The following is a 226,851-nucleotide window of genomic DNA, read 5'->3' as shown; positions in this document are numbered from 1 at the left end:
TTAATAATTATAGCAACATTAATACTAATATTTCTAGATTTTCGTAGATGTCTGGACGCTGGTATTAAATCAGCAATTAAAATAATTTATTAGAGACGATTTTACTTTTGGATATTGTGTAATGTTTAATTACTTTTAACAAATTTCGAGGGCGGCTTTGGAATGCACTCTCGCGCCTAAACTGGATTTTTCGCATCAATCTCCCCGCGACCCTTTTGCGATCTTACCTGACCTACGAAGTCGCCTTGGACGTCCACAATCGACAGCTCGAAATTGGAAAATATCTCACGTCTTCGCTCATCAGACCGATACACCGTAAACGTGCCATTATTACCCCTGGAAAAGTTTCCCATTTTACTGTACAAGTCTTTACAGGGAATTAATAAGCCAGTAAATGTCAACTTTTTTACTACGTTTCGTGATTTGCATGGAAATAATTACGAGCGAGTGTACCTGCATACTTATAAAACAATTTTCTAGCATGTCAAGTATTCATTAGAGATAATATATAGTGCTCATAAAATAGTTTTCTTGGTTAAAGCAAATACGTTATTTATTCAGGTGGATCAACAAGAGGAGCCATGCAGTTAGAACCTTTTCTAAACAAAGTTGTTGGCATAATTTAGTTAGTATGATTTGGGAAGGTGTGTTCAAGCGAAGTTCTCATAGTTATGAACCGTAATAAGTACTTCAAGAATTTTCTTCCATTTATATAAATATTTTAGTGGAGAATCTAAACTTTTAAAGTTTTTTGAACAGTCGGAGCATGTTGATCACGATAGAGTTTGTAAGATCATAACTGATTAAAAACAACGACATTTCTGCATTTTATCTATTTTTAAAAGCTCAACCCTGACAAACATTTAAAAATATACGTACAACACATAAAGTTTTTGATAAAAGGAATAAATGAAATCTCAAAAATAAGCTATAATAATGAATTAATTTTGTTATTTTGTAAATTATCGGTTAATTTTGTGTAGTGGCAGATTCTGTATCAAATCCAGGGATTTATTCGCACATCTGCTAAATGAATAATTATTATTTTAATTATGCATTGCTGATTTATGCACTACTCATATTTATCTAGTGCCTCGTGTGATCTATTGTACAATATTCTATGATTTCATTGAACCAACTATCCCCATTTAAAATAGTTGTTAATTGCATCTCATTTAAAATGTTTATTATAATACTTAGTATAAATATTGTTGATCTTGGTTCAATAATATAGAGATTATAAAAACTAACAAATAATCTCTTACACCTTGTTAAAATACAAAACGAAGAATAATAATTGTTTTATATTTGTTGTAAGTGCTCAACTTAAGTAAATGAAAAATATTGTAAGAAATCCTAAGCTCCATTAAGCATATTCCTCCTAGACCGTGGTATCACCGAAATTAAATTTGGAAGGGTGGACTTCCGACATATGAAAATGCGATCTCCTTCCACCACTGTTTCCATTACTGTTACCCCACAAATTCGATTTGCACATTTCCATCCCCTAATAGCTTATCTTAATGTATTTTCTTATTTTGGATATCATCCTCATACCACCACGTACAGCGAACGTGTTTAGGTTTGCAAATAATGTAAATTGAGGAAGTTGTGAAGTTTAAGTTTCCAAAAACCCTTTGAACTCTTGATTTCTGAACGGCGAGGGCTCCAGAATCCCAACAGACAGACCTAAGCAACCCTAATTTGCGCGGAATTAATCGCTGCTATACAACGTGATAAACAGGGTGTTTCCTTATCAATAACCCCAAGAAGAAGATAAGGCGGGCGCTGATTCGCGCGCTGGTAACTCATCTGTCGATACCCATTGTATACAACTTTCGGAAGTTTGCAACTTGTTTGGGATAAATAGGGGTGCAATTAAAGGAGGTAACACTTGTGCTTCTTGTTTGCTTCCAACTATAACAACCCCCATTATTTATGGCCACAATATAATTACAAACTTAAATTTATATCTTGATCATGCATGCTAAGCTCATAACTTAGGGAGCGGATGTAGGTATTTGGATGTTATCCTTCAACTCATATTGAAAGCAGCGCTTTGATCGGGGTGTAATTAGACAAGTCTCTTCCATAAATTTCCGGACTATGCCATTAAAAATGGAGGGTACAAACGGGACTAGGGGCAGGAATTTATAAAGTAATTTCCTTTTAAAATGACACAGTCACAAAGTAAACATATTTTTCGTCAAACTTAACTTTCTACATTTTGAAAAATTAATTAAACACTAGGTATCAAAATCATAAATGTACGAAAAATAAAATATGAAGAAATTATGAGTGGTAAGATTAACGTAATTGGTGTGTTCGGACAATAAATGTACGCCCGGCGGCCCGCAACAAAGCGAAAGAATTATAACAGAAAAGCTAAAAATATCTAGAATATTTTAAGCACGATGATCTATTTCTGAATCCGAGACATGTTTTAGCAATCACCTCGCGGAAGCTTTAGGAGTTAACAGGTGGGCTTTAAGTGGCTTCAATTCACTAACCTCGGCCAAATTCACTTGCTGAAATAACTGAAAATAAAACAATAAGCAACATTATTCGAATGCTTGCTTTCAGTATGAGACCAACAGTTGCCCAAACTAATACAAATTTTACTTTTGTTTTGCTGGTTTCATGTTATCCTTAAGGTATTCAGTAACGTCCTTTATTATTACTGAATGTGACAAAACAACCCACTACATGCGGCAACCTGAATTACGCGAAACTGCATTGTGACAAATAATGCATGATATTACTTTACGATTCTGTGATGACTTTGTCGTTATGGATTTATGCAACGGCGTCTAACGTGAAATTAAGCATTAACGTGGAAATGTGACATTTATTTTATCGAAATTCGAATTATAAATATATATAAATAAAACTGCAGTGGCGGCTCGTGACCTTTTGAAATAGGGGGACACAATTTGATTGATCAGTTAAATATGAAGATATAAAACAGGTTGTTATTACCAATATTAACAGACGAAATAAATATAAAAATACATTCAATAAAAGTAAAAAAGTATCTGTCCGCCTACGAATATTTTTATACGTGTTGCGTCTATTAAAATATCTGTTTTATTAACAAATCGGGGGTGACTAACATTTTTCACTAATATTTTACCGTCGTGACACAGGGGAAGATTTTTTATTAAATATACAACCGAATTCATTATTTTTATTTAAAATCAAAGAATTTCACTCGCGCAGAATGAAAATTAAAACCCGCAATTGGGTTACTACTGGTGGGCACTGTCGGAACAGGACCCGATTCCAGCACAACACCGGGACTAGACGCACGGTTTCCATGGCAACGGTTTGAACAAACGTCTAAATAAAGCATGACTTGGTCTCCTTTTCCGCTTTTATCAGCACTTCATCAGAAATAATATACCATGTATCCAAGACATAACATAAGATGTAAGTGGGTGTAAGTTTTGATTCATTTTATACAAGTGGAGCGAGATAAACACATTAGTTTTAATAATTATGACACATAATTCCGGATCATTTTTTAAATATTGAAAATTACTACTGTGCTATGTCCAATGTGTTTGTCGACGTTGTAATTTTGGTGGGGCACGTGCCCGTGTGCCCCCTGACACCAGCCGCCCCTCTCAGATTGTGCATTTTCGGGGAAAATATCAAAATCAAAAATTAAAAGTTAAAAAATTCTACCTTGTATTGTTTGATGTAGAACACAGTTTGATTAAAACATTATCTGATTTATTTTCTCTCAACAGTATTTACATAAAAAGCATTAAAAAAAAAATAAAGCTACTTTTTAAGAATTTTGAATAAATTGGTTTTCTAAATAATCCAGTGTGATTAAAAGTGGTGCACTAACTCAGTGGTAATTTATTAAGTTGATTTGATGTCTATGAAAAGTCAGCAATTGATGTCAGATTTTTAAGTTTTCTTCAATATTATAAAATGAAGAAAACTATGGATAAAGACAAGATACCTCGACAATTATTTCAAAGAATGAAAGTTTGATGGATTTCATGTATAGACTATCCACAAAAATAGTGTTTCTTACGATTTTGGCACCTTCGTTACGCAGTAATGCGGCTTATTGGATGTAAATTTATAACACCACTACAAACTAAGGTAGCAGTTCTTTGTTGACCTTTCACCCAATTAGGACCCGCTTATCTGTTTAGAGGTATTAGTTAAGGTACTCATTTTAAGCAAATGAGGGGTTTAGAAAAGCCAAATAAAACTACTATTTTCATGGATGGTCTATACACAATAGTAAAAAAAAGTAAAAGAAAAATTAAATTTTGAAGACATTTAGGCCCGCCCGCCAGACCTCTCTTTTGTTAGAGAATATCTTATTGGCCAAAATCAGTCTTATCTTAGCAGGTACTATCCCCACCCACCCACCCTCTCTTTTCTTAGAAGGTATGTCATTTGCCAAACTCAGTTTTATCTTAGCAGATACTAGCCCCGCCCACCCACCCCCCCCTTTTCTTAGAAGGTATGTCATTTGTCAAACTCAGTTTTATCTTAACAGGTACTAGCCCCGCCCACCCACCCTCTCTTTTCTTACAGAGAATGTCATTTGCTAAAATCGATCTTATTTTACCAGGTAGTAGCCCCGCTCACCCGCCCTCTCTTTTCTTAGAAGGTATGTCATTTGTCAAACTCAGTTTTATCTTAACAAATACTAGCCCCGCCCACCCACCCTCTCTTTTCTTAGAAGGTATGTCATTTGTCAAACTCAGTTTTATCTTAACAGGTACTAGCCCCGCCCACCCACCCTATCTTTTCTTAGAGGGTATGTCATTTGCCAAAGACAGTTTTATTAGCAGCCAGGTACTAGCCCCATCCACCAGCCCTCTCTTTTCTTACAGAGAATGTCATTTGCCAAAATCGATCTTATTTTAGCAGGTAGTAGCCCCGCCCACCCGCCCTATCTTTTCTTAGAAGGTATCTGATTTGCCAAAACCAGTCTTATCTTAGCAGGTACTAGCCCCGCCCACCCACTCTCTCTTTTCTTAGATGGTATGTCATTTGTCAAAATTAGTTTTATTTTAGCAAGTACTGATGATTAACGTTTACAAAAAATGATCAAAATTTGAAAACATTACGAGCTTACTTATATGCACGAGGTAGGAATTTTGAACAACTTTAATGAATTTTTCTTTTGTTGATTTTGTTTTTGTTTATAATTGATAAATGTCTTATTAAATATTTTTTTGGTGGATTTCAGTCGCCATTTACGCATTAGGTGCGTGCAGTGTTGCCAATTTTACTTTTACAAAATTACGTGTTTTTCGTAATCAACATTATAAAGAATTTTTGAATTATTTTTTTGGGGATCCCGAAACCCCTATACATATCGTACAAAAGAGTTAAGCCGCCATTTTCCAGACACCCGGTATAGAGGAATGCAAGGAATAGGTCACAAAAATGTTGATCGAAAGAAAAATATATTTAATAATTTCCATTATTAGACAGACGATCTCCGAAACTACCGGACCGATTGTTGTCAAATTTTAAACCTATGTTAGGAATATTGTGTCTATGGTAAAATGCTAATTGATACCAACAATTTGATAATATCACCTCCACATTTTCCACAGAAAATCCCATCAAAACTGTATAAAATAATATACTCCTATACTTGTGGTTTATGAATCTGCCTTGGTTTTTTGTCACATTTTTTTTACAAAATTGGAAAAATATTTGCTACGTATTTCAGTTAGCCAATAACTTCCTTACGCAGGAACAAGTAGCTCCATTTGTTGGCCTATAGTTCACGGGCGAAGGAAATTCTGTTTAAACAATCTTAATTGAATTTTTTTGATTTTTTCCAAGAGGTAGATATTTGATTAATCCCTGGAATGTTTATATTTTCCAAATTCTTGGTTATTTCTAAAATTTCTTGAACTGTCACTGGATTCAAACAATTACTCGAAGGTTTTTTCGACAGGACTTGCTTCTTGCCTTTGTTTTCTTCTTTGAAAAATAATTATGAAACGAGAAAAATATATTCTGAGTACATGCTTAACTTCGATTGTTTATTAGGTTTATACATCGAAAGAATGTCACGATTCAGCACGTCGCAAACTGACTGATGGAATGATTTTGCCTTCTCAAAACAGAGAAGGGGACTAAAGTTAGAATGCAGCAAAATGTTCTGAATAGTATTATTATAATTCTTCTTTTATTATGAAATATAGACGGACGCAACATTAGTGTATTACCCAAATTTTACAGAAAATGTGGTGCCTCCTTTTTGAATAGAACCTGCAACTTTGGCATTAGTAAATCAACATTTGGTCTAGGACTACCAAGTTTACCTAATGTCAATGTTCATTTTGGATTTTTTACGAAATTCTGCTTGGCTAGGATAAAAAATCAAGGCGTATTCATAAACCGTAATGACAAGAGTACGTTATTTTATAAAATTTAAATGGCTTGCAAAAAAAAATGTAGGCGCTTTATCATCTACACGATATTCCTAATATACATGTAAAATTTGAAAACAATCGGTCTGGTAGTTTCGAAGATTACCTGTCTAATAAAAATTGACGTAGACGACAAACGCCACGGACGGAAACAAAACACCTATTTTTTCCTACTCTGTGGATCATGAAACATCAACAATCCACAATCCATTCACTCTATCCACCCTATTACAATACTTACCTACGTTAAGCTCTGAATCTCATTGTACTAGATTTGAAACTAGGTTCAAAGTTGTTAGAATATTTATTAAAACTATTTCCTTTCAACACGGGGTCCCCTTCCATGTCAGTGTTTTTAACTACATATTTTACAATTCCCTTTGATATCTGACACAATATTCCACCTGGTTTTGTTAGGATTACCCAGACTTAAATATGAATGTTTCTGTTGTTGTTAATTTAAGAGTGATATTTCACGAGAACGCTTTTATAAATGTTTTGTGTTTTAGTTCAACAATTTTTTTTCTTGTTTTTTTGTTAAAAAACGTAAAAATTTATTACAGTGTTTTTATTATGGAATAATCTGGTAAGTAACGAACGCTTAAAATAAACCAGTATTAAAATAGTTTTAGTAATTTGAGCAGTATTAGTAACCAATTTTGAAACACAATGTCCTTTAGTATTTTGGGAAAAATACTAAATTTCGAACACTGAATTACGTAAAACTCACAATGTATTCCTTAGTAACTCAAACTCGACTCGTCGGCTGAATAATAATAATCGTTCCCGAAGGTGGCCTCTATTTAAACCCATACTTTCCTTCTAGATGTTACGTGATCGAGATCTTTCTGGAATGCCGTATGCGACTTCCGCTTCCAGGCTTTTCTTTAGCGAACGCCGCCCGGCCGCTGTCACCGACGATGAGTCACCCATCATCGCCGTACATACTAGAACCCATTGGTGTCGCACCGAGGCGGCGTATGGGTTTCTTTGGTACCAACACTTACAAATGTGCTTGAAATTTTTGCTCTGATATATTTTTGGAAATATTGTTTTATTTTATTGGTTTTTCATCCAGTTTTTCATTTGCTTTAGACAGGCATTTTAATCTTTGTTTGATTTTGGGTCATTCTTTATTATTTAACTAGTTACTTTTCTTATTGTTCATGTATTCTGCCATCAAAAATTGATAGTTGGGTAACCTATTAAAGATCACGTTAAATTTTAAAAACCGCCACCTGTTGATTCACCTTGGTATCATTAATTTTAACTGACAATTACGTGCCCTGGATTTATAATGTGAATACACTCGGAACCATCAGCTCAATACTCTCCAGTGTTGCTAGACTCTTTTGAAAAGTAAAAACTTGTATTGGTGGCCAATAATTACGAATAAATATTTACTTAACACAAAATATATATCCTTTCATAAAAAATAAGGTTTCCAAAACTTAGGAATAAGTTGTTTCATTTTATTCTCATTAGAATATGTAATTGTAATTGTTATTATCTGAAATGTTTATTAGATAATTACATATTAATTATGGTAGCTATATTTTTTGATAGAAGAATTGGAACTGCAGTTTATGTTGGTAATCTCTCATTTTGAAGAAGTACAATTAAACTTGATGTTCTAGAAGTAATTTCATTAGTATTATTACTAAAATAATAATTGTAAGGCGTATTCATAAAACACAATTATAGGAGTAGGTATGTTATTTTATAAAATTTAAATGACACTTAGTTAAAATAAATATTATTAGTAACTAATAATATTTCATCGATTATAGCAAATTCTTTTTAACCATCTTATAAAAAGTCCTAGTAAACGAAAAATCCGAACCACATCGCTCAATCTTAGCATACGCCTTACTCACTTTTTCCATGACTCCGAGCTTTTTTCTTTTGCTTTAACCAAAAGCTTACGCTTCATTTTCGTTTGTAGGAGTCAGTATATCAAGAACGTAATTAGACACATCTCGTTCATAAATTTCCGGAATTCGCTATTAAAAATGTAGGAAATGGGAACGTTTGAGAACGAAGACATGAATTTATGAAGTAATTTCGCTCTTGAAAAAATGATACAGCCATAAAGCAAACTAAAGGAACGTTGTACTACAATTGTATCAAGTTTAATACGAGTATAGGGTCTGCAGTTGAAGGCATGGATATAAATGAGCACTCCTGCTCCACGACCCTGCTCTGTACAAGATATAAGCGATCTACCCTTGTGTGTCGCTGTAGATTATATTCGCTTCCAAACCCCTATAACCGCATGTAACAGCCAATATTTATGCGAATTTTGCGAGATACGCAATTCGCTCTACTTGTAATGTGATTTACGTTGTTAAATTTCGACTAATGTGCTCATTATTAAGTTAACGTTACAAATGCGACTGCCATGACGAAGATACGAACTAATGCACCGCATACAACAAATAGCATCAAAACCAATTTATTATTTATTACGTGTTATACACATGCTCAATATAACATCCTTATAAAATACATGTTCTTTTCTGGCCTAAATTATCTATTAACATACACATATAATAATGAATAAAAAATGCTTATAGCTAGCTAACTAAGTACAAAAGAATTCTGCTTAACGATCGTTACAGTAAACGCAAAATGTACGGCAAAACAAAATACTGCGAAAAAATACAGAATGATTAATTAAAGCATCAATGTCATGAAAATATTTACCCCTGAAAATGAAAAATACCTTTCGGTACATTTATCTCGTTTTTGCGTTTACTACAAATTAGAAATTATTTTCTGTACGCTTCGGATTGTTCTTCCTCTTTTTCTAGAGCGGACTTCAGGATTGTCGCCAGGACGATATTTATGACCTGAAACAAAAAAGAAAAGTAAGTATATTTAATATTTCGGGTTTTATTGAGAGTTTTTATGTCATCGTTGTGGGACATGTATTGAATAAAAACCAACCGGAAGGGGCGAAATTGCTGCAAACATTGTTTGAAACTTGTTGAGGACTTTATAGTAGTTGCCGGTGTTTAAGAGTTGGATTTATGGCGAAGGTTCTAGTTATTCTACGCCAGTATATGCCGAACGGAAGAAATAGGGACGCGAACTTTCAAGTAATTTTTGTTAAAGGATTGTGATGACGAGAAAACTTCGCAGTTTGAAAATATTAAACAAACTTGAGAGATCAACGTCAAGTATGAAAAATTCTTTTAAATATAATTTCGTTCAGGGAGGTTTCAGCATCTTACAGTGATTTTTATTGCATTAGCAATAATTTGTGTTTCACTCTCGATACAATAAAACTTAAAATAGATCAGAAACACAAAATAAAGTGTTTTCTCCGTGCCATTCCATTTCGTATGCAAAAAATTCCTCCTTGGCAACTTATACCTCGCCTCGTACTCCAAGTACGTCAAGGTGATGACATTACGTGTAAGTGGTTACATGGAGTGCATTTTACTTCCAGCAAACGCTGACTCGAGCCCATTTACAGAAAATTTACTCAAACCCCAGAAAATTGAATTCCTCCCCGAATACTATAAAATAGAACGAACATATCGAATTTTGCCACTTTCAGATTACTGAAATAACTTCCACTCTTGCCCTAACTAGAGGGAAAAATGTTACAGGGGCGTTAAATTTAAAACAGACCCCTATCGTAAATATTGTATGTGAAAACAAAATTTGCACTGCAAATTGTGCCGGTACTCGTTACACCTTTGTCCCAATCTGGATTAAAATTCCGTGGCGAGACCGGAAGAGACTCGCTCCGGAAGCTGGTATTGTATTGCATGTTCGCCAACCCGGAGTCTTACCTCCGATCAGCGGTGGCTCGTGGAGAAAGGTCCGAAAACTACAGTCTTAAACAAAAAAAAAGAAATCCTGTTCATAAACCACAAGTACAACCACAATCGTTAAAAAAGCAACTGCTCCGGTGAATTTTGTAGCTACTGTTACTGGACAATCGTGAACAATAAAATAAACTTGTTGCTAGTTAAGGTGGCTAATAACGGTGACGTTAAACACAAAACTGCTGGTTTGTGGTCAAATGATGCGACATTAAATTTCCACTTGGGTGTAATCACAGGATGAAGTGCCGACTATCATACGTGTGTGATTTAACTAATTATTATCGAGAGATAAACAGCAACGACATTCTTGTCTGCCCGTTGTAAAATTCGCCCAGCCGCCACTGACTCCAACCTTATGGAGATTACTACGTTGGGTTCGAATTAATTCCATCGGAAACTGAAAGCCTTGCTCTAAAATTTAAGTTTCATGCTTTTGCCATTAAACATGCCATCGAGGTGTTTATTAAGTAGGTCTTAAATGCGCTCGTGTACGGAAGGGGATAATTTAAGCGACTTATGGAAAACCGGAAGAAGCTCAACATGTCAAAACGCATGACGTTCACAAATTTCACACTTTTGTCTTCACGTGGACCGTAATTAATTACGTGTCGGCTTTTTAATTAATTACTTGAGACACAACTTCTTGATAAAGTAATGGACAGGGAGGTTCTGCCATTGGGAAAGTCACCGTGTGCTGATATCTTTTTCGCACGCAAACGAACCATTGATATCTTTAAACAGGGTTTAACACTCGTGTGTCAAATAAATGCCTTCGTAAATATATCCACCTCGAAAATATCAAGGTGATGTCGAATAAATTCGACCTGGTTATCTGTCCGGGGGTTTTGGTTGAACGACTCGAAAAACTGGATTTTGATAAATTAAATTAACTTAGATTATAATTATTTCGGGAGCTGTAATCCTCCATCATTTTTAAAGTGCTTGGAAATATAATTAGGTGGACGCGATTGTGAAAACAAACCGCAGAAAATATTCATTTTGCAAAACGGTGTTTGCATTGTTCTATGTCCGATATTAAACAATAACAATTATTGTATTTTGATTATGTGCATGCATCAAAATGTACAAACAGTGGACTGATCCGACACGTTTTGTATTTTCGTCTTTTTTAATTTCTCTAAAATATGAAATAGGATTAATAAATTTACGGTTTAAAGCTGCACCGGTGATGACGATTTTTGTTGACCCCAATGAGAGACTTACTTTTTCGTATTCTAAGGACTTTGATTTTATAAGCGTTTTCCAGCGTAACGTATATCAGTTTGGGTAGATGGAGCGTAATACTAATAATAACAGGACTGTATTCTACAATTTTCAGAAAAATGGAGTGATAATGCTTATCAAGTTGTACATACACGTGGTAGTGAAACAGAGAAACTAAACTAAACGACATTTTCTACGAATTGCAATAACCGATACTGTAATCGAGTCCATTGGACAACTGGTTACTTCTACGTTTTCTCGACGTTTAATGACCCCTAGAATACGAAAAAGTAGTCCGTCTGTCTGTCTAAATTTGACATTCTAAAAACTAAAGGAACAAAAACTGAAGAATCCAGAAACTGAAATATCGAAAAATTGAAAATCGCGAAACTAAGGAATAAAAAAACTGAAAAAAATCAGAGAATTTGGAAATCATATAACAGAAAAATCTAAAATTTAAAAAACCGAAAAATTGAAGATATAATTGAAGTCCAAAAATGGAAAAATCGGAAAATTGAAAAACCAAAAAATCGAAAAGTCGAGAAATTAAAAATTTGAAAAATCGAGAAACCGAACAATCGAAACATCTACACTTCCATAAATAGAGAAATCGAAAAATTGAAAAATCAAAAATTTTAACAACCGAAAAAGTGAAAAATCGGAAAATCTAAAGCGGAAAACCTGAAAAACCGACTGACAAATCGAAAGATCGGAAAACTGATAATTCTGAAATTGAAAAAATCGATAAATTAAATAACAGAAAATATAAAAATTCGAAAAAATACATCAAAAAATAAAAAAATTGAGAAATTCTGAAACTGCCATATTGAAAAAATAATCAAACGAATAAAAATTCAGGAATCGAAAAACTGAAGGATCGAAAAATTGAGGAATGGAGAAATCGAAAAAAACTAGAACCAAAAAATCGAAAATTTGAAAAAAACAAAAATTGAATAATAAAAACCCGAAAACCAAAAAATTGTAGAATTGACTGAAGAATCAAAAAATCGTAAAAATGAAATGCATCGGAAAATTGGGAAATTGTAAAATAAAAAATTGAAAAATCCAAAATTTGAAAATTCGAAAAAAACAAAAAATCCCAAAACTCAAAATACCGAAACAATTAAAATCGAAATTAAAAAAATTAAATCCTAAAACTAAAACATCGAAAAACTGAGGAATCGAAAAATTGAAAAAAATAGAAATGATCAAATGATCAAAACCCGAAAAATGAAAAAATTCTAGAATAGAGGAACTGACAAATCGAGAAACTGGGCATTAAAAACTTCGAAAAGTCAAGAAATCAAGAAATATGAAAATCAAAATATTTATCCAAAAGCCAAAAAATCGAGAAACTGAAAAATCGAAAATTAGGGAACGCCAAAAATTGAAAATTAAAAAATTGAGAAATCGAAACACTGACGAGAAATCGGGAAATTGAAGAATCAAAAAACTACAAATTCGTAAAACTGAAATGTATCGGAAAATTGAGAAATTGAAAAAAAAATTGAAAAATCGAACATTTGAAAATTTGAAAAAGCAAAGAATCCCAAAACCGAAATATCGAAAAATTCAAAATCGAAAATTTGAAGAATTGAAAAATTTTAAAAATCCCCAAACAGAAATATCGAATAATTGAGAAATCGAAAATCGAAAATTCGGAAAAATATATCGAAAAATCAAAAAATTGTAAAAATTAAAATATTGAGAAATTCTTAAACTGCCTTACTGAAAAAATAATAAATCGAATAAAAATTCAGGAATCGAAAAACTGAAAAATCGAAAAATTGAGGAATGGAGAAATCGAAAAAAACTAGAACCAAAAAATCTAAAATTTAAAATAACCAAAATTGAACAATCAAAACCCGAAAACCAAAAAATTGTAGAATTGAAAAACTGACAAATCTATAAATTGAAAATTCAAAACATCGAAAAGTCACGAAATTGAGAAATACGAAAATCAAAATATCTAAATATCAAAAAATCGAGAAATCGGGAAATCAAAAATTAAGAAATGCCAAAAATTGAACAATTTAAAACTGAAGAATCGAAAATTTTAAAATTCGAAAAAGCGAAGAATCCCAAAACTCAAAATACCGAAAAATTCAAAATCGGGAAATTAAAAAACTGAAATCACAAAACTAAAACATTGAAAAACTGGGGAATCGAAAAGTTGAAAAAAATAGAAATCAAAAAACGAAAATTTAAAAAATTAAGAAATTGAACAATCAATACCCGAAAAATAAAAAAAATGTAAAATTGAGAAACGGACAAATCGAGAAATTGGGTATTAAAAACATCGAAAAGTCAAGAAATCCAGAAATGTAAAAATCAAAATATCTAAAAGTCAAAAAATCGAGAAACCGAAAAATCGAAAACTGAAGTATTGTAAACTGAAGAATCAAAAAACTGAAAAATCCCAGAACTGAAATATATCGGAAAATTGAGAAATTGAATAATAAACAATGGAAAATCGAAAATTTGGAAAAGTAAAAAATCGATGAATCGAAACCAAAAATCAAAATGTGGAAATATCGAAGAGTGGAAATATTGAAAATTTTAAAAGTCGAAAAAATCCTTAAAAACGGAACATCAAAAAATCGAAAAGTCGAGAAATTGGAGAAGTCCAAAATTGAAAGACTGAAAAATTAAAAATTGGAAAACTAAAAAAATCACTATATCGAAAAAAAAATGAAAAATTGGAAAACTGAACAATCGAAACATCGGCACTTCCACAAATAAAGAAATCGAAAAATTGAAAAATTGAAATACTAGAAATTTTAAAAATCGAAAGCTTGAAAAACTGAAAAATCTAAACCTGAAAAATCGAAAAATTGAAATTTCTAAAATTGAAAACATCGAGAAATTGAAAAATCGAAAATATAAAAATTCGAGAAAATACATTGAAAAATCAAAAAATTGTAAGAATTAAAATAGTGAAAAATTCCTAAACTGTACACTGAACAAACAATAAATCGAATAAAAATTTAGGAATCGAAAAACTGAAAATCTCAAAACTAAAATATGGAAAAATTGAGGAATCAAACAATTGAAAAAACGAGAAATCAAAAAATCGGAGATAAAAAAACCAAAAATTGAACAATCAAAAGTTGAAAACCAAAAAATTGTAGAATTGAAAAACTCACGAATCGAAAAATTGAGAATCCAAAACATCGAAAAGTCAGGAAGTCGAGAAATACGAAAATCAAAAAATTTAAAATTCAAAAAATCGAAAATTAAGAAACGACAAAAATTGAAAAGTCAAAAATTAAATAATTGAAAATTGAAGAACCATAAAACTGAATAATCGTAAAACTGAAATGTATCGGAAAATTGAGAAATTTGAGAAAAAAATTGAGAAATCGAAAATTTGTAAATTCGAAAAATCGAAGAATTTCAAACAGAAATATCGAAAAATTCAATTATTGAAAAACAAAAAAAAAATCGGGAAATTGAAGAATCAAAAAAAGAAAAATCCCAAAACTGAAATATCGAAAAATTGAGAAATTGAAAGTTGAAAATTCGAGAAATCGAAAAGCCGAAAAATCGAAAGTTCAAAAATTCGAAAAAGTATAAAATCTATAAACCGAACCGAAAATTCGAAAAATCGAAGAATCGAAATATTGAAAATTTAAAAAGTCGAAAAATTAAAGGTTCGAAAAATTTAAAAATCCTAAAAAAAACAAAATTTCGAAAAACCGGAAAACCGAAAAACTAAAAAAATTTAGTAAACTGAATAATAGAAACATCCATGATACTTCTATAAATAAAGAAAATTTTTTACAAATAAAAAAATTGAAAAACCGAAAAATCTAAACCTGAAAAGTCGGAAGATCGAAAAATTGAAAATTCTCGAATTGGAAACATCCAAAATATAAAAATTCGAGAAAATATCTACATCGAAAAATAAAAAAATTGTGCGAATTAAAATATTGAAAAATTCCTAAACTGCAATATTGAAAAAAGTAATAAACCGAATAAAAATTTAGGAATCGAAAATCTGAAAAATCCCTAAACTAAAACATCAAAAAATTGAAAAACCGAAAAACTGAATAAATTAGAAATCAAAAAACGAAAATGTAAAAACTCGGAAAATTGAACTAGTAAAACCCGAAAATCAAAAAATTCTAAACTTGAAAAATTGATAAATGAATAAATTGAGAATTAAAAACATTGAAATTCCAGAAATCGAGAAGTAGGAAAATCAAAAAATATCTAAAAAGTTAAAAAATTGAAAAATCGAAAATCGAAAATTAAGAAACCTCAAAAATTAAAAAATCAAAAATTGAAGAATTAAAAATCGAAGAACCATAAAACTGAAAAATCATGAAACTGAAATGTATGGGAAAGAAGAATCCCAAAACTTAAATATCGAAAAATTCAAAATCAAAGTTAAAAATTCGAGAAATTAAAAAGCCGAAAAATCGAAAATTCCAAAAAGTAAAACACCGATAAATCGTAAAATGGAAACGAGAAATCGAAGAATCGAAATAATGAAAAATCCCTAAACTGGAACATCGGAAAATTAAAAAATCGAAAATTTTAAAAATCCAAAAATTGAATTGTTATAAAATTTTTCATTTTTTCCAAAATTTCAGTGTCTAGGATAAAAATTCAACACGTATTTATACTAACTACAAATTCAGTACTATGTACATACTTTTTAGCATTTAAGCAACATTTAGCAGTCGATTTTCCAATATTAAAGTTAAATTGCAAAATGTTCCTACACAATGTTCATTTTCGTATTCATAAACCACAAGTGGAGAAGTACCTTATTTTATCAAATTTAAATAATATTTGATATTATTATCAAATTTTGATTGGTCCGTCCATTAGTTTCGGAGCTTACGTGCAAAATTTTATTTGTGATAAATTCTGTATTTTAAAAATATGATTGGTCTTATTTTCTTAGAGATTTTTGTAGAGCATACTTGGCCACACTACAATACTGCAAGACTAAGTAATTAACAATACTAAAAAATTACAATACTTCTTAGCTTGGACAACTGGCTACTTCTATGTTTTCTCGACGTTTCTTGACCCCCAAGAGTACGAAAAGGTAGATCTCCCGTTTCCGGTGTCCTGATTTTTTTTGTTAATTACAATTTAACGAAACCCGAAATTAACTGAAAATCAGATGGAAATAATATTAAATAGATCTTCCTCGAGTCCACGATGTCTAGTAATTGCTCGGTGCTTCAGTACGCGTAATTGAATTCGCAAGACCTATTAACAAGTTAGAGAAGTCTTCATACTCATTGGTTTATGATGTAGACTTGATTAAAAGCCCGCTTTGTTTTCAGCTTGCAAAATAATCAAGCGTAGCTCCTGCCACCACCGCATAAATCTTCGTTATCTGGAATTTTTAGCGCGAGATCAGTTCGAGGGAGATGTCTTTGTACTCACTATTTTTATTTAGAGCTTGCACACGCAGTTTTACTGTCAAGTCGTGCCGTTTCCCGACGTTCGCGTGTACTATTTCTGCAAACATTACCATTTTGCCGAGCTTTCCGCACTCCTGCATTTTATCACATCCCCACATTTAAAATATCTATAGACTTGGCAGTTCCTTTGTATATATTTACAGATTCTTTACACGTGTTCGGGCGTTTTCAGTTACAATTTTCTTTCTATATTTTCCAATCTTCCTCATCTCCCACGCTTTCTTTCGAATTTCGACGATAAAACGAGCACTCACGTAGCGATCGCCGCGTTTTCCGTTACGTCACTTCCATTTTAACCCGGCCGCAATTATCAGGCAGTTTAGTTTTTTGACAGACATGAATAATCCGGGACTGTTTGAGGGATAAAGCTCGCGCCTAACAATCACGAAAGCTCCAATAAAAAGTCAATTCCAGTTGACAAGGCAATAGGAGCAGAAACCGCAAAGCCTCGAGCTAGCTTTCCGATGGAGGAAAAACCACGTCTAGTTCTACATATATCGTTGTCGCATTAGTCCGGGACGTACCATTGATTTCACCGCTTTAAAAATAACTTTGGAGCTTTTGGAGAGCCTATATTTTTGCAGAGAAGCTGCTTTAACCGCCCGAATACGGTGCTCAGATGGGGTCTTTTAAACTACTTTGAATTGTAATATGGCTCGATGCATTCACAAAAATGGAACCTGCGAAGTGCGGGTTTTAGCCGAAGTTACGCCGTGATAAATTACAGAACTCGGAATGGGGGTGTTTACGGCTTCCTACTTCTACGAACGTCCACCTCACCACCATTCTTTGCTCAACAATGGATAATAATGGGAAAAATCTTCCCTAATTATTTAATATACCGTTAAATGTGGATTTTACATTAAAGAGTAAACGCATCACATTTCGTCGCCTGAGAATTTGTTTGATCTACAGACCAGAGCGCTTTCAGGCCAGTGTCGACTCTAATAAGCGTTCAGAAGCGATTTGGTTGATTTGGACTATATATAATTCTTTAATTGTATTTTCCACTAGCAAAACGTCTTAAATTAACAATATTGTAGAAATTGTAATAATCCAATAGATTTTTTTCGGGAAAATGTAGTTATTTTTATGTTTTGGAAACATTGTCTTTGTTGGGATTTTTAAATGTTTTTAGTCACAATTTTTTAAGTTATTTTCGATACATTGTATGATATTAAAACTGAGAAAAAAATCTGAAAAATCGGTAAATCTAAAAACCGAAAAATTAAAAAATCGAAAAATGTAAAATATAAAAAGTCGAAAAATTGAAAAACAGAAATATCGAAGAATTGAAAACCGAAAAATCGAAACATTGAAACAATGAGAAATTCAAAAATCTAAAATTTAAAAACCGAAAAACGAGAAATGCAAACTCCAAAATTCAAAAAATCCGATAATTGAAAAATCGAAACATCGAAAAAGTGGAAAATCGAAAAACCGAGTAATCTAAAAATCAAAAGATCGAGAAATCAAGAAGTCGAAAAGTCGAAAAGCTAAGAAACCGAAATAGGCCAAAATCGAAAAATCGAAAAAAATTTCAAATTGAAAAATTGATAAATCGAGAAAGTGACCACTCAAAAGATGGAAACATTCAAATCTCGATAAATCGAGATTAAAAAAATTAAAAAATTCGAAAAATTGAAAAATTGAAATATGTAGAAATCCAAAGATCAAAAGATCGAGAAATAGAAGAGACATGAACTCGAAAAATCGAAAAATCGAGGAACCGAAATAGGCCAAAGTCGAAAATACGAAAAGTTAAAAGTTGAAACATTGGAAAATCGAAAAATCTAAAAGCGGAAGAATAAAAAAAAAAGAAAAAATGGAAAAACTGAGAAACCGAAATAAGCCAAAATGAAAAATTGAAAGGTCATAATTTGAAAAATTGATAAATCGAGACACTGAAGAATCAAAATATCGAAACAAAACAATGAAACATCGAAAAAGTTAAAAAATGAAAAATTAAGAAATGGAAACATTTGAAAAATTCGAAATATTGAAAAATTAAAATATGCAAGAATTGGAATAAAAATCGAGAAATCGAAAAATCTACAATTTTAAATATTGAGAAATTAAAATATCAAAAAATCGAAAAATCTAGAATTTAAAAATCGAAAAATTGAAAAATCGAAAAAGTAGTAAAATGGACACATCGAAAAATCCAGAAGTCAAAAATCGAAAAGTCGAAGAATCGAAATATTGAAAAATCCCAAATTGAAGAATGGAAGAACTGAAAAATCCCAAAACTGAAATATCCAAAAACTGAGATTCTAAAAAACTGAAAAATTTAGAAATCGAAAAATCAAAAAAGCGAAGTCGAAAAATCGAAACCATGTAAAATGGAAAAATTGAAAAATCAAAATCCTGAAAAATCGAAACATTGAAGAATTGAAGAACAGAAAAACCGAACCACTGGAAAGTCAAGAAATGAGAAAATCAAAAACCGACAAGTCGAAAAGATTAACAAACATTTGAAAAATTCTAAAAATTTAAATATCGAAGAACCGAAATGAAAAATCGAAAACTGTAATATATAAAAATTAGAGAAATTAAATCGAAAAATCGAAAAACTGATGAACCAAATTACTGAAAAATTTCTAAAGTATGATGTTGAAAAATTAATAAATCGGGTAAAAATTCAGGAATCGAAATATTGAAAAATGCAAAACTAAAACATCGAAAAATTAAGAAATCGAACACTTTTAAAATCTAGAAATCAAGAAATCCAAAATTTAAATCGAATAATCCAAAATTTAAATAATCGAAAAATTGGAAAATTAAAAACTTGCAAAATCAAAAAATTGAAAAATTGAATAACTGAAAACTCGATAAAACGAGACTTCGAAACATCGAAAAGTCAAGAAACCGAAAACACGAAAAATCGGAAAATCTAAAATTCGCAAAATCGAGAAATCGAGACATCGAAAATTAAGAAACGCCAAAAATCGAAAAATTGAAGACTCAAAAACTTGAAAAATCGTAAAACTCAAATGTGCATCAGAAAATCGAGAATTTAAAAAATAAAAGAATTGAGAAATAGAAAATTTTGAAAATTCGAAAACGTGAAAAATGAAATATAGAAAAATTGAAAATAGAGAAATTAAGAAATTAAAAAATCGAGAAATTGAAACATCAAAAAACTGAAAAACCCAAAAACTGAAATATCGAAAAACTGAAAAATGAAAGTAAAACTGAAGAATGGAAAAGGTGAAAAATTCCAAAACTGAAATATCCAACAACTGACAATTTAAAAATTTGAAAAATTGAAAAGTCGAAAAATCAAAAAGGTAAATCGAAAAATCGAAACCATAAAAAAAATCCAAAAATTGAAAAATTAAGAATCTGAGAAATCTAGAATACAAAAATTGAAAAATCGAAAAATCGAAATATTGAAAAATCCCAAAACTGAAGTATCGAAAAACTGAAAAATGAAAGAAAATCTAAAGAAAGGAAAAACTGAAAAACCCCAAAACTGAAATATCCAAAAACTAAAATTCAAAAAAATTGAAAAATTGAGATACATATTAAAAAATAAAAAAATTTAGTCGAAAAATCGAAACCATAAAAAATCGAAAAATTGAAAAATCAAAAATCAGAAAAATCGAAACACTGAAGAATTGAAGAACAGGAAACCCGAAACATTCGAAAATCAAGAAATGGGACGATCAAAACATCGATTAATTGAAAAATTGAGAGTTTATGAAAGTCAAATTTGAAAAATTGAAAAAACGAAAATTTGAAAAACGAAAAATTGAAAAACAGAAAATCTAAAACCGAGAAGTCGAAAAATCGAAAGATTTGAAAAATTCGAAAAATTGAAATATAGAAGAACTGAAATGAAAAACTGAAAAATCTAAAACCGAAAAATCGTAAAATGGAGACTGACAAATCGAATTGTCGAAGAATTGAAAATGTTAAAATTGAAAAAAAATGAAAAATCGAGAAATTAAATGGAAAAATTGAAGAACCGAAGTACTTACTGAAAAATTTCTAAACTGTAATATTGAAAAAGTAATAAATCGAACAAAAATTCAGAAATCGAAAGATTGAAAAATTCCAAAACTAAAACATCGTAAATTTAAGATATCGAACAATTTAAAAATCTAGAAATCAAGAAATCCAAAATTTAAAAAATCGAGAAATTGAAAAATTTAAAACTGAAAAACAAAAAACTGAAGAATTGAAAAACTGAAAACTCGATAAAACCAGAATTGGAAACATCGGACAATCAAGAAATCGAAAATTAAGAAACGAAAAATCGAAAAATTGAAAATTGATAAAACTCAAATATTTATCAGAAAATCGAGAATTTGAAAAATTAAACAATTGAGATATCAAGCATCAAAAAACCGAAAAACCCAAAAACTGAAATATCGAAAAACTGAAAAATGAAAGAAAAACTGAAGAATGGGAAAGCTGAAAAATTCCAAAGCTAAATATCCAATAACTGAGAATTTAAAAATTTGAAAAATTAAGAAATCGAAAAATCGAAACCTTAAAAGAAATCCAAAAATTGAAAAATCAAAAACCTGAAAAATCCAAAAATCAAAAATTGAAAAGTCGAAGAATCGAAATATTGAAACATACCAAAACTGAAGCATCGAAGAACTGAAAAATGAAGGAAAAACTGAGAAATCCCAAAACTGAAATATCCAAAAAATAAGATTCTAAAAAATTGACAGATTGAAAAATCAAAAAATAAAAAAGTGAAATAGAAAAATCGAAACTATAAAAACAATCAAAAAATTGAAAAATCAAAAACCTGAAAAATCCAGAAGTCAAAAATTGAAAAGTCGAAGAATCGAAATATTGAAAAATCGCAAAACTGAAGTATTGAAAAACTGGAAAATGAACCAAAAGCTGAAGAATGGAAAAACTGAAAAACCCCAAAACTGAAATATCCAAAAACTAAGGTTCTAAAAAATTGAAAAATTGAGAAATCAAAAAAAAAATTGAAATCAAAAAATCGAAAAATTGATAAATCAAAAACCTGAAAAATCGAAATACTGAAGAACCGAAGAACAGAAAAACCGTACACTCGGAAGTCAAGAAATGGGAAAATTGAAAAATCTAAATATTTAAAAATCGTAAAATTGAAGAGGAGAAATAGTGGAAACGTAACACAAAACTGAAACACCGGAGACTTAACAAATCAAAAAATTGAAAATCGAGAAATTGAAAAACTGAGAAATTGTAAAATCGAAAAGTTGAATCATAAATAATCTGAAAAATCCCAAAACTGAAATTTCGAAAAATTGGAAAATAAAAGAAAAACTGAAATATCTCAAAACTAAAATATCCAAAAATTGAGATATTAAAGTATTGAAAAATTGAAAACTCAAAAACCTAAAGATTGAAAAACTGAAAAATTGAAGAAACTAAGAGTTTATAATAGTCAAATTTGAAAAATTGAAAAAACAAAATATTTAAAACCGTAAAATTGAAGAGGAGAACAATTGGAAAATCGAAAATTGAAACATCGGAAAATCGAGAAATCGAAAAGTATAAAATCTAAAAATTGCCTAATAAATGAACTTAAAAATTCTAAAAGTAAAATTTCGAAAATTGAAAATTCGAAAGTTGAAGAAGTATTTTATTATAAGAAGTATTTTATTATAAGATGCATCTACATAACTGAATAATTTATTTTATCATATCAATATCATTGAAAGTCTTTTAAGCTTGTTGCTTTATTGCTAAAAATTTAAATTAAATAATAAACAGAAATTCAAGCAAAGTAGATCCTAACATTTCCAAAAGATAAAGATTCCAACAGTATTGTTAATTTTAGAAGTTTTGCTAGTACCCAACATAATTAGAGAATTATTTCTGAATTAAACAAAAAATAGTTTCATGTCAATAATTAATACATGTATCTACCAAAATGTTCACTTATTCATTGTAAAGTCCGACCAAACACGTCTTTCCCGTAGAAATTATGGTTTAAAAAGGGTCAGATCACGAAACATGGCTTATGGATTAAATCGTTTAGGGTCGACATTGGCCTAAGTGCGCTCTGGTCTGTAGATCAAACAAGTTCTCATGCGACGACCTGTGTTTTGGCGGGGGCTGTTTTAAAATTCAGGCGCGAGCCACTCGTGGAGATTTGGCGAAAAAATATGTTTGCGTAGCTGTAGTAATTAATTGAATTTTTTGCGTACAAATTGCGTTAACCGGTTAAAATGAAAATTATCACGGAAATGAGCTATGAAATTGCGAATATATCAGATGGAGGAAAATTCATTTTTCGTCCTTTGTCTCGAAGTTAATGTAATACTTGTGTTGTTTTCCATCGGCGCCCTAAACGTTTCAATTTAAATATGTAAAGTACTCATTAATATTCACATCACAAAATTCCCTTACTTTAAGCTAAAAAAAATCGGGGGAATTAAAAATTGTAGCATCTGCAAAACCACGTTCTTGAATATTTCATTTTCTTAGAGTGGTGCCAGTGCTTCGACTAAACAAAGGTACAGATGTAATCCAATTACAGTGCCTTGCGAATATTAAAGTTTCAGCTGAAATATATTATTTCAGTTAGTGGTCGCGACGTACCGAAGCAGTTTCGCCATTATTTATTTTAATTTCGTGTCGGCGCGCTCCCCGCGATTAAAAAAGCGTCGAAACGTCTGATCTTGAATCACAATATTTTTTCCGAGCCGACGAAGAACTCTCCCTCTTCATTACTCCGGAATTATTCATTGCAGAAATCGCCCACTTCCACTGTTCCCTTAATAAACCTGTATCGTTTATGGAAAATTAATTTTTTTAATGGCGCAGAACCGGAAATTGAAGTGTTGATATGGCAGCGGAGTCGATGCCGCTGAAATTCAATTAAAGCGAATTATTATTTATATTTTTCCGTGAGAAGTCCTTAAAGCGCGGCGCTTCAGAATTTAATTTCCTTTCATCAACTTACACCGAATAAAATTACGTGTTATTACCGTGCTACGTAACCTGAAGGCGCTAATCTCGTAAGAGATAACTTGCATTGAATTTGAGAACTTGTTTCTGCAATCCTGCCGGCATTCAACATCATGTTGGAAAAGTTTTGGTAAACAGCGCACCAGCACGAGCGAAAATTAGAGAAAATTACTAAATTCTGACGGGGATTAATTTCCAAATTCACGACGAACAAGTGCTAGTTCGTTTAGCGAGCTACATACAAATTTTATATGTATACGAAATATAATCTTGCGACGTTCTATTTAGTCCAGGAAATTACATTCAACTGCAGCAACCATTGTATCTAAGGACGCGTATTACTTGGGAAAACTCACTAGAATAGGCACAGCTTTCCGCTTTTTCAATGCATTCATTCATATTTTTGAGCAATTATTTGACTGTTCACCCGATTTCCCTGCATTCCACACCAGACCAAATATAAACAAACTACCAGACGGTGGAGTATGCTCTATAAGAATCTCTAAGAAAATACAAGCAATCATATTTGTCGACCGATTTTACTTCCCCAGCGTAAGGTAAAGTATTGCGAAAGGAATCCATTGGATAACTGGCCCCTTTCATGTTTTCCGACGCTTCATAACCCCTAGAATACGAAAAAAGTGATCACCTATTTCCGTGTGTCTGTCTGGCAGCTGTGTCGATTTTTATTAGACACGTAGTCTCCTGAACTACTAGACCGATTGTTGACAAATTTTGTATGTATGTTTGGAATATCATGTACAATTGTAGATGATAACTAGCTAACCAGAATGTGTTTGATCATCCCCATCAACAATGGTATGACGTCATCTCCAAATTTTACAATATTAAATATTATTAACATTTTATTTATAGAATAATGTACTCATCCACTTCAGGTTTATCAATCCGTGTTGAGTTTTTAAGTTAACCACCCAGATTTGAAAAAACAAACCAAAATTTTTTTGTAAAATTTTAACAATGTAACTTTAAAATTGCAAAATTGATTTTTTTCAAATCTTGTAAACGTTTGAAGGCTATCGAAAGTATAGTACATCAATAATAAAAAAAAAATCAAAATTGTATAACAATTCATTTTCGGATTTTACAAATTTTCGATTTTTTAAATTTTCCGATGGTTCAGTTGAGGAATTTTTGAATTTTTTTGACTTCTCGATTTTTCGCATCGATTTTATGGTTTCTCGATTTTTCACTTTTTCGAATTTTCTATTTTTCGGCTTCCCGATTACTCGATTTTTCAGCTTTGGGTAATTCAATTTTTCGATATTTCAGTTTTTGGGATTTTCAGTTCTTTAAAGCTTCAATTTCTCGATTTTTTGATTTTTCAATTTCTCTATTTTCAAGTTTTCGATATTTCAATTTTGGAATTTTTCACTTTTTCGAATTTTTAAAAACCTATTTCTCGATTCTTCTATTTTTCAAATTATCAATTTTCTGATACATATTTGTCTTACGATTTTTCAATTTTTCGATTCTTCAATTTTTCGATTTTTGGTGTTTCTTAATTTTCGATTTTTCAGTTTCTGGATTTTTCGACTTTTAGATGTTTTCATTTTTCGAATTTTGGATTTCTTGACTTTTCGATATTTCGAATTGTCGTTTTATCGATTTTTCACTTTTTCAGTTCTTCAATTTTGGAATTTTTGAGGTTTTTAATTTTTCAATTTTTCGATTTTGAAATTTTCACTTTTTCAATTTAAATTATGGATTTCTCGATTTCTAGATTTTCCAATTTTCCGGTATCTGAATTTTTCGAGGCTTTAGTTTTGGGATTTTTCATGATACTGATTCTTGAATTATTGTTCGATTTATTAATTTTCGAATATTACACTTTGAAAATTTTTCAGTATTTTGATTCTCCAATTTTTCGATTTTTTGATTTAATTTCCTTCCCGATTTTTTAAATTTTAGAGTTTTCAATTTTTCAATATTTCGATTTGTCTATTTCTCGATTTTTCGAATTTTCGGTTTTTCAATTTTCGATGTTTAAAATTTTTTATTTTCCGATTTTTCAATTTTTCACTTTTAAAATTTTCAAGTTTTCAGTTTCTCGATTTACAGAAATTTCGGTGTTTCGACTGTTCAGTTTCCCGTTTTTTAAATATTTTAATTTTTTAATTTATCGTTTTTGTTTTTTAATTCTTTAATTCTTTGATTTTTCGGGTTTTCGATTGTGGACTATTTCGATTTCTGAACTTTTCGATTTTTGGTTTTTCAATTTTTCGACTTTTCGGATTTTCGATTTTTTTATGCATGTTCCAGTTTTTCGATGTTCCGCTTTTGAGATATTTCAAATTTTCAATTCTTCAGTTCTTTGATTTTTTAAATTTTAGATTTTTTGATTTTACGATTTTTTCATGTTGGGATTTTTCAATTTTTTTATTTTTCAAGTTCTCAATTTTCCAATACATCTTTTGACTTTTACGATTTTTCGGTTTTTCGTTGTTTTAATTTTTGGTGTTTCTCAATTTTGGATTTCTCGATTTTTTTATTTTTCCTATTCTTGCTTTATCGACTTTTCGATGTTTTGAATTCTGGATTTACTAATTTTTCAGTTTCTCAATTCCTCAATTTTTTATTTTTCAGGTTTTCGATTCTCTATTTTTTCGATTTTTGGCGTTTCTTCATTTTTGATTTCCCGAGTTATCGATTTCTTGACTTTTCGATGTTTCAAATTCTCATTTTCTCGATTTTTTGACTATTTTGATTTCTAGACTTTTCGATTTTTTAAGTTTTTGGCTTATCGATTTTTCAATATTCCAGTTTTTCGATGTTTCGTTTTAAGGATTTTTCAATTTTTCGATTCTTTAATTCTTCGATACTTTAAGTGTTCCGATTTTTGGATTTCCCGTTTTTTTGATTTCACAATTTTTTGATCTTTCGAATTCCCGATTTAAAATTTTTTTAATATTTCAATTTTTCTATTTTTCGAATTTTCGATTTCTCGACATCCAAGTTTTCCTATTTTTAAAATTTTTCCTCTTTTCGATTTTTCGTTTCGATTTAACGATTTCTGGATTTTTCAACTTTCGATTTCTCGATTTTTGTAGAGGAATTTTTGGAGTTTTTAATTTTTTTATTTTTCAATTTCTCAATTTTCCAATAGGTATATATTTTGAGTTTTACGATGTTTCAGTTTTCAATTCAATCTCTCTATGCTTCAATTTTTCGATTCTACAATTTTTCTTTTTTTTTAATTTTTGGCGTTTCTCAATTTTCGATTTCTCGATTTCTCGATTTTGCAACTTTTAGATTTTTTGATTTTCCGTATTTTCGATTTCTTGACTTTTCGATTTTTCGAATTCCCATTTTCTCGATTTTTCAGTTTTTTAATTAAATTTTTTGATTTTTCAATTTCTCAATTTCTTAAATTTTCAATTTTTCGATTTAAATTTTTAAATTTTTCAATTTTCGACTCTTCGGCTTATCGCTTTTTCAATACTTACATATTTCAATTTTTCGATGTTTCATTTTTGGGATTTTTCAATTCTTCGATTTTTTTGTTGTAATTTTTTTGACATTTCGAATTCCCGATTTTCAAATATTTTAATATTTCATTTTTTTTTATTGTTCGGATTTTCGATTTCTCGATTCTTGTGCTGGGATTTTTCAGTTTCGATATTTTAGCTTCGGGATACTCAATTTTTCGAATTTTCAAATTTTCGATTTCTATTTTTTTTTTTTTTTTCAATTTCTCAATTTTCCAGTACATATTTTGAGTTTTGCGATTTTTCAATTTTTCTATTCTTCAATTTTTCGATTCTTCATTTTTTTTAAACTTTGGCGTGTCTCAGTTTTCGATTTCTCGATTTCTCGTTTTTGCGACTTTTTGATTTTCCGAGTTTTCATTTTCTCGATTTTTCAGTTTTTCATACCAATTTTTTGATTTTTCAACTTCTCGATTTTTAAAATTTTCGATTTTTCGATTTAAATTTTGGATTTTTCAATTTTCGACTTTTAGGCTTATCGCTCTTTCAATACTAAACATATTCCAGTTTTTCGATGTTTCATTTTTGGGATTTTTCAATTGTTCGATTTTTTAAATTTTAGATTTTCCGATTTTTCGTTTCCCGTTTTTTTTTTTTGTTCTACTTTTTTGACCTTTCAAATTCCCGACATACATTTTTTATTTTCCGAATTTTCAATTTGTCGACATCCAGGATTTTCAATTTTTAAAATTTTTTCAGTTTCCGCTTTTTCGTTTCGATTTTACGATTTCTCGGTTTTTTACTTTGCCGAATTTTCGAGTTTTCAGATTTTCAATTTCTCGATTTTTCAACCTTGGGTTTCTTGATTCTTGTACTGGGATTTTTCAGTTTCGATATTTTAGCTTCGGGATACTCAATTTTCCGAATTTTCAAATTTTCGATTTCTTATTTTTGTTTTTCAATTTCTCAATTTCTTAAATTTTCAATTTTTCGATTTAAATTTTGGATTTTTCAATTTTCGACTTTTCGGCTTATCGCTTTTTCAATACTTACATATTCCAACTTTTTGATGTTTCATTTTTGGGATTTTTCAATTCTTCGATTTTTTAAATTTTAGATTTTCCGATTTTTCTTTTGTTCTACTTTTTTTGACATTTCGAATTCCCGACATACATTTTTCATTTTTCGAACTTTCGATTTGTCGACATCCAGAACTTTCGATTTTAAAAATTTTTCCAGTTTCCGATTTTTCGTTTTTTTACTTTGTCGAATTTTCGAGTTTTCAGATTTTCGATTTCTCGATTTTTCAACCTTGGATTTCTCGATTCTTGTACTGGGATTTTCCAGTTTTCTTCAATTCTTCAATTTTTCTATCCTTCAATTTTTCTTTTTTTTAATCTTTGACGTTTCTCAATTTTAGATTTCTCGATTTCTCGTTCTTGCGACTTTTAGATGTTCCGAGTTTTCGATTTCTTGACTTTTGAATGTTTGGAATTCTCATTTTCTCGATTTTTCAGTTTTTCAGTTAAATTTTTTGATTTTTCAACTTTTCGATTTTTAAAATTTTCGATTTACGTTTTGGATTTTGCGATATCTAGATTTTTTCATTTTTCAATGTTTTTGTTTTGAGATTGTTCAATTTTTCGATTTTTCGGTTTTTCAATTTTTCAATTTTTCATTTTCCGATTTGTCAATTACTCGATTTTTGAAAATTTTCGGGTTTCGATGTCTCGATTTACAGAAGTCTCAAGGTGTGTTCAATTTCCCATTTTTAAATTTTTTTCTTCCAATTTTTCGTGTGGATTTTACGATTTCTCGTTTTTTACTCTTTTGAATTTTCAATTTTTCGGCTCTTAGATTTTACAATTTTCCAATACATATTTTGACTTATACGATTTTTCAATTTTCAATTCTTAAATTTTTGTTTTTTTTCTTATTTTTGCCGTGTCTCAATTTTCGATTTCTCAGTTTCTCGATTTTGCGACTTTTAGATTTCTTGATTTTTCCGTTTCTCTATTTATCGACTTTTCGAATAGAATAGAATTTTTAGTTGTTCGATTTTTCGACTTTTTGGCTTTTCGATTTTTCGATTTTCCAGTTTTTCGATATTTCGGTTTTAGTATGTCTCGATTTTTTTCAGTTCTACGATTCTTTAAACTTTAGATTTTTCGATTTCTCGTTCTTTTTGATTTTCCAGGTTTTCGATTTTTTTCATTTTACGATTTTTTTATGTTTCGATGTCTCAACTTTAAAATTTTTATTAGCACAATTGTTCGATTTTTCGATTGTTCGATTTTTCAAGTTTTTGATTTCTCAGTTTTTCAACATTTCAATTTTGGAAATTTTTCAAAGAAGCGAGATTTGATGGGCTTGCATACTTCGGGAGCGAAAGAAGTTCTGTGAAATAACCTGCGACCAATTTTTTTTTTATAGTACAAACATACTGTTATCAGCCAGACACACGTGTTTACACAAGTGAAGTCGCAAAGATGACAAGAAGCTCGTAAAATGTCTTCTGAGCCCTATTTACGAGTTAAAAACGTAGAGGTGTCACATTACGTCTGGAGAGTTTATCATGTTATTTCTGCATATATACCAAAGTTGTGCAGTCGTTGAGATCTAGTTTGTATATATGAATATGATGCCAAACTCCTCAAACAGAACGCTATTTGTTTGGAAAATTTCTCACATCGAGTAACATTTCAAGTTTACATGAAAAAATGTTCATGAAAAAACCAAAGAAAAGTATGAATTTAAAAAATTTCCTCTGCGTTCTTTGGCATTCCAACACACATGCGAGCTCACGCGAATTCGCTCGGAAACAATGGACACAATTTATCCATTCCGACCCAAAATAAATTTTGATTAAACCTGCATTAGGTAAATTGCGTATCGGCAGAAATTGCATGATTAAATTTGGCGGCGGTTGCGTGTAAAATGATGCTTTTTCTATTGTGCCTCACACTTATCAGTTCCTCGTCGCAATGCGTGAATCAGTTATTTTTAGAAATTTCAATTTATCGTATTGACTGAACAACAGCCGCCAAAACCGTCATGTGAACAGCAAAAAACTTGACGTCTGCTTAAAGAATATTTATCTGGGAGTGCAGCCGGAGTGCATGGCAGTTTAGTGCACTCGTGTGAAGAGGGGCTTAAGGAGTGGGATGCACACATAACGAAATTTGTACTCTGTTGATTCTGTATTAGTTCAGCGCTCCGTTAAAATGTCTTCAGGCCCTCGTTATGTAATGAAGTGCCGTGAATGAATAATGCATTTAAAGTTACATCAAAAGATTTTTCCTCTAGTTCTGCTATGGGCTAATTATTCCATTAGAGATTCGAGATAATACATGGAGCGAGAACTTAATCCAGTCAGACCGTGATTCGATTAAAATTTTTGTTTTTCACTTTTCTAGCGTTTGGAAAAAAAATAGCGATAAGGTCTTTGCTTTGATATGAAGATTTCGGTTTAAAATTTTGTTAAAAGGAATATTAAGCTTCTAGAACCTTTTTCAATACATTGCGCGAAATTATGACCCCATTAGAATCGGGATGACGGCATTAATGCATTCAAAAGCGCATAAATTAATTAATTCGCGCTAAATTACGATGAAATGGTGTGACACCGCAATTTATCGACGTTTATCGTAACTTAATGAAGACGTAAACCCTAGATGTGTTACCAAATGCACGGCGAATTTCCCAGGGGAAGACAGTGGATGTCTGAAAGTTAAGGTGTCTCCGTCGATCTGGGCCTAGACTACGACACAGGTGTTGTTAATATAAATGTACTGTGTCAGCACATCCTTCCCGCTGTCACATACGCAAAGGACTAATGCCTTAATCCTGCTTATTTCATAAAACATGCAGCCGGTCTAAATTATATCTGTCCTAGTTTTGCTGCCACTATATGCCATCCTAAAAGCTGATTTTCATATAAACTGCTTTCCTACATACTATATCACAAAAACGGTTGCGCCGACAAAGCAGCATTACGTGGAGCGGGAGGCGCTGGAGAGAAGAAAATTTCTGGGTTTCACAAAGGTAGCGCCGGGTCTTGTTTTCTATTAACGCTTGCAGTGATATTTTCACTTGTAAAGCAATTTTTCGCAATATTTATATTATGAAGTTGTAAATCTGGATCCTTTCAATGACACGGGGGATTTTTCACTCGGGATTTTATTAAAAATTCATTTCTGTGAAGCTAGGAATGAATAATACAAGCCGTGCTAAGTTTATTTTTACTTCTTTTTGTGTTTTTACATTAATATATTTCTTTTCTTGTGTTATTTTTAGCTGTATTTTAATTATTTGAAAAGATAATAAAATAACAAAAAAGTTAATAGAAAAATATTGTCAGGTCATGAAAATCAAAAAAACTTAACTATAAAAAGGAGCGCACTTCTGAACGAAAACAAAGCTGAGACAAAACTGTCTAGTGCTTCTAATAAACTTTTCAACGCCGGAAATAGTATTACTTGTCTCACTAGTGAAAAAAATGTGAACATTTTTCTCCTTTCGGGGAAGTAGAAAAAAGAGTTATTCCTTTAACTATGCAGCTACTTAGTGTACTCGATTTAGCTAAAATGTCTTCATTCTCAAAAATGGAGACAAACAAGGGTGGCTTTTCCTTTGCTGAATAAAAACTATACAGCGTGTTATTGAAAGGTACGTACAAAATAAAATCGGCAATTAGTCTCGAAGTACGGGTGCTAAAAGTTAAAAAAAGTTCAAGTAAAAGTTCTCCTTTTAGAGATACGAATTATTAAAATTTATGTCAAAATTCGTTGTACGCCTCTGATAAAAAGATCATCTCCCGTTTCTATAGCAACATTTAGTCTTGCCAAAGTTTTATTGTTACAGTTGCTAGGATTTACTAAAATAAATTAATTTTACCTGTTTATCCTTCAGTAGCGTCTAAAAAGGTTGGATAAGGGTTAATTTTCTCCTTATAATTGTGATAACACAAAATAAGTTTTTCAAACTTCTTAGACTTCGCGAAGAACTGTCAATTTTGTTGTACGTACCTTTCAATAACAACCTGTATATCCTTGGATCACAGACTTGAAGGAGACAGTTTAACAAAAACATGAAAAGATCTACACTACCTACTACTAAGTATTTTAAATCTAAAGACTAAAGGAATAGAGTGTCTGACCTGAAGATTATCTGATCGGACTAAAAAACTTCAGGAAATCGAATGATTGATTTAATAGATCCTTTCCCAACTGATTGAAAATTGGTCTGATTACTAATTAGACCATCCGAAACAAGAATTCGGTATCAAAAAATTTCTACAAGGACACCCGAATTTTTTCTTAATTTTTGGGTTGTTCAATTTTTCGGAAAATGACATTGTGCGATATATCCGTCTCTAGATACCAAATTAATAGAGTATCCCGCCTGAACGACAATTCGGTGGACTAAAAAGCCTCAAGAGATCGAATGGTGTAAACCAAAAGATGATCTCTAAAACCGTTTTGGAGTTAAGTGCCGTGAAAACAGTAGAAATTGAAAATTTTGGCATTTCTATCACACTAAACTATTTCTCTTCAATAGGTCCTTGTTCAACTTAATGAAATTTGGTCTTTTTATTAATTACAACTTCTGAAACAAGAATCCGGTCTCAAAAAATTTCTCCTCAGATTTCCGAATTCTTTCTTAATTGTTGAGTTGTCGACTTTTAATAAAAATGACTCCGATTGATATATTCGTTTCCAAATACCAAACGGATCAAGTATCCAGTCTAAAGGGAGTTAGATCAGACTCAAAAACTTCAATAAATGGAATGGTGGAAACCGCAAAATAAAGTCTAAAACCATTTTTAAGTATTGTGCCGTTAGTGGAATATAAATAAAAATTTTCAGACTACTTCACTTTAATCAACTGATTCTTGATTGGGTAATTATAGGTCTCTTTACTAGTTGGAATTTTCGTAATAAGAAACTGGGCTGAAAAAATTCTCCCCACACTCCTGGAATTATTCTTAATTTTTGAGTGGTCAAATATTTTGGAAAATGACACCGTCTGATAAAAATATCCGTCTCTAGACACTAAAGCAACAGAGTAATCGGTCTCAAGAACACTCAGTTGGACTAGAAAACTTCAGGAAATTGGATGGTGTAAACCAAAAGATGATCTCAAAAAACCGTTTTGGAGTTATGTGCTGTTTGGTATAGTAGAAACTGAAAATATTAGCATTTCTATCACAGGAGACTACGTCTTCTTAATGAGTCTTTTCCCACCTTAGTGAAACTCTCTACTAGTTAGAACCTCCCAAACAAGAATTCGGGGTCAAAAAATGTCTCCCAACACTCCTAAATTTTTTCTTAATTTTTAAGTGGTCGAATATTTAGGAAAATGACACCGCCTGATATATCAGTCTTTAGAGAACAAATTAATCGAATATCTGACCTGAAGGATACTTGGGGGATCCAAAAACCTTCAAAAAATCGAACGGTCAAACTAAAAGATGATCTCTAAAACCGTTTTGGGGCTACATGCCGTTAATACAATAGAAATTGAAAATTTTAGCATTTCTATCACATTAAACTCCACAGACTTCCGAATTCTTTCTTAATTTTTGAGTTGTCGAGTAAAAATGATATTGGGTAATATGTCCGTCCCTAAATATTAAAGGGATCGAGTATCAAGTCTGAAGAGTAGCTACCTGGACCCAAAAACTTTAATAAATGGAACGGTAGAAACCGCAAGGTAAAGTCTGAAACCATTTTTGAGTTAATGGAATAAAAATGAAAATTTTGAGCATTTCGACCATGTCAAACTACCTCACTTTAATGGACTATTTCTTAATTGGATGATGATACGTTTCTTTACTAGTTGGAACCTCCGTAATTAGAATGCGGGCTGAAAAAAGTTCTCCCCACACTCCTGATTTTTTTCTTAATTTTTGAGTAGTTGAATTTTTCTGAAAATGACCCCATCCGATACATTGATCTCTAGATACCAAATAAATCGAGTATCCGGCCTGAAGAATACCCGGTTGGACCAAAAGGTTTTAAGAAATCGAATGATGCAAACCAAAAGATCATCTCTAAAACAGATTTGGGGTTACATGCCGTTAATACTGTAGAAATTGAAAATTTTAGCATTTCTATCACATTAAACTTTTTCTCTTTAATAGTTTTTTGTTCAACTTAATGAGATTTGGTTTCTTTACTAATTAGAACTTCCGAAATAAGAATCCGGTTGCAAAAAATTTCTCCTCAGACTTACGAATTCTTTCTTAATATTTGAGTTGTCGACTTTTTATAAAAATGGCACCGACTGATATATCCGTTTCTAGATACTAAACGGATCGAGTATTCAGCCTGAAGAGTAGCTAGTTGGACCCAAAATCTTCAATAAATGGAATGGTGGAAACCGCAAGATAAAGTCTAAAACCATTTTTGAGTTATGTGCCGTTAATGGAATATAAATGAAAATTTTGAGCATTTTGCCCATTTCAAACTACTTCACTTTAATCATTGATTCTTAATTGGGTAATAATAGGTCTCTTTACTAGTTGTAACCTTCGTAATAAGAAACTGGGCTGAAAAAAGTGTCCCCACACTCCTGAATTTTTTCTTAATTTTTGAATGGTTCAATTTTTCAGAAAATGACACCATCCAGTATATCCATCTCTAGATACCAAATGAATCGAGTGTCCGGCCTAAAGGATAACTGGTTGAACCAAAAAGCTTCAAGAAATCGAATGGTTTCTACCAAAGGATGATTTTCAAAACCACTTTTGAGTTATCTGCCTTTAATATAGTTGAAATAAAAAATTTTAACACTTGTGTCACATCAAACTACGTATTTTAATGTTTGTTTTTTTCAAGTTAATGAAAATTGGTCCTAGAACATCCGAAACAAGAACCTGGGCTCTAAAAATCTCTCCGCAGACTCCTGAATTTATTCTTAATTTTTGAGTGGTGAATATTTCGGAAAATGACACCGTCTGATAAAAATATCCGTCTCAAGATACTAAAGGAACCGAGTAATTGGTCTCAAGAACACTCAGTTGGACTACAAAACTTCAGGAAATTGAATGGTGTAAACCAAAAGATGATCCCAAAAAACCGTTTTGGAGTTATGTGCCGTTTGGTATAGTAGAAACTGAAAATATTAGCATTTCTATCACAGGAGACTACGTCTTCTTAATGGGTCTTTTCCCACCTTAATGAAACTCTCTACTAGTTAGAACCTCCCAAACAAGAATTCGGGTTCAAAAAATTTCTCCTAACACTCCTAAATTTTTTCTTAATTTTTAAGTGGTCGAATATTTAGGAAAATGACACCACCTTATATATCAGTCTCTAGAGACCAAATTAATCGAATATCTGGCCTGAAGGATACTTGGGTGATCCAAAAACCTTCAAAAAATAGAACGATGCAAACTAAAAGATGATCTCTAAAACCGTTTTGGGGCTACGTGCCGTTAATACGTTAGAAATTGAAAATTTTAGCATTTCTATCACATTAAACTCCACAGACTCCTGAATTCTTTCTTAGTTTTTGAGTTGTCGACTAAAAATGATATTGGGTATCCGTCCCTAAATATTACACGGATCGAGTATCAAGTCTGAAGAGTAGCTACCTGGACCCAAAAACTTTAATAAATGGAACGGTAGAAACCGCAAGGTAAAGTCTGAAACCATTTTGAGTTATGTGCCGTTAATCGAATAAAACGAAAATTTTGATCATTTCGACAATGTCAAACTACCTCACTTTAATGGACTCTTTCTTAATTGGATGATAATACGTTTCTTTACTAGTTGGAACCTTCGTAATTAGAATGCGGGCCGAAAAAATTTCTCCCCACATTCCTGTTTTTTTCTTAATTTTTGAGTAGTTGAATTTTTCTGAAAATGACCCCATCCGATGCACTGATCTCGATACCAAATAAATCGAGTATCCGGCCTGAAGGATACCCGGTTGGACCAAAAGGTTTTAAGAAATCGAATGATGCAAACCAAAAGATGATCTCTAAAATCGTTTTGGGGTTATGTGCCGTTAATACTGTAGAAATTGAAAATTTTAGCATTTCTATCACATTAAACTTTTTCTCTTTAATAGGTTTTTGTTCACCTTAATGAGATTTGGTTTGTTTACTAATTAGAACTTCCGAAATAAGAATCCGGTCGCAAAAAATTTCTCCTCGGACTTGCGAATTCTTTCTTAATATTTGAGTTGTCGACTTTTTATGAAAATGGCACCGACTGATATATCCGTTTCTAGACACTAAACGGATCGGGTATTCAGCCTGAAGAGTAGCTAGTTGGACCCAAAATTTTCAATAAATGGAATTGTGGAAAGCGCAAGGTAAAGTCTAAAACCATTTTTGAGTTATCTGCCGTTAATGGAATACAAATGAAAATTTTGAGCGGTTCGACAATGTCAAATTACCTCATTTTAATTAACTTTTTATGAATTGCATAATAATAGGTCTTTTTACTAGTTGGAACTTCCGCAATAAAAATTCGGGCTGAAAAATGTCTCCCCACACTCCTGAATTTTTTCTTAATTTTTGAGTAGTTGAATTGTTTGCAAAAAGGAAACCGTCCGATATATCGATCTCTAGATACCAAATGAATCGAATATCTAGCCTAAAGGATAGCTGGTTGGACCAAAAAGCTTCAAGAAATCGAATGGTGCAAACCAAAAGATGATCTTAAAAACCGTTTTGGAGTTATATGCGGTTTGGTATAGTTAGTAGAATTTGGAAACTTTAGTCTTTCTATTACAGCAAACTACCTCTCCTTGGTGGTTTTTTCTCAGCAAAGAATCCGAGTTAAAAAAAATTCCGCAGACTCCTGAATATTTTCTTAATTTTCGAGTGGTCGAATATTTAAGGAAATGACACCATCCGACATATCCATCTTTAGACATCAAATGAATCTAGTGTCCGGCATGAAGGCATACTGGCTGGATCAAAAAGCTTCAAGAAATCGAATGGTGCAGACGAAAAATTGATCTCTAGAACCGTGGTGGAGTTAGGTGCCTTTAATATAGTAGAAATCAAAAATTTTAGCATTTCTATTACATTAAGCTACCTCTCTTTAATGGGTCCTGTCTCAACTTGATGAAAATTGGTTCCTTTACGAATTTGAACCTTCTAAACAAGAATCCGGGCTCAAAAAATCTCTCCACAGACATCCGAATTTTTTAATAAGTTTTGAACTGTCTATTCTTTAGAGAAATGAAATTGACGGATATATCCGTCTGTAAATACTAAACCTATCGAATGTCCGATCCGAAAATCAGCTAATTGGACTACAAAAACTTCAAGCAATCGAATGGTGCAAACCGCAAGGTGGAGTCTAAAACCTTTTTAGAGTTATGTGCGGTTAATTAAATATAAATTTAAAAGAAAATGAGAATTTTGACAATGTCAAACTACCTCACTTCAATGGATCTTTCTCAGCTTTAGGAAAATAGGTCTCATTACCAGTTGGAACCTCTGTAACAAGCATCCGAGCTGAAAAAGTGGCTTTCTGGACTTCTGAATTTTTTCTTAATTTTTGATTAGTTGAATTTTTCATAAAATGACACCATCCGACATATCCATCTCTAGACACCAAATGAATTGAGTATTCGGCTTGAAGGAAAACTGGGTGGACCAAAAAGCTTCAAGAAATCGAGTGGTGCAAACCAGAAATTGATCTCTAAAATCGTCTTGGAGTTGTGTAGCTTTTAGTATAGTATAAATGGAAAAATTTAGAATTTCTATCACATCAAACTACCCTTTTAATGAGTTTTTTCTCAAGTTAATAAAATTCTCTTTATGAATTGGAACCTCCAAAACAAGAATCTAGGTTCAAAAAATCTCTTTGCAGACTCCTGATTTTTTTCTTAATTTTTCGGAAAATGGAACCGACCATATATCCCACTCTAGATACTAAAGGGACAGAGTAATCGGTCTCAAGAACACCCGGTTGGATTCGAAAACTTTAGGGAATCGACTGGTGCAAATCGCAAGGGAAAATGTAAAACCCTTTTGGAGTTGTGTTGCAATAATTGAATAGAAATGGAAAATTTCGGCATTTCGACCATGTCACACGATCTATCTGGGTTCTTTCTCAACATAATGAAAATTGGTTCTTCACTGATTGGAACCTCCGTAACAAGAATTCGGGTTCAAAAAGTGTCTTCTTCCTGATTTTTTTCTTAATTTTAAATTTTTGGACTTTTGAAAAATGATACCAACTGATGTGTCTGTTTCTATATATTTAGCGAATCGAGTGCCTGATCTTAAGACCAACTAATTGGACCAAAAAACTTCAAGGAATCGAAAAATGATTAAATGATAAAACAACCCAACGTCCGGAAAGTTTACAGGCAGAGCGGTGGAAGCGGCAGACCTATTTTACCATACCCTAGGGGTTATGAAACGTGGAGAAAACATGTCACAACTAACATATTACTGTGGTCCCGTTGACTAAAGAAAAAATGTGTGAATTTTAAATGACAAATGACGAAGGAAAATATACGACAGAGAAAAAAGCAACATGAATTTAAAAAGTGCAAAATCAATATGACAATTGGTCTTTTATGTGTTGCGTTAGTAAGTTTTCTTCATAAGACATAAAAAAGATGAAATGGTTAAATCGAGTTCTGCTTACGTTCAGCGTGTACAAGCACAATTCTTGTTGTCGAATTATATAACTCTAAAACAATCTTTTGGGGGAAATATCTCCCTACGTTCGAATAATAAGTATTTTACGATTTTATAATGTATTTATATATTGTAGAGGAAGTGCAGATCACCATTTTCGAAAATTTCCAGCAGCCTTTGTGGAGTGCTGGAGTGTGATTAGTGAACAAAAACAAAATACCTAATAAAATAAAAAATATAATGCCGGATCGGGTTTATGTGCTTTATCTGAAGAAGCATTCATATCAACTATTGATCGTAACATCACTAAACACAACCGTAATATATTGAGTTAAAGCGAGGATATCATGTTCTGTCAACTTAATGGCACATAAATGTATGATTATTGCAAATATGAATAAGTAAATAAGGTTAATGTCGGAAATGTATGAAGCCTACATCATCGTATATTCCTGACCAAGTCGAAAAGCGATAAAGTTTCGTATCAAATATAATAAGTTTCAGGGGTGCAGCTAAAAAATAATGTATTCATATACTTTGAAATTTTGTCGTATAATACAAAATGTTATTATCTTGACGGAGGCGTCTGACACATGACGAGACCCCGCTCCGAAAAATAAATAAATAATTTAATCATAGCGAAAACAAAGCCTTAACGGTTTTAATTATAATTCATAATAAACCCGTCCGATACAGCAGCGTTCACACATCAAATAAACTCAGGAATTTGAGGGAGAGCTTTTATCGTGCGTAGGTACGTAAACCGCGTCAGGTGGTTCGATGTAAGCACGTTTTTGTTTGTACTGCGGTGTTTGCAGAGGAGCTTTTCGCAAAACGTCATCCGCGCCGTCTGCCGACTTCATTGTTTAATTTGATTGAGTTACATCCATTACCATTAGTATCATTTTATGGGGCGGCAGCCGCCCTCGAGATGCAATTTTGGTGTAGCTGATCGTAAAATATGATGTAAAATCGATGGACCATTTGGACGGGGTTTGTCAAGCTTGACACCGTGTCACTCCTGACGTGCGGATTTTAAGTAGTTAATACGAACGCAGAGCTACAATTTCATGCAACGTGAAACTGATAATGGATGCGAAATTTCCGTCACGATTAAATAATTTCGAATCTGACGGTGCGTTTAAGCTCTTGATTAAATTTTTGTCGTGCATAAATTCGAGGAACAATCATCGGTTATTGCATTAAGTGGAAATGTCACACCTGAGAGATGGCGCCAAGTTATTCTTATTATTTAATTCGTTTCATCTCTTTAAAGCGAGGGAAATATTACCCTTGCGACAAAGAAAGACCGGAGCTACTAAACTTACAAAATAAAGTTCCTAACAAATGGACATCGTTAGCTGGAATGCAAGCTTACATTATTAGCTTTGTTACGAACAAGGCTTGTTCGCTGAACAAAAGCGCGACAATGACACAATAAAAGTAAAAGCGAGCAACTTAAGGTATTTAATAAAAATAATTACGGGCTAGTTAATTTGAATACAATTCCTGCCGAGGCGCCGGAAATTCTTGAAGAAAACAACTCATCAACAAACTCTATGGCGCCCTTTAATTTACTCCCAACACGCCTTCACACATAAGACTTGTACTTAATGATACAAGGTCTAACATTTTTGGCCAACTAAGTAAAATTAATTTTCTAGAGAACTCGCTCTTCGGGGTCGGGGCTAGAATAGCTGGAATAATTTCTGTTCCACCTCTTCACTTCACTAGACACTTTTGCTCGCCGCGTTTCATAATTTAACCTGTCTTGATCCTTTCGTGACGGTTTCAACAATTTTCAACGGAAAACTTTTAATGTTTCAAACACCGAATTAGAAATTTCGCTATGCCATCGTCTTGCTCACCCTGCGATTTTTTCCATATTTATAACGTGCGGTCAATTCATCCCAATTTCCCCTACCTTATCTGTACGTCAATTTTCTCCGTCAAGTCCCTGGTTTAAAAATGTTCTAAGACAGTTCTCAAACATCTAATGAAATATGTAACTTGTGCTTGGCCATTGTCATTATTGTCCATGATTCGAAAAGTAACGTGAAAAAGAACTGCCTTAACCTTCACTTTTTGGTCGCCTTGTGATATTATCTGCACGCCATTCTTTGCTCGCCCTTAAAAATACGCTCCTATTCTAAATCGATATTCCTGATCACTTCATTTTCTTCAGCCACTACACAAATTTGTAAATCCCCCTGGTCCATTATTCTAGTGAGGCTTCGAGATTTTTCAGATTTTGCCACCGGTCGTAGTGTCCTTCTCATAACATCGTCTGAAACTGTGGTGAGAGTCAGGGGCCGAAATTTTACTTCATTTAAAAGTATACAAAATTTGGACAATTCTCGATTTTTAGAAGACCAAATACGCCCCTACGCATGATGTCTTGTCTTTGAAGTAATTTGAAAGAATCTTGACGACCCCTTGCGTTTTGTTTTTGAAGTAGTTTGAAACAATCTCGGAAACCCCATATATTTCTGGTTTTGAAGTATTTTGAAAGAGACCTGGACGTGGCGATCCCTTGTCTTGTGTTTGACAAAACTGCAAGAATCTCAGGGACCCCTTTCGTTCTGTTTTTGAAGTTGTTTGAAAGAATCTTAGGTACCACTTTTGTTTTGGTTTTGAAATAGTTTGAAAGAATCTCGGGGATACCCTGTGCCTGATTTTTGAAGTAGTTCGAACGAGTATGGAAAACTACTTTTGTTTTGGTTTTGAAGTAATCTGAAAGAATCTCGGGGACCCCATACGTTTGGTTTTTGAAGCAGTTTGAAAAAAATAGTGGGACCCCTTTTGTTTTGGTCTGCTCGAACCTCGGGGACCCCTTGTGTCTAGTTTTTGAATTCGTTTGAAAGAATCTCAGAGACCCGTTTTGGTTGTAGTTTTGAAGTAATCTGAGGGAATTTCGGGGACTCCTTATGTCTGGCAAAATCTTGCGAATTACTTGTGCCTGGTTTTTGAAGTAGTTTGAAAGAATCTCGGGGATGAGCATCCCTTGTTTTGTTTTTGAAATAAGTAGTTTGGGAGAATCTTGGGAATACCTGTCATGTTTTTGAAGAAATTTAAAATAATCTTGAGGATCTTTCTGTGAATTGTTCTTGAAGCAATTTGAAAAAAATCTCTCCGACCATTGTGTTTCGTTTTTGAAGTAGTTTGAAAGAATCTAGGGAACCCCTTTTGTTTTGGTTTTGAAGTATTCTGAAAGAATCTCGAGGATACCTTGTGCTTGTTTCTTTAAGTAGTCTGAAAGAATCTTGAGCACCACTTTTGTTTTGGTTTTGAAGTAATCTGAAAAAGTCTTGAGGATCCCTTGCATCTGGTTTTTTGAAGTAGGTGTAAAGAATCTCGAAAACCTACTGTAAATGGTTTTTGCAGTAGTTTGAAAGAATCTCAGGGACCCCTTCTGTCTCCTTTTTGAAGCAATTTGTAGAAACTCAAGGACCTTTTTAAGTATTGTTCGTAAAGCAATTTGAAAGAATCTCGGGGATTACTTGTTTTTAAAGTAATTTGATTACATTTCGGCGACCCCTTCTGTTTTCTTTTTGAAGTAGTTTGAAAAACTCTTGGAGACCACTTGTGACTGGTATTTGAAGTAGATTGTAAGAATTTTTGAGACTTCTTATGTCTGGTTTTGTAACTAATTTGAAAAAATCTCGGGGACTCCTCGTGTATTGTTTTTCAAGAAGTTTGAATCCATGGTGTTTCAGTTTCACACACACTAGTGATCACAACTTGTTTTGTATTTGAATTACTTTGAAAGAACCTTGGTGCCGGGTTCTTGAAGTAGTTTGAAAAATCTCGGGGACTCCTTTTGTTTTGTTTTTGCGTAGTTTCGAAGAATCTCAGAGATCCTTGTCATGTTTTTGACTTAAAGAGTTTTAAAGAATCTCGGGAGCTCTTGTTTTGTTTTCGAAGTAGTTTGAAAGAATTTTAGAGATCTCTTGTCCGGTTTTTGAAATATTTTGAAAGAATCTCGATGATCCCTTTTGTTTGGTTTTTTAGTAGTTTAAAACAACCTCGGGGACTTCTTTTATTTTATTTTTGAAGTAGTGTGAAATAATCTTTGGGATCCTTGTCATGTCTCTGAAGTACATAGTGTGAAAGAATCTCTGGAACCTATAGTGTCTAGTTTTTGAAGTAGTTTGAAAGAATCTCGAGAAGCTCTTGTGTCTGGTTTAGTAGTTTAAAAGAATCTCGAGGATCCATTGTCTTGTCTTTAAACTATTTTAAAAGAATCTAGGAGAACATTTGTGTCTTCGTTTTTAAGTAGTTCGGAGGACTCTTGAGGATCCCTTGTGATATTTTTGAAGTAATTTGAAAGAATTTCATAGTTCCATAAACAGGACCTTCTGAACCGGTGCGGGAAAAATTTCGACCGACCCTTGAAAATTCCATTTGAGCCAGAAATAATGTTTAAACTCACATTTTTAAATAACAGAAATATTATTCATAATTTAGCTTGTCGGGGTTACCACTAAATAATTTTTTAAAGTACACCTGAACGTGCTCGCTGCGCACGCATTTTAAACTTGTTTTTCAACTTTATTCTGATCGAAGTGTGCAAGAAATAATCTTGGGGATCCTTGTCATGTTTTTGAAGTAGTTTGAAAGAATCTCGGGAATCCCTTTTGTCTGGTTTTGCAGAAGTTTGAAAGAATCTCGAAGAGCTTTTGTGTTCGGTTTTTGAAGTAGTTTGAAAGAATCTGAGGGAACCCTTGTGTCTAGTTTTTGAAGTAGTTTGAAAGAATCTCGGAGAGTTCTTGTGTTCGGTTTTTGAAGTAGTTTGAAAGAATCTCGTGGACCACTTTTGTTCAGCTTTTGAAGTAGTTTGAAAGAATCTCGGGGACTTTGTCTGGCTTTTGAAGCCGTTTGAAAGAATCTCGAGAAGCTCTTGTGTCTGGTTTAGTAGTTTAAAAGAATCTCGGGGATTCCTTGTCTTGGTTTTAAACTATTTTAAAAGAATCTAGGAGAACATTTGTGTCTTCTTTTTTAAGTAGTTCGGGGGAATCTTGAGGATCCCTTGTGATATTTTTGAAGTAATTTGAAAGAATTTCAAAACGGGACCTTCTGAACCGGCGCAGGAAAAATTTAGACCGTCCCTTGAAAATCCCATTTGACCCAGAAATAATTTTTAAACTCACACTTTTAAATAATGGAAATATTCTTCATAATTTAGCTTGTCGGGGTTACCACTAAATAATTTTTTAAACTACACCTGAACGTGCTCGCTGCGCTCGCATTTTACACCTGTTTTTCAGCTTTATTCTGATCGCAGTGTGCAAGAAATAATCCTAGGGATCCTGGTCATGTTTTTGGAGTAGTGTGAAAGAATCTCGGGAATCCCATGCGTCTGGTTTTTGAAGTAGTTTTAAGCATTTCGGGGAGCTCTTGTGCCTCGTTTTTGAAACAGTATGAAAGAATCTCGGCAACCACTTTTGTTTTGATTTTGAAGTACTTTGAAAGAATCGTGAAAACCTCTTGTGTCTGTTTTTTGAAGTAATCTGAAAGAATCTCGGAAATCTTTCTGTGAACTGTTCTTGAAGCAATTTGAAAGAATCTCGAGGGCCACTTGTGTCTTGTTCTTCAAGTAATTTGAAAGAGTCTTGGAGATCCCTTGAGTTTTGTTTTAAAGTACTTAATTTGAAAGAATCTCGGAGACCTTTTGTATCTGGTACTTGAAGTGGTTTGAAAAAGTGTCGAGGACCTCTTGTATCTGGTTTTTGAGGTAGTTTTAAAGAATTTCGGAAACCTCTTGTGTCTTGTGTTTGAAGTAGTTTGAAAAAATCTCGGCAACCACTTTTGTTTTAATTTTGAAGTACTGTGAAAGAATCGTGAGAACCTCTTGTGTCTGGTTTTTGAAGTAGTTTGAACCAATCTCGGGGATACCTTGTAATTTGAAAGAATATCAAGGACCGCTGTTATCTAGGTTTAGAACTAGTTTAAAAGAATCTTGGAGATCCCTTTTCATGTTTTTGAAGTAATTAAAAATGTAAAAAAAATGTTACATAGATAGTAAAGAAAAAATAAAAGGTAAACTTTTTTCTGCAAAAATCGAACGAATCCAGTGAAATAAATTTGGGGTTTGACTAATCAATAACAACAGTTTATATGTATTATATCAAAAGTTAGATTCATGACTACCTTTATACTTGAGCACTGGGTATTAGGAATGCCTAACTGCTGTGGTTAAGTTACATGTTATACTGACAAACTTCAACAAACCATATTTACTCTCTTTCTTATTTTCCGGTGTCCATAAAACACACAGCAGATAATTTTCTGGTTGACCGAATCATACTCTAGCTGACACAGATTGACACAAAATCCCCGAAAAACGTCCATTATTCGATATTTGCAAACTTACAACAGTATTTTAAGCCCGCTTTGCGAACTCGTTAAAGCTTTGCGAGAAAATACATTTTTACCAAAAATTTACAAACAGGATAGCGCTTTTACGTGTAAAATTTTGATGTAACGAGATAGTGATGTTTGCGAAGTAGAATCAGTGGAATTTAATCAAGTTCGTTTCGTTAACATAGGATAAAAGGTTTAGGATAAATGCATTGCGGATTCCTTGCGGTGTATGATAAGATTGTTGGAAGGGAATGCCTTAAAAGATCAGAATGTAGCGATTTCTGGATATCCTGTAATGTATATCCCTTACGTGCTTTAATCAAGGAATCCATGCTCAAGGCGGATATTACTTGACGATATTGTCTACATAGACGTCGGACACTAAATCAATATTATGGGAAATTTATGAAATGAATTGAATGCGAGAGGCAAGCCGAGACAATAATGTTGCACCACCGATATTACCTTAAGTTATCGCTTATTCGAAATGTTTTCGTGGTCATAAATTTTACGGTCTTGGTAGCAAATAGTTGTCTATTTGTTTGAATGCGGTTATTGGCTGTGGATATTACCAATAAACCCCAAAAAACTTCCGCAGCAATTAATCATCGGACGGCTTCGTCTATAGAGGGCATCGTAATTCGCTGATTGCGACGATTTCGTAGTCATATTTAACAAACACTATAGGAAGTTTTGCACGTCGTGAAACTTAAAGATGATAAATACTTTAGTAAATAGCGGAAAAACATTATCGAAGATATTACAATAATAGCGCAGAGCTGTCCTAGTTGTCTTTAGCCTTTGGAATTCTGGATAGAACCGGCTTTTGTGCTTCTACCATTCAGATTGTAAAGGTTTCAGTTTACCCGAGCCACGTTTGACATACATGAGACAAGAACATTGATGGTAGAGCCATGATTCCTTCCATGGTTTAAAAATGGCAATGCTCTATAATGGATATGCAGACATGTAACTACAATGGATTCAAACTAAAGTGACATTTGACAAATTATATTAAGGTTAACTGAAGTAGACATTCTGGTACCGAATACAGCAAGTAGCAAGTAATTCAGGGGTGTGTCGGAGTTAAATGCCCGCTGGAGGGATTATTCTTTTCGGGTCGACTGTCTATATTGAATTTGTTTCGTACAGCAGGTTGAGGGCCCATTTGTTGTCATTTTGTATACCTGGTTCTCGATGTGCTGGTGACGTTATCTTTCGAAGCCATCTACACAATTTGCTGATTGTGGTAACTGAAGCTTGGTGGTTAAACATGTGGTGGTTTGGTGGTTATTTAAATCCCTTATCACGCATCTCGTTTAAATTTACCAGCCACTTTTATACCCCCGAGACCGCCCACTTTCGTCACACACGTTTGGGTTCTTTTCAGGAACAGCCCATGAAAATTTTAACAATCCATTCTTTGTGTGCGGGCGCGGGCTCCAGCCGATTTATTTCCCTACAAATTACTCTACATATAATCGAAAATCATTAGTATTATTATTTTCCCGTTAGTCGTGATATCGACTAATGGATGACCTGCCTGCAATGTCCCGCGTGCTATTAGATGTCAATCTATATTAATAATCATAATGATCATTATTAAATCATTAAGTTGAGCGCAGTAATAACCGTTTGTTCTTATTTTGCATAATTGGATTCGCATCGGGTTAAACAACAATTATAGTGTTCCCGAAACCTCCATTATTATTTTTAATTTGTCGTTAATTGGAAGTTGTCGGACAATTAACAAGCAAATTGCTTGTAGATAAATTATGACATATAAGCTAGCACCGTAATTATAACGCTAATAACAAGCGAATAGGGAAACGCCAATAATTATAAAGTTCATTCTTGAAAAAAGCTCGTTGGAGATTAAAGAGGAGATTAAAGCTCACAGAAATTAACATGTAACTACGTGTATGTTTAACACGAATACAGGCACAGATCAATAAAGTTTCCGCGTCGGGTTTCGTTCAGAAAGCCCTCCGTCTCTCTCTTCGCGGTTTAGCCACGCTCCGTAAAGCAGAGACGGACGCACAAGGACTGTTGCGATTTTTTCCAATATAAACATATTCGAATTCTCAACAAGTCTCTCGCTTCCACACAGAATAGTTTCCACGACAATTCTTAATCCCGTCAATTAATCACTTGAAGTATATAAAGTTTTCAGGATTGTGTAGCGAGCAGATAAAAACGGACATAAATCCAAGACTAACAAAGAAATCGCTCTTCGAGATAAATTTTTTCGCAGGTGATCAACACTTCACCATTATGTCGCCGAACACGTCGCCGATCCACGATCCCGCCAAACTTTCCATTGAGATAATTTAATAGCGCCGAGATCAACACTTACTTGTCAAAAAGAATTTCGTCTTCATGAGGTCAACTCTAACACAGGAGAGGGGACTGGCGCCCGAGCAACCGGCCCCGTAGAAGGCGCCAATTACAGCATTACTTATTGTTATTATTATATTTCCCCAAAAAAAGTAAATTTCAAACTCTAGTCTAGACTAAATGACTTACGTGGAAGAAGCACACGGTCATGGCAAGTCCGGCAACCCAGGCGCACTTCTGTTCGAAGAACCATGTGAGCTCGTCGACGCATCCGTGGTAGAAAGGATTTCCCGTGACGGTGTCCCTGCACTCGTTGGGAAGTGGTTGCTTCAAGGACAAGTAATCGCTTGCACCGTCAGCACCGCAGCAGGCGATCTGTCAACAAGTCCAGATTGCTGCAATTCATTCCTGGATCGATATTTCGCAAGAGTAAAACAACCATAATTGCGAAAACTTTGCCATTTTTAGCAGACAACCCTTAGTCTTTAACAGCGCGGAAACTTATCAGCGGAGCGTTGATGTATGGATATTGCTTTTTTTCAATTAGCAGCCATAACGTTGTCTGCTCCCCCAAAATAGGTATTCTAATGCAATTTAAACCTCATCAAGCCCAAGTTGAACACTGATTGGAAAGGTAATAACCTTAAGAGACGATATTGAATCGAGCATTTGCAGAGGCGGTACAAGAGAGATGAAAAGAACGCATCGACACGCTCTTGACATTAAATAAATCTGTCTAAACACGCCGTACAGACCATTTGCTTGCTTTAACGTCTTTTACACATCGGCGGGATTGAAAGAGTGGGCGAAGGGAACTGCAGGTGACAGTGGTGCGACGACAATGGAGAAAAATTCCTGCTAGTGATCAGTTTCTTCGAGTCCATTGTTTCTATGATTCAGGACAAAGAATTAAATTGAACTGATAATAATTAGCAGCTGGTTTGTCTCTTGTAGAGTCGTTATTGCATATTATTACAACCAAGATCAAAAAATTTGTGATGAAATCGTAACTAGGGTACCGATGGACGGAGGTTTTCGTGACAACCGCGCCGCGCCAACGCTGGGAGAACCGAATTTAGTCTTTGGACCTTGGACTAGAAAGCCGTTTTTCCAGCTACAGTACCCCTGATTCCTTTCAGAAGAGCGCCCTGGCGCCTGAGCAACCGTCGCCGTAGAAGGCGCCAATTTCTTTATGTAGTTATTACCATTAATTCCTGTAAGTTCTTTTCGTAATTGTTTATTATAATTGTTATGAATCCGTGTCATCATTCTTAATACAGTGTAACCCTAACTGGATCGACTTTTGGCAGGTAAACCCCAACATTAACAGTGTTAACTATCTTTGGCGACTGGGGCGTGCTTTAGACGTCAATTTTGTGGTTGCACTGCAAAATGTACACGTGGATAATGTATATCCCGGCGGTTATTCAGCAAATTGAGATTTAGATGCAGGTTTCCTCTCCGGGGTGATATTTATTTAGTGGTCCTTGTTTACACATTAGGTACGTAATTGAACATATTACCTCAAACAGAGTATAAGCAAGCAGTGAGGTTAATGAGTGGAAATTCGCGCGGAAGCTGTGGTAAGTTTCTTTATCAGGAGCTCAAATACTGCGGTCTAATAAATTTATAAACCTTCCAGCTGGCGTAGGGGTTGCGATGATTATTTCAGCGCGATGGTTGCATGCAAGGAATTTTTCAGTAATCGTTCGCTTTAATGTCAATGTTTATGGGAATCTGTCCCAGTCGGGCTCGAGTGTGTTTCCTTTGAAAATAAAGGGGAAAGGTCAGTGGAAAAGTTTGCGGAGCGAAATTCCGGTAGATCTTAACTATAACAAGTTAATTATGTGTGTTCTGGTGGAAATTGTACCTGCGAGGGAGTTTTATTTGCATTAAATTAAAGAAAAAGGAAAAGTTGGGAGAAATGTAAAAACGTAAGAAGATGTAAATAAAATATCGGTGTATAAATTCCCTACGACGTTTTATTTGAGAATCCTTATTCAAGCCAACCGAAATTTAAACCTTAAAGCAAGCAAGTGCGTTATAATAACGACGATATTTGTATTGGAAGACTTGAGCGGAATTCCTTTTTTCAGACACACACAAAAAACAGCTTTACCATCCCTGTCACAATATCCGACAAGAACCAATATTTATCTACGGCTTAGGCTTCTGACAGTGTGTGATATACCGGAAGACCCTGTTTGCTCTACCTAAAACCCCCAGAGAAGCTAAATGAAGTTCACTTACGAGATCCAACTTCACCTTTTAAAAACAACCGTTATTTTATTAAAGGCTTAATTGACGCCCGTCTGGACAGAGATACGATCAATCGAATACTTACTCCTTCCTGAATCTCGGCAAGGGACTTTCGTGATTCCTCATGATGGGCATTTATGATAAGACGTCGCATACTTTCCCGGATCCTCGGCTGGAAATGGGAGTCTCTGGCGCTATTATCTAGGAGAACAGCTGAACCGGCCAATCCAAATATAAAGCCGAGTACTTGGGTCCCAATGTACTGGAACAAAAAGAAATCTGCTTATGTCGTGCCTAATTTCGGGCCTAACACAGTCATAAACTCAGTGGAGCACTATCTTACGAGGAAAAAAATTTTTTTTTCTTTGTAACTGGGTAATCGTTTTGTTCTGCGTGTCGAAAGCAATCCACATCGAGTACAACGCTTTCCAGAGACAGTATTTATGCACACGAGGCTACAATTATTGGCACGAGGCAAGATGCAGTTACCCCCTACGTCGAATAAAACCGCTGAACATCCAGTTCCGGTCTGAAATGGCTTCTCTAGATCGCGCTATGAAACTAAATAATATTATGAAATCACGAGTACGCCATTGTTTTATTATAACTCTGTTTGACATCAAACTCTGCTAAATAAATTTTCTTAAACGTACGAGGAATAGTAATACGATTCTAATTAATTTAATTGTGATCACAAACGTCAAATTAGTAATTACATAGAGCGACAATAGTGTTTGTACATTCAAGACCGTTGTGTATTTTGCGTTTCCCCTGATGATGCATTTGAATAACCACAAATGTGTCCAATTCAATCTGTGTAATCTATGATGAAAATCCTTCCTTGTATACAGTTAATCTGATTATATGTGTCGCTATTCCGATGATGTTGTGTATTTTTTGTTAAAGTCAGTTCGTGTTTACAGTGTCTGTCAAAGGAAATGTGGGTGCGTTTTCCAAATTAATAACTACTTTTATTTAACGTATAAATGGGTAATTGAGATTAATAGTAAAAAACAATACGTTTATCTACTTTACGGTAACACAGGCTGCGGTTTAGGGTAAATTTATAGAGCGTCGTAATGAAAACATCTCATACACTCTGTATATGACATGATACGTAAGATAAAAATATAGTCTTGGGCTTTATCAATGCATTCATATTTTTGGAGAAAGTGTTTGCCCGTTCACCCGATTTCTCGGCACTCCGCGCCAGACCAAATATAGTCAAGACAGTGTAAGTTAGTTAGTTATTTCGACAGAACTTCCCTCACCCCTGAACTACAATAAAACATCCAGCTTTTCCGAAAAATTATAAAACAATAAAATGTGAAGTTTCTCCTTTACAATTTTTTTTTTTTGCGAAATCATGAGTATGTGTCAATTTAATCAATAAAACAAATTTACTCATTAATTAATTTCTTGTTACCCTGTATAAGAAATTAAAAAAAAAAATAGTCGAAGGTTATTTCCGTAGAACGTCTCTCACTCCTAAAGTGTGAAAAATCGAAAAATCAAAATTTTAAAAAATTGAACAATTGAAAAATCGAAAAATCGAAAAACCGAAAAGTTGAAAAATTGGGAGATCCTGCAATCGAAACATTAAAAAAAATAAAATAACGAAAAATTGAAAAATCGGAAACTTAAAAAATTGAGAAATCTCAAAAATCTAAAATTTGAAAAATTTTAAAATTAATATATCGAAAAATTTTAAAATCGAGCGATCAAAACATTGAAACATTTAAAAATCGAAAAACTGAAAAGTCGAAAAGCCGGAAAACTGAAAAATCGAAAAATCCAAAATTTGAAAAATCGTACAATTGAAAAATTGGAAACATGAATTGAAAAATTGAATAATCCGAACATCGTATAATTGGAGAATCTAAAATTTGAAAAATCCAAAATCTGTACTTTGAAATCTCAGCAAATCGATAAATTGAAAAATTGAGAAATCGAAAAACTGAAAAATTAAAATTTAAAAATAGAAAAATTGAAAAACCGAAAAATCTAAAGCAAAAATTGAAAGGTCGAGAATCAAAACATCAAAAAATAGAAAAATTTAAAAATGTAAAATTTAGAATCGAAAAATTGCATAATTAAGTTGAAAAATAGAAAAATAATGATATATTGTTATTAAGGCACTAATAAACATTATTATTATTAAATCTAAAACTAAAAAATCCCGAAACTAAAATATCGAAAAATAGAAAAATCAAAAATTGACAAGTCAAAAAGCTGGAAAATGGGAAAATCAAAACACCAAGAAGCCGAAAAATTCAAAATAAAAAAAAACGAAAAATCGAAAATATGAATCGAAAAACTGCAAAATCGGGAAACTAAAAAATTTCAAAACTGAAATGATAAAAAATTGAAAAATCGAAAAATTGATTTACCGGAACATCGTAAAATTGAAAAATCGAAAAATCGAAAATTCAAAAAAAGTGAAACATGGAGAAACGAAATAGCAAAAGATCAATCGAGAAATTGAAAGTTGAGAAGTCAAAAAATGGAAAAGTTAAAAACTCGATCTTTCGAAAAATCCAAAAATCTAAACTTTGAAATCTCGATAAATTGAGAAACTAAAAATCCTAAAAGCGAAAGCGTAAAAAGTTGAAAAATCGAAAAATAATGATATATTGTAATTAAGGCACTAATAAACATTTTTATTTCATCGAAAAGTTGAAAAACCGAAAAATTGAAGAATCAAAATATTAAAAAATCCCGAAAATAAAACATCGAAAAACTGAAAAACCGAAAATTGAAAAGTGGAAAACCGGAAAATCAAACAATCGCAAAACAGAGAATTCGAAAAATCCAAAATTTAAAAAATCGAAAAATTGAAAAATATGAATCGAAAAACTGAAAAATCGGGAAACTGAAACATTCCAAAACTGAAATGACAAAAAAATTCGAAAATTGAAAAACCGAAAAGTCGAAAAATCCAAAAATCGACACATCGCAAAAATTGAATAAGTGAAATATCGAGAAACGAATCATCAAAATATCGAGAAATCAAGAAATTGGAAGTCGAGAAGTCAAAATATAGAAAATTTATAATATTGAAAAATTATTTTAAATTTTCAAAAAACCCGATCAATCAAAAAGTCGAAAATTTGAAAAATCGAAAAATCCAAAAATCTAAACTTTGACGTCACGGTAAATCAAGGAATTAAAAAATTGAAAAATGGGGAAACTGAGAAATCAAGAAATTTAAAACTATAAAAATTGGCGAATCGAATTAAAAATTTTAAAAATCGGAAAATTGAAAAACCAAAAAATCTAAAGCCGAGAAGTGGAAAAATCGAAAGGTCGAGAAATCGAAAATTGAAAAATCGAAAACGTAGGAAGTTGAGAAATCGAAAAATAATGATAGATTAATAGATTATAATTAAGGCACTAATAAATATTATTATTACTCAATCGAAAAGTAAAAACCAAAAAGTTGAAGGATCGAAATATATTAAAAAAATTCCGAATGTAAAATATCGAAAAATTGAAAAGTCGCAAATTGAAGATACGAAAAGCCGAGAACTCGAAAAATTCAAAATTTAAAAATCGAAAAATCGAAAAATGAATCGAAAAATTGAAAAATCGAGACTCCGAAAAATTCCAAAAATGAAACGAGAAAAAAATTGGAAAATCGAAAAATGTAATAATTGGAACATCGTAAAATTGGAAAATAGAAAAATCGAAAAGCCCGAATGATTGGGAAATCGAACAATTGAAAGTCGAGAAGTCAAAAAAATGAAAAAGTTCATAATTGAAGAAATATTTTAATTTTTCAGAAAACTCGATTATTTAACAATAATCGAAAATTTGAAAAATCAAAAAAGCCAAAAATCTAAACTTTGAAATCCCGGTAAATCGAGAAATTAAAATTGAAAAATTCAACAGGCATAAAGTAGAAAAACCGAAAAATAGTGATATATTGTCATTAAGGCATTAATAAACATTATTATTAATAAATTCAAAAGTCGAAAAACCAAAAATTCAAGAATCGAAATGTTAAAAATCCCGAAACTAAAATATCGAAAAATAGAAAAATTGAAAATTCAAAAGTCGAAAAACCGGAAAATCGAAATTTAATAAAGCGAAACATTTTAAACTGGGAAAATAAGTATGGATCGATAACTGAAAAATCGGGAAATTGAAAAATTCCAAAACTAAATTGACATAAAATGGGAAAATCAAAAACTTAAATAATAGGAACACGGTAAAATTGGAAAATCGAAAAATAGAAAAGCCAAAAAGTCGAAAAATGCAAAAATTTACACATCGATAAATTGAACAAGGGAAACATTGAAAAACGAAATATCAAAAGATTGAGAAATCGAGAAATTGAAAGTCGAGAAGTCAAAAAATGGGAAAGTTAAGAATTGAAAATGTATTCTATTTTTTCAAAAAACTCGATCAATCGAAAAATCAAAAATTTAAAAAATCAAAAAGCTCAATAATCTAAACTTTGAAATCTCGACAGATCGAGTAATTAAAAGATTGAAAAATCGAGAAACTGAAAAGTTAAGAAATTTAAAAACAGAAAAATCGAAAAATCAAAAAACCTAATATTTTAAAAATCGAAAAATTGAAAAACCGAAAAGTCTAAAGCCGAGAAGTCGAAAAATCGAAAGGTCAAGAAATCGAAATATCAAAAAATTGAAAAATTGACAAATTGAAAACGTAGAGAGTTGAGAAATAGAAAAATAATGATACATTGTAATTGTTAATTATATTATTATGGAATCTAAAAATCGAAAATTTGGAAAATTGAAAAATCGAAATATTAAAAAATTCCGAAACTAAAATATCGAAAAATTGAAAAATCGAGGAAAAATTGAAGAATCGAAATATTGAAAAATCTCAAAACTGAAATATTGAAAAATTTGAAAATTAAAGAAAAATTGATGAATCAAAAATTGAAAAAGTGAAAAATCTCAACACCAATATATCGAAAAATTGAAAATCGAGAAATTAAAAAATTGAAAATCGAAATGTTGAAAAATTCAAAAATTGAAGAATAAAGAAACTCCCAAAATTCATAAACCACAAATGGAATAGTACGTTATTTTATAAAATTTAAATAACCTTTACTGCTGTAAAATTTTGGTTACTCTTTTACCATCCACATGATATTCCTATATTCTTAACATACATACAAAATTTGACAACAACCAGTTCAGTAGTTTCGGAGAGTATAGTCTAATAAAATCGGGATAGTCCGTTGTTATTTTTGCCTCAGAAATTATTTGCATTCTCATCCAATCACATGCAACATTTGTTCGTATAGAATATCACACATTAATTGAAAGAGATGTAGTAAATTAGAATAATTAATACTAGATGCGTAATATCCCATAAATTCAAAATGAAACCACGAATACGTATAAATGAACAGAATAATGCGGTCCATTAATTATTCATTGGGCATAATATTCCAAATAATTTCACGTACAAATTTAGAAAAAACATTATTGACGATCTGCATAAATGAATAATACTGTTTGGAAATCCAATAATAAAGTGATACCCACATAAAGAATATTGATAGACAACAAATAAACCAAATATAATTTAAAAGAAGAAGAGCAAGAAAGAACATAAAAAATCAATATTTTTGACGGACATTCGATTCGTGTAAATTGTAAGCAAAGGGTACATTTTGTTGCTGAGTATTTTTTTATTATCTGCAGCAAAGTGGTAACACTGTGATACATAGTTGGTTCTCGTAAAAGAGATCAAGTTCTAGGCCAGTGTGAAACAAGATGCCAACTCTAGCAAAACGTGCATCCTTTATTTTGAAATTACTTTTGTTAATAAAATGCGTGTACCTTCGTGTACAAACATTCCTTGTTGTCAAAAGCATTTTTCGACTTCGTTTTTATCAGATAATAGCTCTACACACGAAACTAATGAAGCGTAAATACACAATTATCTCTCAGACGCTATCAACGTTCTTATAAGATCAAAGGTAAGTCATCCTTTATTGATAATGTTTCGAACACGAAATTTAATTATCTTGCGTAGTATCTGTTTCATATAAGCCATAATTCCATGTAGATAGTATAAATAACGAATATTGGCGTTTGCGCGAGTTTGTTGGCTTCGTTCCATTTGTCTGCTAATTAATAGGGTTAATAACGTCAGCAATTTCCAAATAAATTCTGCATTCAGAGGCACATACCTGTGTTATTAAATCACGCTGGTCAGAGTTGATATCAGAAGATAAGACCACACCTACATCAAGGAGCGGCGTGACATATCGCCCTCGCTTTAATTAAAGCGAAATAAAGTAAGTTTATTGTGTAATTAGTGCGTCGGTAACGTACCGAACTTCCCTTTTATTTGCGATCGATATGACACCGTTAGATATATCTCACCTTACAAGAAATTTTACTGAGGTCATAAACGAGTTTTATGATGATGGAAATTTATGCGCCTGAAGATTTTTTAATTATTTTGCTGTTACCTGAATTCTTCTCGAAATTTATGTAGGGCTTAAAGTTCAGAGGTTATTTATTTTGATGAGGAGGCCAAGTTTTATTTTAATTAAGCGCCCCATATTTCAGCAATCGCGCTCGAATGGGCCCATTTCAAGTGTGTGATGAAATTTTTAATTCCCCGATAGGGTCTTGAACGAGTACAATTTCCCCGGTGGAAATTTCCAGGTTCGTATTGCTGTCGAGCACGTTATCTGTCGATTAATGCTAGTTCGAGTGTGATTCATTGACTGTCACTGACCGGGGAATTTCCCCGGCCGAGGACCTAGCCGGGCCGAGATCGAATTTTTTCGCACAATTCTTCGCGTTTCCGTTTTAATGCTGGGAGGAGCGGCGGACTTGATGATAATGGCATCAGGTGAGTTTGGGGACATATGTCAAATGAGTTTTCAGTACGTTAAAGCTATTACGCGGTCACTGAAGACCGGGATCCAATTACTCTAAAAGATGTTGACATTTCCCTTGGGGGAGACTCCAGCACTTGCTTGGTCACGCGAGCTTTACACATCGCATGACTGCAGTGCCAGTTTCAGATGAAAATGTACTGTCATTTCAATACTGGGTAAATATCCTACTTGCCTGTAGGTGATGCGGAGTTTTTCCTTCCTGTTTCACATAATTTTTAAATTATCTTCCTGTTTCGGATGTGGGCATGTTTACTGAATACAAATGAGAGGATTTCGCCCTCGAGCAATCGTTCTAAGGAGATACGAATAAATACACCTAATTAGAGTACGACACGACAGGTGCACAAAGTTTATTAACAAAGTGTAGTAGAAGAAGTTGGAAAATTCGGGGCCATGTTTTGTCAGAATGTGTGACTTGCGATGACGTCATCAACTTTCTAAAGGGAATGAAATCAAGGATTTATAATGGATAGTCATCATGTTGTTGACTCACTAGTTCATATCTTTTATGATGTGCTGTATTCTTCTATTCATGACTTATTTGTCCCTAAAAAGTTTTTTCACAACGATAGTTTTCTTGTTTGGTACTCTAGAGCTACCAAAAAGATGATCCGAAATAAACGGAAAGCGAACTCTAAGTTCAAACGTTTAAAGCAAGTTGATTTTGAGAAATATAGAAAAATTTTCTTCTATCTTAAAATCTTATAAATTGAATGCATCTTATCGTTCAAATCACTCACAGACTGTTAATATTAAGAATCATCTATTAAAATCCTTCGATATCACATCGGGAATTCCACAAGGTTGCCACTTAGGCCCAATTATGTTTGTGTTAATTATTATTAATGATATTTCATAATCAATATGACGGCTGTTCCTACTACTTACTGTTTGCCGATGACTTAAAATTTTTTTACAGTATAATAAGTATATAATAGGTTAATTATACATAGTTTATGTAATTTACTAGTTTGTATAATTAAAAAAATCATAAAGATCCTTCAAACTGTATTCAAAGGTTCAGTTTATGTTGACAGCTTATTTTCACTTTTCTTATTAGCAAACATCTCGACCTCTGGTGTTTTTTGAAGAATCTTGGAACTTTCAGAGTTTTCTTCTTGAATGCATTTTAAAACATCCTGAAAGTCCGTGATGCCTTATTTTTGAGAGAATCTTTTCACTTTGATGACTTTTTTGTTCAAAGATCTTGCATGAATCTCCAGAGAGAATTCGAAAGAATCTCGGAGAAGACTGGTGCCTTGATTTTGGAAAAAAAAAATTAAACCCCTTGTTTTATTTTTGGAAAAGTTTGAAAGAACCTGAGTCATATAGTGTCTTAGTTTAGAAAAAATTTGGAAAAATCTTCGGGGTCCTTGGTGTCTTGCTTAACAAAGTTTCGGTTTCTAATTTTTTAACGAATTTAGAAGAATGTGAGGAATTCCTTGACTCTTGTTTAAAAAAAAAAAAGAATAATAACAAATCGCTGAAGCCCTTTGGTGCCTTATTTACAAAAAAATGAAAGAACTTAGACCCTGGTATTTTATTGTTGAATGGACCTTCAAGAATATTTGTGAACCCTTGTGTTTTTATTTTTGAAGCGATTTTTGAACACGTAAAAGCTTTTTTTAAGAATTAAAAACAACTTTGGGGGTCTGTGAGGTGCAGGTTTTTAATGAATTTGAATCTTGGAATGCAAGTACTTTCTTTTAGAACGAATTTTAATGCATTTGAGGCCCCTGCTGCCTCCTTTTAAGGAATTTAAAAGAATCTTAAGGGGTACTGTGTATTTTTGAAAGTTTAAAAGAACCTTGGAAACCTGTGTTGTATTCTCTTTGAATGAATTCGAAAAATAGTAGAGGGTTGTGATACTTGATTTTGAAAGGATCTTTAGACTCTCATGTCTTTTTTGTTTTAAAGAATTTAAAGGAATCCAGAAGGAGAACTGATTTCTTAATTTTGAAAGAATTTGAAAGAATTTTAGAAGCCGCCAGTGTTTTGACTTTGAAAGAAGTTAATAGAATCTCGGCGCTCCTGATGTCTTGTTTTTGTACAATTTGAAAGAATCTCGGATATGATGGTGTCCTATTTTTCAAAGAATTTAAAAGAATCAAACTGACCATTGTCTTTTGACTTTAAGAAAATTTGGAAGAATCTCTGGGACCCATTGCATTGCTTTTGAAAAAAATGTACAGAATCTCGCAAGCCTTCGATGTTTTAATTTTAGAAGAATTTAAGAACATCTCGGGGGGTTTATAGTATGATATTTTTTAAAGAATTTTAAAGACTCTCCAAGGCCCCTTGTGTTTTGTTTTTTGAAAGAAGTTGAAAGAATCGCTGGGTCTCTTGGTATCTTATTTTTAAAAGAATTTGAAACAATCTCAGGGAGAAGGTCTGATATCTTAGTTTTGAAAAAATGTAAAAGAATTTCGGAAGAAAACTTGTGTCTGATCTTAGAAAGGATTTGACAGAATCTCGTGCTCCCTTGGTCTCCTAATTTTAAAGCAAATGAGAGAATTTCAAAGAAAGCTTTATTTCATTTTTGAAAGAATCTCGAGAGCCCTTGGTGTCTTAGTACTAAAAGAGTATAAAAGACTCTCGGAGACTCTGGTGTCTTAGTTTTGAAAGAATTTGAAAGAAATCTTGGAAGAAAACTTGTGTCTGATCTTAGAAAGGATTTGAAAAAATCTCATGTTCCCTTAGTGTCCTACTTTTAAACCAAATTTGAGAGAATTTCGAAGAATGCTTTATTTGACTTTTGAAGGAATCTCGAGAGCCCTTGGTGTCTTAGTACTAAAAGAGTATGAAAGACTCTCTGAGATACTGGTATCTTAGTTTTGAAAAAATTTGAAAAAATCTCGGATATGCTGGTATCCTATTTTTCAAAAAATTTAAAAGAAGCACAGTGACCTCTTGTCTCTTGATTTTAAGAAAATTTTAAAGATTCTCTGTTACCTTTTGTATTGTTTTTGTGTCTAATCTTCGAAAGAATTTGAAAGAATCTCGTGTTTCCTTGGTCTCCTAATGTTGAAGCAAATTTGAAAGAATTTCGGAGAATGCTTTATGTTATTTTTGAAAGATTTTCTAAAAGAATCTCCGACACCCTGGTGTTTCATTGGTCTCTAAATTGTGAAGCAAATTTGAGAAAATTTCGGAGAATGCTTTATCTTATTTCTGAAAGATTCTCAAGAGCCCTTGATATCTCAGTACTGAAAGAATTTAAAAGACTCTCCAGGACTCTGGTACCTTAGTTTTGAAAGAATTTGAAACAATCTCGTTTCCCTTGTTGTCTTAATTTTGAAACAATCTAAAACATTCTCGGACATGCTAGTATCCTATTTTTCAACGAATTTAAAAGAAGCACAGTGACCTCTTGTCTCTCGATTTTAAGAAAATTTGGAAGAATCACTGGGACCCATTATATTGCATGTGAAAAATTAACAAAATCTCGCGAGCTCTCGATGTTTTGTTTTTAAAAGGATTTGAGAAAATCTCGGGGGCTCCAAGTATGATATTTTTGAAAGAATTTTAAAGAATCTTGAAGGCCCCTTTTGTCCTGTTTTTGAAAGAAGTTGAAAGAATCGTTGGGTCCCCTGGTATTTTGGCTTGTTTTTAAAACAATTTGAAACAATCTCAGGAAGGTCTGGTACCTTAATAATTTTAAAATAATTTAAAAGAATCTCGGAAGAAAACTTGTGTCTTATCTTTGAATGAATTTTAAAGAATCTCATGTTCCCTTGGTCTCTTAATTTTGAAGTAAATTTGATAGAATTTCGGAGAATGGTTTATCTTATTTTTCAACAATTCTCGAGGGTCATTAGTATCTTATTACTGAAAGAATTTAAAAGACTGTCGGAAACCCTGGTATCTTAGTTTTGAAAGAATTTGAAATAATCTCAGGTTCCCTTGTTGTCTTAATTTTGAAATAATTTGAAACAATCTCGGACATGCTGGTATTGCTGGTATCCTATTTTGCAAAGAATTTGAAAGAATCACTGTGACCCATTATATCGCTTTTAAAAAATTTACAAAATTTCGCGAGCTCTCGATGTTTTATTTTTAAAAGAATTTGAGAAAATCTCGGGGACTCCTAGTATGATATTTTTTAAAGAATTTTAAAGAATCTTGAACGTCCCTTGTGTCTTGTTTTTAAAAGAAGTTGAAAGGATCGCTGGGTCTCTTGGTGCATTGTTTTTAAAAGAATTTGAAACAATCTCGGGGAGATCTGGTGCCTTAATTTTGAAAAAAATTGAAAGAATATCGGAAGAAAACTTGTGTTTTATCTTTGAATGAATTTTAAAGAATCTCGTAATCCCTTGGTCTCTTAATTTTGAAACAAATTCGGGAGAATTTCGGAGAATGGTTTATTATATTTTTGAAAGATTCTCGATCGCTCTTAATATCCTAGGACTTACTGAAAGAATTTAAAAGAGTCTCAGAGACCCTGGTATCTTAGCTTTGAAAAAATTTGAAAGAATCTCGGGTTCCCTTGTTTTCTTAATTTTGAAGCAATTTGAAACAGTCTCGGATATGCTTTATATCCTATTTTTCAAAGAATTTAAAATAATCGCAGTGAACTCTTCTTTCGACTTTAAGAAAATTTTAAAGAATCTCTGGGATCCATTGTATTGCTTTTGAAAAAATTTACAAAATCTCTCGATCCCTTAAAGTTTTATTTTTAAAAGAATTTGACAAATTCTCGGAGGGTCGTAGTGTGATATTTTTGAAAGAATTTTAAAAAATAAAAAATAAATAAATAAAATAAAAAATGTCGAACGCCCCTTGTGTTTTGTTTTTGAAATAAGTTGAAAGAATCGCTGGGTCCGCTGGTGTATTGTTTTTAAAAGAATTTGAAACAATTTCGGGGGAGGAAGTCTAGTGCCTTAATTTTGAAAAAAATTAAAAAAATCACGGGAAAAACGCTTGTCTTATTTTTGAACAAATTTGAAAGAATCTCGTGTTTTCTTGGTCTCTTAATTTTGAAGCGAATTTGAGAGAATTTTAGAGAATGCTTCATCCTATTTCGAAAGATTCTCGAGGGCTCTTGGAACTGAAAGAATTTAAAAGATTCTCGGAAACCCTAGTACCTTAGTTTTGAAATAATTTGAAAGAATCTCGGGTTCCTATGCTGTCTTAATTTTGAAGTAATTTGAAACAGTCCAGGGTATGCTGGTATCCTATTTTCCAAAGAATTTAAAAGAAGCACCTCTTGTCTCTTGATTCTAAGAATATTTTTAAGAATCTCTGGGGCCTCTAATATTGCTTTTGAAAAAATTTAAAAAGTCTCGCAATCTCGCAGGCCCCTAGTGTCTTGTTTTCGAAAGAAGTTGAAAGAATCGCGGGGTCTCCTTGTGTCTTATCTTTGAAAGAATTTGAAAGAATCTCTTAATTTTGAAGCATTTTGAGGAAAGCTCGGAGAATGCAGTTATCTTATTGGTATCTTTAGCAGAATTTAAAAGACTCCCAGAAACCTTGCTATCTTAGTTTTGAAAGAATTTGAGTGAATGTCCGGTTCACCTGGTGTATTAATTTTGACACAATTAGAAAGAGTCTTGGGGATTCCTGATATGTCTAGTCCATCTCTTACTCAAACTATTACCAATATCTTCTTACATTTGTTGAAAATAGTATTTTTCCCTAAGATTCAGAAATATTAGAAAAGCATTTAATTGAATTGACCATCGAATATTATTAAAAAAGCTTAAACTGTTTGACATAAACGGTAATCTTTTAAATTGGATTCCATTTTATTTTTCAAATCACTCACAGGCTATTAATATTAAGAATCATCTATCAAAATCATACGAAGCCATATCAGGAGTTCCACAAGGTAGCCAGTTCTATTTTTGTTATTTATTAATGATATTCCTTACCAATTTGAATATGTTCCTGCTCAGTGTTTGCCGTTGATTTTAAAATTTATTACAGTATAAATGTATGCGATGATTTTTATTATTATTTCACTAGAACATCTCTCAAGTTAATATTTCAGTACCCTCTAATGAAAACTCCCTAATAAGAGTAAATTTGATATCTGACCCAGGTGTAACCTTTGATTCTAAACTTTGTTGTGATGAAAATATAGACAATTTATATCTTCAGTCCATTAGATCTCTTTTTCAAGCTTAATTAAATGTTTGATTAAACCTTAAACTTTCGAAAAATGTTCCAGTTTACATTTTCATATTATTATCATCTTTTTATTATTTCAGCGTTTTCTTTCTATCTGTTAGTTTAAAAAACCTGCTGTTATCTTACATCAATTATGTTATTATATTTTCACGATTGCTTTTACTTATGATTAATTTTTTTATTTTTGTTTTATTTGTCATTATCTTTGCATTGATTTTCTTTCATAAGAATTGTACTGTTAGGCAAAATCGGGTAATCAATAAATACATTTTAGTCACTATTTGTATCCCCAAAAATCGAGGCAGATTCATAAGCCACAGATATAATATATCTAATAAAATTGCCAACAGACTACATAACCACAATAGAGTTGAAAACCGGCTACCTAATTTTCAAACTACGTATGAGGGTTATAGAACGCAAGAAACATGGAGTTCGCTTACTTTCGCGAAGTAAATAATTCCGCTTTCACTTTTAGCAACAAAATAACTAAATTTCCCGGAAAGCTCCCGTTTCATTCCAACCTCCCAAACTTGTCGAATGCGTACCTCTGACGAGCCGCTGACGTCAGTCACTTGGACGCAACAATGCGAATAAAAAATTCACAACTCCGTCTGAAAGTTACCGAAAGGTAGAATGTGGGAGCGCACCTGAAACATTAATATTGGTAATTGCGACAGCGCCAGATATAAATAGCGCATAAGGACGAGGCTGCAAGTCAATCATACGCCTCCTCTCCAAATCGGGGTAATTTAAGGCATTACCAGAATTTCGCTAATACGTAATTAAATTAATGAGGCGAATTATACACGCATAGCAACTGACGGCGGCGGCACAATTCGAAACCTTAACAACGGATTCCATGCACATCTGAGACAACACGCGTTCCCTCGAATTTCAGGATGCGTAAACTGAAAACATGCGCGACATCTGGGTCAGGATTAATGTAGCGACAATGCGGTCGTAATATATTCGAATCCAGGCGAAGAACTAATTTATCACCTTATACCAAGAAGATGCTGGTGCTGCCAGAGGGGCGGCTGGATTGAGGAAGGCAGGGAAGGACTGCTTCCTCCCAGACTGACATTATTACCAATATTATTACTATCATTATTACTATTATTATTTACGGTCCCTGTACCTAAACTGATTCCTAAGTTAATTCAGGGGTTCTGCAAGGACCTCATGTTGGACATATCTGTTTTTCCTTTTCCACCAGTGATGTTCAGTGTTTAATCTTAGTCGTCTTCAAAACTACGTATTTAGTATTGTATAAATTTAAATACGTTTTCTGATGGAGGTGACGCCCCGCCACTGCGCTGCGATAATTCCTGACGTAATGGATCAGTTCGTTGGTTCCACTTTAAGGTATCTGTGACGCACCTGAGATCCCAGTTCGCACCTCGGGACCGGATCCCCGGGGATCTTGGAGTCTCAGATATGTGGTCGTTCGACTGGCCGTAGTTTCTTTTCTTTCTTTCGTTGTGCCGTAAACACATAAAATGCCGGATCGAACGCCTCTTCGCCACTCTCAACATATACAATAAATGAATATGAGAAACTGAAAGATGACGGAGGCGGAACCGGAAAATTCTTTAATGGAACGGTCTATAAGTTGCTCGGCGTGGGATTTATTAGAAAAACTGTTTTAGGAGCGCTTTGCCAAGTTTCGGCTTAAATTACACGAAAGTACTCGGCTCGCAAACATTAGAACGGGTTGAGGCAACAAAGAGCGAGCGAGACACGACGACGTGTATTACTTAAATTATACATTTTTCTACGTGTACTAATGTCTTTGGGTTATTTAACGAACGGAGCTCGCGGAGCGAGCGATGCGAGGTGTATATCGATATTACAGCAATTCCGTAACCTCTGTTATTTACGAACGAATTAACTTTCCGAGTTTAAATATCAAATATTAACGGTTATAGATTTCTCTGCGAAGTTTTTGTAAGGTCGCTTTAATAATTGAGCACGAAAAGACCTAAATTAATTCTCGGATTTCTCAAATAATTAAAATCATCCAGTTCAATGACTCGAGTTAGGTTGAAACAAAGTCGTCACCCACATCTCGTATATGGAGTTAATTAATCGTCCGCGTTTAGACCTTAGTTGTAATCACGCGCTCCACTATACAATTTACTTATTTGGAAATAAATTAAGCTAAACATTTGTGGTGGCCGAGCGTACATGTTGTGTAGCGAGGGCGGGTGCCTTCATGTTAGCCTCGAGCTGTTCCTGACAATGGCTATATAAATGTGTGCTTGGAGATAGATGGCTATTTGTTCCATCGATCATGTTGATCAGTCTGGACCTGATCCGCCAAGCTCATAGCTGCGAACGGATATTGACTCACCCTGTATGATTTATAGAGCGTTGAAAATAGTAACGTAGTAATTTTTACCTAGACGGAACACGTGTGCCCCGAAAAAAGATAGCGTGACAGCTGAACCGACAAATCCTACCAGCTACTTATATTTATTTCGGTTGTGTGAAAATATCGCTGTAACGATTTTAATAGTGGGGTTTTCGAGTTATTGATTCGGAAACCAAAGCTAAAAAATAAAAGTTAGAACAAAGAAACTAAAATAAGATGCAGAAAGACGGGTAGTAGTTTTATGAGAAAATGAATGTTCGAACGTCTTTCGAATCTCCACAGACTTCTAAATTTTTTAACCATTAAATAAGATTCTACGTGTTCGGCATTTGGAATTTGAGGAGTCTTTGTATAATGCGCATTGGTAACACATATGTGTTCGAATCATTGTTAAGGATTTAAGGAGTTTCAGGTGTGAGATGTATTATTGAGACTGGGAGCGACGATAAAAATGTGTGATATCAAACGCAATAATGCTTTAAATCACTGTCAAATTTTGGTGGATGTGTTGGTTTGATTTTTATGTCGTTCTATGCGCGACTGCTTAATTATAACTAAGTCAGGTTAGGTCAAGTCAGGTCTAGATCACCTGATATTTATAACCTTCTAAAAATTACCGACTCAGTAATTTATTATTTTGATGACAAAATTTAAGTCATCCACATGGATTTAGCCATATCTAACTTAAAATATCTACAAATTTTCTTCATGTATATGTTTGGTTTTGTTAATGACATCAAGAGTACCAATACGTTGAATACGTGAATGTAATGGTTTTCAACCTTCACAAAATTTGTGTAGTAGTGGTGATGCTCAGGGCTTTGATCTTTGACCAGTAATATTTACTGCATTTTTTTATGATATCTAGGATCTATTTTATTCTGATGAGTGCAAAATTATCCATTTCAGTGATTCATACTCATATTCCTTTTATCTTCAACGCTACTTCTTTTATTAACTGTAATAAAATTTGTCTTCAGATTAACTACTCTGTGTCTGAAATATAAGACACAAACCCAAAAATAGAAAAAACTTTAGGCCGCTGTGTTTAATTTCGAGATTCTGGTCTTAAATTATCCTTTATAACAGAAAAATAACGACTGAAGTAGTAAATAGCTGCTTAAATAAAACCAATTTTGGCAAATGACATACCCTCTAAGAAAAAGAGGGTGGGTTGGCGGGGTAGGTAATCGCTAAGAAAAGACTGATTTTGGCAAATCACATACCCTCTAAGAAAAGAGAGGGCGGGTCGGTACGGCTAGAACCTCTATAGTTGTTAAATTTTAAAATCATTATAACCCACCAATTGATTGTTTCCAGACACCCCCAAGTTAAAAAAGTTTTCAAAATTCTGTTTCAAATATTTCAAAGATTCTCGTAAACTCTTAAAATGCCAACGATTTCTAAGATTCCAAAGACTCTAAAGAAAACAAAAAACCTAAAGTTCTAAAAATTGTAAAGATCTAAAGAATGCTTTCTTCAATTTTTGTATATCCTTATAAATTTTGGAGACTGTAAGAATTCCGGAGATTCCAAAAATTCCAAAAATTTAGAGACTCTTGAGGTCTATAAATTTTGGAAAATTTGGAACAATTCAGAAAGTGGAAAACATTTCGTAGACCTAGAAATCTTGAAAATTTTGGAAAAGGTTAATTTCAAAATTCTGGTATAACTGGAGCCTGATAATTTTTGAAATTTTGGAAATTCTGGGAATTCTGAGCCGTTTGTATATTTTGGAAAATCTAAAAAATGGGGCTAACGTGGAAAATATGAAAATTCTGTAAATTTTGAAAATTTTGCAAATTACGAAAATTCGGAAAAATTAAAAAATAAAAGAATATTTATAAAATCTCAAATTACAAAAGTTTTCATAAAGGCTCAAGACATTGTCAAGATCTTAAAGTTTTTATACGCCAATTATTGTGAAAACACTAAAAATTCTTCATTAACTAAAGTTCTAATGTCCTAAATATAAGAAAGATCCAGCAAAATCTTAAAAAACTTTAAAGAACTAAGACCCGATTTATAGAAAGCGAAGTTAAAGTTAATTCGCGATTAACTTTTAACTGAGGTCCGTTGCGAGGCAACGTGCATATTTCAACCAATCACGGGCTCATATTCCACATTTTAATTCTCTGTTAAACTAATCGAGGATTAAATATTTAACTCGCTGTTCTGTAAACCGGCCCTAGAAATTGTAAAAATACTACACTTTATAAATCTTTTAGTAACTCTAATGTGTCCAAAATTTCTAAATACTGGAGTGATTCTAAAGGGTTTTAAGGGTCTAAAGACTCTAAAGACTAAAAACTCTAAATACCTTCACGACTAAACATTTTAAAGGTTCTAAAGGGTCTAAAAACCTTAAAGATTGTAAAGATTTTAAGAACTCTAAAGACTCAAAAGTTAAAAAGGTTTTTAAAATTCTCTTTCAAATATTTAAAAGATTCTAGAAGTTTTAGAGAAATTACAAAAGTCCAAAGATTCTAAAACTTGTAAAAATCACGTAAACTTTTAATATGCCAACGATTTTTACGATCCCAAAGACTTTAAAGAAAACAAAAAATCTAAAGATCTAAAAATTGCAAAGATCTGAAGAATGCTTTCTTCAATTTTTATAAATCCTAAAAATAACGAAGATCTTGAAGATCCTTATTATTATCTTATAAACCTTGCAGATCGTAAGGATTCCAGAAATTCCGAAAATACCAAAGATTTAGAGACTTTTGAAGTCTATAAATTTTAGAAAATTTGGAACAATTTAGAAAGCGGAAAAAATTTGGTAGACCTAGAAATCTTGAAAATTTTAGAAAAGGTTAATTTCAAAATTCTGGTATAACTGGAGCCTGATAATTTTTGAAATTTTGGAAATTCTGGAAATTCTGAGCCGTTTGTATATTTTGGAAAATCTGAAAAATGGGTCTAACCTGGAAAATATGAAAGTTCTATAAATTTTGAAAATTTTGCAAGTTACGAAAATTCGGAAAAATTAAAAAAATATAAGAATATAAAATCTCAAATTACAAAAGTTTTCATAATCTTAAGATTCTGTTCTAAAGGCTCAAGACATTATCAAGATCTTAAAGTTTTCATACACAAACAACTGCTAATTATTGTAAAGACACTAAAAATTCTTCGTTAACTAAAGTTCTAATGTTCTAAGTATAAGAAAGATCCAGAAAAATCTTAAAAAACTTTAAAGAATTGGAAATTGTAAAAATTCTACACTTTATAAAGCTTTTAGTAACTCTAGAGTGTTCAAAATTTCTGAATACTGGACAGGCTCTGAAGGGTTTGAAGGGTCTAAAGACTCTAAAGACCAAAAACTCTAAATACCTTCACGACTAAACATTTTAAATGTTATAAAGGGTCTAAAAACCTTAAATATTCTAAAGATTTTAAGGACTCTAAAGACTCAAAAGTTAGAAAGGTTTTTAAAATTCTCTTTCAAATATTTCAAAGATCCTAAATGTTTTAGAGAAATTCCAAAAATCCAAAGATTCTAAAACTTGTAGAAATCACGTAAGCTATATGCCAACGATTTTTAAGATCCCAAAAACAAAATAAAACAAAAAACTTAAAAATCTAACAACTGTGACGATCTGAAGAATGCTTTCTTCGATTTTTATAAATCCTAAAAATACCAAAGGTCTTGAATATCCTTATTATTATCTTATAAACCTTGGAGATCGTAAGGATTCCAGATATTCCAAAAATTCCATAGATTTAGAGACTCTTGAAGTCTATAAATTTTGAAAAATTTGTAACAATTCAGAAAGCGGAAAAATTTGGTAGACCTAGAAAAAAAAAATTTGGAAAAGGTTAATTTCAAAATTCTGGTATAACTGGTAAATTTTTAAAATTTTAGAAAATCTGTAAATTCTGGGCAGTATTTTGGAAAATCTGAAAAATGGGGCTAACTTGAAAAATATGAAAATTCTAGAAATTTTGCAAATTACGAAAGTTCTGCAAAAAAATATAAAAACTCAAATTTTCAAAAGTTTCCATAATCTTAAGATTGTACATATTCTAAAAATTCCAAGTTTCCAAATGTTTTGATGATTTAAAAGGTTTCAAAACTTTCAAAAATCCTAAAGGTTCAAGACGTTGATTGTCAAGATCTTAACGTTTTCTTACACCAACAACTGCTAATTGTAAAAGCAATAAAAATTGTTCATTAACTAAAGTTCTAATGCTTTAAATGTAAGAAATATCCAACCGAATCTTAAAAAAATTTAAAGAACTAGGAATTGTAAAAATTCTAAACTTCCTAGTCACCCTAAAGTGTTCAAAATTTCCAAAGACTAGACTAAACTCTAAATACCTTCAAGACTAAACATTTTAAAGGTTCTGAAGGGTTTAAAGACTTTAAGGACTCTAGAGAATTTAAGGACTCTAAGGACTCAATAGTTAAATAACTTTTTAAAATTATGTTTCAAATATCTCAGATTCTAAAACTTGTAAAAATCACAAACTCTTAAAATGCCAAAGATTTTTAAGATTCCAAAAACTCTATTGCTAAGAAAAAACTGATTTTGACAAATGATATACCCTCTAAGAAAAGAGAGGGTGGGTGGGCGGGGCTAGTAATTGCTAAGAAAAGACTGACTTTGGCAAATGACATACCCTCTAAGAAAAGAGAGGGCGGGTGGGTACAGCTAGAACCTTATAGTTGTTAAACACAGCAAAAAAACTAATTTTAAAATCATTTAACCCACCAGTTGATTGTTAAGAGCGTAGCGGAGAGTTAATCCGGTATTTTCCAGACACCTGGTATGTGTATTGTGAATATCATGTAGAGGGTAAAACGCTAATCAAACTTTGTGTGGTCATTCCCACCAACAATATGACGACGTGGTAAATTTGTAGTCAAAATATAATGGTTTATCCCCCAAAAAAAATTGATGACATCATCCTGTTCTGTCGAAATAGCCTTCGACCATTTTTTTTATGTAATTCCTTACATATGTTTACATAATCTGATTGAACTTGTTATAAGTTTCATAACCATAGTTTATTTTTGAAGTTCCAATGCGACGTTGCCACGTTATTCCAGTTTCCTTGATTTTGAAATCACAATCTGGTTATGTCTATAGCCTTGTTAGAATATTTTATGGCGAGAGGAAACAGAAATATGCGATTTATTGTGGCATCGATTAGATTAAATTTTATTTACGGTTTTCGAATATCGATTTTTCGGTTTTGTCAAATAAAACACCCCATATTTTATCATTGCATCAAACTATATAAATTGTAATAATTAATTTTTTGTGGACACTCCGTTTGTTAAGACTCATTAGTATTTATACCGTAACTCTGGCCAAGTTTTATATTATTTAAAATACTTGTTGTTATTCTGTTAGAACTACCGACCCGGAAATGACAGGCATTCAGGTAAGTTTTCTGTTGTTAATGTTTACATTTTTGTATTTTACTATTTTTCCCAATTTACAATTTAACACCTCTCAAGGATTTTAATTATGTAAAATAAAAGCCCTTTGAAGTAACATGTTTCTGAAACTTTTACGAAAAGCAAGAAAGCGCTTTACGCAATTTTTTTCCACAGTGTATTTACTTAGACCCATTCTTCTTAAAAAAAAAATGCTTTTCTTACACTGCTTTGTAGCACCGAATTGACGCTCCAGTTTTTGCCAAGCCTTCTCTTTGATGTTAAATTGCTATATTATGGAACGACAAGAGGATGAAGATCAAATCCATCGTTATTTACTTTTCAGGATTTTTTTCTTCACTTAATAATATCTAATGAAAATTCGGCTTTGATTTTTATTCAGACCATCAGTTTGAATTCGACAGATTTATTTTAAATATTTCGGGCACATGTATGAAATTCTGTCCGTGTAAATTCATTGTGATTCAAAATCATAGTCGCATTTGTTTGTATTCCATGAATATTGTAACATATTTATTTGACAAATTGCTGCTGTGGTCAACAACAAAGTTTTAATAATGTGGTTAACCAATTTCTGTTCGTTGATTGCTTCGATTATTGACAATAATTGACGCTTTTTCAAATTTGATCAACTTAACGAATTCGCAGTGGTTACGGTAGCAAAATCAGCCAAATTTTTGATTGCACCATGATTTGATTTAACTGATCGATTTTTGATTGACAATTCGGTGCAGGGTCACTACTTTTCGGTAACTCGATTCCGGTAATTAGATCGTTGCTCCGCGCTCGCGTTTTTTGTATCACCGAGCGAAATCAGGAAAGTTTTGAGCCGAACTAAAAGCAATATTAAGCAATAAGTAATAAAATTGCTGTTTATGCAGCATGAAACTCGTGTTTGGATGCGAAGTAGCAAATTCAACAACCCGTGTTTAGCTCGTAATTCGTATGCATGAAGCGCCTAGTTATTTTGAAGAATAAAGTAACTCATATATTTCCCGTGAAATAAGTAGACACGGAAAGTATACGGGCGTCTACTTAGTTACGGATGTCGCCCATTTTGACTGAGGTTGCCTTCATTCCTAGAAAGAAGCCCGGACGTACGTACTTTTTCCGGGACGGTACAACAGGAGCTTTCTCGTATAATTAATTTACAAAAGCTTTCTCTTCATTACAAGCTACGCTGCACATTTTTCTAATTCACATGATTTTTTCAGTAGCCCAGTCGATGCCGGCTTGGATTATTCAAAATGTCACGTTGTGGCCTTTTCATGTTCCTAGACAGAACACGAAAAATGAGACGCATTTAATTATTTTACGAAATACGCTACAACGCTCCCTTAAATAAATCAGTTTCTCTAAACGTGCAACCTTAATGGAATCGGTAAATAATTTAGCCCTCAATACACAAGTTTTCGCCAAGTGAAACTTTGATGCACGTGACGTTTTCTCCTTTCGCTCTGTATGAATATGCAAGATGGGATCGTGTCTCACATTCGGGTCTTCGCTAAACCGCCACAACAGACCGAACGAAACCATTCAAAAAAATAATAAACAGTTACGAAGTTTCGTTATCTGAAAGCTCTCGCACGCATTAAAGAGAAATCTCTCTCCAAAAACGTTTGTTTTATGTTTTTCTAAGTAATCATAATGGTTAATCTGTCTTTATTACTTTTCCGATAGTTCGGTGAGTAAACAAGTCAAACGCAAAAATAGCGGCCCGAAGCTAACGCTGAATTAACAGGAAATGTTGTTATCCTAGACTCCCATGAACAGCATATTTAACAATAATTGCGACTGTGTGCCATATATTGCATGGACTCATTACGGAACGCAAAGTTATTTCGTATAGCGAACACAACTTTGTTTTAATTAATTTAGTTTATTAAATTGCAGTGTTGCGAGCTGCAGCTCTACCTGCCAACACCAAACTAATCATTTTACCAGAAATAATTCCAGGCAGTCGTTAGCATACTCTTCTGTTAGAAATACCGTCTCCACAGCCACCACAACAATGCTAAATTTGCCACCAATATAAAAAGCAACAATTCATTTCTTTAATTGAATTTTGCGAAATTTTATTGTTTTATGACAACTCCTATAAGTCAAAAATATAGATAAAACCAACCACAGCATTACTAACTGAGCTATTTATCCGATAAAAAAGAACTGGCAGGTGTGGGATTTGAACCCACGCTCTATTCGAGAATCAGAGCTTAAATCTATACTCAATTGTCTTATCTATAAATCTGTACTTTCCTAGTAAGCTATATGAGATGATAGTCGGGGAGAATACGAGTCTACGCAAAACACGACCGTCCCCGAACTCGGGGTCAGGTCGCCCGAGCACAAGACGATGACAAACGTCCGATAAAAAGTAGTGAGGTTCCTAGCGTAGGTCAAATGAGGCAAACTGAGCTAGGAGCCCCACTATATAACTACTTTTGCGTTTTTATTATATTATTGTAAAAAATTTTTCCGAAAATCCATATGCCAAGAGTAAAAATCGAAACGGATGCATAAACTAGAAGTACAGGAGTATCTTATTTTATAAAATATAAAAAGCATTAACCATGCAAAACTCTAACGTGATCAAATTGTTGGTGGGAATGATCAGCTAAATTTTGGTTTCCCACAGTACTTATAAAATTTGACAGCAATCAATCCAGTAGTTTTGGACATTATCTGCCTATTAAATATCGATACAGATGACAGACGACACACGACAGGCAGACGGACCCAAATCTCTCTGAACCCTCACATTACTATCGACTACTAAACTACAGGTAAAGAACAGCATGATATGCCTATGTTTCAAGTGAGTATTATATAAAAAATATTAACTCGGACATCTACAACAATTTGAATAGGTGCAGTGTAATACTAATAATAACAGTACTGTATTCTCAAATTTTCTACAAAATATGACGTACGTTCATGATTTGATAAAAAAAAAACTGGTGCCCGACCCCGGCTTTGATACCCTGATCTCGCATTTGTGAAGTGAACCCGTTATCTCCAGGCTAACACTATAGTAATTGAAGATTGCATCACGTGTCTAGAGGAAAGAATGCTTAAACAACAAAAAATGTAATAATTAACAACACCAACGAGAATTCATAAACCACAAGTACAGAAAATTTACTACGCAATATAATGAGTGGAGCTCATCAAATTGACGCAAAGAAACAAACAGACGGCAGATAGCCGGAAACGTGAGACGTACTTTTTTGTTCTAGAGGTCATGAAATGTTGAGAAGACATGAAAGTAGTCATTGGTTGTATGGATCCCATTACAATACTTCCTTAGCTTACGCTCGGTAAGAAAAAATATTTTTCCACTCTCATTATAGAATCTTATTTAGTTTGATCCTAGTTTCAGAATCCGTGATATTGGACTTTTTAACCACGGACCGAAAATGTATTCGGGCTCATTTGTCACATCTTGTTTCTTAAACACGATTTGGCTAAAAACAATCTAAAAATCTAGTTGGCTTCGAGTGGTGACATTTGCTCTTCTGTCATTTTTGACTTCAAAAAAATTCTGGACTTCGCTCAGATATGAAATGAGTAGAATCAAAAATCAAGACACTAACAAATCAAACAATTAAAAATCGAGAAACTGAAAAAACGAAAAACTGAAAAATCGAAATACTGGGAAATGAAAAATTCAAAATAGATAAAAATTGGAATAACAAAAAATTGGGGAATCTAAAAATTTAAAATTCCAAATATGTATCGAGAAATTAGAAAATTCTAAAATCGAGAAATTGAAACCAAAAATTGGAAAATCAAATAGTCAAAAAATGCAAAAGGTGAAATTAATCAATTGAAAGCTTATTGAAACTTGTAATATCGAAAAATTGCAGAAAAAAATAAAAAAATATTAAAATGAAAATGAAAAATTAATTAGAATAACAACATTAATCGACAAATTGAGAAATTTTAAAATCCAAAAACTAAAAGAATGTTTCAAATATTCAAAAATCTGTGCCACATTTAGAATTCTTCTAGCTGAAAAATCGAAGAACTGAGAAACCGAAAAATCAAACATGGAGAAACTAAAAAATCTAAAAACTGAAAATCTAGAAATTGACAAATCGAAGAATTGAAAACTTGAAACACTGACTAATCAAAAATTTTAAAAATCAAGACATTGGTTAATCGAAAATTTAAAAACGAAAATTTGGGAATTCCAAAAATTCAAAAACAAAAATTGAAAAATCGAATATACTTAGTTAAAAATTGTAAACGTGGAATCTATCAGTTCAAAATTTTTAACTGAAATTTCAAAAAATTGGGAACTAAAATTGAAAAATTACAGAATAAAAACTAAAGAGCTATTAAAAGAAAATGAAAAGTTGAAAAATGGAACAATCGACAAACTCAGAAATTAAAAATCGAAAAACTGAAAGAATCGAAGAACTGAGAAACCGAAAAATCAAAATTCCAGAAACTAAAAGAATGTAAAATTGAAAATCGGAAAATTGACAAATCGAAAAATTGAAAAATTTTAACATTGACAAAAATTCAAAAAAATCAAGACCTTGGATAATCGAAAAATTTGGAGAACGAAAAATTGGGAATTCGAAAAATTCAAAAACTCAAAGAATGAAAAATTGGAAAATTCTTAAGTCGAAAAACCGATAAATTTAAATTTGAAAAATCTCAAATCGAAAAATTGAAACAAAAAATTGAAAAATCGAATATATGTAGTTAAAAATTGGAAAGGTGGGATCTATCAGTTCAAAATATTTAACTGAAATTTCGGAAAATTGCAAACTGAAACTTGTAAAATTGAAAGATTACAGAATAAAAAACCAAAGAATTGTTAAAAGAAAATGTTGGAAAGTTGAAAAAATTGGATTAATCGACAAATTGAAAAATTTTAAAATCGAAAAATTGAAAGAATCTTTAAAAATTCAAAAATCGTTGCCACGTTTTCAACTGTTCCCGTAATTTCTTTCAAAAATCGAAGAATTGAGAAATCGAAATTTTAGAAATCCAGAAATTGAAAAATAGAAAAATTGTGAAATCAGAAAATCAAAAAATTCAAAAAACGAAAAATTGGAAAAATCGAAGAAATTAAAAAAGGAAAATGGAAAGTTTAAAAAAATTGAAAAATCGAAACAACGAGAAATTTTAAAACCGAAAAGCTAAAAGGATTTTTAAAAATTCAAAAATATGTGTTACGTTTTTAACTTGTTTCTTTGAAAAATCAAAACATCGAAGTGAGAAATCGAAAAATCAAAAATCCAGAAACTAAAAAATCGAGAAATTAAAAAAACGCAAAGTTGAAAAATCAAAATATTGAGAAAACAAAAAATTGGGAAAGTAAAGAATGAAAAATCGTTAAATTCTAAAATCGAAATGTAAATTTGGAAAATTGTAAATCGGAAAATTGAAACAAAAAATTGATCATCTGAAATTCAACATCTGAAAAATTCCAAAGGTGAAATATTTTAAATTCAAAACTTCAAAAGTTACAAATTGAAACTTGTGAAAAATCGAAAAATTGCAAAATAAAGTCTTATAAAACTATTAAAATAAACTAAATGGAAAGTTGAAAAAATGGAATAATCGACAAATTGAGAAATTTTAAAATGGTAAAATTGAAAGGATCTTTAAGAAATGAAAAAGTCGATGCTGCGTTTTCTTGTCGCTGTTTCTTTGAAAAATCGCAGCATTGAAAAATTGAAAAATTGAGAAATCGGGAAATTATAAATACAGAAAGTGAAAATTCCAAAACTCAAAAATTAAAAAACGAAAAATTGGGAAATCGAAAAATTGAAAAATTCAGTGGGTGGAATGAATCAATAGAAAAATTTTAAATTGGAATTGCAAAAAATTGCAGAAATCAATAATTTAAAAAAATTTCATATTGAAAAATTAAAACAATCTTTGAAAACTATAAACTCGGTCACGTTTTCAACTACTCCTACTGTTTCTTTGGAAAATCGAAAAATTAAAAAATCGAAGATCTGAAAAATGGAAAAATTGTAAAACGAAAAATTAAAGAAACCGAAAACTGAAAACCGAATACTATTTGTTCGCGTGCTTCCGAAGTTTGGATAATATGAAGTCTCAGAAAAAATTTAAATTAACTCGTGACAAGGAAGCATTTATAAAAATTGTTACACTATTATACAACTAATTTCTCAAAGTCATAGATTGCAATTGATGGTAAACAAAACTGGAAACTTGTTTGCAGTTGGGACAGATCGAGAACAAATTAACCATTCAATTCCCGCAGAAATTTCCAGTAATTATACAGTGGGGTTTCTAGTCCACTCGAGTTCTAACTCACTTGGTTAAGTGGAAGAACTATTTTGAACTTCGCCAATTATTTAACCGATATTATCCGATATTTGTAGGCCAAGTTCACGTTAAAACAGTGACCCCTAAACATTAATCACTAATCAAGCTATCAAATTGCTAGTCACCCTGTATAACATACTAAATTTTATTCGCGGACAGCATTTGCAACAATTTAGTGAAACTCATTTTGTTAATATGTTTCAGTAAATTACGCAACGTAGATGGCGAAGCCTCGTCTGCATCCTGCAATAATTCATGTAGTACACGTGCTGTGTGTAAACCCATTAGAGTGGGTGTGAAATTTGCAAACTAGTAGGAACAAAACATCGTCTTCCAAACATCCTCACCTAAATATTGAGTTCTATCCCCGGAGCGATATCTTGGCCATGTTCGTAGCATATTTGCTCATGCCCGGTATCACGTTAGCGATCTCATTAAGAACAATATCAACCCGCCGCCACCGCGGCAATTTTTAACACGTAACCGACCACGAGTTTGAAATTCCGCGCCACAAACACGCCTTTTTTTATTGATAATCGTTGCTCTCTTTTATAAAATGACTTAATTTATTGTTACAGCGACTACATAAAACTTTCAGTTAATCAATGGGTTAAAAAGAAAAGAAAATTACACGTTTCAACACGCTTAAATAATTAATGGGGTATTTAAAGTTGCATAAGCTGCTGTAATTACGCCAATACGTACATACCGTCGGGAAAACGGAAATTTATTTATATTTAACGAAAATTACTTCACTAATTAAGCAAAAATACAGTCAGTTGGGGCATTAACTTCCGCGATGCGATTTTATGAAGGAGTGTTACTGCCTCACGACAATACTTGGCTTATATAACCGTTGTTAAACTCCGGGTAAAGTTTAAGGTTCTTGCTCATTCTCGACATAGGCCAGGCCTCGCTTCATCTGATTACTACCTATTCGAGACATTAAAGGAAGCTCTACGTGGCCATCGGTTGTCGAATGACGAGAAAGTTACAGTAATTGTGTAGGTTATAAGAGTTAGATGGCACCCGGGAACGGTAGAGTCTGCGAGATATTAAAAGACGAACGGATTTGTGGGATATTAGGTAGAAACAAACGATCGCGATTTTATCTGTAAGCTGTTTACTCTGCTATTAAACGTTCTCTATTAAAAGGAAATTGGATTGTTTACGAAAAGTGTTACTTTTTATTAAGCAAAGGCACCGGAGTTTATTTTGGCGACTGCAGTTATCTCCAGTGGTATTTAAACAGAGCTAGGGATTGGGGAATCTAACCTAACTTATTACATTATTTATCGTCGCTACTGTCAGAACTTCACGTTGATAAACAAAACTTTAATAAAAATATGTTGTTAACTTACAAATTAAGTGCCCCTTTGCACACGTCTCTGTCGTTAATTTTTACTTGTCAGGAGTATTCTGACCTATCACTGAAGTTTATGTGGCCGGACTTGGATCTTTAAAACACACAAGTTATCCATCTGGGACTACTTACAGAAAATGGGTTCCTTTGATGGCCTTTGCTAACTAAATATTTAAACTCCGCTTAACTCGTACTTCGATACTTCATATTTGCTCCCCTCTATGAAAAATTGATCTCATTTATATATTGATATGATTTTTCAGCGCATTCGTGCGCCCTTACACTCTTATAAAGCTAAATAATCATAGAAAAAAACGGATTCAATTTTGACGTAAGCTTCGTTATTTTTCGGAATACGAGAAAGCAGGTTAGAAATATTACAAACATTTTTTCCCCGTTTTCGATTTTAGCGCGACGTAGGGAAACATTTTTTTTCTATGAAATGAAAAATACACATGTTATTCCTGTTACACAAAAAATCTCTCAAATTTTAAGTTATAGTCAATTTGAATTCAAGTTTTCTAAAGTTCTAACTCATTAACGGTCTTGTAAAATTGTTGTACAAAAACGAAAAAAAACCTGAGGAAGCCGTGGTGCTTGCGGCGAAACGTGGATAAAACTTGCATTATGTTAAATACAGTATTCCACAAGTATAACTAAACTTTGAATTCAACACAGTAGTTTTATAACTAGATCGCCTGCTGCGAACATAAGAACAACTAGTTATAGTTTAACTTATGCCATGAATAATGTTTAGATTTGTTAATTAATTTGAAACTTTAGATAAAGAAATTTGCACATTATCGCGTTATAAAACGAGTACTGCGCTGTTGAAATGCCGCAAGTCAACAACTTTGTTCTTTGTTTCGTGTTTCGTCAAGAGTTAATTTTCAGGAGTTAAAACGAAAATTGAACTTGCTTTTTTTCGTAACTAGATTGCTAAATTTTGACCCACAATTCAATGTTGAACTTCGAACTTATTTGGTGTGTGGTTTATTAACAGGTTTGTCAACAGTAAAGTAGTGAGTAAATGTTTAACAACGTGCTACATTGCTTTTGAACTGGATTTTTCACAGTTTCGACCTCTCCACAAATTTACTTCGACAGTTTGTTGATCGAGTTTGGTGGATGCGCCGGGCTAGCAAACCAAAACCGTCAAGGTGTATCGTTACCAAAGTTGTTAATTTTAGACGTATTTGTGACGTGTTTAAACGTTTGTCAGCGAAATAAGATACCAATCTGACAAGGCCATAACAAACGCTATATCAAGCCTGACCCGAAAATTAATAGATTTTCCGTTCTGCGGCGCACGCCGTAGTTGTAGACAAATTTTTTGCGTTTGTCGAGAGTTTTTCAGCGAATGCTAAGCCTCGTGAGTTATTGCAAGGCCGCGCCCTTTAAATCCTTGTTAATTTGTCATAATGGTAAGGCCTGTGTCAGTAGTTTGTTTATTTTTTAACGCGGCCGCGATAAAATCAAAGATAATAAACACGCGAAGTGTATAATACAGTGGAATGAAATTGAATTTAATTTACATAATAATGAACATGTGAAGAATAAATTAAATAAATTCTCGTATCACTTGAAAAAGTACGCCCGTAAATCGTACGTGATGAAACCTGTACGCAAAAACCGTATGTGATTGTGTTTCGACCGCGGAAAGTGGGTTGATGGGCGTGGTGGTCAGACTAAGATACTTCCGTTCGTTGTGCTCTAATTGCAGTCATCAAATTCCCATTTCTCAAGATAACAAACGGCAATAACATTTAGTCGAGCGTAATTGTGCGCTATCAGGACGGCGACAGAGTCTCAAATAACAGTCCGAAGAAGCGTGATGGGTGCACCGAAAGCCTAATGCAAGAGGTCACGAGACAGTTGATATGGAAGCACCGTCGTTACACTTCCACCTAACGGCTCTGTGCCTGCAACCACGCGAATAGTTATAGTTAAACGCGAAAACTGTTACCTAATGGAAAGCTCTCTTCGTTCACCCGGAACGCGGTGCCTCCAGGTTTAATTCAAAACTTATTTTGTTTCAAATTCATTGCCGGAAAGTTGCGGTCGACGCTCGAAATAAAAAGAAGATCCCCAAATCGATATTCCGGGACCATTAGTTATGTCTCAACTGAGGATCGGGCATTGTTTATGGCTCAGAGTTTTTACTTTATTCGGTAGTTGTATTAAAGTAATAAAATTTGAATTGGTTAACAGGAAGGAGACGCTTACGCTGGAAATAAGACCAACTCGATCAACACTCGGTGCGCTTTTACTTAGTTTGTAGGAATTTGACTTAAAACTACGAGTTTAAAAGCACTTTCGGAAAACAAGGAGCTAGTTTAACAACAACTAAGTTTCTCTTAACTTCTGGTTGGAATATGGCGTGCCTTCAGTCACAAAATCATTCTCTGCGTTTGTTAAGACTTTAATTTCTGTATTGTATCTGATTATTTATGATTTTGAGTCGGAGGAACGAACCACCAAAAAGTGGCTTCCGACGCGATCATTGTTTTGAAAAACAAGAAAAATTCTCAGTATCCCATCCAGCCTGACCGTACCTTTCCTGAATATCTTAAGAAGTTAATCGATATATTGCGAGATTTATTGATAGTGAAGTAATTGACAAAACCATTTAACGAACAAGGCATAGATCCATACCTCCTGCAAAAAGTGCAAGCTTTGAAGCCCGCTGATTTTCCACCTCGTGTAATTTACTGTGAATGGTTGTTACAGCAATGTTGTAAACACTCTAACTTTTACACGCTCGTCAAGAAGTACGATTTCAACGACGGTTTTCCATAAATGTGTGGGCCAATATCGTAAATGACCGCTTAGTTGGACGTTATATTTTATCAGACAGACTAAACGCGGCATATTACCTGGATTTTGTAAACAATGTGTTGGAAGAGCAGCTAGATGTGGAAGTGCCTCTAGCACCACTACATTTTGCTAGGCCAGTAATTCAAAGGCTAAATAACCATTTTCCTAACAAGTAGGTCGGTAGAAACGACCCAGTAGCTTGGCTTCCGCGTTCACAGTGAAGCATTAGCAAAAATCGGTCCTTCTCAGGACCACCATTTGTTTCTACAACTAATAATCTGTGGGTCTAGCATTGACAGTATTGAGTCCAGCCCAAATTTGTGAATTTTTTGTTTAAATAATTAAATGGTTTGAAGAATCAGGGTTTGAATCCAGAGCGTGCATTCACTGTAATTAGGTACAGTAGTTTGTCGGTGGCCCTTTTTGCCGAATTTCTTGTGGCTTTGTGTCGGTCGGCTTTTTAATTTATAGCTGCAGGCCGAAGCTTGCTTTTTTAAAAAAAGTTCCTTAAATTTATATTCCAGAACCATTAGTTATGTCTCATCTGCGGCTGTGGTATTGTTTATGGCTCAACTCCTCAGAGTTTTTACTTTATTCCAAAGTAATATAAAAGTAATGAAATTACGGTGGACTTTTTGCGACGATCTCGAATAAATTACACTTTCCTGTCGCGTTTAATCGAGTTGTTGAGACAATACCGATCTGCGAAGTTTAACAACTCGATAGTGATTTGTTTTGTTAAATACACACGGCGGATGTCGGCAAATAATGGCACTCTGAGCGCAAGTCCTGAACCTGCCAGCAGAGAGAACTTTAAGTGGCGAGGCGTCAGGAGAAATCGATTAAGCTGAAATGTTTTTCACTTTGAAGTTTAGGGCCGCTTTGAAAACGCGGTCGCAATTAAATGGTTGATGTTGAGACTGGTGGAGGCAGAGCAGCTCCCTCTGCTTTAATACCCAACCTGGCCCCTGGAAATTATTATAATCGTCTTTGCCAATTTAATCATCCTAAGGCTTTTAATTATAGTTTTAGGATTATGGGTGGATTTTAAGCCCATATTCGACTCGCGCCGTATTAGAGCTTATATTAAGAGATTCGCCGCAAAGAACTACCCCCGCGAATAATCGACTGTCAGGTCGCTGCGTGAAGTCAGCGCCAGCTAAGCCCTCCTTACGCATTCCACGCCGACTGCTGCAAAACGCAAAATTATTTTTTACGGCATACTCAACACAATACAATTATTACATTCATTGTAGCTATAATAAACATTCGCCATAAAAACAATAACATATTTGTGCTTATTGTATTGCATTGTTGTATAATATTTAAATTCTGAAATATTATTATCCATACAACGGCCAGCGGCACGATAGTTTTGTATGAAAAGAAATTCGTTTCAGAGTGTCCAAATGAAATGAAATTAAAGTATAAAATATTGAATTTCAACACTATTTGAATTGCTAAATTACACTGCAGACTGTGCATATGACGGAGAACGAAAATGCGTACATTAAAAGCAATTCAAAGTTAATTCTAAAAGTGAAAAAAATGGTTTAATGTTATCTAGATAGTACATTCCTCACCCCTGAAGCACAATCAAACAATCAAACAAATTTGCTTTTTAGTAACAAAATTTTGTGATAACGTTATAATGATGAAACCTATTTTGGTTAGCGTTTTATCATCTTTTATCTTCTTTGGCGCACATCCGAAAATTACGTAGACATTTTTTTGCAAACAATTTTTATGTTTCGAAATACACAGCTAATTGGTTTTCGAAGTATTCGGTTTCAGTATCAAATTGCAATATTCAGATAAGTGAAGCCGCAGATAAATTCTGCAAATCGAAATCCAGAAAAAAATCTCCAAAATCCAGATTTTTCACCGTTTCAAAGCACTCTCGAAGATTACTCAATTTTTCAATTACCCCATCGCCCCTGCTCGGTTATGAAATTTTTTATCTCTTTCGCAGAACATTCCAATATTACCTGATGATATTTTTTTGTTGATTTCGACTGGAATATTCGAAGAAATGAAACCCAAAATAACTTCTACGAGCCGAAATCAACAAAAAAAATGTTAAAGTTGTCCGAAGAAGGTTGAAAGTTTCAGAAACGAATAGAAGCCACAAAAATCCTGAGATATAAATCTCGACGAGCTGATTTCGACTTACAGTTCAAAATCAATACAAAAATCTTCAAAGGCTCTCCAAAAGAGGTCAAATTTCATACGAGTATAAAAAAAATTGAACTTTTGGCAGTTAACTAAAAATCCACAAAACAAATCAAATCATATAGATCCCAACGAACTGCTTAGAAAAAAAAAACTGCTGAAAATCCTAGATCAAGATTTTCGAAATATTCGGTTTTTTAATACTCCATTTTAACGATTCTGAAAAATGGTTGCAATATTCGAAGAAAGAAAGCCTAAAAAACTGCTAAAATGTAAAAAATTTCATCAATGATATAGAAAAGTTAAACTGGGGCAAAATTGCCTAAAATTCCACAAAAATTCTGGGACATAGATTAGAGTTATTTCGAAAAACATAGCCTCTTTGTGGTCCGAAACCAAGATTTTTCAAATATTCGGTTCCAAAATCGATTTTTCAAAATATTTCAGAAATGGTCATATTTTATTTTTGCGATTCTGGAGAAATGATTGTAAGTTTCGACTAAATGAACACGAAAATAAATTCTGTAAATGGAAACCAACAAAAAAAATCTCTCAAACACAATCGAATATTTCATAAAAATATTTTCTTACTGATTCCGAGTTACAGATTGTAATATTCGAGAAAATGAAGCCCAAAATAATTTCTACAAGCCGAAATCAACAAAAATAATATCTTTAGGTGATTTTCGAAGTGTTCCGGAAAAATCTGGCTTTTGGCAGTTATTTCTAAAAACATAGTTCGTTGATTGTCCAAGGCCAAGATTTTCGAAATATTCGGTATAAAATTCAAATTTTTACAATATCTCAAAAATGAGCATATATTATTTTGACAATTCTGGAAAAATGGTTGGAATTTTTTAATTAATGCAGTCAAAAATTAATTGTGCAAATCGAATTCAATAAAACCATCTCTTTAGGTAATTTTTGGAAAATCCTCCGAGAAAGTGAACCCCAAAATAATTTCTGTGAAATGAAATCAACAAAAAGATGTCTTTAAGTAATTTTCGAAGTGCTCCAAAAAAGGTCAAACATTTTATAAGAGTGTAGAGAAATTGGATTTTTATCACAATTGCCCAAAAATTAGGCAAAAATTCTGGGACATAGATGTTGACGAAAAACATAGCCGGTTGATGGTCTCAGCCTACGTTTTTCAAAATATTCGAATTCAAAATAAAATTTCTAATTTTATTTTGGCGATTCTTGACAAATGGTTGACATTTTTGAATAAATGAAATCGAAAATAAAGTCTGCAAATCGAAAGCAACAACAAATTCTCTAAAAGGCCAAATTTCTTATCCATGCAGCAAAGCATTTTCGAAAATTACTGAATTTTCCCATTTTGATTTTTTTTACCTTTTTCTGAACATTTTTTAAAATTACTTAAAGACATTTTTTATTGATTTCGATTTTCCGGTTGGAATATTCGAAGAAACATAGCAAAAAAATATTTAAAAAAAATTCTTTAAGAAATTTTCGAATGTGCTCCGAAAAAGGTCAAAAATTTCATCAATCAGTCCAATGGTTTCAGAGATTTATCTGTCATATAAAGTCCACAACAAACTACGGAAAACAGACACACAGAAAGAGGCAATCGGGGGACCTATTTTTTCATATTCTAGGGGTGATAAAACGTCGAGACAAAATGAATTATGTATTTATAATAAAAAAAAAGTGCTTAGATCCGTGTAAAAGTTAAATTACCAAGAATCTAAAGAGCCTTTCCTTGCATCTTTAATGATCCTATTACTTCCGTACATACATTTCGAGTCTGCTTATTAGTTAAACAAAAAAAGCACACTTTTATGAAAAATCATATAATATATTTAAATTATTAATTAAGTAGGTATTTAATGATAATTTGACAATGTGGAATGATGTCATCTCCAAATTTTACAATAGTTAAATGTTGTGTAAATTTTATAAAATAACATCCTCAACCACTTGTGGTTTATGAATCCGTGTTAAGCTTATATCTTGGATATCAAGATTTTTGAAAAAAAAAATACAATTTAATTTTAAAAATGCAAATTGAAATACTTTAAAATCTTACAAGCGTTTTAAGATTTTAAGGTTATGGGAAGCATGGTAAATCGTTAATCAAAATTTATCCGTTAATGTCCCCCCGCCAAGAATTAATGATGTCATCTTAAGTTTTGTCGAATAAATGTTAAGAAGTAGCGTAGTTCTGCAATTGTGGTTTATGAGTCCGTGTTGAATTTTTATCTTAGGCATCGAGATTTTTGGAAAAAAAAAGCAAAATTATAGATATAACAATTTTTCAATTTCTCAAATTTTCAATCTCGCAATTTTTCGAATTTTCGAATTTTCGGCTATTCGATTTCTCAATTATACTTTATTTCAGTTTTAGTATTTTTCAGTGTTTTTATTTTTCGATTTTTCAATTTTAATATTGCAGTGTTGGGATTTTTTAAATTTTTCGATTCTTCAGCTTCTCGATCCTTCAAAGTTTCGATTTCTCGATGTGTTCATTTTTCGATTTCTCAATTTTCCGATGTTTCAGTTTTACCATTTAACAATTTTTCGACTTTTCAATTTCTCGAATTTTCGATTTTTTTTTAATTTAAACTTTTCCATTTTTAACGTCGATTTTAGTTTGTTTCGATTTCTCAATTTTTCGCTTTGTCGATCTTTTGATGTGTCGATTTTCCATTGTTTCAGTTTTTAAAATTTTCAATGCTTCGATTTTTCGATTTCTCGGGTTTTCAATCTTTCGATTTTTTGGCTTTTAGATTTTCCAATTTTTCCCTATTTCAGTTTTTCAGTTTTTCGATTTCCCAATTTTTTATCATTTCAGTTTCGGAATTTTTTAGTTTCTCAATTATTCAGTTTTTCGCTTCTTCAATTTTCCGATTTTTCAATTTTTGCAGTTTATTAAATTTTGGATTTTCGATTTCTCAATTTTCCTGTTTCATTTTTGTGGTTTTTCAGTTTTTTGATTTTTCAATTTTTGACGTTTCTAAATTTCGAATTTTTTGTTTTCTCAATTTATCGATTAATCGATTATTTGATTTTCCCATTTCTCAATGTCTGGACTTTTCAATGTTTCGATTTTTCAATTCTTCAATTTTTCAACGTTTCAGTTCTGGGATTTTCCAATTTTCAATTTTTCGACTTTTGGATTTCTCGATGTTTTAGTTTTGTAATTTCGTTGACTTTTAAATTTTAAGAATTTTCAAATTATCGATATTTTAATTTTTCGATTTTAAGAAATGCACATTTTTCAGTTTTTTTGATGTTTGATTTCTCAATCTTGCGATTTTTCGACTTCCCGGTTTTAGATTTTTGGGTCTTCATTTTTTCGGTTTCTCTATTCATGGGCAATTCGATTTTTTGATTGCTCGCTTTCTCAATTTTTCAATTTTTAACTTTTTGAGTGCTCAGTTTTTGTTTTTTTTATTTTTCAGATTTTCGATTTTCCAATTTTTTTATATCATATGACCATAACTAGACTTAGGGAGAACCTGAGATTTCCTAAATATTTTTTTTTTTAAGAGAAATTTATTACGGAAACAAGCATTCAACGCCCAAAAGAAATCAAAAATATATAAAAACTAATTCAGTAAATGTAGACTAAAGAAACATCTTCTGGAAATATGTTTTACTTGACCTGACCTGACTTAACCTGACCTGACCTGACCTGACCTGAACTGACCTGCTTGAAAACATCTTTTACAGGCACAAAAATTATGCCAACTGATGATTGTGATTGAGTTATCTGTTACTAACACTTATCTGTGTTAATATTGTGACTGTCAGATGTATTGGCAAAATATATACGAAAAAAGAATTCTATCAAGGACATTAGTAATTCTAAATTTCGACGTACATGCTTACAAATCGTCAAAAAACTAGACATTCAATATCGACAAAATTTCAAGTCTGAGTACAGCATTTTTTATGTATCAAGGTCGTGTCGTGTCGTTAAGGCAATAAACACTAATTGCGTGCTTTCCTACAGGCGTATTGAAAGAAAAATTATTGTTATTACTATTATTAACACGTGGCTTATACAGAATGTGAAAATACATTTTTTACTACAAACCATCTCATTGTTAGAGCTTTCCAAAGCTCCTCCAAAGCTTTATAGTCATCGACATTAATGGCCGTCGTTATAGTTATTATCATTATTATTAAGCCACGTTCGACTCGGTGATATTAGAGCGCACATTAAAGAGATTCGCCACAAAGAAATCCCAGGCGAATAATCGACTGTCAACAGTCTCCAATCTAACAACGCAGAAAAACCCAAATCTCTGAGGGTCTCCTTTTGATGCGTTCGAGATGTTTGCCGTTGAACTAATGAAAGGAACATTTTTGGAAATGTAATTATACGATGTCTACTGGACTGTGCGGAGCGAGGGCTTAAACATAATTACTAAACTAAATAGCGACTTAATTAAAGCTCTCGCTGACCCAAAACTACGAAATCTATTAAGTGTACCTACTGCGAAGCGAAGATTCATCTTAATTAAACTTAACCGATACAGATTTTGGGTAAACATTACTGCGGCAGCCGAAACCTTCAATAAAAACAAATATGCTGCATACAGCGCACCGATATTGCTTCTGGCTCGCGAAAATTACACTTACCAAACTAACTTCGACTAACGGATTCGGATCAGTCTTCTGTGAACTGTAAATAGCTGAGTATTTGCATTTTGGCCGTATTGGGAGCTCGTTAGGTGTAATTACGGAAATACAAAAGTAAAAAGTGGTGTGCTTTTAATAATATTAAGCTACATGATGGTACATTAGTGACGGTAGTGGAGAAATTGTGAAAGCAAGCAAAATGTGCTTTTCATGATTTTCTACATTAAAGCGCTGTCTCTTGGATAATGATGAAAGGCTATAAAGTTTAGTATCGAGTAATTTTTCGGTGACGTCATAGCTGATATGACCAATTCGGGATGTCAGAGTTATAATACCGAAAATTGGCGCACATGGACCTGAAAACTTTAAACTCGTTATCGATTTATCTCTTGTGACTCATCGTGAACAAACATTGTGGTGCGTTCCGAATGCAGCGAATAAATTTTGCCGCATATTTTTAAAATGTGTATCGCGTTTGTTTATAAACTACTGCAATGGCTAATGTGAATTAGTGATTCATGCAGGCCACCGTTAATTTTTAATTTATAATCTGTTGGTTTGAATGTGCCAAATTGTCTAGTGCACGGTTAATTCGAGCAACTTTGCAGTGAATCTTTAATTAGCGAAAATTTAATTAGTTAATATGCGTTCGCAGTGGACAGATTCCTGCAATTTTTGGGCTTTTGATATAATTGCAGAATGCGTTAAAAAGCTTGGAATCGTTCAGCATTTGGGCATGCGGCGTTTAATTAAATTGTACCGAGATCGGGTCGTAATGCTGTAATGGAATGAAATTTGATGGTGTGTCGCGTAGGTGTGAATATTTGGATTTGTGGAGCGTTAAAAATATGAGTTACGGACGGCGCGTAATGTGAAACATGAGAAAGCATTATGCCTAAATTGAACCGAACCATAAATTTAAAATTACCGAAAACGTTCTGTAGAAACTGCTGAAGCAGAACATAAAACGCCATAAATGATGCGGACACTTGAGGGTTTTTAAATCTTCTAGGGGCGTCTAATGTTATTTTTCAAGAATCATAAAAGCTTTTTGTGCCTGAGGGAAATTAGATTACTACGAACACTCGAGCGGAGGGTGCATGATCCCGGGTTGCGATCTATATCGGCATACTATGGAGCAACACCACAAGTTAATTATGTTGAAGTGGCAAATGTCCGACTTGAGTGTATGTCACTTATATTGTTGCCCGAACGGCATGTTGTTAAGGAAACAGTACGAAGAGCACTTCCTTATACATCTTCCCTGATTACTCGAGTTTATTAGATAAAGTTCTCTAGACGTTCTCGGATCCATTTAGCAAATGCCTTTGTACCAAACTATCGCAGCTAAAAATGAAATTTCCTTAATTACATCCTATTCTTCATCTTTATTAATTACTTCGTCTTATCTAAACGACCACGTTTTTAACCGCAACACCACCATTAAGGAGAAAAATCCCGGCATTAACGCAATTAAACGTCTCGCAAAAATGAAACCACCAACAACAACCTCAATAAAACCATCTCGACATCAAAAACGCGAATCTTTAATCACGAAACATTCACAGAGGGATCATCCATCTTATTACGAACGCTTGCTTGCCTCGCTACCCGAAGACAAACAGGGCACATCCCATTTGTGTAATTTTATCAAACCCAACAAACAAGAATTTCTAAACAACTTTTTATTATTAACACTAATTTCAAAGTTTTATTCATCGCTTTGTACCTCTGGATTTAACGAATGCAGTAATTGTACCGTTTTTATATTGTGGCGTAGATTCATTAACAATTTCGTTTCAAATGTTTATTACTCAATACCTGAATTCAAAACAAGCGCTTGCGGTTGCGTTACTCGTTCTTTTTTTTTATCGTTTTTTTTTTGTTGCTTTTGGAACTGGAGTTTTTTCATTCTTTGTATTATCACCGTCTACACTCTACACGCTGTTCCACGTGGCGCTCTCTACTCATTTTTACCTCATTAACGCATTTATACCGTGTGGGTTTAATTTATTCCGGGCACGAAAGCCAAGAAGATTTTACAGAATTAAACCAACAACAATCTCAATAAAACCATCCCGACATCAAAAACGCGAATCTTTAATCACGAAACATTCACAAAGGGATCATCTATCTTATTACGAGACGCTTCTTTGCCTCGTATTCCCGGAGCCAAGCAGGTCACATGCCAATTGTGGCTTTCTGTAAACTTTAAACTTATCCTTTATTGTTGTTGGAGGACACGATGTTTTCAGCCAAACGGGTCATGCCAACTGTAGAGCTTTGCAAGTTCAGGCCACATCCTACGTAGTTTAATAGAAATGCGAACACAATCGACAGTACAGGGATGTTCGAGTAATAAAAACAAAAACTGTTTCGTATTCAAGCAGGAGATGACTGCTCGATGTACGACATCGAATGTAATTTAAAGTGATGCAAAGAATATTGAAGTTTACGAAGCAGTAACTAGGTTGAAGTTTTTAGTTGTGAAGGGAGGGCAGATAAAACTATTGATTAAATTTGTGTACCGAATAGATACAACAAATTACAATTTTACAATTTTTTAATTTTGGGAAAAGATAAGAACATAGGAGTTAGTGCAACTAGCGAGAGATAAAAATCTTCCAGAGCGGCAGGGTTGTTTTGCGGACAGGGAATTTTTTTTCTTTAGCTGCCCTGAGCGACGTTGAAAAAAAGACATCAATAAAAATACAATTTTTACAAAAAAGTTATTACCATGAAATTGTTCCTTGATTCATGTGGCACGAAAACAATATTTTTTTCAGTTGAACAAACAATACATTTGTTATAACCACACTCCATACATTTTGTCAATAAAAAAAGTAAATTTCTTACGTAAAAATGACAAAAGCATAGAGGATTTTCAATAAAAGAATACGGATAAAACTAAATCGACACAAAGTGTAACCTCAAGGGAAACAGACAGAAACAACAAAAAAAAAAGGTGAAAAAACTGAATCCGAGATCGCTGTTTACAATTACTGAGAGAGTTTGAAAACATAAACTAATATTATTGGAAATATCAGACGTAACAAACTTTGAAACAAGAAAACCGATCGTGTATTAATCGCATTTATCCACATCTAAAGAATGACCCTCAAACCGGAAATTTTACGTGTAAATAATATTTTAAATAGAGTTATAAAATCAACAAAAAAATGTCTGGAAAGTGTGAAAAAATTGAGCTTTACAGTAAAGTTCACCAAAAATCCACAAAAATTCTGACATATAAACCTGGATATGCAGATCTGGACGAGCTGTTTCGAAAAACAGAGCCTGCTGATGGTTCCAAGCTAAGATTTTCAAAATATTTAGTTTCGAAATCAAATTTTTAGAAAATTGCAAAAATAGCCATATTGCATTTTTGCGATTCTGGAAAATGGTTGGGATTCTCGAATAAATGAAGCTGGAAATCCAAATCAACAAAAATTCTCCAAAAGTTCAGATTTTTCTATTACCCACTCCCCCTTGTTAAATATTTTACCTCTTTTCAACGTTTTCGAAAATTACCGAAACACATTTTTTTGTTGATTACCCATCCCCTTCTTGAAATTGTTTATTTCCTCGGAGCATATTTGAAAATTACCTAAGGAAATTTTGTGTTGATTTCGACCTGCAGTTTGGAATATTCGAAGAAAGGAAGTCCAAAATAACTTCTGCAAGTTTAAATTAACAAAAAAATCCCTCTACGTAATTTTCGGAGTGCTCCCAAAAGGATCAAAAATTTCATAAGGATAGGTATAGAAAAATTGAGCTTTTGGCACAGTAACGTAAAAATCTACAAAAAATTATGAGACATAAATCTCGACGAGCTGTTTCGAAAAACATAGCCTCTTTATGGTTCCACACTAAGATTTTCCAAATATTCGGTGTCAAATTCGAATTTTTAAAACATTTTAGAAATGATCATATTTTATTTTGGCAATTCTGGAGAGATGAATCAACAAAAAAATTTCGAAGTTGTTCGAAACATGTCAAAAGTTTCAGAAGAGTGTAGAAAAGGCTACCTAAACATCAACAAAAATTCTGGGATATAAATCTCGACGAGCTCATTTCGACTTGCAGGCTGGAATATTTGAAGAAATGAAGCCCAGAATAACTTCTACAAATCAAAATCAATACAAAAATCTTCAAAAGTTTACCAAAAAAGGTTAAAAATTTCATACGAGTATAAAAAAGTTAAACTTTTGGCAAAGTTAGCTAAAAAATCTACAAAAAAATCTACCATGTAGATCCCAACGAGCTGCTTAAAAAAGACTGCTGAAGATCCCAGGTCAAAATTTTCGAAATATTCGGTTTCAAAAACATATTTTTAAAATATTCCACAAATGACCATATTTCAGTTTAACGAGTCTGAAAAGTCGTTGCAATATTCAAAAAAATAATGGCAAAAAAAAGCTCCCGAAATGTCAAAAATTTCATAATGATATATATAATTGGGTGAAATTTGCTAAAAATCCACAAAAAATTCCGGGACGTAGATCTCGAACACCTGTTTCGAAAAACATAGCCTGTTTATGACCCGAAATTTTTAAATATTTTAGAACTAGTAATATTTCATTATGTCCATTCTGGAGAAATTATTTTAATTTTCGAATAAATGAACACCAAAATAAATTCTGTCGACGGAAATCACTAAAAAAAAAAATTCTAAAACACAATCGAAAATTACTTAAAGTGATTTTCTTATGGATTTAGACTTACAGATTGAATATTCGAAGAAATGAAGCCCAAAATAACTCTTACAAGTCTAAATCAACAAAAATAATATCTTTAGGTGATTTTCGAAGTGTCCCGAAAAAACATGAAACATTTTATAAGCCTGTAGAAAAATTTAGATTTTGTCAAAATGGCCATATTTTATTTTGGCGTTTCTAGAAAAGTGGTTGGAATTTTTGAACAATGCAACCGAAAATACATTGTGCAAATCTAAATCAACAAACAATCTCTTTATGTAATTTTTGGAAAATCTTCCGAAAAAGATCACATTTTTACTTGTTTTGGGGTATTTTCAAAGAAGTGAAATCAACAAAAAGATGTCTTTAGGTAATATTCGAAATTCTCCAAAAAAGATCAAAGATTTCATCAAAGTGTAAAAACGAGTTTTAGCGAAGTGCCCAAAAATTAAACAAACATTTTAGGACATAGATGTCGTCGAGGTGTTTCGAAAAACATGAAAGAGTTCAGACCAAGATCAAATTTTAAAGATGTCTCAAAAATAGCCACATTTTATTTTGGCGATTCTGGAAAAAATTCTCTAAAAGCTCAGATTTTTCAATTACCCCGTTTGAAATTTTTTACTCCTTTGAACATTTTAGAAAATTACTTAAAGAAATTTTGTTGTTGATTTCAACTTGCAGGTTACAATATCCGAAAAAACTTGTCCAAAAAATTATCAAAAAAAATCTCTTCAATTAATTTGAGAATGTGCTCCAAAAAAGGTGAATTATTTCGTCAATCACTCCAGTGCAATGATTTCAGACATTTATCCTGTCATACAAAATCGCTAACAAACTCAGACAGACAGATAGAAAATAGACAAGCAGACAGAACAGACAAACAGACAGACCGAAAGACGGAATCGGGAGACTTAATTTTCCATAGTTTAAGGATCATGGAATGTTGAGAACGGATGAACTATGCATAACCCAAAAAAGGGAATTAGATCCACGTAAAAGGTAAATTATTACTATCCCAAAGGGCCTTTATTTGCATCAAGCCCAAAATAACGTCGAAATCAATACAAAAATCTCCAGGTATTTTTCGAAGTGTTTCAAAAAAAGTCAAAAATTTCATAAGTGTATTTGAGAAAAATGTCTTTTGATAAAATTTCCCAACAACTCACAAAACGCTTTGGGACAAGTTTCGAGGAGCTGTTTCGAAAAATATATCCTGGTATTAAGATTATTGAAATCTTCGGTTACAAAAACAAATTTTTAAAATATCTGGAAAATGTCCACATTTTGTGTTGGCGATTCTGGAAAAATGGTTACAATTTTCGAATAAATGAAGCCTAAAATAAAGTCTATAAATCGAAATTAACCAAAAAATTCCAAGAAATCAGATTTTTTACCTTTTCGGAACACTTACCAAAATTACTCAATGTTTCAATTACGCCTTTTCAAATGTTTTACCTTATCGGAGCACATTCGAAAAAACCTACAATTTTTTTTTGTTGATTTTGACTGGTTGGAATATTTGAAGAAAGAAAATCCAAAAAAAAATTAACAAAAATCTCTTTAATTAATTTTAGATTGTTTCGACTTAGGTCAAAAATTTCATCAATAAGTCTCATAGGTTCAGAGAATTATCTGTCATATAAACTCGCCAACAGACTGCAGACAGACAGACGGAACAGGAAACATTGAGAAAACATGAATTATGCATTTGTAGCATAAAAAAACCAGTTCCATTCTTTCCACTTCTATTACTCTAAAAATAGGCAATTTAAATTGTTAGCATTTCTGTTTTGACTAGAATTATAAGAAACCTGAGATTAAATATGAAAGAATCAAAAATATGAATAAAAATCGACACAAAATGTAACCTCAAGGGGCAGACAGAAACAACAAAAAAGGGCTGAAAACATTGAATCCAGAGATTGATGTTTACAATTGCGGAAACAGTTTGAAAACAAAATAATATTACTGGAAGTATCAGTCATAACAAACTTTGACCAAGACAACTGGTCGCGTATTAATCGCATTTATCCACATCTAAACAATGATCCACAAAGGGGAAATTCTAAGTTTAAATAATATGCTAATTATGGAGTTACATAATAATAATAGGTCACTTATTAGCATTCATTTATTTTTACTTGCTGAACTCAACACTGACTTGAAACGGTAAACACAACATTATTTTAGTTTTCGCTTTCAGCTTTGTATGATTAAAACCAACACGTATTATGCAAATTGTAATAAAACATGGCAATGTTTAGGTTTTGTACGGAAATGTAAAAAGGGTTTTATTTGTACTCGACCAAATTTGTTTAGTTTACAACAAGCGTTAAACCAATGCACTGCTATCAGTTATTCATTATTAATATGAAAAATTAAAAATTTACTGGTGGTGGAAATTTATTTTTACGTGTTGTATGACCTGTCAAACTGAGCAATGTAATTTCATTTTTCATTTTATCTCATGTTAACGTATTTAGGGACTTACAGACAGTTATTAAAAGTTAGGTTAGCCAAACTGACAGAGTCGCTACATCTGAAGGAAGTCATTTTTTCTGGTTAGCGTTCATGAATTTTTTATTCCCTCTACTGGGATCTCGAGAGCGATAAATGTGCGAATTTAAAAAAATATTAATTTTTGATAACTTTTTACTGTTTAGTTAAGTTAAACAAACTCCAGATGATATATAGTTTTGGTGAAGAGTGAAGCTTTTCCGAAATCAGTTTGGCTTTTTGTTTGTCCTTGAAGCTTCAGTTATAGTTGGAGATCAATATTGGCCTTTTCCAGTCGAAATGATAACACTCGTCTCCAGCCCATTGTATCCTCTCTCACAAGGAACATTTCCCCAATTACTCAATTCGTGTATCATCCCTTGTATACACCACAGCAACACGGCAGTAAAGAATAAATGAATTCCGCCCCAACGGCGCCGCGAGCGTCTTGATCATCCCAACTAACAGGGATTTTATAACCCCAATTTTGCATCCCTTCAAACTAGCCCCTGTCGTTCAGATGACTAACAGTCGAAATTCGGGCCGGCTCTCAAAACGCTCCAGATGCAAATAATAAGGGATAATTTGGCATCGCGACAACCGCCACGCACGCTGCAAACGGCCGCCCCCGGGCAATTCCAGTGGCTGAGTTTGCGGAAAACACGGAGATACGCCGTCGAATTTCCACTAGACGGCCAGAAATATTGTAAATTGCTGGGGAATTCTTATCTTGACAAAGCGGAGTTAAGAACACAAAACAACGCTGGAGAAGTTTGTACCCGCCGGATAGAACAAACAAGACAAACGTCTTAGTTGGCGTCGGTTGACTGCTCTCTTATATGAAGGGAATTTCTCTTCCTTGCATTAGGTGATATTATGCCGAATATTGGACTTCCCGTCCCCTAAATTACCTCGTCGACGAAACAAACAGTTAACGATATAAAGGCCGGCACGAACGCTCTGCACACGATACGGCTGGGTTCCGACACTCCATTAAAACGTTTTTATTAACAATTCCCGCCGAAACTGGTTCAGTATTGCAAAAAATCGAACTAGTTGCTGGTGATTAAATTCGCTGCACGGGGAAGCTGACACCGGCGGACGCTTTGTCCGCGAAACGAGGAATATTATCAACTTGGACACACCACAAACTAGGTTGTCAGCGGCGGACAAAAGATTTAAATGGAATCAAGGCGATATTTCGATGGAAAAAGTTTAGTTGAAAGATTTACATACAGCGGACTAAAAGCTTGCTTTTAATGACTAACCGGTGCGTTGAAATGTTTCAAAAAGTGAGCTGCTGAATTATGAAGCCAAATAATGACAAAAAATGAAAGCCTGTTTGAAACAACACAGTCAGTTGTGGCAGGTTAGATTAAAAAAATATTACAGTTTTGTAAAAAATAGTATTCGGCTTATCCAGACGTAGCAGGTTTCGAAATATACATATTTTTGTGTTCACTGATAAAAACACTACACTATAGACAAATACAGGGCATAAATATCTAATTCAAACAATTTTAAAAATTTTATACGATATTCACGGTACGGTGGAAAATGTTCTAGACTATAGACTTAAATAAATTTTACAGCGTGTCTATAGATCATTTAGGTGTTAACCGCGATTTGGACAAGTGAAAAAAAGAATATTTTTGACTCAAAAATTACACGTACCGATACATTCATCTCTCTATACTAAACGGATTGAATATCCGGTCTCAAAATTTGTTCATGAAACTAGAAGATTTTCAAGAATCCAATACTTGCAAACACAATGCATATTCTTTTGCCATTTTGGAATTGGGGTTTTTAGTCTCACAATACTCACAAATAATATCTTTCTATATATTCGTTCCTCCATACTGAACAAATCGAGTATTCTGTCTTAAAATTTACTTGTCGAACTAGAAAACTGCAAGGAATCGAATGCTTCAAACCACAATGCGGATCCTTGTGCCGTTTTGGAGTTATGAGTCGTTAAATTTGAAAAAAAAGCCGTTTTTTAACTCACAAATGACACCTTAATATGTATTCGTCTCTCAATAGTATTAAACAGATGAATCCGATTTGGACATTTGGTCGTAGAACTAGAAAACTTCAGTGAACAGAATGATTTTAACCACAGTACAGAGTCTTGTGACGTTTTGGAGTTTTGGTCCGTTAAGTTTGAAAAAAGCTGTTTTCTAACTCAAAAATTATATGTTCCTATATACTTATATCATATTAAACACATCGAAATCAATAGAACTAGAAAGCTCCAAAAAATCGAATGCTTTAAACAGCAAAGCAAATTATTGTGCCGTTTTGGAATTATGTCCAGTTAAATTTGAAAAAAAAAGCAGTTTTTTTGTTTCTCTGTATTAAACGAATCGGGTGGTAACAAAGCGGGAAGATATTATTGGCAGAAGAAATTCCAGGTTGACACCATAGTCATTTATAGATAGGTCTTATAATAAAACATTTTTTTTCTTAATATTATAGTAAAAATGAAAAGTACTGTTTAAGGTTTATTTTACAAACAGTTAATTTCATGTTTTCTTGACATTTCAGAGTTCCTAGAATCTCCTAATTTACTGTACTCTTATGCATTTTAGATTAGAGTGAACAATACTGTGCACATGGTAAAACACTAACTAAAATTTGTCTTTTCATCCTCTGTAAAAATTTGATGACGTAATGTAAAAATTTTGCTTATCAATCAATCTTATTTTTTAGGTTATTTGTAGATAATATTTCAAAAAAACTAATTAATGAAGCATATTGCTGTGTCGGTTAAATCTAAACCGGCTTCTTATTACCATTATAGTGCATCTATCTGAAGTGATATATTCATCCCTACTAAAAAATTGATGACACGTCACCACAATAATTTATTAATAAAATCTCACTTGAAACATACATAGGTCTCTCTTTACCTGTGAATTTGTTTTAACTGTTTTTTTTTTATATTTTAAGATAAAGCGGTTTTTACTTCTAGAGCGTAAGCTAAGGAAGTATAGTAATCGGGTCCATCGGACGAATGGCCACTTTTATATTTTCTACCTACGAAAAAAATTGTCTTCCGTTTCCGTCTATCTGTCTGTCTGTCTGTCTGGTGTCTGTATAAATTTTTATTAGATACATAATCTCCGAAACTGTTTTGTGTGTATATTAGAAATGTCATGTAAATTTTGCTAATCAACATTAGGGCAAGACATCCCGATCATGTTCTAGTCGACAGGAGTACGGAATTCGAACCGGAGGTTCCGGGTTCAATGCCAAATTTCGCATTTCGATATCTATGTTGATAAGGTCATAAAAAAAAATTATTGGTCAAGTTAAGGACAAATCTTTATATAATAATTATAAAATGAGAATTATAATATTCAGAACATTTTGTTCGATTGTGGTTCAACTAATAATTTTAGCCCTGTGTTTTGAGAAGACAAACTAATTTATTTCTACGTGATATTATTTCGATGTATAAACATAAATAAACGCTTGAGCTTCACATTGCTATTACCTAGTGCTGAAGGACTTTTATCCTGTTAGTTAAGTATATATTTTAAATATATTTTATATTGTCCGTACGGCGCAGGGTCTGCGGGGGTGTTATTTATGCCGCTGGTTTTCACTTACAGAGGTTATTTCAACATGAAAATCGTAAAGCCAAAGTTTATATATATTTTTTTTTAAATCTGGATTTGTCGGATTATACTTTAAGGACGAGGGAAGTTCTGTCGAAATAGCCTCCGACCAATGTTTTGTTGATATTGTAATAAATTCCTGTTTAGAAATATTTTATTGCTTTTTAAGCGAAGAACGTATAGTAACCGAGTCCAGCGGGCGACTTGCCACTGTCACATTTTCTCGACGTTTCATGACCCTTCGAATACGAAAAATGTGGTGTGTGTGTTTATCGTTTGTACCGGTTTTTATTACACATAATCTCCAAAACTATTAGACCGATTATTGTTAGATTTTGTACGTATGTTAAGAGTATCATGTATATGGTAATTCGCTAACCAAAATTTGCCTAATCATGCCACCACCAATGTGATGAGATCCCCTCAAAATTTTTCATAATAAGTAGAATTTAAATTTTATAAAGTAATGTACTTGTTGTTTTAGTTTCGTGTACTATTCTTGCTATTATATAGATATAATTTTTGCAGAAAAAAATCTCTTCTGTGTTGAGGAGACAAAATCAATCAAAATTCAGTTTATTTTGATGCCAGCACTGATACGATATGAAGTGGTAATTGTTGAATTTTTTAGAAGTATGAACATAAACAGTCGAAGTTAAACAAGTACTAGGAATTAAAAATACATTGTTTCCCGTGGGTTATCTATAAACCGGGGTGTTATTTACGCCACTGGAGCGGGGGAAGTTATAGATAGCCAAATAATCTTCAACCCCTTTTTTTATTAAAGTCAGCAGAATTTTTGTAAAATAACATTCTCCTATACTTGTGGTTTATGAATTCTCACTAATTTTTTATCCTAGGCATCCAAAAAAAAAAAAAAAAACAGGCATCCAGCCTGTGGGTTGAGCTACCTATCAGGCGCGTCCCCAGGGTTGCGGATAGGGGGAGACCGGCATTGTCTGGGGAGGGGGGTCTGGGGAGGGCGGATATGCCCCTCGGAACTAAACACTCCTGGGGGTGGTGGAAGTCCGACCTGGATTTTCTCTTCTCCAGATATGTAGGTTAGGGCTGAGGCTCGTCTTGCCTGGACATGCCTTGGTGGTTGTCGGCTTAGACGGCCGCGAAGGCGGTTCAGTAGAGGAGGGCTGGAAATAAACGTGCCCCCCCGGGATTAAACCCCTAGCGTGGGGTCGTCAAAACAGCCCCGCGGACAAGCTCCCGCGTGTTTGTGCCGTGCGTGGAGACCCGTAAGGTGGTGGAGGTTGAGCCCCCCTTGGTGCAGTGTGTCACCAAGGCTGGGCAACACGCCTCTTTGGCCTGGATTTCCACCAAAACGGGAGGTCGAGACTAACCCATCTCAGATCAATCGGCTGTGTCGTCGGGTCAGACCGCCGACAGGGTGAGTCCTTGGGGGAAGTGTAGTCTGAGCAGGAGTAACCTCACTAGTTGAGGCTGCGTACTGCAGGATGAGCTTCCCTGGGGGCTATATCCTTCTGCTAGCCCTGACGTCGAAGTTCGACGTCCCCTTGTTGGACTCCGTGGTGGGTGGGGAAGCAGAAGGACGAAATTAAAATCCAGATCTATGGAGAATAACAACAAAAAAACCACTGAGGAAGTGCCTTCGGGTGCACCTCAAACAGGAAACCCAGCCAATGTGGGGTCGCAGCCTCCTAGGAGGAAGCGAATCTGCGGGACTGAGGTAAAAAGGCGGAGGAAGGCTCGTTTGCAGGCGGAGGCGGCGAATACCGACCCGCCGAAACCGGGTCCATCCTCCTCCGGGATAAACCCCAAGGGTAAAGGGCAGGCTACGATAGCCAACCCTAAACAACCCGTGGGGAAAAAGACCTCAGGGTCAAAGAAAAGAGTGAGGTCTTCAACCTCCACACCTCCGGCAGCTGAAAAGCAAAAGAGGATGAGGAGGCAGGAGACTACCTCTAGAGAACAGAGCTACAGGGAGGCGGCTGCAAGTCATCTCCGTGTAGCTGTGATTGATGTGCAGCATCCACTTGGTAAGCTGACTGCTGACCAGGTGGAGATAGTACAAAAGGGCCTGATGGGAGCGCTGGACAGGCAACTTGACCAGTGCTTGGCATCGGGTAGACAAGCAGCCACTTTCAGGGGCATGAAGTACACAGGGGAAATCCTAAGGATAACCTGTGAAGACGAGTTGTCCCTGAAATGGCTACAACAAACAGTGCGCTCCCTAACACCCTTGTGGGACGGCGCACAACTTAGCGTGGTCCCCTTGGCTGAGCTACCAAGGCTGGTGAGGGCGACCCTGTGGATACCGGGACCACCGGTGGATGCAGGAGTCGTACTTCGCCGCCTGGAGGGTCAGAACCAATGGGCCCACGTCAAAAAATGGCTTCTTTTCCATCGCGAGGCCAAACCCGAGGCTGCCTCTCCGGGCAACCTCTTTGTGTTTGGTCTTGGGATGGAAGAGGCCAAGATAATCAGGGAGAGGGAGGGCAGAATTAACTATATGCTGTCCTCTTTCAACCTGAAACTCAAGGAGAACGAGGCGTCGGCTCAGGAAGGGCGGACCCCTATGGAAGAGGTAGAAACCCCAGGGGGTGAAGCCTCTACCAGTGGGGGCGGGCCCGCCTGAGACATATGCCTCGTGTCTCCTAGGACAATTATGGGATTTTTTGGTTGCAGAGATGGCGCTGCAGCAGATAAATTTCATTCAGATTAACCTGCAGCATTGTCGCATGGCGACGACTGTTTTGTGTCGTCGTCTAGACAAGATGCAGAACACTATAGCAATAATCCAAGAACCATGGATTGTAAAATCCAGGATCGCAGGGTTGAGCAATTTAAATGGCACTGTTGTTTCAGGTACCACAATAGAATCTCCAAGGACATGCGTCTACATTCCGAGGAAAATTAAAGCCGTCCTCCTACCTCAGGTCAGCTCCAGGGATGTGACTGCGGTAAATGTTAAGTGTAACATAGGAAGAGGCGAAGAGCAACTGGTAATAGCATCCGTGTACTTACCACAGGGAGCACAGGAACCATGTCCAACATGGGAAATGGCGAACTTGGTGGAACACTGTGATACCGGAAATATAAACCTCATCATCGGTGCCGATGCGAATGCCCACTGTCTGTTGTGGGGGAGCAAAGACACTAATGATAGAGGAAGAACACTAGCTGAATATCTTTTATCAACAAATCTAGAGATTCTCAACCGAGGCTGCGAACCAACTTTCGTAACATCACGTAGTCAGTCAGTAATAGATATTACACTGGCTACATGGGATATCTCACAATATATGTATAATGGGATGGCACGTCTCTAAAGAGGCGTCAGTGTCAGACCATAGATGGATCATGTATACATCAAAATGTATAGACATGGAGACAGAGACGTACAGGAACCCTAGGCTGACGAACTGGGCTTCATACAACGAAGAACTGGACGACAGACTGGGGACCTCCGTGCAGTCTATACCAACAGAATACAGTTCGACAGAAGACATAGAGAAAACCTTGACCATTATCAACGACTCTCTAATGTCAGCGTATGAGAAAAGTTGCCCCCTAAAGAAGGAAGGTCTGGGCAAAGGTACACCATGGTGGAACCGAAGGCTCAGCCTACTTCAATCGGGGCTAAGAAAACTTTTCAATAGAGCAAAAAACACTAAGAAAACTGAAGACTGGGAAGCCTATAAAGAGCACCGGAAAGAGTTTAAGAAAGAATTAAGAAAGAGGAAACGGGAAACGTGGAGATCCTTCTGCAGCGACATAACGTCGACTGCTTCGGCCGCAAGGCTGAAGAGAGTTCTCTCGAAGGACCACACACATCAACTAGGTTTCCTAAAGAAAGAAGATGGCACCTTTACAGCCACCTTAGAAGAGTCCGCAGAACTTTTGCTGCAGACCATGTTTCCAGGCAGCACACGGACTACCTCCCATTCCAAAAGGGATGTAGTCGGTACTCAACCTTCCCCGAAGGACTGGGCGCTGGCTGCAAAGGTAGTCACGGAGGCAAGACTGGAGTGGGCAGTGGACAGCTTTTCCCCATACAAATCTCCAGGAGTTGACGGTATTTATCCCGCCCTCCTGCAGAGGGGAATGAGCAGACTACGCCTTATTTTGTTGCCAATGCTTCGGGCGTGTCTGGCTTTCAGCTACATACCGAATGCATGGCGAAAAGTAAAGGTTATCTTTATACCTAAGCCAGGACGACAAGATTACACCTTGGCTAAATCCTACAGACCAATTAGCTTAACATCATTCTTGCTGAAAACGCTAGAAAGACTAAGCGAAAAAGAGATTCGGGAGACTGCTTTGAGCAAGCAACCTCTACATCCGAACCAACATGCCTACATCCAAGGAAGATCCACCGATACGGCCCTACACACAGTTGTAAACCGTATAGAGTGGGCGATGGAGAACAAACTCTTCACCTTAGGAATGTTTTTGGATATTGAAGGAGCGTTTGATAAAACGACTTTCAAAAGCATAGAGCTAGCCCTACGAGAGCACGACGTGGACCCCACCCTGAGTAGGTGGGTGGCCGGTATGCTGAGGAACAGGGAAGTAATGATTAATGTAGGTGGCACTGAGATCGAGGCTGTTGTAGACAGGGGATGTCCTCAGGGAGGAGTTCTCTCTCCTGTACTGTGGGATACTGTCGTTGACAGCCTGATACGACGCCTCAATGATCTTGGCTACCACACAATTGGATACGCGGACGATCTAGTCATTCTGCTAACAGGAAAAAACGCAGATACATTATGTGAGATAATGCAAGCTGCAGTAAAAATAGTCGAGGAATGGTGCAGCAGACATACCCTCTCCGTTAATGGAGAAAAGACGAAACTAATCCTGTTCACCAGGAAAAGGAAAATTGGCACACTACAGATGCCAAAAATATTTAACACAACGCTTCAACTTTCGGACGAAGTCAAATACCTGGGAGTTGTATTGGACTGGCGACTGAATTGGAAGAAGCATGTAGATGATAAAGTAGAAAAGGCACGCTCGGCTCTTTGGCAATGTCGTAGGGTGGTGGGAAGGTCGTGGGGTTTAAATCCCAAGATCGCCCTCTGGATCTACACGGCAATAGTCAGACCGATGCTGTGCTATGGAGCTTTAGTTTGGTGGCCCAGAGCCAGACAAAAAACAACAGCCCTGCAACTTGAACACGTTCAGAGAATGGCGTGTCTCAGTGTTACAGGAGCAATGAGGACCACTCCCACAGCGGCTCTGGAGACTCTTCTTTGCTTAGCACCTCTTAACCTTTACATAGAGGAAGCGGCAATGACGACGTCTCTAAGACTTCACTCTCTGGGAGTATGGAACAAACAAGGCCGCACAACGAAGCACACTCGGATCTTAACGGAGGCGTTCAACAGAATACCCTTGTTAAGGATGGGCTGTGACCGAATGGGCACAAAATCAATATATGAGAAGACATATAGAATATCAATGAATGATAATTCAGAAGGACGAGCCGACATAGATATCTATGTCGATGGTGCCAAAACAGATAGTGGTTCAGGAGCCGGCATCTACTCCGAACAACTGAACGCACAAATTAGTGTACCTCTCGGCACCCACACGTCTGTCTTACAAACAGAACTGATGGGAATAATGCTGGGAGCTAGAATCATTGCTGAACGTGAAATCGGCAACAAATCAATACGCATACTTACTGACAGCAAGTCTGCACTACTAGCCCTGGACAGCTGTATGGTTCGATCCGGGCTGGTTTGGGAGTGCAGACAAACGCTAAAGTATGTAACGCAGAGGAATAGTGTGGAACTTTGTTGGATCAAAGGACACAGTGGCAACGAAGGAAACGAGAGGGCAGATGAGATGGCGAAGCGAGCCGCGCGCATGCCCTTCTGGGGACCCGAACCGGCAATCACGCCTTCGGTCGCCCTCTCGAACGAACTCGTAAAGCAATATACCCAGAGACGCCATGAGCAGATATGGGTGAAGTTGAGCAGCTGTCGGCATAGTAGAGCTTGTATGGCGACACCAGACCGTAAGTTGACGAAATTTTATCTCTCACTTTCAAGGGACAAACTGCGTAAACTGGTAGGATTCCTTACGGGACATTACCAGTTTAACAAACATCTATATACAATAGGGGTGGTAACAGACCCAATCTGTCGTGGATGCAATGAAGAAGAGGAAACAGCTGAGCACATTCTTCGTGAGTGTCCAGCCCTAGCCTCCTACAGGGAATCCATACTAGGGGACATCTGGCCTAGTATGGCAAATATCAGGGAGTTTCCACCCTCTGCATTACTTAAGTACATTCAAGCAGTTGGGTGGCTTGACGAGTAGAGGAGCGGAAAACACCCTGATATGGACTTGGGGAAGGTACAATGGGCCCAAAGGCGAGGCCTAAGTGCCGGCTGGCCACGGTCAGCCCCCATAAATTAAGAATCCAGATCCAGAATCCAGAATCCTAGGCATCCAGATTCTCGTAAAAAAATACAAATTTTAGAATAGTCTTGTATGCTAGTATAAGAAGCAGGTGAATCGTTGCCTCAATAGCTTTTGACTCTACGTTTCCTTTTATAACCCTAAGGTCGGACATTGAAGTATGCGCCGAAGGGTATGGGTTTTTTACCCTGATTGTCGTTATCTATATTTTTTTAATATATAGATGTTAAAAAAATTAAGTTATGTCTAAATAACTTTAGAGCAATTTTTTATATAGATGTTTCTGAGTTAATTTTAGGACCCCATTTTTTTTTTTTAAATTTAAAACAATCTTGAGGTTTTAGGTATTCCTATTCTTTGGAAAGAATTTGAAAGCGTCTTGGAGCCTCTAGAGTCTTTTCTTATAATAATTTAATTAAATTTCTTAGAGAATACGTCATCGTCATTTGCTAAAATCAGTCTTATCTTAGCAGGTACTAGCCCCGCCCACCCACCCTCTGTTTTCTTAGAGGATATGTCATTTTCCAAAATTGGTCTTATTTTAGCAGGTATTAAGCCCGCCCACCCGCCCTCTCTTTGGACATTACGTCTCATTATTTTCATTAGTAGTTCACATGTTTCAGCAGTATTTCTTGGGCTTACCCCAAAAGTTCAACTCACCACTTTTCTTAGAGGGTATCTCATTTGTCAAATTCAGTCTTATTTTAGTAGCTACTAGCACCGCTCACCCACCCTCTCTTTTCTTAGCGGGTATGTCATTTGTCAATATCGATCTTACTTTAGCAGTTACTAATACCGCCCACCCGCCCTCTCTTTTCTTAGAGGGTATCTCATTTGCCAAATTCAGTCTTATTTTAATAGCTACTAGCCCCGCCCACCTACCCTCTCTTTACTTAGACCGCATGTCATTTATCAAAATCAGTCTTATTTTAGCAGGTTTTGATTTTTATTGTATGTCGCATAGGCTATAATGCTTATAAAAATAACGACGATTAATATTCGGGTTTTCCCCGTTATATCTGTGTATTTTTAATAAAAAATGGGTCGAAGGTTATTCCAGCACAACATCCCTCGTCCTTGAAGTATAATCCGACAAATCCCGTTTCTTTAAAAATTAGAAAATTTGATTTTGCGATTTTCGTTTTTATGATAATCCCTATAAAGTAAAAACCAGCGGCATAAATAACAGCCCAGCAGCTCCTACAGCAAGAATTTGAGCTCCCAAATACGGAAAATGTAAAATATATTTAAAGTAGATCACGAACGAAAAATATTTCCTCTTAACACTAATAACAAGGTTGAGTTTAAGTGTTTATGTTTATGCATCGAAAGAATGTCACCTAGAAATTTGTTTGATCTCAATGAGTTTGTCTCCTCGAAACAGAGAAAACCCACAATCGGACAAAATGTTTTGAATACTATAATTCTTATGTTATTATTATTAAATAAAGACGTGCGTATTCTCAGACGTTCGAGAAAATGGGGTGACTCCTTCTTAATTGATGATTTTATCATTCCGTATTTGTCTACAAAAATTTGCCAATTTGAACAAGTTTTAAGTTTTTTATTGTGAAAAGAAGACTACGAATATTAAGAAAAACAATGCAAAACTTGTTTAAAATAGTCATTTTTTTTCTAACTCAGAGCAGTCCAAGGAATCGAACACTTTTGTTTCAGCTGCGTAGCGCCAGTGGTTCTCAAGTTATGAATTTTCAAAGTAGAAAAAATTTTTTTGAGCACGCGACCAAAATTTCAGCTTGATTTGAGAATTTTGACTTTTTTTTCATTTTTTTTTTTTAGAGTAGAATAATAGTCAGGTTTTGAGAATTTTCTCAAAAGGCACAGATCTTCTTCAAATTTGCTCCGCTTACTAATTAGAATCTCCTGAATTGGCTCCAGACTTGCTCTCTGACGTTTTGTTGTTGTTTTTTCTAAATCAGAAAAATCCGAGAAAGTTGATGCAATTTTCGAAGAAACAAAGACAAAGATAACTTCTACAGGCGATATTTTCAAAAATAATGCTTTTATGTCATTCAGGATACTCGTTGGACGGTCAAAAATTCGTTTCAACGGTCATTGCAACATTCAAATTTTTGAAAATCGACTCAAAAATCGTCGAAAAATTCTGGAAAATATTTTTCGATGAGTTGTTTCGAATAACGTAACATATTGCTGCTCCCGGATCAATATTTTCAAAAATTCAGTGTGAAAATGGAATTTTTGAAATATCTCGAAAACTGCCGCTTTTCATTTTGTCGATTTTGGAAAAATTGTTGGAATTTTCGAAGAAATGAAATCGAATTTCGTGTATTTCGCTTTTTTTTAATATACTTATGTATGTAGTTTCCTTTTCATGTCAAGAAACAAAAAATATGCTTAAAAATAGTAAATCTTTAGAGAAGTTTGGGGTGAAAATTTACCATTTTAAACATGTTTTCAGTTTCTTGTTGTGAAAAAAAGACTACGTATATTAAGAAAAAAAAGCAAAATATAATCTTCATTAGGAAAAAACTCTAAGCGGATTCCTACACCACACGTATAGGAGTATAATTTTGAACGTTTATGTATTTCCAATAGTTTTACTTTGAAGCCTCTAAATTTGGGGAGAACAAGATTTTTTGATGCTGTGACGGCACTTTTTAAATTTTTCTTGATTTATTTAAATAAACGCTACAAATTTACAACCAAAAATAATTTCGACAAAACGACAACTATATGGTAATACACACTGAAAGTTGTAAGTTCGCTGAAAGCTTGAGAGGACTCTTACACTGAAACTGAAAATAAATAGCTCTGATCATAGTTTCGATAGAAACAATAGCAGCATTATGGTCTGCATTGAATAAATAAAAACCGGGTCGCTTATCAGATGTTTCAGTTTACCACCACAGTTTTTTTAAGGCAAAAATAATCGAGGCATCGAAAAATGTAAATGATGCAAATAATGAGATAAATTTAATTTATTTACGTCATTAATATTAAGCAAAAATGTTGCATTGTTTAGTATGTGAACGCACGAAATTCATCAGTTTCCAATTTCCCTCGAATCTGCTAAAAAACACATTCGCTTTATTAATTATTTACACTGCTCAACGTTATTCAATTATTGTGATACTTGTTCGCTACAAACGAGTAAAATGTACTAGAACTTTAAAATGTAAATGTAAATTGTTTAATGGGGTTTTAATGCTTTCATTGTTCTCAGTTTAGTTAGGTGATAACAGTAAAAGCGATAACAGATAATTATAATTTTCGAATTATCTAAATATTAAAAAAAAACAACTATTAGTTTTTTGTATGGAACACAATTATGCACTCTTTTGATGCTTGTGGAGCTTCCACCCGAACATATCTTGCCTATTTGATTATTTTTAATCATGAATGTTTAGGAAGAGCTGTAATGTGTTAAATACACCAAGCCCTCCTACAACTTTCGTTTCGAGTTCTCTTCCTGTATCAATTAGTTCGGGTTGGGTTTTCAAAAGAGAAATTCAAAAGTGTAAAAGTGTTGTATAAATTGGTTAACATCTAATATTTTGTGCCATTTTAAAAATGCCCAAGAGTAGGTGAAATGGCATTTAAAAAACTACAAGATGCTTTATTCTAGCCTAAAATCCGCTGTTTAGACTAATCATAAAAAATCTGCACTGCAGAACCGGATTATATAAATTGATTTAATTTTTCGTTGACCGTAATAATTAATACTCTTGTTTTGTGATCCCTCCACCATTCTTTCCACGTCCCTTCGAAACCCATCACTCTGTGTGATGGCAGTGCGTTCGGCGTCGTTGGGGCGGAATTCATTTATTCTTTGCCATCAAGTTGTTAGAAGTCTATTAAAATACGAGAGACAGAGACGATTACAATGTGCCCGGGGAGTCGTGTTATGGTGCCGGCTGCGGCTGCCGTTGAGTGAAGAACCCTGTATTGGGCACGGGCTTCCCCGCAACGACAGAACAATACACTTTTGTCGACAACTTTCTCGACGAGAGCACTTTCTAAATCTTTTTACCAGACTCGCCCGAACCTACTCTATTAAAGCAAGATGCGATTAATTAGTGCCGTTTCACTTTGAATGATAAACTGCAGCTCTAGATGTTAATTACACTCAACAAATTGCAAGGCAGTAAATCTCACATAATTCCGCCTGATATCGCCGGCCCGTTAAATAATGTCTGGGATTTAAATTCCGTCAAATCATTTAATGATATATGAATCGCGAGCGACCCTCACTATTTTCGACAACATTGACGCAAAAACTGACGCTTGAGCCGATATAATTAACAGAAATGAATTTACGGGCAACAAGTGGATGGACTGTTCGGATTCTGAATTCGGATTTTTTACTCCCGGTGGGGCTGAATTTGTTAGTAGCGATCCAGGTTACGGGTTGTTGGACTAGCTTATTTGTGCAAGATAAAACTGAGCAGTGGCTTTGATCAAAATAACTGCTGGTTACAGTTTATAAGGTCCCGGATTGTCCTGTAAGCAAGACGAGTTTCAGCTTAACAAGAATCTTACTTTGTCGTAAAATGTTTTGAGTGTATCTGTGTTTTGGAGTTTAATCAGTATGTTTTACATGTTGTCAGACGTATACGGCATTCTACTTTGTCTGGAATACAGAATTTTTCTCATAAAAAGCCAGTCTTGCAGACTTGTTTTATGAGGGGTCAACATAAATATGTTTCAGTTTGGAGAAAAATTTGCTTTGTTAGAGTATTTCGGAACTTAATTTGGTAATTTACTTTAGTAGCACTGGGGATTCTGCAGTCTACCACAAAATCTTTTATAACTAATGATTTATTCATGATAAAGTTGTTACAGTTGCTAATGTAATAACGTACTGAATTTAGAGCTTTGCTGCTACAGGTATACTATATTCACTGAAAGCTCGGCAAAACGCACACGTTATTCGAGAGTGTGTCATTTTTTCAAAGATTCGCTATTTCAAGGTTCTTAGAACTTTTATAATTGGAAAAATTTCCTCCAAAAGTATGTATTTCTTCTACAAGGAGATTCAAAATGAAAAAGTTAATAATGTTCTGTATATTTAACGATAAAACACGACAAAATCGATCGAAGAATTTGAATAAAAAGACTTTTACCAAGGACAGCACCGAAATTTTGCACATTTTTAAAAGGTTATGCCGAATACTAAACTATAATCAAACTTAAAATGATTACAATAATTTGTGTGCGTTCTATTTTTGGCAATTTTTTGGGAAATATTTTTGTTTTTCCCACTTATTTGAAAAGGTGAAGACTTGAAATTAGGAATCTAGGAAGAGGATTGTATAAATTAACCCTAGATTTTTTTCTATACTACTAAAGGTCGTATGAACTTTTCTTTAATTTGTGAAATAGTTTACTATTTGTCACCGTTGTTTGATGAGGTATAAAAAGTTAATATTGGATTCGAATCACCCAAGAAATCTCGACAGGTTAGTGTCTTTTTCTGATTGAAAATAGGTAGTTTCAATATTTTTCTTTGAAAACTTTGGAAATATAAAGTTTTTAGCAATTGGTTCTTTTTTCCATTTTAATTTAGCCTGTTTTAATATTTTTTTGGAGAATGATTTTCTGCCGTAAGTTTGTTAAAATAAGACAAAATATATCAAAGAATGTGAATAAACTGCCTTATATCAAGTGCAATACCGATCACTCTTATATTTCGCACACATTTAAGGGTTATGTCGCATATGGTCATGGCTAATCAGAATATATGTATAAAAATTGAAGCAATTTATGTTACTGGTTCAACCAAAAATCTATTTTTTTTTTTCTGAATTGAATACATCTGTACCTTTTTATTTGAATTTTTGTAAGAATTTTTTCGTCTTCCCGAATATTTGGAAAGCTATTGTCCTTTTTTTCTGGCTAATTGAACAAACTTTAAATTAGGAATTCAGGAAGAATTATTAATCAAATAAATAGGCCTCGTTTTAATTTATTTTTAATTTCTAAACACATTCCATTATTTTTCATCGTTGTTTGAAGAGATATAAATAAAAGTTGATATCTGATTCGCAATCGTGGAAAATTCTCTATAAGTTGTTTCGACATTTTTCTTGGAAAATATTTTCATACTTTTCTTATTATTCTATTTGAAAAGGGCCCATTTTAAATTTTTCTAAAAAATTTTTATTTATCAAAAATTATTGTTTAACAATTGGTTCTTTTTTCCATTTGAATATAGCCTGTTTTAATACTCTCAGACGCTTCTGGTGTTTTATTTTTCGATGAAGTTGATAGAACCTCGGGGTCTTGCTGTAAAATATATGAAAGAGTCGAGGGGGTCCAAGTGTTTTATTCTACGACGAAATTGAAACAATTTTAGGTGGCCCAGCGTTTTAGTTTTTGATGAGGTTCAACGAATTTCGGGAGATCCTGACGCTTTATTGCTCGTTGAGGTTGAAAGAATATCGGGGGCGCCTAGTGTTTTATTCTTCGATGAGGTTGAAAGGGTCTTAGGGGCTTCTGGCGTTTTATTTTCCCTTAAGGTTAAAAGAATCTTCGGGGCTCTTGGTGTTTTATTGTTCGATGAGGTTGAAAGAATCTCAGAGGCTTCTAGTGATTTATTTTTTTATGAGGTTAAACAATCTCGGGGGCTTCTGGTGTTTTATTCTTCGATGAGGTTGCAGGAATCTCGGAGGCTCATGGTGCTTTATTTTTCGATGAAGTTGATAGAATCTTGCCCTCCCCCCCTTCGATTTGTTTTTAAAATTTATGAAAGAATCTCAGAGGTTCCAGGTGAATTGTTTTCCGATGAAGTTGAAAGAATTTTGGGCAGTCCGGGTGTTTAATTTTTTGATATATATCTTTTGATGAGCTTCTGAAGAATCTCTGGGGCTCCTGATGTTTTATTTTTCGGTAAAGTTGATTGAATCTTGCCTCCGCCCTTGCTTTTTATTTTGAAAATATATGAAAGAATCTTGGGGGCTCTTGGTGTATTATCCTTCGATGAGGTTGAAAAAATCTCGGAGGCTTTTAGTGTTTTATTTTCCGATGAAATTGAAAGAGTCTCTTGGAACTTCTAGTGTTTTTTTTCCGATGAGATCGAAAGAATCTCAGGGAATCTAGGTGTTTTATTTATCGATGAGGTTGACAGAATCTCAGAGGTTTCTTGTGTTTTATTTTACGATAAGGTTGAAAGAATCTCGGAGGCTCCTGGTGTTTTATTTTTCGACGAGGTTGCAAGAATCTCGGAGGCCCCTGGGGTTTTATTTTTCGATGAGGTTGAAAGAGTCTCAGGGGCTTCTAGTGTTTTATCCTTCGATGAGACTGAAAGAACCTCAGAGACACTTGGTTTTTTATTTTCCGATGAAGTTGAAAGAGTCTCAGGGACTTCTGGTGTTTTATTTTCCGATGAAGTTGAAAGAATCTCAGGGGCACCAGGTGTTCAATTTTTAGATGAGGTTAAAAGGATCTCAGAGGATTTTTGTGTTTTATTTTATAATGAGTTGAAAGAGTCTCAGGGGCTTCGGGTGTTTTATTTTTCGATAAGGTTGGAAGAATCTCGGGGGCTCCTAGAATTTGATCCTTCGATGAGGTTGAAAGGATCTCGGAGGCTCCTGGTGTTTCATTTTTCCATGAGGTTGCAAGAATTTCGGAGGCTTCTAGTATTTTATTTTTCGATGAGGTTGCAAGAATCTTGGAGGCTCCTGGTGTTTTATTTATCAATGAAGTCGATAAAATCTCGCCTCCCCCCCGTGTTTTATTTTTAAAATATGTGACAGTCTCGAGAGTTTTACTTTTAGATAAATTTGAAAGAATCTTGGGGGCTCCTGGTGTTTTATTCTTCGATGAGGCTATTCTTTTTTATTTTCCGATGAGGTTGAAAGTGTCTCTGGGGCTTCTGGTGTTTTATTTTTCGCTAAGGTTGAAAAAATCTTGGGGGCTTCTAGTATATTATGATTGGATGAGGTCGAAAGAATCTCGGAGGCCCCAGGTGTTTTATTTTTCGATAAGGTTGAAAAAGGGGTTTTTGGTGTTTTATCCTTCGATGAGGCTGAAAGAATCTCGGAGGCTTCTGACGTGTTATTTTCCGATGGAATTGAAAGAATCTCATGGCGCTTCTAGTGTTTTATTTTCCGAGGAGTTTGAAGGAATATCAGGGGCTTCAGATGTTTTATTTTTGATGACGTTGAAAGGATCTTAGAGGGTTTTTGTGTTTTATTTGACGATGAGGTTGAAAGAGTCTTAGGGACTTCTATTGTTTTATTTTCCGATGAAGTTAAAAGAGTCGCAGGGACTTTTAGTGTTTTATTTTCCGATGAAGTTGAAAGAATCTCAGGGGCATCAGGTGTTCCATTTTTCGATGAGGTTGAAAGAATCTCAGAGGCTTTTTGTGTTTTATTTTACGATGAGTTGAGAGAGTCTCAGGGGCTTCGGGTGTTTTACTTTTCGATAAGGTTAGAAGAATCTCGGGGGCTCCTAGAATTTTATCCTTCGATGAGTTTGGAAGGATCTCGGGGGCTCCTGGTGTTTCAATTTTCCATGAGCTTGCAAGAATTTCTGAGGCCTCTGGTATTTTATTTTTCGATGAGGTTGCAAAAATCTTGGAGGCTCCTGGTGTTTTATTCATCAAAGAACTCGGTAAAATCTCGCCCCCCCCCTGTGTTTTATTTTTAAAATATGTGACAGTCTCGAGAGTTTTACTTTTCGATAAATTTGAAAGAATCTTGGGGGCTCCTGGTGTTTTATTGTTCGATGAGGCTATTCTTTTTTATTTTCCGATGAGGTTGAAAGTGTCTCTGGGGCTTCTAGTGTTTTATTTTTCGCTAAGGTTGAAAAAATCTTGGGGGCTTCTAGTATTTTATGATTGGATGAGGTCGAAAGAATCTCGGAGGCCCCTGATGTTTTATTTTTCGATAAGGTTGAAAGAGCCTCTGGGGTTTTCGGTGTTTTATCCTTCGATGAGGCTGAAAGAACCTCGGAGGCTTCTGATGTGTTATTTTCCGATGAAATTGTAAAAATCTTAGGAGTTTCTAGTGTTTTATTTTCCGAGGACGTTGAAGGAATATCAGGGGCTCCAGATGTTTTATTTTTGATGAGGTTGAAAGGATCTCAGAGGCTCCTGATGTGTTATTTTACGATGAGGTTGAAAGAGTCTTAGGGACTTCTATTGTTTTATTTTCCGATGAAGTTAAAACAGTCTCAGGTACTTCTAGTGTTTTGTTTTACGATGAAGTTGAAAGAATCGCAGGGGCATCAGGTGTTCTATTTTTCGATGAGGTTGAAAGAATCTCAGAGGCTTTTTGTGTTTTATTTTACGATGAGTTGAAAGAGTCTCAGGGGCTTCAGGTGTTTTATTTTTCGATAAGGTTGGAAGAATCTCGGGGACTCCTGGAATTTGATCCTTCGATGAGGTTGAAAGGATCTCGGAGGCTCCTGGTGTTTCATTTTTCCATGAGGTTGCAAGAATTTCGGAGGCTCCTGGTATTTTATTTTTCGATGAGGTTGCAAAAATCTTGGAAGCTCCTGCTGTTTTATTTATCAAAGAAGTCGGTAGAATCTCCCCCCCCCCCTGTGTTTTATATTTAAAATATGTGACAGTCTCTAGAGTTTCAGGTGTTTTACTTGTGTCTTATTTTTAAAATATATAAAAGAATCTCTGGGGTTCCAAGTGTTTTATTCTTCACTGAAGTTGGAAGAATTTCGGGCTGCCCTGGTGTTTAATTTTTTGATAAGCTTCAATGAATCTCGGGGGGAAGATCAGAGAGTCTCAGGAGCTTCTAATGTTTCATTTTCCGATGAGGTTGAAATAATCTCAGAGGCCTCTTGTGTTTTATTTTACGATGAGGTTGAAAGAATCTCAGAGGCTCCTGGTGTTTTATTTTCCCGTGAAGTTGAATGAATCTCAAAGACTCCTGGTGTTTTATTTTTCGATGAAGTTAATAGAATCTCAGGGCCGCCTTGTGTCTTATTTTTAAAATATATAAAAGAATCTCTGGGGTTCCAAGTGTTTTATTCGTCACTGGAGTTGGAAGAATTTCGGGCTGCTTTGGTGTTTAATTTTTTGATAAGCTTCAATGAATCTCGGGGGGAAGATCAGAGAGTCTCAGGGGCTTCTAGTGTTTCATTTTCTGATGAGGTTGAAAGAATCTCAGAGGCTTCTTGTGTTTAATTTTCCGGTGAAGTTGAATGAATCTCAAAGACTCCTGGTGTTTTATTTTCCGATGAAGTTAACAGAATCTCAGGGCTACCTTGTGTTTTATTTTTAAAATATATGAAAGAATCTCGGGGGTTCCAAGTGTTTTATTCTTCACTGGAGTTGGAAGAATTTCGGGCTACCCTGGTGTTTAATTTTTTGATAAGCTTCAATGAATCTCGGGGGGAAGATCAGAGAGTCTCAGGGGCTTCTAGTGTTTTATTGTCCGATGAGGTTGAAAGAATCTCAGAGGCCTCTTGTGTCTTATTTTACGATGAGGTTGAAAGAATCTCGGAGGCTCCTGGTGTTTTATTTTCCGATGAAAGAGTCTCAGGGGCACCTGGTGTTTTATTTTCCGATGAAGTTGAAAGAATCTCAAAGACTCCTGGTGTTTTATTTTTCGATGAAGTTAATAGAATCTCAGGGCTCCCTTGTGTTCTATTTTTAAAATATATGAAAGAATCTCGAGGGTTCCAAGTGTTTTATTCTTCCATGGAGTTGGAAGAATTTCGAGCTGCCCTGGTGTTTAATTTTTTGATAAGCTTCGAGGGGAAGTTGAAAGAGTCTCAGGAGCTTCTAGTGTTTTATTTTCCGATGAAGTTGAAAGAATCTCTGGACCCTTTGTTTTTATTTTCAAAACATATGAAAGAATTTCGGGGTTTCGCGTGATGTATTCTTCAATGAAATCTCAGATGACCCTGATGTGATATTTCCGGATATGGCTGAAAGAATCTCGGGAGCTCCTGGTGTTTTATTCTTCGATGAATTTGAAGGAATCTCCGAGGCTTCTGGTGTTTTTTTTTTTTTTTTAGTTTATTAAAGAATCTCGGGGGTCCTGGTGTTTTATTCTTCGATGAAATTGAAAGAATCTCTCGAGCGGCCGTGGTGTTTTTTTTTTAATTTCAGCTTCCTCTTGTGCTTTATTCGTCAATAAGGTTCAGGTTTTATTAAAAAAATTACTCCAAAATATTTTATTTTATTGATTTAATCAATAAAATAGATTGGCGTGTTCATTAATTTTTATGTGTCATCCTGTTTGTCCCATAAGTAATCATAAAAACAACAAATACATTCATAAACCACTAGTATAAAGCCATCATTTGTTTATTTTAGATAGGATTTATTCGAGAAAATTTCGAGATGACGCCAACAATTTTATGGGAGTGGTAAACGGATGCAATATATATCCGGACCCGCTTGAAATCTGTATCGTGTTACATCATTTTTTCAAAAATCGTGTACGTGTAAATAAAAAGCTTAAAGCTCCAAACGAATCTCGTCATCTCCAAATAGTTTCAAAGAAATCTGGTTAGAATGTGCGGATTGCCGCTTTATTTTGAATGTATAATTTAATAATCCCTCTATTTTTAGCACACGGCATGTTGATTATCCAAAAAAATTACTCTCTAATTAAATTTTGCAGTTCAATGACACACTACCCAATGACACCGGGCTTTCACGAAATTCCACCAAAACCCAACGCTTAAATGTCATGCACAACAATATTGTGGAAATTTTTTGTCTTCCGAAAATTTGGTAAAAATGGACACAATGGATCTAAGAATTTAAAGAAAACGACTTAATATCAAGTACAATACCGATCACCCTGATATTTTGCATACATTTAAAGGTTATACTGAACACGGTAATCGCTAATCAGAATTGATAAAATTTGAAGGAATTTGTTTTATTTGAATTGAACCAATCTGCATCTTTTTAGGCAAATTTCTGTTTTTTTTTTTTTTGTTGTTATTTCAAAAACTATGACAAAGCAATTTTGTATTCATTCGTCATGTACGGAAAATTCTTTATAAATTGGTTTCGTTTTCCACCTGAATATATATGGCTTTAATACTTTTTGCAACTCTTTGTGCTTCCAAAATTTGAAAAGTGTGACATGGAACGAAAACGTCGAATATTTTTACTTAAAAAAACGGAAAGCTTTTCATACATTGAATCAAATAAAATTTTAAAACTGCATTAATAATGCAACTCTTTCGTATTAATTCTAGAGGGTGAAGCAATCTATACAAATCTCAAACCGGTAACTAGTACAGGACGTGACAGCGTTACTAGTCTGCCAGCAACCACCTTTAATTTGCTCCGTGATATCCGCTGCAGCACTGTCATTCGGCGTTTACGACGGCCAAAATAAATTATTAGAGTTTGCATTACCCCAAATGAAATTTTAATTAAAGAATAACAATAATAAATAATTAAAAGTGCCACTTCAATGCCGGACAAATGTCACGCTTGTTGAAATAGGTTGTCCGTCGCACCATACCGCCCACCAAAATTTTAATATCAAAGCCTGATCGTCATGTAAAAGCCCTCGTGGACCCGACGCGGTCATTTTTCAAACGTTGTAACTTAGACAACGAGTGCGTATATGCAAATCTAATGGATGTACCACAATTGAAATATAGTTGTGAATGTCAGATGAACGCTATCAAATAATAATTAGTGCATGTCAGAGACAGAATGTTTGCACAGACACGGCTATAGATCATGGTTATGTACAGTTCCTAAAATTGTTTGTACAGCATAATACATGACACGGCTTCCGATTCATTAATCGGAACGGTAGCCTGCTTTGAACGTTTTATCTCGTCATACATACGCCAAATAACATCTAGAACATGCTTACTATTCATAGATTCGTAACGAGATGTCAAGTTTATTTACTTTGCAATCAATTACACAGTCACCCCGGCAGACAAACCTGCCGCCTGCGGCGGCGTAAACATAGTGAAAATTTCCAAAACTGTAGGTGCAGGGTCCAAGAAATGCGATTTTTTGATCCAAGCACGCTAAAAGATTAATGGAAGAAAATTTCCAGCTCGAGATAATCGAGGAAGTATTTTTTGTTTTTGATACAAAACTAATTTGAAACAAGATTGTAGAACGAGCGAATCGCAAAAAGACCAAGATACACAAAGTTTTAAATCAATAACTTGTTAAGGACGTAATATTAGAGAGATATTAGGTGATCATGGGGTGCTTTTCGAGTTTGTGCACTGATATTGTTTTGCAGGAAAGGTGATGAAGTTTTCTACGATATTTGCACTTCGTGAAAATTTAATTTGGCAGCAATGTGCAAATACGCTGCCGTGGGAACGCTTAGATGTAATAATCTCTTTTTGTAAAGTGATTTCTATTTCCTGCACATTTCATGACCTCTAGAGGACGAAAAAGTAGGTCTCACATTTCCGACCATCTGTCTGTCTCTCTGTCTGGCGTCTGTCCGAATTTTTATTACATAAATATTTCCGAAACTATTGGACCGATTTTTGTCAAATATTATATGTGTATTGGGAGTATCGTGTAAATCGTAAAACTTTTCCTTTCTATAAAATAAGATATTCCGTCACATGTGGTTCACATGTGATGTATGAATCCGTTATGAATTTTTACTCTAAATATCCAGATTTTTGGAAAAAAAATCGAAATTATTTCGCAATTTAACTTTCAAGTTGTAAAACCGAATTCTTTGACTTTTTAAGGTTTTTAAGGTAAATCGTTGATCAAAATTTAGTCGTTTACCCTTTCCAAAAAATTAATGGCCTCATCTCAAATGATATATCAATTCAATATTAATGACGTCATTAGAAAATTTTGTAATGGAAAATTCACTTGAAACATTCATATCTTTATTTTAACTTATGAAGGTTACCAAAAAATGAAACTTGCAAGACCAAACCTTACAGTTTTTCGAAAAATCTGGATTTAGTTACCTTTGACCAATTTGTTGATGTCACAATTTTTCGTTTTTTAATTTTCTTTCATTTTCAATTTTTCAGTGTTTCGGTATCATAATTTTTTGTTTTTTCAAGCTAAATTTTTAGAATTTTTCAATTTCTATACTTTTTTTTTGATTTGCAGTTTTTCAATTTTGCAATTTTTCGATTTTTCAATTTCCCATTGTTTAATTTTAGATTTTTATATTTCTCGTTCCGGCAGTTTTCCAAGTTCTTGATTTTTATTTTTCATTTTCCCGTTTTTTTCTAATTCATTTTCTCGTTTTTTCATTTCCTTTATTTTTTCAATGTTTCTTTCGATCTTCTAATTTTTTGTAAATTCAATTTTTCAATTTTTCAATCTTTGATTTCTCGGTTTTCCAATTTTCAAATGTTTCAATTTGATTACTTTAATTTTCAATCTTTCCATCTTTCAAATTTTTTTATTTTTTATTTTGCCGATTTTTTTATTTTATTTTCTCGATTTGATATCACAATTTCTCATTTTTCATTTCCTCTATTTTTTCAATGTTTCTTTCGATTTTAAAATTTTTTCTTCATTCTATTTTTCACAATTTCAATCTTTGATTCCTCGGTTCACCAATTTTCACATTCTTTAATTTTGCAATTTTTGAATCTCTGAATTATCTGAATTTCCGATTGCTTTAATTTTCATTCTTTCCATTTTTCAAATTTTCGTTTCAATTTTTCAAGTTCTTAAATTTTATTTTTCATTTTTCCGATTTTATTTTATTTTCTCGATATTATAACACAATTTCTCAATGTTTTTTTCGATTTTACAACTTTTTCTTTATTCAATTTTTCAAATTTTCAATTTTTGATTCTTCAGTTTTTAAATTTTCAAATGTTTCAATTTTGCAATTTTTGAATTTCTTAATTATTTGATTGCTTTAAGTTCCAATTTTTCCATCTTTCAAATATTCGTCTCTTCAATTTTTCAAGTTCTTATTTTCCAGTTTTCAAAATTGTCAAAGTTTTCATTTCATCCTTTTTCGTGTTCTAATTTTTTGATTCTCTGTTAAACAATTTTGTAATTTTTCCATTTTTTTGATGCGGAAAGTTGAAAAATCTCAAAAATTGAAAAATTGAAAATTCAAAAACGAAAAATTGCAAAATGTGAAGCACTGAAGAAACTACAGATTAAAAAAATTAAAAATCGAAAAGATAAATGAATCGAAAAATTGGAAAGAAGAAAAAACAATCAAAAAGAAAAATTTAAAAACCCAAAAACTTGTAAAATCGAAAAATTAATATATAATCATCAAAATCGTAAAATCGAAAAACTGTAAGACTCAAACATTGAAAAACTGAAAGAATAAATATCTAGAAATAGAAAAAGTGAAAAATCAAATTAATTAAAAAAGTTTTAAAATCCAGTAATTGAACACAGAATTCCAAAAACGTAAAATTGAAAAAGTGAAATATTTTAAGAATTGTAATTATTATTAAGTAATTTATTACATACATATTTAAAGTGAAAACTAGAAACACTGTAAATTAAAAAAAGCGAAAAGTTGAAAAATCCAGAAACTGAAAAATCTATCTTTGAAATAACGCAAAATTAAAAAAAATAAAAATAGATAAATCGAAAAATTTAAAACCGAAAAATTACAAATCGAAAAATCAAAATGGAAAGAACAAAATTGAAACATTGAAAAATCCAATAATTGAAAAAATAAAGAAAATAAAAACAAAACGAAAAATTGCTAACCGAAAAATTTAAGAAATGAAAAATCAAAAAACTAAAAAATTTTAAATAAATAACCCGTGACTACAAAGTTGTAAAATCCAAGATCTGAAACATCCAAAAATTGGAAAATCGAAAAACTGGAAAATTTGAAAATGAAAATTCATGACTGCAAAATCGAAAAATTGCAACAGCTAAAAATTGAACATCCAAAATTTGGAAAATCGAAAAATTGAAATTTTAAAAATGAAAACTCGAAGAGTTGAAATGAAATTGAAGAAATGAAAAAAATTAAAAATTGAAAAATTGCCAATCGAAAGATTTTTAAAATTTAAAGCTGCGGCAAAAACGGTAACTAGAAAATATTCTTTTTTATTTGAAAAGTCCTTTCTATTTTTCTAGAATTTTTTTGGAAAATATTTTTTTCAGGATTGATAAGGTGTTTCAAAAAACATTTCAAATTGGAAATCTGAGAAGAAGAGTGCATTAATTTTATTTAATTTTTGAAAATATTTTAGCTGTTTGAAAAGCAAAAGTATAAAAATTTGATATCAGATTCGTAAGGCAATTTCAACATTTTTCTTTGAAAAAACTTTTTTCAATATTCGACTTGGAAAACTCGAAGAGTTTCATGTCATGAAATTGAAGAAACAAAAAATATAAAAAATTGAAAAAAAATTAAGAAACGAGAAATTGAAAACATTGAAAAACTAAAAAAATAATAGAAATTCGGAGCATTGAAAAATCGAAAAATTGTAAAAATAAACAAAAAAACCGAAACTAAAAATCGAAAATTTGAAGAAATGAAAAATTAAAAAATCGGAAGTTGAAAAATAAAAACTGAAAACTCGAGAAATTTTGAATCGAAAAATTGCAAAATCTAAAAATTGAAGAAACAAGAGAAATTGGAAATTGGCACTTGTAAAATCGAAAAATTGCAGAATAAAAACCAAAAAGCTATTATAAGGCCAATGAATGGAACAAACTGAGAGATTTTAAACTCAAAAAATTGAAAGAGTATTTAAAGATTAAAAAATCGGTGCCACGTTTTGAACTATTCCCTGAAAAATCGAAACATCGAATAATCGAAGAATTTGGAAATCGAAATATCAAAAATCCAGAACCTGAAAAATCGAGAAATCGGAAAAACAAAGAATTGAAAAATCGAAACATTGAGAAATAAAAAATTCAAAAAATCAATAAACTGAAAGAACAAAAAATTGCAAATGAAAAATTGAAAACTAAAGAAACTCAAATCGAAAAACCGAAAAATTCAAAATTTTGAAAATTGAAAAACTGAAAAAATTAAACTTGAAAGCTCGAAACATTGCAATTAGAAAAACTGAAAAAACAAAAAAAAAATAAAAAATTAAAGAATTGAAAAATTCAAGTCAAAAAACCTGCAGGGGTGTTATTTACGCCACAACTTTTTACTTTATACAGGTTATCCGAAAACAAAAATCACAAAAAAAATTATAATTGAAAGAAGCGGGATTTGTTGGGTTGCATTTTAGAGGCGTAGAAAGTTCTGTCAAAATAATTTTCGACAATTTTTTTAATACAGTGTACTCCAGAGTGTGAATGTATCATTTTTATAACTGATATATTCATAAATATTTTTCATAGAGAATGTGGCTTAAAAATTATTGAATTTTTTGAAAAAAAAGTAACTCAAATCTACTTACCACCAGTAGGGCAATCCCACTTTCTTGCAGAGCGGACACACATCCCACAAAGGCCACGATCATTATAATAATTGACGCCACAATTAGCACGTAAATACCATCATAGAACGTGTCGGCATCCAGTTTATCCAAAATGGTTCCAATTCCAGGATCGAATCTCATCCAAAGGCACAAGGCAAATATGCTGGCTCCGATCATCTAAAGCAAAAAGAAACTCATTGTTACCCAAATTACCTGCTTAAATCCAATTAAATCTTTGATATTCTCTGACAAAATTCATCCCCTTTTGAACGCCTCGCAAAAATAGCTAAATCTGCAGCCTCCTAGTTTCGCTAAGAACCCTAAACCCGTTTTTAATTATGCTTCTCCACGAAAATGTTTATTGTTTACTTAGCAGAGACGAGAAATTCGGCAATAAAATGAATAAAATGAAGGATGTTTCTGCAGAGGTGGCGTACGATTTTCGACGTAATCAGTGACTTTTACGTTTTTGCTTGGTTGCGGAAAGGGTTTGAGCACATGGACGGATTAAATAATTTGCAGAAATGTCACAAATAATAAAGCGCTGAATTAATTTTAAGATGGTTGAGAGTGATAAGAGTTGACGGGGTAAGAGTAAAAACAGAATGATGATAGATAAAGGGCGCCTTATGAAGACTTTCTAATTTAATTAAGTGCACCCGGCTGTGTGTTATTTCGACGAATTCTACTTTTAGCTTATCGATTGACCGTGGGTTTTACCAAATTTCGGGAATTTGTGCCGATCGAGTGATTAATTTAGATAATTAGTCTGTCGGCGGGGCTGCTAGACGAATTAAACGGACATTATGGATGAAATCATTATTCGGGATTAATTTATAACGCATCCGATTCATACACTTATTGTGGGGGCGGAATCCGTTTGGCGGCGGTTTCAACAAATTTGATCTTTGTCTAATTGTCTACGACATTCAGAAATGCTTTTTATTTGTTGTTGTAGAGAATATTTCCAATTTTCTTAATATTCTGTGTGCTTGTTAAGTTATCGAGTCTGTCGTGTGCTGTAGGAAAGCTTCAACATTTTAATTTAAGTTTGCTACTCATAAACTTTGTTTAAGCTCCATAACCACGACGTTCGCTATTTCAGAAAAAGAATTTCAATGAAGTAATCAATTTCTGATTCTGGGAATAATCGCAGCCTGGTGCTGTAGCAAACAGTTTGCTCCACCAGTTAATTTTCCAAGATATTTCAAACCGAATCGTCTGAGGCAAAAGTTGGATTAATCCAGCAGTGGCTACAATTTACTGCTTATGACGTTTTGTGCTTACACAAGTAGAAACTGTCATTACCAAACGACGATATATAAACTATTCCTATTTCATTCGAGCACAACGTAATCATGTTGTTTTCTTATCTTGGTCCGGTTCGCCTTAGAGACGACGGAATTTATTTCCTATGCAGTATATCTCATGTATAGTTGTCTGGAAAAGTTGAAAAAGTTTGGTAATTCAATTTCACGATGGTTTTCATCTCACGAAACTGTGGTCTTGACTGTGGAATTAGGTAATATGCGCTAGCAGCTCCAGGGGAGAAATCCTTGGAGAATTGATCTGAGAATCGGAAGGAATGGTAGATGATGTCCGGTCAGCTCGGGGCTGTACATTATGAAAGTAAACAAGCCAGTTTTACAAACATGCTGCAACGAAGATACAGTTTACCAATAGCTGGGGACACGAGATAATGCGTATTATGCAAACTAGTAAACTGTAAGTAGAGTCTGAATTTATTGTGAATTGTGTGCGGATTATGCTGAATGGAAATAACTGACCTCATTGGAATGAAGCGAGCTGCACCAATGCGTGGAAATGAAATATTAAAACCCAATTATGGCCAATTGTGCAGCGGATTCATTGGGATTGACCAGCTTTTGCACATATGGACGAGGTCTAATATTATTCAGCCAAAAACTCGACAACCTTAACAACTTCCATCGAACGCATGATTACTAACCTGCGACTCTATTAAGGAAAATTTGTCTGGTCTGGTTAAAGCGCAATCACATCTTCGTTAACAAATTTACTTTTTCAGGCAGCAAAAACGACCATGCAATTATGTACTTTGAGGTAAAATGTATTTGCAAGACGAGCCGGTCCGGAATTATGGCTCCAATGTAAAATTTAAATTTGTTTTAGTGTTGCGGCGCAGTAGTTTTTTATTTTTTTGGTCGAGCTTGCCGTCACCGAACGTTATCTGATAAAATAATGCCTCAATGAGCTGATTATCCATTGCATACAGGCGAATACACCGATCGAAGGCCCTGATTTTATGCATGCACTTGACAGGCTGCTGTTCAGGTCATTCTCATAGAATGCGGTATTAATTTAACCAAGAATACCTGTATATTAATACATCCTTTGTGGCAAATATGGTGTTAAAGTTGCTCTAGTTAATGCATTGTTAGTGTAAAAGATGTTCGAAACCAGCTTATGTCAGATAATTAAATATTTAAATAATTATTTAAACATCCTTTTCAAGTAAATGTTGGTTATGGTCGTGTAGATGAGTAAAATTTGCAAAATAACCCCCACCAACAATTTGATGACGTCACCTCAAAACTTTACATAGTAATACTCCTTTGGTGCATGAATGCTCCGTGATTTTTATCATAATTACGCAGCCAACAAGTACGTGGTGGCCCAGTAGTTACAATTTTAAACCAATTTTTGTTACTTAAAACATTAAGTCTTAACCAAAATTTACTATTTACTGACCAAATTTCGGCGTCATTAAGTACAATTGTTGAAACTATTGAATAATCTAACCGAAAAATTGTCTCCCAAAAAGTAAACGTTTCCATCTGGCAAACACACTTAACTCAGGAATTAGACTTAAATCACCTCCAAAAATTAGTTATATTTGTAACCTACAAGTGGATACTATAAGAGTAGTTGATCCTGAGAAAGCATAAATTTTATAACCCAAACAGTGGCCAATTAATTTTTACAATGTAACACTAATTGTTTTGTCAATTTTCTGATTTTTTTGCGAAAATTGAACGCACAAAGTCATATTTTCGTAATTTAAAAGAAATTATTAAAAACATTAGTACTTTGCTAAAATAATTGGCACCATAAATAAAATTAAAAACATCTATTGGAACTATTTCACATTTTTTTCATCAATTTTATAATACGGTTTAGGTTCTAAAGTGTTTAATTTGCGGATTACTGCTACAGGTGTTTCGTACACATTACCTTCATCAGGCAGATTAACTTTGCTGCAACCAAAATTGTACTTCAGACTTTGTTAGTTGTTATGTAATGGGGGTTCTAAGACAGTTGGACCTCATTTGACCTGTTCTAGAGCCCCCATTACTTTCTAACAGGTCGTTGATCTGTCCTAGAACCCCCATCATCGACCGATTAGTTCGACTAGTTTTAGGAGCCTGATTAATTTTTGTCGACCAATTTTGTCTGTCTTAGGATCTCCATTTTTTTGTCAGCGAATTTGATTTGTCTTGGGACCACCGTCACTATTTATGGAACAATTTGGCCTGTTTTAGGACCTCACTACGACGGCCCGAGCTTGTCGACAAAAATGATGGGGGGTCCTAAGACAGGTCAAATGGTCGACAAAAAGTAATGGGGTCCTAAAACCAGTACTATAAAAATGTTCGACAAAAAGTAACCGGAATCCCAAAAGAGATCAATTGGTCCACAAAAAGTTATGGGGTTACTAGAACAGCTCAAGTTGGTCAACGGAAAGTAGTGAGGACCTAATCGAATTCAAATTTGTCGACAAGAAGTAATGGGAGCCCTAAGACAAGCCCAATTGGTCTACAAAAAGTAATGGGGGTCCTAAGGTAGGACAAGTATTCGATAAAAAGTAATGTGGGTCCTAAGATAACTATATGAACCGGTCTGCAAAAAGTAATGGAGGTCCTAGAACAGCTCAAATTGGTCGACAAAACAATAATAGGGGTTCTAAGATAGGAGAAATATTTGATCAAAAGTGATGTGGGTCCTAAGACAGGTGAAATTGATCAACAAAAACAATGGGGGGTCGTAAGACAGGTCAAATGGTAGACAAAAAGTAATGAACCGCTGAAATTGGTGGACGAAAAGCAATGGTGCCCTAATCCAGGTTAAATTTGTAGACACAAAGTAATGGGAGTCCTAAGACAGACCAAATTGTTCGACAAAAAGTAATGGGAGTCCTAAGACAGGTCAAATGTTCCACGAAAACGAATGGGGGTACTAGGACCGCTCACGTTACTCAACGAAAAGGTAATGAGTTCCTAACCCAAATCAAATTTGTCCACAAAAAGTAATGGGAGTCCTGCAACCAACCCAATTACTCGACAAAAAGTAACGGTTGTCCTAAGATAAGCTAAATATTGACAAAATGTAATATGGATCCTAAAACATGTCAAATGGTCGAAAAATTGAAAGTAATGGGAGTTTTAGAACAGCTCAAATTTTTCGAAAAAAGTAATAGAGATTTTAGAATAGCTCAAATTTGTCGACAAAAAGTAATGAAGGTTCTAAGGGATGACAAATATTCGATAAAAAGTGATGTGAGTCCTAAGACAGGTCAAATTAGTCAACAAAAACAATGGAGGATTATAAAAAACGTAATGGGGGCCTTAGGACAGCTGAAATTGATGGACAAATAGTAATGGGAGTCCTAAGACAGACCAAATTGGTCGACAGTCCTAAGACAGGAAAAATATTCGATAAAAAGTGACGTCTACAAAACGGAATGGGGGTCCTAAGATAGCTAAAATGGTCGACAACAATTAATGGGGTCCTAAAGCAAGTTCAAATGTTCAACAAAAATCGGGATCCAAGGACAGATCAAATATTGACAAAATGTGATGTGGGTCCTAAGGCATGTCAAATGGTCTAAAAATTAAAAGTAATGGGAGTTCTCGTACAGTTCACATTGATCAAAAAATGTAATAGGGGTTCTAGAACAGCTCAGATTGGTCGACAAGAAGTAATAGACTTTCGAAAGTAAAATAGTCGACAAAAAGTAATAGAGGTCCTAGAACAAAATTGGTCTATAAAAAGTAATGAGGTTCTACGACAGGACAAATTGATCAAGAAAAATGATAGGGGTCCTTAGACAAGTCATTTTGGTCGACAAAAATGATGGTGGTTACAAGGACAGATCAAATTGGTCAACAAAAACTAATGGGCTCCTAAGGCAAGTCAAATTCGTCGAAAAAAAGTAGTGGGGGTTCTTAGACAAGCCAAATTATTCGACAGAAAGTGATGAGACAAGTTAAATGATCTACAAAAAATAATGGGAATCCTAGAACATCTCAAATTGGTTGACAAAAACTAATGGGGATTCTAAGACAGCTAAAATTTTTGATAAAATATAATGGGGACCCTAGAACAGCTCAAATTAGTCGACAAAAAGTAATGGGGTCCTAAAACAGGTCAAAATGTTCGACAAAAAGTATTGGGAGTCCCAAGACAGATAAAATGTTCGAGAAAAAGTAATGGCATTACCAGGACAGTACAAGTTGGTCAACGAAAGGTGATGAAAACCTAAGCCAAAGCAAATTTGTCGACAAAAAGTAATGTGGATCCTAAGACAGGTCAAATATGGACAAAAAATCATGGGAGCCCTAGGACAAATGGTCAATAAAAAGTAATGGGGTTCTAAGACAGGTCAAATTGATCAACAAAGAATGATAGGAGTCCTAAGACAGGTCAAATTGTTAGACAAAAAATGATGGGGGTTCTAAGACAGATCAAATGGTCGACAAAAAGTAATGGGGTCCTAAGGCAAGTCAAATTCGTCAACAAAAGTAGTGAAGGATCCTAAGACAAGCCAAATCATTCGACGAAATGTGATGAATGTTCCTAAGGCAAGTTAAATGGTCGACCTAAAAATAATGGGTAGGCTAGGAAAGGTCAAATGGCAGACAAAAAGTAATGGGGGTTTTAGGACAGCTGAAATTGGTGGACAAAAAGCAATGGTGTCCTAATCCAGGTTAAATTTTTAGACACAAAATAATGGGAGTCCTAAGACAGACCAAATTGTTCGACAAAAAGTAGTGGGAGTCTTAAGACAGGTCAAATGGTCCACAAAAACGAATGAGGGTACTAGGACAGCTCAAGTTACTCAACGAAAAGGTAATGAGTACCTAATCCAAATCAAATTTGTCCACCAAAAGTAATGGGGATCCTGAAACCAACAAAATTACTCGACAAAGAGTAATGGTTGTCCTAAGATAAACTAAATATTGACAAAATGTAATGTGGATCCTACGGAATGTCAAATAGTCGAAAAATTAAAAGTAATGGGAGTTTTAGAACAGTTCAAATTTTTCGAAAAAAGTAATAGGGATTTTAGAACAGCTCAAATTGGCCGACGAAAAGTAATGAAGGGTCTAAGGCAGGACAAATATTCGATAAAAAGTGATGTGAGTCCTAAGACTGGTCAAATTAGTCAACAAAAACAATGGAGAATCGTAAAAAGGTAATGGAGGCCGTAGGACAGCTGAAATTGATGGACAAATAGTAATGGGAGTCCTAAGACAGACCAAATTGGTCGACAGTCCTAAGACAGGAAAAATATTCGATAAAAAGTGACGTCTACAAAAAGGAATGAATGGGGGTCCTAAGATAGCTAAAATGGTCGACAACAAGTAATCGGGTTCCAAGGACAGGTCAAATGTTGACAAAATGTGATGTGGGTCCTAAGGCATGTCAAATGGTCTAAAAATTAAAAGTAATGGGAGTTCTCGTACACTTCACATTGGTCAAAAAATGTAATAGGGGTTCTAGAACAGCTCAGATTGGTCGACAAGAAGTAATAGACTTTCGAAAGTAAAATAGTCGACAAAAAGTAATAGAGGTCCTAGAACAAAATTGGTCTATAAAAAGTAATGGGGTTCTAAGATAGGGCAAATTGATCAACAAAAAATGATAGGGGTCCTAAGACAAGTCATTTTGGCCGACAAAAATGATGGGGGTTCTAAGATAGTTCAAATAGTCGACAAAAAGTAATGAGGGTACAAGAACAGATCAAATTGGTCAACAAAAACTAATGGGGATTCTTAGACAAGCCAAATTATTCGACAGAAAGTGATGAGGGTCCTAAGGCAAGTTAAATGGTAGACAAAAATAATAGAAATCCTAGAACAGCTCAAATTGGTTGACAAAAACTAATGGGGATTCTAAGATAGGTAAAATTTTTGATAAAATATAATGGGGACCCTAGCACAGCTCAAATTTGTGGACAAAAAGTAATGGGGTCCTAAAACAGGTCAAAATGTTCGACAAAAATATTGGGTGTCCTAAGACAGGTCAAATGGTCGACAAAAAGTAATGGCATTATTAGGACAGTTCAAGTTGGTCAACGAAAGGTGATGAGAACCTAAGCAAATTTGTCGACAAAAAGTAATGTCGCTCCTAAGACAGGTCAAATATGGACAAAAGTAGAGGGAGACCTAAGAAAAATGGCCAATAAAAAGTAATTGGGTTCTAAGACAGGTCAAGTTGATCAAGGAAAAACGATAGGAGTCCTAAGACAGGTCAAATTGTTAGACAAAAAATGATGGGTGTTCTAAGACAGATCAAATGGTCGACAAAAAGTAATAGAAGTACTAGGACAGATCAAATTGGTCAACAAAAACTAATGGGGTCCTAAGGAAAGTCAAATTCGTCAACAAAAGTAGTGAAGGATGCTAAGACAAGCCAAATAATTCGACGAAATGTGATGATCCTAAGGCATGTTAAATGGTCGACAAAAAATAAGGGGTATCCTAGGACAGTTCAAATTGGTCAAAAGATGTAATAGTGGTTCTAGAACAGCTCAAGTTGATCGACAAGAAGTAATAGAGGTCTTAAAACAAAATTGGTCTATATGGAGGTCCTAAGACAGGTCAAATCATTCGACGAAATGTGATGAGTGTTCCTAAGCCAAGTTAAATGGTCGACCTAAAAATAATGGGTATGCTAGGAAAGGTCAAATTGGTTGACAAAAATTAATGGGGGTTCTAAGTCAGGTAACCTGGTTGATAAAATGTAATGGGGGTTCTAGAACAGCTCAGATTGGTCGACAAGAAGTAATAGACTTTCGAAAGTAAAATAGTCGACAAAAAGTAATAGAGGTCCTAGAACAAAATTGGTCTATAAAAAGTAATGGGGTTCTAAGATAGGGCAAATTGATCAACAAAAAATGATAGGGGTCCTAAGACGAGTCATTTTGGTCGACAAAAATGATGGGGTTCTAAGATAGTTCAAATAGTCGACAAAAAGTAATGAGGGTACAAGAACAGATCAAATTGGTCAACAAAAACTAATGGGGTCCTAAGGGAAGTCAAATTCGTCACCAAAAAGTAGTGGGGTTTCTTAGATAAGCCAAATTATTCGACAGAAAGTGATGAGAGTCCTAAGGCAAGTTAAATGGTCGACAAAAATAATGGAAATCCTAGAACAGCTCAAATTATTTGACAAAAACTAATGGGGATTCTAAGACAGGTAAAATTTTTGATAAAATATAATGGGGACCCTAGCACAGCTCAAATTTGTGGACCTAAGACGGGTCAAATGTTCGACAAAAAGTAATGGCATTATTAGGACAGTTCAGGTTGGTCAACGAAAGGTGAGGAGAACCTAAGCCAAAGCAAATTTGTCGAAAAAAAGTAATGTCGATCCTAAGAGAGGTTAAATATGGACAAAAGTAGAGGGAGACCTAGGACAAATGGTCAATAAAAAGTAATTGGGTTCTAAGACAGGTCAAATTGATCAACAAAGAATGATAGGAGTCCTAAGACAGGTCAATTTGTTAGACAAAAAATGATGGGGGTTCTAAAACAGATCAAATGGTCGACAAAAAGTAATAGAGATACTAGGACAGATCAAATTGGTCAACAAAAACTAATGGGGTCCTAAGGCAAGTCAAATTCGTCAACAAAAGTAGTGAAGGATCCTAAGACAAGCCAAATCATTCAACGAAATGTGATGAGTGTTCTTAACGCAAGTTAAATAGTCGACAAAAAATTATGGGTATTCTAGGACAGTTCAAGTTGGTCAAAAAATGTAATAGGGGTTCTAGAACAGCTCAAATTGGTCGACAAGAAGTAATAAACGTTCTAAGGTAAAATGGTCGACAAAAAGTAATAGAGGTCTTGGAACAAAATTGGTCTATAAAAAGTAATGGGGTTCTAAAACAGGGCAAATTGATCAACAAAAAATGATAGGGGTCCTAAGACAAGTCAAATTGGTCGACAAAAATGATGGGAGTTCTAAGACAGATCAAATAGTCGACTAAAAGTAATAGGGGTACAAGAACAGATCAAATTGGTCAACAAAAGCTATTAGGGTCCTAAGGCAAGACAAATTCGTCGACAAAAAGTAGTGGAGGTTCTTGGACAAACCAAATTATTCGACAGAAAGTGATGAGGACTCTAAGGCAAGTTAAATAGTCGACAAAAACTAATGGGAATCCTAGAACAGCTCAAATTGGTTGACAAAAACTAATGGGGATTCCAAGGCAGGTAAAATTTTTGATAAAATATAATGTGGACCCTAGCCCCAGCTCAAATTTGTGGACAAAAAAGTAATGGGGTCCTTAAATAGGTCAAAATGTTCGACAAAAAGTATTGGGAGTCCTAAGACATGTAAAATTTTCGACAAAAAGTGATGGCGTTACTAGGATAATTCAAGTTGGTTAACGAAAGGTGATGAGAACCTAAGCCAAAGCAAATTTGTCGACAAAAAGTAATGTGGGTCCTAAGACAGGTCAAATATTGACAAAATGTGATGTGGGTCCTAAGGCATGTCAAATGGTCGAAAAATTAAGTAAGTACCTTAGTTGGAATTCTAGAAGAGCTCAAATTGTCCCAAACAAGTAATGGCGGTTCTAGAGCCCCTGAAATTGATCAACAAGAAGTGATTGGCATTTTAAGGTAAAATGGTCCACAAAAAGATATCGAATACTTATGAAACACGTGAAAAATACTGCGGAATTCTAAATTTCTAAAGTAACTGATAAAAATCAAGCTAGGTGCATAAACCACAAATACACGAAGATATTATTTTTTTAAATTTAGATCATCTTTATTACACAAAATGATGACCGAATGTCATGAAATTGTTGGTAAGATGGCTAGACAAATTTTGATTAGCGTTTTACCATCTTCTACACGATATTTTTAAATCACATAGGTCTATTGGTTTAGGAGATTATTTGTCTAATACATATTGAGACAGACGCTAGACGACAGGAAGACGCCAGATAGACTGAAACGGAAGAACTATTTTGTCGTACTCTAGGGGTCATGAAATGTCGAGAAAACGTGATGAACCCTATTCCAATATTTCCTTAGCTTACACTCGGGAAGTAAAATTGATTTAGAATTTAAAATGTGTAAATCATTTAAGTTATCTTAAAAATTGAGACGCTAAATAACATTGCGAAAAAATATAATATACCGAGTGTTTCACGAAAGACCCTATTTATATAACGTTTGTATTTATGAATATGAATTTATAAAATTTAGAACACTTTGTATGCCTTAATTACATTAATAAATTTACGAGCTCTCAAAAAACTAATTTTAATTAAGTATAATATAATCTCATTTAGCTGATTATAATTTTTAAAGCTCTTTTAAGAAAGTTGAAGTACGTGAATTTAAGAGACTGCCACGAAGATTCGAAAACATTTTTGCAGATCAATAGGGATTCGTTCACAAGAATCGGAGATGCATTTATCTATTAAATTAATGTCTGTGGAGTGAATTTAGAAATTTTCAATCCGGTGAAATCTCGTAAACATTTTTCTCTGTTATCTTCGTAAACTCATTTCACTTATTGTAATAATCAAAAACTTGCGGTTATTCTTAATGACGTACAACATGACTATTATTAAAACGATAAGCTTAAAAAATGCCAAATTGAAAAAACAAAGCCCTGCAAACGTAAAGTTTTAAATTTCTGTAAGATTGTTGTTACTAACAAAATTTCATAAATAGTGTTTTGTGCGAATTCGTTGTTGGTATGTCAAACGTAGAACTTATCTCGTGATAAAGCTACAACACAAGCAGGACAAACGATGCAGTTCGGGTCACTTGCCAACTGGTTACACTCGAAATCGCTGGAATTTAATTACGGCGTTTTGCGGTTTAAAAGGCAGAAGTGGGTATCTGAGCAAACAGCAAATTTTCAATTTCCGGCACGTTTTGTTTGTTAATTCAACGTAGCAAGTTAATTTGGAGCAAGAAGCAGGAATTATAAATCTTGACAAATCATTTGTTTCTTTTTTCCGTTTGCCAAACCAATAATTTCATTAAGGCTCCCTCTTAAAAAGTAATTAAATGATGTCTGCGGGGTCAAAAAGAAAAACTCCAATTAAACGGAAAGGAGAGCGGAATCAAACACGTGTCCCAGGATTGATCGACGAATTGCGACGCAAAAAGCAATTTAGGAGATATTAATAAATTGACGTTATTGTTTACGTTGTGTCTGCGCTTAACAAAGAAAGCTCTTTTTAGATTAAAGTGGTCGCGTATTCTCGACAAAGCTTTCGAACACAAAAACTCGCCGCATCAGCATTCTGCAAGGAATGAAAATAAGCAGACTGTCGCGTCGGGTGAAAAATGACGCTAGACGGAGATGGTAATGTGACGATAGATTGACAACACATCAGACGGTACCGACATTCACTCAAAAATTCCTTTATGCTTTTGTTTACGATAAATGGACAAGGATAATCAATGGAAGAGTTTTTCGATGAACATCCTCTCGCCAAAAACCACGAGGCTTTCGGTCGCCACGCTTTTTAGCCACCACGAATTTCCATTCTCGTCTGTCTGGGCTTGACCCGGTGCATTCAAACTGTTATTTTGCAAAACGACGGCTCAGTCTTTTTAATCGCTACCGAACGATGGATCCACAAAGGCGAATTTAATATCACAGACTTGCTCCATTAAAGCACAATAATCATAAACGTCGGCGGAGGCAACTCATGCAAAATGTTTAATTTCGTATTCACAAATAAAAGCAACCGGCTGCTCTGCACACCCTAATGGATTAATAGATGAAATTTACAATTCGCTGCGTTCGGCTGTTTTAAAAATTTACCCGAAGGATAACTGTAAATTTACTTGAGATTTATATAGGCTGTGTTTGCAGGAAGAGACATTCTTCTTTTGAATACAGAATAATTTTCGTCTGAACGAAAATCGATAGGACGCTCAAGGACGAAAGATGGCCCAAAGTTTGCAGGATGCGCCGCCAAAGCTGTACTACAAAATACGGCTTTTTTATTTTAAGCATGAGTTCCTCAGACGTAATTCTTTTTCATTAATAAACAAAATCAATTAAGTTGTTGGTAAAACGACTAGAGACAGACCTGCACGAGGAAAGAAATTTAAAGATATATTTTTTGATAACAAGTGGATTTCTTGTAACTATTTTTGTCGTAAAGTGAACATGTCACGTTGATGCACTTCTAACGCAAACATCTGAATAAAATATGAATACACAGTACACCTTTAGAGCTGAACCTACTGCTTACCTTAAAAGTGAGCTGCATCGTAACTGTGTCACGTTTTTCCAACAGTTAACACATTATTGGAAATAATATCTAAATAGTTTACGACAATTAATTTTAATTTCCTAAAATACCATACTCTTGTATTTGTGATTTATGAATCCGCCTTGATTGTATTTATTATTACTACTTTTATTTTTACGTCCTGAGCGTAAGCTAAATTTTACATTAGTAAATGTTGTTTCTATTTTATAAAATAAGATACTCCTCCTTCACATGTGGTTTAATTTTTATGTAACTTTGAAATTGCAAAACCAAATTCTCTGAACGTTTTAGGGTTAAATAAAATTGGTAAAATCAAATCTAATATTCCGACCAATTTTTTGATACCACAATTTTTCGTTTTTTCAGTTTTTCCACTTACAATTTTTCAATTTTGCAACTTTTAGATTTTTAAGTGTTTCGTTTCTTGAATTTTACAAGCTCTTGATTTTTATATTATATTTTCTCAATTTTTTTTTTATTTCTATTTATTCAATTTTACCAACCTTCAATAACTGATTCCTCGGTCTTCCAAATTTTATTTTTGTTTTGTTTTGCAATTTTTGAATTCCTCAATATTGCTCGATTTTTCGATTTCTTTAATTTTCAATATATTTCGATTTTATAATATTTCGTTGTTCCGATTTTGCATTTTTTCGATTTTTAAGTTTCTCAATTTTTAAACTTCGGATTTTTAAATTTTTTGTTTCTTCAATTTTTCAAGTTCTTGATTTCTAATTTTTAGGTTTTGTAGAAGTTGTCATTTTATACTTTTTCAATTTTACAATTTTGCGATTTTTCAGATTTTTGATTCGAAAAATTGAAAAATCGACAAATTATAAAGTCGAAAAAGTATAGAATTGTCAAAATTATAAAGTCGATAAACCGTAACATTGAAAAAGATCAATAATTAAAAAAATGGAATATCGCGAAATTGAAAAGTCAAAAGCCGAAAAATTGAAAAATCAAATAAATGAAATTAAACGCAGTAATTGAAAACTGGAAAAATTCTAAAATCGTAAAATTGAGAAAGAGAAAAATTTTTTAAATTGTAATTACTAATTATTATTAATGTCTACATATTTAAAATGAAAACTAGAAAAACTGCGAATAGAAAATTGAGAAAACAAAAAATCGAAAAATCAGACGGAAACTGGACACCTATTTCTTCGTATTCTAGGGGTCATGATTTGAAAAGTTTTAAAATCGACAAATTAAAACATTGAAAAAATGAAAAAACGAAAAATTGCAAAATCGAAAAACTGAAAAGTCAAAAAAATTGAAAATCTAGGCACTGAATGAAGGAAAGATTGAAACAATGAAAAATTAAAAATCGGGAACTCATAAATTGAAAAAATCTATGAATTGAAATATTGGAGAGAAAAAAAAATCGAATAGAAAAATTATAAAGAAAAAAAACGAATCGAATAGAAAAATTGAAAAACCCAAAAATCATAAAATCGAAAATTTATAGAATTGTGAAAATTGTAAAGTCAAAAAACCATAACATTGAAAAAGATCGAAAATTAGAAAAATCAAATATCGCGCAATTGAAGAGTTAAAAGTCGAAAAATTGAAAAATCGAATAAATGAAATTAAATTGAAATTTGGAAAAATTCTAAAATCGTAAATTTGAAAAAGCGAAAAATTTTTTAAATTATAATCATTGTTACATATTTAAAATGAAAACTAGAAAAATTGCAAATCAAAATTTGAGAGAACGAAAAATCGAAAAATCAAGTAAATGAAAAATCTAAAATTAAAAAACGAAAAATTAAAAAAATCGGACAGACGGCAGACAGACCGCAGACAGACAGACAGACAGACGGAAACGGGGGAAATGAAACAAATTAAAAAATCGAAAAATTAAAAGTTGAAAAACTAAAAAATCCGAAAAAACTGAAAAATCTAAAAATCGAAAAACTGACAAATCGAAAAATTGCAAATCTAGGCACTGAAACTGAGAAACTGAAACATCTAAAATTGAAAAATGCAAACTTAAGAAATCTAAAAATAAAAAAATCGACACATTGAAAACCGAAAAATTACAAACTGAGAAATCCAAAAACTGAAAAATTTCACTTTGAAAAAAAGAAAAATTAAACAATCAAAAACCGAAAAATTGAATAAATAAAAAACAACAAAACCGAAACGAAAAATTGCAAATCGAAAAATTAAAGAAATGAAAAACTAAAAATTAAAAAATTAAAAAATTAAAAAATTGAAAAATTAAAAATTGAAAACTCGTGCAATTGCAAATCGAAAAATTGCTAAATCCAAAAATTGAAACATTCAAATGTCGAAAAATTCAAGGAACGAAAAATTGTAGAAACGAAAATTTGAAGAAACGAAAAGTCGAAAAAATTAAAATTGAAAAACAAAAAATTATAAAATAAAAACATATAAAAATAGAATAATAGAAAAAAATAGAGAAAATAAAAATCCGAAACAAAAAATTTGCAATTGAAAAAATAATATGTACTTAAACTCGAGACATGAAAAAAACGAAAAATTACTAATCTAGGCAGTGAAAGATTGAAACATTGAATTACAAATCGAGAGACTTAAACATCGAAAAAAGCTATAAATCGAAAAATTGAAAAGAAGAAAAAATGAATCGAATAGAAAAATTGGAAAACCCAAAAATTATAAAATTGAAAATTTATAGAATCCTCAAAATTGTACAGTCCAAAAACCGTAACATATTGAAAAATTAAACATCGAAAAATTGAATAATTAAAAGTCGAAAATTTGAGAAATCGAATAAATAAAATTAAAATCCAAAATTGAAAAAATAGAAAATTTTCAAAACTGTAACTATTATTACATATTTAAAATGTAAATTTAAAAATTTCAAATCTAAAATTGAAAAAATGAAAAATTAAAAAATCTAAAAATCAAAAATCGACAAATTGAAAGTCGGAAAATTACAAACAGAAAAATTTCACATTAACAAAAAGAAAAATTATAAAATCAGAACATTGAAAAACCGAAAAATTGAAGAAATAAAGAAACCAACAAAAGCAAAACGGAAAATTGAAAATCGAAAAGTTAAAGAAATGACAAATTGAAATCTAAAAATTGACAAATTAAAAATTGAAAACTCGTGTATGTAATTGCAAATCGAAAAATTGCTAAATCTAAAAATTGAAACGTGCAAGTATTGGAAAATAGAAAAATTGACAAATTTAAATATGAAAAAAGAAAATAAAAACGAAAAATTGCAAACAAAATTTGAAGAAAATTGAAAACTGGAGAAATTTTAAATCGAAAAAATTGCAAGATTTAAAAATTGAAGAAATAAGAAAAACGAAAAATTAAAAAATCGTAAATCGAAAAATTGAAGAAACAAGACATTGAAGAAACGAAAAACTGAGAAAATCAAAAATTGAAAAAGCAAAAAATTATAAAATTGAAACATTTAACAATCGAATCGTTGAAAAAATAATAAAAACAAAAATTGGAAACTCGAGAAATTCAGGAAATACTGCGAAATATAAACACTAAAAAATTCAAAAGTTGGAAAATTGAAAAGCTGGAAAAATTTAAACTTGAAAACTCGAAAAATTGCAAACCGAAAAATTGAAGAAACAAACAATAATGGGAAATTGAAGAATTGGAAAATTCAAGTCACTTCAGGGGCGAGGGAAGTTCTGTCGAAATAACCTTGGACCAATTTTTTAATACTCCTGCGTAACTTCTAAGGTCAATTTTTGATAAGATTAATATTTCATACGCATTTATCAAACAATGGAATTACTTGTCCACTGTTTAACAAATAATAAAATAAATGCAACACGCAACTGAAATATATTCCTTGTCGTGACAAATGTCCAGATATCCCTCTCAACACGATACAACAATGAAACTATTCTAATATACTCCAATCAGAATAACCTCCTGAGAAGCACGACATTGCCGACGCGCAATTTCCACACAATCCCACACCAATATCAAGTCGATAATATCGAAAACTGTAATTTTGGGCATGTGCATCAACCGAGATAAGTCGATCGAATACTGCAACTCAATCCCAATCCAATTTGGGGCCATTAGCAATCACATTATCATCGTCATAATGGCCAATTTGTTGCAAGTCGAACTCGGTGATCTCATATTGAACTTAACGGGCAAATATTGATTCGACTTAGCAGATATTTCTTCCAAATGAAGAAACAAAGTCTCCTGTTTCTCCGTTCGGAAACAAATATTGTACGAAGGAGATTGATTTTCCTGGGAAGTAATTTGAAACTCACGTATATATCAGAGTTTTATGTACTCTGGGAGATAGCCTTGCATCCTGTGCTTGCATATCGGGTTATCGAGGAAGTCTCTTATGAATCACCGGAGGATTGGATGACGTCAGTGACGCTTGCTGCGATCTGGTCTTAATTGAGTGTGGTCTTGGCAATCAACACGTATCGGACTTTCTGATCGCAGATGGCCGGCCATTGTGCTTTAGATCGGGATGTAATTACTGTACGTAGTAATAAAGTGTGGTCATCCAGGGTAAATGAGCTGCACTATCGTGATATCGGGAAGACGAGGAAACTGACCGATGAATCCATCAGCTGTTATCGGGCGGAACTGCAGTGGCGTGTCTGCAGGATTAGCCACAATTCGACTTCTTTTTAACTTGATTTTGCCAATTACAAAGCTTCGACGAGCTTTCAGATTTCTTAGTTTTTGGGTCGTAAAAATTCGGAATTAAATAGTTCACCGAATTCTGGCGTCTGTCTTGGATCGTTGAGGTCAGTGTAAAAAGGGTAAATTAAAACATTTCGTAGCTAAAATTTTAATTGTATTTTAGGAATATCTTGTAGATGATAGAATGCTAACCAAAATTATTCGAATCATCATCACCAACAATTTGGTAATCTGTCCACAACAAAATGTTTTTTTTTATATATAAAATAACACACCCCTGTACTTGTGGTTTATGAATCTGTCTTGATTTTGTTTATTGTTTTCATATTTTTATTGCTTAATTCGTCTTGTTTTTTAGACACATAACACAAAGCTTGATAACCACAGCCCGGTTCTAATGATAGAGCACCCGCTTCGCAGAAGAGAGGTCCGTGGAGCGATGTCTGGCTACAACTTTTCTTATTCTTAATCAAATTAAAAATGTTATTTTCTCGAAAATTCGGGAATACAGTACTGTTATTATTAGTTTAACAGTTCAAACATAGCTCTGTTTTAACTCATATGGATTATCACTGAAGGTAAGCGAAGAAAAATGTTGCTGCTTCGGTAGCAATCGAACCACACGCCACCCGCTTGCCGGGCAGGTATCCTGACCACTAGACCATGACGCCGCTTATCTTTCTCCGCTTACCAATGTGTTATTGTGCCGCCACAGTACTCCCCCCAGCGACATAGCATGCGAACACAGTGGGCACAGAGCGGTAGCAGAACGATGTATCGTGCGTGCGAGCTCTGTCGGAGGTCACCACTGAAGGTAAGCGAAGAAAAATTTTGCTTCTCAGGTGGGAATCGAACCACACGTTTACCGCTTGCCAGGCGGGTGTCCTTACCACTAGACTATGGAGGAGCTTATCTTTCCCCGCTTACCAACCTGTTATTGTACCGCCACATCACAAAAAAATAAAATTCCCAAAATTAAATTTATATTTTGAAGAAATTGCACTTTTTTATTGTACTTCAGGGGCAAGAAAAGTTTAATAACATAACCTTAGACCAATGTTTTACTTCGAATATTCGTTGTGAACCTAAAAACAATATCATGATAATGACTGTCTAGGCAGGTGGTTTTTAAATAAATAACTTTCTTTTTATATGTTTCTTCAATATATATTTAATTATATACTTATATTTTCATAATTTAAATAATTTGTTTTGTTCTATTTTTATTTTGTTTATAAATAATTAACATAAGAAAATATTAGTTTAAAACAGGTAATTGCGTCCAGAGTCGGTTGAAGTAAAATTATACCAAAAGCGAGCTCGTTTTTGTCACGTGACGTTAAATTTCTCACTATTGGCCTATTGCTTGTAGGCAACGGAAAAAGAACAGTTCGGATGTTTACAAAATGTTAAAATCTGTCTGTTTGTCCTTACCGAAATTTGATGACGTAATCTCAAACTTTTACTAAGTACATCTTGTTTAAAATATGTAAAATAATATGCTTCTATACTTGTAAATTAATAATTCGACTTAATCTTTAGTTCCTGAGCGTAATCTAAGGGAGTATTGTAATATTCGGCGAATGTAATATTCGGCGAATGGCTTAATTACTGTTTTCTCGACCTTTCATGTCTTCTAGAGTTCGAACCAATCGGTCTCCCGTTTCGTTCTGTCAGATTTTACGTACGTGTTAAGAATCTTGTGTAGATGGTACAACTCTAACCAAAATTACACTGGTCATCCCCACTAGTAGTTCGATGATCTCACCTCAAAATTTTACATAGTGCATAGTGCTATATCCTGTACCGGTGGTCTATAAACCCGCCTTGATTTTATCACAATTATTTCACACAAATAATAGTTTACTATCCGCTTCTAAATTTTTCAAAAAAATAAAAAATTAACACAATTTTTTGCAAGCTTCGCCTAATATTCCTTTCAAAATTTTAATGACCTTTGAATTTGAAATCGTTAAAATTCGCGGATTTTATGTCTTTTTTAAGAAACTAGAGTCCTTTAAGTTATTGTACCTTAGGGGCCAGGGAAGTTCTCTATAAACTCTTTAAACCATTTTTAATTCCTGAGCGTAAGCTAAGGAAGTATTGTAAGAGGTCCACCGACTAATCGCTACTTTCAGTTTTCTCGACATTTTATGACCCCTAGAGTACGAAAACGTGGGTCTTCCGTTTTCATTTTTCTGTTGTCTGTAGCAATTTCTATTAGGCAGATAATATTCGAAACTACTAGATCGATTGTTATGAAATTTTATACGTACTAGTACTTGCCAAGGTAAGATTGATTTTGGCACATAATTTACTCTCTAAGAAAATAAAGGGCGGGTGGGTGGGCCTAGTACGTGCTAGTATAAGACTGATTTTGGCAAATGATATACCCTCTTAGAAAAAACAGGGCGGGTGGGCGGGGATTTAGTACTAGCTAAGATAAGACTGCTCTTGGCAAATGATATAAACTCTAAGAGACCGGGTATGTTGGGAATATCGTGCAGATGGTAAAACACTAACCAAAAATTATTTAATAATAAATATCATAAAGAGAGACAGATAAAAGAAACACAGACAGACAGACAAAACGGACCGAAGAGAATGAAAAGAATGGACAGCACAGTACAAATAAATAGAGAAAATACATCCAGACAGACAGTACAGAAAAGAATAGACGGGTAAGAACAGAACAAAAAGAACCAAACAGACGGAACAGATCAGAACATACGAGACAGGACAAAACGGATGGATTAGATAGAACAAAGGGGATAAGTAGAAGATAGAACAGACGGGACGTACAGAACAAACGAGATAGATAGAACCGACAGAACAGACGGAACAGATAGAACAGACGGAATAGACAGAACAGAGGGGATAGACAGAACAGACGGGACAGATAGGACAGTCGGAACAGAACAGAACAGATAAGAACAGATAGACAGAACAGAAGGGTAAAAACAGAACAAACAGAACCAAACCGATGGAACAGATCAGAATATACGGGACAGGATAAATCGGATCGATTAGATAGAACAGAGGGACAAACAGAATAGACGGGACATACAGAACAGACCGGATATACAGACCAGACGGGATAGACAGAACCGACGGGACAGACAGCACAGACCGGACAGATCGAACAGATGGGACAGATAGGACAGTTGGAACAGAATAGATAGAACAGACACGACAGAACAGAACAGAACAAACAGACAGACGGGACAAAACAGGACGGACAAAGCAGATTAAACAAATCGGATAGACAAACGGGACAAAAAAGAATAACGGGACACAACAGAATAAACAGAGCAGACAGGATAGAACAGAACAGATGGGAAAGAACAGAACATACGGGACAGAACAGAACAGGATAGACGGAACAGACAGGACAGAACAGAAAAGACCAAAACCGATTTACAAGAGTAAACATTATTTCAACTTTAAAATTAGATACTAAGTACTACACTTGTGGTTTATGAATTCGTGTTGAGTTTTTACCCTATACAACCAGATTTTTTTAATAAAACAGCATTTTTTATAATCTAAATTTGAAATTTTGCAAACATGTTACGGTTGTCGTTTACACCCTTCCAAAAAATAAATACGCATAGCATAACCCGCATTTGTTCGACTGTACTTCATAGGCGAGGAAAGTTCTATCGAAATAACCTTCCACTATTTATTTTACATTTTCACTTCCCGAGCCCAAGCTAAGGAAATGTTGTAATGGGTTCCATCCGCTTAATGTCTACTTTAATGTTTTGTACAGGTTTCATGATCTCTAGAGTATGAAATATTAGATGTCCCATTTCCGTCTGACTTTCTACTGTCTGTCGTCTGCGTCGATATTTATTAAACATATAATCCCCGAAACTACTGAAACGATTGTTGTCAAATTTTAGACGTATACCTATATATGTAAGAATGTCAAACGCTAACCAACATTTTTGTAATTATCGCCACTAACAATTTAATCTCGTGACCTCAACATTTTATTTAGTAAATGGTACTGACATTTTATAAATTAACATGTTTCTATATTTGTGGTTTATGAGTCCGCCTTTATAATTATATTATAACATTTTATACTAGTATAAAAACAAACCAGACGTTTTTAACTTGTAGGAGTTATCTTAAAATAAAAAAATCGCAAAATCTAATTTTATAATTTTTCAAAGAAATATACCACAGGCGTGGTTAAGTTCTGTCTCAATAACCTTATCTACTGATTATTTCTTGTAGTTTTAATTATTCACACAAAACCAGTGATGGTTATTTGGCAACTTGCTGGCGCCCTTAATGCATAAAATGATTCTCCTGAAGTAGAAATGGAGAACTTTGATTACGACTGTGTTTATCAAGTCAAGAAATTTAGTTAAATATAATTTTCTTAGTAAGCACTAGAAAGACGATATTAAACGGTTTTTATTCACTGCATCGAATTACAGAACTCTGACGTTTCGTTACAGCTAAGATACTACATCAGGACAAGCAATGTCCAAAACTGACTTTGAATTAATCACTTTCTAACGTTGATGCTTTACACTGTTTTATCTGTTGTAACCGGAAAATACTTGCAACTGTACAAACAATGTTGTCAGAACTAAATTATGAAATATCGCTACAAGTACATGAAAGTTGCGCCACACGGCGCTATGAAACTAATACCTCATTATTATTGTCGCTGGAAAGCCAGCACTAACCCGGAAATGACCATCATCCACGCAAAACTTTTATCATTAGGGAAACCAAGAGCACTTAATGATATGCGGGGGTGGAGTGAAAACTATTATTATTATTATTACTATTATTATCATACTAAAGTGTAACGTTCCAGTTTCCTGTTTTATACTTCTTCGAACGTCAGTATTTAATACTGTGTTTAGTAATGCGTTGAGTACACTACAAATTTGGGTTTAGCGGAGAAACTAATCACTAACTGTTAGTTAAAACTTTCCCGTCGTGATCCCGTACACAATCACCGTCCGCGGCCCTTTCCGGCCGTACCTCCCCCTCACTCCAGCTACGCCACTGGTGCGACTCGACCGATGCATCAATCCGACATTCCTAAATCTAATCTTGAGCCACCACCAGAGGCTCCAGCAGCGACTTCGTCTTCCATGAATGTTTGATTTGGGTAGACGCGTCTCTATCACGTCCCGTCGGCTTCCTGCCGCCTAATTGCGTGTTGCGGATCTGATTAGTCGAGTTTCCGATCCAATTTTTCGCTACAATTAAACGGGAATTTGTTTTAGCCAGTCAGCTGCGAATGCGATATAAAACACACACTAAACAAATACTCTGGAAAAATCAGCAGGTCGTCCGGACGCACAATGACGACGCCTGTTGACAATGCATTCAATGAAATATCAAAATGATACAGCAAAAACAGATCCGTCACACACAATAACAAAGTCCGTCAATAATTGTGAGTTATGCGCCGGCTTGCAAATGAAAAATGTTGCTTGCTTCGGCCAATGCTAATGGGGATTTGTTTTGAAATGGCTTCTAGTCAGGTGGAGGATCCATCAGTTTGGACAAAAATGCGCGTCGAAAAAGAGGAGTGCGTTGAGGAAAACGTACATCAACATTTTATTTACGGAAGAATACAACAACAATTTTAATTAAAACTAGTGTGTTGTTTTAAGGCGAAGTTGTTTTCATGGATAATGCACCGTTGGAACTCGTTCAACGATTCGATGGAAAAAAGTTGGCCCTTATCTTAACCTGGCAATATATTTTTTTAACTGAATTGGCATGATAAATCTTCGAGGGACGCTAGTTTTGTCTTTTGTGTCAACTCGATTTATTTATTGCTTCTAAAAATATCCTGCGGCAGATGCTACACTGTATATTTAAAGTAAATGCAGGAGAGTACCCCGGTGGATTGGGAAATGGATAAAAAATTTATGTGGAAGCCACTTAACTTGAACTATTGTATTCCGTTACTTTTGCAAGGGATAGGTATGTCTCAATTTCGGCGTGACTAACAATAAAATGTTTAAATATTTTTTAATGTGCCAGCTTTGAACTCTAGACAGTCTGAGAACTTGTAGGTTTTGTCTAAATTTTTCAGTTATAAATAAAAATTGGTCCAAATTTTTTTGAATACAACTTCCTCACTTCTGAAGCACAATCGGTTGAACAAGCTCAATTTCTTAAGTATTGTGTTGTGTTATTAATACTAAATTTGGAAAAATTATATAAATGATTTTTGGTTCACTTAATAAAATTAATTGATTTATTCATGAATTTTTTAAACAACACATTTTAAGAAATAAAAATATTTTTTTGATAAAAAAAAGGTTACATCTGCATACTTTCATGACCTATTAGTTAACAAAATTTTGTAATGACGTTATTAACTTTTTAAAGTGTATGAATAAATAAATTGTAATCTTTGCTCTGTGATTACTCAACCAATGTCAACATCTTGCCAAAATAAAAAAAAATGATTTTAAAATTAGTTTTCTATTTCAAAATATGTATGTACATACATTGTTAAATTATAAATTAAGGAGCGGCCTGTAAATTTCAATCAGGTCCGCTCATGTCAAGTCAGGTCATGTCAGGTCAGATTAGGTCAGGTCAGGTCAGGCCAGGACCCACTGGAAGTCAGATTGAAATGTTTCATTACAAGGTGAGTACAGTGGAAAAAGTACCACGAAAAATGGAATACGAATATGATCACAATCTAGTGCTGGATGTTTGAAGGAAGTAGAAAGTTCAAGTATTTAAAAATGCATTGAGCCATATTTTTTGTGAAAAGGACATAATTAGTTTTCAGGTCCTTTGAAAAATAGTAGGGAAGTCGATTTTGTATAATTTTTGGAAAAATTTGAAAACATATAGACAAAATTTGACCCACAGTTAAATTATTCTGTACTAAATATATTTTATAATTCTAAAGTGGTGCTAAAATTGTTGTTAATATTTTTTAATTTTTATATTCATACGTTTATCTGTTGTATAGATCAATTTAAGATGCATAATTGCAGACAAAAAGTTCTTTTCATATTTTTTTGGGACCCATAGTTTTAGAACTAATGAAAATTACAATTTTCACAAACACTCTACTGAACTATTGCTCACGCCTCAGTTTCGTATTATAAAGAACAGCTTCACTACTATAAATAGAAAACAATGAAAACTACAATACGAATAATCAAAATCAAGGCGGATTCATAAACCATAAGTAGAGGAGTTTGATATTTTGTAAAATTTAAAAATTGTATTTACTAGACAAAATTTGCGAGCGAAGTCGTCAAACCATCTACATATTCCTAAAATATAAATAAAATTTTACAACAATCGATCCCTTAGTTACGGAGATTATCTGTCTATATCCACAAGACATACATATGACAAACAGACGAAACGGAAGACCTATTGTCTCATTCTCTAGGGTCATGGACCCTCTTACAATACTTCCTTAGTTTACGCTCAGGAAGTTAAAATGGTCAAGATAATATCTAAGTAAAAGATAAACAGGTCTGGCGGGATAGCCCACGTGACCTGTCTTCCTTCTGTGTGACGTCATCATTGTCACACACATCGTGGAGGTGTGTTGTTGTGTGGAATAGCGGGGATTTGCATCTCTGGTATGGGGGGGGGACTATTTTTAGTAATTGACTGCAGATGTCACTTTGGGGATTTTGAATTTTGACAGTAATCAGATTTAGGCATTTTGAATTTTGGATGTTACTAATATGGTTTCGGTATAATTATAATCTTCAAACTCGGAACCGGTTTTATGGTCTGTTAAAGTGGGACCTCATACCGAGAGCATCAACAACACTGACAGGATAATACCACGAAGTGATTATGATAAACTATTAAGTCCCGAGTTACCAAGTTTTAACAAATTATAAACTTTTCATTAAATATTTAGTACACAAAGAGTTATTCCATGCCAGCTTATCAGTGGTGGCTGTTTTTTTATTTTGTCTGTAACAAAGCCAATTTGTTGAATCGAGTTGATAATGGAAGATGCTCCTGGACGAAAGGCGACCCAGGTAGTAAAAATCGAATTTACCCAGAAATGTGTAAATCCTCTTATCGGAAAGGTTAACACTCTATAGTCACTTTACCAGGCCATAAAACCGATACTGAATTTGCAATATACATTTTGAAAGAAAAAAGACAACGACAGTGCCAGGTGCAGGATTCGAACCTTCGCTCGTTTTCCGGACAAGAACTTAATTTGTCCGAAGTCATTTTTCGGTCGAAACGATCTACATTACGTGTAAAAAATCCTCTTAATTTGTTTCGTTTTCAGAACGAACGCTATTGCCATAGATTTCGTGTATCACAAGAACCTTTGTTCGGAAAACAATAGGATCATAAGACCACAACAAAAAGATAAATTTTAATAGACGTTCTGTAATAATTAAACAATGCCGGTAAATTATAAAAATTAGAGATAGTATGAAGGTTGAGTATACAACAATAGAGTAAGAGCTTGGGTTCACAAGTCTAGTTTATGTTAAGTTTCATTTGCCAAGAATTTCATGTGAAAGTAATTTTTCAGTAGCGCCTTGAAGCCATAAAACGGACATAAGAGTCAAACTAAGCACTTGCGCAACTACAACAAATAACGGTTACTAGATATAATATGAACCACAACTTATCTCATTTTTCACCCCTGACAAATAACACTATCCTAAGATCAGCCACAACTTCCCCATAACTATTTGAAAATCCCATAATATAAGCGCACCGTCGTACACCGATCCTTCCTGTTTGAATCCTGGCAGTAAAATTGGATTAGTAAGTGGGATAAATATTGTAAAACCCCTTCCGAACGCGCGAACTATTTCCTTCGATGATTCTCGAGTTTAGATAAACTCGCGCGCTCCCAGGTAGCTGCGCCATAAAATATCGAAAATGCAGATGCTTATTTGAACGTAAGACGGCGGCATCGAAAAGGCCGCAGTGCCTTTATCAATCTCTTAGGTCGTAACGAGCCAACGGCCCGTTCTCTCGCTATTACGTACTTCCCTCGGCTCTAATGGCTCGGTTGTTTTAGACTGTAACCCCTGTGTCGCCGTGTTCTGTATTTCCTACTATATCTTAATTCCTTCCTCTCTTCCTCCATTCCTTCTCATTAAGTCCGCTTCGTCGCCGGGGTTTCTCCATAAGCGAACTCGGGTTGAGGTGCAACCCCGAATATCAACCTCACGAATCTGCAACGCAAATCGCTCCTCTTGCTATCGACTGCCGCGTTATTTCGTTCTCCCGGCGTACATTACTCCACGAGGAGATTTAATTTCGCGACAAAATCTTCGGAGCGGCGCTGATTTATCATGGAAATATTAATAAGACGTTTAAGAAGGCACGACACAATAGCGGAATTAAGAAATGAATGTGGTGGTGTTTATCCATATTTCATTTGCTACTGTCTCGAACACACTTATTTTAGCGCACGAGTGCTGTAACGATGTTTTAATACCACACTAAAGCCACAATAAAAGTAAATGTCCTTTGCTTCATTTTGTAGTTTTTCTTTTTGTACTAGAATTTAGAACGTGGCAAGGATCCGTCCTAGGACCGCTTCTTTTCCAAATAGACGTCGATGATGAGTCATCTAGGCTTTCTAAATAGTTTTAGCTGTCAGTGAAATATTTTTGGTGTCTGCCAATGAAACATTTACGTTATGAGATTATGTGCAGCGACCACTTCAATCAAGAATCGCCCTCCACATTTCACGGCTGATGTAGCATTGTGGGTCCCGTAATTAGTTGTTTGACAGTTGCAAATAATCCCGATTTGGTCAATTTCTGCTGGTAATTGTAGGTGAGTGACGTCGATACAATAATTAAATTCCGGGCATAGTTGCGTCGGCAGCGCGGATTCCGGCGGCAATAGGCGCTCAGGATTTGGCAGACGACGTTTCCAGCTGGGGTCATCACTTTCTCAATGCGGTACAGACATGGAATGTCACGATTCCAACCCCTGGGGTGAAATATACGAAAGATAAATCGAGTGTGTCGCTGTTGACATATGACAATGCCGTTCTCATCGCGTCCTTGCGCGAAGAGGAAGACGCCTGATAAGGTTAGCTTGATTGTCGACGCTACTGCGTTCCACCGCACTCCCACTGGAATTCCTGACTTCGCAACCCTTTCTTTGTATTCACAGGTCGAACAGCTGCGTTTTCACACACAAAATTGACGCTCTATCGGAAAGTTACAAATTGTTACTTTATGACGCGCCTCAAGGACATTATAATCCTCGTGGAACCCAGCGCTGCATTCGGGTTTTACAATGAATAACCTTTGGGAAACCTGTAGCTGTTGCCGGATGTTCAATTTTTAATACCTTGTTAAACACGTCCTTGCTGGAGCTCGCGCTAATTAGGGAATAATGGCCGTTTGGTGGATGCCCGATTAACATGACGCTTTTATCGAACATGAGTTGCAGTTTGTTGTTAGACGAAGACGTGAAAAATTGATGCGGAACGCGAACGGTTTAAAGGCAGGAGTGGTGTTTAGTTTAGAGTTTCGATCGGACGGTGCTTTAAATATTCTATTTGAATAATGATACCTTGATTAGCTACTTTCGACTTCGGTATCGGGAAATCCTCATTAACATATTACTTTTTAAATAGGAGTAAAGTAAGTTTGATTGCTGCATTATTTAGATGATCAACTATTTTACTCCCACGCTTGAATTTTTAAAACATTTAATTGAGATAATTGAGAGCTTTTTTCCGTTTAATAACTACTGAATCTGTGTGGGCATAATTTACAGGTTTATTCCCTTTTCTGTCGTAGCTTTTTTATTCCAACACTAGAGGAAAACATTTTAGTACCGTAGCTATAAGTTCTACATACAATAAACTACATCATTGACTGTCCTCAACTGTTGGATCAAATAGACATGCACGTACTTAAATTGAATATGAGAAATGATAGAACGTCTGAGCTTTCTCAACTGGAAACTAATATCTTAAAATATTCACACAGAGAACACGAAATTGATTCTACAAGATGTGTTGAGCTATCTTTTTCACTAATAATAGTAATGACAATACGTCTGTCCTTGTTCGCTGCAGTATAAACTACGTCTCGATTGAATCATTAGAATGTGTTCATGCAGCCCATACCTCCAAGCAGTAAATTATGTTTGTCGTTTTCACATATTGATTTAGTCGAAGCAGATGCGACTCTTCCACGCAAATGTCCCATTAAAGAAAAGTCTTTGCTTCCTCACGACTCTAAAACACTTTTGAAATTTGCATGTCTTTCTCGCCATAGGTTATGTCCAAGCTTTGAACCTTCCTCTCGCATAAATGTTTCACGAGTTCCGATTTCTTCGCGAGGGGTGGTTTGGTAGCGCCGGCGGATCGCCGAATCCGACTGTTTAATAACTTTCGATAAGTTAATAGACTTCATTAGCTTGCATAATTGAAGGAAAATTTCTGTTACGAGAGGTTCTGAATAATTTGTCGGCTTTGTTTGTTTTGCGGGAGTTGCTTAATTAACAAATCTTTTAATTCTTGGCGTCTTGAAATAAATTATTTATCGCAAATGCTATCTCATCTGGAGGAAGGATACAGAGTTTAACGGATTTAGAACGTTAACTCGCTTTACCCTTAGTGCTTTCAGACATTAATGGGCTACGTGTCGGAATTGTGCAAGCCGTCACTTTTTCTCGTCGTCTTAAAGCCGGCGGGCTTAGGCCAGCTTCGGTCAACGCCACACTGCGCTCATTATTTTTAAGGCTATTTCGACTCGGTCCGACCAGAAATCAGCTTAAGGCACCTTGTTTTCGGGCGGGAGGATGTCGGGATGGGGAGATACGGACAGATGAAACGGAAATATTGAATCGACAAGTTTGTCGACTATACAGTCATTAAAAGTTTTAAAGGCAGCTTTTGAGTCTGCTTTTTCTTCGAGCTGAACTTAAGCCTCCAATGTTCTGACGGGTTCGAAGAAATAGAAAACTTTAAGTGGCAGAACGGGAGTAGCTTTTGTGAGCCATTAGCCGCCACGTCAAAAGTACTAATTTTAATTTCTTGTTTGTTTGGGGATTTCAATCGAGCTACTAAGTTAAACATTTGCTTCCAAATTTTTTTACACAAAAACAAAATCTATGATAAAATATTTTAAAAATACTAGACCTTAAATATGAGGTTACTTTGAAGTTAAACTGATGCTTAAGTTTGTTATAAAATAAATAAAATATCTAGCATTATTTATTTCTGGTTCAGCCGCTCACGAGACCTCTGGAGAATCATTTTCCCGGCTTAGAGTACACCACTCTCCGGAAAAGGAGCTGGCGCCCGAGCAACCGCTCCCGTAGAAGGCGCCACAAACTCCCAATAAAACTAGAAGGCTTCAAGGAATCCAATGCTTTAAATCCCAATAAGGATTATGGTGCCCTTTTGGAGTTGTGCCTCGTTAAATTTGAAAAAAGGTTCGTTTTTAACTTAAAAATGACGCATAATCGTCTCCCCCTACTAAATGGATAGAATATAAATAGAAATCTCTAAGCAATCGAATATTTTAAACTACGAGACGAAATCTTGTGCCGTTTTAAAGTTATTAATTGTCAGTTTTCTCACACTGTTCAAACGCGACCTTAATATTTGCGACAATTTGGAACTTAGATTGAAGTAAGTTTTCTGTAATTTATTCAGATTTATTCCAACAATTGTTGACGAGTTATTATCACGATTGCCACCGTAAGAGAAACATTATCGAGAAAGTTTGAAAATTTTGTAAAATTGGGATATTCCATTTTAAAAACATGAAAATGTACCTCATATAAATAAATTAACACACTCTTTAATTTTTTACGAGTTTGCCAAGGAAAAATAAGTGAAAAGTTTTGTTCAAAATTCCAGACCTCCATTGTTTAAAATGGTGGAGGTGGAATTTTTAAATATGCCCTTTTTTCCTTAGAAATGCAAATATCTGGAAAACTCCTTAAAAATAAATATATAGGCTGGCTCATTAAAAAAAATTGGTCGAAGATTGTTTCGACAGGACTTCCCTCACCCCTGAAGTACAGTCCAACAAAACCCGTTTACCTGAATGTTTTTATTTGTGGTGACCTGTGTATAATATAATAAATATAGATAATTAATATCAGTAACCGCATAAGAATTTTTTTGTCTCAGTTATCCCACTTATTTTTTATAAACTTTTTCAAAGATTCTTGGAGACCTTGTTTTTCTGAATTCATTAATGCTTTAATCACCTACACCTCGCCACTGTCTAGCATTCCAATGCAGTACGATACGAAAACACACTTGTTTATATATGATCTGGGACTCTGGACTGTCCTTATTATCAAGCCATAATAGAAACCGGATTAACAGTTGCTCCAAAACTGAATGCATTGATCAAGGGCAAGATTGTGCTTGTATTTATTGGTAAGTTTTCCCATCGATTATTTTGCAAAAATTTGGATGCCTTACCGTTTTACCATCTACATCATATTTCTAATATACATACAAAATTTGACAACAATCGGAGATTTATCTAATAAAAATCCGGACAGGCGGAAGACAGACAGACAGACCGACGGAGCAATTTTGATACTCATGTTGTTGGGACATCCTGTATATGCAAATTGAGGAGCGAGTTTTATGATCCATTAGCTGTTGTAGCAAAAACATGAATTTGATCTTTTTATTATTTTAACTTTAACTTTTAGGTTTCGGAATTAACATAGTTCAAATTATACATACATTATATTCTATTTTTAAGAGTACTTAAAAATCCAGGCTACTTTTAGGTTTTAGGCACAAAACTTTGTAATCAAAATTATTCTTTTAATTTTTTCATACCTACTTTAATTATTTTTAACAAAAGTTAGATTAATATTAAATTTATTTCTATATTTTTTGTAACTCCTGTTTTAATTCCATGTGTAAATTTTTGGATAATATTTTATAAACCAGTAATCACAAGCAAAAATATTTTCTTTTATTAGTATGCTATTTTTGGTATTATGCTTAGTCTAAAACGGGAAATTATGTTGTAACAAATAAAATTAATTATATAATATATTTTAAAAATTACTATTTGCATTGCACCGCATTTCAATACAATATTTTTACATTAAAATTTACATTACAAACACAGATAATAAACTCTGTTTATCAATATTGCACGCTACCAATATTTCCAGGTGGCTACATTTTACCATTACTAAAATATAATTTGCAGTTTCGTTTAACTAAACGATGTTATAATAAATTAGTTAAACACAAATAATGTGAGGCAAATAAATTTCATGTCTATTTTTCCAGAACAAAAATAAAGCCTCAAAATATGGCTGTTACGAATGGCATTATTTAAATAAGTTCCAAGCAGACGAAAAGTTAAGGCAGACCGACAATTTTACTAATTAAGATCTGCGAACTTAACTCGAGAACTTTTACTATGAAATGAGTTTCTTTTCCAGCAACTAAAAGCTAATAGGTGTAAGAGCAAAGTTAGGCTAGCTGGAAGAATCCAATTTTTTATTTTATAAAAAAATTGCAAATTTTCACTTGTTTAGTGGAACATTATAAATTAGACAAAACGTTGTTGCTCGTTTTACCTTCCCATTTAAAATTTTTAGTGGCCACTCCAATTCGTCCCCACAATTTATACGCATTTTGTGCAGTTATTTACGTATACAAAGCCTGTTTTAAATTACCATAATATGTGTATTTAATAATAATTTGCCGCGATGATGTAAGTACCATGTACAATACACATATTTTATTTTATTTTCAACGTTCCATGACATTTTAGATAGGAATTACACATTATTATATTTTACCCAACGCACGCATCACACATATTTTGTTTAATTCCCGCAGAATATAAAGCGAAACGGCAATCCCCAACCAAGGCCCGTTTTGTTTGAATTAAAAACCTGAACATAACACGTTTTATTAAAAATTGAAAACACATTTCTTCAGAGAAAAGCCAATTTGTAAGAAACGAAAACACGTTTGAGTAATTGCAGCCCTTACCAAGAAATAATTCAACAACAAGTCTCTCCAAGCCCGATAAGAACGTGTGAATTGTGAAATAATGTGCGGTGATTACCGGGAGTCAATCGCCTTTTCTCGAAATGTGACGGCTTGATGACCCTTTAATTGCGGACGATGGAAAAGTTGCAATATGGCGGCAGCATGTGTCTCCACTTATAAATACATCAGCTTTTTTGCCGGATCACATCGGAATGGTCTAATATTTCGACATTGCCATCCCAAATATTTTCTTCGGACCAATAAATCGCGTTAAATTGGGGACAGAAAACTCGAATGGAATGCGGACGAATAAAATATAACCAAATTTAACAAAGCGGTTCGTGCGACGGAGATGGCCAGGGGTTCACAAAAATACCGGATCTCATTTCTGAGGGCTATTTTTGTCTAAAGAGTGGCATTAACGTGATTCTGAATGCCTCAATATATAAAATAAATTACTAGGCCGTCTAATATAGGAACGTATATAATTTTTAGTGCACTTGGCGTGCCTACTACCAAAATGGTGTCAGCAGTGGGATTTAATTTAATTGTAACAACATATTTGGGATTGTATGAGTGTGTGGAATCTGTGCTACACCACCCATGCGAACCCGTGATGCCCCGTCTTTCTTATTCTTTGTTCGACTTGGTCATCAATTTTCTCCCACACTGAAGCAACAGAGTAAAAATCGTTCTCCATTTTGCGCATCGACTGGCCAATTTTGGACAAACAATGATTGATATTTTTGTGCTTTGCTAATCGTATCGTCGATCTATTCCTGGCGGGCTTTGATTCGCCGCCGCCTAAAAATAGCATCTTCTGACGCAGCGGTCAGCCCTATATCGATGTGGGACGTCTGTCTGTCCATCAATCATAAAAGGTTTCATTTGGCAAGTAAAAAAGTCTCGTCTGACGGCCAGTTCATCCAATATCGCTATGGCAGTGCTGACGCGGCCTGCATGCGTTCCAAGATTAAGTGTCCCAACTTTTTTAATCCCAAAACGGTTAGCTACACGCCGTTCTGTGGCGCGTTCTGAATTTACAGACCGCAAGCTGCATACTCATTTCCTACTTACAGACGACCACTACCCGTTTGCTCGAATTATTAGCGAACGCGGCTTTTATCCGCAGCGATTGTGCATTTCATCAAAGCAATCAAAGGAAATGTTCAGGACTGAGCCAAGCTCCACACATTGGGCACACGTGCCTTTGATTTATATTGGAACTTTATAAAATGTCAAGTTTCATTTCATCTCCAGACGACGGGATTAATCCCGGATTTTCAGACCCATCTGCGTTTTTTATTCAATCACAATATTTTAATTAAAACAAGGGCTGTTTATTCAGGTTCTATGAAACAGTGCGGTTTTGATTGCTTGCGAAGGCTGATCGCCGAATTTATTGGATATTTGCTGTAGTGCAATTCCACCGTGAAACAATGTTTTAGAGCTAAAGCAACAACTGAGAATTAAATAAATTTATCTAGTGGTGCGTGCCAAGACTTGATTTATGGGTTACTTTGAATTATACGATTTTGTGGTAAGCGTATAACTTACAGGGTGTGTGTACAGTTATCAAGCTGTCAGATGTTTTGAATCGATAAGGATAATATTTACATAAAAAATGCTAATTTTGGGTTGCGCTAACTAGAGAGTTTTCCAGTCAACTGGTTCACAAAAAAAATGAAAAATGATGTGAACTGTATTTGACAAACCCGATTTTGGAAGTGAAAGGTTATTTTGTCAGAGCTTCCTTCGTCTTTGAAGTATAGTCCAACAAATCCCGCTTCTTTGAATTGAAAAATTACAAAAAATCGATTATTAAGCACGTTTAGATTACAAGCATCAGTGGCGGCATTTGTGTTAAAAGAAAAGAAAATTTGAAGAACAAAATTGTAAAATGAGCAAATAACTTTTTTGGGGAGCCATAAACGAAAAAAATTTGATTAAGAATTTATCATGTTTATACGATAACGTGAAAACTAGTGCAGAGATATCTTATTTTATCAAATTTAAATAATATTTACACTATTATAAATTTTGGAGATGACGTTATCACATTGTGGGATGATTAGACAAATTTTGATTAACGTTTTGCCATCGATACGATATTTCTAACATACATATAAAATTTGACAATAATCGATCCAGTAGTTCCGGAGATTGAGTACCTTTTCGTATTCTAGGGGTCATGAAACGTCGAAAAACATGAAAGTAGCCATACGTCGTATGAACCCTGTTGCAATACTGCCTTAGCTTACTTTATGGAAATAATCAGGATTTTACTTTAATTCCATGTTAAGGAAACAGTTTTTGCATTACCGAAGTCCACACCATGCTGACTGAGCAGTAATAGAGTAAATATCCTAAGAAATTTAAGTATTTCTGTTTAGTTCTTTATAAAATCTTTTTTGTTTTAATGTTTTTATTTTCTACTTATGTATTTATTAAAAATGACAATATGAACCAACCTAAATCTAAGGTATCCCTAAAAATACAAGGTAAATTCAAAATGTCGTACATCAAGTCGATAACTAGGCAAGCAAAAATTCAGCACGATGTCTCAAAAAAACTTGGATGTTTTTTTATCACCTTATATAACCAAAGACGAAGTGTAAAAATTGGTCAAAGTTATTTGGACATAACTTCCATCACTCTTCAACTACATTTCAACAAACTCCTCTTCTTTGAAAAACACAAGGTTTCTATAAATAATTATAGGGTCTAAGTAGGTCATGAATACGTGCCGCCTCTCAGATTTGAACTTTACTAACTGCCCAAGGACGCATGACATTCATTACAATAAAAAGAATCAAATTTATTGCGGTTAGACATCACAGTAAATGTTGAAAATGTTCACCGTTTTGTTCAATCCTTTCGTCAATACCCATTGTTCAATTTCATGTTGCAGAATTAACTCCTGACTCCTAAGGAAATTTTGTCAAAAATGTTTGCGGATTCTGCTCAAGTCGTCTCAAATCATCAACAACTTCTTCAGATACTGAATGTCTTCCACGACATTTCCCTTTGTTGACACTGCCAGTTCGAACAAATCTGTTGATTACATCTCTAATGTGAGTCTCTAACGATGTTTCTTGAATTATTAAATCACGGTATTTGGCCAGATATTCTTGCGTGCAAGCGGTTACAGAAAACACACATTCTTTGTTTACAACGAAAGTGTCGCTAAGAGTTTTGAAAACGACTGTTTTGTTGTTTTGTCGAAAATTACTGTAATTTACACTTGAAAAACATTAAAACAATAACAAAAATGACTTTAAATGACAGGTTAGTAATGACACTGTCATAATGAGGCATAATTTCAGAGAAGCGGATGTTTTGAAATTCATGACCAACTACGATCTTAGAAACATTTATAAAAACCCTATATAAAAATCCTGCAACCTTCCCATTATTAGCTCTCTAAACAACCAACCGCTTACTAAAATGTCCTCCTATATTAGTATAAAATAATGTCATAAAATTTTAACTTTTTTTGCTAAATTTTGGATATCCAAGTTAAAAATCAGAACGGATTCATAAACCACGAATACAGGAATGTGTTATTTTATGAAACTTAAATACCCTCGCTTCCAAAAAATTTCGGGCAAATGATACTAACATAAATGTCATATTTTGAAAACCAATTTAGCATTTAATATGGAAGAGACGACAGTTTTTACCTCAAGGGACCATGAAACGTCGAGAACACATGAAAATAGCTATTCGCCGGATGGACTCAATTACAACATTATTTAGCAAAAGTTTGAGATTACGTCATCAGATTTTTGGCGGGACCAAGCAGATAAATCTGAATTAACATTTAATCATCTACACGATATTTTTGTTTTACAAAAATCTGACTCATTCTTTTTGGGGTCCCTACCAGCAGTAATGAAAAATGTATCGTCACGTGACAAAAACGAGCTCGTTTTTGGTGGAATTTTATTTCAAACGACTAGACTCAGATGCTTATTTTAAACAATGACTACTAATTAAAAATATAATGAAAAAGTAAAAAGGAAACCGGGACCTATTTTGTAGCTTACGCTCGGGAAATAAAAGCATAAAACGCAAAATTGCTTACGGGATTTTAAAACAAAGAGAAAAACAACAAAAAAAAACACAAAAACCGAACACATGATACAATTTAAAAAAATCTATTTCAGCGAAGTAGTTAGGTTAGTACGTAGGTAGTTTTTCAAAAATTCAAATAAATTCGTTAAGTGAATTCTATTTCGGGAATCTTTGCTAACAATTATTTACATCACAAGTGGGATAAAGGCATTATTACCTTCGAGTGTGAAGTGCGTTAGCCAAGTTATGTAATCACGCGAGGAAGATAATAGTGCGTCAGCCCACGTATAATGAGGGTTGTGGCGTCGAGATGCCAACTAATCGATACGGGAACAAATTTAGTGACCTATTACTTATGTAGATAGAATAGAATTTATGCAATTTTGGAAGCGGGCTGGGACGGTATGTCTACCATCTGAATAAAGCCCGTTTTGGGCAAAAGTAAAAATGGTACATGATGGTAAAATGACCAGCAAATTAGTTGAGAGCATTCATTTGTTGGTAAAAGTCTAAAAATTTGAAATTAATAGAGTAAAGACCTTCAAATTATCAGCAAACAAAGGTTATTTATAAAATGAAAGGTTATAGGTAAGCTCACTAATAAAGAGTGAAAACAGTATGGGACCAAGATGACTACCTTGTAGCACGCCAGAATAAACCAACAGCGAATTGATAAATAAACATTTGCTAATTTCTGATAAATATGAAGAAAGTTAAGATAACAACTGACCTTGTATGCGGTAGAACTTGATTTTAGATCAAAGAAAAAATATCTTTGAACATCTTTGAAAACTAAGTATAATCGAAGCGAGATTACAGAAACATTGTTCCATTGTTACAAGCTCGCTCGAATAGAGGTTAGCTGCAAGTCCGAGTCTCCAAGAGTCTACGAAACTTTGAGCGCTCTGTGCAATTTATCAGAAAATCTATCGAAACCCGTAAGTGTAGTGAACCGAGAATTACCGAAAACTTCAACAATTCTGCATTCTGTATAAGCATTTGTCTGTCATATCTACGTCCATTTCCCGCGCACTAAAACAATGCATCACGTGAAACTAAAAGCTGCATTTATCCACGCTTTCCCGAGGGAAATAAGAAAAAGTTTGACGGCTAAGCTATTACTTTTTTCGCGTGGCCTACAAACTAGTGATTAAGCTACTTTGGAATTCTCGCCTTGTATATATTGTGGAAATAAATCTGCTATTTAAGCAGGTTAAATATTTAATAGCGTAATGACAACCGTTATGGATGTTGTCTATTACACCCAAACATTTTCATGAATATTACAATCGGTCATTAAAAATTTAGCCAATTTATGTTGTTGGGGTATAAATGATGTTACTTTTATCGATCTGTCCATGCTTCGCCTTGCTGCAGCCGTGGAAAAGTCTGCGTGTGTAAGAGTAAATTGTTAGTGCTCAAGGAATATCAGAGTAAACAGTGTAATTGCTTAAAACAAATATTTGTAATTACAAGGAGATAATTGCGTTGTCAAAATGGGTTAGGTGTATTTAAATACTAACACAATAAAGTCGTGTGTAATTGGATTTCCACCAAAAGAAAAAATACAAAATCGAACCAACCCAAGTAAAGTTCTAAACATTTTACGGTTTTGCGGTGTTAAAACAGACCGTAACCTTATTTATTACACATCAAACAAAAGAGGCCGGGTATTTAACCAACGTTTCGTAATTTATTACTTAGTAAAATGGGAAGGTAGAAGGTTTTTTGTTGCTTGTAGGGTCTTTCGCGAACCTACAACAGTTATTCTTGGGACAGCTTGTAATTAATTAGGTCTCACGATTAAGGGAAGAAATTGGGGGGATAATGTGGATTACATTTAACTAGTTTTGTAACAGCTAAAGAAACCTCAAGCTGTGTAAACTACACTAAACACTTCTCTCCATTTGTAGTTTAAACGAAACTAAAGAGGCGTCTTCACGTTTGTTTATATACATAAATCGAACTTGCACGGAACGAACTTTGGGTTTGTCTACTCGTTCCTCCTTAATTTGTTTATGTTTGTGATTTGTTCTTGCTAGTAGAAAGAGGGCGTAGCGAAACGCTTCTACTATTAAATTACCATTAGGCAAGTTTTATTTGCATATCCTCTTTAAGATAAGAAAAAGTCGCGCAAGAACCCATGGCATTCAAAGTGGGTTATGCTAATGTGCCAGGGAATTGGGGGTAAATCCTCTTAAAGTTTTTAGATTGTAATTATGCAGCGGCGGAAGTATAACTACTAACTAGGAAACCCAAGAAATGCCTAAAACATCATTTCTACAGTTGTAAGGACTTTTGTAATTTGTTACCCGTCTAATGAACGCAACAACTAACTTGAATGTCGTGACACCAAGTTCTAAAAAGACCTCACTTGCCAATTAGACTTGTTTTTACTTTTCTCCCCAGGTCGTGCTTATCTTAATATTATAATTATTCGAACCCGGTTTATACAGAGAACAAAATGTGCCACTTTACTCTATAGATGATGTTAAAATAAATTCCGCTGAATAATTTATCAAACTGTTTATATTCCTTTGAAACTTTGCCACCGTTTGTAAATGAAGGATGCCGTTAATGAATAATAAATAAATTAAATGAAAACATAATAAGCATCGCCTCGGATAAGTTAAACGAGAATTATACACTTATACAATAATAAAATAGGCTCCACTTTGAACAATTTGCTGTCTTATTGATTGTAGCTTATCAAAATTTATTAATCCGTTTTTTGTATCTCGAATTATTTTTAACTGACGCCTCTTGAAACCTTAATTTTTTATAATTATGTACACGTACTACTCAGAGCCTTTGACGTGCGATGGATTTAATGACCTTGGATGGAAGTAATCGAAGATTATCTCTCTGGATTGTGGAACGGTGAGGGATTCAAAATGAGCACAAAATCAGCTGGAAAACCCCTTATAATAGCTGTAACTAGAGTCAGTTTTCGATTTCGTCTTTAATGACAAAGGGAAACATCCTGAATCTTAGGAAAGGTCGTGTTGGCAGGACTTTATAGGACGTGCGAAGGAAAGTAATCGGAGCGTCTGCGTCTGGACATTTAACGCCTAAAAAAATCTCGTAAATCTGGTAAAATAACATGGTAAAGTGTGCTTCGCAAGTAGAGAAAAAACTTTACGCACTCTTGCGAGAATCGCCTATTTACATTGAAGAGCGCCCTTTCAGAAGCGGATTAGAAAAAGAACTTAGCTTGAAGCAATAAAACATCGTTTGCCGACTTTGCTTAAAAATTTAAAAAATCTAATCTCCTGAATTTATGATAGCGCGTAACATCTGCCACACGCAGATTATTGTCTTCACGTGGAAAGTGTTATTCAGTTTTCGCATCACTCTATGCTGGCGAAGGTTAATGTAAGCGTTTTCTGTTTTGGATGTTGAGTGGCACGAGCAAGACATATCATCTGGTAGAGTGGAACTTGGCAGAGCGGAGGTGAGTTCAGGAAGACATTTGTGGTAATACCGCGTGAGTTACAACCGAAACGAATGGTAATTCGCGATAGACGAAGTTGTCATTTTTCCTTTCAGCTTGTTTTCTGCGAGGCTGATTGCGATCATTCCGCGCCAAGCAGATACATCAGGTGGCATTTTTCCGAATCAAATGCTGCAGCGTTATATTTTCGGTTCCAAGAGATTGTTAGAGCTCGGTGTCATTGAATGTGAATATCTTTATTTTATTCAGTTATTTATGCGGCTCTTGACGAGGTGAATGTTGGATTCGTGTATGGAGATAGTGTAGATGTACCTGCCAAATCAATATCTACTTAGGTAGGCAAAGTTATTCGCTTTATCTGCGGAGCTAAGCGTCTGCTGAATTATTCAGTAGTGAGTGTTTAAAGTAGAAATGAACTGTTCGGGGGTGTTGGGCAAATAAATTCTACGTATTAATTGTGCCTTGACGTATCGAATAACTTTGCGGGTGCGTTGAATTATTCATTTCATTACCGTTGATTATTTTCGAGGTGGCACGTCCAATCCGAAGTGTTGCAACGCACTACTGGCCCCTGCTTTCATCAATACAGGGCATCAGGCGTCATACGCCGCATCCCCATAAACCCCGCATCTTTGCAACCTCCCGCATTTGGGAAATGCCCCGGGCACTCGACTGGATAACAAACACGGCTTACAGGAAATTAATAACAATAATAACCGCTTGTGGGCGTCAATAACAAGCTCGTCCGAAAAACTCTACACTATCGCTAAACTTTGGTTTGTTGTTGTTGACTTAAAAAAGTAAATTTACCACCACTAGAAAATAATAATGTAATCTTAAGTTACTCTTTAAAACTTTGTTACGTTGTTTGTCATCAGTTTTGTTAGGAACATGTCATATTGTTCGTAAGTGGGTTAGCACAAGTAGATCAGAGTAGTGAAGATCGATTTATATAAATTTTAATATAATATATTTCTAACATACAATTGTGAATAAAGTAACACAAAACTAACGTAATAATAATAGTATTTATATTTTTTTGTTTGTGTTAAGTTTCAGGGTTTGAAGGTGTGGTCCCAAGTTGTTGGTGCAACACACAAGTGGCCGGTTTCATCAATACCAGGGTATCAAGCGTCATATCCCGGTATCTCCATAAACCCCAATACCTTCGTGACGTCCGCCTCATCCTCTCTCATTTGGGAAATGCCCTGAGCAGTCGACAGGTCCATAGCAGGCGCAGCTTAGGTGAAATTGATACAATAAACATCCGAGGGCGAGTTCGTGAGTGTGCGTGACGCGAATACAGCCGATATGATATTTCAGATATGGAGGAGGTCCTCCTTTTCCTCCGAGTCACATCGTAAAACCGTCTAGGATGACGGTATTAAGGGCCCGTAACCCGATAGCTTGCAAATACTCGCCCAGCGATCATCGGTGCACCAGACTGTGAGAAAAGGGGTAACGAAGTGAGCAATAGGGACTAGATGGCGTTGCCTTCCGACGATCGATGCCGAGGGCAGACTGGACCGAAGGATCATGCATAATGCGACAAATACACTGCTGCACCAGACGACCGTTTTACAAGGATACGCGGAGTGGTCCGGGACGCTTTGCCACCTGTGATATTCAAATCATAACTTTGCCGCTTATGTACGTACACAAAGGGAACCCATGCCGGCCATAAATCGCCGAAACGCATAATGGAAATGCAAAAGTTTGGAACATGAAACATTTTGGTACGAGGGATTGCGACAATTTGCCGCGAACTTGCGCTTGTAAAGTTAACGCGGGTTTTGAAAAGTTCGCATGCAATTATTTCCAGTCACGGGGTATCAACAGGCGTTGTGCCCACCTGAGAATCAGCTCAGTGTCCACAAAAAAAGTAACACAAATCGCTGAATTTATCACTAATGAGATTGGTCGGGTTTGAATGTTTAAATAAGTGTGGCTGCGTCGCTTTGAACGGAGGCAGAAGTAATATAAAAGAGTAAGTAAAGAGAAAGCGTTACATTTTGCAACTTATATTTGCCTTTGAGTCCAAAGGGTTATAAAATAAAGTGAGCGTGTAATAAAAGAACACTATGTCTTTTAAAAAAGTTTTATGGCGTCATCAAATTTAGTTAAAGCCCGTTAGATCGCATCTTCCCAGTGTCGTCAGTGTGCAGGTTAGGCTAAGTAGATAAGGATCTTGATGTAGCCAATGCCGAAAGTTGTGCGGGCGATAAAATTAATTAACGTCTGCAGTTACTTTGAAGCGCGAATTTTCTGCGTACGTTGGTGGTGGCACCCCTGATAAAACGCTTTGAGAGATAAATTTTAATATTGGCAGGCACAAATGAAAAATCACTGGATGGAACTACCGATATGATCCACCAATCTATCACTGTCAATGTTTTTGAAGTTTATCAGTCATGTTTCCGTATCTAACATTCCCGTTATTACATCCATTAATTTCCCATTTCCCATTTGGAGCAAGTTTGCAAAAAATCTCGTCTAATTGGTGTAATTTCCCTCAATTATCCAGCTCCTATTGTCGATACGAGTAGTAATTTTGCCTCTCTTCTAATTTCCGCCAGGAAACATTTTCTTGTTTTCCCAGCCCTCGGTGCTTAAAGTATAATAAAATCGACCAAGAAAATCGAGTGCCGTCGAAAAATGGGCCTTCGGAGGGTGTTGGAAATGCATTCCATCACGTGTAGGTCAAGGAGCAGCGATAAAAACGTCGGTTTCAACGTGATGTTTGTGTTTTGTGTCCGGATCATTAACTCTGAATTATTATTACCAAGGGGGGTTTCAAACGCAATTACCTTACCGCGCAATTTACGGTTCTACTCCTGAAGTCTGACGCGGATTCAGTATCGGAACAATTTCGCAATTAGGGATGCAAAAACGCCGTTAGGTTTAACCGATTATCGCACAACTCCCAACAATTGAGGATAATATACAAGATAAGCGCTCCACAAACTGCGATTAACTGGTAGAAAATGTTTTTGGTCGATTGGCCTCGGGCCTAATAGATTATTCACAAACGAAGCAATATTTCAGAAGCGCGAACCGAATTGTAGACAAAGCCACAGATCAGCGGTTTTGCTTCAAGTTAAGGCAGTTTAATTTGACACGTTCAAACCGCACAAATAACGCCCCAAGGCTGTTCTGTGTTGTACATGCCAGCGATCTGGACGCTTCTTAACGCAAACTTACGCCACACAAACTTCGCCAATTAACCGACTGGACACTCTGCCAGTCCATCTGACACAGACACAAAGAAATGACTTGTTTTGTGCGACAGTCAAACTCCATCTCCAAATTCATCCCTAATTGAAGTGTTACACACTCCATTTTATGACTTTTCCTAAAATTAGATAAGAGAAGCAGCTAAGAACACCTCCCGCCATTTTGTGTCACAACGTAGATCCATTCTCCGTTTTGCCGCCGCGGCGGCGATAGTTGAAATTTTATGGCTCTCTTTACACAAACTTAACCATTCAAACTTCGCAAACGAACTAACTAGACACTCCGCTTTCCAATTTATTGCTCACAAAGAAGTAAATGTGTTACACGCCGACGTCAACTTCTATCTCCATATTCGCGTCTATTTGTATAAAAGTCATCGCTTAAAACCCCTCGGAATTGCCAAATAGAACTTTCGGATTCAATTCGCAATAAAAAGGCGCCGAATTGCTACGAGGGATTTTGTATATGATAGCACTTAAATCACACAACAATCGTAATTGGAATTGTTCAAGCCAAGAAATGTTCTTATTTTTAACAGCAGGCGACAGCCGTGTCGTTATTTCAGCGACATTAAATTAATATTTGAATTAACCGAATTTCACTAGCTGTTGCCAACACAAACAAAGTGCCGCCATTAAAATTGCTACTATTCATTTTCAGCGCTCACAACCTCAAGCCACTTTTTCTCACATCCATCTTGGGTTTGTGTTATTGCCTTCAGGGCGGTTCAAGCCAAGCTATACGTTACTGGCTTGCATCCGCGCGTCATAAAATATGTGGCAGGAGATGAATTAAGGACTGGACAGATGCAAAGTACCAACTGACGAGCAAAAATATATCTAGATGTAATACTTCTTGTCATTTTATTTTGCTCTTCTACTTTGATGAAACGTAGAATTTGTGTTTTGGAGCTAGTAAAGTGGATGTTCCTGGTCCGTTTTTCAGGAGAGAAATTATTTACTTTGAATTAAAGTTGTAAGTAGCTTGAAAAAGTTTGTTACGTCAGTATATTGCTTCGTTGCGTTTTTATTTTGCTGTATTTCAACTGTGTTGCAGTTTTCAGGAGTTCTATATCGTTCTCCTTAAAAGCACCAAGTAGATAATTCCTCGCGAGGAACTTTTATAGAGTCGCAAACAACTACTTATATTTTGTATTGTTTTGTCTTTCCAGATAGCTGATAAAGGTTTTTTTTAGATATTATGATGGGACGTACAATTTCATTAAATATTTCTTTGACTTGAACTCAGAAGTGGGACGACAACACGTCTTAGTCACGCCACAGACAAATATTGCTTTTAGTGTTCGATGCCTCATTTATGCCAAAAATACCAAAGAATTCGTCACTATAATAAAAACTGACGTACTCGTATCTCCTATGTGTCATCGAAATTTCGGGAATCAGATTTCGCACTCACGCTGCGTTGATATGATCATTATCCGCCAACTACGTACTTATTTGGATGTTTCGCCATCAATCAGTTGCGAAATACCCGTTAACTAACACCTCATATTAGACCGAGATAAAGTTAGGTGATAAACTACTTCCGAAACCACGGCGAGACTCCAAGTGTAGGAAGGAAGGCCCAAGGTAACACCGACAAATAGTTGTAACATCAGTTGGAGGTGATCGATTAGGGCCTTAATTGCAGGCTTGCATGTGCATCCGAATTACTCTCGCAGTCCCGTCGAGCGAAACGTGGGGGGTGTAATTTCGTGTTTCGTGTCGCCCAGAGGACAGGGGCGGCTTCCAAACGGCCCGGACCGTAATCCGCGTGCTGATCACAGAGATATGTGTACTTAGCATATTTAAGCATTAAGTTTATTGACCTTTCCAGTACTGTATTTATTTATTAATTAATAATGAAATTACACGACGTGGAAAATGAAAGCTTGCACTTTTTGAGCGAGGTATGGATATAAGCCTTGTTCTTTTAATGTACGAAAACGATAAAAAATTCAAAGTGTGTGCTTTTAAATTTCCGTGTTAGACCCCTGCGTCCGTCCCTGGCGCGCGGTGTGAACCCCGCGGCGTCCAGGGCCGGCGTAAGCGGCTTAGGCGGTCGCGGAGATAACTATTGGAAGTGGACTATATTGCGACAGTGGAGCGACATTTATGGCGACATAACCTCTGATCCGGGGGCGCAAAAGAAGCAGCACGCGATATGGCCGCCTGGGCTTGCAGTTTGATATATGGCGGGCTGGATTTGGTGGGGGTGTTGCGACTACCGCAGGCGTTTAATATATATCATGGCACCTAGACATGAAATTTGAAAATTTCAGCTCGAGGGATCGTAAGGCCAATTAGTGTAATGTGCTCTCGGGTATTTTTAATTTCCAGCCTCGCGGATAACGCCTAAATATGCAAATGGCGCCGCTTTGGACGTCGTTTATAAAGATTGCATTAAGTTTACGGGGCTTTCTTCCTAACTACGTTGCATGCTTATTATCGCTTTTACCGCGAAATTTATTCGTATTTATGAAATTTAATTATTCCGAAAATTGCGCTAAGCTCCGCGCTCATACGGGCGTGAGTAATGCCACATATCTTAGGTTTTCGTCTTGCGGGGAGATGGGATCGCTGGAAAAATGCGTGGAGAGAAAAAAGTGGATAAAAGGAAAAGGGTTAAAGTAAACGTATTACTAATAACAATATGAGTGTAAGTCAGGAAAGCTCAGATTAAGGTTACAATAGACATCTTTGATGAAAGCTACATTAAGAAAACGAACTTACCCTTTTGACGTTTTGTTTGTTCAGAATCAATTACTAAATCGCTCAGAAAACATTTAGCAATTTTTTTATATTGCCAAACAAGATAAAATCCTTACAATAATTTAACCGATATCACAGTACATACAAATCTTACTGATTAGTAAATATCACGTCCATTACGTTTGATTAACTTCCAAGTGGTGGCTGCTATAAATGTTGTCCAGATTTTTATTTTTAGTTGCTGGTTACGATAACGATGCATAATATATTACACCGTTGTTAGCAGAAGAATGATTAATTTTTTTTACGAAATTAAAATTATTTAAATAAAATACCTTAGGGACTTCTGGTGTGTTTCAGTATCTTTAGACACATATTATAGGATGAATGAACTGGTCTGTGGGAGTCAAAGTACTTTGTCTTCAGTACACGCGATTTAACATGAGATGGTTCTACTGGGTTTGTTTAAATTAATTTGTCGAGAAAAGGAAAAAAACGATGAATTTCATGATTCATTAAGCAAAAAACATGAATTAGTTGAGATTATTTATGTTTTCCGGAATCTATAAAATTTTATCTATCACCATATAATCGAAATGTACATAGCGATAACAAGTGTAAGGATTGTACAAATACTTTAGCATTCTGACAATGTAAAATGAACGAAGTGCTTATTATATTACTATTTACATACAAAAATACCATTTCATTAATTAGTAAAAAAAACTGAAATTTCGTTAAATTTCGTTGAATAGAACTGATTTAGGGTTGCAGTATAAAATTATTTTCAAAAATATAAGGTGTTTCAATTGAAACTTGAAACAAATTTTAGAGAAAGAATTTTAGATTCCGCATTAAAAAAAAAGCAAAAGTTTTTTTTGTATGTTTGCATTGAAAAATTTGCAAATTTTCACCACTGTCACATTTAAAGGTAAAAATCTGGAATTTCGTCCGAAAAAATAAAGAGCGTTTTCACTTTTGTCACAGTAAGTACGCTTCCTTTTGATACCAAATTTGTGAAATGGTTACTTTCGTATTTTCTCGACGTTCCAAAACCCCTAGACGACGAAAAATAGGTCCCTCATTTCCGTCTGCCTGTCGTCTGTCTGTGTCGATTTTTATTAAACGGATAATTTCCAAAACTACTGTTCCGATTGTTGTCAAAGTTTATATGTGATTTAAGGATATTGCGTAGATAGTAAAACGCTAAATAAAATTTTCTAATCATCCCCACCAACAATTTGATGACGTGCCCTCATCCCTTTGCGTACTAAGAAAGATTACCTAAATTTTATAAAAAAATATACTCCTGTATTTGTGGTTTATGAATCCGGTTTCATTTTTATACAATTAAATACTTTACAAAGTTTTTTTGCTTAATATTTTCCACATGTTCCATTGTTATCGATTTTTTTACACTCTGACTGGTATTACCTATATCTTTTACTTATAGGAGTTATCATAAAATAAACAAACGTCTTCCTTTGAGACAAATTGGAAAATATTATAAAATATTGGGTATCGATTTTTCATGCATATGTGAGGCAAAAAGTTTTCTGCAAAATTCCAACCTCCACCTTTAAAAATGATGAAACTGCAAACATATTGAAAACTATTTATCAAAATACTTTTGTATACAATATCGCTTTTCTCCTATATAGGCCGCTCCATTTAAAGAACGCAAATGAGTTCAATTAGATTGTTGAAAGAATGTTTTCAATAATAGTAATAATATGGAACAATAAGCAATGATAAAAGGGTAATGATCCGTCAGGAAATTGTTGAGACACACTAATAACTTTTAAAAATTGGTCGAAGGTTATGTCGCCAGAATTTCCCCCGTTTTTTTCCTCTTTTACATATATCTCCAATTTTCTTCTGATCAGCATTTTTTGGAATACGATATAACTCCGGGATGGTAAATCCTAGAGCTTTGAGCATTACACGTATCGATTTCTTGGGATCTTTAGTTGGCGTCAGTTGATTTTTAAGCCGATATCGGAGTTAACCTCAGTCTGAGAAGAGTATAAATTGAGGGAAGTCATTTTCCAAAAGCTATAATAAGGGAAAAATTTCGAAAAAAAACTGAAAAAATCTAAAGGTTTAACGATCCCTTCTGAGATCAAATTCTTGTTACATTTGAATTAATAAACAAACCAAATTCAGGGATATTCTGTGCCTGAATGAGAAAATAAGGGGGAAATGCCCGAATTAGAGAACTTTGTAACCAAACAAAAATTTGGCAAAAAATGAAAATCTTCATATCGACTTCAAAACTAGGTTCTTAGATAATTTTGCATCACTAATTCCATTTCTGAAATCAATTACAAGATATCTCTCCGATTTTCGTTCGAACAGCATTTTTTGGAATATGAAATTTTTTTTTTGGAATTTAAGAGCTCATAATGCTGGAGCGGTGAGGCTTCGAACTTTAAACTTAATACCCACCAATTTTTTGAAAGTTTTTATTCGCGTCAGTTGATTTTCAGCCCGAAATCCGAGTTACTTTCAGTTTGAGAAGGGCATAAATTGAAGGATATCATTTTCCAGTAGGTATAATAAGGAAAAATTCTGAAAAAATCGAGAGGCTTCAAAGACCCTTTTCGATACCAGTTCTTGTTCCAGAGATATGAACTACTAAATAAACGAAATTTTACGAAAATCCGTGACAGAATAAGAAAATTAAGGCCATATGCCTGATCAGAGAAATTTGCAATGGGAAAAAAATTTGTCAAAAAATCAAATTCTTCAAATTAATTTTAAAATTAGGTTCTTAAGTAATTTTGCACAGCTAAATTCGCTTTTGAATTGAAACATAAAATATCTCTCTGGTTTCCCCCAAAACAGCATTCTTTTTAATTCTAAAATTTTTTTTTCGAATTTAGGAGCTCATAACTCCGGAACGATAAGGCCTACAGCTTTAGACTTAACTAACACCCATGGATTTCTTTAAAATTTTTGTTCGCGTCAGTTGATTTTCAAGCCGAAATCCGAGTTAGTTGCAGTTTAAGAACGGCATAAACAGAAGGACATAATTTTCCAATAGGTATAATAGGGAAATAATTCTGAAAAAATCAAGAGGATTCAAAGACCTCTTACCAGATTCTTATTCCAGAGATTCGAATTAGTAAATAGGCGAAATTTTAGGAAGTTCCGTGCTAGAATAAGAAAATTAGGGTGATATGCCCGATCAGAGAAATTTGTAATGGGGCAAAAATTTATCAAAAATTTAATTTTGCACCGATAAATGAAGGCAGATAACCAACGTGAAACGATGTATACTTAGTTTCTAGTACTTGTTTAACTTCGACTGTTTATGTTTATATTTCGAAAAAATTCGTCGGCGCCAGCCTCAAAGTACGCGTTTGTGTTAAAAGAAACAGAAATTTGATTGATTTTGTCTTCTCAACACAGAGGACAAGACTAATTAATTAGTTAAGCACACTTGTTTTTCTTTTTTTAATAAAGATAATAACAGGAACAGACGGCAGACAGACAGACATACGAAAACGGCAAACCCATTTTTCGTACACTTCGGGTCATGACACATCGAGAAAATATGAAAGTAGCTGGTCGCTCGATGGACTCGATTATAATGCTTTCTTAGCTTACGCTCGGAGTAAACTCAGTAATGAAGTACATTATTTACAGTTTTTATTAGATAGATAATCTTCGACTACCGGGCTCATTTTTCTCAAATTATATATGTATTTAAGAAATATCCTGCAGATGGTAGAACGCTAACCAAAATTTGTCTGATCATCCCCATCAACAATTTAATGACGTCGCATTTGAACTTTGCATAGTATTCATTATTTAAATTTCTATAATTCTATATTCATTTATTTTATTTTTTTGTGACATTTTTATTGCTTTTTGTAGCATTTTTTTGTTGTTATTTTGTAAATTGAGATAATGTTTTCCTATTTTTGAGTCCCACAAGATAAGCTATATAAAATAATGAAATAGTCCAAACTAGGTAGTGTAGACTTAAGAGTACAGGAAGTTTTCGAACGTTTTTAGTTTCATTAAAATTTTTTTAATTTTAATTTTTTTAAATATAACCACAAAATTTTTATTTTTGTCTTATATAGAAGTGTATGTCTATTTTCTCCAACAGAGACCCATTAGTATTATTATTATTATTATTAACTCAAATTAAAACGCGTCTGAATAAAACCAAAAATTTCTAGTGTTCAATTACCATTTAATATAGGAATAATAATCGCATTTCATTGAATTTTGGACTTTTAGTCACGTTTAATAAACAACTTATTGACAATTGGTTTCTCCCTGTGTTTCAGTATACTAAAAATGATAAAAAAAATAATAGTAGATTACTAACTCGAGTGAAATGAGCTTGATTACTGCTGAGCACTAAGGTGGTTTACCGAGAGGCGAAGCCTCGAGGTGAACCATAGTGCGAAGCTGGAATCACTCATTTCACGAGGTTAGTATACTATTTTATCCACAATTAGTTTTATTCACAAAAAATTTATATTCAAATCTAAAAAAATGTTTCATAAAATATTTGTGGGCTGTCACTTCATCTGTCACTGGTTTACTCCTTTTTTCGTTTATGTCATTTTGCATTGTTTGTGCGACTTTAACTCCATTCAAATCATGTCTGAGACCAGCGATAATGAATGCCAGAACTACGCCAGAAGGCTGGCGAAATTGTAAAAAATCTTTTTCCCGAAAAAAACAAAACAAAATATAACAAAGCCTACAAAATTTATATGGATTGGTGCAACAAACATTGGATCCGAAAGTATTTTGCTAGCATATTTTGCAGAAGAAGCGAAAAAAAAATCGCGAGTATTGTCGAAAGAGGAAATTCATAAATTTAATAATTATTTATTTGACATAATAAATTTATTGGATATAACCGGTTGTAAACACAAATTACTTTAAAAATATAGAGAATTTCCTAGCTTCAATATTTCTTATAATTTCTTTCGTTCTTTGGTTGATGAGGAGTCTTGGAATTTTGGGGAAGTTAGGCACAGGAAACTGCAAATAGGGCAGGTGCATCTTCGGAAACAATGCTTTCACAAACGTTTTAACTCATTCTACTTATGTTACCTTCATTTTAAGCTTTTGTCATAAAATTTCTTTGGGAAGTTTCTACGATTCGGTTTCCCCAACTTGGCCCCAAAAACAAAAACAGAAATTAACTGTGGGTTGAGTGCTGATGTTCACTGATGTAACAATACAAAATTAGTTAAATTACTCTTCGAAAACTTGTTTATTAGATTTATAAATGAAGTAATTTGCAGGTTATCGACTAGAGTTTTCATTGGCAACTGTCAATCTGTAGCGGGTAGCGTACTTCAATACCGATTTGAGATTTCGAGATTGAATTCCTTAAATTTAATTTAAAAACAATTATTAATCAACCGTATAATTAAATTACTACTAGAATAAACTTAATTTAGCTATTAAAAATAATTATGTAGACTTTGTTTAAATATTTGAAACATTTTTAATGAATGTAATGAGCGACCTCTATTGAATTCTATATGTACTTATGACAGGTTAATAATGTAAAATGACAGAAAAACGAGTTGGTAATGTGCTATTTGTCGCCTTCTAAAAAGTTAACAATAGTTTCATTATAATGACGATTGTGGATAAATAAATATCATATGATACGGTAAAGTTTTCAAACCTGTCAATGATCAACAAAGTTTCACCTGCCGCTCAAAAATGTTTAACTCCGAGAAGTTTATCCGAATGACACCAAATAAAATTTAATAGAAGCGAAAGGTCTTCAACTAGATATAAATTTTAAAAATAAAACTGACCTCAAATCCATCAAGTGTAAGCAAAACACATTCTGTATTTTTAATACAATGCAGCTGCGTCATTTGTCTCTGATAAACGAATGTTTTTACTCCTGCTGCAAATAGTTATATTTCTTTTGCCATGTGCTTAATTAGAACGTCAACGGCAATAGCCTCTCTGACAATTTGCATATTACCACGTATAAGTATAAGCACACAGAGAAGACAGCAGTCAAGTGACTGTTTATCTGTTATTATTTATTCAAATTATAACGTGCTTTTGGCTATTTTCGTTTCCAGCGTTGCGAATACCGCTTAAACATGCAAATGCCGCCACATGTACCTTATTTAGAAAGACTGCATTCCGTTGACGGCGCTTTTCCTAATTACGTAGCACGCTTATCCCGAATTTATTCCGACTTATGAAACCTAATTATTCGAAAAATTGCGCAAAAGCTCGCACCGTGAGTAATGCCACATATCTTATCCTTTCGTCATAGATAACGTCTATTTCGAAATTAGGAAACGCGATTGTCGGACGAATTTCGACAAAGGGTTTTCGAAAAGTCGTTTCCACATTTGCACTCAGGCAGACGCTTCTCGTTACTAAGGGCACTGGAAATGAAAATAAAGATTTTTCACTCACCCATTCAATGATGTTCGTGAATAGAATCACATATTTGATGATAAGAATTTGATTTTCCAACTTTAGAACATTTCCTTCGCCTTCACCGTCACCTTTTCCAGCCATTCTGCACAAAAAAGGGCACTGTTACACGCGAAAACGGTTATTGTTTAGTTTTAATGAAATACGACACTACACTGAACCTTTCTGGGTTAATCATATCACACCTATTTATTCTTTGATAAGATAAAATATCGCTGTTCAAACAAAATACCTGAATCACTTGTTACTGGTACTGGGAATAGCGTCATGAATTATTTTTTCCTATTTATCAATATTTGGACAACCGATAAATGCGTTTTAAATAAAATTGACGACAAAGTGAGGGATTTCCGTTTGCTCGGTCTATTTGCGGTTTTGCGTCAGGTGCAGACTACTACAGTTTACATTTGTGAACAAGTGCTACATAAGCAAATAGAAAAAGGTACTGACTTGATATTCTAATTCAATATTGGCTGTATTCAGAGAGACAGTCTCATAATGTTCATTCTACATCAGAGTTAAATTCTCTACATAACAACCAACTTCGCTGAAATGAAAGTAGATCATTTTCAACAAGATGGGGCTACAGCGCGGTCGACCAGGCCACATTAGCAATGTTACAGAAATTTTTGGTTTAATATTTTTGATAATTTAATCTGAAAATGTATTTTGCAGAGCTCTTGCTGTACTTATTCATGTTTTAATCAAAAGAAAATTAATTATAAACTCTGAAATTAATACATAAGTAGTCTTACTTTTGTAATTTAACCTTTGCTGCAAAGTGATTGAGGCAACGTCCACTATATTTTTAAAACGGGCGTTTTTTTTTTAATAAATAACGTCTAGTCAAAACCTGGAGGAGGAAAGCAAAGGGTACGGTTTAGTGTAGGCCATCATCTATCAATATTTTAATTTAAAATCGATTATTTGGAAAGAACCCTACTTAAGCTGTCAATAAAATGGACATCTAAATGTAAGTGACCCCAGGGAAATTTCGTGAACAACTGATTTTACTTTGCCAATTTTAGTTATATTGGTTCGGTTAAAGCGAAGACACAGATCAAATTTAATAAAGTGGGTGCTGCAAATCACCTTGGTTTATTATTAAGTCTTTATTTTTTACGTAGCGATCTCCAACCGTACAAAGGATCCGTTATAAGACTCCTTCACGATGCATAAGCTTTTTTATCAGTGTCTTCTTTCCGGATGTGGATTGGCGTCGTTCCTATCGTCGTCTCGAAACAGACGCACATATTTTATATCAAGTGGCGAAATTTTTTGTCGACGGCCTAATCGAAATGCGGCCCCGCTTAAAAACGTCTGCCGAGGAAACTTTTTCAATCAATAGATTTAATTTCATTGTCAGTTGAACAAAAAGATTGAAAGTGGAAGTTGAGTCGAAAATCTTGAAACAGACGGTTTCGTTCTTGGCAAATTACTTAATTTTTAAAGTTTCCCATCTTTTACTATTCGAGCAAACAGCCAGACAAAAAGTTTGGTTTAGGTTATTAGCCAGGATGTTATTTGGCAGCTCGTTCAACAAACTTGGTCCGCATTTCCTAGCGGTAGATTTATTTTAATTACGGTCTAACGAGAAAAACCCTTCTCAATACAAAGAGAGGCGAGTTTCTCAGATGTGACTTGAATATATAAAGCCAAACTCATAAACTCCTTTTACATTCAGATTAAGATCAAGCCAAACAAAACTTTTGTCATGATGAATCCGGATTTAGCTTTACATAATTCGCCTTCGCTCGGTCACCGTCTCACAACTTCCTTAAATTTCATTAAATTAATTTAGCGACTGGCGCTCGTGCCGGCTTACAATTATTATTATTCGGATCAGGGCATTAAAATATATCATTTGCATCCGCGGTGGCAGATTAGCAACCTACGGACCATAATCGCCCACATATTTCACTCTATTTTCAAATTAACCGGTGGATGTGTGTTCACGCTTGAAAACACGCACACTTTTATGACAACACCCGCCAGAGTGAAATTTAAACACGCAAATATGCAACCGGCTTTTCTGGATTTAATCGAACGGTGGCAATTCATTAATAATCATGAAATTAAAATGAACAGAAGATCAACTTCTACTTGTTAAAAGTTTCCTAAAGTTATTTATCAGTCTTAAAATGAATAGGAACGTATACCAGGGGTCCAAGTTTATCTGTTCCACTTCAATATCTTTTAATTGTTTGAATAAATTCAAGTTTGAAATTTAGAACAGGTAATTAACACAAAGACATCGGCAAAATTCGTGTTCCTCTAGTTCTTTCGAACCAAATTTTTTGGAATGGTGCATGTTTTTTAGCGCCTTAAATAAAACAAGGTGGTGGCAAACCACTGACATTTTCTTAACTTGTGGAAGTACCAGTAAAAAGTATAAAAGAAAAATAATGGAAAACTAAAGATATTCATTCCAGTGAAACCGAATATGATGCCAAAAATGTCGAAAAATAGGAAAGAAACGACAGGATTATACGAAGAGAATTTTTCAGCAAAATAAATTCCAAACCGCATGATTTCTTACGTTCAGCAAGATATTTATGAGAATATCGTGAGCTTAAAAAACCGAACTAAACGTTAAAAAAGATGGCAACAAATAAGAAAGAAGCTGTTGATATTTTGGGGTGGGTAAATGTGAAAAATACTCTCCAAGTCAGATCATTTCCTGTAAATTTCCAAGCTGAGTTTGCGAAAATTAGGACAAAGTCGAATGTGCCCTGTCATCCTGTTAAATTTTCTTTAAACTTTCAAAGTATTATAAAACATTTTTATAAATCAAAACACTTATAAAAATTGCAACCTATAAACATTTCTTTTCGTTAAAAAAAACCTTTGCCATTTAAGGCAAAACCACCATAAATATAATGTTAAAGTATGTATAGTTTTTCTATACATTGTACTTCTTAACAACCCTAGAATACGAAAAAGTAGATCTCGCTTTTCCGGCTGCCGGTCAATTTTTGTTATACGTAGGTATATTTTACTTTTTTTAATATATGCACGTATATGAAACATGTTTTTAAGTACTGTGTTGTTAAAAAAACTATATTATATTAAGAAAAGAAAACACAAAGATAAAGCTTCCCCCCCCCCCCATCTCAATTCTGATGTTTTTTTTAATTCGTCGTGAACCAGGAGGTGGAGTTTAATTGCAAAATCCTTATTTTTTTTTCTACAACGAACCTCACATATACTCGCCCCGATCTTAGTTATGATCAATTTTTCATTGTTCTCAGATATAGGGACGGAGCATAATTGAAAAATCCATATTTCCTTACAAAAATTTACCATTTTGAACATGTTTTAAGTTTATCTATAGCGGTGATTTATCAATGCATTGCAATGTTTTTCCTTATGCTTGTGGTTTTTCACATTTATTTGCCTAGATATCGAGATTACGATTTCAGATCTGTAATTGGCGGAAGATTATTTATAATTTGACAATTCTTAGTCAATTAAAACCATTTTAACCATTTTTTGAAAAAAAAAAATGAAAATAGAAGTGTCGAAGAACTGAAAAATTGACAAATCGAAAAATCGAAAAATTTAAAAGCCAAAAAATCGAAAAATCGTGACATTGGAGAAATAGAAAAATCGAAACATCGAAAGATAGAGAAATCGAGAAATGGAAAAGTCGAGAAATCGAAAAACTGAAAAATCGATAAATCGGAATAGGCCAAAATTGAAAAATCGAATAGTTAAAAATTCAGGAATTAAAAAATTTTAAATTAAAAAACCCATAAATCGAAAAATTGTAAAATCGTATGTACATATAATCGCCGAAACAATACAATTTACAATAGTAAAGTTTATTTAAATTTGATAAAATAAGATACTCCTGTACTTATGATTTATGCATCTATGTTTATTTTTTAACCTAGTAATGCATTTTTGGAAAAAAAATCAAAAGTCTGTAACATTTAATTTTTTTTACAATCTAACCTTCAAACTGTAAAAGCGAATCTTGTGAAATCTTGTAGACATTATGGTAAATCGTTAATCAAAATTTGTTCGTTGATCCCCCCACCCCCAGCCCAAATGATCACATCATGTTACTATTTTGCCGCATAAATTTTCTTAAACTTTATGAGTGCTTACGCTAGAGATTCAGTTTCCTGAGAAAAAGAAAAATGGGTGTACTTAATTAATTAATTAGTCCTCTCTTCTGTGTCAAGAAGACAAAACCAGTCTAATTTTATTTTCTTTTAACACAAATGCCTATTATCCGAACGTGCTAACAGTGAAATTTTTTCTAAGTACGAATGAGTTATGTATCAGACGCGACACCACTGAAAGAATAAGTTATTTCCGAAAAAATCAAAGGTGATATAATACTGACAGTATATTCATTTTAAATTTCAAATGGAGTTTTTTAAATAGCCGAGATTATTAAACTAGAATTAATAAACTTGCACACACGGTATATTATGTAATTTCCAGACAATGCATTATGTTATACAGGGTGAGTTACTAAGCGTGTGTTCCTCGATTTTTCATTAATTATTAGAAATGGAAAGAAAACTCAAAGACGAAAGTTGTGGACTAGATTGTAAAATCATTTTTTAATATACAGAATGTTTTCTTTTTGAGGCGTAATACACAACTTACTTTTTTAAATAAAACGCCCTATATATTTATACATATCGTAATTGCCCCTTCTTGGGGTTTATGACCACAGTTTATTTTTGAAATTCCAATGCGACGTTGCCACGTTATTACGATTTTCTTGACATTTTTTAGCAAACGGAAGGGCTCACAAAAAAATTCGCATCAGGGTTATTTTTGAAATATGGGTTACAATATTTTGTGGACAGACAAATAAAGATACGTGCTTTGTTGTTGTGTAAATAAAATACAAGTTTCGTACACAGAGTATTTGATATGTTAATTTTCAACTATCGCCATTTCGGTTCTTTCGAATAGAACACCCTGTATTTTATTTTTATTCCCTTTCTTTTTGTTAAGTGTTTTGTATGTTTAATGTTGATAATTATTGCGATTTTTTACTCTTTTATGAAACACATCGACATATTAGAAGATTAGGAACAAAAAATAAAGTGAGATATAATAATAAAATTCAGGATGTTCTATTTGAAAAACTGAAATGTCGATATTTGAGAATTGTCGAGCTTTAGAATTTTTTTATAAACACTATAGGTATAATACTTTATTTATCCTTGTATTAAATATTGTAACACAGATTTTAAAAATAACCTTATTGCGACTTTTTTATGAACCCATCCATTCCCAAAAAAATTTCAAAAACTAAATAAAAATAATCTGTGGTGATAAAGCCTAGGAACTCACATCTTTTTGACTTTAGAAAAGTCAAACTTCTCCACAATTGTCACAAAAGCTCATCTGGAAACAATAGAAATTAATACAAAAATTAGATTTGACATGTGAAAAAAAAAATTTAAAGCCCGAGAAAAATTCAAAAATATGACCTTGGTTGTGATCGTCTAACAAAATGGAACCTACGTTGTATTTTTGAAAAATGGCGGGATGCGTTTAGATGCAAATGGTGGACCCCAAGGTTGGAAAAGTACCGCTAAATAAAACAGAAAATATATGGAGGACACAAAATTATTTATTCTTCCACTGACAAAAAAAATGAAAAAAAAAGCTGCGACTAACTTGCTCAGGTTGAAGACCTTCTTAGTGCTACCAAAAAAAACTTTCAGTTGTTACAGACATGTGGCGGCAAATTTAAAATTATGGCAGACAACAAGAGAACAAAACTTTAATAAAAAACTATGCAGCGGCACCGGCACCAGAATGTGGCGATCGAACTATGTCAATTTCATTCTAGCACATAACAAAAATACCCATAGGGGGCGTTGTAGCACGAGCAGAGTTTGAGGCTCCTGGTCGTGGCTGTTCTCCTACCCACGACGGTGATTATATCTATCGCAAGCACTGCCACATAGCACTTCTCTATTACGGACATGTCGTACGACCAGGCTTTTACGATCGAAAACTCCTGGTTGGGTCCTAGCTAAGGAAGAGAAGCCGACAGCGTCACGTCATTTCGACCCCCCTGACTTCCATACAAATCTCTGCATTCTTTGTGCAAATGGGGCGATAAATTCCGGCAGCTCGACTAGGAACCGAGCACTCTGCTTCCGCTACGTGCTTCTGTGTTATTTAACCTCAATTTCATTTAAATATTCAATTCTTATCATTGTGATATTAGATTACAACTGAACAAGTATCAGAGTTTCAAAAAGAGCAATAAACAACTCTCGAGAAATATTTAAACAACAAAGAATTCTTATTTGAGGTTAGTATTGGATATCAGGCATTTTAAGATGGAAGCATTAATCGACAAAATATTTACAGAAAAACAAAAACTAGCAAAGATTTATAAAAACAAAATGATCTGGTGTGAAGTAAAACTTGTGCAAATAAAATATTACGTGAGGTTAGAAACTGCAGAGCATGAAAATTTACGTTCAATTTAAATTATACAACGGGAAAATTACTGGGGCTATAATTGTGAGATAGAAAAATTGTGTGAGGTGAAAATTTGCAAAGCTAACAAAATTACATGAGGTTGATATTTGCCACACAATTGATTGGTTATTTAAAACAATTAGCTTTGAGAGTTTATATCCTGGCCTGTTTATCCCAAACAAAACACATGATAAATAAACAACACAAAACGTCTCCGGCGTTGCGAGGAAACCTCCTCGGTTATGTAATTATCCACGTTGCGAGATAATATGTCTCGGTGATATAGCTTTCCACGCTGCGAGATAAATGTCTCGGTGATGTGATGTTGATATGATGATAATAACGATGATAAAATTTCTGATTGTTAAATTGTGTTAGAACCAGTTAACGATTAAAATCCTAACATGAACTGTGAATTTACAAACAACATAACTTATAATACGCGGTAGCATCGTCGTTACGATTAATTTTCGTTAAACAAAGGCTTCCTCCCTTTTATTAACTGTCAACTCACTACGTGATTACAATCACAACAACAAACCAAAAGTGACGCTTTCACCTCCCTCCACCAAGCAGTCATCTTGTCTCTACAAACCCTCTAACTAAAATTCCAAGCAGAACTACCAACTACCCAACAAGCGCTAACGTGCACACGGTTGCCTGTGTTTAAAGATTTTTTTTATTGGATTTTTTTTCAAATTCAAATTATTCAAAAGTGATTTCGCGCCGCTGATAATTTTTTTCAGCGCGAAATTCTAATTCAAATTCGGTCACCGCAATGTTTTCTCTTAAAAACTTAATTTCATTTGGTTTCCCTACATTTTAATTGTCTCTTTAATTGTTAATTTTTCCACTTAGAACTAATAAGCTGAAAATGAGAACAGAGGTTTCTCGAAATATGTTCTTGTTTTAATATAACACTAAATTCATAGTTGTGGAGTTTTACCTCAAACCTAATTTAAATAAATTTTTGAACGCCACTTAGAGACATCCTCTCCATAAATAACTTTGATTTATAGGGGATGTTTCATTTCAAAAATCCAGGTTATTTGTATGTTATCAGTCTTATCTTGGTAGATACTAGCCCCGCCCACCCGCCCACTCTTTTCTCAGAGGGTGTATCATTTGCCAGAATCAGTCTTGTCTTAACAGGTACTCACCTCAATTTTTTTGACCCCACATTTTAGCGCCAAAAATGTCCCTAGACAATATTGTCGGTTGAGTCTTCTTCCTGTGTTGCTGGTTAATTTTTCAAAAGATAATAATAGACAATTTTCACATATTCCCACCTGATTGAAATTTTTTAAAACTAATAGAAAAGAAATTAACTAACGCAATTTTATTGGATAGCTAGTACTTACGTAGTCACTTTTTGGGGGAAAATTTGATTTATTGCGCAAGTGCGACTTCTGACAGACTGTGTTTTGCGCATGCTCGGGCTCTGGCACATATTTAAACCTGTATTGAAGTAATTGCATTTTTTTTTCCAAAATAAAATTGTAGTATTTTTGATGTGAAAAGAACGCGGGTTTTTGTAACTGGGTGTCGTCTATATCATAGTAATTAAATTTTTAAATTCGCTGAAATTTATTTTACATGTAAATGATGTATCACGTGAATATTTATTTTAAGTGCTTGCATAAAATGTGGCATAATGTGTTTGCGAGCAATATTTTATTGATTAACGCTTGCTTGGTTATCTTAATCAAACTATCCTATAATTAATACGTGTACCATAGTTATATCAGTTTTCCGATTGCAATTTCCTACAGAAACGTTTATCTAGTTCTCCTGGCTAAAAATGCCCATGCAACCATTCAATACCGTGCAATATCCACAGTTCGAACACACACTGCAGCATAATAACGATACGCCTCTGCGGATTTTCCTGATTAAAAAGTGGAGTACATTTACAATCTATGCATGGGATTGTATCTTCCATTAGCGGTTCGGATCCGATAGCTGCTTTAATATGGAAAAGCATTCATGTTTGGGGACTAGATTAAAATTTGTTCGAAAATTTAGGCGGCTCGCACGAAAACGTCCATCTGTTTATGCTCCTTCACACATAAATCCAAACGGCAATAACTTTATGTATGTGTGACATCAGTCTTGTTCATACCGGAAACGACGAAGGGATGAGCCCTTCGTAACAGGGGTCGCCGCCATCGGATATCTGGCAGTATTCGTATGAGCTATGAGACAGAAAGTCAATATTAATAGCTCGGAAAAATATATTCTAAAATAAATTGCATCGATGAAATGGAATTTATTATGAGTTTCTTTTTGAGTCGTGGGGGTAAATTTTTAATCGAATGGCCGCCACGTCGGAGTAATTACGATTTTTCTTCGAAATTCCGAGACTTTATGCAGCAAGAGTGAGCACCTATCAGAAGTGTCTCGTTACGTTTTCATGAAACTTTTTCAATATTTACATCGTAATGTCCTTGTCGGAATTACATGTCAGAGTCGTGAATAGACAAAGTTTGCAAAATTTAGGCGAACTTCCGCATCGATAAGATATTGTTTCAAGAGAGCCATAAATTCTGCACCATCTTTGCGAAGTTTCTTGAGGAGACGAGTTACCTATTTTTGATGTAGTTGCTTGTAGCAACTTTCCGATTATGTCGATTTGGAAAATCTGCGAATTTTCGGATAAACAGGCGAGTGAACTTGATTCAAATCACGTTTTCTACCTGTCTGGCTGCAACCCTTTCATAAGCGAACATCACGTTCTGCTTTCTTAATTGCGATGTTGAGTTATAACAAGCGGAATTGTAAGCTGTATGATTAGGATCAGAAATCCTTCAGGATGAATGGCGTAGAGAGTTCAATTATGCGAGTGAATACAAAGCCACCCTGCTGTAAAACAGCGCGTCGAAACGTGATATTTTTATCGAATCCGGACTAATTTGCGTATTTGTGATTCTATCCCTGCAGTTCTACTTTTATAACGCAATTCGGTTGACAAAAGTCGGGCTAAACGGCAGCGTTTTACATAAAAAAGTTTCGCTCGAATTGTAATGTGATGTACAGCAATAAGAGAGAAAAACTTTGTCCATTTCGGAGACATTCAGGAATTAATACTGTAAAGTTGGATAGTAGATAAGGGAGTCTATCGAGACATTACCCTCGGGCTAACTGAAATAATCCTGGTCTGATATTCTGGAATTCGCATTGGAACCGAGAATTTCCCACCGTGCACAAATAAACATCCGCTTTATACGTTTCCTTAAATCAGTTCTGATTTTTATCGAAAAAACTTTTTCACTAAAACATTAAAAAATTGGAAGAGGAAACGCGGAGTTTTCGAGATTTTTTTGTTTGTTTATCAGAGCGGCGGTATTGATTGAGTGGAGTAGCGAAAAGAGCAGTTTGAGAATAATGAGATGGCTCGGAGGGAAACATTACGGAGAAAACTGTCGCATTCTTGATTTCGTCGACTCCCTTATTCTTATCTAGCCGAAGATAAGCACTTTGATTCGCCTATTGATTTCTATTTCCCGACTTCGATACAACCAGCCTCCGAGAACTAGACAGCCCTCAACTTCACTCCTCGCATAATGATACACATTACAAAATCTTCGCTCACATATATTACGGCCTCGTAAGTTATGGAATGGCTCTTTTAAAACACGTTCCTTCAAGATACAACACAATATTGCCACATTTTATCAACCATATAAGTGTTACTGCAAATTGTATCTCATACCATAATAATTCCATTTCACACTGTCGGTTTTCCTCACTACATGATCCATCTGCTCATTGGTTGCCAATTTTCTGACAATTCGTCAACTTGAAGATTTAGCAAAATTTAATCAAGTGTCCTATTAATTATATCAGATATTCCTACAAGAAATATTTAAACTTGCAAGTTCATTCTCGCACTTATACCACTTATAACAAGCGACGAATAGTCACAAGCATCACAACGAGGCGGCAAAATGTCAAAGCTAACATGATCTAAGATCCTTTATAATAACAAGTTGCAAAAAAATTTAAAATCTCCTGTAAGTTTTCTAGCTAAAGCAACTAAATTTGATCTTCAACGGAAAACTTAACTGCTTGTTGACATCTTCAAAGAAAATCAAAAAATGAGTTACAATTTGCAGCTGCCATTTCATAAATTCTCTGGTGAATGGCTAATTATGTTCTCATATTTTAACAGTTGTTTCACATGTTGTTATGGCTGTGTACATCAATATTGACAAGCTCGAAGTGTCGCGTAAACAACTGAAGGGAAAACACATTGGGGTTGTATTTCAACCAGGTAAATGAAAATTCATTCCATTTACATCAATTAGTGTTTTGTAATTATCAACGAAGTACATATTTTTTAATAATAATATTGGAAGGGATACAAACCACATAGGAGATTTATAAAACGACACTTTTTTTATAAATGATACATTTTTTGTTGCATTGTAAAAAAGTTAAAGAAAATTGAGCTAACGCATCAATACTTGGCCTGATTGAATGACATAAACGAGCTCGCTTTTCAATCCCAATTCCATATATTAATATGCAGCTTTAATAAAAATATATACACTTAACCAATTTTTTATAACACTTTCACATTCGTGTATTTTCTAAAGAAGCTTTCTGAGATGGAATATAACGCGAAGAAAAGTGTCAGCTTTCTTGTGATACCATTTTAAAGCCTAAAAAATCTGCAGTAACCACCATTTTAGTGGCATTATTGTGGTAGTGAACACAGATGTTCGGCGACTTCAGTTCCCGTCGTTCTAGTGATTTTACTACTAATAAGCGCGTTATGGATGGATAATACTTATCTATTTATCAAATCTCTAAAAACAACCATATGCTACATTAATTAGGAAATATGGGTTATTTAAGGGGTCATATAAATAAAAGCTTTGTGTAAAATAATAAGTATACTATAAAAAAAGTGTAATAAAGTTATATACACAGAACATTCATCGCCCTAGAAGCACAAATAAATGTGTTCCACATTCATTATTTTTATTGTCTCTCAAAAAAAAAAAACTATAGTACCTTTAAAACTTTACTTTTTTGAAATGTTTAATAATTGTTTGAAAAGTTGTTAACGAGTTTTTGGTGGAGGTCAAGGAAAGAAAATTATGTCAACGTTTTGTAATCAGCCGATCTAATCATACTTACATGATTTAAAAAAATGAAAAAATCGATGACAAGTAGAAAAGCGTAATTTTGAACATACATTTTACCCCCCGAGAAGCTTTTAAATTTTTAAAAGACATTTGGGACCCCCAAGAAGGATTCACATTCTAAAAAAAAAAAAGTTTGGCGCCCCCGAGAAGGTTTTACATAAAAAAAAAACAACTAGGATCCCCGAGAAGGTTTCACATTAAAAAAAAGACCCCCGAGAAGATTTCACATTATAAAAAAAAACGTTTGGCGCCCGCGAGAAGGTTTTACATTAAAAAAAAAACACTTAGGATCCCAGAGAAGGTTTCACATTAAAAAAAAGACCCCCGAGAAGGTTTCACTTTAAAAAAAAAACACGTTTGGCGCCCCCGAGAAGGTTTTACATAAAAAAAAAACAGTTGGGACCCTCGAGAAGGTTTAACGTTAAAAAAAAGATAATCGGGACCCCCGAGAAGGTTTCTCATTAAAAAAAAACAAATAGAATCTTCGAGAAGGTTTCACATTAAACAAAATACCCCGGAGAAGGTTTCACATTCTTAAAAAATACATTTGGCGCCCCCGAGAAGTTTTTATATTTTTAAAAAAGACACTTCTTGGGAGAAGGTTTGACATTAAAAAAAAAAAAACATTTGGGGTGTTCAAAAAGATTTTACATTTTTAAAGAAGACGGTTGAGACCCCGAGGTTTTACATTTTTAAAAAAGACAATTGGGACCCCCGAGAAGGTTTCAAATTCTAAAAAAAAAACGTTTGGCGCCCGAAGAAGGTTTTACACCCAGTTGGGACCTTCGAGAAGGTTTCACAATAAAAAAAAAAGACAATTGAGACCCCGAGAAGGTTTCACATTAAAAAAGACAGTTGGGACCCCCGAGAAGGTTTGACATTAAAAAAAAGACAATTGGGATCCCCGAGAAGGTTTCACATTCTAAAAACAAAACACATTTGACGCCCCCGACAAGGTTTTACGTTTTTAAAAAAGACAGGGGATATGTTATTTACCGAAATAAGTCTTATCTTAGCCAGTACTAGCCCCGCCCGCCCACCTTTTACTTTCTTAGAGGGTCTATCATCTGCCAAAATCGGTCTTATCTTACCAAGTACTAGTCCCGCCCACCCGCCCCCTATTTTCTCAGACCATGTCATTTGCCAAAATGAGACTTATGTTAGCAAGTAATAGCCCCGCCCGCCCACCCTTTATTTTCTTAGAGGGTATGTCATCTGCCAAAATCAGTCTTATTTTACCAAGTACTAGGTGCTTGTCCACTTTATTCTACTCAAATGTTTATGGGATTATAGAAACCCTCAAAAAGGAGGCGGAGATACCTAATATCTCTCGGTACAGCCAATACCGAGTGTCTCAAAAATAATGGATTAATAAAACATTCATTATCACAATAACAAGTAATAAAACTATTAGTTAATATTTCTGTCGCCCATGACCAATTGACCATGTTTAATTTAATTACCATTTTAGTTAAAACGTACCAAGATATGGTTGCGTTGCTTTTGTAATACTTTGATAAAATTCCATTTGACAACAATGTTTGCCTGATATCAGCGACGGTACAAATCAGCAAAAATCGAGTAACCAGTTAAAAATGTTTGACGTATCAAAAATTGTCAAAACTTCCAAAACACTACGTTCAAAAAGTTCGTACTTAATTTCGGTCCCATGGTATTTTTTTCGGATAAATTTAAAAGAATCTGTTGTTTTGTTGCTGGATGAACTTGGAAAAATCTTTTGAACTTTTAATGTTTTTTTATGATTTTGAAAAAGTCTTGTGTGTTGTAGTATTTTTTTTAATTCAAGAGACTCTTGGTCTTGGGTGCCTAAAACAATTTTCGGAGACTTTGGTGTTCTGTTTTTGGAAAATTCTAACCTGACCTACTTTTAGGTTAATTTTGAGAGCACGTTTTATTTTTTGAAAAATTTAAAACATTTTAAGCAAACCAGTGCAACATTTTTTTTTTAAGTATTAGGCATCCCCGCCTCCTTTTTGAGGGTTTCCATTATCTCATAAACATTTGAGTAGAAGCGGGCAAGGGGCAAGGGCCAAATTGGATGACGTTATGTACAATTTTGCTGAGTAAATTGAATCCAAATTGTGCACAATTACGCTTTTCTACTTGTCGATTCTTTTCATTTTTTTTTTTAATTTTATATTTTGCCATTTTGTTTTAATATGTGTAGACTTCTTTTCACAACATAAAACTTAAACATGTTTAAAATGAAAAACTTGTATAAGGAAATATTGATTTTGCAATTAAGAAAAAAAAAAACGCAAAATATAAGCCCCCCCACCAGCCCTATCTCAATTCTGATGATTTTTTTTAATCATCGTAAGCCGAGCGGTGGAGCTTAATTGTAAAATACTTATTTTTCTACGAGAAATTACCAAATATGTTCTTAAGTAATCGTGTTACACAAAGAAAACTAAATGTCTTAATTAAAAAAGAAAACCAAAAAAAAAAAACCCACCCATCCGCCTCCATCTCAATCGTGATGAAATTTTCATTCGTTGTCAGACCGAGGGGCGGAGCGTAGGTTGCAAAATCGATATTCCCCTATACAAATTTACCATTTTAAACATGTTTTAAGTTTCTCGTTGTGAAAAAATGACGACACATATTTAGAAAAAAAAGGAAGAATATAAGGCTCCCCACCCGCCCTATCTCAATTATGATCTTTTTTTATTCGTCGTGAGCCAAGGGGGCGGAGCTTAATTACAAAATCCTACGAAAAATTAAAAACATGTTTTTGAATATTATATGGTGTTGTTCAAAGAATACTATGCATATTAAGAAAAAACTAAAGCCAAAAATAGACCCCACCCATACCCGTCCCGATCTCAATTCTCAATTTTTCATTCGTTGTCAGATACAGGGGCAGGGCTTAATTGCAAAATCCATATTTGTCTACAAGAATTTACCATTTTAAACGTGTTTTAAGTTACTAAGAATAAAAAAAATCATCACAGTTGAGATGGGGAGGGTGGGTCGGGGTTTATATTTTGGCTTTGTTTCTTAATATTCTTACATAGCATTCTTTAAACGATACGATACTTAAAAACATGTATTTAATTTCTTGTGAAGAAATAAGTATTTTGCAGTTAAGCCCTGCCCCCTAGGTATACCTGTTTGGAAAGAATTTCAAAGTGCCTTGGAGCCTCTAGTGTCTTTTCTTATAACAATTTAATTAAATTTCTTAGATACGTCATTTGCTAAAATCAGTTTTATCTTAGCAGGTACTAGCCCCGCCCACCCGCCCTCTCTTTTCTTGTAGGGTATGTCATTTGCCAAAATCGATCTTATTTGAGCAGGTACTAGCCCCGCCCACCCACCCTCTCTTTTCTTGTAGGGTTTGGCATTTGCCAAAATCAGCCTTATCTTAGCGGGTACTAGCCCCGCCCACCCACCCTCTCTTTTCTTAAAGTGTATGTCATTGCCAAAATCAGTTTTATCTTAACAAGTATTGTTGACTAACTTTTACAAAAAATGATCAGAATTCGAAAAAATTACGAGGTTACTTATATTCACAAGGCAGGAAATTTGAACATCTTCTCTATTGCTTAGTTGGTTATGCTTTAATGGATTTTTCTTTTATTGGTTTTGTTTTTGTTTATAATTTATAAATATCTTATTAAATGTTTTTTTTTTTGTACATTTTTACTTTATCAACAATCACTTAAATTTACTAATATTAGATGACATTTTATACAGTTTCGTTTGTGATTTCAGAATTACTACTCACATGCTGTAAAAATCTAAAACTGCGGAAAAAGATAAAATTTAATCAATTATGTTTGTACTACTCTCTTTTCTACACATTTATTTGATAATAATCGTACTATAAATTATTAATGGTTCTATAGAACAGCTCGATCCTTACCGATATTTTCAGTAACTCGCCATCAGAGGACATGGCCTCTCGGGCCTTAGTCTGGACTTTCCTCAACTGCTAAATTTGACGGGCCGAGTTCGCCATCATCCTGTATACTTTTATCAAAACTTTGAAACTGGACTGTTCTAATTTCCACTTACGATTAACAAATAAAATAAAATTTATTTCACTTGAAGAAATGGAAAGCTTACCTCCAAAAACAATGGTAGAGAACTTAACCTAACTCCAAGTGAATGATTATTATTAATATTATTACTAGAAACACAATCGACGGTTTCAAGTAACACAAAAAAACTAATAACATATTATTTATAAGCTAAAAATTTATAAGTGTTACTTTTATCCCCACTTTCCGTCAGCGTTCACTCGATTTTTGCAAAGGTCGGTTTAACAGTTGCGAGGCTAACCGATGAAAGGATAATTGCATCAAAAGGAAACCCAAAACTTCGACGTGGGCTGACCGTGAGGAATAATAAATTCAGTCAAAACCTAATCCCAGATTGGTACTACCACAGGAGGATTATCAGTTAGAGGTCACCTTACTCATCTCTCTCCTTGCAATGTACTAATAATTACACCTAAATTATTCACAAACTTGGTGAAACTTTGAAAACCGTAAAATCACCATACACACATGGATTTAAGACAGATCAAAGTACAACACAACGCCACACCAAGACCCAAAAACGCGAAATTTGTTTTCCTTCGGATCAATTTGCATGGAATTGGTATGGATGATCACCTTTTCAAACTTCTAAAGGCCTGGAAAACTGAAACAACATCTCCAAAAGAGTCTCCAAAGACTTTCAGACATAAACAGGGTAAACATGATTATTCCTAAATTTACTTTTTAGTTTAATTCGTTAATCAAGTCTGTCACTAGCAAGGGTATAGAGCCGGCATAATTGAAAATAATTTAGTAGCAGGAGTAGCAACACGACGAAGAGGAAAATCAATCAAGGGAGACAAAAATCCCCTGTCTTTGATGTTTTTACCTTATCAAAATAATCTTATAAATACAAATGTCATTAAATATAAAATCACAAGTTTAGGGTAAATAAAACAGGTCTAATAACTTTAGGATTGTTTGTGTGTTTATTGACCACTCTTACATTGTCAAAAATATATAAAACTTACACTTACACCTATCATATTTACAGTAGACATTTTCCACAATCGAGAGTGCAATGAACGTGAGCATTATAAATACATTCGATGGATTCAGTTGACAGCGCCTCAACTTCGAAAATCAAATCAAACTACACTTTACATAACTACTCGATGATTAATGCATTATTTACAAGATGAAAATTTACAAACGTTGTCCATTAGCACGACACAACACTGTATCCGTTTTAGCACCGACCGTTCGTCAGCGCTCACTCAATTTCAGTAAAAGTCTATTTAGCGTTGTGACGTCAACCGACGAAGGGATAGCCGGGATAGGGCGCCGGGAAGAATCCCGGGAAGGTCGCCGCCGTGGGCTGCACGGGCACCGACGCCGTCATATACGTCGTCAGTAAAGTTGGCACCACTTTGGTCGAGAAAATGGTCGTGTAAGCCGTTTTAGCCCCGAAAGTCAGCTTAAGAATCTTGCTATCAGTTTGCGTAACAAGAGTGCTCTGGATGATGGGAGACGAAGTGACAGCGAACTGGGGTTGCGGAAACAGAGGGTTAACCGGAACTGGGGGCAGCGGCAGCGGCGCCGGGGCGATCGTGCTAGTGCCGAACTCGTAATCCGTCTTAGTCACGGTCCCCAGGACCTTGGAAATGGTGCTGAGGATGGTGTTGCCGGCGGTGGTCACCGGGATGACGAGGGACTCGTACACGGTCTCGAGCTTGAGGACGGGCTTCGAAGTGGTGATGACCTGACCTGTAAGTCCAACTCATGTAATAATGAATTAAGGACTTAATTAGTTAAGTACTTACCTTGAGCCGCCCCCGGATTCAACAGTCGCAAAAGCGCCAACTGCTGCAGCTGATCAGGATTAAGATTCTGTGCAGGGAACTGTTCACTGAGAATCGGTTTAGGCGCCTTCTTCGGCCGTAAAAGTCCTTCAGGGATCCGCGCCTTATCCACGTCGGATAGATCAAAATCGGACCCGATTTTCGCTAGATCCAAATCATGGAACGCCCTTTTAGCATGACCGTCGTCATCGTCGTTCTGGTCCCCGAATTCGAGCTCCAGGTGCAGCTCCGACCCCGCCTCGTCCAAGTAACTGTTGAACTCCTTGAGCGTCTTGCTGGGGATGAAGTGGTAGGCGTCCATCGGGGGCAGCGTCTTCGTGGCGGTGACCATCCTCGTCACTAAGTACGTCTGCACCAGAGTGGTGGTGGCGGTTTCGTTTCCGGTGTGAACGATGGGCAGGACGTGGGTCTTGAACATGGTCTGGGTCGTGCTGAACGTCTCCGTGAGTGTTTCCAAGGGCGGGGTCTGCATGTCCGATGCGAGATAAATCGGCGGCAACGTGGCAACGCTCGAATCCAAGAAATTATTGTCCTTGCCGTAATTGCTTGAAGTGGCTAAAATATTTTCTGTTAACGGCTCCGAGCCCGAGGGCGATATCGTCGCTTCGGGCGTATTCACCAGGCTTTTTTCGAATGTGGACGTGACAGTTATATATCTTGTGTTTTTCACGTTGCCGGCCTGGAAGAGAATGCGACTTACGAAATGAAATTTTACGCGCAAGTGGGGAGTTTTTATGATTATTGGAAAGGACAAAAAATTTTTAACGAGGGCAGTGGAACTGTGTAAAGTTTTACGGGTTTAGCGTTTAAGTCAGTTTTAAATACGGTTTTGATATATTTGAACGGTTTGTGGTGGCACGATTTTGGTGTTTATTCTCATTTTTACACGTTCGACAAATTATTTGTTGAACTGTGTACGAAATCCTGAAAATAATCCTAAATTTCAATATCAGTTTATATGACCGGAGTATTTTTATCAATGAATTAGAATTGAACCCGGCGCATCCACCAATTTCTAAAAACATATACTGAAATTTTGTGTAAGTGGATGTTCACAACCTTTAAGAATGTCTGCATTTACGTGTAACAATTTTCCTTATTATACGCAGTAGTTTTATTTTATATTAAAAAAGAAAAAACGGGAAACCATTGTAAAAACTAACACACTCTTTGGTTTCCATATTTTGCAACTGGTAAATTAGCAACGACGCTAATTGACGTTATATTGGTTAATATACATCACAATATCTAGCTTATCGACACAAAAAAGTGTTCAATATTTAACGAACTGAAACAGAATTTTTGATCTTCTTTTTATGTGTAATGAAAACGTGGACAGATTTATCCATATTTACTCGAATTGCAAAGTCCAGTATGTTCATTTTGCATAATTAATGTGCGTTTGAAAGCTTTTGTTTTTTATATGAATTAGCAATATTGGCTTACATAGTTTAGCATGGTAATTGCAACAGTTTTGATAGTATAAGTTTACTTCTAAAACCAACAAACTTCTATGATTGTTTGCTGTAGAAATCGCAACGCTCGTGTTTATACTCTGTGTCTCAAAAAAAAATCCTTTGAATACAGCAGATGCGGGCTAATTGGAAAAAAATTAATTAATAATTTTTTGCAGGCCAAATTTTGTGAAAAAGTTAATTAAAATTTTGTTGTTGCCCAGTTTGTTTATTTCAAATTGCGGAATTTTCGTAATTGTGCCACTTAATATATAACACAATTTAAATATATTTTCTCTACGTTTGGTTCTATACTTCCGACAGTTTTGTATTATTTCTGCTCCGCTTTAACTTGGCAGCGTACAAAACCCATAACAATGTTTTTTATATGGGAAAATATAGCGTGCTTATTATATGAAGCAATACTTTCGAAATAATCGGTTTTAAAGTAATTTTTTTTTTTTTTGAAAATCCAAAAATCGCGGTATTTCAGTGAAGGATTCGGCGAGAGTTATCGAAGAAACGAAGCTGAAAAGGGATTATAGAGCTCGAAATCTACAAGAAAATGTATTTATTAAGTTTCGAAAATTGTCGAAAATGGGTCGAAGTTTAAAGAAGAATAATCTTCATTTCTGAAAAAATTGTTTAACAATCCACAAAAAATTCTGGGATGTAGATCTCGACGTCCTGATTCCAAAAATATAGCGTGTTTATGGTTAGGGAGCAATATTTTCGAAATATTCGGTTTTAAAATCAATTTTTTTTAATTTCCAAAAATTGCGATATTTCAGTAGGAAACCATGGAAAAACGGTTGAAGTTATCGATGAAACTACGATGAAAAGGAATTACAGAGCTCAAAATCTACAAAAAAAATGTGTTTAGTTAAGTTTCAAAAATGGTGGAAAATAACACGAAATTTGAAGACGGAAAAATTTCACTTTTGAAAAAATTGTTTACCAATCCACAAAAAAATCTGAGATGTAGATCTCGATGTGCTGGTTCCAAAAATATAATGCGTTTATGGTCAGGGGGCAATATTTTCGAAATATTCGGTTTTACTTAAAATCTTTTTTTTAATTCCAAATTTGCTATATTTCGGTAGGAGATTCTGGAAACACAGTTGAGTTATCGAAGAAACTAGGACGAGAAGATTATAGACTTAAAATATACAAAAAAATATGTTTAGTTAAATTTCAAAAGTGATCGAAAATGGGTCGAAATTTGAAAAAGGAAAAATTTCATGTTTGAACAAGTTGTCCAAAAATCTACAAAAAATTCTGAGATATAAATATCAACATTGCTGATTCCAAAAATACAGCGTGTTTATGATTAAAGAGCAATATTTTCGAAATATTTGGTTTTAAACTCAAATTTTTCAAAAATTTCAAAAATTGCGATAATTCAATATACAATTCTTGAGAAACAGTGGGAGTTATGGAAGAAACCAGCCCGGAAAGGAATTATACGCCACGAAATTTACAAAAAATGTATTTAGTTAAGTTTCAAAAATTGTCGCAAATAGGTCGAAATTTGAAGAATTGGAACAGTTTCACTTTTGATAAGTTGTTTAAAAATCCACAAAAATTCTGGGTTAAGGCAACGTATTTATGGCAACCGAGCACTATTTTTGGAATATTCGCTTTTGAATTAAAATTTTTAAAAATTCTAGAAATTACGATGTTTCAATTTATCGAAAGAAACATATAGCATTCTGGAAAAACGGTTTGAGTTATCAAAAAAACGAGGCCGAAAGTAATTTCTAGAGCTCGAAGTCTAAAATCAAACGTATTTAGTAACTTTTGAAAATGGGTCGAAATTTGAAGAAATTTAGAAAAATTTTACTTTTGAAAAAGTTGTTTAAAAATCTACAAAAAATCCTGGGCTACAGATCTCGACGTGCTGAGTTCAAAAATATAGCTTGTGTATGGCCACGAAATATTCGGTTTTAAATAAAAATGTTTTAAAGCTACTAATTTCTGAAAAAGTGCATGGACCCTACAGAATTTATCACAAAGATTTTATAATTCCGCATCTTTCGTATTAAAATTCGATTTTAACACCTTCATTAATTTTATAGAGTACAATTTAATTGTAACGAGTCATCACTGGAGTTTAAAATTTTTTACCTCAAAAACAAATAGATGTTCATGTCAAAAATTATTTTAGACGTGAATCTACAACATTGCCATGGACTTTAAAATCTTAAAAAAAAAATAAAAAAACTCCCGTTTTGAATATTTCGGTAGACGTTTTTCTTAACAAGGAAAGATTTTTTTAATAGGAATTTAAAAACACTGGTACAGTAACAGTGACATTGTTAGAATCAGTAAAGTTTCGTAATAATATAATTAAAAAACTTAGACAAAATTTTGAATATTCAAAGATTAATTCAATTAAATTACTATGAAATTTTAACAAATAAAAAATAAAATTTTTAACACGAATAGAAGCGAAATAACACAAATTTTATGATAAGCAAGGCGCGGAATTGTATCTCATACGCTAGAACCAGTGCTGTCGCGGCGATAGTTTGATTACGAATATATTTTTCTTTTGGACTATATCAACATAATATAACATTTCAAGATAACAAATCTGTGATCCTGTGGTTGAAAAATAAAAAAGGGCATCGAGTATTATTATTTGAAGTAATATAGTAATATAGAAGTCGTTTTTTACTAGCTGCAAAACACTCCTAGCGACGCACTGGCTACGACCTTGTGGACCAGATCAAGGCGTCTCAGCTACTCGGCGTAAAACACACCTTACTTCAACTGGGGGATTGCTCTGGTGAGATAGAATCCCGCGTATTAATGATAAGATAATAATTTGTGTAAGATTCATGAATCAACTTCCTCAGAAATCGGCAGATTCTTGGTAACTGACTACACCCCGTTGAATTCTCCCATATAAAATATATTGCTTAAGAGTTTTATATGCAGCTAAGTCAAAGTGGAACGAACAATAGAATCTGTGAGAAATCCATGTCCTGTGAAGCATCATTGAAATTTTTACCCGGCGCATCCACTATTTATTAATAACATTTAATATGAAATGGCAGATTTAGTAGTCAGCAGGACTAATTAACAAATTCCCATTTTAAAATGGATTTTTTTTTTAAATATGGATAACTACAAGGAATGCTTTCTTGTAATGTATTAGCAGATTTTTTATTTTTTTAAAATTGGTTCCCAAAAAATTGTGGAACATTTAATGATTTAGAAAATTTTCAAAATACTGACATATTGACTAATTAAGATTATATCAGATTTTCTGCTTGTAACACTGGACCTTTGTTAAATAATTCAAACTTTCTTATTAATAATTATAATAATAATTCTAGATTTACCCGGCGCATCCACCAGTTTTTAAGATAATAAAATCAATTCAACCCTTCATTGTGGTCTCAAGTTGTGATGGAGGTGGCAAAAGAAAAATATTTCAAGATGCAAACTAACATTCATCAGATGGCACAAGCATTTTAGTACTTTGTGTGAAAAATATCTGAAAAATCATAGATCGGTTTGTTTTCATCAGTTTATTTCAAGTATTCACTTTTTTAACAGTCTGACGTTTAAATTTGAGATTACGAGTTTTCCAGAAGCTTCAATAAATAATAGCAGTAATTTAATATTTAAGAGAATCTGTGACGTTTTTGAGACTTGACATCACCCAAACGTGCCGATAAATTTAGATCCGGCGTATTCAGCAACATTCGGAAATGTCACCACAAAACGAACATGCACTGTTTCCAACACTTCACATTTAGAAATGTAGTTCCTCAGAACCTGAATAAATACTTTAGTTTCAGCTAGAACCACTAACCGATTTTATCTAAAAATCCGGGATCGATATGCCCCTCCAATCCTGCTCTGCTTACCTGGAACGTGTAGGGCGACTTGATGGTGGCAATTTCGTAGTAGATGTCCTTAAAATCGGGCGGCGTGGAAATTTCCACCTTAAGCGTTTCGAGGGGGAAGGGAGTGTCGAGTTTATTTTCCGTGGAGCTTTGATCGTCAATAATTGAAGCAATTGATTCGGAGCCCTCCAGCCCGTCGACGTCGTCGGCCCTGGCTTGGGGCGTAACGACGTCGTTGAGCGCCGGAGACACGTCTTGCAGCGTCGTCGGCGTCGTTCCGAGCGTCTCGTTACCGCTTTCCTCGTCGTCGTTTTGCTTCCTGATAGTGACTCTGGGCTTAGGTGTTGTCTTGTACTGCCATCTGCCTGGAGACCGATTTAATTTAAACTTATACAAACTGGTCGAGCCCGAGCTCTGGTCCACCGTCGACGCCTGAACTTTGGGCTTGTAGCCCCGCCGGCTGTAGCCTCCGTTATTGCTGGGGGCTTCCGAGCTGGTAACGCTCGGTCGATGCTGTTTATTTCTTCGTGACTGATAGCGCTTGCCGGAGCCCAACGGGGCCGTCGTTACTTCTTCACTGTGTACAGATACAGGGCGAGTTGTTGTAGTTGTTTTTCTGCTACTCCGACCGTATTTTTGGGGTCTGTGTGAGGTGTTGTGTCTGTATTTTATTTACAAGTGTTAGTGCTTCGTGTGCCACTGCTGACCCATGCAATGCTTGTGCTTGAAATATTCACGCTTTTTCGCGACGAATTAAACCCAACCGAAACCGAACGAGCGATGAATATTTCAAACTTCGCCATTGGTACAAAATTTGGTTTATGCAGGCTGCGCTATTAATACCAGTTTCATTTGGCGACGGTAATTGTTAGTACCGTTCAAAATAATTTAACAATTGAAATATACAGTGTGATCATACAATTTTAGTACTCGTATATGTTTCTGACAAGTGATAGGTAGGCAACCAATAATTTTTTGATAGTATGAAATACATCAAGGATTACCGTTCCGTTGTTCGTATACTATTATGATAACACACTTTCATATTGCGATGAGCTCCGTTTATGCAAGTGGCTCGTGTATTCGTCAAAACAAATACAGCAAAACTTTATTATACGTCTAAATTAGCAAGCATGTTAATGTTGCAGCGTATTTTCTTTACACAGAATTTGTGTCCAGTTAACACAGTTCGCTGCGTTCGCCCGAACAGCAGATTATTTAATTGCACTCACACAGTTTGCTTCCGGTATTTTCTGTGTTTACACGACACCCATATGTTAACAAAAAAGCGACCTACTCCTGCATTCAAAGTTTACATTTTCGGTGTAGTAAAATATATGTCGATGAAATTTTAAATAAATTTAATTAAAGGCCCGAAAACAGCAAGGAATAAGAAATTAGAAGAAGCCGTAAGAAATAAGATTTCAGCACGTACAAATTTGAATTGAGGAATGAAGAATGCAGCAAAAGATATTTCTTATTTTTTATCCTTTATTTTTTGTTCCTTATTTCATATTTTTTGTATTGTGTTTGGGGCTTAACTCTTTCCGAGATAATTGATAAATGATAAAACATGTGGTCCATATATTATGACAATATAGGGTTTTAAATTGTGAACATGACGTCATCAAATTTCTGAAAGGAATAATACTTGGTTGAGAGTGGAGTACCTGGAATTTGTATATCACGTATTTTTAGTACGTCAGCTAAATATTTAGTACATATGAGTTTTCTTTTTTTTTTAATTAATTGACGAAGAAACATTATATTTTGCCTGTTTTTCTTAATCTTCGTAGTCATCTTTACACAACAAGAAACTTAAAACATCTTTCAAATGGTAAATTTTTGTAGGGAAACATGCATTTTGCAATTACGCTGCGCCCCTCGGTCCTACAAAAATTTACCATTTTCAACATGTTTTAAGTTTTTGTTGTGAAAAGATGACTACGTATATTAAGGAAGAAGGGACAAAATATAAGCCCCGCCCACCCACCCAATCTCATTTGTGATGATTTTCTTAATTCGTCGTGGGCCAAGAGGGCGGAGCTTAATTGCAAATGCCGTATTTGTCCACTAGAAATTACCAGGTAAACAATGTTTTTGATTATCGTGTTATTCAAAGAATACTATGTACGAGGTAAGCGCCAAATATTCTCGGCCTAACAAAGAAAGAGACCTGATGGAAAAAAATTAAATATTTATATTTCAACATAATCTCTGTTAACTTCAATACATTCAAAACTACGTTCAACTAACAGCTCTATGCGTTTAAAAAAATTATTTGAATCTTTATCACTAAAATGATGTAGTACTGCCGTTTGCACCTCTTTATCCGTCCAAAACGTTTTCCCTGCAAGTCGTTTTTTATCTTAGAGAACAGTTAATAATCGTTCGAAGCTAAGTCAGTACTGTAGGGTGGATGATCAAGTTACTCGAAGTCACAGGCCCCTATAGCAGCTTGAGAAAGACATGCGGTATGAACGAGCGCATTTTCATGAAGCAATCGAACGCCTCTTGTTAATTTTCTCGGCCTTTTTTCCCAAATACGGTCTCCTAATTTATGCAGTAAGTAAGCATAATATGTAGCGTTGACAGTGGTATTTCATCCTTTAAAATTAATCAACAACATGCCTTTACAGTCCCAAAAAATTGTGGCCATGATTTTTTTGGAAGATTGGTTCGTCTTCAAGGGTTTCTTACCCCATGTGAAATAACTGTGATCATTTTTTTTAGTAAAATGTGAAGGACAAGCTTCAGCAAACACAAAAACCATCCTGTCCTTAATACCCTTTCTAGAGCAATTCCATCTTTTGATAAGAATTTTATTGCCGTTCGATTTTCAATTTTAAACGGGCATGATGAGTCCATAATTTTTCAAATGTTACTCCTCAAATGTATCAAAACTAATGGGCAGTGGGGCTTGAAATTTTACACACATACTGCGGGGCCCTTCTAGTCTTTTATGAGTTGTACAAATTTCCCGACGAGCAATCGCAAATATATCAGGCCGAGAATATTTGGCGTTTACCTCGTATATTAAATAAAAATTAGAACCAGATCGAGATCGAGACGAATGGGTGGGGCTTATGTATTGGGTTTCTTTTATACTGAATACATAATATAGTTTGTGTTGAATAACACGATTACTCTAGAACATGTTTCACATAGCATTTTAGTCTAGATAAAGAGGGATTTTACAATTAAGCTCCGTCCCACTGCTTACGACCAGTAAAAAAAATCATCACGACTGAGACAGGGTGGGTGGGCGGGGCTTATATTCTGGCTTTTTTATTAATATACGTAGTCATCTTGTCACAAGAAAATTAAAACATATTCAAAATGGAAAATTTTTCTAGCGAAATACGGATTTTGCAATTAAGCTCCGCCCCTCGGTCTGATAAAGAATGAAAACTTTATCACTATTGACGTCGGGGCAAGTATGGGTGGGGATTAATCTCGTGATGAATTTTTCATTCGTTGCCAGACGAGGGGTAAAGCGTAACTGCAAAATCCATATTTTCCTCAAAAATTTTTCATTTTCAACATGTTTTGTTACCAAAAGATGACTACGTATATTAAGAAAAAAGCAGCAAAATATAAGCCCCGCCCACCCACCCAATCTCAATTCTGATGATTTTTTCATTCGTCGTGGGCCAAGAGGGCGGAGCTTAATTGCAAATGCAGTATTTCTCCACTAGAAATTATCAAGTAAACCATGTTTTTTATTATCGTGTTATTCAAAGAATACTGTGTATATTAAATAAAAATTAAAGCCAGATCGAGATCGAGACGAATGGGTGGGGCTTATGTCTTGGCTTTCTTTTATACTGAATACATATAGTTTGCTTTCAATAACACGATTACTGAAGAACATGTTTCGCATAGCATTTCTATTGATTATAGACTGGAAGTGTACCGCCTCTCACTTTATGTGGATTAACTTTATTTATGTTCAGTTTAAGATCATTCTTTTCAATCAGTTGGGATAAAATCAATCAGTGAAAACGACACAGGGTGGGTGGGCGGGGCTAATTATGTTCTTCTGTCGAGTGGAAATGGTAATTAATAATATAATCTAGGATGTGAAAAATTAGCGCTAGCCCCACCCATCCACCCCGATATCAATTGTGATGAGTTTTTCATTCCTAGTCACTAATCAGACGAAGGACGGAATTTAATTGTATCATCAATAAAAAATTCTATCCTTTTAAAAACATATTTCATATTGTAGTTTCTTGTAGAAAAATGAGGATTTTTGCCTTTCAGCCACGATGAATAAAATTTTCCTCACAAATGAGAAGGGGTGGGCGGGCGGGGTTTATATTTGGTGCATTTTGTCTTAATATACGAAGTCTTCTTTTCCCAACAAGAAGCTGACAATATTTTTAACTATCCTGGTGTTAAAATAAAACTCTATATATTAAAAAAAAAACTAAAATTCATCCCTACCCACCTGCCCCGATCTCAGTTGTGATGAGTTTTTCATTCCTAATCAGACCGAAGGGCGGATTTTTTTAATTGCAACATCAATATTTCTCTAAAAAATTCTACCCTTTTAAAAACACATTTCATATGAAAATTTCTTGTAGAGAAATGAGGATTGCGCAACTAAACTCCGCCCTTCAGCTCACGATGAATAAAATGTTTATCACAATCGAGAAGGGGTGGGTGGGCGGAGCTTATATTTGTTACATTTTTTCTTAATATACGAAGTCTTCTTGCCCCAACAAGAAACTGAAAACATGTTTAACTACCCTGTTGTTGAAAGAAAATTCTATATATTAAAAAAACTAAGATTAAAGAAAAGTTGTCACAGCGCATTACCAGTGCAAAAAAAAAGGAAACTGTTAAGAGTTCGGCATCGCCCAATTGTTTTTGCGAAAAAAAAATTAAAATACTGTTCATTGAGATGACGTCACCAAATTGTTGGTGTGGATTTTTAGCCACATTTTGGCTAGCATTTAATCATCTACATGATAGTTCTAATATACATACAAAATTTGACAACAATCGGTCAGCAGTTTCGGAGATTACGTGTCCAATAAAAATGGATACAGACAGACAGACAGACGGACGAAACGCAAGGCTACTTTTTTCGTACTGAAGGGGCATGAAACGTCGAGAAAACATAAAAGTGGCCATTCGTCCGATGCTCTCCATTACTATACTTCCCTAGCTTACGCTCGGGAAGTAAAAACGTGGAAAAAATGTTTGTTTTATTATAAAAAAAAGCATTGCTCGAAAAAGATTATAAAATTTTAGCAACATTTGTCACGTCAATGAAAACAAGATCAAAATTGATGCTATATCAAACATGTAATGAAGCGTTAAAATTTAATCTCAAAACGTGATCACGTGCTCAACTAACCGTATAATTATGTTGACACATAAATTAAAATAGTCAAAAAAAATTTAATCTACATGTATCGAGATTTTTATGTAAACAACTGATCAGTATTTAATTCAGTATCTCATGGTTTTTGTCGGGATGAAAATTAACAGAAAATAGTCCACAACGAAAACAAAAACCCAAACCTTCGTATCGTGCATACTTTCAACTTATTGTTCACGTGTGGTAACAAAAACTTGCAAATGAAATTTTACTGAAACCGAACATGCTTTAGTAAACTGCAATCAAGACAATGAAGAAAATTCTCCGATGTGTATCACACAGAAAATGTTTTACCAAATAACACAACCGAACCAGTGTTTCGAGCTTCTGCTCGTTTTGCTCTTGTTTAAAATATTTGCGCTTTTATTACTCCGAACGAACGAAATCAAGCGATAGTTAAATATTTCAAATTTCTACAATTCACAAAAAAATTAGCTACTGCACCAACCAATTTCATTCTGCAATATCGGAATGTTAATACGGTTGTTCGGTATTAGTGCTGCTAATACCTGTGCCCTCTGGCATTTAATAATCATTTGTTCGCAAATATATTAAATTAAACTCGACGTATTTGTTGCATGTCCCGAGTACTCAATTAATGCGTTTTTTATTCAGTGATGGAAGTGATTAATAAGAGGAAATATGGCGATTGTAATTCGGTATTGATTCAGTTGTGTTATTAGGAGTGTGAGTTTTGAAATGTTAATCAATGTGAGCAAACTGCGTTACTAAATTAAAACGCCACCAGTCGACATAATTAGGTAAATATTGGGGGAAACGGTAAAAATGAAGTTTTTTCAGGTGCTTTCGGCGGTGTATCCAAAATGACAACAAAAACATAGACTAAAAAAGATTTGCTCTTATTTGTAAATATTGCGACAAACTGGAGCTTGGTTTTTATACTGAACTTTGATCAAGACGTCGTTCTGTTAACTTCTTTTTCTGTCATATCGTCCAAACTGGAAAGGTACAGGCCTGCAGTATTTATTTATAGCATGTCATGTGAAAAGACGCCCTTTGAAGTACATGAACATATCTAAATACCCTCAAACGTCTCCAGTTTTTGTATTTTGTTACAGATTTGGAATAATCGGCTTCAAAAACTACGTTTTTTAGTCACAAAGCGAAAACTGCCCACTCTGATCCCAACCTACACACGATAAAATTCAAGCGGGTTCATATTTCAGTTTTAGGCAATAAAATCGAGATTGACGCATTCCATGTGTACAGTACTAAACTTAATGTTTGCAATAAAGTCAGAAATGGCGATTTAATTTTTACAGAAAATAATGTGAATATCACCCGAAATAAAAGCAGACAGTAAAAAACAAATATATGCGGGGGAAAACGGTCGACATCATACTAAAATCTGACTCCTGTGATTTGGCATAACCGGTCCCAAATTAACCTTTGATATTTAAAAATAAAAAAATAAAAATATACGCAGGCCTTTGTTTCGAATTTAGCGCAAAAACGAATTCACCATTTTTTGCCCGAATTACATGGGGGATTTAATTTATTTTTACGTATTTCTGCCGATTGAAGCAGATAATAATAGACAAAAGAAAAATTTTTGCATTGTTGACCCCGCGGGGTACGTAATCATCGCTTACGCGTCTAGAGCAACCGTAGTTGTACTAACGTCGATTGCAGAGGCGCTTTGTCGCCAACTGAAACTGGGTACAACAACCATGTCTCATCAGGTTCGTAAGCGCCATAATATCGAAGTAAATAAATTGAGACGTGTTTAAACTGCGACAGCCTGCAATTCGCTCCATATTTACATTCTTTCCGGCAAACTCACTTGGAATTCCTCCCGGATTGCGTCTGTGCCCTGGATCGCTGTGATTTCTTGTTCTTGGAATGCGCCGAGACATCTTGTTCGTTGTTTTCATCATCAGCTTCCGCCTCCTTCTGCCTGTTTTTAAATCTCGGTTTAAAGGAGGATCCAGGTCCCGTCGGCTTCCTCGTGGATTTAATGGAGTTTTGCGAATTAAACGGCGATTCCGCCGGAAGAGCCGTCTCCTCGTTTATGGAGCCTGCGGGAGTCGGCTCCAAATGGCGATGGTGCTTATTTCCTTTGCCTAACAACAACAATAATAATAATGGTAAATTCGGTCGACGCACAGTTACGACGTTTCACATACCTAGAGAGGGCGCCGCCGTCTTGAGGATCCTGAGCGTCGGCGATGGGTTTATCTTGGCCTTCTGGTGGTTGTTGTGGATGTGCGAAGTGCTCTGGAGCACCTGCGCGTACTTTCCGGAGATGTAGGTTCCGATAACGCTTGTTTCGTGGACGGTTGTCGTTCCGTCTTTTATGACAGTTCCTCCCAGTTTAGTGACTAATCCCGTCGGGTGTAATGAGTCTCTCTTCGTCGCTTTGTTTTTTGGCTCAGCTGAAGGACGCGGCTTTAAATGGAACTTGGAACTCGGTTTTAAGTTTATTACTTTGTAGGTTTCCTCCACAACTTCCGACGGCTGTCTGGAGAGAAAATCATACTCGGGTTCGCCGATGTTGTTGCCGATGATGACGGCCGGCTCTTCTTCGCTCTTGACAGAGACGACGCTACTGCGGGGAAAGTAACGCGTTAGAGAAAAATATGCGGTATTTGAAAGGTAAAATAGGGACGACTTTTCCAAGTTCTGAGTAGCATCACGAATCGGTTAAATGCAGCTATGACGTCAAACAAGCAAAAAAAAGATTGAAGGTTCTCCGAATATGTAAACTTTCAAGAACGTCTATTATTGATTAAAAAGAACTTCCACAATTGGAATATCTGTAAACATGAGAAAATATTTGTAGCATGTGGAAGTTGTGCAAGTTTTTCTTATTTACAGTGGTTTCGGAGTTATCGAAGAATGTCTTCGTGTTGACTCTCCCTACGTAAACAACAATTTCAGGCAAAAGCAGCGTGAATACTCGCTTTTCTCGCCCACCTACACTCGAGCGTCTGTTTTTTACACACGATGCGATTAATTTTAGCAACAAAATCACGAAAGATTTGGGAAAGTCGTTATGAGACGCGCATTTATCCAAACAGTTTCTTACTGTGTAACTGCCGGTTCCTTCGAGCTGGTGACCACTTCTACTTTGCTGGAGATTACCGGGGGAGCGCTCACGATTTCCACTTTGGTGATGATATTTTGACTCGAAATCGGTTTACTGGGAGACACCTTCACTACCTCCACTTTGCTCGAAATGGCCTTCGACACCACACTCGCTTTCGCTTCAATCACGTTAACTTGGGTCGAAGGGGCGGCCTTAACTTCAACCTTACTCGATAGGATTAAAGGCGGACTCGACTGTACTTGAACAACTGAAGAAATCTTCAGGGACTCCGGTGCTTTCTTTTCGGGATTTACTTGCGTCTTGCTCGGTTTTATTATAATCGTTTCTTTCTTAACGGCGGGAGTCGACGGCTTCGTATCGATCACCGTGTTCGACGACACCTCTTTTACTTCCTTCGGAGGCTCTGAAATTGCGGATCTCCCTCGGTTTTACCGTTAACCTAATAATAAAATTAAAATACCTGAAACTGCGGCACTTTGCGGCGAGAAAACCATGACAGTGTTTCCAATTGTAGTGGTAAAGTCGAGGAAGCCATAGACTGTTTGAGTGACGTAATTTCCCTGATTAACTGAGGAGGGCGAAACCGTGGAAGATACTTCGGGATTGACGAACACGGGACCCGCTGTTGATGAAACCAAATTTGCTGAAAGATAAGATACTTCCGTTTTAGAAATATTAGCGATGAGGATGAATCAGCTTTCGGCTGACGGATTTCAATATACTGGTTAAAACGTTCATTTTCCTTATCAATTATACGCGAACTTCCAGCTTTTCCGGGACTTTTCAATGTACGGATAACAGATTTTTGTCAAATCTAACTGTATTCATTTATGTATTATACCTATACGTATTTGGTGCCAGTGGAAGTTTAATTTATATTCAGTTCAATCCGATGTTTTTGAACTCTTCCCACATTGTTCTCAAATCCAATTAGTAGCTTTGAAGTTGTTTACACATTGTAACTATACTACTTGTTAATTAATCTACGTGGTTATACGTAACCTAATATTTTCAAAAACTTTTAATACAACCTTCCAATTGAAAGTTTAGCGTTTCACTGAAATTTCAAACCTTAAAATAGACCCTATTTTTTGTTTAAACCCAATTAGGTTGAATATCATATGGCCTACAGTCTTTTTTAGCGGATTTTTTTTTTCGAAATAACATAAAACGCATATCATTGCGTTCTAAAATTCTAACAACTAAGTTTGAATGTCTGTGCGTGGGATATGCAAAGAAAACAGGTGAATTTGCCTGGTGAGGGATTCGAACCCTCGAGCGCGTAGCGATCACCGCACTGTGTTACCACACGACTAACCAGGCTCATGATGAACAGAAGGAATGTATGGAAATAAATTAAGTAAATACGATAACGATTGTTGGTTGTCCAATTTGAGAGCGCAATATAGCAACGAAATAAATTAATTAAATACGGTAAGGGTATTGTTGGTTGCCTAGGTGTAGGATTCGAACCTACGCTCTTCGTAAGAACTAGAGCTTAAATCTAGCGCCATAAACCGCTCGGCCAAGCTATTTCCTCAACGAGAAAAAGTGTGGTTAGGGGATCAATGTAAAAAAAATGCCGGGTGTGGAATTCGAATCCACGAACATTTTAGGGTACCCAGAACAATTCTCAGCTGTCTTGCCTACAACTAACCACGTTTATGTTGAAGAGGAGAAACAGTAACTAAATAAATTAAATAAAATCAATAAGTAACACATACTAAGTTGGATAGTAATAAAATAATAAAGATAAAACTGATTTTGGCAATGACATCCCCTCTAAGAAAAGAGAGGGTGGGTGGGCGGGGCTAGTACCTGCTAGAATAAGACTGATTTTGGGAAACTAGATCTCTCTAAGAAAATAGAGCGCGGATGGGCGGGGCTAGTACCTGCTAAAATCAGTTTTATCTTAGCAACTACGAGCCCCGCGCACCCACCCTGTCTTTTCTTAGAGATTATGTCATTTGCCAAAAAAAGAAAAATTAAAAAATCTGGAAGTTGAAAAATCCGTTAATTGCAAAACAACAAATTGGAACTCGAAAAATTGAAAATTCCGAAAATTGGAAACTTTTACCTTGAAAAAAAAAACAAGAAAAATTATAAAATCAGAATATTGAAAAGCCGAAAATAAGGAAAAACAAGTGAAAAATTACAAATCGAAAAATTGAAGAAATGAAAAATTGAAAAATGGAAAATTTGAAAAATTAAAAACTAGTGAAATCGAAAATCAAAAATTGCAGATTCCAAATCATTCAAAAGTTAGAAAATTGAAAAACTGAAAAATTTAAAAATGAAAACTCCAAGTCGCAAACTTGAAGAAAAAAAAATGAAAAATTGAAAAATTGCAAATCCAAAAGTTGGAAACATTTAAAACGTAAAAATTGGAACAAATAATGAATCGAAAAATTAAGAAAAAGAAGTAACCAATCTACTCGAAAAACTGGAAAATCTAAAAATTGAAAAATCGAAAAAATGAAAAAGTTTTAAAATCCAATAAATGAAAAATGGAAAAATTCTAAAACCGTGAATTGAAAATTGATAAATTAAATAAAATTAATAAATAACACGTATATCAAGTTGGATAGTAATAAAGTAATAAAGACAAAACTGATTTTGGCAATGACATACCCTCTAAGAAAAGAGAGGGTGGGTGGGCAGGGCTAGTAGCTGCCAAGATAAGACTGACTTTGACAAATGAGGTACCTTTTAAAAAAGAGAGGGTGGGTGGGTGGGGCTAGTACCTGCCAGGATAAGACTGATTTTGGCAAATGAGATTTCTGTAAGAAAATAGACGGCTAATGGGCGTGGCTAGTCTCTTTTCTTACAAGGTATCTCATTTGCAAAATCGGTCTTATTTTACCAGGTACTAGCCCCGCCCACCCACCCTCTCTTTTCTTAGAGGGTATGTTATTTTCCAAAATCAATTTTATCTTAGCAGCTACTAGATAAAATAAGACAGATTTTGGCACATGACGTACCCTTTAAGAGAAAAGAGGGTGGGTGGGTGGGGCTAGTACCTGTTAGGATAAGACTGACTTTGCCAAATGAGAAACCCTCTAAGAGAACAGGGGGCGGGTGGGCGGTATTAGTAGCTGCTAAGATAAGACTGATTTTACCTAATGAGATGCCTTCTAAGAAAAGAGAGGGTGGGTGGGCGGGGCTAGTCCCTGCTAAAATCAGTTTTATCTTAGGAACTACCAGCCCCGCCCACCCACCCTCTACTTTCTTAGAGATTATGTCATTTTCCAAATCCAGTTTTATCCTAGCAGCTACTATCCCCAACCTCTCTTTTCTTACAAGGTATCTCATTTGCCAAAATCGGTCTTACTTTACCAGGTACTAGCCCCACCCACCCTCTCTTTTCTTAGAGGGTATGTTATTTTCCAAAGTCATTTTTATCTTAGCAGCTACTAGATTAAATAAGACAGATTTTGGGAAATGACGTATGTACCCTTTAAGAAAAAAGAGGGTGGGTGGCCGGGGCTAGTACCCATCAGGATAAGACTGACTTTGGCAAATGAGAAACCCTCTAATAGAGAACAGGGGGCGTGTGGGCGGTGTTAGTAGCTGCTAAGATAAGACTGATTTTGCCTAATGAGATGCCTTCTAAGAAAAGAGAGGGTGGGTGGGCGGGGCTAGTACCTGTTAAAATCAGTTTTATCTTAGCAGCTACTAGCCCCGCCCACCCACCCTCTCCTTTCTTAGAGATTATGTCATTTTCCAAATCCAGTTTTATCCTAGCAGCTACTATCCCCACCCTCTGTTTTCTTACAAGGTATCTCATTTGCCAAAATCGGTCTTATGTTAGCAGGTACTAGCCCCGCCCACCCATCCTCTCTTTTCTTAGAGGGTATGTTATTTTCCAAAATTAGTTTTATTTTAGCAGCTACTAGCTAAAATAAGACTGATTTTGGCAAATGACATACCTTTTAAGAAAAAAAAGGGCGGGTGGGCAGGGCTAGTACCGGTTCGGATAAGACTGATTTTGGCAAATGAGAAACCCTCTGACAGAAGAGGGGGCGGGTGGGCGGGGTTAGCAGTTGTTAAGATAAGACTGATTTTGCCTAATGAGATGCCTTCTAAGAGAGGACGCATGGGCGGGGCTAGTACCTGCTAAAATCAGTTTTATCTTAGCAGCTACTAGCCCCACCCACCCACCCTCTCTTTTCTTACAAGGTATCTCATTTGCCAAAATCGGTCTTATATTGGCAGGTACTAGCCCCGCCCACTCACCCTCTCGTTTCTTGGAGGGTACGTTATTTGCCAAATTCAGTTTTATCTTAGCAGCTACTAGATAAGATACGACTGATTTTGGCAAATAACATACCCTCTAAGAAAAGTGAGGGTGGGTGGGTGGGGCTAGTACCTGTTAAGACAAAACTGATTTTAGCAAATGATCTTTTCTCTAGAAAATGGAGTTAAATTATTATAAGAAAAGACGCTAAAGGCTCCAAAGCACTTCCAAATTCTTTCCAAACAGAAATACCTAGAACCTCAAGATAGTTTTAAATTTTCGAAAAAAAAACAGGGTCAAAATTAACTCAGAAACAGGTCAGATCAGAATTTTGAACACCAAAGTCCCCCAGAATTGTTTTAAATAATTTACAAAAAAAATCTCAATGGGCTCGTAAAGAAAAATACCAAAACTCAAAAGATATTTCTAAGTTCATCCAGCAACAAAACACCAGATTTCTTTAAATTTGACCGAAAATAAAACACCAGGGGAGCTAAAATTAAGTGCGAACATTTTAAGCGTAGGGATTTTGAATTTAGATGTCTCAGGGAAAACCTCAAGGCGGAGTCATAAGCCACAAGTAGAGGAGTATGTTATTTTCTTAAATTTAAATTCTCTTTACTACGAAGTGGGGATGATTAGACACATTTTGGTTAGCGTGTTATTATCTACATGATATCCAGTAGTTTCGGAGATAATATATATATATAATAAAAATCGGTACAGACAGACAGAGAGACGACAAATGACAGACAGGTAAACGGAAAACGGGAGACTTATTATTTTGCACACTTCAATAAAATTTGTGCGATATTTTAAGATATATCTAAAGTCTGTATAATAAAATCTCTAATTGGTGATAAAAGACGGACGACAGACAAACCTACTTTTTCAATATTCGTAAAAAATTAAATGTTAACTATTTTAATCCACTTTTAACCATCTACAAAAATCTATAACTGATTCCATCCATTATTCAAAATAGATACACTCTGTTCTTTTTCAAAGCGCTCACGTTCAATGAATTTATAGCGTAATTTTATTCCAGAAAATTCCTTTAGCTTTGATGCATCTACTTTACGCTAAACTCTAAAATATCTAGCTCAGTGAATAGTTCACTCACGGATTAACCCTTCAGCGAGTGCAAAAATTTGATTATTTCAATCTTGTTTGCAACAGTCGAGAATAAAAAACGCCATTTAACGAAGTTCATAATAATCGATTCGCTCGCTCTCCATTACTCCCAAAAATAAATACAAACATACTTTGAGTCCATTAATCCGGCGGAATTTTCGTCTCTTCAATTACTGACGCTTTTGATGCTTTCCAGTTTTAATGACTGCCATAAATTTAACTTACGGCTAGATTTCAGGTTGTGTCCTTAAATAGAAATAAATGACCACCTCTGGAGCACTTTGATGCATGTACCTCAAGGAACCGTCCTAGGGCCTGCTTTCTTGTTAGTGTTCATCAACGACATGTTGTTTAATGCAGAATGAACATATAAGGGTAAGAGTTTCTATTAAATAAATTTGGCTACTGAAAACACGTTTAGTCTTGCTTAATGTTTATGAAAACATTGTCCGTGGCAAATCGAGTTATTCGCCAAAAACATTTGGACTTTCCACATAAATCTACGTCGTTGTCTAAATTCACTTTGAGTTATTTCGCTCCCAAATTTAATAATTGCTCACCCGCTGAAGTGCGTATCTTACCTATGGCATCTTTTCAGCAAACCATTAGGGAATTTCTCCTCTCTGTAATCAAGCTTGTTATTCGCTTTATGATTTCTGTCTTTAATATTTAATTTGAAATGTTCTTAAATTACTGTTTGTATAAAATTACTGACTGTTCTTCAGTATATTGTTATTGTTACTATCAACTCGGCGTTAAAAACATTTCGCTAATTACACCTTCTGAAATATAGCGGATACTTCCTCAAAACACGGAAAGTTTATGAAATATGACCGCCCGAAGTTCGGTCGTTTCATAGCCGGGAGAACCATTTAAAGAAGTTACTTTTATATGAGCTTCATACAATAACTATAAAAACTTGCATGAAGCGTGTTCATTACGATGCCGTTAATAACGTCGTCGAACCGAGGGATGCAACATTCTTAATAAAACAACCACCCGAAATCAAAAAATTTACGCGAAGGTTGCATTAATTATTCGTCAGGTTGACGAAAATCCAGCTATTTTTGGGCGGCCGCTCCAAATATAAACGTCCGTTTACAAAACAGTCCTTTATTTGACCTTTCCAGAAATTAGGACGCTTCATTAAATTACTCACATCCGTTTGGGATTACAAAGGCTTTAGCTTGTAAAAAAAGTCTAATACGTAAATTTCTCTGAGCATGAAAAGTGATTACCAAGGGTAGATGTTTACAGGGAGCAGGTTGAATAAATTATTTTTTTACTAGACGTATTTATTCGCTTCCACGAAATTACAAACGCGGAAAAAATACTGCGTTCGCGATAATAAGCTTTTGATAAAACAAATACTGGAATTATGTTAATTTAAAATGCAAACGTAGATGGATGCAGATATGTGGTTTACGATGCTTGTTTAAGCATAACACCAAGATTTTTGGATTTTGATCTTTTCCAGTTTTTATTTTTCGAGTCCATCGGCCGACTCCCTAATTTTATATTTCGTCTACCTTTCATGACCCGACTACGAAAAAATGAATCTTCCATTTCCGTCTGCTTGTCTGTATGTCTGCCGTCTGTCCGGGTTTTTATTAGACGGATAGATAAGATAAGATAAGATAAGATGTTTATTTCATGCTTTATACATATCAGTACATGCATTTGTCAATAAAAAAAAAAGATTTAATGCAACACTTTTCTGTCTTGTACAGAATAGGTTATGACTTCTTTGTCATACATACAATTTCACACATATGGCAACAAATACAATAAAATACAATCAACGTAGACTATCAACAAATTCTTTTATAGTGTAGAAAGCCCCTTCTTTCATATATTGAACTATTTTTTGTTTAAATCTAGACTGTGTCAGTGTTTTCCACTCAGTGGGGATTTTGTTATATAGATGTATGTTATGTGTATTTTTATTTGTGATTTCTAATCTATGTTTAGGTGGCACCATTTGATTTTTGTTCCTTGTGTTATGTGAGTGGATTTGTGCATGTGTAACAAAATTGTTTTTCAACTCTTGTATCTCCAATAATTGAGAAATCATAAATACACACGGTAGCGTCAAAATTTCCAAGCTTTTGAACAGAGGTCGACAAGAATCCCTATGTTTTACATTGCCTATAATTCTTAGTGCTCGTTTTTGCAATTTAAATATCTTGATGGCATAATAATAATAATCTCCGAAACTGCTTGACCGATTGTTGTCAAATTTTATAAAGAGTTAAGTCTAATTAATTAGTAAATTTCTTGTTATTTTATAAAATACGTTACTCTTGTACTTCTTATTTACAAGGGTTATAATGAAAATAGAAAATTCGCAAAAATCAAATCTTGGAATTTTTCGAAAAATCTGGATTTATTTACGATCGACCAAATTTGTGATATCAGAATTTTCCGATTATTCCTTTTCTTTAGTTTCTCAATTTTTCCATTTTTCAGTGTTTTCGTTCCTTCAATTTATCGATTTAATAATTTTTCGGTTTCTCAATTTTTAATTTTTCGATTTTTCAGTTTATCGTTTCCTCAATTTTTCAAGTTAATAATAATTTTTGTTTTTTATTTTCCCGATTTTTTCATTTTCATTTTTTCAATTTTGTATAACAATTTTTCGTTTTTTAATTTCCTTTATTTTTGCAATGCTTCTTCGGATTGTATGATTTTTTGTTTATTCAATTTTTCAATTCTTCGATTTTCCAATTGCTTTAATTTTCAAGATTTCGATTCTAATATTTTGCAATTTTTCGATTTTTAAGTTTCTCAAATTTCCTTTTTCCGTTTTTGGTTTCTTCAATTTTTCAAGGTCTTGACTTCCAATTTTTAGATTTTTCAAAGTTTTCATTTTATTTTGATTATTTTGATTTGACATATTGATTCATTTATTTTGATTCAAAAAGTAAAAAAATCGATAAATCGAAAAATTAAAAAACTGAAAAGATTAAAAGTGAGAAAATTGAAAAAGTGGAAAACCAAAAAAATGCAAGTCAAAAAACTGAAGAAACGAAAGACTGAAAGACTAAATATTGAGAAACATAAAAATCTAAAATAAAACAATGAATCGGAAAACGAGAAAAAAGAAAAAACGAATTACATCGAAACATTGGAAAACGCAAAACTTTATAAAATCAAAAACCTGTAACATTGAAACATCGAAAATTCAAAAATAGGAAACATGAAAAATTAAAAAATCTGAAAGTTAAAAAATTGATTAATTGAAAAACAAAAAATTGCAAACTGAAAAATTCCAAATTCCAAAAATTGGAAAATTTCACCTTGAAAAAAAAAACTAGAAAAATTATAAAATCAATATTGAAAAACTGAAAAACTGAAAAATTACAAATCGAAAAATTGAAGAAATGAAAAATTGAAAACTAGTGAAATCGAAAATCAAAAATTGCAGATTCTAGTGTAACATTCAAAAGTTGAAAAATTGAAGAATTGAAAAATTTAAAAATTAAAACTCCAAGTCATAAAATTGAAGAAAAAAACTGAAAAATTGAAAAATTGCAAATCGAAAAATTGAACAAATGAAAAATTGAAAATTGAAAACTAGTGAAATCGAAAATCAAAAATTTCAGATCCTAAAAAGTGTAACATTCAAAACTTAGACAATTGAAGAACTGAAAAATTTAAAAATAAAATCACCAAGTCATAAAATTGAAGAAAAAAACTGAAAAATTGAAAAATTGCAAATCAAAAAATTGGAGAAACGAAAAACTGAAACATTTAAAAAGTAAAAATCAAGAAAAAAGAATAAAACCAATCTACTCGACAAACTGGAAAATCTAAAAATTGCAAAATCGAAATCTGTATCACTGAAAGACTGAAAAATAAAAAAGTAAATAGCAAGCAATTAAAAAATTAAAAATCGAAAAATTTAATAATCAAAAAAATGAAATCAAATAAATGAAAAATGGAAAAATTCTAAAATCGTAAATTGGAAAAGTGAAAAATTTTAATTAATACTAAGTATATATTTAAAATTAAAACTAGAAAAGTTGCAAACCTAAAATAGAATAACCGAACAACTGAAAAATCGAGAACCTGAAAAATAGAAAAAAACGAAAAATTAAAAAATCTATAAATTGAAAACCGAAAAATTGGCAATCGGAAAATCCAAAATTTGGATTCCACACAAAAAAAAATATAAAATCAGAACATCGAAAATCCGAAAAACTTAGGATGAAATATAAAAAATAAAAAACTGAAGCCAAAAATTCCAAATCGGAAAATTGAAGAAATGAAAATTGAAAAATGGAAAAACTGAAAAATTAAAAATTGAAAATTATTGAAATTGAAAACTGAAAATTGAAATATTCAAATGTTGGAAAATTCAGAAACTGAAAAATTTTAAATGAAAACTCGAAGTCGTCAAATTGATGAAAAAAAACTGAAAAATTCAAAAAAATTTCAAATCGGAAAATTGGAGAAACGAAAAATTTAAATATTTAAAAAATAAAAATGCAGAAACATAAAAATTGAAAAAATTAATGAATCGAAAAATTAAGGAGAAGGAAAAACCAATCGATTCGAAAAACTGGAAAATCCAAAAATTGCAAAATCAAAAAACTGTGCCATTGGGATAATTTAAAAAAATCGAAAAAATGTAAAAATTTTGAAATCAACAATGGAAAAATTCTGAAATCATAAATTGAAAAATTTTGTAATTAATACTACATACTTAAAATGGAAACTAAAAAAATTGCAAATCAAAAATAAAAGAACCCAACAATTGAAAAATTGATAAACTGAAAATTTTAAAACAGACGAAACGAACAATTAAAAAATTTAAAAGTTGAAAAATCGATAAATTGAAAACGAAAAATTGGACATCGAAAAATTGAAAAACCAAAATTTGGAAAATTTCATGTTGAATAAATGTCCTAAAATTGAAGGAACGAAAAACTGACACATTGAAAAAGTAAAAATCGAAAAAACTGATGAATCGAAAAATTAAAAAGAAAAAAAAATCGAATCGAGAAACTTGAGAATCCAAACATTGCAAAATCGAAAAACTCTCACATTGCAAAATTGAAAAATTAAAAAATTAAATAGCGAGCAATTGAAAAATTAAAAATCCAAAATTTAAAAGTCGAATAAATGACAAATCCAATAATTGAAAAATGGAAAAATTCTAAAATCGTAAATATAGAAGGTGAAAAACTTTAATTATTATTACATATTTAAAATGAAAACTAGAAAAATTAGAAATCAAAAATAGAAGAAACGAAAACTTGAAAAATCGGAAAACTGAAAAAATGAAAAATTAAAAAATTTGAAGTAGAAAAATCGGTAAATTAAAAAATCGAAAAATTGAAAAATTTCACATTGAAAAGAAGGAAAATTATAAAATCAAAACACTGAAAATCCAAAAAATTTAAAAAATATTCGAAGAGTTTCATGTGATAAAATTGTTGAAACAAAAAAAAATGAGAAACTGAAAAATTGGAAAACCGAGGATTCAAAGAATGAAAAATTCAAGAAACGAAAAATTGTAAAAATTCAATTGAAAAAACAAAAAAATTAAAAAATCAAAAAATTGTAAAAATAAAGAAAACAAGAATTGCAAACCGAAAATCAAAAACTGAAGAATCGAAAAATTGAAAAATTGAAAACTGGAAAAATTTTAAATCGAAAAATTGTAAAATATATATAATAATTGAAAAACTAAACAAACGACCACTAGTTTTTACTGTTTTTAGAGATGATCACAAAACAAAAAAGAAACGAAAAATTGAAAAAATTAAAATTGAAAAAAAAAATTATAAATTCGAAACACTAAAAGTCGAATGATTGAAAAATAAAGAAAATAACGCAAACGAAAAATTTCAAATCGAAAATTCAAAAATTAATAGTGGAAAACCCAAATCGGAAAATTGCAAAAACTAAAAACTGAAAAATTCAGAAGCTGGAAAAATGGAAAACTGAAAAGTTTAAACTTGACAACCCAAACAATTGCAAATCGAAAAACTGCAGAGACAAACAATAATGAAAAATTGAAAAACTGAAAACTTCAAGTCAAAAAAACTGCGGGAGTGTTATTTACGCCACTGATTTTTACTTTATAGAAATTATGAGAAAACAAAAATCGCAAACACTTTTTATAATTTTTCAAACAAGCTGAATGTGGTTGGCTACTCTGCAGGAGTGTAGAAATTTTAGTTAACGATTTCAATAGACAAACGATAAACTACAAAAGGACAAACAGACGGAAACGGAAGAATGACATATTCATCGTCAAAAACATAAAACAAAATTTAATTAAACGTCTATTTAAATATAAATTATCGATTTTATAATGTTTTTATGTAAAATTGTAAATACTAAAATGAATACTTCAATCTGACAAGCTCTTTACGCGGTACTACACCGCGATGAATTTAAACGCAGCGCTTAATAAACCCTGACATGTTTTAAAATTTTGTTTGAACATTAAATGAGAACCGTCAATCACAAATAATAATTAAATTTTGTTTTAACAATAATGCGCACCTACATATTATTACAGCCCACTGTGTGTTTTAAACAAAACCCAGCCATCATTTCATCCAGCTACTGTTATTAATTTCGTTTCGAATAACATAATTTACGTGTAACGAAAGAAGTTCGATTTGATTACATGTTGATATAAAATCAGTTTATGAAATATTTATTCGATCCGCCATCATTTTTAAATTGGGATTTCGCTTTGAACCCCAATCAAGGATGGCAAAAGCATCAAAGCCGAGCTTTCACTACTGAAATGGAACGAATTATGACGAGCAAAACGAAATCAGGTTTTCAGATATTGTTTTATGACTTTTCATATATTTTATCTCGGCGTGCATAAATAAGCCCTTTCGGTTGAAAAGTTTCTGCGGAGCGCCAGGCCTGAATTCCAATCTACTTTTTGATTTGGAATTATAAACCCATTGTTTCTCGTCTGTTATTAAACCCATTAGTCTTGTGCGTCGGCGGTTGGTTGCATCTCATTTGTCACAAGGTTGAATCGATGCACGTTGTAATTTGTTTACACGTGCTTTTTCACGTGATGGAAAGGTCGCAGATTTATCTTTTTCGCGCTCTTATTCCGGCAATTTCACATTAAAACGCCGAGATTATGGAAGTTGGGAGAAGTTCCGAGTTTTCGTTTTTCGAATGTGCTCTCAGCACTCACATCGTTCTTATCATAACCATTAGTTTCCGCGTTTTAAAAGTCGAGTAGATTATCATCAAGGGCGACGCTTTTACGGGCAGATAAATAAAATCGTTAATTTTTTAATCACGGGTGAATAAAGCTTTTAGCGAAGGCGGAGGAACGAGGAAAACTTTTATCATTTTCGCGACTCTTGAGTGGCATCAGTCGACTAGAAAAATCGAGGGGTGGCTAGCATTATGGGCTTAACCAAATAATTCAATTTGGGAACTGATGGGGAAAAGCTGAATAATTGGTGTGAGAGGGAAATGAAGATTAAGCCAACTCTGGAATAGCGATAATGACCAGTTTTGAAGAGATGGGCAACGGATTTTATGGGTCACGTTTCACTTTGGAACCTCATTAAATTTAGTTATTTCTGGCCGACAAATCCGGCGAGATGATGCATCGGAAAAATTGATTCCCACATTAAGTCCCCCAACCGGATCCGCAGTTTCATTCATCGCTAATAGAAAGCCTCTTGACCTTGCCTATCCACCACAAATACTCCTAAATGGATTAAATCGAGATACTGGAACTACCATACTTAGAAATGACTAACGCATTTCCTTGATTTATAGCTGATTAATTTCCAGGGGACGTGCCGCAATGAAAATGTAGATAAAACACCACGAATATAGGGATAAAGAAATAAATAATGCAACGCTCATGTGTCTGAACATTTTTTTAACTAAACGCTATTAATATTTTATGTTCGGACACGATTCTTTCGCCGATAATATGAATAACAAATTGGTTAAAGGACCCCAAATAATTTTAAAAACATTTCTATGTTAAAACCATTTTTTCATGAATATTTTATGACTTCCGCAGAAAAAGTTGATCGATACGCGTGGAAGATACCAACTACAAGCTTTCCGAATGAGCCTATTTATGTACCTTGTTTGTCCTGTTATGACAAAAATGAGTAGGAGCACGTCATAATTATCAAGTTTCAACACTTTATTGGATTAGAACTCGTAGGCAGCGATGTTTCCACTCAGCACTGGTACAACATAATTAATTAACAAGTTTATTTGCAAACATTTTTATTTAGTTCTCGATTTTTGCTGGAAAGTCAGAAAAATGCACCATCAGATAATTATTAATTACGTGATTCGTTGTATCTCCGGATCGCTTCAAATTACATGTTTACTCCTCGAGTGTCATTTGTTTACTTTGAGATGCTCACATTAACAAATATGCAAGTTGATAATTACACTAATTTACCTCTAGGAATAAATAAAATTAATTATATAGATGAACAAACGACAGACAAACACCAGACAGATGACACAGACACATGAAATGACACAGAGACCACAGACAGAAGACAGACGACAGACAAACAGATAGACGACAGACAGACAAACGACAAACAGACAGACGACAGACAGAAAGATGACAGAGGACAAACGTCAGAAGGCATACGACAGACAGACGACAGAGAGACAGACGACAAACAGACAAACAACAGGCGAAAGCGACAGACAGACAGACAGACAACAGACGACAGACAGTCGACAGACGGACAGCAGACAACAAACACAGACGACATAAAGTTATTTAGACAAAACTTCCAATTTGATTTCGCAAACTTATTTTTATCTTGACCACTAAAATTTGAAAGAAAAACAAGTGTGGACCTTAAATCATATATATAAAGAAGTAGGGTATGACTGTGTTGCAAATGAGTTTTCATAATGAAAGTGGTCAAAAAAAGGCGACTACAAAAAGTGACAAAGAAAAAGTAAAAAACAAAAAACGATAAAAAAGATCGCAAAAATGCTACAAAAAAAGCAAATGAAAAGAAAATAGTCCACACCAAAATAAGGAAACGACCGGTTGAAAAAATAAACGTAACTAAAAGAAGGGAGGCAGTCAAAAAATGGAAAAAAAAACACAAAACGTAAAATTTCAAGAAACGCCACAAAAACGAAAAAAGCAAAATTAAACAAAAATTAGGCTACAACACATAACAAAAACACTATGAAAAGGAAAAAAGAAAAATCATGAAAAAAATTCAACCAAGGAAACGCGACTAATAGAAGTGACAAACAAACAACAAAAAAATAGCTCGAAGAGCGACACTGAAAGTAAAAAGAAAACGAATTAAAAGAGGCAAAATAGTGAAACAACTGACAAAAAAATGTGAAAACGGAACACAACAAAAACCGGTCATTCGTAAATGTTACTAAATTAATTAAAAATAGAACATTCATAATACGAGTGCAGCGAGCATATTTAGGAGTTATTCAAAATTCTTCGATGGTGTCCCTGGAAAGTTAAGTTATTATCAATGAGAGAATTTTTTATTGTTTAAAAAAAAGTGATTCGTGAAAATGTTTGTGGATACTAAAATCGGATAGACTCCAGTCACCTGAACGTGCTCGCTGCGCTCGCATTCTATTAGTTGTTTTTTTTTATAATAAGTTTAGATATTTATTATCCAACAGAACCTAGAAACAAGAACGATGCGAGCACAGCGAGCATGTGCAGGCGTTATTTCAAATAATACACTGCTCTCCCTGAGAAGCTGAAATATAATTAAATGTACTTAAAGTCTGCAAAAAATTAATTTAAAAAATGGCGAGAAAACATGAAAGTAGCTATTAGTCCGATAAAAAGAGAAAAACTAACATCTGATTATAGAAAATGCAAACATCTTTAACCCTTGAGACGTCGCTTAACAAAAGAAAAATTAAAAATAAGACTAACTCTAATTTTCAAACTTTTTTTTTGCTATTTTGTTATATTTTTGCTCTGCTACTTCTGTTTTCAATATTTTTAATAAACATTATTTCTTCTATTGCAATTCTCATTTTAACTTCGTGTTTTAGTATCGTTTGTTTCTTTTTTGTATAGATTAACGCTATTATTTTTTCCATTGGTTTTTAATATGTTCCTTTTAATCTTATTTCACAAAATAAGAGGAAAACTGACATCTGGTTACAAAAAATTTTAAATCGTTGCTGAACAGACAAAAAATTCAAAATAAGACTATCCCAAATATTCAAACTACTACTATATATATATAGTTCTTTTTAACAACACGATTATATAATAAGGAGCTTGTAAGCCCCCTACCCCCACCCCCACCCCGTCCCCGCTCACGACGAACAAAGAAAAATCATCACAATTGAAAGAGGGTGGGTGGGCAGGGCTTATGTTTTGCCTTATTTTTTCTTCTTAGTATTCATAGTCTTCTCTTCACAACAATAAACTGAAAACATGTTTAAAATGGTAAATTATGAAACAACTTTTTATGTAGCACGTTGTCGAAAGAAAACTATATATGTCAAGAAAAACATGTCAAGAAATAAGCCCCACCCGCCCGCCCAGACCTCAAGTGTGATCAATTTTTCATTCGTTGTCGGACCAGGGGGCGGAGCTGAAATGTAAAATCCGTGTTTCTCGACAAAAATTTACCATTTTGAACGTTTTAAATATCTTGTCAGGAAAAGGGGATTACGCATATTAAAAAAAAACGACAAAATTTAAGACCCGCCATATCAATGGTAAATGACTTTTTTTATTCGTTGCGAGCCAGAGGGCACAGTTTAATTGCAAAATCCTTATTTCTCAACAAGAACTTATCATCTGAAACGTGTTTTTAAATTGTTGAAAGAAACCTGTATATTAAAAAAATCTATACTTAAATTATTTTCAACCATACAATTTTTTAAAGATTTTTAGACTTTTTCAAAAATCAAATTTTAAAAATTTCAGAAAATTCGTTTTTGACACCGGATATTTCGAAAATATTGTGATTCCAAACACGCTGTTTTTGGAATCACCTTATATTTTGACATTTTTCTTAACATACGTAGTCTTCTTTCTACAAACAAGAAATTTAAAACATGTTTAAAATCGTAAAAGGAAATAATGCAAAATACAAAGCGACTACTTAAAAGGGGGGACCAAAAACGTAAAATTGCGACTAAAACAAGGAAGTCAAAAAAGCGACAAAAAAGTCACAAAAAAAAAACTAGAAAATAAAGGAGACAACAAACGCTACAAAAAAGTGATAAAAAATCAAGACAAACGACAGACAGACGACCGACAGACGACAGACAGACAACAAAAAGACGATAGACGATAGCCGACACACTGACAGACTAACAGACGACAAACAGACAGACGACAGACAGACAGACGACAGACAGACAGACAGACAGCCAATAGACAGATAGAAGATAGACAGAAGACAGGCAGACTACAGACAGAGAATCTAAATTGTTTAGATAAAACGTCCCATTTGATTTTGCGAATTTATTTTTATCTTGACCACCAAAATTTGAAAGAAAAACAGTTGTGGATATTAAATCTTATTTGTAAAAAAGTAGGTTGTGAGTGTGATTCAAATGAGTTTTCATAACGAAATTTTGTGATTAACATTTTAAACTGAACACGAAAGACGACAAAAAAGCGGCAGATCAAAGAAAACGCCACGATAAATAAAGAGTGGTAAAAAAAGCGACTACAAATAGTGACAAAGAAGATGTAAAAACGCCACAAAAACTCCACAAAACAAGCGACTGCAAAAAACTAACAAAAAACAATAAATGATATAAAAGATCACAAAAATGGAACAAAAAAAAACAGTGGAAAAACAAAAAAGCCACAACAAAGTACGAAAACGACCACTAGAAAAAATAAGTGAAAAAGAGTATCTGTAAACGTGATTAAAATAAGGGAAGGAGTCAAAAATGGTGAAAATAAAAACAGAAAACAAAACACCAGAAAAGAGCTACAAAAATTCCAAAAAAGACTACAAAAATGAAGAAAAAGTAAACAAAAATTAGACTGCAATGCAACAAAAAACTATGAAAAAAGGAACAAAAAAGAAAATCCACGAAAAAATTTCAGCTAAGAAAACAGACTAAAAGTGAGGAAAAACAAAAAAAATGACTAAAGAAAAACGGCATTAAAGTCAAAAAAAGAAATTAAAAGAAACAAAGAAGTCCAAAAAGGGGACAAAAAATGTGAAGACGAAGGCGAAAAAATTATAAAAAAGGCGCCAAAAAAAGCTACTAAAAAAAGTGACTAAAAGAGGGGACCAGAAAGGCAACAAAAAAATTGCGACTAAAGAAGTCAAAAAAGCGACAAAAAAGGTCACAGAAAATAGGAGAAAAGAAAGAAAACGAAAAACGCTACAAAAAAAAACCCAGAAAAATCTAAAAAATAGCTACATGAAGGCGACACAAACAGTGGAAAAAGTCAACACATTAGGCAACCACAAAAAATGACGAGACAAGACGAGAATTGGGAAAAAACGGCTAAAAAAAATGTGCAAAAAAGAAAGATCAATAGAAAAAATGACAAAAAAGCCTAGATAAATGGCTACAATAAACGAGTATTGAAGTATGTTATTTTAGGAAACTTGAATAATATTTCCTATCCAAAATTTGGAGTGATGATCATAAAACGCCGACAAAAAATAAAGCGAGCATTGTGATAAAAATATGACGGCCGTAAGTACAAGAGTAATGTAAATAGGAGTTACTCTAAAAAAAACCGTTGACGTCATTTAATTGTAGGTAAAGATGATTAGACAAATTTGGCTAGTGTTTAACTACCTACACGATATTGTTAATTTGACAGCAATCGATCCAGTAGTATCGGAGATTATCTATCTAGTAAAAATCTAACACACAGACGATAAATAAACAGAAACGAGTGACCTATTTTTCGTACTCAAAGGCTCATAACATAAAACATCGAGAAAACGTTACAGTAGCTATTCATCCAATGGACCTTATTGCAATATGTAGGAAGGGAAAATTTAATTGTAACGTCAAATGAAGTTTTTATATCTCTAAAAGAATAAATTTTTCTTGAATTTTGTCACAGTTAGAAACTAATTTGTTGACACATAACCATTTGTTTGTTTGATTTTTAATAACTTCCTTATGAGCTTCGAAAGATGCTTTATTAGCATATGTTTCAAGTACCGCAACGTCATCAGTAAAAATAATATTCTTATTATTAATTGTATTTGGCGGATCATTTATACATTCCCGGAATAAGAGCTGTCCAAGGACGGAGCCCTGTTGGACGCCATGTTTACTTGTTTTGATTGATGAAATATTATAGTTAATAAATTAAAACTATCGCTATTTGGAAGTGACTTCACTGTGGATAAAAGTTTTGTTAGCGCTTAGGACTTAGAATAGTTTATCCTTTAGTCCCTGCTGTAAATCTATATGAAACAACACTTATTCGCAGAAACGTTACTTCCAAATAACAATTATTTTATTATACTGACGATTTGATAAGTAAAATTCAATAATATTAATACTAGACTTGAGGAAATTATAATAACTAAGCTTATCTTTTATAATATGATGAGAAGCCAGACAAAGAGCTTTTGCTAAATCAAAACAGTTAATGTACAAATTCAAAAATTGGTCCGAATTTAGACGAAAGTAGAAAGCTCTAATTATTCTGTCCGAAAAAATAATTTTTCAGGTATTTAGTATTTCAAACTGTGTTCTAATTATTACGAACGCCGTTGAAAGATTCCTCGTTTTGATAAAAAGCTCAAAATTGTTTCACTAGAACTCATTCTAAAAAAGGAAAATAATGTAGGGTACCTTTTAACTAAGCGCTATTAATAATGAACGTTCAGCCACGATTCATTGGCCGATAATGTAAACACCAAATTTGTGACCCAACTTTAAAAAACACTTCTATATTAAGACGACTTTTCATGAATATTTTATGACTAGCGCAGAAAAAGTTGATCGATACATGTGAAAAATACGAGCTTTTCGAATGAACTATGTGTATAGTAGTGAAAAAATTCAGAGTCACAAATCGTAATTATCAAGTTTCATGACTTGCTTTAGACTTTGTACGTGTGAATGTAATCCACTCAACACTGGCACAAAATACGGAAAATTAAAGTATGTCGACACCCTCAAAGCCATTTCAGTGAATATCACAGGCGAAAAGCTTCTTGTGAAACATGATAATTAAGACAGTTCCGCATTTGTTTGCCTGTACAAAGCTTTTATGCTGTTTTCACGGATTCATTAGTGTGTAATTGATCTCACGTGGAAACACACAAAACCATAAGCGAAGCTGAAAACTGAGATTTATACAGCTATGTGCTGCAGCTGTTGTCAAAAGTCTAATGAACAAATGCCCTCGGGCGCCGAACGAATGAAAAAGTTAACCTTCGTTTTTAACTAACGAAGTGTGCTTTAATTTCCCACAGTATGTCAGACAATGTGTAATTACTTTCCAGGAAATTCTCTTTAATTACAAAAGCTACAGTTTTTCATAAAGTGTGGGATGTGATATGGTTTTAATTGCGAGACGCCCAGACGCCCTTCTGTGTGTTATATAATTATCGCTCGTTCTCTGCGTTGATGGATGAAGGTTATCCTATTTCCTTCTGGTATTTATTAGTTATTACGAGCAATTATTTCGACGCTGATGATGACAAGATTGGCTGCTGCAGTCGCTTTCCGATGCCAAAGAACAGGAACTAACATTTCCGAGACTACAGCTCCCCTTTGACCTTTCCCAGTTGTTTTTTCGAGGAAACTGTGTGTTTAGTGTACCTCTCTGAAATTAATAACATCTTTTCACGTTCCCGCTGTCTTCTGCGTCGTTTCGCTCCAAGACAATATATATGGCAAGAGAGAAAACACGACTTGGTAATTTAGTCTTAAGCAAATTGGATTAAACTTAATCAAATATTTCAGGTTTCCGTTTTAATTAAAGAAATTCACAGTAAGCTGGAAGCCAAATTTATGCGAAACATTTTCATCTTTTGGTCTTGCTATTACGAAGTCATAATCCAGATTAATGCCGTTCCATGGAACGGCATAAAGGAAAATATGATAAAGCATTACCCTAAACTAAGGCATTTACCGCCCACAACTACCTAAAAAGATGAATCTAAATTCGCGCATGAATTTAGTTGGCGGAAAAAGCAAGGACTTTCTTCAGCGTGCGCTGGGGCTAATAAAAATGTGAATTCCTAATTGGGTAGCAAGTTTTTGCGGTCGATACGATCTTGATTACGGAGTAGTTGCGACATGTGCTTGACAATTAACAATTTACGGTCGATATGGAGATAAATCAAACGGAGAAGTAAGTCGCGGGTAAGGAGCTTGACTTTAATGGGGTTACAAGTCAAGGTTTGGCTAGACGTGAATCATAGAACTTACGACAATGAACACACAATTTATTCAAGAAAAAAACCGCCAAGAATGTAAACATGTGGGAACATGAATAATTAAGTTTTTTCAGATGGAGGCGAGCGTGATGCGGATAACTCATCCCAAGAATGGGTTTTCACAGAGGATGAACAAATTAACACGCACCTGGCGAGCGGTTATCTTTATTCGAATTAAAAAAAAAAAAAAATAAAAACAGGACTTAATTAGTCATATTATTATTAGTCATGGATTTTAA

General features: G+C 34.2%; 2 protein-coding genes and 1 long non-coding RNA gene across 6 annotated transcripts in view; all 3 read right to left on the bottom strand.

Moving 5' to 3' along the window:
* Positions 1 to 8,864: 8,864 nt before the first annotated feature.
* Positions 8,865 to 174,757, bottom strand: LOC135127432 (tetraspanin-2A). Its single transcript, XM_064053874.1, has 5 exons — positions 174,563 to 174,757; positions 122,487 to 122,684; positions 49,973 to 50,149; positions 47,818 to 48,003; positions 8,865 to 9,277 (listed from the first exon to the last, which is right to left on the bottom strand). The coding sequence occupies exons 1-5, from the start codon at positions 174,665 to 174,667 to the stop codon at positions 9,197 to 9,199; spliced, it is 747 nt and encodes a 248-aa protein (XP_063909944.1). The 5' UTR covers positions 174,668 to 174,757; the 3' UTR covers positions 8,865 to 9,196.
* On the bottom strand, positions 172,984 to 173,335 carry LOC135143715 (uncharacterized). The gene is made up of 2 exons (XR_010282888.1): positions 173,216 to 173,335; positions 172,984 to 173,164 (listed from the first exon to the last, which is right to left on the bottom strand). It is a non-coding gene; the product is annotated as an uncharacterized LOC135143715 (long non-coding RNA).
* A 16,420-nt stretch (positions 174,758 to 191,177) lies between the features above and the next one.
* LOC135127396 (uncharacterized) overlaps positions 191,178 to 226,851 on the bottom strand; it is a 174,424-nt gene continuing 138,750 nt past the window's right edge. For 3 of the 4 annotated variants that reach the window (XM_064053841.1, XM_064053846.1, XM_064053851.1), the window contains exons 4-10: positions 206,310 to 206,492; positions 205,829 to 206,252; positions 204,927 to 205,348; positions 204,584 to 204,863; positions 197,409 to 198,048; positions 192,035 to 192,752; positions 191,178 to 191,978 (exon numbers count right to left, since the gene is read on the bottom strand). In XM_064053841.1, the coding sequence (XP_063909911.1) occupies positions 191,524 to 191,978; positions 192,035 to 192,752; positions 197,409 to 198,048; positions 204,584 to 204,863; positions 204,927 to 205,348; positions 205,829 to 206,252; positions 206,310 to 206,492 (3,122 nt within the window). In that variant the 3' untranslated portion in view covers positions 191,178 to 191,523. The remainder of the gene's footprint in view (positions 191,979 to 192,034; positions 192,753 to 197,408; positions 198,049 to 204,583; positions 204,864 to 204,926; positions 205,349 to 205,828; positions 206,253 to 206,309; positions 206,493 to 226,851) is intronic. The other variant, XM_064053857.1, reaches the window with a different exon arrangement.

The sequence above is a fragment of the Zophobas morio genome, unplaced genomic scaffold, assembly GCF_036711695.1.
Source record: "Zophobas morio isolate AGI-343-1 ecotype UQ-CSIRO unplaced genomic scaffold, CSIRO_AGI_Zmor_V1 ptg000002l, whole genome shotgun sequence".
NCBI classification, from domain to species: Eukaryota; Metazoa; Arthropoda; class Insecta; order Coleoptera; family Tenebrionidae; genus Zophobas; species Zophobas morio.
The sequence above is the reverse complement of the archived record's forward strand: the minus strand, read 5'-3'. Positions and strand labels throughout refer to the sequence as shown.

Excerpts from the sequence above, each read along its gene's own strand:
- LOC135127432 (XM_064053874.1), bottom strand. The coding sequence starts at position 174,667 with ATGGCTGGAAAAGGTGACGGTGAAGGCGAAGGAAATGTTCTAAAGTTG. Across the intron at positions 122,685-174,562 it reads TCACGAACATCATTGAATGG|ATGATCGGAGCCAGCATATT; the intron begins GTGAGTGAAAAA and ends TTTTTGCTTTAG. Across the intron at positions 9,278-47,817 it reads TGACCGTGTGCTTCTTCCAC|GTCATAAATATCGTCCTGGC; the intron begins GTAAGTCATTTA and ends TTTTTGTTTCAG.